Source organism: Oncorhynchus keta, chromosome 24 (assembly GCF_023373465.1).
Source record: "Oncorhynchus keta strain PuntledgeMale-10-30-2019 chromosome 24, Oket_V2, whole genome shotgun sequence".
Taxonomy (NCBI): domain Eukaryota; kingdom Metazoa; phylum Chordata; class Actinopteri; order Salmoniformes; family Salmonidae; genus Oncorhynchus; species Oncorhynchus keta.
The window spans coordinates 47,840,600-48,096,147 of NC_068444.1; the positions used below are offsets into that span (position 1 = coordinate 47,840,600).

Genomic DNA, 255,548 nt, shown 5'->3' on the forward strand with positions numbered 1-255,548 from the left:
GGTATCGTGTGTAGATTGAGGATTAAAAAAGTAACGTAACAAAATGTGGAAAAAGTTGAGGGGTCTGAATACTTTCCGAATACACTGTATATACATGCAGGGTAGTAATGTTATGAGTTGGAATTATGGTTCATTGTTTAGCAAACAAAAGACACCACTGTACAAGTAAACATTTCACTGTACGGTTTACACCTTCTATATCCTGTGCATGTGACACATTTTGACTGGCTGCGTCACTGCTTGGTATGGCAATAGTACCGCCCTCGATCGCGTAGCGCGGACAGCCCAGTACTTCACTGCTTGGTATGGCAATAGTACCGCCCTTGATCGCTTAGCGCGGACAGCCCAGTACTTCACAGCTTGGTATCGCAATATTACCGCCCTTGAACGCGTAGCGCGGACAGCCCAGTACTTCACTGCTTGGTATGGCAATAGTACCGCCCTCGATCGCGTGGCGCTACAGAGGGTGGCGCAGACAGCCCAGTGCATCACTGCTGCTGAGCTCTATGCCATCCAGGACCTCTATATCAGGCGGTATGAAAAGAAAGTCCGGAACATCGTTAAAGACTCCAACCACCCAAGCCATATATTTTCTCTGCTGCCGCATGGCAAGTGTTACCGGTGCATCAAGTCTGGACACCAACAGGCTCTTGAAAAGCTTCTATCCCCAAGTAATACAACTGATAAATAGCTAACAAAATAGCTACACAGTCTGACTTAACCTTACGTTTTTAATTCACCTTTTATTTCAATTTTTGCTCTGTCTCTATGGACCCTCACAGGGCCCTACACACTCACACAATACTGTCACTCCAACACACACACAAACGCTCATTCCATTTTCTCACTCACACATAATATGCACATACAGTGGGGCAAAAAAGTATTTAGTCAGCCACCAATTGTGCAAGTTCTCCCACTTAAAAAGATGATAGACCTGTCACATTTTCATCATAGGTACACTTCAACTATGACAGACAAAATGAGGGGAAAAAAATCCAGAAAATCACATTGTAGGATTTTTTATGAATTTGTACATTGTAACTGACTCTACACACATACAGGCTGCTGCTACCAGGTGTATCTTATTGCCTTGTCCCCTTACCCATATACAGCTGAAGTCGGAAGTTTACAAACACCTTAGCTAAATACATTTAAACTCAGTTTTTCGCAATTCCTGACATTTAATCCAAGTGAAAATTCCCTGGCTAAGGTCAGTTAGGATCACAACTTTATTTTAAGAATGTGAAATGTCAGAATAATAGTAGAGAGAATGATTTATTTCAGCTTTTATTTCTTTCATCACATTTCCAGTGGGTCAAAAGTTTACATACACTAAAGTATTTGGTAGCATTGCCTTTAAACTGATTAACTTGGGTCAAACGTTTTAGGTAGCCTTCCATAAGCTTCCCACAATAATTTGGGTGCATTTTGGCCCATTCCTCCTGACAGAGCTGGTGTAACTGAGTCAGGTTTGTAGGCCTCCTTGCTCGCACACGCTTTTTCAGTTCTGATGCTGCCACCCCCGTGCTTCACGGTTGGGATGGTATTCTTCAGCTTGCAAGCATCCCCCTTTTCCTCCAAACACAACAATGGTCAATATGGCCAAACAGTTCAATTTTTGTTTCATCAGACCGGAGGACATTTCTACAAAAAGTACGATCATTGTCCTCATGTGCAGCTAAAAAAACGTAGTCTGGCTTTTTTTTATGGCGGTTTTGGAGCAGTGACTTCTTCTTTGCTGAGCGGCCTTTCAGGTTATGTCGATATAGGACTCATTTTACTGTGGATATAGATGCTTATGCACCTGTTTCCTCCAGCATCTTCACAATGTCCTTTGCTGTTGTTCTAGGATTGATTTGCACTTTTCGCACCAAAGTACGTTCATCTCTAGGAGACAGAACGCGTTTCCTTCCTTAACGGTATGACAGCTGCGTGGTCCCATGATGGTTATACTTGCGTACTATTGTTTGTACAGATGAACGTGGTACCTTCAGGCGTTTGGAAATTCCAGACTGGACCAAATCTGAACCAATCATAGACATCTATGTTTCCCAAGTTTAGACAGTACAGTATAGTGAAATAGTGAAGTTCTCAAATCTCTCCAAGGGGATACTAGGCCGTTCAATGTAATTGATCTATTCCAGAGCTAGCACACCGGATTCTTTCAGAACCAAAAATTAACCTGATTTCAACATCCGGAAAAGATGCATTTTCAAATTCTAGTAGTTTGCCTAATTTCAGTTTATGTGGCAAAACAAGAAAGTACAGTGTAGAGGATGGGGTCGGCATACTTTTTGGGGTGGTGTGTCAATTTACAATTTACCGTACCATTTCTAAAGATCTGCGTGCCAGTAATGATTTCCATATGTGCATTACAACTAATTGCCCACAAACGGATGAATTCCATAGCTCGCTAAACAGAGGCACTGTCCCTTACCATCACAGGCTTGATCTTGGAACACAGATTAACTTGGTGAATGGTAGTGACATTTAACCACGGGGTGGCCAATCTTATCTTCAGTCAGCTTTGTGAATCCTTTCGGTTTCCCCACCATAGCGGGGCCACGGTCAGTTGTATGAGCGAAAATGTTTTTAATAAATCGACACCTCTTCTCAAAATGATCTGTGAAGGCTTTTGCTACATCTTCCCCTTTAGTAGTACCGTGAATGGGTTTGAGACACAGCTCCTCACGTACCTGCTGTGAGTCACAGTATCTTGCGACAACTGCCAGACGTGGAATCTCATTCACATCCACACTCATCAAGAGCCACACTAAACACCGGTGCATCTTTTAACTCTTTACAGTGTGCCGCTCCATTACATGCAGACACAGGCATGCCTTCTTTCTTTGAGATGATTGTGTCTTTGTGAGGCAATCCATCAAATAAAACCTGCAAACTTCCGAGGAAAGCCTCCTTGATATATTCCCCATTTAGAAAATGGTTTTCCATGTTTAGGAATGCACTGTGCAACTTTATAGCTCCCCTCTGTAGCTTGATTTTTGATGTAGGTTTGATGTAAATCATGTAGATTTGTAAACCCACCGATTTGCTTTTCATACCTGGACACGGCCCTCTTGATTCCTTCAGGCTTGTCCGCCTCATCCTTGGAGTTATTCCTCATGTCTCGGTTTCAAAATGACGCCAGGCACTTGATGTCCGACAAACAACAGTTTTACAACAGGGAGCGTAAAAGACCAGTACTTCAGTAAGACACATCCACATTCCCTTGTCCAAGACGCAATAAACAAGCATACAATTGCCTTATTTTTCTTAGCTGATGACATTTTTGCACCCTTTTAAATAACAAAAGAAGGCTTGCTAGCCGCTAGCCACGTGAAAACAAATCTCTCACCTTCAGCACTGCCGTGGTTTTCAATTTGGCAGGAGAGGCGAGGCGGGTAGTCTTGCGCTGAATTAATAATATGAAACTCCTGCAAAATCATGAAAGCCTATTGGCTAATCAGAATTGACACACCTTGGGAACTACAACATTGCAGTGAATACCAATGCAACTTCAAAACCCATTTCAATTATTTTCAGACCTACCGCTTCTCAGACTTGCTTTCAATGAGAATGACAGATCTATAAACACATTTGAGACCTGTTTCAAGAAGCTAGGTGTACGTCACACGTCACTACTTCACAGGAGATGAATTTGAACGTAAAAACATGTGAACTTTCATGTGCCTTAATAACAAACTTGTATGCCATCTGTAACTACCATTTTCATTTTTTTATTATGAGCCTATTTGGTTTAGCCACGGAAAAAGCTGGAACCTTCCCGCTAGCCATGATTGGCGGAGATAATGGATGGGCGATAGTAGCTACTAAAACAATTGGATACCACGAAATTGAGGAGAAAAAGGGGTAAAATAAAAAAATTATAATAATAATACAATTTAAAAAAAGATAATGGAAGGTCTGGACATGCTGAGAGATGAGTTCGGATTGGTCTGCCATGTAGCATGCTTCTGTTTATAACATGAGCTGCTAAGTGTGTGGATAATCCTTGCTGTCATCAAGGCAAAGGGTGGCTTTTTGAAGAACCTCAAATATATTTCGATTTGTTTAACACTTTTTTGGTGATTACACGATTCCATGTGTTATTTCATAGTTTTGATGTCTTCACTATTATTCTACAATGTAGAAAAACCCTTGAATGAGTCGGTGTTCTAAAACGTTTGACCGGTAGTGTAGTTGGTTAGCTTTAACTACCTGCAGATTCATGCATGGTGGCTAGCTATGACAATCAGTTTGTATTGCTTGTAGTATGCGTTAGGATTATGGTTACGCGTTTAGCTCCCTCTGTTTAGCACATGGCCTCACATGTGAACCCTTAAAGAGATGGGTGGGGCTAAGGCTTAAGAGGGTGTGAATGACGCTGAATGGGTGTAGACAAAGATGAGCTCTCCAGTTGGTGCACCGAAACAGTGAAGGGCCATTTTCTCAAAAGTGGGATTACAAGTTTAGCATCCAAAACATAATTCCATTTCCATTATTCCTCAGCTACAGTGTATGATATATCATCGCTCTACTTTTATCCAATGTAAAAAAACACCATTTCAAATTTTGATACATAAGACTGAATTGAGGTGGTGGGTCACATTCCTACGTGAATTTGGTCAGGTCACCCAAAAAAATTATATAATGCAGATTTTAAAAAAGGGACATTGTGAGAAGGTTAAAATGGAAACTTAATGGCAATACATTTCTCACCTTTCGACCTCAGCTCTTTGGCCGGGGTTTGTTATAGCAGCGATGTATTGCATGATGTATTTGCTGGCTTCCGTCTTTCCGGCTCCACTCTCCCCTGCATTGGAAAAACAACTGTTTTTGTTATAAAGCGCCATCATTTGCAATAGCTTTGTACTGCAATGTATGTGACATTTCAGATTTGAATTCAATTGGAACCTCTAAAATGTGATCTCCATTATCATGGGCTTTTTTGAGGTAAGTTTAGGGTTTTGAGCCATTCGAGACAGAATATTCCTCTCTTCACCACTAAGTGGCGCTCTATCAACCAAATACTTTCACCATGCTGTCACAGCTTGTGGTTACTTAGCTTGTTTTCTTAGAAAGAAGGCAGTGTTGACCCTGCTATTTTCAACTAAATAGGGTCATATCGATTTCCCCCAAAATACTCTCCACCTAAATGACAATCTCACATTACTCCAGCCAGAAAACATTAGAGCAAAAAAGTCAGACATTACAAAAATATTTTGAGAGAACATTAAATTTGAACTTTAAAAGCTACATTTTCAAACCAAATCTAAGTTGGCATCCAGGAAGACGTGACTAGACCTGAACCAGTGTTATATGTACATGTATTACTTCTTATAAGCATGTATGAGCCCTTATGAATGCCCTATTATAAAGCTTAGAATATGTTAGCTATGTATTTATATGCTGGAATTAGTTCACTAGACAGATAACTTTGTGATTTGGTTGGCCGTTTAGAGGGCTCCCCCCCCCCCGTTACCTGAGATGACAATACAGGTGTCCTTGTTCCTCCTTTTCATGGCTTTGTAGGCTGCGTCTGCGATGGCGAAGAGATGTGGTGGTCGCTCGTACAACTCCCGGCCCTTGTACTGCTCGATGGTGTCTCGACCGTAGATGTTCATGGCGCGGTAAGGGTTAACCGACACCACCACCTCGCCGATGTAGGTGTAGATACGGCCCTTCTCAAACCTGCAGTACATGAGAGAAAGAGCACAGGGAACTCACCATCACCTAACAACATGATGCCATACCGCTGAGTCATTTCAGCTGTTACAGGACAGGTATACTTTTTAGAAAAAGGCACTTATTTAAAAACATACCGTAATAAACCGCACCACAAATGCAGTTCAGTAGCACAGTCCAAAGTAACATTTTAGCACCAAAAAGCAGCAGAGACTCAGGCTAACACCAGGTCATGTTTACATCCCTCTCTCTATATGTCAATCCCCCCACCTTTAACACTACAACGCTTTACGTCAGACGATGATAGCTTTTCTATAGTGGTCTGCAGCCTAGAGGGATGAGTGTGTGTGTGCGCATACTTGGGGTTAACATACTTGTGCCCGCGTGGGGTTAACATACTTGTGCCCGCGTGGGGTTAACATACTTCTGCCCGCGTGGGGTTAACATACTTGTACCCGCGTGGGGTTAACATATCGCCAAGAAGTTATGACAATCCACTTTTTTCACCATGTACATTTACACACAACCAGAATTTGCTTTAGAGTGAAGGTGCTGCCAGCAATAGACAATACAGAAACAGAATACATAGACACACGTCTGTATTCCACATAGACATCATACAGAATATGCAATATCGGTACAGTAAAAACACAAAACTCTGGCATTTAGACTGATTGCAGTGGGAATATACCATTTAGAGAGGGGGATATACTGTATCTAAGCAGAGAGAGGGATGCTGCCACGGTGACTGTATCTAGTGCATATAGTGTTGTGCAGAGGTGCACATTGTGCAAATGCAGTATAGTGCAGTTATTTGAATTAGCGGCCATTGATGGCAAGGTGCAGTGTTAGGCCCAACGCAAAGTCACTTCATCCCTATGAGCCCGTTGGTCGGTTGATGAGGGCCACTGTTCAGGTGGAGGGAAGCTTTGATCATGATTGACCTAAACAGTCTGCCAGAGTGGAGTCTCTGAAAGACGGGGTGTCCGGGGGTCAGCGGTGATCTGACCTGCACGCTTCCTTGTCCTGGATGCTGCGGTGCCCCCGTGCTGAAATATGCGAAGGCCCAAGAGGTCGTCCACAGACCTCTTGGCAAGGAGGGCTTCAGTGGTGGTTTTGAGATGGGACAGGATAGGGTGCTCAAAATGGTATGACAGGGCCCCAACTCTAAAACCTACACCCAACGAGCCACACTGATCCTCGAGCAGTGAGCTATGCAGACTCCAGGGAGAGAGAGAGTCTTGACTGGGACTGATCTGGGCCTTCTCTCTCTATGCCCCCAGGCAGCCTGCCTCACTTTCTTCCTTCTCTGAGTGGACCAGGGTTTCTCCCCCCGCCTACACTGAAGAATAGGGCCCTTCTTTTCAGCTATACCCCAGTCAGGCCTACCTCTGCTTTGGTCCCAGGGTTCCACCTGGCGGCCCTGGGTTCCAGAGGCCTACACTAACAATATAATACAGCATATCTACTATACACCTTCAGAATCACTGCTTGTCCTAAGAGTGACGCTCTGGATTGATGCACTTATTTGATTGAACCCATTTTAGCCCAGGTCAGCCACTGAGGGCCGATCCTATTTTACAGTGCTATAACGACCCGGTTAGTGGTTACAACGATCTTACAACAATAAAAACTAACTTTACTACAGCCCTGGTTATCCATGTCCTTGAGTCCCTGGAAACCTTGGCATTCAATGAACGTGGAATTGTTTTGGCTTGCTAATCTCTGTCCACAATCTTTAACGTCAGCGAAGGGATCACATAGTGTTTCAGCCTGCATACATGTTCTCGGATTCCGTTTTGATTCGGACTCCGATAAAGCAGCTGCATTGGTGATGTTAGATACTGCCCATATCTAAAAGATTTGACAGAGCAGCTGAGGAATAGCCACAACACATAAACACGGGTTGTTTTAGAACGAGAAGGATGGCTTTAGATATTAAAATGGAGAACAAATGAAGAGCTTCATTAAAACTACACAAGAGTACACACAGAAACTACAATTAGCCACTTCCACAAACAAGCACGCCACCGCTAACTCGCTGACAGGTCAACAGGCGGCGATTAGCTCATTCTTCTGCACCCAGCCATGTTTGAGCCCTCATGTCATCAATCCCACGCACCACTGGGCACGGGTGACACCAAGACACTGTGCTCGTGTGCCCAGGGTGGCATTGTGTCCCCAGGCAGGGCCTGTTGAAGTGGTGGGCAGGCTGGCATGCTGGCTGGTGGCACGTCAGCCCTATGACGTGATGTGCCAGCACATTGTAACTGTATGTGTCATTGTGATCCATGTGGATTGTATATGTTCGATGTCGTTTCTTTACACTCCTTTGCTGCAAAACCAATTTGCCCTGGCTTTGAACTGGCACTGGAGAAAGAGCTATTGTGCCATCCTCCAGGATGTGTGCACTGCCTGCTCCATTGTTCAGACGTCAATTGGGTGTCTTTGTCTAAGAAGCACAGATAGGCCGCCTTCTCCCTACATACCCTGTGCCAACAAAGAGAGCTGCCCACTTAAAGTGCACGTGTCCAATGGCTTCTGGGGGAATGTATACAATAAACTACCAGTTGGGAGTGATCTATCTGTGATCTCAGTTGGAGGGAAATCAACTAAATTGACAGCATAATAATTGAAGGTGAATCTACGTAATAGGTTACTGTAGGCCCAGCTTTCAGATGGGACGTGGGGAAAATACTTTAGTCCGAATTTCAGTGTTATCGAGAACATCACAAGGGAGTGTAATTTTGTCATTGTGGTTTGGTTTCCATCCACACCCAATATGGAAGAGAAAAAGAAAAAAATGATAGGCAAGGAAATATCCTCATCTGTGTGCGGTACGACTAAACTAAATTGTTATTCATGGGAATACAATGTCCCACCCAGTTTCAACAATACAGACAGTGTCTGGTAAAATCCCAGCAGTGACCTAGTGTTTTCCCAATATCTGGCTTTTATAAATGGACATTATGATTAACATCCTATTCCATCATAATCTATAGTTGGTATCAGAGGGCATCAGTTGAAAAACAGAATCAATTGTGTGTGTATTATGATGAGACATCTGTGGGAGTGTGTGTTCTCATTCTGGGGAATTTCAGTAACAGAGAGATAACTAAAAAGATAAAACAGACTGGAGTTGGAGTGAAGGCTAAACATTGTGTGGATGTTTCTGGGAGGTTGGGAAACGTTGTGGGCCTTTGGGTCCCGGGCTATGGTCTTTAGAATAATTTGAGGTGGGTGGGAGGTTTCTATGGTAATCCCTCCTTCTCCTCCCTTTCCTTCCGTTTCCCGGCAGCACTAAGGAGGGGTCCTGCTGGAGAGAGATCAAGGCTGTGGGCCGTGCCAGTCAGATACACTTCCCCTCACAACTGGGCCCGGAGCAGAAAGAGAGAGGGGGGGGGTGAGTGGGGCCGAGACCAGAGAGAGAGAGCAGAGAGAGAGAGAGAGAGAGAGAGAGAGAGAGAGAGAGAGAGAGAGAGAGAGAGAGGGAGCAGAGGGCGAGAGAGACACACTGTATATATACACACATGATATGACATTTGAAATGTCTTCATTATTTTGGAACTTCTGTGAGTTGAATGTTTACTGTACATTTGTACGGTTTATTATCTACTTCACTACATATGTTTCCCGTGCCAATAAAGCTCTTGAATTGAGAATGTGAGGTCGGAAAGGGAGAGAAAGAGAATTCAGGACTCGAGAGTAAGGTGTGGCCAAAACTTTGGGACTGTCACTTTCACTTGACCTCTACTGCTCTCTTCTTTTTACACTGGCTGTCTCTATTTCAAGTGACTGCCTACGTGTCAGAGAGATGATAGAGACTGGGCCTCCTTATACAGTACAAACAGAGAAGGGCTACACCACAAGCTAGACCACAAACAATCAATCTCAAGACCTGCCCTGGTTTCTGAACTAGTTAGTTAATGTCTACTACACTGTGACTGTCAGTTCATCCTGTCCGTATAACCATCCCAATGCCACACACACACACACTGACGGGGGTGGGGTCCAAAAAATAAATAATAATATAGATATATATTTTTTAAATTACATTCGGAACTCATGAGTGGCCCCAGTGGCTCACGGTTTTGCATAGCCACAGTCATACCCACATCCATTCCCACAGTCAGTCGGCCCTAAGCAAAATTTTGTTGTGCTAATTCCCTGCAATTCTAGGGCGGAGAGAAATGTTAGAGTTTTTATGATATCGGAGTGAGAGTGACTAACAAAATCAATGGGGGACAGTCAGTAATTCGACCATGATTACTATACGTTTAGATAGCTTGTCGCTAGACTAACTTACCAATGGGGTGTAACAGTTCAACAAACCTACGGTCCAGTACGTATTGGGCTTTTGGGTTCACGGTTCGGCTAAGGTACAGCGGGAAAATGAAATGCCAACAGTTACTCTAGATCACTTTTGTTTATTTGTCTAAATAGACGTTTTTTAAAAAGTGTCCCCGTTCCAAAATGGAACCGGGGCTTTCCCAGCTGGACAAATATGCATAAATACATTTTTCAATATAGGAGGCCTGTTCCGAATGGACCCGAGGACGACCAGTTCCGTATTAGACATGATCGGATCTGAGCGAGGGAAGCAGCAGAAAAGTACTTTTATAAGCTACTTTATTAACCAGAGCTGATACAGCACGAGGGGGAGGGGGAGGCGGAGGAGGAGCCTTGAGGTGTGTGTACCGTGAGTGAGTGACACGGGAGCAAGGGGGGAGAGACAGCAACCAAACATAAGCCGTCTCGCGTTAGAATACTAACTTCTAGCTTGTCATAGCTATGATTTTACTGAGTTACAGTTCATATAAGGAAATCAGTCAATTGAAATACATTCCATTAGGTGCAGCCATGGGTGTGCCTTGGAGGGCAAAGGCCCACCCACTTGGCAGCCAATCAGAATGAGTTTTTCCACCACAAAAAGGGCTTTAGTACAAACAGAAATACTCCTCAGGGAAAGATGAACTGAGCAAAGTACAGAGAGATCCTTGATGAAAATCTGCTCCAGAGTGCTCAGGACCTCAGACTGGGGGCGAAGGTTCACCTTCCAACAGGACAACGACCCTAAGCACACAACCAAGACAACGCAGGAGTGGCTTCGGTACAAGTCTCTGAATGCCCTTGGTGGACAATTTCAGTTTGTCCGTGATGTATATGCTGACTAACTTACTTTCTCCACTACTGTCCCATCGATGTGGATGGGGGGGATGCTCCCTCTGTTTCCTGAAGTCCACGATCATCTCCTTTGTTTTGTTGATGTTGAGTGTGGGATTATTTTCCTGACACCACACTCCGAGGGCCCTCACCTCCTCCCTGTAGGCAGTCTCGTCGTTGTTGGTAATCAAGCCTACCACTGTAGTGTCGTCTGCAAACTTGATGACTGAGTTGGAGGCGTGCATGGCCACGCAGTTATGGGTGAGCAGGGAGTACAGGAGAGGGCTGAGAATGCACCCTTGTGGGGCCCCAGTGTTGAGGATCAGCAGGGTGGAGATGTTGTTTCCGACCCTTACCACCAGTGGGCGGCCCGTCAGAAAGTCCAGAATCCAGTTGCACAGGGCAGGGTCGAGACCCAGGGTCTCGAGCTTAGTGACAAGTTTGGCGGGTACTATGGTGTTAAATGATGAGCTGTAGTCAATGAACAGCCTTCTTACATAGGTATCCCTCTTGTCCAGATGGGATAGATCAGTGTGCAGTGCGATTGTGTCGTCTGTGGACCTATTTGGGTGGTATGTAATCCATGATTGACTGTTAGACCCTGCCACATCAGTCTCATGTTCGAGCTGTTGAATTGTGACTCTATAAAGCGTCTCTATACTGACGCTTTGCTTGTTTGATTGCCTTGTGGAGGGAATAGCTACACGGTCTGTATTTGGTTATGTTGCCAGTCGCCTTGCCATGATTAAAAGCAGTGGTTTGCGCTTTCAGTTTTGCGCGAATGCTGCCATCAATCCACGGTTTCTGGTTAGGGAAGGTTTTAATAGCCACTGTGGGTAATACATCACCGATGCACTTGCTAATAAACTCGCTCACAGAGTCAGCGTATTGTTGTCTGAGGCTACCCGGAACATATCCCAGTCCACGTGATCGAAGCAATCTTGAAGCGTGGAATCCAAATTGGTCAGACCAGCATTGGATAGACCTGATCATGGGCTTTTCCTGTTTTAGTTTCTGTCTATAGGCTGGGAGCAACAAAATGGTGTCTTGGTCAGATTTGCTGAAGGGAGGGAGGGCTTTGTTTGCATCACGGAAGTTAGAGTAGCAATGGTCCAGAATGCTACTGGCACGTGTCACGCATTCAATATGCTGATAGAATTTAGAAAGCCTTGTCCTCAGATGAGTTTTGTTAAAATCCCCAGCTACAATAAATGCATCCTCAGGATATATGGTTTCCAGTTTACATAAGAGTCCAGTGAAGTTCTTTCAGGGCCGTCGAGGTATCTGCTTGTGGGGGGGGTTGTTTCAACGGAATAGCCTAGAATGTTGTTTTTTTTCAGCTCAGATTTACTCATGAGGAAATGGCATACAATTGCAGCGTAGGCTAATAGGGCTAGTGTTTTTTTATTATTGTTTTATTTCTTTGAATATTCATTCGGGTTCACAGTGCAGACTGCACCGATTTCCACGTACTGAACGGTTCAGTAGGAATAAGTCTACCGCTACAGCCATACTTACCAATCTAAAATGTTGTAGCTGACATGGAGCTAAATTTAGTGACTGACATAACAAGAGAAAAACTTCTGATGCACAACCCCCCTCCCAAAGAAAACAAGTGGGGGGGAGGGAATTGATGCACAGGCCTACAAAAGGGGGGCTTGCCAGTTGGCCATCCCTGATCTATTCAATAACTTGTTTATCTACAGACGATGCCTAGGGGTAAAAGGGCTAGGGGTTGTTTCTGGACACAGCCAGACACTGTGTTCGTCAAAAACTGTGTCTAGAGATCCAACAACACGTGGTGGCTGGCTGTTATCAGTGCTTCAAATGGTTGGGGACTTCCAGTAATTAAGACTTGGATAATATCCGGCTGTTTCACTTTTCTCTCTCTCTGTGACTATACCATCAAGCAGCATTCTGTTGTCTCTGTTTAGACTGATTTACAGCTTATCTGGCCCAGTGCATGCTGGTTATGACCTTTCATGGATTATGGTTCTCTCACACTTTTATGGGGCAGTTCATGAGAGAAATGGAAACGGGTGATTCAGGGATAAGTAAAGTTTTTCTACTGGTAGTTTAAGGGTTATTTGAGGCCATTTTGGGTGATTTCAGCCAATGCAATTGTATAAGAAGTCATAGTTCTGGAAGTGTTTGATTAAATTGAAGAGATATTCACTTCAAAACACCCATTACTGGTCAAGTCATAAATATAAAACAAATATTTAGTCACAGGCATCAATTGACAAATCCAAGACTTTGATAATCTGAATGACAATTTCAAGTCAAAGTACATACTACTGTATATCTGATACAAAATGTTATTCATATATATATATATATATATATATATATATATATATATATATATATGCCATTATTCGATGGCCTACTGGCCATTACACCTGAATGAAGCAATCCTAGCATCAATCCCCCCCACTCTTTCTACATGCATCTACGGGCCTCCTTCTCCCTCAGCTCGTCAAACATCTGGGGACTGCATTAGGAGATTTTCCACTGCTTTGTAAACCCTGCTTAGTGCTAAACAGCAGCTCCTTGCTCCCACTCCAGCCTGTCTCCCTGGCTGTGGAAGAACAGGGGCCTTCAACACTTAACACTCCCAGCCCTTGGCCCAAAGACAAATCAATCTTTATAAGCATATACTGTAGGAGTGGACCTGGATTCCTCCTCTGTACTGTAGCGTAGCTACTGGAGCACAGCTGGAGCAGGGCTGACTGGGTGAGCTCTACCTCCCCTCTGCTCTAATGACAGCACATCTGCAGATTTATGTTTCATATTAGTGCATAAGTTTTAGCCTAGCATGACTAGCATGTGTTCCCATGCACTCCACTTTCATTGGCCCGCCTCTGAATACTTAGGCAATGGGAGCCAGGTGTAAACAGCTTGGCTGGAGATCGGGTGGCTGACAGTAGTGTTTCTTTGTGCCTCGGACCTTTATTGTCTATACCCTGACAGAGAAGATCACAGCTACTTCCTAGGCCAATCCTGAGCTAGGGGAGCTCAGCGAGAGAAGAAAATATTCATTTTAGTCAGATTAAGTTTCAAGAATTCAATAAAGAGACTTCAGAGAGGGGAGTCTGGCTGGCTGTTGGGCCTGTCTGCCGGCCCAATGCGGAACCCGTTTGCACTTTAACACGTTGGCCTGGCCAGTCACTAATGTAAAGGCACAGCAACTAGCACATAGGAGGATGACGATAGGCCGCTGGAGAGAGAGAGAAAGACAAGGCCACCCAAAATAGACTCAGACGTTACTCAGCAGGATATTTCAGGAAAGCACTCGGATTTCTGTCACGGGTAAAAAGAGGGCAGGGAAAAGCACAAAAACAGACAGAAAAGGAGCGAGGGAGACAAAGAGAAAAGGGAGAAGTTACAGATGCAGAATCTTAATTTGACCAGTTTCTCACAACAAGAAAATAATCCTGCAGCAACAGTAAATGGAAATTATTGTGTGGATTATAATTAGTGGACATTTTCTGGGGGGTTGAAAGAGAGAGGGGGGGAGCGAGAGAGATGATGATAAAGAGTGGCTAGATGGCCAGTCAGAGGTGTGTGAAGTGAGTCATGCTAGTGCTGTGAACTGATCTCAGACCTGGCTATGAAAGCCAGATCCCTCACAGTGCCTCAGGGAACAAAGCCAAAAGGTGAACAAGAAGAACTGGAGAATGACATGACCTCTGTCCGCCCCAGCCGCTACAAACACACAGCAGAATTAGAATGACTCACACTTAAAGCATTCCTGCATGACATGACACACAGGATTCCTACCAACCACCTTAATTAAATCATTAATTCAAAGGTGTCATTCTGATCACTATCCACATGTATGCAACATGTGTCATCGTGTCTAAATTAGTTTCCGGGGTCTTTCAGCAGAAAGTTGATGTAACAGAGGATGTGGTTCACCTTGTTATAGCATGAGCCAAACAACCTTAGTTGGAAGCCTAATCTGATTGAATCTATCAAGATTTAATCAAGGTCCTCCCAGAGCTTGGACACGTTGCCCTGGGCAGTATGCATATGCCAGACAGACTGATCTACTGAATGACTAGTACAGACTCTCTACATAAAATGGGTTACATTATGATCCTACTGTACTATAGACATATCAAGAAGGGGACAACATAATGGGGGGCGGCCCGGGAGGAATTGCAAGGGAAAAAGGGAGAAAGATGGAGAGAGAAAAAAAATCAATAAACTGTATGAGGGATATGACGAGAGAAAAAATTTAACGAAAGAGTGGGGAAGAGAGAGGAGGCATTAGAAGGACCACAAACATGGCGCTGGACGGCCAGCGTCCGCCTGCCAACGCACACAGTCCACAAATGAGACGTCTGTGACTCTGAAGCCTGGCGGGACTTATTTTAGGAGGGGAAAGGCTCCAAAAGCACAGCCCTGTTTATGTAAGGGCGGTAATGTGTTTCAGATTACAGGGGGTTGTATGGAAATTATTGTGGCAAGACTGGCCTTTTCAATGCTGTAGAGCGAGAGAGAAAAGAAGGAGATATTTTTGAGGAAAGGCTATCCCTGTGCTGGTCCTACCTTTTTCAGCTTTAGAAAATAATGTTTTATTTATTTAACTAGGCAAGTCAGTTAAGAACAAATTCTTATTTTCAATGACGGCCTAGGAACAGTGGGTTAATTGCCTGTTCAGGGGCAGAACGAGAGATTTGTACCTTGTCAGCTCGGGGATTTGAACTTGCAACCTTTCGGTTATTAGTCCAACACTCTGTTGGGAATACTGAGGTACTGAGGAAGCAAAAGTCAAGGAAATAGGGAGGGGGAGTACTGTATGCTAGGCTAGGGAGGAGTCTAAAATACTACCAAATTGTGCTGAAAAAGGAATGGAGTAGAGTCTGGCAGTAGTCTAGTTCAAAAACAGATGAATACAGTTTGCTGCTAAAATGTTGAGGATTGCGTCAGACTCAGTGTAAGAGTATACAGCTACCATCCTATAGTAATCGAAACACTAGGTAAATGAGGGATACAAAGTATATTGAAAGCAGGTGCTTCTACACAGGTGTCGATCCTGAGTTAATTAAGCAATTAACATCCCATCATGCTTAGGGTCATGTATAAAAATGCTGAGCAGGACATTATTTTGGCTCCCAATGGATATGCCCCCATAGAATGACATTGCCCCCATCCAAAGGGCACAAGCGGTCACTGAATGGTTTGATGAGCATGACAACTGTGTAAACCATATGCCATAGCCATCTCAAATCACCAGATCTTAACCCAATTGAAAACTTAAGGAAGATTCTGAAGCATTGCCTGAGACTGTTTGTCACCACCATCAACAAAATGATGGAATTTCTCATGGAAGAATGGTGTCACATCCCTCCAAGAGTTCCAGACACTTGTAGAATCTATGCCAAGGCGCATTGAAGCTGTTCTGGCTCATGGTGGCCCAACACCCTATTAAAAACACTTTATGTTGGTGTTTCCTTTATTTTGGTAGTTGCCTGTACATTTGAAATGATCTTGTGGGGTGACATTGTCGAAGTCTCCTTCTAGTCATCTGCTTTCATCAACATCCATCCACCTTCTTTGCTGTTCTTGGCAAGAGGAACTTTCAGCCGGGCAAAGGGAAGCGAGAAGCAGAGAAACGGGACGAGTTCTGTGTCTTTAAATAGTGACTACCACTAAGGGGAGAAGAAAAACTTTAATATGAGGGTTTAGGATCTAACATTCCTGGAGGCTATGTGGCGTGTTATCGGCAATTATTATTTTTTTTTAGCTCCAGGGTTCAGCAATGTCTGTCAGGACAACGTGTTCTCCTAGAGTTTGTTTTTATCAGGGGAAGAACAACGGGGGAAGAACAAAGAAAAATGAAATATGCAAGATCTGGCACAAGAAAGACCCTTGGCCAAGTGCGACCATACTGCATTAACTCCAATGGAGCATGGTCTACCCCCAAGCCAAAAGACTCCTGAACATCTAATCAAAAACACCTAATCTAATTAAATATTGTTATTTTACTGCTGCTCTTTAATTACTTGTTACTTGTATTTCTTATTTGTATTTTTTTTTACTGCATTGTTGGTTACGGGCTCGTAAGTAAGCGTTTCACTGTAAGGTCTACTACACCTGTTGTAAAATTTGGTTGATTTGGTCGAAGGCAATGTATTCCACAATAGATTTGCTTTTCGGACTCCTATAAACTCTCCTCTATGCTAGAAGAGATAGTGTGGTGTTGTATATTAGGCCGATCCTGTATCATGGAAAGGGGAAGTAGAACCTTTCACCTATCCCGTCTGCTTCTGCTCACTGCACCCAAACCGTGGAGACTTTGATCCCAGTGATTGCTCTGCAGGGAAGGAGTCACATGGAGGGAGTCGGGTTGCTATGTTTGGTGTCTCATCTCGTTGACGATTCAATCTGCTGTTACGGCAACAAATGAGTGTTTATACGCCTGAAACTGGAGAAGTTGCCAGGTCCTTTTCAGATATATACACACACGCCTCTTCCTCCCGTGAACCGAACATGATACAAACAGATCTTGGTGTCATTATAACAAAATCCCTGCAACATACTCTACAAGTACCTAACATTTGGGCTCTATAGGCCAGACACAGTCTTACACACACACAATTTCACAGAGAAAGCCTTCCCTAGCCAGGGATGCCTAACAACTCTCCCTGAGGAATTGGGAGGTGCTTTCATGCAGATGCAGTCCAACTCTGAGCAGGAAGCGGAGCACCAGTTGTGTGTCTATCCTAGATGAAAATCATATGAGCCTATTCCTCATCGTATTATTTGTCATCTGAGTATTATTCTTATTTTTATCTTGTCATCATAACTTCCGTATGACTTTAAATCTCAAGACATTGTGCCCTGTCAGCTGATATTCAGACTTAGAGAGGAGATGCAGGAAGCATTTAAATGTGAAGCCAGTTAAAGAGAAATGCCAATGCGAAGAGGCAGCATTCATGCTTCCTTTGCCCTCCTCCAGGCTCCATATTCTTGGCTCCTTCCTGTTCCAATCCCCTCTTAGAGGAGTTCAAAGGTCAAACCAATTGGAACAAAGATAGAATAAGAGTAGCTTTGAATACTACACGATAAATACTGCAGTCACTAAGTCATGATGTCCCCAACAAGGGTCACCACCATCTTCATGTTTTGATTAGGTGGAAACCATCAGATAAGGCTGGCAAAATAAACATTCTAGTCTAACCGACCCAACAGGGTTGATGGGCAGGGTCACCATTACACTAGTTCTAAGTGTTTTTCACGCAAAAAAAAGTACACTTTCCAAGGAATGTCTCTAGATCGAGGATGTAAGTTTGGGAGTCAGTGAGAGAAGAGAACAGTCTTAACTGCTGACATGGTGGAGTGGTTATCAGCTATTTAATCTGCAGTATCAGGGACTCTTGTTAGGAAGGAGAAAAAAGGAAAAAAAATACCTCTAGTTGTTTTGGAAAACAATTATATTTAATGGCAGCGGTTTGCCAAAACCTTTTCCTGCAGACCCAGCGACAGACAAAACAACACTGCCAAAGTTCCATATAGCGTGGTAGTGGGTGTGGCCAATGGCGCCATTTCCGACCAAATGTTTTAGAGGACCTCCGCTTAGCCTCAGAAACAAAATGTTGCAGTTTTAAAGCTAATTTCCTCAAACATTATAACAAAATCAACACAGTTTTTAAATGGTCTAGTTATTATTTTGGTTATTGTTAGTTCTTATTTAAAAATATATAGTTCCATTATTTTCCCTACATACTTTATCTGTTTTAGGTCATTTGAGGTTACACTGAAAACGTTTTATGTTCTGTTAAATGATGTTTTGGGCGGCAACAATTTAGTGCTAAATGAATATGGGGAAACACTGAGTGGGCTACACCACCAGAGATGTGTAGATAAGGATGTTCCAGAATCTGCCATGGTTCGCTTACATTCGGCCTCTTATCTGTTGACTGGTCCGTTGAAGCAGAATTCCCAGGACCTTTACTGGAATTTCAGTTTCCATACAAAACATTTCCACAAAGAGCTTGGGCATCTGCTGGGGATATATTTAGGAAGTTCCTTGGCACTGTGCTCTCAGAGGCCAGACTGCTCGACTTCAAGTCAAACAAAGTCAATGTCAACTGGACAAGCAGTCTGCGCCCAGGTTTCATCATTAGAACCTTCGTAAGGGGCATAATTAAATATCCTGGCTGTTTCCCCACAACCATCATTACTTAAGTTGCACCACTCATAGAACATTGCCTCCAGTGTTAGACATGTTTTTTTTTAACCTACATAAAGAAGATCTCCGATAAACATTGAATCAAATAAACATCCGTCTCACTGCCGATAACTTCACAACGAAGTTGACTACAGATACTGTGCACTCGGAAAGTATTCAGACCTTTTTCAACATTGTTATTTTACAGCCTTATTCTAAAATGGATAACATTAGTTTTCCCATCATCAAAATCGAAACACAATACCCCATTTATGACAAAGCAAAAAAAGGATTAGAAATGTTTGCAAATGTATTATAAAAAAATATAAAAAAACAGAAATATCACATTTACATAAGTATTCAGACTCTTTACTAGGTACTTTGTTGAAGCACCATTGGCAAGTCTTCTTGGGTATGAAGCTACAAGCGTGGCACACCTGCATTTGGAGAGTTTCTCCCATTATTCTCTGCAGATCCTCTCAAGCTCTGTCAGGTTGGATGGGGAGCGTCGCTGCACAGCTATTTTCAGATCTCTCCAGAGATGGTCAAGCGGGTTCAAGTCCAGGCTCCAGCTGGGCCACTCAAGGAAATTCAGAGACTTGTCCGAAACCACTCCTGCGTTGTCTTGGTTGTGTGCTTAGGGTCGTTGTCCTGTTGGAAGGTGAACCTTCTCCCCATTCTGAGGTCCTGAGCGCTCTGGAGCAGGTTTTCATCAAGGATATCTCTGTACTTTGCTCTGTTCATCTTTCCCTCGATCTGGACTAGTCTCCCAGTCCCTGCCACTGAAAAACATCCCCAAACCTACGACCACCATAGGGATGGTATTGGCCAGGATTCCTCCAGACATGACGCTTGGCATTCGGGCCAAAGAGTCCAATCTTGGTTTCATCAGACCAAATAATCTCATTTTTCCATGGTCTGAGAATCCTTTAGGTGCCTTTTGGCAAACTCCAAGTGGGCTGTCATGTGCCTTTTACTGATTAGTGTCTTCCATCTGGCCACTCTACCATAAAGGCCTGATTGGTGGAGTGCTGCAGAGATGTTTGTCCTCCTCGAAGGTTCTCCCATCCACAGTGGAACTCTGCAGCTCTTTCAGACTGACCATCGGGTTCCTGGTCACCTCCCTGAAAAAGGCCTTTCTCCCCTGATTGCTCAGTTTGGCCAGCTCTGTCTTGGTGGTTCCAAACCTCTTCCATTTAAGAATGATCGAGGCCACTATGTTCTTGGGGACCTTAAAAGCTGCATAAATGTTCTGGTACCTGTTGAATTTATTATGGATTTATTATGGATAAATGAATAAACAATATCCCCATTTTAAATAGAATTGTATCTAGGTAAACTTATACTCTGTATGTATAATAGACAATATGAGTTCATAAGAAGAAATTGTGTGACAGGACAAAGAGTAATACAATGTTAATGAACACCATTCCAACTGGGCAGAAACAAATGAGTTGTGGACTGTGTAAACACATAAGGTCATTAGCCTACGGTTGACCCAACCTGAAACTTAGCTCTAGGGTTTTTAGATAAGGCAGTGCATTCCTAGGGTTTCTGTTAATTAAAACTGTCAGTTCAGTGGTGATCGATAATGTTGAGGGGTCAAAAGTTATCTGGGAGTGTGTAAGTAAGTTAGAATGAACTTTTCACCTTACTTTGTCCTGTCGAGAGGAGGGGGTTCGGTTAAGGCAGTGAAATGACGTCATGATCTGTATTTAAACTGATGCATGTGCTTGAGTGGTAGCGCGCTTCGAGAATAAATTCTATTACCTATTATTTAAAGACTGGTCTGCGTCTATTTTATGCAAACAAGAAATCTTACAAATTCTCATAAAATAGATTAAAGGCTTTCAATTGATGAAAGCACATTGTCATAATTAAATTATATTAACAGTACCCTTCCCCAGATCTGTGTCTCAACACAATCCTGTCTCTGAGCTCTACAGACAATTGGGCCAATTCCCAATTCCTGTTTTTTTTGCTCTGACATGCACTGTTGATTGGGGGACCTTATATATACACACAGGTGTGCGTCTTTCCAAATTATGTCCAGTCAATTGAATTTACCACAGGTGGACTCCAATCAGGTTATAGAAACATCTCAAGGATGATCAATGGAAACAGGAGGCACCGGAGCTCAATTTCGAGTCTCACAGCAAAGGGTCTGAATATATTTTTTTTATATACACTGCTCCAAAAAAAATAAAGGGAACACTTAAACAACACAATGTAACTCCAAGTCAATCACACTTCTGTGAAATCAAACTGTCCACTTAGGAAGCAACACTGATTGACAATAAATTTCACATGCTGTTGTGCAAATGGAATAGACAACAGGTGGAAATTATAGGTAATTAGCAAGACACCCCCCAATAAAGGAGTGGTTCTGCAGGTGGTGACCAAAGACCACTTCTCAGTTCCTTTGCTTCCTGGCTGATGTTTTGGTCACTTTTGAATGCTTGCGGTGCTTTCACTCTAGTGGTAGCATGAGACGGAGTCTACAACCCACACAAGTGGCTCAGGTAGTGCAGCTCATCCAGAATGGCACATCAATGAGAGCTGTGGAAAGAAGGTTTGCTGTGTCTGTCAGCGTAGTGTCCAGAGCATGGAGGCGCTACCAGGAGACAGGCCAGTACATCAGGAGACGTGGAGGAGGCCGTAGGAAGGCAACAACCCAGCAGCAGGACCGCTACCTCCGCCTTTGTGCAAGGAGGAGCACTGCCAGAGCCCTCCAGCAGGCCCTCCACCAGTGTCTGCTCAAACGGTCAGAAACAGACTCCATGAGGGTGGTATGAGGGCCTGACGTCCACAGGTGGGGTTTGTGCTTACAGCCCAACACTGTGTAGGACGTTTGGCATTTGCCCGAGAACACCAAGATTGGCAAATTCGCTACTGGCGCCCTGTGCTCTTCACAGATGAAAGCAGGTTCACACTGAGCACGTGACTGACGTGACAGTCTGGAGTCTGGAGACGCCGTGGAGAACATTATGCTGCCTGCAACATCCTCCAGCATGACCGGTTTGGCGGTGGGTCAGTCATGGTGTGGGTGGCATTTCTTTGGGGGGCCGCACAGCCCTCCATTTGCTCGCCAGAGGTAGCCTGCCATTAGGTACTGAGATGAGATCCTCAGACCCCTTGTGAGACCATATGCTGGTGCGTTTGGCCCAGGGTTCCTCCTAATGCAAGACAATGCTCGACCTCATGTAGCTGGAGTGTGTCAGCAGTTCCTGCAAGAGGAAGGCATTGATGCTATGGACTGGCCCGCCCGTTCCCCAGACCTGAATCCAATTGAGCACATCTGGGACATCATGTCTCGCTCCATCCACCAACGCCACGTTGCACCACAGACTGTCCAGGAGTTGGCGGATGCTTTAGTCCAGGTCTGGGAGGAGATCCCTCAGGAGACCATCCGCCACCTCATCAGGTGCATGCCCAGGCGTTGTAGGGAGGTCATACAGGCACGTGGAGGCCACACACTACTGAGCCTCATTTTGACTTGTTTTATGTTGGATCAGCCTGTAGTATGGTTTTACATTTACATTTACATTTAAGTCATTTAGCAGACGCTCTTATCCAGAGCGACTTACAAGTTTTCCACTTTAATTTTGAGTGTGACTCCAAATCCAGACCTCCATGGGTTGATAAATTTGATTTCCATTGATAATTTGTGTGATTTTGTTGTCAGCACATTCAACTATGTAAAGAAAAAAGTATTTAATAATAATATTTCATTCATTCAGATCTAGGATGTGTTATTTTAGTGTTCCCTTTATTTTTTTGAGCAGTGTACATTTGCAGAGATTTCAACAAAAATATGTCTTTGCTTTGTCATTATGGACTATTGTGTGTAGACTGATAAGGACAATAATTAATTCAATTTAGAATGAGGCTGTAACGTAAAAAAATGTGGAAAAGTGAAGGGGTCTGAATACCATTCAAATGCAATATACATAGTTGCCAATGTATTTGCAATTGTTACAAACAAGCGAAGGATAAAAGATGCTTCAAATGAAAACAGAGATGACTGCATTAAAATATAAATAGCCTATAGTATAGGCTGAGCCTATATTTAAAAGAATATTGAAATCAATTCTGTGTTCATTCGTTAGAAAGCAAATTACAGACTCCTCTTTGAATCTGCGCATTTCTCCAAAGTTCAGTTGTCCGGAGTCTGTCAGGACCTAGGATCAATGGAGACACTCAAGTTTTTTAAACCTGTATCTCTTGACACAATCATGAAAACAGTAGTGGCCTCTAAACCGTCAAGCTGCATACTGGACCCTATTCCAATTAAACTACTGAAAGAGCTCCTTCCTGTGCTTGGCCCTCATATGATGAACATAATAAATGTCTCCCTATCCACCGGATGTGTACCAAACTCACTAAAAGTGGCAGAAATAAAGACACTTGAAAATGCCAAACCTTGACCAGGAAAATATTTTTTTAAACTTATCGGCCTATATAGATTCTCCCATTCATCAAAAAAAAAATATGTAAAAGCGGTTGCGAAGCAACTCACTGCCTTCCTGAAGACAACTAACGTATACTAAACGCTTCAGTCTGGTTTTAGACCTTAGTGTCAAAAGCAGCACTAAGGTCAAGGAGCACTATCGATCACCACATTCTTTTGGAGAGATTGGAAACCCTTACTGGTCTACACGGACAAGTTCTTGCCTGGTTTAGATCTTATCTGTCTGAAAGATATCTGTTTGTCTCCGTGGATGGTTTGTCCTCTGACAAATCAGGATTCCATTTTAGGACCCATATTGTTTTCACTATATATTCTACCTCAGTGATGTCATTCGGAAAACATCAACTTTCACTGCTATGCGGACGACACACAGCTGTACATTTCGATGAAAGATGTTGAAGCCCTAAAATTGTTTACCCTGGAAGCCTCTGTTTCAGACATACGGAAGTGGACGGCGGCAAATCATTTACTTTTAAACTCCGACGGCGGCAAATCATTTACTTTTAAACTCCGACAAAACAGAGATGCTAGTTCTAGGTCCCAAGAAACAAAGAGATCTGCTGTTGGATCTGACAATTAATCTTGATGGATGTACAGTCGTCTAAAATAAAACAGAAGGACTTCGGCGTTACTCTTGACAATGATCTCTTTTGACGAACATATGAAGAATATTTCAAAGACAGCTTTCCCCCCCCCATCTTTGTAAAAGTTTTGTCCAAAAATTATGCAGAAATCCCTGTTTTTGTCACTTCTAGATTAGTGCAATGCTCTATTCTCCGGCTACCCAGATAAAGCACTAAATAAACTTAGAGCTAAACAAGGCTGCTAGAATCTTGACTAGAACCAAACAATTTGATCATATTACTCCAGTGCTTGCCTTTCTACACTGGCTTCTTGTTAAGGCTAGGTATTACTTCGAACTTACAAAGCATTACATGGGCTTGCTCCTACCTATCACTTCGATTTGGTCCTGCCGTACATATCTATAAATACGCTATGGTCACAAGACTCAGGCCTCCTTATTGTGCCTAGAATTTCTGAGAAAACAGCTGGAGGCAGGGCTTTCTCCTATAGAACTCAATTGTCATGGAATGGTCTGCCTATCCACGTGAAAGAAGCAGACTCGGTCGACCTTTAAGTCTTTACTGAAGACTCATCTCTTCAGTAGATCCTATGATTGAGTGTAGTCTGGCCCAGGGGTGCAAAGGTGAATGGCAAGGCACTGGAGCAAAGAACTGCCCTTGCGGTCTCTGCCTGGCCGGCTCCACTGGGATTCTCTGCCTCTGACCCGATTACAGGGGCTTACTAGTGCTCTTCCATGTCGTACCTAGGAGGGGTGCGTCACTTGAGTCAGACGTGATCTTCCTGTCTGGTTTGGCACCCCCTAGGGCTTCTGCGGTGGGGGAGATCTTCGTGGGCTATACTCAGCCTGGTCTCAGGGTTTCAAGACTAGTCATTCAACTGAGACTGCTCTTCTCTGTATCACGGAGGCGCTCCGCACTGCTAAAGCTAACTCTCTCTCCTCTGCTCTCATCCTTCTAGACCTATCGGCTGCCTTCGATACTGTGAACCATCAGATCCTCCTCTCCACCCTCTCCGAGTTGGGCATCTCCGGCGCGGCCCACGCTTGGATTGCGTCCTACCTGACAGGTCGCTCCTACCAGGTGGCGTGGCGAGAATCTGTCTCCTCTCCACGCGCTCTCACCACTGGTGTCCCCCAGGGCTCTGTTCTAGGCCCTCTCCTATTCTCGCTATACACCAAGTCACTTGGCTCTGTCATAACCTCACATGGTCTCTCCTATCATTGCTATGCAGACGACACACAATTAATCTTCTCCTTTCCTCCTTCTGATGACCAGGTGGTGAATCGCATCTCTGGCAGACATATCAGTGTGGATGACGGATCACCACCTCAAGCTGAACCTCGGCAAGACGGAGCTGCTCTTCCTCCCGGGGAAGGACTGCCCGTTCCATGATCTCGCCATCACGGTTGACAACTCCATTGTGTCCTCCTCCCAGAGCGCTAAGAACCTTGGCGTGATCCTGGACAACACCCTGTCGTTCTCAACTAACATCAAGGCGGTGGCCCGTTCCTGTAGGTTCATGCTCTACAACATCCGCAGAGTACGACCCTGCCTCACACAGGAAGCGGCGCAGGTCCTAATCCAGGCACTTGTCATCTCCCGTCTGGATTACTGCAACTCGCTGTTGGCTGGGCTCCCTGCCTGTGCCATTAAACCCCTACAACTCATCCAGAACGCCGCAGCCCGTCTGGTGTTCAACCTTCCCAAGTTCTCTCACGTCACCCCGCTCCTCCGCTCTCTCCACTGGCTTCCAGTTGAAGCTCGCATCCGCTACAAGACCATGGTGCTTGCTTACGGAGCTGTGAGGGGAACGGCACCTCAGTACCTCCAGGCTCTGATCAGGCCCTACACCCAAACAAGGGCACTGCGTTCATCCACCTCTGGCCTGCTCGCCTCCCTACCACTGAGGAAGTACAGTTCCCGCTCAGCCCAGTCAAAACTGTTCGCTGCTCTGGCTCCCCAATGGTGGGACACACTCCCTCACGACGCCAGGACAGCGGAGTCAATCACCACCTTCCGGAGACACCTGAAACCCCACCTCTTCAAGGACTACCTAGGATAGGATAAAGTAATCCTTCTCACCCCCCTTAAAAGATTTAGATGCACTATTGTAAAGTGGCTGTTCCACTGGATGTCATAAGGTGAATGCACCAATTTGTAAGTCGCTCTGGATAAGAGCGTCTGCTAAATGACTTAAAAGTAATGTAATGTAATGTAATAACTTGGTGGTCTGAAGATATCCCTCTAGGGGCGTGGTGGCTGTACTTTGGCAGAGTGGGTGGGGTTATACCCTGCCTGGTTGACCCTGTACAAGGGATGGGGCCACAGTGTCCCCTGACCCACCCCTGTCTCAGCCTCTAGTATCTATGCTGCAATAGTGCCCCTGTGCCGGTGGGCTAGGGTCAGTCTGTTATATTCTCCTGTCTTATCTGTTGTCCTGTCTGAATTGAAGTATGCTCCCTCTAATTCTCTCTCCCTCCCCTACCTGGAGGATCTGAGCCCTAAGACCATGCCTCAGGACGACCTGGCCTGATGACTCCTCGCTGTCGCCAGTCCACCTGGGTGTGCTGCTGCTCCAGTTTAAACTGTTCTGCCTGCGGCTATTGAACCCTGACCTGTTCACCAGAAGTGCTACATTATACCGGACCTGCTGTTTCCACACTCTCTCTACAGCATCTGCACTCTCAAAAAGCAAATAGTCATTTACTCCTAGGACCATCTACAACACGCTGGTCACCTATGAACATCTTGAAAAACAATCTGGCCTTAATGGCCATGTACTCCTATAATCTCAACCTGGCACAGCCAGAAGAGGATCGGCCACCCCTCGAGCCTGGTTCCATTCTAGGTTTCTTCCTAGGGAGTTTTTCCTAGCCACTGTGCTTATACATCTGCAATGCTTGCTGTTTGGGGTTTTAGGCTGGGTTTCTGTATAACACTTTGTCACATCTACTGATGTAAAAGGGGCTTTATAAATACATTTGATTGATTCAATTGAGTTATATGTTCCAAGTTGTAGGCTAGTCTGTATTTTTCCCTCAATGTATTTAATGATGTGTAATAACATGGGAGCAATGATGTACCACATCTGCGATTTAGTGCATTATTAAGATATTTGCAGCCATACAGTATATACTGAACAAAAATATTAATGCAACATTTAAAGAGTTGGTCTTATGTTTCATGAAATTAAATAAAAGATCCCAGATATTTTCCAAATGCAGAAAAAGCTTATTTCACTCAAATTTTGTGTACAAATGTGTTTACATCCAGGTTAGTGAGCATTTCTCATTTGCCAATATAGTCCAGCCACCTGAAAGGTGTGGCATATCAAGAAGCTGATTAAACAGCATGATAATTACACAGGTGCACCTTGTGCTGGGGACAATAAAAGGCCACTCTGAAATGTTTAGTTGTGTCACAAACCAAAATGTCACAGATGTCTCAAGTTGAGGGAGCATGCAATTGGTATGCTAGCTACAGGAATGTCTACCAGTGATGTCGCCAAATAATTTAATGTTAATTTCTATACCATAAACCGCCTCCAACGTCATTTGAGAGAATTTGGCAGTACTTTCAACTGGCCTCACAACTGCAGACCCTATGTAACCAGCCCAGGACCTCCACATCTGGCTTCTTCACCTGCAGGATCCTCTGCGATCAGCCATCCGGACAGCTAATGAAAAGGAGGAGTATTTCTGTCTGCAATACAGCCCATTTGAGGAGAAAAACTCATTATGATTGGCTAGGCCTGGTTGCTAGCTAGCATTAAACTTATCTTATGAAAAAAACAATCAATCATAATCACTAGTTCACTACACATGGTTGATGATATTACTAGATATTATCTAGCGTGTCATGCGTTGCATATAATCTGACTGAGCATACAAGTATCGAAGTATGACTGAGTGGTGGTAGGCCTCACAAGGCAGAAGCAGGCGTGTAAACATTAATTCAAACAGCACTTTCATGCGTTTTGCCAGCAGCTCTTCGTTGTGCGTGCATTGCGCTGTTTATGACTTCAAGCCTATCAACTCCCGAGATGAGGCTGGTGTAACCGAAGTGAAATGGCTAGCTAGTTAGCGCGCGCTAATAGTGTTTCAAACGTCACTCACTTTGAGTCTTCTAGTAGTTGTCCCCCTTGCTCTGCATGAGTAACGCTGCTTCGGTGGTGGCTGTTGTCGTTGTGTTGCTGGTTCGAGACCAGGGAGGAGCGAGGAGAGGGACGGAAGCTATACTGTTACACTGGCAATACTAAAATGCCTATAAGAACATCCACTAGTCAAAGGTTAATGAAATACAAATGGTATAGAGGGAAATAGTCCTATAATAACTACAACCTAAAACTTCTTACCTGGGAATATTGAAGACTCATGTTAAAAGGAACCACCAGCTTTCATATGTTCTCATGTTCTGAGCAAGGAACTGAAACGTTAGCTTTCTTACATAGCACATATTGCACTTTTACTTTCTTCTCCAACACTTTGTTTTTGCATTATTTAAACCAAATTGAACATGTTTCTAAATTGATTTATGATGTATTATATTAAGTTAAAATAAGTGTTCATTCAGTATTTTTGTAATTGTCATCGGTATCGGCTTTTTTGGTCCTCCAATAAATCGGTATCGGCGTTGAAAAATCATAATCGGTCGACCTCTAGCACAAACCCACCGTTGCTGGACCAGACAGGACTGGCAAAAAGTGCTCTTCACTGCTAAGTCACAGTTTTGTCTCACCAGGGGTGATGGTCTGATTCGCATTTATCGTCGAAAGAATGAGCGTTACACCGAGCCCTGTACTCTGGAGCGGGATCGATTTGGAGGTGGGGGGTTCGTCATGGTCTGGGGCAGTGTGTCACAGCATCACCGGATTGAGCTTGTTGTCATTGCAGGCAATCTCAATACATCCTCCTTCCTCATGTGGTACCCTTCCTGCAGGCTCATCCTGACATGACCCTCCAGCATGGCAATGTCAACAGTCATACTGCTCGTTCTGTGCGTGATTTCCTGCAACGTCAGTGTTCTGCCACGGCCAGCGAAGAGCCCGGATCTCAATCCCATTGAGCACGTCTGGGACCTGTTGGATCAGCGGGTGAGGGCAAGGACGATTCCCCCCCCAAAATTTCCGGGAACTTGCAGGTATCTTGGTTGAAGAGTGGGGCAACATCTCACAACAAGAACTGTCAAATCTGGTGCAGTCCATGAGGAGGAGATGCACTGCAGTACTTAATGCAGCTGGTGGCCACACCAGATACTGACTGTTACTTTTTGACCCCACCTTTGTTCAGAGACACATTATTACATTTCTGTTAGTCACATGTCTGCGGAACTTGTTCAGTTTGTCTCAGTAGTTGAATCTTATGTTCATACAAATATTTACACATGTATAAACGCAGTTGACAGTGAGGACGTTTCTTTTTTTGCTGAGTTTACAAGGGGTACCGGTACCGAGTCAATGTGAGGGGGTACAGGTGAGTCGAGGAAATCCATAGATTAGGGCCTACAGCATTTATTTCATTTGACTGATTTCCTTATATGAACAGTAAAATCGTTGAAATTGTTGCATGTTGCATTTATATTTTTGTTCAGTATATACAGTACCAGTAAAAAGTTTAGACACCCCTACTCATTTAATGTTTTTTCTTTATTTGTTACATTGTAGAATAATAGTGAAGACATCAAAACTATAAATAACACATATGGAACTATGTAGTAACCAAAAAAAAGTGTTAAATCAAAATATATTTTATATTTGAGATTCTTCAAAGCAGCCAACCTTTGCCTTGATAACAGCTTGGCACACTTTGCATTCTCTCAACTAGCTTCATGGTGTAGGTCACCTGGAATGCATTTCAATTAACAGGTGTGCCTTGTTAAAAGTTCATTTGTGAAATGTCCTTCCTTCCTAATGCATTTGAGCCAATCAGTTGTGTTGTGACAAGGTAGGGGTGGTATACAGAAGATAGCCCTATTTTGTAAAAAAGCCAAGTCCATATTATGGCAAGAAAAGCTCAAATAAGCTAAGAGAAATGACAGCCCATCATTACTTAAAAGACATGAAGGTCAGTCAATGTGGAACCAAAAAGCGTTGATGAAACTGGCTCTCATGAGGACCGCCACAGGAAAAGAAGACCCAGAGTTACCATTGCTGCAGAGGTTAAGTTCATTAGAGCTACCAGCCTCAGAAATTGCAGAACAAAAATGCATCACAGTGTCCAAGTAACAGACATCTCAACATCAATTGTTCAGAGGAGACTGTGTGAATCAGGCCTTCATGGTTGAATTGCTGCAAAGAAACCACTACTAAAAAGGACACCAATAATAAGAGACTTGCGTGGACCAAGAAAAACACGGGCAATGGACATTAGACCAGTTTAAATCTGTCCTTTGGTTTGATGAGTCCAAATTTAAGATTTTTGGTTCCAATCACCGTGTCTTTGTGAGAGTAGGTGAACGGATGATCTCTGTATGTGTAGTTCCCACCATGAAGCATGGAGGATCAGGTGTGATGGGTGGCAGGGTAGCCTAGTGGTTAGAGCGTTGGACTAGTAACCGAAAGGTTGCAAGTTCGAATCCCCAAGCTGACAAGGTACAAATCTGTCGTTCTGCCCCTGAACAGGCAGTTAACCCACTGTTCCTAGGCTGTCATTGAAAATAAGAATTTGTTCTTAACTGCCTGCAAGTCAGTTAAGAACAAATTCTTATTTTCAATGACAGCCTAGGAACAGTGGGTTAACTGCCTGTTCAGGGGCAGAACGACAGATTTGTACCTTGTCAGCTATAAAGGTCAAATAAAATTTAAAAAAATTGTGTTTTGCTGGTGACACTGATTTGTCTGTGATTTATTTAGAATTCATGGCACACTTAACCAGCATGGCTACCACAGCATTCTGCAGCGATACACCATCCCATCTGGTTTGCGCTTTGTGGGACTATCATTTGTTTTTCAACAGGACAATAACCCAGCACACGTCCAGGCTGTGTAAGGGCTATTTGACCAAGAAGGATGATGGAGTGCTGCAACAGATGACCTTGCCTCCACAATCACCCGACTTCAACCCAATTGAGATGGTTTGGGATGAGTTGGACCGCAGAGTGAAGGAAAAGTGTGGGAAATCCATCAAGATTGTTGGAAAAGCATTCCAGGTGAAGCTGGTTGAGAGAATGCCAAGAGTGTGCAAAGCTGTCAAGGCAAAGGGTGGCTACTTGGAAGAATATAAAATATATTTTGATTTGTTTAACACTTTCTTGGTTATTACATGAGACCCATTGCAGGATGTCAAGTTATTTATTTATTTGTGCAGATACAAATATTGGAGAGGCCACCTAGAAAATAAGATCTGTTGGTAAGCTATATTCCTAATATTCAGGAAACTATAGATCCTGAAGTCTGGTTCTCTGCCATTACCATAACATTAGAAATACTTTCCATAAGCCTAAAAGTCTAAAACATGGCCCTGTAAGCTAAAATTCAGCCCAATGCTATTACTCCTATATATCAAACAGCTCAACGTTGTCAGCAATAAGTGTGAGTTGCACTTTTATGTAGTCAAAGTTTTTCTATTATATTAACAAGATATTCGAGTGACCGCTCGAACAATTTCCTCAAAGATGGAAGGCAGGCGGAAGGAGGCGAGATCAGGTGGGATCACTCTAGCCAATGAGAGGGCAGATGTGTAAAGAACAGGCCATAGAGATAGATACAGGACTCATCTTTGTATCTGTGCTATTATAGTGTCTGTGACAGCATGGGCAGCACCATTGAGGATTATAAAGCAGTACATGTTCATATTCATTGGCTGACTGCTCCCAAATCATAGGAATCCTCACCCAGTTGACTACTTAAAAAAAATGGTGGAGGCCCTCAATGGCAATGGGTTATATCCATGAGTCCTCTATCTACCTCTATGACAAAAGGCAAAACTCTGATATAAAGTCTGGGTTTTTTCAGTTGACAAAATGGCACGTGTCCACTTATATCAGAGCATTCGTAACAACCTGACCACTATGAAACTTATTTTTTATCAAATAAGCCTCACGTAGAAAATGAGTTGACCAAATTCAACACGCTCTCATTGACCTACATACAAAAATATAAACCTCTCGCTTCACCTCTTTCTCTCAGATGTAGTAGGCAAGAGGTGCTCAGGAACACCGACTACAGGGTCACTTCAGCAAGCCATGTCACCCACCATCTCAGATTTTTTTAAATAGTTTTTTTGTTGTTGTTAGAAACAGATAAGCACTACGGCAACATTTTTTTGCTGAATTATAATTTGACCTCTGAGAAATGAAGCTAACTGATTGCACCCAAATTGGCCATTTTAATTTGTAGGATTCATACATATAATAATCTAACAATCGATTTACCCCAAACTGTTTTTGAACAATGAGTAAGATATGAGGAATTGAAAGAAATGGTAAAAAGCTGCACATGGATATAGCATCAGGTCTGTGTCTGACGAGAACTCCCCCAAAAAAAAAAATATAATAATCTATAAGTAACATCATTGAGTTGTCCATAGACTGTTTATTCCTTTACATTGAGGGAGGGGGGACAAAAAAAAAAATGGCAATATCTGGATGTTGGATGGGACATTAACCTAAAAACTTCAATGACTAATTTCTCTGAACAGGAGAAAAATAAATCAAAAAATAAATTACACTGGATGAAGAAACAATACTCCGACCCTCAGCTCCATACTACTTGTCAGACACAGACAAACTGACACTATATACTTTTTGTTGGGGTGGGATTGGTGTTGGATTTTGTCCATTTCTTTGGATTCTAAGTCATAGTTAGAAAAAAAGTGTAGTCCAAATCAAATGTTAGTTACTATATTTATTGAATATTATATGAATCTCATAAATTGAAATGAGCCAATTTGGGTGCAATTAGTTTCTTAGAGATCAAATGACATTTCAACAAAATAATGTTGAAGTAGTGCTAATCGTATCTGTTTCTAACAACAACAAAAAAACGATTTCAGAACGATCTGAGATGGTGGGTGTCAAAATCCTCTTTCTTGTATTTTTGGAGGTGGAACGAACCTACAACTGTTCAGAATCATTTCACTGTATTGTCAGAAAAGCATTTGGGAGAATTCTACTAGAATCAAATCTGTCCATATTCAAGTCAAACAGGAATAGGCCTACTATTACATTTAAAAAATGCCTCCCATCCACACGTCCCCACCCTGACATTAGATGGGGGTGTCAGAAACCACATGCAAAGTTGCATGCAGCTGCAGCAGAGGACAAGCACAGAGGGCCAGAGAAGTGAGTGACTTCAAATCTCTACCACATTCACCTTCCCAAACGACATACCATACTTGGCATCAACCCACTAAAACCACTCAGGATGCAAAATAGCCTAGGGCGATCTGTTTGTTCAGATGATGCTTTTCACTGTGATTCTCTGGGTGGAGCCCCATTCACACACAGCATGGCTCATAGAATTACCAGTCTGACAAAGACAACATCTCAGAGGAATGACCCTCAGTGTCCTGTCAGAACAGGTTCCAATAGGAAACAATGCCCATTGTTCTGTCTGACCTGCAGTGGATGAATGGTCAAAATAATAAAATGTACGCAAACAAAACATGAGGAATAGTTCTCACATGATACTACATTCTTGTAGTAAAGGCCAAGAAATAAAACGGCTGTTCCTTGTTCCCACAGTGAAATGACAATGAATAACTGGGACATCTATGACAAAACAAAGTTGCTCTGTTCGATGTACACGCCATAATGGAACGTTGATTCGATTCCAATTACACACTCATTCAATAGTAGCTTAAGGGCTGTGGTACTGGCGGTCTGACAAAACAAGCTCAACAACTCATACCATACCATTTTCTCGTAAGGTGTGGTGTAAGAATGTAGCACTGCAAGTGCAACAGTTCATTGCAACAACGAACCTCTAAATAACATTGTAACTCTGACCTGTCAAAATGAGCAGCAAGCACTCAAGCACCTCCGGTGCTTGGAAACCACTCATACATTAGTCAGTCTCAGTCCTAAACACACGGGTCCAATCTAATGAAAATAAAACAAGTATCATTATGTAGGCTTAATGCTAACAAAAGCATACAAGGTAACATGATTTTTATGAACCACGCTGGTCCTTACAGTAGACTGCAGCAGGCAAAGCTGCGCCTAATATATATATATATAGTCTCACTGACACTGCAAAGGTGAACGACCGTGGACGCCACTGCCTACCTGAGCTTTAGGTTAGCCATGAATTCCTCCAAAGAAACGCTGTCCAGAAGAACAAAGTCAGCCTTTCCAAACTCCAGACTCTCGTGTTCTGCCATGTTGTATTTTGGTCCCCCCCCAAAAAAGAATATCGGGTCAGGGGAAAATATCTCTATATTTTTTGATAAAAGAAAACTTGACTGTTTTGAAGCGAAGTGCTCCTCCGCCACACCAGGTAAACGATGGTGAGCTCGTCAGTCCACCGATTCAAGCGCTAAATGATCGACGAGCATGGTCTTCGTTCTTCTAATCAGCAGTATGCGTCATACATTGTTATTTATTTTTCTTTCATTTTGAGTAAGCTGAACAAATAAGCACGCGAGGAAACGACACAGAACAGCCAAACTAAACCAATAGCAAAACGTATATCAATTTTTTCGTCTTCTCATTACTCTACCCGGTTTGAAAAAGTAATGGTTATTCCAGAATATGTATTCACATCCAGACAGACGTGTTGCTTTCGGCGAGAAGATATGGTTACACTAACGCCTATCCATAGAGCCCTTTCCTTGAATTTCTCGTCTCGACTTTATACATACGAATAGAATCCCACCCGCCTCCGGACGCTCCTCCTTCTGAACGTGTCGGGTGTGTAAGTTTGAAAATATTACACAAATCCCCCAAGACCAATACTGAACAGTTTAGTACATTTCTCGGGGATGGCGAGTCATTTTGACGAGTTCTCCAAAGAAAATTCAGGTACGGTCATGGCCTCAAATGATGCCCTATAATGATACCATATAAGGAAACATTCATTGCCTACAATTTATCTTACATGCAGGCCTACCATTTGTGACATTGGGTACTTTGTGTGTGTCAAAAAAATAATAAGATTTAAAAAGACATAGCCTAATAAAGATATAACAAATTGTTAAACTAACTCAACTCCCTGTCACAGAATTTGGACCACTATCTGACCATGTATATGATGAGGATGAACATATGACAAAAACACTTCTAGTTTCTTGGAAGTAGGCCTACTGAACACTGCCAAACTCAAACTCAATACATAGGTTTACGAGAGACAGCTGATGCTGCGGTACAATCTGGTTTATCACTTCACTGATGCTGCTGCAATCTGCCTACTAATGGCAATTGTACACGCTGGTCTGCCATCTTGTGTTTCAGAGAGGTATTAATTTATAATATCTTACTACTGTACTGTAATCGTATTGAAAGGCAGAAGGCCTGTCTTAGGGATATACAATATCAACTAACACGTCATTTTACTCTGAACGTCACAGTCGGGAAGTATTTTTACTGGTGCCTTTTGCCTCTTGACAGTTCCACTGTAAAGGAATCCGATTGTTCACTTTAAAATGTTTGCCAAACAAAAACCACTAATTTAAAAGCTTAACAAACCAACTCTATGCACAAGAACTACTTTGAACAATTGAACACAAAAATCTTCACAAAAACACATTTACTGGAATAACTGTGCAAATGCTAAGTTTGGTAACAGAATTTGGGTAAAATCTCCCTTTGTTTTTTTATGCACTCACAGCTTTGATGAAAAGATGTCTGCAGAAAGAATGGGATGTCAGCTTTGACATGACACCTAGAGTTTGAAAAAAACACATGGTTTGGATATTGTACTAGAGTAGTCAAAGTGGATTTTACATCGGGTAACAGAATTACATCATGGGTCCCTGATCTGTACTATACAGAAATGCATAATTATGGATATTAATATTATTCTCTTTATGGTGATGGATCCTGAATAAGTACACAAAGGTAGAAATATGCAATATCCTTATTTTGCATATTTGGTTATTCCACACACTGGCTATTATTGTATTGATCTCTGCTCCCAAACAAGACCACATTTGGTTGTTCCGGACCAGACCAAATCTGAAATAATCATAGACGTCTATGTTTCACAAGTTTGGACATCACAGTACAGTACAGCACAGCACAACACAGCACAGAGTAGAGTTCCTTACAGTACAGTAGATATGTTCAGTACAGTACATTATACTCTACTGTACTTTACTGTACTGTACTGTTGTACTATACTTTTCTGTCCAAACTTATGAAACATAGACGTCTATAAATGGTTCTGCCAGGGAGGACTGGCCAAATTTCAAGTACTTTGTAGCATCCATGGATGTCCGGTGTCGGTCGGTGCTCAGTGGGTGAGGATTCTTGTTACAGTAAATGAAAGAGGGTAGGTATCATGGTGGTTGGTGTCAGTAATAGCCAGGAGAGGTGACATGAGTGGAGAGAGCGAGCGAGCGAGAGAGAGCGAGCGAGCGAGAGAGAGCAAGAGAGAGCGAGAGCAGGAAAGAGAGAGAGAGAGAGAGGGACTGAGAGGGAGGGGTTGTCCAAACTGTTTTCACAGTCTCACTGTGACCACCACATGTAAAAAAAAAAGCAAATAAAAAAAGTTATTAGCGGAACATAACAGTATGCCAGTTGGAGGACAGTAGCAGGTGACCTAACTGTGGTTTATGACTACTACGATTTCCCATTGTAGCTAATTAAATTACAGTAATTCCTTTACCGATTTGGTTACAGAATTAAGAGTTTTAATCACATAGTAATTTATAAACAAACTTGATATCAGTAAAAATACTTTAACGAATTGGTAGGTCTACCTCTATTTGTTACTACAGTCAACTTTCATTATCCTCCTTCCTCATGAGGGAGAGAAATGAGAAAATATCTTAAAGATGTGGGGTTTTGTAATGGAATTACAAGGCACAAGGCAATGTTTCTTACACTTTCAGAGGACAAATCATTTCTTCAAAACTAATTATGTCTTGATATTATACTGGACAAAAATATAAACACAACATGCAACAATTCAACGATTTTACTGAGTTACAATTTATAGGAGGAAATCATTGAATTGAAATAAATTCATTAGGCCCTATGGATTTCACTTGGCCCAAATTTGAGCAAATTTATTTTGAGAAATAAGCTTTTTATGCGACTGGAACATTTCTGGGATCTTTTATTTCAGCTCATGAAACATGGGATCAACACTTTACATGTTGCATTTATATTTTTGTTCAGTGTAGTTTGCAGGGGACTTTACTTCAACATTATTGTGTTTTGATGTATTTCTAATACCTTTTAAGACTGTTTCTGGTAGATGTTTAAGACCCCTTCTCCACTTGTTTGGCCAGAAAACAAATCCTTTAAAGTGTCATCGTCTAATATTCCAGGAATTCCTTAAATAATGTGTCTTTAACATTATAGTTTCGTTTTCTAATTTCGTATTTTTGAAGTAAAAATAGTTTTTGCATCACCTATGACCCGTATGTATTTCCTATGGAATTCATTGCATTGCTCTCATCAAACTGACCTTTCTTTTTGCTACAACAATACAATACATGTAATTAATGAAGTATTTATTAAACATCTTGTTTTTAATGTTTATTAATCACTGTTTTCATTTCTCCTTTTTACATTTTTTTAGGGGTAGATCAGCTTTAATATTGCAGATAGGTTGTAGCTTCCATCAATGTAATTGTCTGCATCACTTCCAATCATCACTTCCAATCCCCCATATATTCTTTGGCAAATATAAATTGGAAACACACACACACACACACGTATGTATATATATATACACATACAGTTGAAGTCAGAAGTTTACATACACTTAGGTTGGAGTCATTAAAACTCGTTTTTCAACCACTCCACAAATTTCTTGTTAACAAACTATAGTTTTGCCAAGTCAGTTAGGACATCTACTTTGTGCATGACAAGTAATTTCTCCAACAATTGTTTATTACAGACAGATTATTTCACTTATAACTCACTGTATAACAATTCCAGTGGGTCAGAAGTTTACATACACTAAGTTGACCGTGCCTTTAAACAGGTTGGAAAATTCCAGAAAATGACGTCATGGCTTTAGAAGCTTCTGATAGGCTAATTGACATAATTTGAGTCAATTGGAGGTGTACCTATGGATGTACTTCAAGACCTACCTTCAAACTCAGTGCCTCTTTGCTTGACATCATGGGAAAATCAAAATAAATCAGCCAAGACCCCAGAAAAAAATTGTAGAGCTCCACAAGTCTGGTTCAGCAATTTCCAAATGCCTGAAGGTACCACGTTCATCTGTACAAACAATAGTACGCAAGTATAAACACCATGGGACCATGCAGCCATCATACCGCTCAGGAAGGAGACGCGTTCTGTCTCCTAGAGATGAACGTACTTTGGTGCGAAAAGTTCAAATCAATCCAAGAACAACAGCAAAGGACCTTGTGAAGATGCTGTAGGAAACAGGTACAAAGTATCTATATCCACAGTAAAACGAGTCCTATATCAACATAACCTGAAAGGCCGCTCGGCAAGGAGGAAGCCACTGCTCCAAAACCACCATAAAAAAGCCAGACCGTACTTTTTGGAGAAATGTCCTCTGGTCTGATGAAACAAAAATAGAATTGTTTGGCCATAATGACCATCATTATGCTTGGAGTTAAAAGGGAGAGGCTTCACTATTATTCTGACATTTCACATTCTTAAAATAAAGTGGTGATCCTAACTGACCTAAGACAGGGAGTCTTTACTTGGATTAAATGTCCGGAATTGTGAAAAACTGAGTTTAAATGTATTTGGCAAAGGTATGTGTAACCTTCCGACTTCAACTGTTTATACATATAAATACATATCTTTTTTAAATATATATTTTTAAATATATATTTTCCTTGATTAGACTACAACCCTACCAATTGGAGCAAACTAGTGAACAACTACGCTTACGCCTGTATTTCCATCTTATACATACTATATGCCTTTTATGGACACAGTCTATTTTACAATAGTTCTATTTTGTTTGTTTTTACTGTCCTTCTTCTACCCTCAACCTCTCATCTATTTCTGATGTCCATCCCGGTTTGACTTCCATTTGCCATATCTTTCAAACTGTGCTCTTTCATAACGCTCTTAATTAACCTATATAGGTTTTCTGGGCACAGTATGTTTTACATGACTTATCTTGTTGTTATTAGTTGTTAGTTCTCATTTTTAAATAATTGAGTAAAAGGAGTTTTTGCATTACTACCCCAAGTTTGCATTATGCCGGGTAAAAAATGACCCATATACATTTCTCATGGAATTTGATAGGAACCTTTCATCCTCATACATTTTTCCTGTCAGGAATATATTTACAGTGGACAACACATCTACAGTCAACAATTTCACAATATTGGAAGACAATTTTGTTCATCTTGATACATGTAAGTATTGTACAAAAAGATCCTCACAAAACATTTGATGTCTTCAGATAAAAAATATTCCATGACTTTTGCATGTCAAAAGTTAGAGAAATGTGTACTATATAATAATAATCATCTATCTAGCCTGATCTTGATCTTAGCCAGCTAGCCATGCAGCTAGTATAAGTATAAGCTAGTATAAATTAGTCTGTTTGTCTGATATAATTTTGTCCACAAAAATGTTTAATCAGCCAGCTAATCAAAAGAGAGGGGGGTGGGGATAGGGGAGTAGTTGGGAGATGACTAAGAGTATCCGTGTGGCTAAATTTAAGCTTTGTCCTATCTTTATATTGTTTTTTTTATTTTTTATTTTTTATCCCAGGCCCCCGTCCCAGCAGGAGGCCTTTTGGTAGGTCTTCATTGTAAATAAGAATTTGTTCTTAACTGACTTGACTAGTTAAATAAAGGTTAAATAAATCAATACAAATAAAATGCCCCCCAAAAGGTCTGTGCACAGCCCTGATTCTTTTCATCAAGCTTCTAAACAGAAAAATCTGGAACAATTGTGCATTTTGTGATAAATTCGCACAATTTGGCACGGCGATAGATTCATGTAAAATGTTTACATTTGAGTATATTTAGCAGACACTAGAGTAACTTACAAGAGCAATTAGGGTTAAGGTCCCTAATACATTTGGAACAGAGGTATGTCTATGGACCCTGAGAAGATGTAGATATGGCACCACCCCAGATTTGTGTGGCTCAGTTGGTAGAGCATGGCACTTGCAATGCCAGGGTTGTGGGTTTGATTCCCACAGAGGACCAGTACAAAAACAAATATGAAGATTTATACGCTCACTACTGTAAATTGCTCTGGATTGCCTGAGAGACCGGCCCATTCAACATCACCAGCTGTCATCATCGGTAGCTCTATGGTGAGAAACATCTCGGTTCCCAATGCAAAAACCCTGTGCCTCCCAGGAGCACAAGGCTGCTTTCGACTGTTCTACGGCAGATGCTGGGAGCTGACACCGTCATAGTCCATGTGGGGTCATGACATCAGGAGGGCTAGCTCGGAACATCTGAAAATGTATTTTAAAGAACTGATTTTAGTATTTAAAGACTCAAAAAATGGCCAATGTACCATCGTTGGGTCGCCGCGGGCGTGACAGATTAAGCAGGCTACTGGCATTACACATCTGGCTAAAAGATTACCGTAGCTCTGCTGGAATCACTTTTATAGATAACTTTGACTCCTTCTGGAAACAGAAGATGCTCTACAGGAATGACGGAGTCCATCCAAATCATCTTGGCTCCTCGACTCTGTCCACGCATTTAAAGGCTGCTTTGAAACAATGACATCAATGACCCAAGACCAGCTCAGTTAATCGCTACCATTGTTATGAGTCATCACAATGCTGCATCAAATGTACATTATACATTTACATTTACATTACATTTAAGTCATTTAGCAGACGCTCTTATCCAGAGCGACTTACAAATTGGTGCATTCACCTTATGACATCCAGTGGAACAGCCACTTTACAATAGTGCATCTAAATCTTTTAAGGGGGGGGGGGTGAGAAGGATTACTTTATCCTATCCTAGGTATTCCTTAAAGAGGTGGGGTTTCAGGTGTCTCCGGAAGGTGGTGATTGACTCCGCTGTCCTGGCGTCGTGAGGGAGTGTGTTCCACCATTGGGGAGCCAGAGCAGCGAACAGTTTTGACTGGGCTGAGCGGGAACTGTACTTCCTCAGTGGTAGGGAGGCGAGCAGGCCAGAGGTGGATGAACGCAGTGCCCTTGTTTGGGTGTAGGGACTGATCAGAGCCTGGATTATCCTAGGGGTGTTGGCTGACAATGTGAGTAACTTAAATTATGTCTCCCTAATTGCCCTGAATACCTCTGTTGATCCTATAGCAATTGTATGCAGTAATCATGAGCCTTTGAACTAGAGTTATACTGTTAGCACTGCGGCAGTGTGCCCTAGTAGGAACACCACTTTGTGCAGCTCACCCTGCACTACAATATAAATAACATGAGCAAGTCTACTTCTGATATGCATTAAAAACAATCAGGCAACCCAGAAAAGTGCATAATAATTGTCCATATTAACATATGCAGCCTGGGAAACAAGGTTCATGAAGTCAATAACTTGCTTGTAACAGATGATATTCATATTCTGACTATCTTTGAAACTCACTTTGATGATACAGTGGAGGCAATAGATGGTTATATCATCTACCGAAAAGACAGAAATGCCAACGGAGGCGGTGTTGCGGCCAGAACCACATTCCTGTAAAGCTTAGAGACGATCTCATGTTAAATACTGTAGAAGTAATATGGCTACAGGTTAATCTGCCTCACTTTAAGGACATTCTTGTGGGTAGCTGCTCTAGACCACCAAGTGCTAACAGTCAGTTTCTGGATGACGTGTGAAATGCTTGATAATGTATGTGATATCAACAGAGAAGTATATTTTCTGGGTGATTTAAATATTGACTGGCTCTCATCAAGCTGCCCAATCAAGAAAAAAAACGTCAAACTGTAACCAGTGTCTGCAACTTGGTTCAGGTTGTCAGGCAACCTACCAGGGTATTTCCAAACAGCGCAGGAATGAAATCACCAACATGTATTGATCACATCTTTACTAATGCTGCAAACATGTAACGCAGTATCCAAATCCATAGGATGTAGTGATCACAATATAGTAGCCATATCTAGGAAAACCAAAGTTCCAACGGCTGGGCCTAATATAGTGTCTAAGAGGTCATACAATAAGTTTTGTAGTCATTCATATGTTGATGATGTTAAGAATATTTGCTGGTCTGTGGTGTGTAATGAGGAGCAACCAGACTCTGCACTTGACGCATTTATGAAATTGCTTTCTCCAGTTACTAATAAAAATGCACCCATTAAGAAAATGACTGTAAAATCCCCTTGGATTGATGAGGAATTGAAAAATGGTATGCTTGAGAGGTATGAGGCAAAAGATATGGCAAATAAATCTGGCAGCCCAACTGATTGGCAAACGTACTCACAATTGGATTGTGATATTGTTGTATCAAACATTTTTTATTGTAGATATGTAGGGGTATAATAATGTTATATGATGTACTATTTTATATTTTGTTTTATATGTAATGTAAGTGCTTTAATATGTTTGGACCCCAGGAAGAGTAGCTGCTGCCTTGCCTGCAACTTGGAACCACCGTTGGCCAAAGACGGAATATCTTTTTGGTCTAATGGTCAAGACGTTTGCTTCCGGGAGTGGGAGACTAGTGTTCAAATCCTACCAATAACATGAGTATGTACACAAATGTCTACTAAAGCTACTTTGCAATGCCCATATCAGGAGCAAAAGCAGACTAAATACAGCCGGAACTGGGAAAATATCGAAGCCATTAGGTTGGAATAGTTCACAATTGCTGTGGACAATCGTTTACTTTCAAATAGTTTCATGAACAAAGGTATTTAACACTAGTTTTTCCAATTCCAGCTAATTTACTAGTGACTTGGACCTGACACCCTGTATTCAATTGTATGGTGTAGATCAGATGTTAGGAGATGTACACATGGGTCTCAAAACTATAACATACAATATAACATCTAGCCTAATTTGGGTTAAAGGCATTTTGTCTAATCTAAATATTTTCGGTGTACATGAATCTACCTCTGACACATTTGATGCTGGTCTACTCATTCTCTCTCCTCTCTGTCTCTCGCTGTGTGTGTGACTGCTTTCCAAAACCACTCCTCTTCCCTTCCTCTGTTTAGTGGCCATCTGCTTGCAGGCCCAGGCCCACTGGCAGAAAAGACAGATCACTTCCAGGATGTGATCTGTGTCTGGATGTGTGTTTGTGAGAGATATGGGAGCAAAAATTAGCCTATGCATTCTCCAGTAGCAAAGATAAAGGAAACGAATCATAGTGTGTGTGAAAAAGAAAGTAATCAGTTGGTGACAATATTAATCTTGTTCATTTTCAATCTTCTTTTTCTCATTAGAGATTCACAGGCAGCTTTGTGAAGGAAAAGCTTTTAAGAGTAGAATCTGGAGACTATTCCAAAAGTTTGAAGATAAGTTTAACATTGTGATTAAAATTAGGCCTTTATCAGTGTGTGGATTTATCATTGTGAGGAGGATCCGCTCTCCCACAATAGGCATAACTAACATGTTTCCACCACACTCCCTCTTTTCAGTTTTTCAGATGAGGAGATACTGTACATGAGGAAGCTTTCATTATACTAGATGGCTCCACTCATGCCATGCTGTTAAAAAAAATATGCCTCAGTGGAGCTCACAGCGTTTCCCATGTATAATTCCCAAATAATACATATTTAAAAATCTTTACATACACACAAAAAGCTTATTTGTCTCATATTTTGTGCACAAATTTGTTCACATCCCGTTTGTGATAATTTCTCTTTTGCCAAGATAATCCATCCACCTGACATCTGTGGCATATAAAGAAGCTGATTAAACAGCATGATCATTACACAGATGCACTTTGTGCTGCGGACAATAAAAGGCCACTCTAAAATGTGCAGTTTTGTCACACAACACAATGCCACAGATGTCTCAAGTTTTGCAGACTGCAGGAATTTCCACCAAAGCGGTTACCAGAGAATTGAATTATCATTTCTCTACCACGTCGTTTTAGATAATTTGGCACTACTTCCAACCGGCCTCTCAACCGCAGACCACGTGTAACCACTTCAGCCCAGGACCTCCACATCCGGCTTCTTCACCTGCGGGATCATCAGAGACCAGCCACCCGGACAGCTTATGAAACTGAGGAATATTTCTGTCTGTAATAAAGCCCTTTTGTGGGGAAAAACAAATTCTTATTGGTTGGGCCTGTCTCCACAGTGTGCCACTCAAGGACATTGAGACAAAAACAGACAAATGTAACTAAGGCTGGGAATGTCTTGTCAATACAATCAAACTAGCACAAGTCAGTCATAATGTGGCAAATAGGCTAGCGTATCTATTTATGTAGCAAGCTAAAAACACAGAGCCTAACATTAGATAGATAGTAGCTAGCTAGTTAGCTAGCTAGCTAGGAGGATGTCATGTCATTGGAGAAGTGGGTGAGTGACTGACTTTTTTTTCGCTCATATCGTTTTTCGGTGGCTACATAGCTAGAGATGCAGGTGTCATTACTAGCTTGCTATGCTGAACTTGAACGACTGTTATTCAGTTAGAATATCTCTTGGGTTCACAAATTCACTCTGACTATCTACTCCGATTTCAGAGCACTCTCATCCGAGTGTGCCAGAGCTCTGAATTACTGATGAATTTAGGAACGCACAACATCCGCTGAATATGACCGGTGTCAGTAAACGTAGGCAAAAAAAAGTCATAGTTAGTCACGAACACTCTAGATAACATGTAAACATCATAACCAGCTCTGCTAGGGTGAGTAAAATGGTCAGAGTTAGGTGTTCTCTCATTTGTGTCTGGAAGTAGCTAACTAGCAAGCTTGCCAACTTGAGTGTTTGGTTGGGACAAGCATGCATTGGCAGGCAAGCTGCAGTGCAGAAGGATGAGTAGGTCACTATTCCTCATCGTCTATCAGTACAATGTTGACCAACAACTAGCTGAAAAAGTTTGAGAGGGTTTATTTAATGTTCCCCCTTTAGATTTGAGCTCATCTTACTCTGGCTAACATTTGTTGTTGATGTGCATAACAGAGAGAGCCTACCTTTTAATGGTTGTTTGCTCAATAGGACTATAAAGTTCCCAAATGTAAGAGGACTCTCGTGGTTTTTACATATTTTCAGAAATCTATTCAGGTGTATTTTGTGGCTTTTGGTGAATGCGTTCTAATGATCTAAAGGGGCTCTCTCATGCCGTCCCTGCAGGGGGTGCGTCACCTGAGTGGGTTGATTCACTGTTGTGGTCATCCTGTCTGGGTTGGCGCCACCCCCCCCCCCCACTTGGGCTGTGCCGTGGCGGAGATCTTTGTGGGCTATACTCAGCCTTGTCTCAGGATGGTAAGTTGGTGGTTGAAGATATCCCTCTAGTGGTGTGGGGGCTGTGCTTTGGCAAAGTGGGTGGGGTTATATCCTTCCTGTTTGGCCCTGTCCGGGGGTGTCCTCGGATGGGGCCACAGTGTCTCCTGTTCCCTCCTGTCTCAGCCTCCAGTATTTATGCTGCAGTAGTTTGTGTCGGGGGGCTAGGGTCAGTTTGTTATATTTGGAGTACTTCTCCTGTCCTATTCGGTGTCCTGTGTGAATCTAAGTGTGCGTTCTCTAATTCTCTCCTTTCTTTCTCTCTCTCGGAGGACCTGGGCCCTGGGACCATGCCCCAGGACTACCTGACATGACGACTCCTTGCTGTCCCCAGTCCACCTGGCCATGCTGCTGCTCCAGTTTCAACTGTTCTGCCTTGTTATTATTCAACCATGCTGGTCATTTATGAACATTTGAACATCTTGGCCATGTTATGTTATAATCTCCACCCGGCACAGCCAGAAGAGGACGGGCCACCCCACATATGCTCTCTCTAATTCTCTCTTTCTTTCTCTCTCTCGGAGGACCTGAGCCCTAGGACCGTGCCCCAGGACTACCTGACATGATGACTCCTTGCTGTCCCCGGTCCACCTGACTGTGCTGCTGCTCCAGTTTCAACTGTTCTGCCATGCTGGTCATTTATGAACATTTGAACATCTTGGCCATGTTCTGTTATCTCCACCCGGCACAGCAAGAAGAGGACTGGCCACCCCACATAGCCTGGTTCCTCTCTAGGTTTCTTCCTAGGTTTTGGCCTTTCTAGGGAGTTTTTCCTAGCCACCGTGCTTCTACACCTGCATTGCTTGCTGTTTGGGGTTTTAGGCTGGGTTTCTGTACAGCACTTTGAGATATCAGCTGATGTACGAAGGGCTATATAAATAAATTTGATTTGATTTGATTTAAAGTTGTGCTGTTACTCCTGCCTGTATATACACAGCCCAGTTCAAAGTGAATGATGGAAGGCTGTGTGGCAAATGAGCAATTTGCATAAAGCGCTACAGAAGCTACTGAAGCTCCTGGACGAGACAGATGTTTTTTTGGGGTTTTATTTACTGAAATGTCAATTAATTGTATAAACGCACGCCCACTTTGCCACTCTATATTGCGATAGAATTTTCACAAACGCCTTAGAATATGTCCTTCACCAACACTAAGAATTGAAAATGTGAAAATGACCATATCTAAGCGCTCCCTTAGAAAATGTTTTTAAATAGTGTCATATTGTGGTATGAACAGATTTGGATAAGATTTCGTGTTGCTAAAATGCTGTCAGTTCCACTTTAAATTTGAAAAGCATCACAGGACTCTACGCTGATATTTTTTTACAAGAAGCACATGTGCTCCTAAGTTGATTTTTTTTGGCACACAAATACATTTAGGAACAAACTATAAGCTGTTGTGGGAAAAGTACACAATTGTCATACTTGAGTAAAAGTAAAGATAACTTAATAGAAAATGACTCAAGTAAAAGTTAATCACCCAGTTAAATCCTACTTGGGTAAAAGTCTAAAAGTATTTGGTTTCAAATATCAAGTCAAATTGTATTTGTCACATACACATGGTTAGCAGATGTTAATGCGAGTGTAGCAAAATGCTTGTGATTCTAATTCCCACAATGCAGTAATAACCGACGAGTAATCTAACCTCACAATTCCACAACTACTACCTTATACACACAAGTGTAAAGGGGTAAATAATATGTACATAAAGATATATGAATGAGTGATGGTACAGAACGGCATAGGTAAGATGCAGTAGATGGTATCGAGTACAGTATACACATCTAAGATGAGTAATGTAGGGTATGTAAACATAAAGTGGCATAGTTTAAAGTGCCTAGTGATACATGTATTACATAAAGATGGCAAGATGCAGTAGATAATATAGAGTACAGTATATCCATATGAGACATGACTGAATACAAACAGTGTAGCTATTCCCTCCGCAAGGCAATCAAACTAGCTAAGTGTCAGTATAGAGACAAAGTAAAGTTGCAATTCAACGGCTCAGACACAAGAGGTATGTGGCAGGGTCTACAGTCAATCACGGATTACAAAAAGAAAACCAGCCCCGTCACGAACCAGGATGTCTTGCTCCCAGACAGACTAAATAACTTTTTTGCTCGCTTTGAGGACAATACAGTGCCACTGACAAGGCCCGCTACCAAAACCTGCGGGCTCTCCTTCACTGCAGCCGTCGTGAGTAAAACATTTAAACGTGTTAACCCTCGCAAGGCTGCAGGCCCAGACGGAATCCCCAGCCGCGTCCTCAGAGCATGCGCAGACCAGCTGGCTGGTGTGTTTACGGACATATTCAATCTCTCCCTATCCCAGTCCGCTGTTACCACATGCATTTGATAACCTGCAAAATCGGCAGTGTTTCCTACTTACAAAGCATGTAGAGGTCTGTAATATTTATCATGGGTACACTTCAACTGTGAGAGACGGAATCGAAAACAAAAATCCAGAAAACCATATTGTATGACTTTTAACTTAATTAATTTGCATTTTATTAAATGACATGGAAACATTCAGGGGCAGTTCCCTGGAAACATCCAGACCCTGGGTCTCGACCCCGCCCTGTGCAACTGGGTCCTGGACTTCCTGACGGGCCGCCCCCATGTGGTGAGAGTAGGTAACAACATCTCCACCCCGCTGATCCTCAACACTGGGACCCCACAAGGGTGCGTTCTGAGCCCTCTCCTGTACTCCCTGTTCACCCACGACTACGTGGACACGCACGCCTCCAACTCAATCATCAAGTTTGCCGACGACACTACAGTGGTAGGCTTGATTACCAACAACGACGAGACGGCCTACAGGGAGGAGTTGAGAGCCCTCGGAGTGTGGTGTCAGGAAAATAACCTCACACTCAACGTCAACAAAACGAAGGAGATGATCGTGGACTTCAGGAAACAGCAGAGGGAGCACCCCCCTATCCACATCGACGGGACAGTAGTGGAGAGGGTAGTAAGTTTTAAGTTCCTCGGCATACACATCACGGACAAACTGAATTGGTCCGCTCACACAGACAGCGTTGTGAAGAAGGCGTAGCAGCGCCTCTTCAACCTCAGGAGGCTGAAGAAATGTGGCTTGTCACCAAAAGCACTCACAAACTTCTACAGATGCACAATCGAGAGCATCCTGTCAGGCTGTATCACCGCCTGGTACGGCAACTGCTCCGCCCACAACCGTAAGGCTCTCCAGAGGGTAGTGAGGTCTGCTTAACGCATCACCGGGGGCAAACTACCTGCCCTCCAGGACACCTACACCACCCGATGTCAGAGGAAGGCCATAAAGATCAAGGGCAACAACCACCCGAGCCACTGCCTGTTCACCCCGCTATCATCCAGAAGGCGAGGTCAGTACAGGTGCATCAAAGCAGGGACCGAGAGACTGAAAAACAGCTTCTAACAGCCACCACTAACATTGAGTGGCTGCTGCCAACACACTGACTCAACTCCAGCCACTTTAATAATGGAAATTGATGGAAAAATGTATCACTAGCCACTTTAAACAATGCCGCTTAATATAATGTTTACATACCCTGCATTACTCATCTCAAATATACTTAAGTATCAAAATGAAACGTAATTGCTGAAATATACACTATCAAAATTAAAAGTATAAATCATTTCAAATTCCTTATTAAGCAAACCAGACCGCATCATTTTCCAGATTTGTTAATTTACGGATAGCCAGGGGCACATTCTAACACTCAGACATAATTTACAAACGAAGTATGTATTTAGTGAGTCCGCCAGATCAGATGCAGTAGGGATGACCAGGGATTTCTTTTATACAATAAGTGTGTGAATTTGACCATTTTCCTGTCCTGATAAGCATTCGAAATGTAACGAGTACCTTTGGGTTTCAGTGAAAATGTATGGAGTAGAAAGTACATAATTTTCTTTAGGATTGTAGCGAAGTAAAAGTTGTCAAAAATATAAATAGTAAAGTAAAGTACAGATACCCCAAAAAGTAGTACTTTCAAGTATTTTTTCTTCAGTACTTTACACCACTGAATATAAGTATTTGAGGAAGGGGGTATTTAGGATAAGAAATTAACCGTGGATGAATAAAACAAATTATTCATCCACTGTTAGTAATTTGTTATCATTTAAACACTTTCTCAAATACTTGTGGGACTTGCACTCACATGTCTGTCTGTGAGAGATGAGGTTCTCCGATGTGTCTCTTCGCGAGCAGTTGAGCAAGCTCAAACTAACATCAGATATCTATGGTATTCATAGATATGTGTGATTAGCTACCTCTATGAAACAAAATGGCAGAAAATAAAATACTAAAGGCTCTACGTTAGATAATTAAAGCTATCATGCATGAGCTCTGCTATTTCCACCGAAACGGAGCCCTTGAAAGTGAAACACTGTTTGATTGGTTTTACCAAATCCTAGCCATATTAATCACAAAAGGTCTTAGAAAAATAACAATTTTATCGTCAAGGATGCATGGTACACCCAAGGATGATGCCAATCCTTCTACTGGTTTCCTTGAGGAACGCCTCAGGAAGCAGGACGGCTCAACTATACAGCCGCCGAAAATGACAGACCAAGCAGGAGTCCTGTCTTGCCAGGTAAATGTTTGAGTATATGGAGTGTATACACACACAACCTCAGAGAGGAAGATATTAATAGACACCAGATTGTCTGTATTCATTATGTTGTTATTTGTTGTTACCGAGAGCTTTAATTGATTCAAAAAGACATACAGCGCATTCGTCAGGATCGAGGAAAAGATGAACGGAAAACCTGCTCCAGAGCGCTCAGAACCTCAGACTGGGGTGAAGGTTCAACTTCCAACAGGACAACGACCCTAAGCACACAGACAAGACAATGCAGGAGTGGCTTCGGAACAAGTCTCTGAATGAACCCAATCTGAACCCAATTGAACATCTTTGGAGATACCTGAAAATAGCTGTGCAGCGACACTCCCCATCCAACCTGACAGAGCTTGAGAGGATCTGCAGAGAAGAAAGGGAGAAACTCCACAAATACAGGTGTGCCAAGCTTGTAGCGTCATACTCAAGAAGTCTCAAGGCTGTAATTGCGGCCAAAGGTGTTTCAACACAATAAAGTAAACGGTCTGAATTCTTATGTAAACATGCACATATACTGTTGTGGGAATTCTTACACAGGGACATTGTAAGTCAATCTCAAATGAAATAATCCTTTATTATCAGCGCGCTGGAGAGGTTCCATCCAACTCAATGCATCATAGTACACATGTTAATCAGGAGCTCAAACGGGGCAGTCTCGTTAGTTCCTTTGTATACTGGCAAGTCATTTGCTTCATTCATGTGACCGACCAATACGGGGTAATGCACAGACCAATACAGTTGAAGTTGGAAGTTTACATACACCTTAGCCAAATACATTTAAACACTGTTTTTCACAATTCCTGACATTAAATCCAAGTAAAAAATAAAATGTCTTAGGTCAGTTAGGATCACCACTTTATTTTAAGAATGTGAAATGTCAGAATAATAGTAGAGAATGATTTATTTCAGCTTTTATTTCTTTCATCACATTCCCAGTGGGTCAGAAGTTACAATACACTCAATTAGTATTTGGTAAAATTTTCTTTAAATTGTTTAACTTGGGTCAAATGTTTTGGGTAGCCTTCCACAAGCTTCCCACAATAAGTTGGGTGAATTTTGTCCCATTCCTCCTGCCAGAGCTGGTGTAACTGAGTTAGGTTTGTAGGCCTCCTTGCTCGCACATGCTTTTTCAGTTCTGCCCACACATTTTCTATAGGATTGAGGTCAGGACTTTGTGATGGCCACTCTAATACCTTGACTTTGTTGTCATTAAGCCATTTTGCCACAACTTTGGAAGTATGCTTGGGGTCATTGTCCATTTGGAAGACACATTTGCGACCAAGCTTTAACTGATGTCTTGAGATGTTGCTTCAATATATCCACATAACGTTCCTCCCTCATGATGCCATCTATTTTTTGAAGTGCACCAGTCCCTCCTGCAGCGAAGCTTCCCCACAACATGATGCTGCCACCCCTGTGTTTCACGGTTGGGATGGTGTTTTTTGGCTTGCAAGCCTCCCCTTTTTGCTCCAAACATAACGATGGTCATTATACCCAAACAGTTATATTTTTGTTTCATCAGACCAGAGGATATTTCTCCAAAAAGTACAATCTTTGTCCCAATGTGCAGTTGCAAACCGTAGTCTGGCTTTTTTATGATGGTTTTGGAGCAGTGGCTTCTTCCTTGCCGAGCGGCCTTTCAGGTTATGTCGATATAGGACTCATTTTACTGTGGATATAGATACTTCTATACCCGTTTCCTCCAGCATCTTCACAAGGTCCTTTGCTGTTGTTCTTGGATTGATTTGCACTTTTCGCACCAAAGTATGTTCATCTCTAGGAGTCAGAACGCGTCTCCTTCCTGAGCGGTATGATGGCTGTGTGGTCCCATGGTGTTTATACTTGTATACTATTGTTTGTACAGATAAACATGGTACCTTCAGGCATTTGGCTGATTTCTTCAGATTTTCCCATGATGTCAAGCAAAGAGGCACTGAGTTTGAAGGTAGGCCTTGAAATACATCAAGGTACATCTCCAATTGACTCAAATGATGTCAATCAGAAGCTACTAAAGCCATGACATAATTCTCTGGAATTTTCCAAGCTGTTTAAAGGCACAGTCAACTTAGTGTATGTTAACTTTTGACCCACTGGAATTGTGATAGTGAATTATAAGTGAAATAATCTGTCTATAAACAATTGTTGGAAAAATTACTTGTGTCAAGCACAAAGTAGAGGTCCTAACCGACTTGCCAAAACTATAGTTTGTTAACAAGAAATGTGTGGAGTGGTTGAAAAACAAGTTAAAGTGTCCAACCTAAGTGTATGTAAACTTCAACTGCACCTCACGAGGCTTCGCAAGTGAAGTGTTACATGCCATTAAATACTATTTTTGGCAATAACAGAGTCAGATGTTTTCCCTAAAGGAGACAGCCACCCAGAAGGCAAATAGGCACGCCAGCAACAGGGTTAAATCAAAACAATGTACATACATTATCTAAAGTATACTTGTCAGGGTTAGAGTCTATTCCATTTACATTCCAGTCAATTCATAAAGTAAACGCAATTCCAAATTGTCCTCATTGAAAGCATTGACGAGATTTGGAATTGGAATTTACCCCAACCCTGATACTCATACCTGTCAGTCAGTAGGCAGAATTGAATGTCAAATGTAATTATAACTTCTATTATTGTGGCAGTTTCATTGATGAACAAAATTATATGCATTACAGCTTAGATTTAGCCATTAAAAGTGCTACCTTTAAATCTAGCCTTCTAATCCAACTGATAAACATATTCATAGATTTGTTTGCATTTACCTGTTGTCCAGATTGCACTAGATTTTCATTCACTCAACTTTGGATGTTCAACAAAGCTGACTGAAAACTGGGTGACATTTTTCACCGAGAAGATACTGCATCTGGACCACTAGGATATTCATGCCGAGAACCTTCGGTCAGAACTGCAAGCAGACGTGATTACGGCAGGTACATATTGAAATGAAAGTAGTCTCAAATGTTGATACACTTTTATCCATTTTGACACTTTAGTAAACCCTATGACTTATACAAAACAAAAGGTGGTGGTCCGATGCTGCTCCCACCACCAATGTACCGAGTTGGGAGACAAAAGGCCTGCACAACCATCCTATATGCATAATCTGTAATAGACAGGTCCGAACCAACATGGCTGAATACCTTCACCGGGCGGCAACCAGACCCGACTCCTCTGGAGGTGCAGGTGTAGAAGGACCTCGGACTGGTTGCTAAAAGTGTGCACCGGTTAGACGTGGGAGTTTGAGGACGGCCACGAAAATTATTTCTTGTTTGGTTGTGTTCATTTTGTAATTATCAGGTATGAGCCAGATGCACACAGTGTCAAAGAAACAACAGTTTCTAGTACAGGGTCAAAGGCAGGTCAAAGGCAGGCAGAGGTCAGTAATCCAGAGAGGGTGCAAAAAGGTCCAGAACGGCAGGCATTCTTAGTGTCAGGGCAGACATGGGTCAATAATCCAGTGAGTTGGGGCAAGGTTTAGAATGGCAGGCACACTCCCCTGAGCCTTCAGGGCAGGCAGAACGGTCAAAACCTGGAAGGACTAGAAAACAAGAGCAAGAACAGACAGGAGCAGGGGAACAAACGCTGATAGGTTTAACGAAACAAAACGAACTGGCAACAGACAAACAGAGAACATGGGTATACATGGGTAAGATGGGCGACACCTGGAGGGGGGTGGAGACAAGCACAAAGACAGGTGAAACAGATCAGGGTGTGACAGTAATTATATAATCTTGGAAAAATTCAGAAAATAATGTAATGGCTTTAGAAGCTTCTGATAGGCTAATTGACATAATTTGAGTCAATTTGAGGTGTACCTGTGGATGTATTTCAAGGCCTACCTTCAAACTCAGTGCCTCTTTGCTTGACATCATGGGAAAATCTAAAGAAATCAGCCAAGACCTCAGAAAACAATTGTAGAGCTCCACAAGTCTGGTTCATCCTTGGGAGGACTTTCCAAATGCCTGAAGGTACCACAGTCATCTGTACAAACAAAACAATATGGAACCATGCTGCCATCATACCGCTCAGGAAGGAGACACGTTCTGTCTCCTAGAGATTAATTTACTTCGGAGCGAAAAGTGCAAATCAATCCAAGAGCAACAGCAAAGGACCTTGTGAAGATGCTGGAGGAAACAGGTACAAAATTATCTATATCCACAGTCATATATTGACATAACCTGAAAGGCCGCTCATCAAGGAAGAAGCCACTGAGCACAAAACCACCATAAAAAAGCCAGAATACAGTTTGCAACTGCACATGGGGACAAAGATTGTACTTTTCGGAGAAATGTCCTTTGGACTGATGAAACAAAAATAGAACTGTTTGGCCATAATGACCGTCATTATGTTTGGAGGAAAAGGGGGGATGCTTGCAAGCTGAAGAACACCATCCCAACTGTGAAGCACGGGGGTGGCAGAATCATGTTATGGGGGTGCTTTGCTGCAGGAGGGACTGGTGCACTTCACAAAATAGATGGCATCATGAGGCGTGAAAATGATGTGGATATATTGAAGCAACATCTCAAGACTTCAGTCAGGAAGTTAAAGCTTGGTCGCAAATGGGTCTTCCAAATGGACAATGACCCCAAGCACACTTCCAAAGTTGTGGCAAAATGGCTTCAGGACAGCAAAGTCAAGGTATTGGAGTGACCATCACAAATCCCTGACCTCAATCCTATAGAAAATGTGTAGGCAGAACTGAAAAGGCGTGTGCGAGCAAGGAGGCCTACAAACCTGACTCAGTTACACCAGCTCTGTCAGGATTAATGGGACAAAATTCACCCAACTTATTGTGGGAAACTTGTGGAAGGCTACCCAAAATGTTTGACCCAAGTTAAACAATTTAAATACATTTTTACCAAATACTAATTGAGTGTATTGTAACTTCTGACCCAGTGGGAATGTGATGAACGAAATAAAAGCTGAAATAAATCATTCTCTCTACTATTATTCTGACATTTCACATTCTTAAAATAAAGTGGTGATCCTAACTGACCGAAGACATTTTATTTTTTACTTGGATTTAATGTCAGGAATTGTGAAAAACGGAGTTTAAATGTATTTGGCTAAGGTGTATGTAAACTTCCAACTTCAACTGTATTGGTCTGTGCATTACCCCGTATTGGTCGGTCACATGAATGAAGCAAATGACTTGCCAGTATACAAAGGAACTAACGAGACTGCCCCGTTTGAGCTCCTGATTAACATGTGTACTATGATGCATTGAGTTGGATGGAACCTCTCCAGCGCGCTGATAATAAAGGATTATTTCATTTGAGATTGACTTACAATGTCCCTGTGTAAGAATTCCCACAACAGTATATGTACATGTTTACATAAGAATTCAGACCGTTTACTTTATTGTGTTGAAACACCTTTGGCCGCAATTACAGCCTTGAGACTTCTTGAGTATGACGCTACAAGCTTGGCACACCTGTATTTGTGGAGTTTCTCCCTTTCTTCTCTGCAGATCCTCTCAAGCTCTGTCAGGTTGGATGGGGAGTGAAGTTTCCCAATGGGGAGGCAAGTTTCCCAATTCTAATTGAGTGTATGTAAACTGATTTCAACTGTATATACCAATGCTCAATTTGAAATCCTTTTGAACATCACTTGAAGTAAATGATACTCACAGAAATGGCATTCTTTATCGAGCCCACTGCTCAGGATGATAACATAGCGAACACAGCCACAGCTAAGGCAACCATCTGGTGAAAACAGACAAACAATCAACGAGGACAGTTTAAACTTCTTCTAATGGGGATACATTTAAATGGAATCAGAACAAAACAGATACATAGATCAATAAAATAGATCAACATATAGCCACAAATTTGATGCTGTTCATTAAATAAAATAAACCTAATACACCGATCTGAAAAGTAAAATGGGCAATGGGTATTCAAAGGAAAAGGTTCACCGTTCTGGGTTAGGTTTGAGACGTGTTCCTTGTGTAAGCAGCTAATGGGGTAGGCAGCGCATGTGTAAACCACATGCAAGATATGATTGGCTGAAGCTGTGGGGTGGGCACAATGTTTGGCCAGCATCAGCACAATTAAGAGTGGCAACATAGGCCGCAGTATGAATTTAAAAACACTACCAGCATTTTCCATTCAATCATATTGTGTGCAAAACATGTGTTAAACACATCGATACTTCAAACATAGATCGTGTTAATGTGTGAAAGTGTTGCACGTAGTACTATTTCATATTTCCTCTTCTCTATATTGAAAATGTCCCCTTTTTACATGTTGAAATGTTAGCAATTCAATCAGCACTGTAAAACCTGAGAAAAAAAGGCTCTTCCTATGCTTTGCATATGATGTTTGAGGGCATAGTAGCAATACAACTTTACCTATCAAATATGCATCCCCATTTGGTAGCTTACTTGTTTCATGATGCCACTGATAAGATGAATCGACTGGCATAGCTAAAAAACATACTAAAGAAATTTATGGAAATAACACACATGGAGAATCTACGGTTGAACAACAATGTTTGGACTTAATCCTATTAAAGAGTTGGTCCTCTGTAGCTCAGTTGGTAGAGTATGCCGCTTTGGTGCTTGCAATGTCAGGATAGTGGGTTTGATTCCTGGGACTACCCATTCATAAAATGTACGCACGCATGACTGTAAGTCACTTTAGATAAAAGTGTCTGCTAAATGCCCCACCCCCCACCCCCCACTCAGAAATGTCACACATACATGCAAGCTGTATCTGAAATTGCAGAGGGGCCATTAGTTTGGAATGCTGTACGTAAACAGAGGTTTGCTGGCCTTATATGGACAGGCTGGCTGAGGGAACAAGCAATATGAGAGCGAGACTAACTATAAAACAAGCCTCACTTGACTATGCCACCCTTGATTCCATTCAGTCGAGACAGACAACGGGCTTCCTCAATGAGAAATCCCTATGACGTCGAGGCTAGCTGTTGTCAGGTAAATTCGTCTGTTATGTCAAATGAGCATCACTTTGAGGATAATGTCTATGGTAATGCAGTGGTAATGCTAAACATACAGTATATAGCAGATGGCAACAATGCAGGTTGGCACATGCTACACATAAGGACACAGCATTATAAAAGTTAACAGAGGGAATATATTAATAGTCCTGTGTAGGGACTCTAAAAGTAGCCATGGCTGTGCCAGAGAGAGACAGTCATTGAACCCTATGATTTTTCCCAGACACTTGTTTATTCTGGGCCCACTGTAGCCGCCACCTCTCCCATACTTGGCATTGGACCAACTCAGGGCAACCACAACCTGGCTGGCTGCCAATCACTTTTATTTCACCTCAATAATGCTACATATTGAAATGATGATATCAATATAGGCATCAGGACCAATAGTCATGCAGCCATCAAGAAACATTGTCGAACAGTACTTAACCATATTCTTTTAGAATCAATGAAATAGACTGCATTCAATGGCACTAGTTAGTAAATAGCACCCTTCTCATAGATTGTTAATAATTAACATGTTTTCAGTAAATAAACTTATCACGACTGATGATTGTGGACATTTTTTCTTTGAGCACCGAAGGCTGAGGTGACATTTTCTGGCAGTCGGTGATTCAGAGAGGAGATCTAATGCCCACCAGGACATTCAATTATTGGTTCGTTCATCTGACTTCTAACACAGCTCAACATCTACACCTCACCTCCATTAACAGTACATAAAGAGCCTCGCAGAGAGGTCAACCAAAACATTGCCTTGTCCTTTCGACCTGGGTCACTTTCAGAAGGACGCAACGTTCTGACTGTTGCAGATAGTAATGTAATATATAGAGATGCCATGATTCTCTAGTCGACATAATAGAAAGAGCATGGCTGTTCTACACAAACTAAACGTTCTATAACGTTGTGCCGTACTGAACACTACCCTGGTGTTACTCATTCCCCCTCTCCCACTGTCACACGACACCGACTCAGTAATGTACTGGGCACAATGTCTGGGTCTTCAGACCCACTCTGCCACATCTCTCCTCCCAAAATGAAGCATGATTTTGAGGCCTCCCCACCCAACACCCTCCCATGTGAGCCTTGGGTGTATTTCATCAACATCTGACACAAAGGCCCTCATGAGGTGGACAAAGGTGATACATTTTTTCTTTTTTTTTAAGTGACATTATGCGTTTTTACTCTTCATACTCCCATATGTCCCCAATCTACACTCTAAAAGCAAACCATGAAGAGCAGGCATCATTGTGAGGACAGCAGAATACGTGCTAATGGCAAAACCTGTATGGAATACACATTATCATCATCCAGCTGTCTGCCTTTGCTGCTGGGGGAAAAGGGGTTAGCATAAAGATTGACAGGCCTCATAGTCAAAAGCAGGGTGGCATCGCCATCATCCTCATTTGGCTACCCTGGAATTGGTCAGGTCCAGGGGTTCTCTACTGGGCGTGTATTCATGGATGTCAAGAAAAATTGACAAAGAAAAAAAAGAAGAAAATAATTTATCTTTTGTTTCTCTGTGTTTCATAATTTTCCTTCAATTGGCTAAAGGCTGAATGTATCTCACCAGAGAAGGGATCCAAGTGAGCGAAACAGCACCCCCCTGTCTCTGTATGTGTAGGCCATCTATCTGATGCTGTCTGGTCCAAAAGAATATGACATTGTTGCTGGCCGTAGCATTGAATGCAAGGGAACCCAGCGAGCATTTGTCCTCCCTTGATAAACATTTTTTTAAATAGCCAATCAGCGTTGAGCTAAACTGAGTGAGCTCAATTATGAATGGTCCTGGCGTATAAAAAAAAGTGTCAAGGGAAGCCAGTTTGGATTTGGCTTCACTCCAATCACATCGCATTGAGAGCAGACCTCACCGACAGAAACTCGTTGTGCATCTCGTTGTGCTGCTGTACTCCGGTGGTTAGCTAGCTAGCTAAAATCGTCCCTTTCCTAAATTAACCATGGATGGAGATAGGGATTTGGACTTGTGGTTTTACTTAAATCTCCGTATTGGCCAATGATTTCAATGGCGATTCTGATCTAACCATGAATTCATGCATTGTGCCCCTGGCCTGAGAGGATGGAAGCTCAATATGCAGCTAGATGTAGAATGCTAATGTTAACTAGCTAACGTTGCCCACAAAAGGAAATTATGCTAGCGTGCAAGCTTTTTAGTCAGGTAGCCTAGGAAAACCAAAAAATGTAAGCGTGTACTGTATGACAGAGGGATTTTGATGATGTTGAAGTTGAAATGGTGCTGGAATAGCTGGTATTCAACCTTCCCAAGTTCTCTCACGTCACCCCGCTCCTCCGCTCTCTCCACTGGCTTCCAGTTGAAGCTCGCATCCGCTACAAGACCATGGTGCTTGCCTACGGAGCTGTGAGGGGAACGGCACCTCAGTACCTCCAGGCTCTGATCAGGCCCTACACCCAAACAAGGGCACTGCGTTCATCCACCTCTGGCCTGCTCGCCTCCCTACCACTGAGGAAGTACAGTTCCCGCTCAGCCCAGTCAAAACTGTTCGCTGCTCTGGCTCCCCAATGGTGGAACAAACTCCCTCACGACGCCAGGACAGCGGAGTCAATCACCACCTTCCGGAGACACCTGAAACCCCACCTCTTTAAGGAATACCTAGGATAGGATAAAGTAATCCTTCTCACCCCCCTTAAAAGATTTAGATGCACTATTGTAAAGTGGCTGTTCCACTGGATGTCATAAGGTGAATGCACCAATTTGTAAGTCGCTCTGGATAAGAGCGTCTGCTAAATGACTTATATAATAATAATAAATGTAATGTCCAAAAATGTAATGTAATAGCGGAGGCAGCTCCTGATTTCTTTGTGACTTGCGGTAACTCTCTGTGGTTCTAAATCAAAAATAGTTTAGTGGTCCAAATATGTCGCAAACATTAACTAGCTTGACCATGCTGTAGGTTATGTAATTGTTTGTTACATGCACTATGCTTTGTGGACTTCACCGGACAGAGGTTACTCTCCATTTTTGTGATGAAACAAAGGTGTGGTTGAATTTATTCTGCCACTGTCTTGTTATTATCACAGTCGCAAAGCATATGAACTAAGAGGTTATAGAGAAAATAACACAATTATCACAACACAAAGGCTGTAATATGGCTTTTTTCTGGCTTCCCCAGTGATTTTACCCACGCACCGCTACTGCACGCCAGTTGTCTGCCTCCTGGATCACCTCGTAGTGCCCCAGAGCCGTCTTGTTGTTTACCGGGAGTCTCTCCACAGAGTCTGTGGACAAGGCCTGTGGAGGGAAGGAGATGGGGTTGTATTGCATTGTGTTCTAATCATCAGTTGTGAAATGACAATTTCAGTGTTTGGTATTAGAGAGTTTCGAGGAATGAATCCATAGCAAGACGACTTATATGAGAATTACGTAAGTCCCATTGTCTTAGTATGCTCCTGTAAATTGCTCTGGATGAGAGCGTCTGTTAAATGACAAAAAATGTCAAATGTAAATAATGTACAGTAGCTGACCTTCATGTGGATGACAGCGTCAGTGCTGTATCCCTCCATAGAGTAGAGCTGCAGGTCTTCCTGGAAGTATTGAGCGTAGAGGCAGGAGATGGGCAGGCAGTAACCAAAGCCAGCCTGGAGATGTGATACACAATAGGGTTAAACCATGGCTGCTTCAATACACTGATAAACATGGGGGTGAGTGAAAACACTTGTAAGACTGAGCTGGGCTCAATGTTTTGGATAGAAATACATTGTGCAGAACTGAGACAGACATGCCTCTCTGACATGTAGAGTAAGGAATCATGTCAGCTCTATTTCTATTTCTATCTGAGATGTTCAGTCCGTTGCACCCTTCTGAATACGACTCTGGTCTATGAAATAGACTTGGCAAAGAATGTAGACACTCACTAATGGTGTCTGCGAGTGCTTGCCCATCTCTGGCTCTGGCGTGGAGGAAATGTCCGTCATAAAATTATGGAGATGCTGCCAGGAAGACATGTGGGTGCCCTTTGTGCCATTGGCTCAAATTCAACAGCCTGCCTGATGATAGGCCAAGCCAAGTAATTTATTCTGCATAGTGTAAAGGTAATTGGACAACAGGCCCCTCAGTTTCCCCTGTATTGTATTATGTCACTGCCAGGTGCACCGTCAGATCTCCAAAAGAACAAGCAGTACTGAGATCAAGTTACTGCAACACTAGGTTATGGGCTCTTAGTATGGAATTCAAAGCAGGCCCAATCGTGTTAATCTTATCAGGAATTAGCGGCTTGGTTTAACATTAAACAGAATGAGTAAGGGTCAAATCTTACACAACAGGTTTAAATAAGGATGTACTATACCTTAATTGACAGGTCCTCTCTTCCAATGGCCACCATGACTTGAATGGGTGGTAGACTGTTGCTGACTTCATGGTTCTCAATTGTGGCCCTTATAGCGTTCTGGAAGATGGACCAATAGACATGGCCAGATTAAAAATATGTTGAAAAGCTCAAACATGTGGTCAAGATAAGAGGGCACATAGACAAGGCTTATGGGTTGTTGTTAAGGGAATTTTCATCTATAATGATTAATTATGTATACATTTCAATCAGGATGAATTAAAGGACTATTATGTTACTGTACATGTATGAATTTTCTCTCTTGCCTCCATTATTGAATATAATGTAGTGAATGTAGTCGGGAGTTTAGTACAATGACGGTCTGTTCCTTTGTACAAATGAATGAACTATCTCCAGACTGTCTAGAATGCTGATATACACTGACTGACCTTGGCTCTAGGCGAGGAGGGAAGGCTTGAGAACTATAGGGCCTTTCTACCAGTGTCAAGAAGAGACGGAACATTTAGAAAATGCTGACGTCATTTTCAGTTTATAACCTGTGGTAAAATGTGTATGAAGTAAGTACTCTCTTGAATTAAAGGCTGTTACTTGACTTTTGAGACCGGGGCTCTGTCCATTCTTATAAAATAAGGGTCATACAAATCCTTATGAATTGACAGAGTGTTTCATTTTGATTGGGAATTAAAACAATTGGTCCTTCGAAGCCGGGATCTAAAAATCCGTCCCTGCCATCTGGAGGTCGTACGCCGGAAAAAAACGTGCACATTAATAAAAAAAAAGACCTGGATTCTGGATTGAGGTTAAAAACAGGCCGGTGTGTTAACCCAGATGACAAGGAGGTGACAGATCCAAACGAACAGTGCTTTTCCCAGTCGGCAGCAGGTCAGTAGCCTTTATTCTCAATTCTGGGGGGATTTGAGTTCTTTGATAGATGTTCTAAAATTTTCAGAATTCATCAATAATGGGAGCTTTGCTATTCCCACAGGGTTTTGTATGACCAACATACACTGGGTTTTGTATAACCGATATACACTGAGCAGGTTCGAAAATAACCTGTGGTAATGTGCACTACCGTAAATAAACTAAACTTAATCATGAGAGGCACATCCGCCTGAGATTAAGACGGGATATTAAATAGGTGCTGGGGGATAGGACGGTGATCTTGTACAAATACTGGGCGTGGGGAGACAGGAAGGAATGCGCAAGATAACTGGAATGCTCATTTGAATTGTGGCCGTATTGATCATCGTTCCGATTCAACTAATACTACTGAAATATCCAAATAAGGACGAGAGGGAACCAAAATCTAAAGGAATGGGATAAAAGACAAATCTATAGACAGGAAAGTTCCATGCGAGAGGGAAGCCTAAAAATTAGTGGTGTGCGATAACGATTATTTGCTTTCTTTAAAAGCCCTCTGACACAACTGGAAAATAAGATATTAACTAGGGATTTACAAACCCTAGGATTATAGTTGTAAGGTAAAACCTAATATCTGATTCAACAGTCAAAGCCATTGATAAGATTTCCATACAAGAAGACACACACATAGTCAGACAGAAAAGTAACTAAGTAACGGTAAATTGCAAATTTAAGGAAGTACACGCACATATAACGTAAAATTAAATAAAGAAAGGCATAGATAAGTGATTAAATAAGGATGTTTAGAAATTCCTCAAAAGAAGTGTCGGAAACTAGCGGGACATTACCGTTATAGGAGCATAAAGAGAATGGAAAGGAGGCGTCCAAAATCTGACTCAGACAAAGAACCTGAATGGAAGCTGATATTACTAATATAGCCAGGAAAGGTTGTAAATTAGGACGATTTTCTGGGAATTCCCGGTGTCGATGTTTTGCGACTACGGATAATTATAATAATATAATTATTGGCGGGGAAACACAATCATCTTAATAGCGGGACACCAAAGCTTCAGCTTTGAAACAGATAGACTAAAATTGATTTTAGATTGTAATTCACCTATTTGCATGTTTTGCCTGAAAAATACGGTCGCCAGTGTTTGGATAAAATATGAATTGAAAAAAGGCATTAAAAATAATGGCGAGACAATTCCGATGTAATACACTATTTTGCCCAAAATGATCTGGTGGAATAATGTATTGAGATGGGAGTCGTATTTAAATAAATGTATCATAGAAGAGAAAGTCACCTAAAGTTAAATGTAGGTGTTACGTTAAATGAGTGAAGTGTGGAGTCAGGCGTAGAGTGCAAAAGATGTGGGAAAAAACACGCTTTAATGTCCAGGAAAAATAACATGAACAAAAGTAGGAAAACAAATGATCAGAAATAATAACGGACAGCGCGAACCCAAAATACAAAACAAAATACACTCAAACACAGAACAGACGAACAAGCCCGCACGAAACAGAAGCGGGCTGAACAAACTTATATAACCCCACCCTAACAACCAAACAAGAAACAGGTGATACCAATCAGACAAAACCAAAGGAACACAGAACAACGGATCGGTGATAGCTAGTAGACCGGCGACGACGACCGCCGAGCGCCACCCGAACAAGAAGGGGAGTCACCTTCGGTAATATTCGTGACAGTACCCCCCCTGACGCGCAGCTCCCGCAGCACGCCGACGCCGGCCTCTGGGACGACCCGGGGGCCGAGGTGCCGGGCGATCCGGACGGAGACGATGGAACTCTCTCAACATAGATGGATCTAGAATATCCCCCACCGGAACCCAGCACCTCTCTTCCGGACCGTACCCCTCCCGGTCAACGAGGTACTGCAAGCCCCTCACCCGGCGTCTTGAGTCCAGAATAGCTCGTATCGTGTACGCCGGGGACCCCCGATGTCCAGAGGGGCGGAGGAACTTCCGGAACCTCACCTTCCTGCATGGGGCCAGCTACCACCGGCCTGAGAAGAGACACATAAAGAGAGGGGTTAATACGATAATACGAAGGAAGTAATAATCGATATGTCACGAACCGGCTCAAAGCCCGTAACAAAGGGAGACAACGTGGAGATAAGGAGTAACAAAATATATATTTATTAACTAAAGCAACTAAGGAAAATATACAATGGTGTGTGTAATCAGTAATCAGTAGTGTAAGTGAGTGTTTTGCATGCATGAATGTGAGAATGCAGGGTGTTGAAAGGTGCCAACGCAAACAAACAAAAAGGCCACCAAGAACCACAACACAATCTACAAAGGTGTCTGCATGGAGAGAGTCTCCTCCATGAATGTGGAAGAGGTCTATTTATCCTGGGAGACACCTGGCCCAGGTGTTTCCCATGTAGCTGACGACCCTCCCAACTCCGCCCACCGGCATCCTAATAAGGAAACAAGAACAAAGAGAGAATACGGCAGACAGAGTGGGAGGGTCGTCACAGATAACAAACCTCATTTATTCTCCTCAGGACTTTAAATGGCCCTATACACTGCGGACCCAGCTTCCAGCAGGGCAAGCAGGTTTCGGGTTGAGAGCCAGACCCTGTCCCCAGGTGCAAACACGGGGGCCTCACTGCGGTGACGGTCAGCGCTCTTCTTCTGCCTTACACTAGCTTGGCGTAATTACACTTGGACAGCCCTCCAGGTCTCCTTAGAGCGCTGCACCCACTCCTCCACCGCAGGAGCCTCAGTCTGGCTCTGATGCCACGGTGCCAGGACTGGCTGGTACCCCAACACGCACTCAAATGGTGACATGTTGGTAGAGGAGTGGCTTAGTGAGTTCTGGGTCATTTCTGCCCAGGGAATATATCTCGCCCACTCCCCTGGCCGGTCCTGGCAATACGACCGCAGAAACCTACCCACCTCCTGGTTCACTCTCTCCACCTGCCCATTACTCTCCGGGTGATACCCTGAGGTCAGGCTGACCGAGACCCCCAGACGTTCCATAAATGCCCTCCATACACAGGAGATAAACTGGGGGCCCCGATCAGAAACTATATCCTCGGGCACCCCATAGTGCCGGAAGACATGGGTGAAAAGAGCTTCCGCAGTCTGTCGGGCCGTAGGGAGACCGGGCAATGGGATAAGACGGCAGGACTTAGAGAACCGATCCACAACGACCAGGATCGTTGTGTTACCCTGAGAGGGGGGAAGGTCAGTAAGAAAATCCACCGATAGATTGGTCCACGGCCGTTGTGGAACGGGAAGAGGTTGTAATTTACCTTGTGGCAGGTGTCTAGGAGCCTTACTCTGGGCGCACACCGAACAGGAGGAGATATAGAATCGCACATCCCTCACCAAAGTGGGCCACCAGCACTTCCTCTGAAGACCTCGCACTGTCCTAAAAATACCTGGGTGACCCGACGAGGGTAGACAATGAGCCTATCGAATCAATTGATCACGAACAGCGAGCCTACGACCCTCCGGACACTGTGGAGGCGCAGGTTCCTCCCTTAGCGCCCGCTCGATGTCAGCGTCCACATCCCATACTGGTGCCACCAGCTTAGCTGCCGGAATGATGGGAGTAGGATCGATGGACCTGTCCTCAGTGTCATAGAGTCTTGACAGCGCGTCGGCCTTTTTGTTGAGGGAACCTGGTCTATACGAGATCGTAAAACGAAATCTGGTGAAATACATGGCCCACCTTGCCTGACGAGGATTCAGTCTCCTCGCTGATCGGATATACTCCAGGTTATGATGGTCAGTCCAGATAAGGAAAGGGTGCTTAGCCCCCTCAAGCCAGAGTCTCCACACCTTCAGGGCCTTAACCATAGCCAACAACTCCCTATCCCCCACATCATAATTCCGCTCCGCTGGCCCGAGTTTCTTCGAAAAAAAGGCACAGGGGCGGAGCTTCGGTGGCGCACCCGAATGCTGTGAGAGCACCGCTCCAACCCCAGCCTCGGATGCGCCATCTCTACTATAAACGCCAAAGAAGGGTCCGGATGCGCCAACACCGGCGCCTCAGTGAACATCGCCTTTAACCTACGTAAAGCTCCGTCCGCCTCTGCTGACCACTGCAAACGCACCGGCCCCCCCTTCAGCAGTGAGGTAATAGGGGCAGCTACCTGTCCAAAACCCAGGATAAACCTCCGGTAGTAATTGGCAAACCCCAAGAACCGCTGCACCTCCTTTACCGTGGTCGGAGTCGGCCAATTACGCACGGCCTTTACGCGGTCACCTTCCATTACCAACCCAGAGCTGGAAATGCGATAACCCAGGAAGGAAACTGATCGTTTGGAAAACTCACATTTCTCCGCCTTCACATACAGGTCATGCTCCAGCAGTCGTCTAAGAACCTTGCGCACCAGAGACACATGCGCAGTGCGTGTAGCGGAGTAGATCAAAATATCGTCAATATACACCACTACACCCTGTCCGTGCAGGTCTCTGAGAATCTCATCCACGAAGGATTGAAATATAGCTGGAGCATTCTTTAAACCGTATGGCATGACGAGGTACTCATAATGGCCAGAAGTAGTGCTAAATGCAGTTTTCCACTCATCTCCCTCCCGAATACGCACCAGATTATAAGCACTCCTGAGATCCAGTTTAGTGAAGAACTGCGCTCCGTGAAATGATTCCACTGCAGTAGCAATGAGAGGTAGTGGGTAACTAAAACCCACCGTGATGGAATTTAGACCTCTATAATCAATACACGGACGCAAACCACCATCCTTTTTCTTCACAAAAAAGAAACTTGAAGAGACAGGTGACATGGAGGGCCGAATGTACACCTGTCCCAGAGCCTCGGTGATATATGTTTCCATAGCCACCGTCTCCTCCTGGGACAAAGGATACACATGACTCCTGGGGAGTGCAGCGCTACCCTGGAGGTTTATCACGCAATCCCCCTGCCTATGGGGTGGTAATTGGGTCGCCTTCTTTTTACTGAAAGCGATAGCCAAATCGTCATACTCAGCTGGAATGCGCACGGTGGAAACCTGGTCTGGACTCTCCACCATTGTCGCACTGATGGAAACCCCTACACACCTGCCTGAACACTCATCAGACCACCCCTGGAGAGTTCCCTGTTTCCACGAAATCGTAGGATTATGAATAGCTAGCCAGGGAATCCACAGCACCACTGGAAACGCAGGTGAATCGATAAGGAACAAACTCATTCGCTCCTTGTGATTCCCCTGCTTAATCATCTCCAACGAAATTGTGGCTTTCCTCACCAGCCCTGACCCTAATGGTCGACTATCTAAAGAGTGCACGGGAAAAGGGGGGTCCGCGATCTATAAAGTTTCCAGCTGCGCCTGAATCTACCAGTGCCTTATGCTGGAGAGAAGGAGAATAATTAAGGAAACAAATTAATAAGAACACGTGACCAACAGGAAACTCTGGGAGAGTGTGGTGCTTACTCACCTGGGGTGACCGAGGAGTGTTCTGCCTGCCTTCTCGATTCCCAGATGAATTCCTCCAGCACCGACCAGACGTGTGCCCTCTCCGGCCACAACTGGTACAGGAGGAGCTTCCTCCTCCGATCTCCCTAGACGCGGTCCCTCCTAGCTCCATCGGGATGGGAGCAGGAGGGTCAGGAGGTAGAACTGACAGGACCCTTTCAGAACGTCCGCGAGCAGCTAGCAGATGGTCCAACCGGATCGACAGGTCTATCAGTCCATCCAGGCTAAGTGTAGTGTCCCGACAGGCCAGCTCCCTGCGGACGTCCTCTCTCAGGCTACACCTGTAATGGTCTATCAGGGCCCTGTAGCGGCCAAGGTCCGGAACTCCAGCGCGAAGTCCTGCGCGCTCCTCGTCCCCTGTCTGAGATGGAACAATCTCTCACCCGCCGCTCGACCCTCTGGAGGGTGATTGAACACGGCCCTGAAACGGCGGGTGAACTCCGGGTAATTGCCCTTCGCTGAGTCGGCCCGTTCCAGACCGCATTAGCCCACTCCAGGGCTCTACCCGTAAGGCAGGTGATGAGGACACACACGCTCTCCTCGTCCGAGGGAGCCGGCCGACCGGTAGCCAGGTAGAGGTCTAGTTAAAGCAGGAATCCCTGGCACCCCGTCCTGCTCCATCGTACTCCCTCGGAGGTGTAATGCGCAGAGCACTGGGACCGGATCCAGATGGGGGAGATGGTAGAGTTGCTGGTGGGAGGGTCGGTGGGGTAGTAGGGAGACCATTCCTCTCCCAACGATCCATCCTCTCCATCATTTGATCCATCGCTGATCCTAGGCGATGGAGGATGGACGTGTGATGAAGGACTCTCTCCTCCATCGTGGGAAGAGGAGTGGTCGCTGCTCCTGCTGACTCCATATCGTGGTGCGGGCTTCTGTTACGTTAAATGAGTGAAGAGGTGTGGAGTCAGGCGCAGAGAGCAAAAGATGTGGGAAAAAACACGCTTTAATGTCCAGGAAAAATAACATGAACAAAAGTAGAAAAACAAATGATCAGAAATATAAACGGACAGCGTGAACCCAAAATGCAAAACAAAATGCACTCAAACATAGAACAGACGAACAATCCCGCACGAAACAGAAGCGGGCTGAACAAACTTATATAACCCCACCCTAACAACCAAACAAGAAACAGGTGATACCAATCAGACAAAACCAAAGGAACACAGAACAACGGATCGGTGATAGCTAGTAGACCGGCGACGACGACCACCGAGCGCCACCCGAACAAGAAGGGGAGTCACCTTCGGTAATATTCGTGACAATAGGGAATAACGGAGAGATACGATACAATTTTGTGCTGTCCGGATGTCATAGCGCTTTATGTATCGACTGACATACGATAAATTTAGCACAAAACATGGTACGTTTAAATGTTACGGTATAGTAATTTGAATAGTTGGGTTTGTTTTACTTTGATGATTAGAATTTAAAACTGAACTCAATCTGAATAGGGAATATATATTTTACAGAGGCAGGCAGATTTGTGGCGTCGTTTTACGTTGAACAACATCGTTCCTCAAATTTAAACAGAGAAAATGGGTTGTGGCATTTAGAGGGAAAATGCATGCATTATAGGTCAGAGTTACTTTTCAAAAGTGGCTAAAAGTTCAAAATACAATTTTTTTTTAAAGGAGAAATATCGTAAAGATAGTCTGAAAAGATGCTACAGCCAGCAACGGAATTGCTAGGCACTCAATGGGGCTATATAGTGCAACGCTTTGGACTATAAAATAGGTAAGAATAGTTTAATCATAAAAAAGTTGTGATTGTTTTTCCGAGTATTGATTTTTGGTTAGGTAACGCCAGGGAATTCGAATTAGAAGTTAACGTATTCTAAAAAATACTATTTGTTTTTCTTTACGGGGAACAAGTATATGTCTTATCTTAAATGGACAGTGCATGTTTATCACAGTGGTTTGAGGGCATGGCAGTGTATAAAATATTTTGGGACGACAATTTGAAGACTGAATGAGTTACATGAAACATCGAGAGATTTAAAACAAACGATGTGAAGGGATTATCAGAATTATTGGGTTTCGTTGTTGTAGTAAAAGTTTGGGTTAAGGGGATTACCCTGTTCTCAGTGACAAGGTATTTTAAAGGGGTACACTCACATATGGATTATTATGAGTTTTAATTAGACAAGTGAATAACGTATTGGGAATAGAGTCGTAATTAAAATACTAAGTCAAAGACGAGACAGTTACTAGATCAAAATGAATTCTAAATAATAACGAAGAGACAATTACGATTTATACCCAGCGAAATGTTAGCGAATTTAGAGATATTGGTTGGTGTGATAAATTATAATTAAAGATTTGAACAGATGTGATGAATTAGGTTTGGTTTATCGAACAACAATTATTTACAATTCATTGAAAGTTGTTACGGATTGAGCCGAGGTTGAGCGCTTGTTGATGAAGTCACTTGCAAAGCACTTTTGGTCGCCACGGAAATTATGTTGTGACTGGGGGGTAACGGAGAAATTTGTCTTTTAGAAGGAAAATGTGTGCATTATTGGTTCGAGTCACTTTTCAGAAGTTGATAAAAATGACAAAATACATTTTTTAAAGTAATTAGAGAGTCGCCAGGATAGTCAGGAAAGACGCTAAAAACTAGCAGCTGATACGCTAGGTGGGCATCATAAGATTTGTGGCGTTTATTTGGATTGGATTAGGCTATGGGAGAGGGAGACTGGATGTCTGAATCGTAAAACATTGTGATAATGGATTCCGAATGGTTGTCGATTCCAGGTTTGATTGTTTATGTAACACCAGTGAATTTGAGCACTGTTTCCATTGTGTGGAACCATGTTAGGGTATTTAAAGTTGAAAAGCAACCTCTATAGAAAAACATAACGGCATTTGTTTCGGGAAATTAGCTAGGTTGAATTTGGTTATTCGAGCATTTCCTCTGATACGTCGACATCCGTAACAGGGGCTAGTGTTTTGTTTTCTTGAGGAACTAACAGATGTAAACGTGAGTCTCTGAGTAAGTTTGCCATCTGAAAAGCATTATAGTAGTGAGTTTTCGTATAGTTTGTTTTTTGCTGGTAAAAGTGTTTTGTTTATTTGTTTACTGGTTACGGTCAATTTTAGGGTTTGATTTAACTTAGTTAAAAATTGTGTTCTGGCGTGTTTAAGTAGGATTCTTTACTCCGGGACGGATGGAAGTTATCTAAAATAAGTAAATTAAAGGAGGCATGGGAGAATGCGAATGCATTTTTATTAAATATCTGGGATTAAATTACGGATTTCTTACACTGAGAAATGTACGACATTTGCGTCAGAGGGAAAAAGTACATTTTCCTCCTCTGTCTCTGCTGCTAAAGCCACTTTCTACCACTCTAAATTCCAAGCATCTGCCTCTAATCCTAGGAAGCTCTTTGCCACCTTCTCCTCCCTCCTGAATCCCCCCCCCTCTCTGCAGATGACTTCGTCAACCATTTTGAAAAGAAGGTCGACGACATCCGATCCTCGTTTGCTAAGTCAAACGACACCGCTGGTTCTGCTCACACTGCCCTACCCTGTGCTCTGACCTCTTTCTCCCCTCTCTCTCCAGATGATATCTCGCGTCTTGTGACGGCCGGCCGCCCAACAACCTGCCCGCTTGACCCTATCCCCTCCTCTCTTCTCCAGACCATTTCCGGAGATCTTCTCCCTTACCTCACCTCGCTCATCAACTCATCCCTGACCGCTGGCGTACCCTTCCGTCTTCAAGAGAGCGAGAGTTGCACCCCTTCTGAAAAAACCTACACTCGATCCCTCCGATGTCAACAACTACAGACCAGTATCCTTTCTTTCTTTTCTCTCCAAAACTCTTGAACGTGCCGTCCTTGGCCAGCTCTCCCGCTATCTCTCTCAGAATGACCTTCTTGATCCAAATCAGTCAGGTTTCAAGACTAGTCATTCAACTGAGACTGCTCTTCTCTGTATCACGGAGGCGCTCCGCACTGCTAAAGCTAACTCTCTCTCCTCTGCTCTCATCCTTCTAGACCTATCGGCTGCCTTCGATACTGTGAACCATCAGATCCTCCTCTCCACCCTCTCTGAGTTGGGCATCTCCGGCGCGGCCCACGCTTGGATTGCGTCCTACCTGACAGGTCGCTCCTACCAGGTGGCGTGGCGAGAATCTGTCTCCTCACCACGCGCTCTCACCACTGGTGTCCCCCAGGGCTCTGTTCTAGGCCCTCTCCTATTCTCGCTATACACCAAGTCACTTGGCTCTGTCATAACCTCACATGGTCTCTCCTATCATTGCTATGCAGACGACACACAATTAATCTTCTCCTTTCCCCCTTCTGATGACCAGGTGGCAAATCGCATCTCTGCATGTCTGGCAGACATATCAGTGTGGATGACGGATCACCACCTCAAGCTGAACCTCGGCAAGACGGAGCTGCTCTTCCTCCCGGGGAAGGACTGCCCGTTCCATGATCTCGCCATCACGGTTGACAACTCCATTGTGTCCTCCTCCCAGAGCGCTAAGAACCTTGGCGTGATCCTGGACAACACCCTGTCGTTCTCAACTAACATCAAGGCGGTGGCCCGTTCCTGTAGGTTCATGCTCTACAACATCCGCAGAGTACGACCCTGCCTCACACAGGAAGCGGCGCAGGTCCTAATCCAGGCACTTGTCATCTCCCGTCTGGATTACTGCAACTCGCTGTTGGCTGGGCTCCCTGCCTGTGCCATTAAACCCCTACAACTCATCCAGAACGCCGCAGCCCGTCTGGTGTTCAACCTTCCCAAGTTCTCTCACGTCACCCCGCTCCTCCGCTCTCTCCACTGGCTTCCAGTTGAAGCTCGCATCCGCTACAAGACCATGGTGCTTGCCTACGGAGCTGTGAGGGGAACGGCACCTCAGTACCTCCAGGCTCTGATCAGGCCCTACACCCAAACAAGGGCACTGCGTTCATCCACCTCTGGCCTGCTCGCCTCCCTACCACTGAGGAAGTACAGTTCCCGCTCAGCCCAGTCAAAACTGTTCGCTGCTCTGGCCCCCAATGGTGGAACAAACTCCCTCACGACGCCAGGACAGCGGAGTCAATCACCACCTTCCGGAGACACCTGAAACCCCACCTCTTTAAGGAATACCTAGGATAGGATAAGTAATCCTTCTCACCCCCCTAAAAGATTTAGATGCACTATTGTAAAGTGGCTGTTCCACTGGATGTCATAAGGTGAATGCACCAATTTGTAAGTCGCTCTGGATAAGAGCGTCTGCTAAATGACTTAAATGTAATACATTGGATAATAATGTTATCAGGTTTAATTGTATCTAAGGGTAGCATGTTCATTTAAGTAAACATATATGTAGACGATGTTTAAAACTTATGATTAATGATTTGAGTCAAAGGGGAATTATCTTTAGGTTTAGTTATAGTTCACTTATTGAGTTTCTGAATCGAAGTAGCATAGTGAATGCTAGTTGGGCGTGTTGTGTCTCACTTTTAGAAGCCTCCTGGGATTATAATCTTGGGGAGAGTGGGGGAGAGAGCGGCCATAAACGACCAAATTGAAAAAGGTCTGGAAGTGTTGATTATCCATTAAGGTTTGCAAATATATACACATAAAACAATTGTTAGAACTATTTCTTTTAGTGCAAAGGTATTTTAAAGAGGCACGCTCACATATGGAACCTTATGGGTTTTAATTACACAGGTGATTATTTTTAAGGATAAAGGGTTCTTTAATATGTCTAATATGGTATGGAACATGACAAAAAAAAGGTGGTATGACCTTTTGACCTTATCGTGGCTATCTTTTGGGGTCTGATCAGCCCTGATTGATTACTCTTGGCTTGGTTCTAACCATTCATTTCTTGTAGCATCAGGTCTGGCGAGCTCAGATAGTACTGATCATACACCATATTGGCACTCTGTAAGCATCTGGAAACATACTGTCACGTTGTATAATGTTAGGATACAGGCGCAGGAATACGAAAATAGTTTTGTTTACTTCCCTAACCAAAATAGAGATACGTCATGAAAATGACGGGGACGAAGCTCAAAACAAACACGTGTGTGTGTGTGTGTGTGTGTGTGTGTGTGTGTGTGTGTATATATATATATATACAGTGGGAAGAACAAGTATTTGATACACTGCCTATTTTGCAGGTTTTTCTACTTACAAAGCATGTAGAGGTCTGTAATTTTTATCATAGGTACACTTCAACTGTGAGAGACGGGATCTAAAACAAAAATCCAGAAAATCACATTGTATCATTTTTAAGTAATTCATTTGCATTTTATTGCAGCTCGTGGCCACACCAGATACTGACTGTTACTTTTGATTTTGACCACCCCCTTTGTTCAGAGACACATTATTCCATTTCTGTTAGTCACGTCTGTGGAACTTGTTCAGTTTATGTCTCAGTTGTTGACTCTTGTTATGTTCATACAAATATTTACACATGTTAAGTTTGCTGAAAATAAACGCAGTTGACAGTGAGAGGACGTTTCTTTTTTTGCTGAGTTTATATACCAATACTAGTCAGGGGGAATGGGAACCCGTTGTGATGAATGAGACAAGACAGTCCGGGATGGGGGTAATGAATCCAATTCAATGACACGTAGAAGGCCAGTGACGTAGACCTCCGCAGCTGGTGGACAGAATGAGCAGCAGCACCGGGCGGATCCGTAACACATACAGCGATACTCGTGTGTGGGATATCAAAGGTGCATGTAAACAGCTTATTCCAAATAAGACTTTAAGGCAGGATATTAAATCAAATCAAATTGTAATTGTCACATGTGCTGAATACAACAGATGTAGACCTTACAGTGAAAATGCTTACTCGGACCGCTTGAGGATTGTGTACATCATAACGCTGTTGTCCAGGAGGGCACTCAACTGGGCCACGGTGGTGTGGGAGCAACAATCCGCCATCTGCCTCTGTCTGGAGGAGTTCGTGGAGGAGGTTCGGAAGATGTTTGATTCTCCGTGGTTCGGGAGAGAGGCTGTTCGCAAGCTGCTCCAGCTACGTTAAGATTCCCGTAGTGGATTTCCGCACGATAGCAGAGTGTTTGGAACCCGGAAGTGCTGTTCGGCATGTTCCTTCACAGATTATCGGAGGAAGTAAAGGACAAGCTGAACTACCAACGGATCTCGACTCGCTCATCACCTTGGCCATTTGGATCGATGGGTGATTACGGAAACTAAGAAAGGAGAGGAGATTCAATTTCACTCGTCCGTCCAAAAATTCCACTTCGCCTCCGAGGTATCCCAGAAGTCCCCAATGGCTCGAGAGACCCGAGGCTACCGGAGTTCCCCCGAGAGCCTCCGAAGACTGCAGATTCACCACTTCCTGAGCCCATGCAACTAGGCAGAGCTAGACTGTCTCCAGCTGAATGGCTATGCAGGCTTCACAATAAGAGCTGCCTGTATTGCGGGACTACTGGTCATTTCGTCTCCCCTTACTCGCATCCCTTTTCATGCCATGTTGCTATGGGGTAACCAGTCGAAATCACTCCGGGTACTCATCGACTCTGGGACCAATGACAGCTTGATGTATCCTACCCTCTGAGCTTGATATCCCCACTCAGCCCCTCTCCATTCCCATGGACGTTAGAGCCCAGAGTCTAAGGCTATGGAGACCTACATTGAGGACTCCCTAGCTGCAGGGTTCATCTGTCCTTCTGCCTCCTCCACCGGTGCAGGGTACTTCTTTGTGTAGAAGAAGGACAAAACCCTGTGCCCGTGCATCGACTTCATCACGGTGATGAACCGCCTCCTGCTACCTCTCATCTCCTCAACCTTCAAGACACTCCAGGGGGCCACTGTGTTCTCCAAGCTGGACCTATGGAATGACTACCACCTGATACGGGAAGTGGATGAGTGGAAGACTGCCTTCATCACGGCCAGCGGTCACTACTAGTATCTGGTCATGCCATTTGGCCTCACCAATGTCCCTGATGTGTTCCAGGCTCTGATTAATGATGTTCTCCGTGACATGTTGAACTGGTTCGTCTTCATCTACCTCAATGACATCCTCATCTTCTCCCGCTTCACCCAAGAACACGTGCTCCACGTCCGACAGGTTCTCCAATGCCTCCTGGAAAACCAGCTTTTTGTAAAAGCGGGTTACATCATCGCTGCAAGGAGTGTACAGATGGATCCCGGGAAGGTGAGAGCGGTGGTGGATTGGCCCCAGCCTACATCCAGAGTGCAGCTGCAACGTTTCCTGGGATTCGCCAACTTTTATAGCCGATTTATCCGAGGCTACAGCACACTGGCTTCCCCCCTGTCTTCACTCACCTCTCCCAAGGTTCCGTTCACGTGGTCCCCAGCTGCTGACCGAGCGTTCCGAGATCTCAAACACAGCTTCAGCACGGCTCCCATCTTGGTTCATCTTGACCCGTCCCGCCAGTTTGTGGTGGATGCCGATGCTTCGGAGAGGAACTACAATGTGGGGAATCGTGAGCTTCTCACAGTGAAGATGGCGTTGGAGGAGTGGAGGCACTGACTGGAAGGGGAGGAACATCCTTTCATTGTTTGGACTGACCACAAGAACCTGGAATACCTCCGCACCGCCAAGAGCCTCAATTCCAGGCAAGCTAGGTGGGCCCTACTGTTCACCGAGGTTCAACTTCTCCCTCTCATACCGGACGGGATCCAAGAATGTCAAGCCGGACGCACTGTCATGCCACATCTCCTACCCCGGAACCTGACACAATCCTTCCCACCTCATGCCTGGCGATGGCACTCAGCTGGGGAATAGGAAAGCAGGTTCGTGAGGCCCAGCATACCCAGCAAAACCCTAACCGGATGTTCATTCCTGACGCAGCCCGCTCCTCGGTTCTGGAATGGGCCCACTCCTCCAGGCTGGCTCCAGTCGGACCCTGGCTTTTGTGTGACAACACTTTTTGTGGCCTACCATGGTTCCTAACGTCTCCGCATTCATCGCCGCTTGCATGTGCTGTGCACAGAACAAGACTCCTCAGTTCTCGTCCCGGTTCTTGAAGGCTTTCTGCACCCTCATTGGGCCAGCTTGTTTTCCGGGTTCCGGGTTCCACCCCCAGTCCAGCAGCCAGTCAGAGCGAACCAACCAGGACCTAGAAACTACTCTGCGCTGCCTAGTCTCCACCAATCCCACCATCTGGAGCCAGCAGCTTGTGGCCAGTTCCCTGCTCTTGAAATTAAAAGTGAGCCGCACACTCTAGGAGATCAGATGCAAAAATGTAATTACCAACGTTTCGACAGCCAAGCTGTCTTCATCAGGGTATAATCACAAACACTGCGGGATGACTCGTTTATATAGTGTCAAAAGACACAGGTGTCAGTAATCATGGCCAAGTGTGGCCTAATATCATTGGTTAATAATCAAATATTAAAATGTCATACAAAGAACAGCATACAAACAACAAATGGATAGCATACGATCATAGATTAATTTGACTACACAAGCTTACAAACAATTACAATGGCAAAGTCACAATAATCACAATAATGGCTTCAGATCAAAGTCTACATTGAGACCAAAGGGCGCAAGGGCCTTTAAATTAAAGATCCAGGCAGCAATAAATTATCACAATAAATTCACAATAAATTATCAAGGTCACCCCCTCTCCTAGGGAGGGTGACATGTTCGATGCCAATATAACGCAGACGGAATCGAGTGGCCTGCCTCCAAGAAGTGGGCCGCAACTGGATAAGTAAAGTTTTTACACCTAATGGTGCTACGATGCTCTGAGATACGTACTTTTAATTCGCGCTTTGTTTTACCTACATAACTTTTACCACAAGGACAAGTTAGAAGATAAATAACTGCCTTAGTGGAGCACGTAATAACACCTTTGATTGGGATCGATTTCCCTGTTTGTGGGTGTTTGAAGGATCTACATTTATAAGTGCCATTGCATTGAGCACAGCGATTACATTTGTAATTTCCATCCAGTAGGGGCGCAAATAGACGTTGTTCAGGAATATCTTGGGGTGGTAAATCAGAGTTTACCAATTGGTCAGATTTCTGCCCCGCGAGAATATGACCAAGGGAAGGTCCGAAAACACATTACCGAGACTATCATCGGATTTTAGGATATGCCAATGTTTGTGAACAATTCCCTTAATTTGTTCAGAGCACTTTGAATAGCGGGTAGTTAGAACGCAAGAATGCGTCTTTTTGCGAGACTGACCTTCAAAAAGGTCATGTCTCGTTTTGTTTTCAATTTTCTCAATGGCAATATTAATCTGATCATTCTTGTAGCCCCTCTCCTTGAACTTTCTTTGCGTCTCAGCCATATTTCTGTCGAAATCTGATTTGCAAATTCTTTTGATTCGACAGAATTGGCTGTAGGGCAAACTATTTTTCAAGGGAAGTGGGTGACAACTATCAGCCCTCAACAAACTGTTACGATCAGTAGGCTTCCTGTAAAGATCAGTGTATAGAACATTATCTTCTCAGAAGATCAAGAAAACTGATTTGACGTGTGTCAGATTGCATAGTAAATCTCAGATGCTCAGTTCCCTGCTCTGCCACGGGCCTATCACCCTTTGAGTGTTCCCTAGGTTATCAGCCCCCGCTCTTCCCTGAGCAAGAAGAAGAGGTCGGCATACCTTCGGCCCAGATGTTTGTCCGCTGCTGTTATCGCACCTGGAGGAGAGCCCGGTCGGCCCTCCTCAAGATCTCCTCCAGGTATCGACGACAAGTGGATTGCCACCAGACCCCGGCTCCCCGGTATCGTCTCGGGCAGAAAGTATGGCTGTCCACCTGGAACCTGCCCCTCCGGGTGGAAACCCACAAACTCTCCCCATCTGCTCTTTTCCTATCTCCAAGGTCATTAGCCCCTCTACTGTTCGTCTTCTGTTGCACCGTACCCTCTGTATACACCCCATTTTTCATGTGTCCAGAGTTAAACCCATGTCTCACAGCCCTTTGTCTCCTGTTTCCACCACGGATTTCCAACGCAGGCACCACGTTCAACCAAGAATGCGTCCAGGAAGGCGCCTCTAGAGGGGGGATTACGGTCACACCCTGATCTGTTTCACCTGTCTTTTTGCTTGTCTCCACCCCCCTCCAGGTGTCGCCTTTCTTCCCCATTACCTCCTGTGTATTTATACCCGTGTTCCCTGTTTGTCTGTTACCAGTTTGTTTTGTTTCGTGAAACCTATCAGCATTTGTTAACCTGCTCCTGTCTGTTTCTTGCTCCATTTTTCTAGTCCTTCCCGGTTTTGACCATTCTGCCTGCCCTGACCCCGAGCCTGCCGTTTTATACCTTGCCCACCTCACTGGATTATCATCCCCTGCCTATCTGACCTTTTATCTGGACCTTTTGCAACCTCTCTGGATTATTGACCTCTGCCCGCCTTTGACCTGTTGTTGATCTGCCTCTGCCACTAGAAATAAACTTTTGTTTCTTCAACACTGTCTGCATCTGGGTCATACCTGAAACCTGACAGATGGGGTTGAACCATTCAACTGTAGCCTTTGCAGTTCTAGAAAAATCAGCTGTTGTGGTTGCGTCTTCTGATGTTAAAATCTCAAAGAATTTTGGGCAAAAAAAATACAAAACAAAACACAAAGAACATACATTTTAAACAAAACCCATTAAATTGTTGGGAGCATATTTTGAGTGTGCAACTTTATTATTATTTTTTTTTATCCCCCACATGTAACACTTACTATCACACATTGACTGCTGCGGCAAAGGCTGCTGTTGAATGCTCTAGCTATCTAGTGGCTCAACCCTCACTGGTGTCTTTCTGCTACACTGGGGAGGTCTAATGACTGATGCAGGAGGTAAACTCTGTCCCGTTGTGGTCTTTTACTGGGCCTTCCTTGGTGGTTTGTCCATTGACTCACTTTAATCCTCACGTTCAGTCTCACTGGTTATCTATTAGAGCTCCTGATGTTGAAAATACATAAGGCTTATTTCACTCATAAGAAATGTTATTGTAGTCAGGCAGTTGGCAAACATATCAAGCAACTAATGCAGAGAGATATTTAGGCTATCATGCGGTTTTAAGAACATGAAGGATGTCAAAATTATAGTTGACAACTCACAGTTATACCTTTATTTTCTCTTTGTGTATGCTGGGTGGTCATCCTCCTCCTCTGTCTGAAGATCGGAATGAACTACAGCCATAGGCAGCTTAATTTTGCACTATTTTTTTAACCTTCATTTAACTAGGCAAGTCAATTAAGAACAAATTATTATTTATAATGCCGGCCTACCAAGAGGCGAAAGGCCTCCTGCGGGGATGGGAGCTGGGATTAAAAATAAAACTGTAGGACAGAACACACATCACGACAAGAGAGACACCACAATACTACATAAAGCGAGATCTAAGACAACAACACAGCATGGCAGCAACACATGACAACACAGCATGGAAGCAGCTCAGCATGAAAACAACACTGTAGCAATACAACATGGCAGCAGCACAAACATGGTACAAACATTGTTAGGTTCAGACATTTGCACAAAGGGCAAAAAGATAGAGACAACAATGCATCACGTGAAGCAGCCAAGTGTCAGTAAGAGTGTCCATGATTGAGTCTTTGAATGTAGAGATGGAGATAAAACTGTCAAATTTGAATGTTTTCTGCAGCTCGTTCGAGTTGCTAGCTGCAGCGAATTGAATAGAGGAGCAACCAAGGTATGTGTGTGCTTTGGGGACCTTTAACAGAATGGGTATTGTATGTGGAGGATGAGGGTTGCAGTAGGTATCTCAGATAGGGGAGAGTGAGGCCTAAGAGGGTTTTATTAAAAAGCATTAACCAGTGGGTCTTGCGTTGGGTAAACAGAGATGGCTAGTTTACAGATTATAGAGTGCAGTGATATGTCCTATAAGGAGCATTGGTGGTAAATCTGATTGCCGAATGGTAAAGAACATCTAGCCGCTCGAAAGGTAAAGAACATCCAGAGCAAATCTAATCAAATTGTATTAGTCACATACTCCGAATACAACAGGTGACCTTACAGTGAAATGCTGGAAATGCTAAACAATAGAGTTTTAAAAAATACGTATAAGAATAAGAAATAAAAGTAACAAGTAATTAAAGAGCAGCAGTGAAATAACAATAGCGAGACTATATACAGGGGGTACCGGTACAGAGTCAATGTGCGGGGGCAGCGGTTTAGTTGAGGTAATATGTGCATGTAGGTAAAGTTATTAAAGTGACTATGCTTAGATGATAACAACAGAGAGTAGCAGCGGTGTAAAGGGGGGGGTGGACAATGCAAATAGTCTGGGTAGCCATTTGATTAGATGTTCAGGAGTCATATGGCTTGGGAGTAGAAGCATCTTGGACCTAGACTTGGCGATTTCTAACTTGTTGTGTAATGTGGCCGATGAACACTGGTACGTTTTATCTATAATTTCTCTTCAATATTTCTCTTCATATGACAAGGATTAAAAAGGATTTGCCAGTAGATTGTCAACTTGATTCATGATGATGGCTGCTAGCTAAGATTTTGAAAGTATGATGTTGACATGATCAGACCAATCAAAGCTACTGTATCAAGGCGCAATGCTTCATATTTTCTACTGGCTTGCCCCAAAACCACAGAAAGCATTGAGCTGGGCTGAAGCACTTGCATTTTGGAGTTGCCTTACTCAAGAAAACAAAAAAAGAGACCATGTTTGTATGCGGCTTTATTAACTCAATAATATATATATATATATTTACATTGTTTGTAAAGTGATATGTGACACATATAAAAATGTGAGGCTCAAAACCCTGAATGACGGGTCGCCACTGATAAAAACAATAAACTGCCTAACTAGCTATATGCACGTGTTGAAATACTGATGGTTGTAACATTGTTATAACTGTTTTGTAAAGAGAATCAACTGCCTAACTATACACACTTGCTGAAATAGTCATAGAGTAACTCACTCGGAGGATAGAAGACATGGGTCTAGGCACAATAAAAGACTAATAGAGATGAATCGACAACTTTTGAAGGACTGCGCAGCTTTAACTTTGAGACAAATCAAATGACTAGCTAGCTAGCTACTGTACCTACATAACATTAGCTAGGCTAGTGTCTGTTCTACACACAAGACTGAGAAAGAGACAGCATGTGCATGACTGACTAAGTAGTAGAAAGCTAACTAAGTTAAGTTACATGGTGGTTTAAGAAACTAGCTAGCCACTTACCATTGTCTATAGCTAGCTAACGTTATGTTATTTACACTTTCAGGTCAGATGGCGTACGGTAAGCTGTCCAATGTTAGCCTAACTAGCTTGGCTAACTTAATGTTCTGGTCGCTAGCTAACTTGCACTCACTCACGGCTGCTAGCACCATCATGAATACTATGTCTTTCTAAGTAGTGAGTATGCTCGGGAGCGGACAATGTTGAAAAGTCAACTTTAGACATGCTGTACTTTTCTTATATGTAGTTTTGTAATTGACTAAAACAAAGAAAATTGCATTTGAAAAAGGTGAAGTTTTTGCTGTGAGCCAATGGTGTAGCCAAAGGTTGTTTTCCCCACACGCGGGCTGGGCCGAGATGCTCTAACTAATACAGACTAGGAGTATCAGTCTAATTTGCATAAACATTGTGATTGGATGATAGCTGTGAGGGTTATCAAATCAGGATCAAATCCTCTGGTCTCCTCATTAACGATAGAATGTTCATATTTGAAGATTGACAAAAGGCCAGTCTCTTTGGCAATGAAAAGAAATGGCAAGGAGTGGAATATTAGCTAAAAAGACTGCCACCCAGGCTAGGGTCATGCTGTTCCACCATCAAATCCATCATGACATAAGCAACAGAAATGCCAACAAGGTGCACATTCACATGTAGTATTTTCTCCCTCAATCACCTCATCAACTGTGCTTTTAGATAAACTGGGCTATTTAAAACACCTCTCCAAAGACTGCACTGAGCTGTAAGATTAAAAGGTTGGAAAACATACATGCTTGAATGTGATTCAATTACGATGAATGGTGCACGAGTTTCAGCCAAGTCACAGCTGGTGAAAGTATTCTGCTACACCTATGCCTGTATAACTTTTCTGTATTCATTTTGGCAGCAGTTTGCATTTAGGTCAATGCCTAAATACAGTTTAATCTGTTGTGTTGTCAAAAATGTAATATTAGTCACTCGTGAAAATGCCACGTAAAGCACTTCCCCTTATGATTATACACCCCCATGTGGTGATCATAAGAACATCATCCAGTTTTATGTTCTAATCTCCAACCCTTGCTCTTATGAGTAACGATGTAATTACCAGTACCTAACGGCTAATATATTCTTGCATAGTAATTCAGGGTTTGGCCGGGGTAGGCCGTCATTGTGAAATAAGAATTTGTTCTTAACTGACTTGCCTAATTAAATAAAGGTACAATTAAAATAGTCCTGGCTGCATTCCAGGCTGCAGTCCCCCTTGTAAATAACAGGCCGCAATGTGACCCCTGATTGTGGAGCTGATGGCCTACTTAGCACAACTTGAACAACCACTCCTCCAAATGGACCAAAGCACCACTTAGCCACTTAATGAGATCAATCAGTTCCTGTTTCATTGTGGATGGATGAGGCTGTTTGGGGGACCACTCCAACATTCACCTTTAGAGGGTATTTCATTTCATTACTGACATGCCAACATCATGTTTTGCTACGCCCTAAACAGTGTGTATCGTTGAAGTGCTACTTGTGAACAATTCATAAGTGTAATTAGGAAGGTGAACAACAGTACAGAATCTGCTGCCGGTCAGTGGTCATTGTCATATACATTGTTTTGCTTGTTGTTTTGGGGGGATGGGGATGCAAAGGATGGGGGAGAGAGAGAGAGAGAGAGAGAGAGAGAGAGAGAGAGAGAGAGAGAGAGAGAGAGAGAGAGGAGAGAGAGAGAGAGAGAGAGAGAGAGAGAGAGAGAGAGAGAGAGAGAGAGAGAGAGAGAGAGACTACTGTTGATGAGGATACACACGAGCACACCTGAGACAACAACCAAAACATTATCAATTTACAAAAGCCTGACCAGATCGTTTATTTTTTATGCATCTGTTATTTTGCTCATTGCATTACTAAGCTACGGCCCAGACAGCACTGGTCTCTTGTTAGTCAGATGACTAACGGCTGTTGGTTTTCATGATCAATTTATCCAAATAAACTTCTGCAGATGACAACAGCAATGAGCTACTAAAATAATGGTCTTTGGAAATTTGTGAATAGCAAGCTATTGGATTATTGGAATAGACCAAGGAGTATAAATAATACTGTATATAATGACTGATGTTATTTTATTTTGACAGATTAAGGGGGTGCAATTTCATATTAGGAAGGTGTTCCTATTGTTTGGTATACTCAGTGTAGTTTTCTTATAATAGATTATGCAAATGACTTAAAGTGTTGAGAGCTCAGTGATTGAGAGACAGTGAAGTCCAGCAGATAGGTGAAATAATTGTTCCATTTTATGATACAAGTACCAAACTTGGTACACTAATACTAGACACCTTAAGGAACATTTTAAAGATTAGAGACAGTCTGAGAAGCCTGTCAGTCAACCCGAGCAGCCATTTTAATAAAATATTTGCCATCTGGATTTCCAGTTTGAAGAAAATCTGGTAAAATCATTCAAAAAATATATAACAATGACTTTATAATGTTATCTACCCAATAAATTATCCCCATAGATAATATAAACAATAATTATCTTCATGAAAAACCCCTTCATGGGGTTCACATTGAGGTCATTTTGACCATAGTCCAGCAGCTGCGTGAAACCTTTTTGGACTTTGTGATAGAGACACCAAATTTCACACACAGCTAGGGCTAAAGGAGTATTTTTGGCAATTTCCCGCCTGGCAGTCGTTTCCAATAAGCAGATGACAGAGACAGTGCCAACGTTCACATACTTTTGGTCATGTAGTGTATCTGGACACTTACTTGTCAAACATCTCATTCCAAAACCCACCACAAGGAGTAGCTAGAGTGTGATTTGCTAACTAAAGACCCCAGGCCAAACCCTCCCCAAACCCAGACGACGCTGGGCCAATTGTGCGCCGTCCTGTGGGACTCCCGGTCACGGCCAATTGTGACACAGCCTGGGATCGAACCCCAGCTGTAGTGATGCCGGAATACTGTGATGCAGTGCTTTAGACCGCTGTGCCAGTTGGGAGGCCTGACAAACCATTTCTCTATGCACCTTGCTTTGTGCACAGTTGCATTGTCATGCTGAAACAGGAAAGGGCCTTTGTCAGTTGTCACAAAGTTGGATGCACATAATTGTCTAGAATGTCATTGTATGCTGTAGCGTTAAGATTTCCCTTCACTGTAACTAAGCTGCCTAGCCCGAACCATGAAAGAAAGGCCCACACAATTGTTCCTCCTCCAAACTTTACAGTTGGCACTATGCATTCGGGCAGGTAGCATTCTCTTGGCATCCGCCAAACTGAGATTCATCAGTCAGACTGCCAGATGGTGAAGCGTGAGTCATCACTCCAGAGAACGGGTTTCCACTGCTCTAAAGTCCAATGGCAGCGAGCTTTACACCACTCCAGCTGACACTTGGCATTGCACATTGTGATCTTAAGCTTATGCGCAGCTTCTCGGTCATGGAAACCCATTCCATGAAGCTCCTGACGCACAGTTCTTGTGCTGACGTTGCTTCCTGAGGCAGTGTGGAACTCAGTAGTGAGTGTTGCAACCGAGGACAGACGATTTTTACGTGCTTCGGCAATCGGCGGTCCTGTTGTTGCTCCTAGACGTTTCCACTTCACAATTACAGCACTTACAGTTGACCGGGGCAGCTCTAGCAGATCAGACATGATACGAACTAACTTGTTGGAAAGGTGGCATCCTATGACGGTGGCACTTTGAAAGTCACTGAGCTCTACAGTAAGGCCATTCTACTGCCAATGTCTGTCTATGGAGATTGCATGGCTGTGTGCTCGATTTTATACACCCGTCAGCAACAGCTGTGGATGAAATAGCCAAGTCCACTAATTTGAAAGGGGGTCCATATACTTTTGTATATATAGTGTATGTATTAAGGACTTGTGGTTGGATTTGTGTGGTTCTGCAAAAAACCAGAGACACTAGCAGGTTGCATAACATAAACGGTGATAAGGATGGGTCTATTAAACCAATATACTGCATCTCAAATAAGGAAAATATTCAACTTCATATTCATCATCTCTAGCACCACCCCAACATCATTCGGAAAGTTTTCAGACCCCTTCACTTTTTCCACATCTTGTTACATTACAGCCTTATTCTAAAATGTATTAAATTGTTCCCCCCCCCCCCCAATCTACACACAATACCCCATAATGACAAAGCAAAAACAGGTAAAAAAAATAAACAACTTTGTCAGCGATTACAGCCTCAAAGTCTTCTTGGGTATGACGCTACAAGGTTGGCTAACACCTGTATTTGGGGAGTTTCTCCCATTCTTATCTGCAGAACTTATCAAGCTCTGTCAGCTTGGATGGGGAGCGTTGCTGCACAGCGATTTTCATGTCTCTCCAGAACTGTTCGATAGGGTTCAAGTCCGGGCTCTGGCCGGGCCACTCAAGGACATTCAGTGACATGTCCCAAAGCCACTCCTGCGTTGACTTGGCTGTGTGCTTAGAGTCGTTGTCTGGTTGGAAGGTGAACCATCACCCCAGTCTGAAGACCTGAGAGCTCCGGAGCTCTCTGTACTTTGCTCCGTTCATCTTACCCTTGATCCTGACTAGTCTTCCCGTCTCTGCCGCTGAAAAACAGCCCCACAGCATGCTCTGACATGCACTGTCAACTGTGGGACCTTATACAGGCAGGTGTGTGCCTTTCCAAATCATGTCCAATCAATTGAACTTACCACAGGTGGACTCCAATCAAGTTGTAGAAACATCTCAAGGACGATCAATGGAAACAGGATGCACCTGAGCTCAATTTCGATTCTCATAGGAAGGGGTCTTAATACTTATGTAAATAAGGTATTTCAGATACTTCAGTTATTCAGTTATACAAAAATGTCTATACACTGTTTTTCACTTTATCATTATGGGGTATGTGTGAGGGGGTTAAAAATGAATTCAATTTTAGAATAAGGCTGTAACGTATCAAGATGTGAAAAAAGGGAACGGGTCTGAATACTTTCCAAATGCACTGTATGTGAAAATAGCACGGTTTTATGTTTTGCAGTCAAAGATAGAGGGGCATAAGTGTTTCCAGTTACACCGTCAACCAATTAGCAGGCAGTTCTGATAATTAGTGACAAGCGTGTTGTAATGAGAGAGAGTCAATGGGTAAAATCAACTTGGTTGATCAAGTTCATCTTAGTAGTATGCTGCTCCACTCTGAGGGCTTTTGTACATATCTCCATAAATAATTAAATGGCCCAAAGATGCCATATATACTTATCCTTTAACATTTTAGTAGAAAAGTGGTGAAAACGTGTGCAAACTTACTGTTTATTTATTTGGTAGATATCATTTTGATATGGTTTGAAATTATTTGACCTTATTTTCTTCTAACAGGAAATCCGAGACTGCCTCCAATCCCGAGTTGCGCAGCGGTCTAAGGCACTGCATCTCAGTGCAAGAAGCGTCCCTGTCCCTGGTTCGATTCCAGGCTGTATCACATCCTGCCATGATTGGGAGTCCCATAGGGCGGCACACAATTGGCCCAGCGTTGCCCGGATTTGGCCGGAGTAGGCCGTCATTGTAAATAAGATATTGGTCTTAACTGACTTGCCTAGCTAAATAAAGGTTACAATCTGTAGAATGTTCCTTAAGGTATCTAGTGTTAGTGTACCAAGTTTGATACTTGTATCATAAAGTCGAACGATCTCAGCATATGTGGTTCTTATGCGCTGGACTACATGTGCTGCTGCTGCGTGTTGGAGCCATATGAAGCTCCTATTGCCGCGACAAGAATCCACCCCCATCGAGAACAAAGTGTTTGATTTCCAGATAGAGCAGCAGTTACCGAACTGCGGAAGGAGAGAACAGAAGAACACTGGCTACTATCAACGGACATTGGGACTCGCCGCAACCTTGCGCTTTTTTTGGGTGTACTGCCCCTCTTGAGCAATGGCATCTCCAGATCGATCAAAGGGAGCGTGTGAGGATGGGGTCGCCTTTTTTATTACCATGTATTATCAGTAGATTAGATGTATCATACAGTGATACTAGAGTATTCCATAGCTTCAGATGTGAGTGCATGGAGACACATAGGCAGACAAGGTTGGGAATGTGAAAGAAGCAGCGCTCTCCGTGTATACGCGTGATACTACAGATTGCACAGAAAAAAAAGCACAATATTTCCCATGCATGTTTTTTGTTAGTAGACTTCGTAACACATGGATCAAATATTGATTAATCATCAGCTGCTAATGAACACACCATAAATTAGCAGTGTTCTTGAACAAAGCTGATGCATCTTAAAGGAGACGCGCGTGCTTTGACAACATCACCACCTCAAATGGATGGAGTTATCGTCTGATCCTGGCCACAGAAATCGCCCAACTTCAAGCGCCACGTAGGTGAGGGATGCTCATACAATATTTTGAATAGATTATCAAATCATTTGCTCTAAACAAATTTAGATTACATAAACTAAAAGGTATAGCTTTGCAATTCAATTGTCAAAACCGTGCAGGTTTATTTAACCGTAGACCACTCATTTAGGTGGCTGGACTAATTACAATTCAATACCAATAAATACATGAAGATATTGTTTTATTGATCATTTGTACACTGTTGAAAGGAAGGCACCTTTATGTTATGTGAACAGCAGTATAGGCATGGGGCGTCTGTTTGTTGGATCTTGTTGAAGATCGACTTTCGTTCTCCAGTTATGTCAGAAGTGTTTGGTAGGATGTAGAACAACCATAGTATAATGACGTGCAACTAACAACAGACCGTGTGATCTTGGAATGAAATCAGTCGAATGGAAACCACGGTAGCAAAATCTGGAACGTAAAGAGGAATGTGACATCATGACCCAAGGTGTAATTGGATAGAGAAGGACGTTCATTCTGAGGTGAGCTAAAGGCATTTTTAATCGTGGATAGGCCTTAAGTCCTAATAGTGCATGTAATACCGGCATATACTGTACACTTTATCTAAAGACGAAATACAATTGCAGTCTCTTACAGGGATGATGCATGATGTTCTGTTATTTCTGGTGTCAGTCATTGAGGAAGCCTGTATGAAGTGCCTAGCTTGATAACAAATTCAATTAAAGTACTGCAGGCACTAGATATTTAGGGAATCAGAGGTTGCCTTGAGAGGATAAAGGACTTATTGTCCAGTGGACTGTTGTGGAGTGGACTGGAGAGTGGGCTGCAGTGTCTCTACAGTTGCAATTGGTGCTGAAATACTTACATTATCGTATGAATTGACGAGTTTAAATAGGACTTTTGGTTTCAGAAGAGAGAGAAAAGGTTTGTGGAGTTTATCTCAACTGTAGATTGATCGTGTTTTAGGTTGTGGTTTGGGGTTCTCTGACAGCCAGGGTCCTTGTGAATTAGTAGTCATGTATAGCACATGGGAATGACAGACTTCGTGCCAGACTTACAGAACATGTGCTTTCAACGCAGAATTTAAGTAGGCAAAAAATACAGTGCTGTGATGGAAACATTTGCCTAATTCCCACTTTTCAGAAATATCAAAAATAGCTCTGTCAAAGCCAAAGGCATTTTACTTAAATTATGTCTCTATCTAACTGATCTTCTACCCTGGTGGAGAGTTGTGTAAGATCTCCCCCAGATCTCCATCAGAGAGATGGAAAAATACATCTTGGATCCACGCTTACTAGCTGAAGGGCATGCATCTCATCTCATGCTTTTAAACTGGCCTCGGAATTCACTATGTCAATAATACTTAGTCCATGCAGTCAGTGGCTCAACAGTGAACAACTAAAAGCTCATTCAATTAGCCTGTTAATAAGAATCTGATAACCCATGGCACTGAGAGGAGGGAGTTGGTACTGTAGAATGACCCCCCACCACTCCAACCCCCACCACCTAGCCTGTTTCCCTGCAGGCCCTTGTGTTATCAATGGTGTTCTGGGCCAGAGGCTGACTTGATTACTGTGCACTTCATTTGCAGCGCGGCTCTCCGCTGGTCCTGCCAGGGCCTGTCTGTCTTTGTGCAGGGGCTCATTTAAGTGACTGAATCACTGTGTGTGTTAGCCTACCTGCTAATCGCCAATCACATACAGTGGCAAGAAAAAGTATCTGAAACCTTTGCAAATACCTGGATTTCTGCATAAATTGGTCATAACATTTGATCTGATCTTCATCTAGGTCACGACAATAGACAAACAGTCTGCATAAACTGATAACATGTCTTTATTGAACACACCGTGTAAACATTCACAGTGCAGGGTGGAAAAAGTATGTTAATCCTTGGATTTAATAACTGGTTGACCCTCTTTTGGCAGCAATAACCTCAACCAAACATTTTCTGTATTTGCGGATCAGACTTGCACAACGGTCAGGAATTTTGGACCATTCCTCTTTGCAAAACGGTTGCAGTTCAGCAATATTCTTGGGATGTCTGGTGTGAACTGCTCTCTTGAGGTCATGCCACAGCATCTCAATCGGGTTGAGGTCAGGACTCTTACTCGGCCACTCCAGAAGGCGTATTTTCTTCTGATGAAGCCATTCTGTTGTTGATTTACTTCTGTGTACACATAGTGTTTCCAACCTACACCTTAAATGTTTAAATGATTTATTCAATATAGACAAGAAAAATACAATCATTTGTGTGTTATTAGTTTAAGCACGCTATGTTTGTCTATTGTTGGGACTTAGATGAAGATCAGATCAAATTTGATGACATATTTATGCAGAAATCCTGGTAATTCCAGAGGGTTCACATACTTTTTCATGCCACTGTAACTACTGCAGACTCTCACGGGGCTGTTGTGTTTCACTTTGTTTTCTCAGTTAACCATGTTTTGCTTTTCTCACCCTTAAATTGGCTTGTGGGAGCATCTCGGCATGTTTCTGATGTCTTATGTAAAGTGTTGTGTTTGAGCTGTAATTATGAGTGCAGAACTGTATTATCGTTGTTATTATTGGTGTATCATGTTACGACGCATACCGTGGAGATGATGTACCTGTGAGTATGTCTATTTTGAGGCTTAATTGCTTCCTTTTAAGGGAAACAAAGCACAATCGTACTCTAAAGCAGGAGACCAACAAGGAATCCATAGGGAGCCTTGGTGAGAAGGATACACCTCCAAACCACTGACAACCACTGGGACATGTATTTACCAGTTACCTCATCATGTGTGAAAGTGATATGGCCATTTGCTGGTCCAGACCCAATGTTGCCCAACAGAGGTCCCATAGTACACAAATCTCTCCAGTTTCTGGCCAAAGTAGCAGTCTGTCCTGACTGGCTTTTAATGGGTCCCCCATAATCAGAGGCCTTACCAATCAAGCAGCTGATTGCTTCAGTCGATTAATTAAGACAGTTTGCGCTACATTGTGCAGTGTGCCCTTCACCAAGTGTCCTTGCTCTCCAGCGGTAACAAAGGCCTGATGCGCATGGATTAAAGAGAGTGAGCAATTTGGCACCACACAGCAAGGAGTGCTGAATAGAAAGTGTGTTTTACTCCGAAAGGTAGCCCGCTGAGGGTGAGTAACACATTGAATTAGCCGGTTTAAGCATGACTCGTCGTTAAACTTCGCATTTCTTGCTCCATTGGAATCGAATTGGTCTGGAAATTGCAGCTTCTCTTCCCTGTCACCTGAGTCAACTCTTTCCCTTCGATTGCCTATAAGGTTTGAATTCTATGAGGGCCGGTGTGGGTGCAGACGTTTGTACCAGTCAATCAGTAACGCACCTGATTCTAACAATCTAGCAACTAATTTTCAATCAATACTTTAGAATTGGAACACCCAATACCAGGAGGATGCAGTCTCACCCGAAATATGCTTGGTGCAAAGTCGCTGCAGGCTTTTATTTAATCTTTTCAATCAAAACTTTGATTACTAGAGGTCTCACCTCTTGGCTGCCCAACACTGCCCTAAACCCATATTGCAGTGAGATGAGATCAACCGCTGCAAAGCCTACCACCATAGAGTAGATCTGAGTGATGTGCCTTTAATACACCCAATACATGCAAGACTGCCTAGCACGCGAGCATATTGAGGCCATTCATCTCACTCCATGGCCTCATCACCATAGACCTGAATTTGCTCTACCTCTGGGCTCTCTGCTTAACTGTACATGTGTAATGCCTTCATAAGCACGGCTGACTACCAACCAAGAAACGGCACTAATGTGACTCACAGCATAGCCTACCCATGTATATAAAACAAATTACATGTCTCTCCAACATATGTCTTACTCATTTCTGCCTCGCCCATTCAACAGTGATGCTGCTATACATGTATGTAAGCCACTCACACTCTTTCAAATTTAGCTGATGATGAGGGTGAGCAGGAATCCTGCTACATGATATAATATTAAGGGGCTGCTTTTAAGGGTCGCAAGGGGTGATTGAGAGAGAGAGAGAGAGAGAGAGCACGTGCAGTTGTGGCACTGATCTATTCCTTCAAAAGTAGTGCATAACAACACACCTAGCAAATCTGTGAAGGTGCTTGGACACTTTCTACAGGCCTTTTCCTCTCCGTGTTTCCAACTTCAACCTGAGGTGACCCAGTATCAATGGTTTATAACTTCTGTGGAGTTGTGTGGGAAGGAGGAACATTCTCTCTCATTCAGTTGCTGTCCGAACAATATTGGGTTAACGAGGGTCATTGTCGTTGCTAGCTCCTCCACAGAGCTTTACCAACTACCAGAGACAGTGGATGCACTGTTTCTCTTACTAACTGTTAGTAATTAACCATTAAGACAAACACCAGAATCCAGTTGACCATAAGAGATCCTCAGGCATAGCCACTGGGGGGAATTGAAACGCAATGACGCCTTTTGAAGTGTGACCGATAATAGTGTTTGTTGGATGATTACACAACAGTGTTGCTGGGTGCTTGACTTAATATGAGCACAATAAAATACCAGTCGGTGTCCAGCCCGAATGTTGTTTCCCAAGAGCACAACAATTTCAAACCAACTAGCACACTTCATGCCATGGGTGTTTGTGCTACTGTGCTTTTCACTGCAACACATAGACGTTAGCTCGAGGTATCCTGTTTCTATTGCAAAGCTTTCACAATGCTTTGCTTGATATGAGCGTAACAAATATCGGTCAATGTCTAGCCAATTTGTTTCCCCAAGAGCATGCTGTCAATTTAGAATCACCCCGTGCTGGAAAAAACCGCATAGACCAGCATAGACTGTGTTTTCACTAACGACCAGCCATCATTGTGTTTTCACTAATGACCAGTCATCATTGTGTTTTCACTAACGACCAGTCATCATTGTGTTTTCACTAACGACCAGTCATCATTGTGTTTTCACTAATGACCAGTCATCATTGTGTTTTCACTAACGACCAGCCATCATTGTGTTTTCACTAACGACCAGCCATCATTGTGTTTTTAACGACCAGCCATCATTGTGTTTTCACTAACGACCAGCCATCATTGTGTTTTCACTAATGACCAGCCATCATTGTGTTTTCACTAACGACCAGCCATCATTGTGTTTTCACTAATGACCAGTCATCATTGTGTTTTCACTAACGACCAGCCATCATTGTGTTTTCACTAACGACCAGCCATCATTGTGTTTTCACTAATGACCAGTCATCATTGTGTTTTCACTAACGACCAGTCATCATTGTGTTTTCACTAACGACCAGTCATCATTGTGTTTTCACTAATGACCAGTCATCATTGTGTTTTTGCTGGTGACCAGCCTACGCTGTGTTTTGGAGATTGGTCACAGGCATACCAGAATTGTTGGTCACCCGCAAAACCAGCATCAAGTGATTTGATTTGAAATAACATTATGCTGGCTTGCAAAGTGATGTCTAATTACTATTGGAATCCAGCCTGAGTGGGGATATCCAACAAGTGGACATTTTATTCACCCACAATCTGCATTCAGAATGATTGCCAGGGTTAGAAAGATGAATAAATAGCTACCTAAACCATCTAAACTGGAACAACCATTTCAGTAACGAGTGCAATAAGTTCAACTAACAGATTGGATTACTTTAGAAACATTTACGTTATTTATTTTTGTGTAACATAAAATAAATTAATTGAGTGCCTTCAGAAAGTATTCACACCCCTTGACTTTTTCCAAAATGTTTTGTGTTACATGGATTCAATTGAGATTTATTTTGTTACTGGCCTACACACAATACTCCATAATGTAAAAGTGGAGTTATTCTATGTTTTTTTTTTAAATTGTATTTTATTTTTTACAAATGAATTAAAAATGATAAGTTGAAATGTCTTCAGTCAATAAGTATTCAACCCCTTTGTAATTGCAAGCCTTTATGTTCAGGAGTAAACATTTGCTTAACAAGTCACATAATACGTTTCATGGACTCACTGTGTGCAATAATAGAGTTTAACATTATTTTTAAATTACTACCTCATTTCTGTAACCCAGACACTGTACGGTGACTCAGTCGAGCAGTGAATTTCAAATACAGATTCAACCATAAAGACCAGGGAGGTTTTCCAATGCCTCGCAAAGAAAAAGGCACCTGTTGTTAGATAGTTAAAATAAAAAAGCAGACATTGAATATCCCTTTGAGCATTGTGAAGTTATAAATTACACTTTGGATGGTGTATCAAAGCACCCAGTCACTACAAAGATGCAGGTGTCCTTCCTAGTTGCAAGGTAGAAGGAAACCAGTCAGGGATTTTCACCATAAGGCCAATGGGAACTTTAAAACAGATACAGAGTTGAATGGCTGTGATAGGAGAACACTGAGGATGGATCAACAACATTGTAGTTACTCCACAACAGTGTTGGGGGTAACACATTACAAAGTAATGTTGAGGGAGTGTGCAATTGGCATGCTGACTGCAGGAATGTCCACCAGAGCTGTTGCCAGAGAATTGATTGTTTATTTCTCTACCGTAAGCCGCCTCGTTTTAGAGAGTTTGGCAGTATGTCCAAACGGCCTCACAACCGCAGACCACATGTAACCTCGCCAGCCCAGGATCTCCATATGCGGTTTCTTCACGTGCGGGAACGTCTGAGACCAGTCACCTGGACAGCTGTTGAAACTGTGTGTTTGTACACAGTCTTTGTAGTTCTGCTGAACCAGTCAGGGATTTTCACCATGAGTACTAAGTACGCAAGCCATTCTAAGGTAGTGTGCGCCCTCTATAGGACATAACAATGTCCAACACACGCAAGCCATTTCCAGAGGGTTTTCTGTTTTTGGTAACGCAAAAGTAATGTAACGAACAAAATAGTTATTTTCTTACAGTAATGTTTCGATTTACTTTTAATTGTAATAACGTTGTAACCTAAGGAGTTACTTCCCAACACAGCTCCACAATACTAACCTAATTGACAGAATGAAAAGAAGCTGTACAGAATAAAAAATATTCAAAAACATGCATCCTGTTTGCAACAAGGCACTAAACTAATACTTTCAAAAAATATGGCAAAGCAATTAACTTTTTGTCCTGAATACAAAGTGTTTTGTTTGGGGCAAATCCAATACAACACATTACTAAGTACCCCACTCCATATTTTCAAGAATAGCAGTGATTGCATCATGCTGTGGGTATGCTTGTAATTGTTAAGGTTTTTCAGGATAAAAAAATAAACAGAATGGAGCTAAGCACAAGCTAAGTCCTAGATTCAGTCTGCCTTCCACCAGACACTGGGAGTTGAATTCACCTTTCAGCAGGACAATAACCTAAAACACAAGGCCAAATCTGCACTGGAGTTATTTACCAAGAAGACAGTGAATGATCCTGAGTGGCCGAGTTACAGTTTTTACATAAATCGACTTGAAGACCTGAAAATGGTTGTCTAGCAATGTATTGACTCAGTGGTGTGAATACTTATGTGAATTAGATATTTCTGTATTTCACTTTTGACAAATTTTCACTTTGCCATTATGGGGTATTGTGTGTAGACGGGAGAAGGAAAAACTTTTAAGAATTTGGAATGTTGTAACACAACAATGTGGAATAAGGTATGAATACCTTCAAGGCACTGTTACATGTACTGTATGTACATGTACATATGCATGCAAATCACAGATATTGAAACAAATAATTATACAAAATCAAACTGCAGGCCAGCTTGACCAGAGCTAGACCAGGGATTCTCAAAGTAGGGGTCCGCGGATGTACTGCTGGGGTCCATGGCCAGATCAACAAAAAGCGTTTTATTTAAAAAATATATATTTTTAATCAATATTACTAACAACAGATTAAACACATTTTGGCCAAGAGTTTATACTTTTATATGGTGTAATACAGTACAATACAATGTAATAATATTAAAGGTTATATGTAATATTTTTGCATTGTAATTTCAGAAAATGTTATTAATATATCTACAGAATCAGATCACGCCTCCATTCTGTGCCTCCCTTCCTATAGGCAGAAACTCAAACAGTAAGAACCCATAGTAAGGACTGTGCAACGTTGGTCTGACCAGTTGTAATCTATGCTTCCAAGATTTTTTTGATCACGTGGACTTGGATATGTTCCGGGTTGCGTCTGAGAATAACATTGACGGATATACTGACACGATGACTGAGTTCATCATGAAGTTCATTGGGGATATTGTTCCCACTGTTACGATTAAAACCTATCCAAACCAAAAATCGTGAATAGGTGGCAGTGCCTCCAACGAGGGCCACCACTGCTCACGAGGATGGTGAGCTCTCATTATCCGTGGCTGACGTGAGTAAGACATTTAAGCTTGATAACCCTCGCAAGGCTGCCGACTCAATGACATCCCCAGCTGTGTCCTCAGAGAATGTGCAGATCAACTGGCGGGAGCATTTATGGACAAATTAAATCTTTCCCTATCCCAGTCTGTTGTCCCCGCTTGCTTCAAGATGTCCACCATTGTTCCTGTACCCCAGCAAGCGAAGCTACTGTAACTGAACTGAATGACTATCCCCATATGGCACTCACTTCTGTCATCATGAAGTGCTTTGAGAGGCTAAGGATCATATCCCCTCCACCTTACACAACACCTTAAACCCACTGCAATTTGCATACCGCCCCAATAGATCCACGGATGATGCAATCGCCATCACACTGCACACTTAACCTATCCCATCTGGACAAGAGGAATACCTATGTAAGAATGATGTTCATTGACTACAGCTCAGCCTTCAACACTATTGTACCCTCCAAGCTTATCATTAAGCTCGGGACCCTGGGTCTGAAACTCGCTCTGTGCAACTGGGTCCTGGACCTCCTGACGGTCCGCCCCCCAGGTGGTGAAGGTTGGCCAGAACACCTCCGCTACGCTGATCCTCAACACAGGGGCCCCACAAGGGTGTGTGCTCAGCCCCCTCATGTACTCCCTGTTCACCTATGACTGCATGGCCACGCATGTCTCCGACTCAATCATCAAGTTTGCAGACGACACAACAGTGGTGGGCCTGATTAACAACGATAACAAAATAGCCAACAGGGAGGAGATGAGGGCCCTGGCGGAGTGGTGCCAAGAAAATAACCTCTCCCTCAATGCCCCCATCCACATCAACGGGGCCGCAGTGGAGAAGGTGAAAAGCTTCAAGTTCTTCAGCATATACATCACTGACAATCTGAAATGCTCCATCCACACAGACAGTGTGGTGAAGAAAGCGCAACAGTGCCTCTTCAACCTCAGGAGTCTGAAGAAATTGGACTTGGCCCCTGTTCACCCCTCTCAAGGACATTCAGAGACTTATCCCAAAGCCACTCCTGCGTTGTCTTGGCTGTGTGCTTAACATTGTCCTGTTGGAAGGTGAACCTTCGCCCCAGTCTGAGAACCTGCTCCAGAGTGCTCAGGACTTCATTCATCTGTGCTTTTATCCGTTCATCTATGCCTCGATTCTGACTAGTCTCCCAGTCCCTGCCGCTGAAAAACATCCCCACAGCATGATGCTGCCACCACTATCCTTCACCGTAGGGATGGTGCCAGGTTTTCTCCAGACGTGACGCTTGGCATTCAGGCCAAAGAGTTCATTCTTAATTTCAGTTAACCTTTGTTGCATCATACCAGAGAATCTTGTTTCTCATGGTCTGAGAGTCTTTGCCTTTTGGCAAACTCCAAGCAGTCTGTCATGTGCCTTTTTCTGAGGAGTGGCTTCCGTCTGGCCACTCTACTATAAAGGCCTGATTGGTGGAGTGCCTCAGAGATCGTTGTCCTTCTGGAAGGTTCTCCCATCTCCACAAAAGAACTCTAGAGCTCTGAGTAATCATCGAGTTCATGGTCATGGTCGCCTCCCTGACCAAGGCTCTTCTCTCCTGATTTCTCAGTTTGGCTGGGCGGCCAGCTCTAGCAAGAGTTTTGGTGGTTTCAAACTTCTTCCGTTTAATGATGGATGGCCACTGTGTTATTGGTGATCTACAATGCTGCAGAAATTGTTTGGTACCATTCCCCAGATCTGTGCTTCGACACAATCCTGTCTCAGAGCTCTACGGACAATTCCTTCGACCTCGTGGCTTGGTTTTTCCTCTGACAGGTTTGTGCCTTTCCAAAGAGCCACCCTTTGCCTTGATGACAGCTTTGCACACTCTTGTCATTCTCTCAACCAGCTTCACCTGGAATGCTTTTCCAATACTCTTGAAGGAGTTCCCACATGTGCTGAGCACTTGTTGGCTGCTTTTCCTTCACTCTGCAATCCGACTCATCTCAAACCATCTCAATTGGGTTGAGGTCGGGGAATTGTGGAGGTCAGGTCATCTGATGCAGCACTTCATTACTCTCCTTCGTGGTAAAATAGCCCTTACACAACCTGGAGGTGTGTTGGGTCATTGTTCTGTTGAAAAACAAGTCCAAACCAGATGGGATGGCGAATCGCTGCAGAATGTTGTGGTAGCCATGCTGTTTAAGTGTGCCATGAATTCTAAATAAGTCACAGACAGTGTCACCAGCAAAGCACCCCCACACCATCACACCTCCTCCTTCATGCTTTACGGTGGGAAACCACACATGCGGAGATCATCCGTTCATCCACACCACATCTCACAAAGACGTGGCGGTTGATACCAAAAATCTCAGATTTGCACTCCAGACCAAAGCACAAATTTCCACCGGTCTAATGTCCATTGCTCATGTTTCTTGGCCCAAGCAAGTCTCTTCTTTTTATTGGTGTCCTTTTAGTAGTGGTTTCTTTGCCTCAATTCGACCATTAAGGTCTGATTCACACAGTCTCCTCTGAACAGTTGATGTTGAGCTGTGTCTGTTACGTAAACTCTGAGAAGCATTTATTTGGGCTGCAATTTCTGAGGCTGATTCATCTCTAATGAACTTATCCTCTGCAGCAGAGTTAACTCTGGGTCTTCCATTCCTGTGGCGGTCCTCATGAGAGCCAGTTTCATCATGACGCTTGATGTTTTTTGCGACTGCAATTGAATAAACTTACAACGTTCTTGAAATGTTCTGTATTCACTGACCTTCTTCGCTAAAAGTAACGATGGACTGTTGTTTCTCTTCGCTTCTGTTCTTGCCATAATATGGACTTGGTCTTTTACCAAATATCTTCTGTATACCACCCCTACCTTTTCACAACACAACTGATTGGCTCAAATGCATTAAGAAGGAAAGATATTACACAAATTCACTTTTAAGAAGGCACACCTGTTAATGAAATGCATTCCAGGTAACTACCTCATGAAGCTGGTTGATAAAAGGCAAAGAGCGTGCAAAGCTGTCATCAAGGCAAAGGGTGGCTATTTGAAGAATTTGTTTAACACTTTTTTGATTACTACATGATTCCATATGGGTTAGTTAATAGTTTGTGTCTTCCAAATGATTCTACAATGTAGAAAATAGTACTTTTGATCGGTAGTGTATTTATACTATGAACTCCAACATTGTTCGTCCTAATACTTCTATATTTTTAATTCCATTCTTTAACTTTTTAGATTTGTATTTGTTGTTGGCGTTCTAATTCATCCCAAAGGTGTTCGATGGGGTTGAGGTCAGGGCTCTGTGCAAGCCACTCAAGTTCTTCCACACCGATCTCGAAAAACCATTTCTGTATGAACTTTGCCTTGTGAACAGGGGCACTATCAGGCTGAGACAGGAAAGGGCCCCCCAGACTGTTTCCACAAAGTTGGCAGCACAGAATCGTCTAGAATATAATTGTATGCTATAGCGTTAAGATTTTCCTTCACTGGAACTAAGGAGCCTATCCCGCACCGCTCCGGCGCTCCATGTCCATTCCAACCACTCTGCTAAAATCAGCTCCGCGCTCACAGGGAAAAAAACTGCCGCTCCAAGTTCGCTCCATTCATTAAAATCACAACCAACACCCATCTATTTTTGTGACGACCTGGACCTACCGTTTTGGTTTTGAAGCATTGAAACCAAACCATTTGGATTAGAATGTAAAACATTTGAATAAATATGAGATGAACGTAAGAAGCACACATTTCAAATAGGCTACTTGTAATTATAAACAGCATTATAGACACTCTAAATAGGTCTGGAGCCAGACAGGGAAGCTAAAAAAAACTAAAATGAATTATTTTGGCTATATTATTTTAATTATTTCAAGGTTATAGCCTACAAAGAAATACATTGTGAAGCATTTGCGAGTGCGACACAATAGGCAGGTAGGGACATAAAGCGCTCAACATTTAAACAACACTTTATTATATGCAAATTCTAGACTATAATGGTTTAATATATTGGCTTTGACTTACTTAGAATTAAATATTAATTAAACTAAAAATTACTTAGTGCCTTTGAATAAATTTTTTAAATACATTTTTAGAAACATGAGTTTGGCCAGTTTGTGGTTTCAGGCTCATGCGATGGTGCCTGGAGAGCAGGCCAGCAGCTGAGAATATTCTCTACACACTTTCAGAGCCACTAAGGATGCTATAGACCCCTTTGGCCACTCTTGCCAGGCTGGGCAGAGATGCAGAGTTGTTTGTAAAAAGACATTTATAGATAAGCGTAAATGTTTATAGGCAAAATAACCCAATCAAAATGGAAAGCTCATTGAACATGGAAATATGCCAGGCCTATTGGGCCAAAATCAATGATGCCCTATTGTAGTGTTTGTTTATTTGTGACAACCGTCAGTGGAAGTGTTTTAACACTGTGACATGAAAGAACTGCACTGTTAAGAAGTTACTGTGCATTTCCCAGTGGAAGTTGGAAGTTATTTGCCTGGAACTTGCTGTGAATTTTGTGTTACTTGTCAACCAGCTGTCAATAAGTTATTGTACAAGTCACAGTCTCTTAATAGCTAGTAACTCACTGGCAACTAACTGCCAGTAACATACTGGCAACTTAAGTGTCAGAAAGTTATTGTAAAATGCACAGTAACATACATGCAACTAGCTGCAGTAGCTCACTGTACCTTCAAATACCTTTTCTGATTACAAGAAAGCTTATGACATTAGGTGGCAACTGTTAAGCTTTATTTGTGGTGAGCACACTTGGGACCCAGCCTCACCTGGCCTCAACCTCTATATTGGCAGAAAAATGACCTTCCTGCCACACCATCAGGTCAGTGAGTGTGACAGAGATCAGCCACAGTAAGATGTGGTGAAGTTTACAATAACTACTTGCAGCAAGTTGACAGTAAGTTTTCTGGACCTCACTAGTGTTACTTCCATTTACTAACTGCTATTACGTTACTGGATAATGCACAGTCACCTCTTAACAGTGCAGCGCTTGGTCATTCCAAGCACTTACAAAGAGTATAAAAAAGGCATTGGACAAATGAGGTGTTTAACCTTCATCAAGATAAGGATAAAACCACTTAAACTGGTACATCACTTGCACAAATGCAACATATTGTTGTCCATGCCCCCAAATATGCTAATGAGCCCCTGCCAGCACATTGCCCCCACCTACATTTCATAGTGTAGTGAAAGTAAGGTAAACAACAACAAGTCATTTTACAACAATAACAATTCAATTGTAAAAAAAAAAACTGAATTTTTACTGCAACAGTAACCAGTAATTTACTGTCAAATGATGGTGTGTTCCATAAGCACATCTGAAGTATCCTATAAGTATAACTGTAGAAGCTGTCATTTGTTCGACCTGGAACCAGAGGGTTCTTCATAAGAAGGCTCTAAATGGAGATCAAAAGGGTTCTATGTGGCACCTAAAAGGGTTCCTCCACAGGGACAAACGAGCAAATGTCTATTGGTTCTAATCTTTTAACAATCTTTATCACACCCACAAATCAAGGGGTGTAGTGTGGGAAATTCAGGTTGTTGGCAACCAAGAAGTTGTGTGTACAAATCCCACATGAGGTTGACTCCAGCATGCTCAATTGCAGTTAATTAAAAAAAATTGATTCAATGTCTGTATTTTGCAATTCCATTGATTGATTGATTAATACATAATTTTTCTCATGCTTCACAAAGATAAATAACATAAATGTTTCTAAACGCACCCATTACTGAAATGGTTATTCCCATTTACATTGATTAGGTACTCTCATTTATTCATAATTCTAACCCTGACAGTCATTCTGAAAGCAGATTATGGGAAACCACTCTGGCTGGATTCCAATAGGAATTAAACATCACTTTGCAAGCTAGCATAATGTGAATTGATGCGAGTATTGCTTTAGTTTATGCTGGTCACCAGTGTCTAAAACAAAAGGAAGGCTGGTCACCAGTGAAATCACAGTGAAAGCCGATCACCGGTGAAAACTCAATGAAGGCTTGTCACCAGCGAAAACGCAACAAATGCTGGTTTATTAGCAGCAAGACCATGCTGTTCAGACCAGCTTGGCCAGCGAGACCAGGGTTTTCCCAAACTCCATCCTGGCCCAACCCCAACATTTTGACCAGGATCCGACTAGCAATGATCAGCATTTTAGCCCACCGCTCTCTATATATCCCTACTTATGTTTTTCTCCTTCTACTCTATTCCCTCCCTAGTACCCAGCTAGCAATCAGGAATCAGCTCAGAAGCGGCCCTCTTCCTGGGGGCTGGAACTGATTGAATCGGCCCGGAATCAAGTGAATGACTGCCCAGAATCGGCCAAAGTACATAGGGCCGTTTCCGTCTACCGGAATTCAGCCGACTTTGCCGGCATCTTCCCAGAATCACCCCAGAAGCGGCCAGATGCAAATTTTAAATACATTTTATACAAACAAATTATACCCATCCACAAAAAAAACAACATTTTGTGTCGGTGGAAACACCTGGTGATCGTGTCAGCGTGCATGGGCCTTGCCCGCCACGGGAGTCAATACAGCACAATGGGACAAGGACATCCCTGCTGGCCAAACCCTCCCCTAACTCGGACGATGCTGGGCCAATTGTGCGTCGCCTCATGCATGTCCCGAACCAACATTTGTAACAACGCAGTTTGCACAATAATGCAGGCTCCATCCACAAAGTTTTTAATGCTTATCAATTGCCTTACAGAAAGTATCAAAACAGTCAAATACTACACAGGACTCGTAAAGAATTTAATTTAAATGTTTGTTAATTGTCTTTTTTGGTCACAGAAACAATGAGAAAAATAAATAATGAAATGTAGTAGCCTCAATCAAGCCCGAGCCCTAAGTAATACATTTCACACCGAAGTCTGCCCGTGCTCAATCCCCGCATTGTAGCCATAAGTAATACTGCCAAAGGCGGCCACATGGCGGACCACATGACATCGGCCGAGTCTGACTCTCAGCCGAGTGCCCCGACTCTCAGAATGAATCGGCCCCAGATCCACTGTGCTAGCTGGGTAGGGCTTGCCACGGGCAGCCGCCCTGACACAGTGCTCCTCCATCAGAGCGCTTGCTTCAGATGAGTCTCTGTTATGACTTATTCATTCTGAAAGGGAGTGGCCTCACCTTTCCTTCATTCTCTGTTTGGCTACTCTTAATAAGAACCAACTCTACTGCTTGTCCAAGCAACTGCATACAGGCTACTTCCCTAATAGCTTCTATTTTGTGGATATCTTTCTGGAAACCTACTTTCATACAGGGGACAAGGGCTTGTCTTGGAAGCACGCTTTCCACTGTGCTAAATATGAATAAAATTAGTTGAAAGTTAGAGCAAGGTGTTGGAATAATTAAAAAAATAGTATTTCCACATAGTATAACCACTACAGAGATGATGCTAGCTAGCATTAAAACTGGCTAGCATGTATCTAGAGGTTCTTTGTTGTGTAACAGAGCAATAGGTCTACTGCTATATAGGAACTTGTCATTTGGTCGAAACTAACATTAGTTTACAAACGTATTGTTTGCTCTGTGTATTTGGTGTGTTAGTTGGCTTGCTAGCAATGTTTTGAGGTAAACGGTCTAGGTCCCTGTGCAATCAAGAGGGGATGGGGGAGAAAATTAGATGTGCAGTTGCTTCAATCAGGGTGTTGCAGTACCCAGAAGAGATGACATCAAACTGCTGCAGTGATAAAAAGGTGAGATCGCTCAGATTCTCTCTTAAATAGATAGTTAGATGTCAATGTCAAACCAATGCAATGATAGACATTTAATGGCTTGGTCTGAGCTGCTTTTCCTGACAATGTCCATCTGATATAGCTAGCTAGTTGTTGTTCTAGTGCAATGTCTATTAAATGTTTAAGCCACGACATCATGATCATGTAGTCATGCATCTGCAGACCAGCAAGGAGGAGAAAAGCCTGCTTTGGGTGAGCTAGCTAGAACAACATCAACTAGCTAGCTATAATATCGGAAAAACATGGACAGAGCTAGCTATCTGTAGTAAAACAAATTGAAACCACCACATACACATCTGTATCTGCGTTGCATTCCATATTATGTTTTAGTCTATTTGTACTGTATTGCTATCTGTCTCTAGTTGTACAAATCATCGGCATGAAGAATACTGAATTCTGTTGAATTGTCAAGTGGACTGAATTCTCATTCAAATAATGTTGTGGCTCTCTTTTAGATCTGCCAAGCACAACTCTGCCTCTGCCTCTGCTAGCCACACAACCACTGCCTCAGAGTAGTTGGGTAAGCTCTTTCCGAGATGTCATTGAACGGGGCCACAGTGTCTCGCAACCCTCAGTCCCCAGTAATTATTCTGTGTCGGGGGGCTAGGATCAGCTTGTCTTATCTGGACCCGATGAAGATTTAGGATCAGTTTGGCCTTTTAGATCATAATAAATTAAATTATATTGACGGGAGGGACCTGACCCTAGATCAGCAAAATCTGTAAACATGTCTAGACTTTGAGGGTGCAGTGGTTGCCAATTTTTCCTTTGAGATATTCGCTGTCCCACCCCCAACCCCTTTTCTCTCCCTCCTTCTCAGGATCTTGTTTGCAGACCTCTTCCTGGTTAACCTGATCCTGTGGGTGGAGGGCTTCTTGGCAGCCATCCCCTTCGGCATGCTGGTGGCCATCTTGGATTTGTAGTATGGCATCTCCGTGCCCCTTGCCTACTTCAGCTTCAAGAAGCCTGTGAGCGTCACATATCAATCATACTGTTTGTATGGAATAACTCGTTCAGGTCATCTTACATCCTGTGAATTTTCCCCAGTGTTTGCAACCTCTTTCACACTGACATAACAATCAAAGAAAACATGGCACGCTAACAAGGGTCTAACAATGCCTTGACGAGTTTCTATGCTACTATCTATGCTCCAGGTGATTGAGCAGCCAGTGCGAACTAAGAAGATCATTCGATAGATCCATGAACATTCCTTCTTCACCAAGCCCATGCCTGGAATCGTCATGGGGGGCATCCACCCCTTCGGCTGCATCTTCATCCAGCTCTTCTGGGTTCCTGTTCCTGGTGTTCATCATTTTCCTCATCACCTGGTCCAGGGCCACCATCCTGCTACTTCCACTTGTGTGAAGAGGTGGGTGGAGCCATGGATCTGGTTATCACAATAATGGCATACTGTGCTCTCTCTCTCTTTGCATGTAAATGCATTGTGTAATATTTGTAAAAATGAATTTCCAACATTTCCAGTTGACCAGATTACGTGTGCCATTATGTTAAGATACCAAGTGTGAAGTCTTCGTGTCAACAGTAAATCTATTTCAGTTTAGATAACATTCTTTATCGTGCAAATGTTTCTTTCTCATATCACTCAATTTATCTCTGCTCATCGATCCACGCACTTAGACCTCACCAGTGTCAAAAATGAGTATTGAGCCTAACCTAAAGAGTGTGTTGTGTTTTGTATAGAACTCCCTGGTGGTTGCATTCTTTCCTGACCAGTCTCTTCATGGCAGTCTACCTGTTTGTCTACGACGTGCACTACTTCTTCACCAAGCTGCAGATCATTAGTGTGGCCATTACCATCCTCTACTTCACCATGATCATGGTGCTCAAATGATTCCTCTTCACAAGGGAGTCGACGACAGAGCCACACTATGGAAGGATAGACTCTGTAAAAAGGTTTTTGTAGAGGAGCTCAAACAAATGGGGTATCTCCTGATTTTCACTTTAACAAACACGGTGCTGGAGCTTCCGACAGGATTTGGCCGATGAATCGGCTGTTTCCCGCCACCTTTCGCAATAGGAATTCTATCCGCCCTTTAATAAATGGAAATTGGTGGTGCTGTGATAGCAAGCCGAGCCAGTTGAAAATATTGATGCCAGGGATATTTTTGATGTCTGTGTGCTCCTGAAGTACCTTGGCCCTGTGTTCTTTTTCATTAGTTTTGTGTTTTTTTTTCATTTATTTCTGCTACCCTCCTACCTGAGCGGCATGAGGCCTGTGTGGCATCTCATTGTTAACATTATCCCAGTGTTGAGATGAAACACCTGTGTGTTGCAAAGCCACATGCTCTCTAAGTCCTCTCTGCTCTACCATGATGTTTTAATAGGCTGATGTGGCTAAAACTAACCATTGTACATGTATTTCCTCAACTTTTATGACATTATGTTTACCACTTCAATGCCCTTACATCTGTAGTTTGAAGCATACTTGTTTCACTTTATTACATATTCAACAAGAAACATATGACACCACACTTTAGGATGTCTGTGATGATTCTTGCCATCCAGTTATGTTTGTCAGCTTTCTCTCCTGGTCAATTGAGTTGTATACGTTTTGGTTTTCAGCACTCAAGTCCACTTTACATCCTTACGTAATACAAAATCCGTGATTGACGAGTGCTAATTTCACTCGACTTTTAAAAAAGAGGAGACATTTACAGATGTGTCTATTCTCAAAACTAATGAGACTGTTTCAGCATGTACAAAGTAACAATACATACATCATCTTAGCAACATTTTAAATTGGCAACATAAAATAATCCAAAGTGTCTCGTGACTGAATATATATTTAAGAAACATTTACAAACAATACTTTATACTATAGACCTGCTAAATTACAATAAAAGAACGAAGAAAAATTACAAGACGCAACAATTGTTCATGAAGCAAATATTGGATGACTTGGTGAAGGGCTGGTGAAGAAGATGTCAGTTCCCCCCCTCATCCGTGGTGCTCGTTCAACATAGCATTAGGAGAGGCCTGTGAACATCAACAGTCATGAACATGTCATTCTGAAAAGCACTTTGCAACTTTGGAAAAGCAACTTTGACAGATTGTTATAATGTGAAATCTGATGGGCGACAGCATCAACCCATGTTTAAAGATTTTTTTCAGTCAAGCATGTTGCCATGATGTGTAGAAGATGTTATTGACAAAGGGGAATATTAATCATTAATCAAGGGAATATTAATCACGTGTCAGGTCCCATTAGGCAATATAATTAGATGAATCCATGATCTAAAAGTACAAATTGATCCTAGATCGGCACTCCTACCCTAAGACGCTTAGTGAATATGGGTCCAGATAAGACAAGTTGACCCTAGCCCTCAGCACATAGAGCTATTGCAAAAATAATTACTGCGGACTGAGACAGGGGGGGTTGGGAGACACTGTGGCCCTGTCCAATGTCACCCCGGGACAGGGCGAGCCAGGAAGAAGCTTACCCAACTACTCTGAGACAGTGGTTGTGTGGCTGGCAGAGGCAGAGTTGTGCTTAGCAGATCTAAAAGAGAGCCACAACATTATTTGAATGATAATTCAAAACAGAATTCAGTATTCTTCATGCTGATGATTTGTACAACTTGAGACAAGTGGCAATAAAGTACAAATAGATTAAAACATAATACGGAATGAAACACAAATACAGATGATGTGTATGTGGTGGTTTCAAATAGTACAATTACTACAGATAGCAAGCTCTAGCCATGCTTTTCCTGAACATGTTAATCTGATATTATAGCTAGCTAGTTGATGTTGTTCTAGCTAGCTCACCCAAAGGAGGCTTTTCTCCTCCTCGCTGGTCTGCAAACTACATGATCATGATGTTGTGGCTGTTACATTTAACGGACACTAGAACAACAACAACAACTAGCCAGCTATATGAGAGACATTTTCAGGAAAATCAGATCCTACAGCAAGCCAATAAAATGTATATAATTGCATTGGTTTGACATTGGCATCTAGCTAGCTCATCTCGCCTGGGCACTGCAGCAGCCAGATGATGCAACTGCATCTAATCTTCTTCCTCATCCCTCGTCTTGATTCTAGAGCTAACTAACATTAGCCAACTTGAGCAGAGCTCTCAGCTTGCTAACTAGCAAAGCCAACCAACTTCATGACTTTCCTGTGAGTATACAAAGATCAGGTTTACAATGGATCAATTTCTACCAGACCCCTCACACGCAGATGGGAGGAGGGATTGATGAGGGGGTTTTGTGACACCTCACGCTCAGCCGTAAATTGTATGTAGCAGAGGCCTTTACCTTTTAGTGTTGGTGATTGGAATTCTCTTTGTTACAGAGACTTTTTGCCACCCAAAAACTCTAACGTCCAAAAGTGAAAAATGGAACAATATTCCTTACATCCGAATGTGGGGAATTATGAGAGATGGTCTATGAAAAACAAATTTCTATTTTCTGATGTCATTAAAAATGGTATTTAATGTTATAACGAAAATATTGTAACTTGATCAGTATTCATACTGTATGTCAGGTTTTCATCCTTTACGTTGTGAGGAAATACCAATGATGATAGTATTTTTGTTAAGATATGAATGTGATTTTAGTTTTCTATGGTGATACTTTTGATGATATGATGATAGTTTTGATGATACTTTGCCCCAGTAAGTAACCACGCCCGAGGGAGTTCAGAGAGCATGTCAGCATGATGGAAACTCCCCCTTTTTTACTAGAGTGTATCAAGGATGAATTGAAAATTAACATATCAGACCAGAAGGACTCAAGAGGCAGCTTAGATCTACATTGGTTACAACCCTGAAAATCAACACGAGGTGAAGATGACAAAGTAGCCTCTCTAACAATTGATGTTATGGCTGAGTAGCTAGTCTGTTAAGGACCTGTTTCCAACCTATTATGTTTATAATCAATAACCTATACTGTGTGTATCCTGTGTTATCATTTAGTTAGTTAGTAAATAAATAATTAAATACATTTGTGTGGTACGGAATGATAAGTAAAGTTGGGGTTTGTGCAGATGCAAGGAGTTTATTTATTTATTTATTTATCCGTTATTTCCGTTATTTATTTTACCAGGTAAGTTGACTGAGAACACGTTCTCATTTGCAACAACGACCTGGGGAATAGTTACAGGGGAGAGGAGGGGGATGAATGAGCCAATTGTAAACTGTGCGACGTATGTGACGTTCAGAATTATTACACTGATATGAGGTAATGATTAATAAATTACTGTTACCGAGAGTTTCATTTGGGAGATGGTAAATCGTTCTGTAGCTCAGTTGGTAGAGCATGGCGCTTGTAACGCCAGGGTAGTGGGTTCGATTCCCGGGACCACCCATACGTAGAATGTATGCACACATGACTGTAAGTCGCTTTGGATAAAAGCGTCTGCTAAATGGCATATATTATTTTTTTTTTTTATTAAACAACTTCTTCCATGGTGCCCCAAATCCTAATGAGTTTCATTTGGGAGATGGTAAATCGTTAAACAACTTCTTCCATGGTGCCCCAAATCCTAATGAGTTAATTGTTACATGATTCATTTAATTGAGTAACAATTAAACCTAGTTAGTTGATTCGATACATAATAGTCATCAGAATAATGTTTAGTCACGTCACGACACCAAACCTATGTGGACACCTACTCGTCCAAAGTCTCATTCCAAAATCATGGGCATTAATATGGAGTTGCTTCCTCTTTTGATTCAATAACAGCCTCCACTCTTCTGGGAAGGCTTTCCACTACATGTTGAAACATTGCTGCGGGGACTTGCTTCCATTCAGCGACGAGAGCATTAGTGAGGTTGGGCGATTAGGCCTGGCTTGCAATCGGTCTTCCAATTCATCCCAAAGGTGTTTGATACGGAAACCCATTTCACAAAGCTCCGCGAACTGTTCTTGCACTGACGTTGCTTCCAGAGGCAGTTTGGAACTTGGTAGTGATTGTTACAACCGAGGACAGACTATTTTTACGCGTTAAGCGCTTTAGCACCCGGCGGTCCCATTCTGTGAGCTTGTGTTGCCTACCACGTCGCGGCTGAGCCGTTGTTGTTCCTAGATATTTCCACTTCACAATAACTTACAGTTAAATGCGGCAGCTTTAACAGGGCAGACATTTGATGAACTGACTTGTTGGAAAGGTGGCATCCTATGACGGTGCCACGTTGAAAGTCACTGAGCTCTTCAGTAAGACCATTTTACTGACAATGTTTGTCTATGGGCTGTGTGCTCGATTTCATACACCTGTAAGCAGCCAAATCCCCTAATTTGAAGGTGTCCACATACTTTTGTATATTAATTTGAACAAATTTGATCCATATTAAGCACAGTAGAAAGCGTGCTTCCAGACTGAACCCTATAAAACATATAAGCATGTTAAAGTTTGACAACACCTAATCCGATTGGTCAGAAGATAAAGCCCTGTTCACGAGAGCTCGTGTTTTTATGTGCTGCCTGCTTACTGAATTTGTTTTACAACTGCAAAACGTTTGACACAGGTTCGTCGCCAAATTAGTGCCAAAACTCTTAGTGCACACATTTGACATCTGCAAGTTGTAACGATGTTCGTCAGTTGAAGGAGATGCGGACCAAAATGCAACGTGGTGGTTACTCATGTTCTTTAATAAAGAATAGACGATACATGAAATAACAACAAACGAAACGCGAAACCTATTACAGCCTATCTGGTGAACACTACACAGAGACAGGAACAATCACGATCACAAGATTCACCAGTCACAAGTTTAGTAAATGAGTTGCATCCATTGCCAAAGGTAGTTGCATGCTTGTAAATCTTATTGAATTTATTCACATATCAACTTACCTGTTTGCAAGTGTTTTTGTATTTATTTAAGTACAAAACTCAGTATACTGGTGCAACTCATATTTTACATGAGCAAATCATACTTGACATGCTTGTATAATTAAGTCATGAATCTGCCTCCATATAGAGAACACCTGGTTCAATCTGTGATGGACTGGGAGAGAGTGATGCAAATGAACCTTGGGACGGACCTCTCTCTTTGCCCAGTCAAGGCACTGAGCCCGTCCATGGAGGCGTAATGTAATATAATCGAGATAGAGAGCAGAGGAGTGTGTGTAATAGAGGTAGGGGGAAATTGATAGAGAGCAGTTGTGGGTGTGTATTGTATGAGAGAGAGAGAGAGAGAGAGAGAGAGAGAGAGAAACAGAGAAACATAGTGTGGGAGATAGAGAGTGTGAGGGAGTATGTGTTGTGAGAGAGAGTTTGCTATAGGCCCTTATTCACGTTGGGGATTCACAGTGTTCTTTTTGTATCTCTGGAAAACCAGGTTACCCACTTGCCTGTCACTTGGTGCTGTGCTGGACTGCCTAAATTCCCCCAGGTGGCCCTAAAAATAGCCACTAATGCTGTCAGAATGCCCCTCCAGCTGCGTTCAGCTGGAAAACCTCTTTCCTTCTATGGATGGATTCAACGGAGCAATTTAGCCTTCAACTTAGCCTCCAGTGGACTCTTCAACGTTAGCAGTGCTGTGACAGCTATTGTGAACAGTCCTAATACTAATGCCACCAAAGCATCAGAGCACTGCATATGGAATAATCCATGAGGAAGGGGAAAATAGTCCGACAGTTTAACAACACAGCGATAAATTTCGAAGAACAAGAAACGGTCTCTCTCTAAATGAGGCTCAACTAATACTCCGGGCATTGAATCAACTCAGAGAAGCCGAACAGTATTTAAATCTGTGAGGAAATCATTTGTGGTTGTAACAGGGCCCATACATTTCTTATAAATATCTTCCAAAAAAGGCTTGCTGAGGAGACAGTTGTGTGATAGCTGCTAAGATGTTCTGCTGGTGTCTGGAGAGAAAACAGAGATAAGATGAACCTAGTGGTTAGAGCGTTTGGCCAGCAACCGAAAGGTTGCTAGAACGAATCCCCGAGCTGACAGGGTAAAAATCTGTCATTCTGCCCCTGAACACAGCAGTTAACCCACTGTTCCCCAGTAGGCTGTCATTGTAAGTAAGAATTTGATTTGCCTAGTTAAATAAAAAGTAGAAGCTGTGGCTTGTCTTAAAATTTAATTTGTTGTAGTGTTTTGTCAAACGGAGAAGAGTCGAAACTGGGCCTCTCTCTCTTTGTGCCTCCTAGCTGTGTTAGTGTTTGTTCTTCTTAACAAAAGACCCAGGGGCAGTTTTGATCACATTGGTTGAGATTAAGTGGAGTAAAAATATCTGATTCTGGATACATTTAACGGTTCTTTCCTGCAGTGAAGTATGACCACTGTCCATGGACCTGAATCTATGTGATTGTGCTTACGTGAAAGAAACAAATGACTAAGACTGTATATATTTATGTGATTATGCTGTTTCCCTAAATACTCGTCCAGAGGGTTATACAACAAAGCAAGTAAGATCTACTCAGTTTTCTAAAGCTAGCTAGCTTCAGTTAGCTTCCCAATTCTAGCTCAGGCTTCATCCGTATTACGACGGTGGATATTGCTTGCCTGCTTGCTGCTAACTCTAGCAGGTTTGTGACTGCGCATGCATGTCTCACATAGCTAGTCGAACGCCCAACTCTTCATTGAGACAACCCTGAAACAGAGAAAAGTTATCTTGGTAATTCATCCGGCTATCGTGTGAAGTGCCGTCTTTATTGTATAACTTTGGTTCGCTTTGGTTTGGTCATCAATGCACAAGCATCTTTTTCCCACTCCTATCAATAAAATTATTTAATTAACTCATAAAAAAGTTTTACTGTGGGTGAAGTTTCAAATGCATTTGTCACGACTAAATTTTTGAACATAAAAAAATGTAACGCACAAAAACACTTTTGATTTATAAAATGTTTATTCAGTTGTCTTCCCCAAATGAAGTAGATGATTTGCGAGTGGGAGTGAATTTGATTTCATTGGTCGCCGACTCAGACACTCAGATCTTGAGTTTAGCTCAGAGTTAACCAGAGTTACCTTGCTAACTCCTCAAACTACATTCGTAGTATCGGGCTCAGGATCTGCTTTGTGATTTTACTCTTAAATTAAAGGGACAATTTGTGACTGAGCTCCTCAAATCGGTCTTACGTGGCAAAATTAGAAATGGTGTTTTTTACATTGGATAAAAGTAGAGACTCAGAGATAAATAAAAAAAAATTGTATTATCATACACTGCAATTGAGGAACAATGGGAAAGTAATTCTGCTTTGAAAGTTGATCAACTTGTAAACTCACTTTTGAGAAAAGGGCCTTTGGAAGTTTTGGTACCCACTGGAGTGCTCTCCTTTGTCAACACCCATTCAGCATTGTTCATACTCTCTTAAGCCAGCTCCATCTATCTCTTAAAGGATTCCCATGTGAGGTCATGTGCTAAACAGTGAGTAGCGTAGTAAAGATTAAGACAAAAAGTGGTAGTAGCCTACAATAAGGAAACATTCCAGGTAAACAGTGTCCAGATATTTTTTTAAATAAATATCAGACACGTACCCAGACAAACTTGTCTAAATTGATGGGTCAGGTGAAATAAATGTAATATCCCCCAGCCACATCCAGTGGTGGAAAAAGTACTAAATTGTCATAGAGTAAAAGTATAAATCGTTTCAAATTCCTTATATTAAACCAGACTAACCCTAACCTAAACCAGACACTCTAATACTAAGACACCATTTACAAACTAAGCATTTGTGTTTAGTGAGTCGGCCAGATCAGAGGCAGTAGGGAAGACCAGGAATGTTCTCTTGAAGTGTGTGAATTGGACAATTTTCCTGCCAAAATGTAACAAGTACTTGTTGGTGTCAAGGAAAATGTATTGAGTTAGAAGTACATTATTTTCTTTACAAATGTAGTGAAGTAAAAGTAGCCAAAAATATAAAATAGTAAAGTAATGTACAGATACCACAAAAAACTACCTGTTGTACAGTACTATTTTTACTTAAGTGCTTTACGCCACTGCCCAAATGCCTTCACACCAGTAAAGTAGCATACTTTATATACTGTTACACATACATCACAGTATTCCATACATAGGTTAAGTCCATGCAACCTGAGTTGAAACCTGAGTGAGGTGTAGAGTACATAAACAGATGCATGCGCCATATATTTTTGTGGTGGGCACTTGATACGGTCACATGATATTGTTGTGGTAAGTCACAGAAACATGTTACGACCGACCACACGTATCAATACTCATTATACAGTTGAAGTCGGAAATTTACGTACACGTAGGTTGGAGTCATTAAAACTCGCTTTTCAACCACTCCACAAATTTCTTGTTAACAAACTATAGTTTTGGCAAGTCGATTAGGACATCTACTTTGTGCATGTCATTTATCCAACAATTGTTTACAGATTATTTCACTTATAATTCATTGTATCACAATTCCAGTGGGTCAGAAGTTTACATACACTAAGTTGACTGTGCCTTTAAACAGCTTGGAAAATTCCTGAAAATGCCATGGCTTTAGAAGCTTCTGATAGGCTAATTGACATAATTTGAGTCAATTGGAGGTATGTATACCTGTGGATGTATTTCAAGGCCTACCTTCAAACTCAGTGCCTCTTTGCTTGACATCATGGGGAAATCAAAAGACATTAGCCAAGACATCAGAAAGAAATTGTAGACCTCCACAAGTCTGGTTTGTCTTGGGTACAATTTCCAAATGCCTGAAGGTACCACTTTCTTCTGTACAAGCAATAGTACGCAAGTATAAACACTTTCGGGAAGGAGACGCATTCTGTCTCCTAGACTTGTGTGAAAAGTGCAAATCAATCCCAGAACAATAGCAAAGGACCTTGTAAAGATGCTGGGGGAAACAGGTACAAAAGTATATATATCCACAGTAAAACGATTCCTGTATCGACATAACCTGAAAGGCCACTCGGCAAGGAAGAAGCCACTGCTCCAAAACCGCTATAAAAAATCCAGACTACGGTTCTGGTCTGATAAAACAAAAATATAACTGTTTGGCCATAATCGTTATGTTTGGAGGAAAAAGGGGGAAGCTTGCAAGCCGAAGAACACCATCCCAACCGTGAAGCATGGGGGTGGCAGCATCATGTTGTGGGGGTGCTTTGCTGCAGGAGGGACTGGTGCACTTCACAAAATAGATGGCAACATGAGGAGCGAAATTATGTGTATATATTAAAGCAATATCTCAAGACATCAGTCATGAAGTTAAAACTTGGTCGCAAATGGGTCTTCCAAATGGACAATGACCCCAAGCATACATCCAACGTTGTGGCAAAATGGCTCAAGGCCAACAAGGTATTGGAGTGGCCATCACAAAGCCCTGACCTCAATCCCATAGAAAATTTGTAGGCAGAACTGAAAAAGCATGTGCGAGCAAGGAGGCCTACAAACCTGACTCAGTCACACCAGCTCTGTCAGGAGGAATGGGCCAAAATTCACCCAACTTATTTTGGAAATCCGAAACGTTTGACCCAAGTTAAACAATTTAAAAACAAATACTAATTGAGTGTATGTAAACCTCTGACCCACTGGGAATGTGATGAAAGAAAAAAGCATTAAATAAATAAATAATATAAATAATAAATAAATAATTTTCTCTACTATTATTCTGATATTTCACATTCTTAAAATAAAGTGGTGATCCTAACTGACCCAAGACATTTAATTTTTACTATGATTAAATGTCAGGAATTGTGAAAAACTGAGTTTAAATGTATTTGGCTAAGGTGTATGTAAACTTCCGACTTCAACTGTATATCAATATTTTGCTAAGTGGATGGTCTCTACAGAAGAAGGTGTAAACGGTACAGCCAAACGGTCACTTGCATAGTAGCAATATCAGAAATAGATAGTTTCAATATAAAACATACAGTGTGTACAAGAACAATATCAATAACGATATCAGTGATAGACAAGGTTATATGCATACAATCAGGGGTAAACTGAAACTGATTACTGTTACAGACCTATATCCATCCTGCCCTGCCTATCTAAGGTCTTCGAAAGCCAAGTCAACAAACAGGTCACTGACCATCTCGAATCCCACCGTACCTTCTCCGCTGTGCAATCTGGTTTCCGAGCCGGTCACGGGTGCACCTCAGCCACGCTCAAGGTACTAAACGATATCATAACCGCCATCGATAAAAGACAGTACTGTGCAGCCGCCTTCATCGACCTTGCCAAGGCTTTCGACTCTGTCAATCACCATATTCTTATCGGCAGACTCAGTAGCCTCGGTTTTTCGGATGACTGCCTTGCCTGGTTCACCAATTACTTTGCAGACAGAGTTCAGTGTGTCAAATCGGAGGGCATGCCGTCCGGTCCTCTGGCAGTCTCTATGGGGGTGCCACAGGGTTCAATTCTCGGGCTGACTCTTTTCTCTGTATATATCAATGATGTTGCTCTTGCTGCGGGCGATTCCCTGATCCACCTCTATGCAGATGACACCATTCTTTATACTTCCGGCCCGTCCTTGGACACTGTGCTATCTAACCTCCAAACGAGCTTCAATGCCATACAACACTCCTTCCGTGGCCTCCAACTGCTCTTAAACGCTAGTAAAACCAAATGCATGCTTTTCAACCGTTCGCTGCCTGCACCCGCACGCCTGACCAGCATCACCACCCTGGATGGTTCCGACCTTGAATATGTGGACATCTATAAGTACCTAGGTGTCTGGCTAGACTGTAAACTCTCCTTCCAGACTCATATCAAACATCTCCAATCAAAAATCAAATCAAGAGTCGGCTTTCTATTTCGCAACAAAGCCTCCTTCACTCACACCGCCAAACTTACCCTACCGATCCTCGACTTTGGCGATGTCATCTACAAAATTGCTTCCAACACTCTACTCAGCAAACTGGATGCAGTTTATCACAGTGCCATCCGTTTTGTCACTAAAGCACCTTATACCACCCACCACTGCGACTTGTATGCTCTAGTCGGCTGGCCCTCGCTACATATTCGTCGCCAGACCCACTGGCTCCAGGTCATCTACAAGTCCATGCTAGGTAAAGCTCCGCCTTATCTCAGTTCACTGGTCACGATGGCAACACCCATCCGTAGCACGCGCTCCAGCAGGTGTATCTCACTGATCATCCCTAAAGCCAACACCTCATTTGCCGCCATAGCAATTCGTTCCAGTACTCTGCTGCCTGTGACTGGAACGAATTGCAAAATCGCTGAAGTTGGAGACTTTTATCTCCCTCACCAACTTCAAACATCTGCTATCTGAGCAGCTAACCGATCGCTGCAGCTGTACATAGTCTATTGGTAAATAGCCCACCCATTTTCACCTACCTCATCCCCATACTGTTTTTATTTATTTACTTTTCTGCTCTTTTGCACACCAATATCTCTACCTGTACATGACCATCTGATCATTTATCACTCCAGTGTTAATCTGCAAAATTGTAATTATTCACCTACCACCTCATGCCTTTTGCACACAATGTAGGGGCAGTGTGGGAAGTGTTGGATGAGAGCGAGAGGGAAAAGGATACAAGGTAGTGGATATAGACTCACCTTTTTATAATTTTTTTATTTTTATTTTTTCTACTGTGTTATTGACTTGTTAATTGTTTACTCCATGTGTAACTCTGTGTTGTCTGTTCACACTACTACGCTTTATCTTGGCCAGGTCGCAGTTGTAAATGAGAACTTGTTCTCAACTAGCCTACCTGGTTAAATAAAGGTGTCTAACCCCATCAGAAACCAAAATATAATCTTGTTCTACTCTGTTTGTAAACAATATGGGGCGGCAGCGTAGCCTAGTGGTTAGAGCGTTGGACTAGTAACCGGAAGGTTGCGAGTTCAAACCCCCGAGCTGTCGTTCTGTCCCTGAACAGGCAGTTAACCCACTGTTCCCAGGCCATCATTGAAAATAAGAATGTGTTCTTAACTGACTTGCCTGGTTAAATAAAGGTAAAATATATATATATATATATATATATAATTGTAAACAAACAATGTATAGCTTAAAAACATGGTCAAAACTATCACTTTGATCATAGCCCCGTCTATGAATATTTGAGAGTGATTACATTTCTCTAGGCCCATCCCTAAGCGGTTTACCCAAAAACTGCAGATTGATGCTTTAAGGATATAACGTAAGACTATAAACGATGTAGAGAACTGATCCTAGACCATCCCTTTATGGCATCCTCTCCCTAGAGTCTGGTGACTAAATGAACTTCAATTAACAACAACAATTTTGAGTGAGGGGTATTTAGGCCAGTTGAATGTGTGTGGAGACTGGACAGGAACATGTGCATTCAGTGGTCCTTAACGAGCCTGTGTTTGTTTCTGTGTCTGTGGGTAATAATTGTCTATCATGCACATCTCGTCGTGCTGTCGCTCAAAATAGAAGGCACATCCCGTTTGTTTAGCCTGCATCCATTAATCTCTCCTATCTCTTACTCTCCATATTTCGCACTCTCTCTGTCTGTCTTAATCCCTCTCTTTCTCCTTCTTCTCTCGGTTTCTCTCTTTCTCTCTCCATAACTATCTCTTTCTTTCCTCTACCTTTTCCTGGTTTGTGTTTTTCTATCCCTGCAGCAGTGGTTCCTCTGTGTTCTGTGCTCCCTTGGGTCCTTCCATCACAGACTCTCTCCCTCTCTCTCCCTCCCACCCTCTCTCCTCCCCCAGTGTAAGGAGATGAGCAGAGCATTACAGGGATGGTGGTGGGGGGAGAGGAGGCAGAGCAATGTGTCCTTGACAAGGACACTCCAGGCCTTTCACCACAGTAATGGACTAACGCCTTGGCAGAGAGAACACGTGTGCACACACACTCCGAGACACACACACTGAGACACACACACACACTCCGAGACACACACACACACTTGGATACATTGTGTTTCACTAACAAACCTACATAGACGTCGACATGTAAAGTCAGAAACACTGCACTGCACGCAAACACACATACTCTGCTTTCCCACTCATCATCTTCTCTCCTGCTGCTCCAGCCAGAGAGGAGCGTAGTAAGACACGTGCTTTTTTAATGAATCTGCAGGCAGAATGTCAATTAAATCACACATATTGTTATAGATGCACTAAATCTCATTTATCATTGCTTACCAGCAATATCGAACTTTAGGAGTTTGCAATATTGGACTGCAATATCTTCTATATTTGGTGCTGGGGACCCACCGGGAGTTCAAGCTTTGTTCCAACACTGTTTTAAAAAAACATTAGTTAACTAATCTCCAAGCGTTTTTTAGGAAAGATTCTCCCATTTTTTAATGTTATATCGTTTTTTGCATCTCTGAGCGATGTTTGTTTCCCAGGGTCATTTCATGTTTTTATGTGTATCTGAATTAATGCTGTTCAAGCAGGCAGTAATACAGCCAATATGACAAGTTGTGCATCATGATATATTGTTCAAAATGGGTGAGTCTTTCCTTTAATAGTTGACTCTAGGGTGATTGTACTGACTAGAGCAAACGCCTGCACACCTCTGAGTCCCCAGGACCAGAATTTTACAACACTGTTTTAGTGTGTGTTTTTTCTCATCTCATTTGAGTGCACACTGAGCTAGAACCTGACATCAGAGAAGACCAAGTGGAGTTAATGTCTTTAGATGTGGTCTGGCGGAAGACAAAGTGAGAGCACAGCGAAGTGTCAGGAACATTGGCAGGGAATTTTTGCGTATAAATCTTGGTGGGGCAAACTACAAATTTGTTTTTTTTTACATACATGTCAGCAAACCCACTACGCAACACAACTCTAAACAATACATGTAATTGCACTATAACGGTGACAAACGGTGCCCACACACTGTTAGGGCCTTCATGAAGCTGTCCCAACAGCAGAGTCTCAACAGCAGTCCCAACACCGTACTACTGCTACAGCCTTGTTTGGCAGCGAAACATTCAGCCTCATTTACTGCCTTTTATTTTATTTTTTTACATTGCTGATTTGCTTAAACAAATGTGGTTTCTACTGACAATTGAGATGTACAACCTATGGCATAAGGGGATGATGAGCGGATAAGAGGAAATCTGTCATTTCAATTAAGACATTAATGAGCGAGCTAGGCTGGACGAAGTCAATATAACTATTTGTTCAGCACTTTTGAAATGTACAGCGACAGAATTCAGAACATGGGCCGTTCTTACAGTATTCTCCCTGTACACCAAGTCAGAACCGTAAGATAAATAAAGGGGGAACATAAGCAGACAATGAAAGCTCTTACAATATTCATTGATTACATTTTTCTAAAACAGGCTATAGGCTACATGTGCACCACCAAGTCAGAACAGTGGGAGAAATTAGGTGGGGAAATGGGACCAAATTATTAGGGTGTGGCACATGGGCTACTTGTAAGAACAGCCGCTGGAGACGAGAAGCAAGTACAGGCAGTGAACATTTAATGAAACACAGACAGGAACAGAATACAAACAGCGTCTGGACAGGGGAAAACAAAACGGCAATAATGCTGACATTGGGATAAAACAGAGGAAACAGACATATAGGGAAGGCAATCTAAAACGTCAAGGAGTCCAGGTGAGTCCAATGAGTTGTACGTAATGAAGGGCAGCCTGGTGCCCTCGAGTGCCTGAGAGGGGAAGCGGGAGTAGGCATTACAAGTCCCCCCCCCCCTCTAGCGGCGCCATCCGGCCAAGGCATGGGTGCTGGACTAGGCGGCTGAGGCGTAGAAGCCCGACGAGCCGGCTGAGGCGTGGGAGCCCGAGGAGCTGGCTGAGGCATGACGTGGGATAGGCGCCTGCTGAGCCAACCGAGGCAAGGAAACCTCTCGAGCCAGTTCCTTTGGCAGCGGCACCCGGACCCGACATCACCAACAAAACAAAAAAACTCCCTGAGGCTTCAAATATTGGTGTCAGCATTCTGTAAGGACAGACGCTGGAGACTAGAATCAAGTATAGGGAGTGAACATTTAATGAAACACTGACAAGAACAGAATATAGTCAGCATCTGGACAGAGGAAAACAACAATAATGCTGACGGGGTAGAAACCGAGGAGACAGACAGATATAGAGGAAGGCAATCAAAACGTGAAAGAGTCCAGGTGAGTCCAATGAGCGCAGATGCGCATAATGAGGGTGACAGGTGTGAGTAATGAAGGGCAGCCTGGTGCACCAGAAAGGGGAAGTGGGAGCAGGCGTGACACTACTAACATCTTACTACACAACATACACTTAGTATTACTTTCTTAACTACAGTATACTTATCTCCCTGGCATATTACATAATTTATGCAGCAACATGCAAGACATTTTTAGACCTTGTGGTGCTCTGCTCACTTGAACAGGAAGGTGGAGCGGCTGTCCTTTGTGGCCAAATTTAGTCATCAAACTATGGTTCTGTCAAGACAACTGGGAACTCTGAAAAAAACAAGATAGAATCATGATGACGTCAGTGATCTTCAGGTCGGAGCTCTAGAAAGAGGCCTCAGTTCCCAACTTGCTACTCCGAGTTGGATGACCGTTCAAAACATATTTTCCCAGTTGGAGCTTGTTTTTTTCCCGAGTTTCCAGTTGTCTTGAATTCACTGAAATCAGATTTCCCAGTTCTGTGTCTCCAGTTGTTTTCAGTGTGGCAGAAATCATGCTGGATTGACACCATGGCCAATGTTGAATGTTTATCCGTTTAAGCTTGGAAAAGAGACCCTTAACCTCTAGCGCCCCACCTGGCCAAAAGCCAGGGAAAATGCAGAGCGCCAAATTCAAATAAATTACTATAAAAATCTAACTTTCATTAAATCACACATGCAAGATAGCAAATTAAAGCTACACTTGTTGTGAATCCAGCCAACATGTCAGATTTCAAAAAGGCTTTTCGGCGAAAGCAATCGATTCTATTATCTGAGGATAGCACCTCCGTGAAACAAAGAGAGAAAAGCATATTTCAACCCTGCAGGCGCGACACGAAAGGCAGGAATAAAAATATAATTCATGCCTTACCTTTGACGAGCTTCTTTTGTTGGCACTCCAATCTGTCCCTTAAATATCACAAATGGTTCTTTTGTTCGATTAATTCTGTCTATATATATCCAAAATGTCCATTTATTTGGCGCGTTTGATCCAGAAAAACACTGGTTCCAACTTGCGTAACGTGACTACAAAATATCTCAGAAGTTACCTGTAAACTTTGCCAAAACATTTCAAACTACTTTTGTAATACAACTAGGTATTTTTTTACGTAAATAATCGATAAAATTGAAGACAGGATGATCTGTGTTCAATACAGGAGGAAAACAAACTGTAGCTAGCATTCTGGTCGCGCCTCTATCTAACAGGACACTTCAAGTGACCCTCGTTCAAGATGGCCGTACTTCTTCATTACACAAAGGAAAAACCTCAACCAATTTCTAAAGACTGTTAACATCCAGTGGAAGCTATAGGAACTGCAAGAAGGTCCTTTAGAAATCTGGATTCCCAATGAAACCCATTGAAATGAGAGTGACCTAAAAAGAAATCTGAATGGTTTGTCCTTGGGGTTCAGGTCGCGCCGAACATCAGACGAAAAGTTCAAAAAGTTCCGTTAAAGCCCGTAGAAACATGTCAAACTAAGTATGGAATCAATCTTTAGGATGTTTTTAACAGAAAACTTCATTAATGTTCCAACTGGACAATTCCTTTGTCTGTACAAATGAAGTGAAACGTAGCTACCTTTCACGTGAGCGTGCCAGACCACTCACTCAAAGCTCTTATGAGCACCTCCTTTAGAGTAGAATCCTCAAAACAGGTTATAAATACTGTTGACATCTAGTGGAAGCCTTGAAGTGAAACATACTGTATCTAATATCACCCTGTATCTTCAAATGGGGGCTGAGTTGAAAAACTACAAACCTCAGATTTCCCACTTCCTGTTTGGATTTCTTCTCAGGTTTTTGCCTGCCATATGAGTTATGTTATACTCACAGATATCATGCAAACAGTTTTAGAAACTTCAGAGTGTTTTCTATCCAATACTAATAATAATATGCATATATTAGCATCTGGGACAGAGTAGGAGGCAGTTCACTCTGGGCACGCTATTCATCCAAAAGTGAAAATTGTTATCGATCAACAATGACAAAGCTCCTGGTATTGACAACAGATGGAAAGCTTCTGAGGATGGTAGCTGAATCTATAGTCACTCCTATCTGTCAAATGTTTTATTTTGTCCTCAGGCCTGATGGGAAGCAAAAGTAATTCCGTTACCAAAAAGTGGTAAAAGCTGCCTTTACTGATTCTAACAGCAGACCTATAAGCTTGCTGCCAGCTCTTAGCAAACTGTTGGAAAAATTGGTGTTTGACCAAATTCAATGCTTTTTCTCTAAACAAATTAACAACAGACTTTCAGCATGCTTATAGAGAAGGGCACTCAACCTGTACTGCACTGACACAAATGACTGATGATTGGTTGAAAGAAATTGATAATAATAATATTAATAATATTGTGGGAACTGTACTATTAGATTTCAGTGCAGCCTTTGATATTATTGACCATAAACTGTTGTTGAAAAAAACATATGTGTTATGGCTTTTCAACCTCTGCCATATCGTGGATTCAGAGCTATCTATATAATAGAACTCAAAGGGTTTTCTTTAATGGAAGCTTCTCTAATGTCAAACATGTAAAGTATGGTGTACCACATGGCAGCTCTCTAGGCCCTCTACTCTTTTTTTGCCAATAACCTGCCACTGGCATTAAACTAAGCATGTGTGTCCATGTATGCTGAGGATTCAACCATATACGAATCAGCAACATGAAGTCACTGAAACCCTTAAAGAGTTTCTGTCTGTTTTGGAATGGGTGGCCAGTAATAAACTGGTCCTGAACATCTCTAAAACTAAGAGCATTGTACAAATCATTCCTTAAGTTCTAGACCTCAGCTGAATCTGGTAATGAATGGTGTGGCTGTTGAACAAGTTGGGGAGACTAAATTACGTGGCGTTACCATAGATTGTAAACAGTCATGGTCAAAACATATAGATTCAATGGTTGTACAGGTGGGGAGAGGTCTGTATGTAATAAAGAGATGCTCTGATTTGACATGACACTCCAAAAAGCAAGTTCTGCAGGCTCTAATTTTGTCTAATCTTGATTATTGTCCAGTCGTGTGGTCCAGTGTTGCAAGGAAGGACATAGTTAAGCTGCAGCTGGCCCAGAACAGAGCAGAACGTTTTAGTCTTAATTGTAATCAGAGGGCTGATATAAATATGATTCATGCCAGTCTCTATTGGTTAAGAGTTGAGGAGAGACTGACTGCATGACTTCTTCTTTTTATAAGAAACATCAATGTGTTGAAAATCCCAAATTGTTTGCATAGTCAACTTACACACAGCTCTGACACACACTTATCCCATCAGACATGCCATCAGGGGTGTTTTCACAGTCCCCAAATTCAGAAAGCGAACAGTAAGCGTACAGAAGAAAGCGTACAGTATTATATAGAGTCCTAATTGCATGGAACTTCTTTCCGTCTCATATTGCTCAAATAAACAGCAAACCTGGTTCCAAAAAACTGATAAAGCAACACCTCGTGGCACAACGCCTCTCCAATATTTGACCTAGATAGTTTGTGTGTATGCATTGATATGTAGACTACATGCACCTTTTACATTTTTTCTTGTCTATTGATGTTCTGTATTATGTTTCATGTTTTGTGTGGACCCCAGTAAGAGTAGCTGCTGCTTTTGCAACAGCTAATGGGGATCCTAATGAAATACCAAAAAAATAACACTCTTTTCTGTGTGATTCAGCTCCTCTCTATCTCATCCTTCCATTTTATCGCTTCCATGTAGTAATCGTTCACTCCAGTTTTTATGCCTACTGTGCATGTGGCTGTGCTCGGTGGCCTTAATGTTGCTTCGTAACAGCTGAGCAGTAGAAATGATGGGGAAGGAATGTTTCCTGGTTAGAGCCTCATGACTCAATACTGTGTGTGGGTGTGTTTTGGTGGGTGTGTACACATGCACACGTGTGTGTATGCGTCTGCATGTTTGTATGTGTGTGCTTCTGTGTGAGTGTGTGCCCAAGTTTGATGGAGAGCTTATAGGTGGCAGGTGTAGGAGAGGGGCGGGTTGTGATTGGATGAAAAAATTACACAAAAAAAAAAAAATCTCATTGTTTTCTCTTTGCACTTGGAGACTGCTGCAGACTTTGAGCTAGCCTTGAGAAGAAGGGACTGCAATGCTAATAATGAGGAGATGAATGTATGTTGTGGGAAAGTTCTCATTGAAACTTTGGTGCTGAGCGTAATTCCTCCACCTTGGGGGGTGGTGATGAGCTGCGGGTTCCCTCCAGTATGACAGGGGGGATGAATGAGAGAGAGAGAGAGAGAGAGACAAACAGCACATTGTCTACCCCCTGCTCCATCCATCAATTTCTTTGGTGACGCCCGCCTCTACATTTTCACACAAACCCCCTACACATACACACGCACTAAGGATGGAGCCTGCCGCTGCATTTTGCCAGGACTGCCTACGCTGATAGAGAGGGATGAATCATGGCATGGAATGGCTCAGCACAGCATTACATGCAGTGCCGTGAAAAAGTATTTTCCCCCTTTCTGATTATCTCTATTTTTGATATTGCATGTTATCAGATGTTCAACCAAAACCGAATATTAGATAAAGGGAACCTGAGTTTACAAATAACCCCCAAAATACTTATTTATTTAATTAAAGCAGTTCTTCCTGCAAGAGTGGGCCAGAATTCCTCCACAGCGATGTGAGAGACTGATCAACAACTACAGGAAGCATTTGGTTGCAGTCAATGCAGCTAAAGACGGCACAACCAGTTATTGAGTGTAAGGGGGCAATTACTCTTTCACAAAGGGGAAGTGGGTGTTGCATAACTTTTGTTAAATCAGCAGCATTTGCGGGTTTTCAAGCATGAACTGCACATTTCAAGTCCTGCCACGACATCTTAATTGGGATTAGGTCTGAACTAAGACTAGGCCATTCCAAACGTTTGAAAAATAATTTATGTCCCAGCTGAGCTTTAGCTTCAGCTCACAGATGAATGGACTGACATTCTCCTGTAGAATTCTCTGATACAGAGGATAATTCATGGTTCCTTCTATTAAGGAAGGTCGTCCAGGTCCTGAGGCAGCAAAACATCCCCAAACCATTACACTACCACCATCATGCTTGACCGTTGAGGTTCTTACTGTGGAATACAGTGATCGGTTTTCGTCAGACATAATGGGACCCATCTCGTCCAAAAAGTTGACTCAAGTTTGCCAAAAAGCACCTGGAAACACCTGGATGATCATCAAGACTATTGAAAGAATGTTCTATGGACAGATTAGTCAAAAGTATAAATTTTTGGACGACATGGGTCCCATTACATACCCTCTACACCATACTTTTTTGAAGCACCTTTTGCAGTGATTGACAGTATGACTCTACAAGCTTGGCACACCTGTATTTGGGGAGTTTCTCCCATTCTTCTCTTTAAATCCAATCACGCTCTGTCAGGATGGATGGGGAGCGTCACTGAATAGCTATTTTCAGGTCTCTCCAGAGATGTTAGATCGGGTTCAAGTGGGCTCTGACTGGGCCACTCAAATACATTCAGAGACTTGTCCCAAAGCCACTCCTGCTTTGTCTTGACTGTGTGCTTAGGGTCGTTGTCCGGTTGGAAGGTGAACATTCGCCTCCGAGGTTCTGAGCATCTGGAGCAGGTTTTCATCAAATATCTCTCTGTCCTTTGCTCTGTTCATCTTTCCTTTGATCCTGACTAGTCTCCCAGTCCTTGCCGCTGAAAAACATCCTCACAGCAGGATGCTGCCTCCACCATGCTTCACCGTATGGATGGTACTGGCTAGGTGATGAGCGGTGTCTGGTTTCCTCCAGACGTGCCGCTTGGCATTCAGGCCAAAGATTTTAATCTTAGTTTCATCAGACCAGAGAATATTTTTTCTCATGGTCTGAGAGTCCTTTAGGTGCCTTTTGGCAAACTCTAAGCAGGCTGTCATGTGTCTTTTTCTGAGGACAGGCCACTCCACCATAAAGGCCTGGTTGGTGGAGTGCTGCAGAGATGGTTGTCCTTCTGGAAGGTTCTCCCATCTCCACAGAAGATCTCTGGAGCTCAGTCAGTGTGACCATCGTGTTCTTTGTCACCTCCCTGACCAAGGCCCTTCTTTCCCAATTGCTCAGTTTGGCCGGGTGGCCATCTCTAGGAAGAGTCTTGGTGGTTCCAAACTTCTTCCATTTGAGAATAGAGCCCACTGTGTTCTTGGGGACCTTCAATGCTGCAGAAATATTTTGGTACCCTTCCCCAGAACAGTACCTCAACACAATCTTGTCTCTGAGCTCTACGCACAATTCCTTCGACCTCATGGCTTGGTGTTTGCTCTGACATGTCACAGTGATGTACTTGGCCATACTCACCACCCTCTGTAGTGCCTTGCGGTCGGGTGCCTTGCAGTTGCAGTACCAAGTGGGGATGCAGCCAGTGAAAATGCTCTCAATGGTGCAGCTCTAGAACCTGTTGAGGATTTGAGGGCCCATGCTAAATCTGTTCAGCCTCCTGTGGGGGAGGAGGAGCTGTAGTGCTATCTTCAGAACTGTATGGGTGTGTGTGGACCATGTTAATTCCTTAGTGATTTGGACACAGAGGAACTTCAAGCTCTCGATTCGCTCCACTATAGACACTTCGATGTGGATGGGAGCATGATCTCCCCTTAATTTCCTGTAGTCCATTATCAGTTATATTGTGTTGCTGACATTGAGGGAGAGTTTGTTTTCCTGGCACCACACTGCCAGGTCTCTGACCTCCTTGCTATAGGCGTGTCATCAGCAAACTTGATGATGGTGTTTGAGTTGTGCATGGTCATTCAGTCGTGGATGAACAGGTTTGTAACAGGAGGGGACAACACACACCCCTAAGGGGCCCCTGTGTTGATGGTCAGCGTGGTGGATGTGTTGTTGCCAGCCCTCACCACCTGGGATGGTTTAGCTCGTCTTTAGCTCGTCTGGTAGGCTCGTATCTCCGGGCAGCTCACGGCTGGGTTTCCCTTTGTAATCCTTGATATTTTGCAAGCCATGCCACATCTGTTGAGCATCAGAGCCGGCGTAGTATAATTCGATCTTAGTCCTGTATTAACACTTTGCCTGTTCGATGACCCTTTATTCAGTACTTTGTTGAAGCACCTTCGGCAGCGATTACAGCCTCGAGTCTTTCTGGCTATGACCCTACAAGCTTGGCATACCTGTATTTGGGGAGTTTCTCCCATTCTTCTATGAATATCCTCTCAAGCTCTGTCAGGTTGGATGGAGCGTTGCTGCACAGCTATTTTCAGGTCAGCGTAGGGATGGTGCCCGGTTTCCTCCAGATGTGACGCTTGGCATTCAGCCCAAAAAGTTCCATCTTGGTTTCATCAGACCAGAGAACTCTAGAGCTCTGTCAGAGTGACCTCCTTGATCAAGGCCATTCTCCCTGATTGCTCAGTTTGGCTGTGAGGCCAGCTCTAAGAAGAGTCTTGGTGGTTGCAAACATCTTCCATTTAAGAATGATGGAGGCAACTGTGTTCTTGGGGACCTTCAATGCTGCGTACATTTTTGGTACCCTTCCCCAGATCTGTGCCTCAACACAATCCTGTCTCTGAGCTCGACGGACAATTCCTTCGATCTCATGGCTTTATTTTTGGTCTGACATGCACTGTCAACTGTGGTACCTTATAATAATAATAATAATATATGCCATTTAGCAGACGCTTTTATCCAAAGCGACTTACAGTCATGTGTGCATACATTCTACATAGACAGGTGTGTGCCTTTCCAAATCATGTCCAATCAATGAAATGTATGACAGGTGGACTCCAATCAAGCTATAGAAACAACTCAAGGATGATCAATGGAAACAGGATGCACCTGAGCTCAATTTATTTTCTCATAGCAAAGGGCCTGAATACATATTTAAATAAGATCTGTTTTTATTTTTAATAAATTTGAAAAAAATTATAAAATACATTTTTTGCTTCATCATTATGGGGTATTGTGTGTAGATTTGAGTATTTTTTACAAAATGTATCCATTTTAGAATAAGGCTGTAATGTAACAACATTTTGAAAAAGTCAAGGGTTCTGAATACCTTCCGAAGGCACTGTAGCCGTATCTTGCCATTGGACTTTCGAGCACTTAAATCATCTGACAAACATTAATATATATATATAATAATAATAATAATAATAATATCTGACAAACATTGATTGTGAAGTGAACTATCTTTAACAAGGGGTATTGGGTATTTGGAGGATCTATCCTGAAGTATGTGGTAGTATTTAGGCTTTGCTTAAATCCATAACATGTGTGAAATGCTTGATAATATATATGATATCAACAGAGAGGTACACTGACGCTCCAGATACTCAGCTAGTCTAAAGAAGGACAGTTTTATTGCTTCTTTAATCAGAACAACTGTTTTCAGCTGCCCTAACATAATTGCAAAAGGGTTTTCTAATGCTCAATTAGCCTTTTAAAATGATCAACTTGGATTAGCTAACACAACGTGCCATTGGAACACAGGAGTGATGATTGCTGATAATGGGTCTCTGTACACCTATGTAGATATTCCATTAAAAATCTGCCGTTTCCAGCTACAATAGTCATTTACAACGTCTACACTGTATTTCGGATCAATTTGATGTTATTTTAATCAATTTTTTTTTTTCAAAAACAAGGACATTTCTAAGTGACCCCAAAATTGAAAGTTTTTTCTGGCTAATTTAAATATTGACTGGCTTTCATCAAGCTGCCCACTCAAGAAAAAGCTTCAAACTGTAACCAGTGCCTGCAACCCGGTTCAGATTATCAATAAACCTAGTAGTTACAAACAGCACAGGGATGAAAACATCAACACGTATTGATCTCATCTTTACTAATGCTGCAGAAATGTGCTTGAAAGCAGTATCCAGATCCACCGGATGTAGTAATCACAATATAGTAGCCATATCTAGGAAAACCAATGTTCCAAAGGGCGGCGCCTAATGTAGTGTATTTCAATGTAGTGTCATTCAAAGAGTTTTGTAGTGATTCTATGTTGTTCATGTAAATAATATTTGTTGGCCTGTGTGGTGTAATGAGGAGCAAACTGACGTTGCACTTGACACATTATTGACATGGCTTATTCCAGTTAATATTAAGCACGCACCCATTAAGAAAGTGACTGTAAAAAAATAAATCCCTGTTGAAAAAAATGTATGGTTGAGTAGGATGAGGCAAAAGAAATGGCAAATAAGTCTGGCTGCACAACTGATTGGCAAACATACAGCAAATTGAGAAATCATGTGATGAAACTACACTATGAAACAAAGAGAGTAAAATGCTTTGGAGTACCTTCAATTACATTTTGGGAAAAAGGCAAACTCAGCTTGTTCCTTCATTGGATCAGATGGCTCATTCATTACAAAACCAACTGATATTGCCAACTACTTTAATTATCTTTTCATTGGCAAGATTAGTACATTTAGGCATGACATGCCAGCAACAAACACTGACACTACACATCCAAGTAAACTCAGCAAAAAAAAGAAACATCCTCTCACTGTCAACTGCATTTATTTTCAGCAAATTTAACATGTGTAAATATATATTGTATGAACATAACAAGAACATAACAAGATTCAACAACTGAGACATAAACTGACAGAAATTGAATAATGTGTCCCTGAACACAAGGGGGATCAAAATCAAAAGTAACCGTCAGTATCTGGTGTGGCTACCAGCTGCATCAGATTTGCCAGTTCTTGCTGTGAGATGTTATCCCACTCTTCCACCAAGGCGCCAGCAAGTTCCCGAACATTTCTCGGGGGAATGGCCCTAGCCCTCACCCTCCAATCCAACAGGTCCCAGATCCAGGCTCTTCGCTGGCCATGGCAGAACACTGACATTCCTGTCTTGCAGGAAATCTTGCACAGAACGAGCAGTATTGCTGGTGGCATTGTCATGCTGGAGGGTCAAGTCAGGATGAGCCTGTATGAAGGGTACCACATGAGGGAGGAGGATGTCTTCCCTGTTAACGCACAGCGTTGAGATTGTCTGCAATGACAACAAGCTCAGTCCGATAATGCTGTGACACATGGCCCCAGACTATGATGGACCCTCCAACTCCAAATCGATCCCGCTCCAGGTTACAGGCCTCTGTGTAACGCTCATTCCTTCGGCGATAAACGTGAATCCGACCATCACCCCCGAGACTCGTCAGTGAAGAGCACTTTTTGCCAGTTCTGTCTGGTCCAGCGACGGTGGGTTTGTGCCCATAGGAGACGTTGTTGCCGGTGATATCTGGTGAGGACCTGCCTTACAACAGGCCTACAAGCCTGCAGTCCAGTCTCTCTCATTGAGGACAGTCTGAGCACTGATGGAGGGATTGTGCGTTCCTGGTGTAACTCGGGCAGTTGTTGATGCCATCCTGTACCTGTCCCACAGGTTTGATGTACCGATCTTGTGCAGGTATTGTTACACGTGGTCTTCCACTGCGAGGACAATTAGCTGTCTGTCCTGTCTCCCTGTAGCCCTATCTTAGGTGTCTCACAGTACAGACATTGCAATTTATTGCCCTGGCCACATCTGCAGTCCTCATGCCTCCTTGCAGCATGCATAAGGCACGTTCACTGAGATGAGCAGTGACCCTGGACATCTTTCTTTTGTGAAGTTATTTGGATTTTTACTAATTATCTTTTAAAGACAGGGTCCTGAAAAAGGGATGTTACTTTTTTATATCTGACCAAATGATGAAAGACAATAATTGTAATTTTGAATTTGGATGGAAAATTACTGAGAATAATAGGGAACGACATTGCCAACCATATTTGCCATATTTTCAATATAAGCATACTAGAAAGTGTGTGCCTTCATGCCTGCAGGGAAGCAAAAGTAATTCCACTCCTAAGGACAGTAAAGCCCCCTTTAGTGGCTCAAATAGCTGACCAATCAGCCTGTGCTGCTATGTCTCTGTGCAGGTGCAATGTGTGCCATCTCAGCCCAATGTAATGTATGATTTCCTGTAGTAATCGCTCTAATGAAGCAGGCATTGAGGGGAGGCGGACAGTTTCATAACACTGGGTCCACCAGGGCTCCAACCAGAGTACAGAGAGGTCACACACAGACAGACAGACAGACAGACAGAGAGAGAGACAGAGACAGACAGACAGAGAGAGAGACAGACAGAGGACACTATGGAACAAAAAGCCTTCACTATATTATCCTGGAATATCCAAGGCCTGAGGTCATCTGCCTTTGGCCTAAAGAGCAGAAACCCGGACTTCACCAAAGAAATCGGTAATACAGACATTGTCATCCTGCAAGAAACCTGGTATAGAGGAGACGGACTGGTTGCCCTCTAGGTTACAGAGAGCTGGTAGTTCCATCCACCAAACTACCAGGTGTGAAACAGGGAAGGGACTCAGGGGGTATGCTAATTTGGTATAGAGCAGACCTAACTCACTCCATTAAATTAATCAAAACAGGAACATTCTACATTTGGCTAGAAATTCAAAAGGAAATTATCCTAACAGAGAAAAATGTCCTCCTGTGTGCAAACTATATCCCCCCACTAGAATCCCCATATTTTACTGAAGACAGCTTCTCCATCCTGGAGGGCGAAATCAATCATTTCCAGGCCCAGGGACATGTACTAGTCTGTGGCGACCTAAATGCCAGAACCGGACAAGAACCTGACACCCTCAGCACACAGGGGGACAAACATCTGCCTGGAGGTGACAGCATCCCCTCCCACATATGCCCCCCTAGGCACAACTATGACAACATAACCAACAAAAACGGGTCACAACTCCTGCAGCTCTGTCGCACGCTGGGTATGTACATAGTCAACGGTAGGCTTTGAGGGTGACTCCTATGGTAGGTACACCTATAGCTCATCTCTTGGCAGTAGTACTGTAGACTACTTTATCACTGACCTCAACCCAGAATCTCTCAGAGCGTTCACAGTCAGTCCACTAACACCCCTATCAGACCACAGCAAAATCACAGTCTACTTAAACAGAGCAATACTCAATCATGAGGCATCAAAGCCAAAGGAACTGAGTAACATTAAGAAATGCTATAGATGGAAGGAATGCAGTTTGGAAACCTACCAAAAAACAATTAGGCAACAACAAATTCAATCCCTTTTAGACAATTTCCTGGGTAAAACGTTCCACTGTAATAGTGAAGGTGTAAACTTGGCAGTAGAAAATCTTAACAGTATATTTGACCTCTCAGCTTCCCTATCAAATCTAAAAATCTCAAATAGAAAACCGAAGAAAATTAACAATAATGACAAATGGTTTGATGAAGAATGCAAAAATCTAAGAAAGAAATTGAGAAACCTGTCCAACCAAAAACATAGAGACCCGGAAAACCTGAGTCTACGCCTTCACTATGGTGAATCATTATAATAATACAGAAATACACTACGGAAAAAGAAGGAACAGCATGTCAGAAATCAGCTCAATGCAATTGAAGAATCCATAGACTCTAACCACTTCTGGGAAAATTGGAAAACACTAAACAAACAACAACACGAAGAATTATCTATCCAAAATGGAGATGTATGGGTAAACCACTTCTCCAATCTTTTGGTTCTATAACAAATAATAAAGAGCAAAAACAATACATGATCAAATACAGATCTTAGAATCAACTATTAAAGACTACCAGAACCCACTGGATTCTCCAATTACATTGAACGAGTTACAGGACAAAATAAAAACCCTCCAACCCAAAAAGGCCTGTGGTGTCGATGGTATCCTCAATGAAATGATCAAATATACAGACAACAAATTCCAACTGGCTATACTAAAACTCTTTAACATCATACTTAGCTCTGGCATCTTCCCCAATATTTGGAACCAAGGACTGATCACCCCAATCCACAAAAGTGGAGACAAATTTGACCCCAATAACTACCGTGGAATGTGTCAACAGTAACCTTGGGAAAATCCTCTGCATTATTATTAACAGCAGACTCGTACATTTCCTCAATGAAAACAATGTACTGAGCAAATGTCAAATTGGCTTTTTACCAAATTACCGTACAACAGACCATGTATTCACCCTGCACACCCTAATTGACAACCAAACAAACCAAAACAAAGGCAAAGTCTTCTCATGCTTTGTTGATTTCAAAAAAGCCTTCGACTCAATCTGGCATGAGGGTCTGCTATACAAACTGATGGAAAGTGGTGTTGGGGGTAAAACATATGACATTATAAAATCCATGTACACAAACAACAAGTGTGCGGTTAAAATTGGCAAAAAACACACACATTTCTTCACACAGGGTCGTGGGGTTAGACAGGGATGCAGCTTAAGCCCCACCCTCTTCAACATATATATCAACGAATTGGCGCGGGCACTAGAAAAGTCTGCAGCACCCGGCCTCCCCTGCTAGAATCCGAAGTCAAATGTCTGCTGTTTGCTGATGATCTGGTGCTTCTGTCACCAACCAAGGAGGGCCCACAGCAGCACCTAGATCTTATGCACAGATTCTGCCAGACCTGGGCCCTGACAGTAAATCTCAGTAAGACCAAAATAATGGTGTTCTAAAAAAAGGTCCAGTCACCAGGACCACAAATACAAATTCCATCTAGACACTGTTGCCCTAGAGCACACAAAAAACTATACATACCTTGGCCTAAACATCAGCGCCACAGGTAACTTCCACAAAGCTGTGAACGATCTGAGAGACATGGCAAGAAGGGCATTCTATGCCATCAAAAGAAAAATAAATTTCAACATACCAATTAGGATTTGGCTAAAAATACTTGAATCAGTCATAGAGCCCATTGCCCTTTATGGTTGTGAGGTCTGGGGTCCGCTCATCAACCAAGACTTCACAAAATGGGACAAACACCAAGTTGAGACTCTGCACGCAGAATTCTGCAAAAATATCCTCAGTGTACAACGTAAAACACCAAATAATGCATGCAGAGCAGAATTAGGCCGATACCCACTAATGATCAAAATCCAGAAAAGAGCCATTAAATTCTACAACCACCTAAAAGGAAGCGATTCACAAACCTTCCATAACAAAGCCATCATCTACAGAGAGATGAACCTGGAGAAGAGTCCCCTAAGCAAGCTGGTCCTGGGGCTCTGTTCACAAACACAAACACACCCTACAGAGCCCCAGAACAACAGCACAATTAGACCCAACCAAATCATGAGAAAACAAAAATATAATTACTTAACACATTGGAAAGAATTAACAAAAAAACAGAGCAAACTAGAATGCTATTTGGCCCTACACAGAGAGTACACAGTGGCAGAATACCTGACCACTGTGACTGACCCAAAATTAAGGAAAGCTTTGACTATGTACAGACTCAATGAGCATAGCCTTGCTATTGAGAAAGGCCGCCGTAGGCAGACATGGCTCTCAAGAGAAGACAGGCTATGTGCTCACTGCCCACAAAATGAGGTGGAAACTGAGCTGCACTTCCTAACCTCCTGCCCAATGTATGACCATATTAGAGATACATATTTCCCCCAGATCACACAGATCCACAAAGAATTCGAAAACAAATCCAATTTTGAAAAACTCCCATATCTACTGGGTGAAATTCCACAGTGTGCCATCACAGCAGCAAGATTTGTGACCCGTTGCCACGAGAAAAGGGCAACCATTGAAGAACAAACACCATTGTAAATACAACCCATATTTATGCTTATTTATTTTATCTTGTGTCCTTTAACTATTTGTACATTGTATATATATGACATTTGTAATGTCTTTACTGTTTTGAAACTTCTGTATGTGTAATGTTTACTGTTCATTTTTGTTGTTTTTTACTTTATATATTCACTTTGTATGTTGACTACCTCACTTGCTTTGGCAATGTTAACACATGTTTCCCATGCCAATAAAGCCCTTGAATTGAATTGAATTGAGAGAAGGGTAGCTATCTTACTGTGGAGGCAGCAGCCAGAAAATGGCCAGTCTGGTAAATTCTCAGTCTCTCCACTGCCAGAAATTCAGAACGGACAAGATGGATGCTCTGTCTCCGTGTGCTTTGTTTTATTCCGGAGGGAGTCTGTGGTCATGGCTTTGGCTATTGATCAGCCAAGGTCTTTGTGCAAGGAGGAGCAGGAGGAGCACTGCCAGAGCCCTGCAAAATGACCTCCAGCAGGCCACACATGTGCATGTTTCTGCTCAAACGGTCAGAAACAGACTACATGAGGGTGGTATGAGGGCCCTACGTCCACAGGTGGGGGTTGTCCTTACAGCCCAACACCGTGCAGTCCGTTTGGCATTTGCCAGAGAACACCAAGATTGGCAAATTTGCCACTCGCGCCCTGTGCTCTTCACAGATGAAAGCAGGTTCACACTGAGCACGTAACAGTCTGGAGATGCCGTGGAGAACGTTCTGCTGCCTGCAACATCCTCATTTGATTTCCATTGATAATTTGTGTGATTTTGTTGTCAGCACATTCAACTATGTCAAGAAAAAGTATTTAATAAGAATATTTAATTCATTCAGATCTAGGATGTGTTATGTTAGTGTTCCATACATTTTTGGAGCAGTGTATAACAGCCAGGTTTGAAGACACCAGCTGTGTTTATATTGAAAGTGTGTAGAGAGTTTGAAATCGCTCAAACACACACACACACACACATCAATGTCGATATCCATGTCCAAGCAGTAGCAAGTAGACTAGGATGCTGCTGTGCAAATGTTCTGTTTGCTCTCCAAGGTCTGTGTGCATGTGTGCGTCTGTGTGTTTGCCGTGAGTCTGTGTTTGGGAACCTGTCTGTCAGTATGTGTGTCTGTGTGGGTGTGCTTCTGCATTACTCCGAAGGCCAGATAGATAAATAACTTGGCTTAGGCTATTTAATGGAAACACAAGAGATACAGCAGTAAAGCAGATTGACTGATCAAACTAGCTCAATGGGCAATGCCTGAGTCAGGAAGCAAGCAGCACTTTTTGCGCACCTCTATCACAAGCCAAATGGACGACAGTATCCACTGCCAGTTATACTATTTTTGTTAAGTAGTAGATATACAGTACAACCAAAGACTTGATTTCTGAAAACTTCAATGGACATTTCTATTTGATTTCACATTGGTTATGCCCACACTCTCTTGCCTACTTAAAATGATTGGATTACACATCCTTCTCTGTAAGCCTATGTAGCAATGTGATGCCTGTGCAGAGAAAAAAATAGAAGGTATTGATATCGTCATTGGTGCAATTCATCTTCCATGAAAACTAACTGCCCACAGTCATGGTGGAATGTGAGGGGACTGAGGGCTGGTCACTGTGAATTAGCATGTGGACAGTTAGCTTGGCTAGCTCGCACAGAGCATGAGGCTAACCTAGAGTGTTCGCATAGGATGTCTAGGGCAAATGTTACAATATCATTACATACTGTGGTGAGGCGGCTTGTCTTCTATGCCTCTCACTTCCCTTTCCCTCACTGAATATTTTACAGTGTCTGTGCCAGAAAAATCTGGATGTTCCCATTACATGCTGACCAGACCGCTCGCGCGCAGGTTGAAATATCTAAATTAACTCTGAATCAACTATATTAATTTGGGGACAGGTCGAAAAGCATTAAACATGTATGGCAATTTAACTAGCTAGCTTGCTGTTGCTAGCTAATGTGTGTTGGGGATATAAACATTGGGTTGTTATTTTACCTGAAATGCACAAGATCCTCTACTCTGACAATAAATCCACAAATAAAAGGGGTAAAAGTTTGTTTCTCGTAATCTCTGCTTCTTCTCCTTCTTTGGACTTTATATGGTGGTTGGCAACCAACTTTAAGGTGCATTACCACCAACAACTGGACTGGAGTGTGGACCCCAGTTCATCTTTCAATCCTCCACATGGGTATATGCTCTATTGTGGAAATAATTCTAACCAAAGGAGAGAGACTTTTAGATTTCTTCACAACAACATTACTGCAGTAATTGAGCCGTCAACAACCACCCCGGGAGGTGATTGTTGAGAACACAAAGAGCAGAGTTGGGTTGCGACCTTTATAGACTAAGGACACCCTTCTGAGTATGTGACAAAGAACAGATGTGTGGAATGGGTCAAAGGTGAGGTTTAGTATGTGAGAAAGAAGTAACCCCCAGCCAGATAACATTTGCTGTGAAGACTGTTCTAATTGTATAGAAATCAGGGGGTTGGCCCCAAAGACAAGGTTCCTCCCATCAGCCATCCACACCAGAGACATCTCCTCCCTTGTACCCCATAGTACACAAACACCAACTCATTCTATGGAATGCGGGCTGTTTTATCACTAAGCCATCATAAATCAATTTCCAGCTCCAAAGCCCCAGAGGCCCAACTCAGACACAGATAAGAAAGTACTCAAAGCTGTTTGATGCAAAAACAGTATTATAAGTTGATCTTGTCATTTTCTACCATAGCTCCTAAAAACCAATGAGGAGATGGGAGAGGCAAGACTTGCAGCGAGTCAAGCAGCACAAATAGAACCAAGTTCTATTTTTTTATCACCTGGCTATGCGGACGCTCGTTGACCCTTCGCGAGCAGTGATTTAATAACACGTATGTGTAAATTCATTTTGCAACCCTCGCGCACGCGACGCAGGCGGTGTGGCCAGCATGTTCGAGATAGTTTATAGACATGCAAGGAGTTGCATTAGCCTTAATGACATTTTAGCAATGTCTTCGACAGGATGCTGAATGCATGGAGCGATGATTTGAGAGCAGCCAAATGCTCCAGTTATGAATGTTACTGTAACATGAGTATTCTTTGTATAATTAGTGGATACTAGACCAGGTGTTACACAGACATTCTGCATGAAGTTCTCTATTTATGTCAATTCAGCTTCTGCCAGTTTGTGTTGCAGGTTGGCATTTATTGGGATGACTCATGTCCTGGAGGCAGCTTTGCAGAGTGGTCACTAGCTGGCACAGCCAAGTCATAAAATCGGATTTTAAACCGAACCTTAACCACACTGTTAACTCTAATGCCTAACCATAACCTTAAATTAAGACCAAAAGCAAAATGTCCGTTTTCAGGAATTTTTACAATATAGCCAATTTTGACTTTGCAGCTGGCATATAGAGCTCAGTTCTACCTCCAGGACAAGATGCATGACAATAAACATCAACATTTGTCAACATTTGTTTCTTCCATTATTTCATGTTGTTCATCTGCTGTTTTATCATCTGAGTGGAAGCATTGTGTATGAGCTAGCGGAACCCCCCCGCAACAGCCAGTGAGAGTGCAGGGTGCCAAATTCAAAACAACAAAAAAATGTCATCATTAAAATTCCTCAAGCATACAAGTATTTTACACCTGTTACGGTTTTCTCCCGTCGAAGGAGAGTCGGACCAAAATGCAGCGTGGTAATTTTCATACATGTTTAATGATGAAGAAAAACAAACAATACAAAAACAACAAACGGAACGTGAAAACCTATACAGCCTATCTGGTGACAACTAACACAGAGACAGGAACATTCACCCACGAAACACTCAGAGAATATTGCTGCCAAAATATGGTTCCCAATCAGAGACAACGAAAATCACCTGCCTCTGATTAAGAACCGCCTCAGGCAACCATAGACTTTCCTAGACAACCCTACTCAGCCACAATCCCAATACCTACTAAAACCCCAATACAAAAACACACCACAAAATAAACCCATGTCACACCCTGGCCTGACCAAATAAAGAAAACACAAAATACTAAGACCAAGGTGTGACAACACAATTTTAATGATAAAATTCTCGTTAATACAGCCACAGTGTCTGATTTCAAAAAGGATTTACAGCGAAAGCACCACAAACGATTGTTAGGTCACCACCAAGCCACAGAAAAACACAGCCATTTTTTCCAGCCAAAGAGAAGAGTCACATAAAGCAGAAATAGAGATAAAATGAATCACTAACTGATAGGAGAATTATCTTCTCCAGGTACATAACCCAATTTAATTATATTACTCTCAGCCTGAAACCCAGGAAACTGGTTGAAATGAATCAGGCGGAGGCCCAGCTAAAATAGTCAGAAAGGTTTATTCACGGGAAAGTTTTAAAAGTCAAGAATACAAAACAATTCATTTTATACTGACTTCTCATGCCCACACATTCACACAACCATACGCACACACACACAAACAGACGCACATACACCCATACCCACACACACGTGCACACAAACATGTCCTGCTACCCAGCCGACTGAGATTAGTGACCTTTTTCTTGACACGTACTCCCTGTTCTCTCCCAATCTCTAGTCAGGTCGGCACCAAGCTCAGACAGTCTGTGTTTATAATACCATAAAGACATATTGTCTTTACCCTAATTCTGACGAGGACTACACATTTATTGATTATGATTTTATACATTCTAATCACTTCCATACAATTATATGTTTCAGGGCGGAATAGTCTAATCATTCAATTAACAGATGATTCTCACCTAACACTAACCTTTGACGATCTTCATCAGATGACACTCATAGGACTTCATGTTACACAATACATGTATGTTTTGTTTGATAAAGTTCATATTTATATTTAAAAAATCAGACTTTACATTGGCGCGTTACGTTCAGTAGTTCTAAAACATGCAGTGATATTGCAGAGAGCCACATCAATTTACAGAAATACTCATAATAAACATTGATAAAGATACTATTATACAAGATGACTATTATACATGGAACTTTAGATAAACTTCTCCTTAATGCAACCGCTGTGTCAGATAAAAAAAACAAAACATGCAATAATCTGAGTACAGCCTTTAGACAACAAAGCAGCCAAATAGATACCCGCCATATTGGGTAGTCAACATTACTCAGAAATAGCATTTTAAATATTCACTTACCTTTGATGATCTTCATCAGAATGCACTCCCAGGAATCCCAGTTCCACCATAAATGTTTGATTTGTTCGAAAATGTCCATCAGTTATGTCCAAATATCTTCTTTTGTGAGGGCGTTTGGTAAACAATTCCAAAAGCGCGTTCAGGTTGAGCCGAACGTCAGATGAAAAGTTAAAAAAGTTCTGTTACAGCCCGTAGAAACATGCCAAACTAAGTATGGAATCAATCTTTAGGATGTTTTTAACATAAAACTTCATTAATGTTCCAACCGGACAATTCCTTTGTCTATACAAACGAAGTGGAACGTAGCTACCTTTCACGTGAGCGCGCCAGACCGAGGCTGTGGCACTCTGCCAGACCACTCACTCAAAGAGCTCTTATCCCAAAGAGCTCATCCTTTAGAGTAGAATCCTCAAAACAGGTTCTAAATACTGTTGATATCTAGTGGAAGCCTTGGGAAGTGAAACATAACTAATATCACCCTGTATCTTCAATGGGAGCTGAGTTGAAAAACTACAAACCTCAGATTTCCCACTTCCTGGTTGGATTTTTCTCAGGTTTTTGCCTGCCATATGGGTTCTGTTATACTCACAGACATCATTCAAACAGTTTTAGAAACTGTATGTTTTCTATCCAAATGTACTAATTATATGCATATTCTAGCTTTTACGGCTGTTTTTCATCCAAGCTACCCAATACTGCCCCCTACCCCAAAGAAGTTAAATTCTCATGGTGTGATTGTGATAACGTACATGAACTCAAGTCTTTTTGTTCACCCGACCTAGAATACCTCACAATCAAATGCCGACAATATTACCTCCTAAGAGAATTCTCTTCAGTTATAGACACAGCCGTGTATATTCCCCCTCAAGCCGATACCACAACAGCCCTCCAGGAACTACACTGGACTTTGTGCAAACTGGAAAACACATATTCGGAGGCTGCATTTATTGTAGCAGGGGATTTTAACAAAGTTTAACAAATTTGAGGAAAACGGTACCAAAGTTCTTCCAACACATTGATTGTAGTACTTGTGCTGGTAAAACACTCGACCACTGCTACTCCAACTTCCGGGATGCCTACAATGCCCTCCCCTGCCCTCCCTTCTGCAAATCAGATTGTGACTCCATTTTGCTCATCCCTTCCTATAGGCAGAAACTCAAACAGGAAGTACCTGTGCTAAGGTCTATTCAACGCTGGTCTGACCGATCGGTATCCATGCTCCAAGCTTGTTTTGATGACGCGGACTGGGATATGTTCCGGGTAGCCTCTGAGAATAACATCAACATATACACTGACACGGTGACTGAATTTATCAGGAAGTAGATAATGGATGTTATTCCCACTGTGACTATTAAAACCTACCCAAATCAGAAACTGTGGATAGATAGATGGCAGTATTCGCGCAAAATTCGCGCAAAACTGAAAGCGCAAACAACCGCATTTAACAAACAGTGCAGTTATTCCCTCCGTAAGACAATCAAACAGTCACAATTGAACGGCTCAGACATGAGATGTATGTGGCAGGTACTACAGACAATCATGGATTACAAAGGGAAAACCAGCCATGTTACGAACTTCGACGCCTTGCTCCCGGATAAGCTAAACACCTCCTTCGCCCGCTTTGGGGATAACACACCGGCGCGGCCCGCTCCCACGGACTGCGGGCTCTCGTTTACCGTGACCGACGTGAGTAAGACATTTAATGCTAACACTCCAGACGGCATCCCTAGATGCCTCAGAGAATGCACAGACCAGCTGGCTGGAGTGTTTACGGACATATTCAATCTCTCCCTATCCCAGTCTGCTGTCCACACTTGCTTCAAGATCTCCACTCCCTCTTGTTCCTGTACCCAAGAAAGCAAAGGTAACTGAACTAAATGACTATCGCCCCACAGCACTAACTTCTGTCACCATAAAGTTCTTTGAAAGGCTAGTTAAGGATCTTATTACCTCTACCTTACCTGACACCCCCCATTTAATTTGCATACCACCTCAATAGATCCACAGACGATGCAATCGCCATTGCTCTGCACACTGCCCTATCCCATCTGGACAAGAGGAATACCTATGGAAGAATACTGTTCATTGCCTATAGCTTAGTCTTCAACACCATATAGTATCCTCCATGCTCATCATTAAGCTCGGGGCCCTGGGTCTGAACCCTGCCCTGTATAACTGGGTCCTGGACTTCCTGACGCCTACCCTCAGGTGGTGAAGGTAGGAAACAACACCTCCACTACGCTGATCTTCAACACAGGGGCCCCACAAGTGTGCTTGCTCAGCCCCCTCCTGTACTCCCTGTTCACCAATGACTGCTTGACCATGCATGAATCCAACACAATCATCAAGTTTGCAGACTACACAACAGCTTTAGGCCTCATTACCAACAATCACGAGACAGCCTACAGGGAGGAGGTAAGGGCCCTGGCGGAGTGGTGCCAGGAATTCCGGTGTGCTGGCCTTCTAGGCAGAGTTGCAAAGAAAAAGCCATATCTAAGACTCGCCAATAAAAATGAAAGATTAAGATCGGCAAAAGAACACAGACACTGGACAGAGGAACTCTGCCGAGGCCAGCATCCCAGATTCGCCTCTTCACTGTTGACGCTGAGACTGGTATTTTGCGGGACTATTTAAAGGTCTTGAGGACTTGTGAGGCTTCTGTTCCTCAAACTAGACACTCCAATGTACTTGTCCTCTTGCTCAATTGTGCACAGGGGCGTCCCACTCCTCTTTCTATTCTGGGTAGAGCCAGTTTAGACTACTCTGTGAAGGTAGTAGTACACAGCGTTGTACGAGATCTTCAGTTTGTTGGCAATTTGCTTTTATTTCAAAAACAAGGACATTTTTAAGTGATATTATTATTATTATTATTATATTATTATTATTATTATATTATTATATTATTATTATTATCTCAAACTTTTGAACGGTAGGGAATGTTTAGGTGAAGTTTGCAGTTTTTGCTAGTGTTAGCATTGCTCATGGGGAGGGTGCTCAGATCCTGGTAGACCCACCTGTGTTAAGTGAGTTGTACAGGCAGAAATGCCTGCTTAGGGCTAGTCCTTTATGGACCCTTTCAGTGTTTTCTTCTTTTGTTGTTGTGTTTTTGTACTTTTCTGAGGGTTCTGTATATATTTTGCCCACCTTAATTTTGTAGCACCTTTTATTTAATAAACCTACACCAGATTTTGCACCTTGAACTTTAAATGTTTTTATTCATTTAACCTTTATATAACCAGGTAGGACCCACTGAGGTTAAAAAGCTATTTTGCGAGGGCGACCTGGCAAGAAGGCAAAACAGGGAAATACAAATACAAATACAAAAAAATACAAAATACACACAAAATACAAAGTGTCACAAGTTACGGATACAAATGAATATTAGAAACAACTGCAGCTTTCACAAACAGTGTTGTCGATCAGAATCTTAAAAACAGACAAGGACACTAACTCCCCTAACTTGAATATCTTTTGAAGCATATGCCAGAAAAATATTGCTTTGCCTCCTGCTGCACAATTGCCCTTAAGACTGAGACACGTACCCCTTTAACAGACTATATCTAGGGCCCAGAGTAGTTCCTTTCCAGGAAATATGGTCAGGAAAAAAAACTCTTGGCCCCACACCACACAGTGTTTCTACATACTGTATCTTCATACTAATCATCGCTCTCTCTGTCTCGTTCTATCCTGACAGGTTGAGGCTCTGAGCAATGGAATCTCTATTCGGTGGTGAGCTGAGGCTACTGGGAGGTGGCGAGGGCTTGAAGGAGGACAGCTGTGGTGACGTGGGCTGGTCCTCCTCAACCGTCCCTGATGATATGTACTCCGTCTCCCACTTCGCCCTCATCACCGCCTACCAGGACATCAAGACACGGCTCGCGGGCCTGGAGAGAGAGAACAGTGGCATCAAGAGGAAGCTCAAGATCTACGAGATCAAGGTAGGGCTAAGAGCCGATTGGCATATAAGCTTTTCCTGATCCTGACCATGTGACTTGACCAGGAAATAATCTAAACTCTAGTTAGAGAGAGGTCTGAGATTTTTCTGGGAAGGAAAAACTCATGTAATAGGAGTTAGAGGAGTGGAATAAGTCTCACTTACTGGCTAATCTAGCTTCCATATTCCCTATATTGATGACTAACACTGTTGCATGTTGTGTGTGAGGGACGAGCGTCTCTGTATCTCAGCAGTGGTTGTATTGTGCTGAGTCAGTGATGTGCCACCCATGCTCTCTACGTGCATGGAGTAGCAGAGTAGTGGTGTAGAGGGACACAGCTGGTGCAGCAGATGAACTCTGAGCTGTCCCACCTGGCAGGGTGACTGTAATGCGGCAAGAACGCTACAGATGAGATGAAAGAGAGGAGAGAGAACAGTTGAGGGAGAGAGAGAGGGATGGAGGGAGAAGGGCATGAGAGAGAAAGGGAAGAAGAGAGAGGGAGGGTGATGAAGAGCGTGCCCTCGGGCCTCCAGATTGCTTGTTTTGTCTGTACTGCCTCCCCAGATGTGTGTACTCTCAGTCACTCACTAACACACCTGTCCATAACAGAGCAGCTGGCACTCAAAGCTTTGCCACTAGGTTGCATTTCAGTGGAATGGTTATAAATTATTTATTAAAGTAACAGTATGTTCAGTTTGAATCACGCAAAAAAACAAATGTATTGATTTTGTTAGTACTGAATTAGTCTCTTGTGACAGACAAAGAGACTAAATTTAATAGCTGACCAGTTCGCATGCAAGATAATGCGATTGGTCTTTCCAAAATTGAATACATGTTCTGAATCTGAGTAATGTTGGAAAATGTTCTCCAACTTTAAGACTGGCTAAGAGTAAGGTGGTTGACAAGTAGAGAGTTTAGAGTGGCTGGTGCCTCACAGTGTGAGGACTGTGTGGCCCTGAAGAGTTCCTTCCAGAGCTACAACACACTGCTAATTCAGTCTAAGTAGAAAGAGGTGTTTCTCTAAATGGAAAATGTTTGTTTGGTCCTCACATCCATATCATTGGATGATTTAAGTCAGTCAAATTTAGGCACTTTAAGATGGAAACGATCATGTGATTTCTGGTTATATTGTATAACGTGTGTTGTTCCGTCTTTGTGTGAAGTCAAATCTGAATCTGAATACTGAAAAATATGGGTTGTTTATGAATTCAAAAGGACCAATAATGTAACGGCTCTCGTTGGGAGAAGGAGACCAAGGCGCAGCGTGGATAGGCGTACATCGTGATTTTATTGATGACTGTCATGACTTCTGCCGAAGTCGTTGCCTCTCCTTGTTCGGGCGGTGCTCGGCGTTCGACGTCACCGGTCTTCTAGCCATCATGGATCATTTTTTCATTTTCCATTGGTTTTGTCTTGTCTTCCCACACACCTGTTTTCAATCCCATTCATTACCTGTTGTGTATTTAACCCCCTGTTTCCCCTCATGTCTTTGTCAGAGATTGATTTGTTGTCAGTGTAGTGTTATTGTTTGTATAGGTGCGCGTCGGGTCTTCGTACCCATGTTTTGTTTGTTTGTACATTTATTGTTATGGAGCATACTTGTGGAACTTTATTAAAAGACTCCATATTTACACTCCATTTGACTCTCCTGCGCCTGACTTCCCTGCCACCTATTACACCTATGCTTGACAGAATCTCTGACCCTTATATATGAAGTCAGCAGGAGAAGACACTATACCCATGGACCTGGAGGAACGCGTTCAGGAACAAGCGAGGGAGCTTGAGTGTATCAGCTCCGTCATGGAGCACATTGTCCAGAAAATGGATCGCTGGGAGAGACTGGGAGTTTCTCCAGCGCCACCACCACCACAACCGGAATCTCCCGTGAACGTTTTTTCCTCTCCGGAATCGAGGATCCATTTATCCCTACCCACGGGATACAACGGAGATACTGCCGGCTGCCAGGGTTTCCTCCTCAAGCTAAACTTATATCTAGCCACGGCCTCCCCAGTACCATCTGACCGTGAGAAGAGTTACGCCCTTGTCTCATGCCTCACCGGGAAAGCCCTGGAATGGGCCAGTGCTGTGTGTAGAAGGGAGGATGCGGCGTTGGACCATTTTGAGGAGTTCACCCGCCAGTTCCGGATACTATTCGATCACCCACCTGAAGGCAAAGCAGCGGGTGAGCTCCTCTATCATCTGAGGCAGGAGACGAGGAGTGCACAGGATTTTGCTTTGGAATTTAGGACCTTGGCTGCCGGCGCTGGATGGAGCGACAGTGCCTTGATCGACCATTACCGTTGTAGTCTACGCGAGGACGTCCGTCAGGAGCTGGCCTGTAGTGACACCACCCTCACCTTCGAACAGCTGGTGGACATGTCCATCAAGCTGGACAACATGCTGGCTACTCGTGAACGTCTAGATCGGGGTCTGGTTGTTCCATCCTCCCGCACCCTCTCTCCCGAACCTATGGAATTGGGAGGGATGGTGCGCAGGGATACCGGAGGGGGTTCCCGCTCGAGCACCATTCATGGTTGCAGAGGGCACACTGCTGGTCGGTGCCGGGTTGGTTCCTCTGGGAATAGAGAGGGCAGGCAGGGCATTCTGGTGTCACCCCAGGTGAGTAGGCACCATTCTCATCCAGAGCCCTCTGCTGCACTAATGTTTGTCTCTGTCTCTTTTCCTGATTTTTCACTGCATTCCCAGTATAAGGCACTAGTTGATTCAGGTGCGGCTGGGAATTTCATTAATAAAAGTCTAGCTCATAGTTTAGGGATCCCTATTGTTCCTGTGGATATGCCTATCCCTATTCATGCCTTAGATAGTCGACCATTAGGGTCAGGGTTTATCAGGGAGGTTACCGCACCTTTGTGTATGATAGCGCAGGTGGGTCACAAGGAGAAGATTAGTCTTTTCCTTATTGATTCTCCTGCGTATTCTGTGGTGCTAGGCCTACCCTGGTTAGTTTGTCATAACCCCACTGTTTCTTGGCCACAGAGGGCTCTCACGGGGTGGTCGCGAGAATGCTCAGGTAGGTGTTTAGGGGTTTCCGTTGGTGCTACTACGGTGGAAAGTCCAGACCAGGTCTCCACCGTGCGCATTCCCCCCGAATATGCCGATTTGGCTCTCGCCTTCTGTAAAAAGAAGGCGACTCAATTACCACCCCATCGACGGGGGGATTGTCCGATAGATCTCCTGGTAGACGGTGCATATCCCAAGAGTCACGTGTATCCCCTGTCGCAAGCGGAGACGGAGGCTATGGAGACATATGTCTCTGAATCCCTGCATCAGGGGTTCATTCAGCCATCCATTTCACCCGTCTCCTCGAGTTTCTATTTTGTGAAGAAAAAGGATGGCGGTTTACGCCCGTGCATTGATTATCGAGGTCTTAATAAAATCACAGTGAAATATAGCTACCCGCTACCTCTGATCAATACGGTTATTGAGTTAATGCACGGGGCACGTTTTTTCACAAAATTGGATCTCAGGAGTGCGTACAATCAAGTGCGTATTAAGAAGGGTGATGAGTGGAAGACGGCATTTAGCACTACCTCAGGTCATTATGAGTACCTGGTCATGCCATATGGGTTGATGAATGCTCCATCAGTTTTCCAATCATTTGTAGATGAGATCTTCAGGGACCTGCACGGGCAGGGTGTAGTGGTGTATATCGATGATATTCTGATATACTCTGCTACACGCGCCGAGCATGTGTCCCTGGTGCGCAGGGTGCTTGGTCGCCTGTTGGAGCATGATCTATATGTCAAGGCTGAGAAATGCTTGTTTTTCCAACAATCCATCTCCTTCCTAGGGCATCGGATTTCCACTTCAGGAGTCGAGATGGAGAGCGACCGCATTACAGCCGTGCGTAATTGGCCGACTCCAACCATGGTGAAGGAGATGCAGCGTTTTTTGGGGTTTTCCAATTACTACCGGAGGTTTATCCGGGGTTTTGGTCAGGTGGCAGCTCCCATTACCTCACTGCTAAAGGGGGGCACGGTGCGCTTGCAGTGGTCGGCTGAGGCGAACAGGGCTTTTGAGCACCTGAAGACTCTGTTTACCTCGGTGCCTGTGCTGGCTCATCCGGATCCCTCTTTGCCATTCATAGTGGAGGTGGACGCATCCGAAGCTGGGATAGGAGCAGTGCTCTCTCAGCGTTCGGGTACGCCACTGAAGCTTCGCCCCTGTGCTTTCTTTTCGAAGAAGCTCAGCCCAGCGGAGCGAAACTATGATGTGGGGAACCAAGAGCTGTTAGCTGTCGTAGAAGCCTTGAAGGTGTGGAGGCATTGGCTTGAGGGGGCTAAACACCCTTTTCTCATCTGGACTGACCACCGCAATCTGGAGTACATCCGGCAGGCGAAGAGATTGAATCCTCGCCAGGCAAGGTGGGCCATGTTTTTCACTCGTTTTGTGTTTACTCTTTCTTACAGACCAGGCTCCCAGAACATTAAGGCATTAAGACGCATTGTCTCGGCTGTATGACACAGAGGAGCGGTCCATGGATCCCACTCCCATACTCCCAGCTTCGTGTCTGGTGGCGCCGGTAGTGTGGGAGCGGACCTTGAACATTGAGCGGGCGTCACGTGCAGAGCCTTCTCCCCCTGAGTGTCCAGCTGGCCGTCTGTACGTTCCGTCTGCTGTCCGCGACCGATTGATATATTGGGCTCACACGTCACCCTCCTCTGGTCATCCTGGGATAGGTCGGACGATGTGCTGTCTTGAAGGAAGGTACTGGTGGCCCACTTTAGCTAAGGATGTGAGGATTTATGTTTCTTCCTGTTCGGTGTGCGCCCAGTGCAAGGCTCCTAGACACCTGCCCAGAGGTGTCTTGAAGGAAGCTACAACCTCTACCCGTTCCACAACGGCCATGGTCGCACCTGTCGGTGGATTTTTTGACTGATCTTCCACCTTCACAGGGTTACACCACGATCCTGGTCGTTGTGGATCGGTTTTCTAAGTCCTGTCGTCTCCTCCCTTTGCCCGGTCTCCCTACGGCCTTACAAACTGCAGAGGCCCTGTTTACACACGTTTTCCGGCACTATGGGGTGCCTGAAGATATAGTGTCTGATCGGGGTCCCCAGTTCACATCAAGGGTCTGGAAGGCGTTCATGGAGCGTCTGGGGATCTCGGTTAGTCTTACCTCAGGTTTTCACCCCGAGAGTAATGGGCAGGTGGAGAGAGTTAACCAGGATGTGGGTAGGTTTCTGCGGTCTTATTGCCAGGATCGGCCGGGGGAGTGGGCGAAGTTCGTGCCCTGGGCAGAGATGGCTCAGAACTCGCTACGTCACTCCTCCACTAACCTTACTCCCTTTCAATGTGTATTAGGGTATCAGCCGGTTCTGGCTCCTTGGCATCAGAGCCAGGCCGAGGCCCCTGCGGTGGACAATTGGTTTTATCATGCTGAGGAAAACTGGGAGGCAGCCCACGTCCACCTTCAGCGTGCCATAAGGCGCCAGAAAATTGGCACAGACCGTCGCCGCAGTGAGGCCCCAGTGTTCGCACCAGGGGACAGGGTTTGGCTCTCGACCCGAAACCTTCCCCTTCGCCTGCTCTGCCGGAAGCTGGGTCCGCGGTTTTTGGGGTCGTTTAAAGTCCTGAGGAGAGTGAACGAGGTATGTTATAGGTTACAACTACCCACTCATTACCGTATGAATCCCTCGTTCCATGTGTCTCTCCTCAGGCCGATGGTGGCTGGCCCGCTCCAGGAGGCTGAAGTGCGTGATGTTCCTCCGCCTCCTCTAGACATCGAGGGGGTTCCGGCGTACTCTGTTCGATCCATTTTGGATTCGAGACGTCGGGCGAGGGCCTTCAGTACCTCGTGGACTGGGAGGGGTACGGGCCGGAGGAGAGATGCTGGGTTCCGGTGGAGGACGTGTTAGATCCTTCCATGTTATCAGAATTCCACCGTCTCCATCCGGATCGCCCTGCACCTCGCCCTCCGGGTCGTCCCCGAGGCCGGTGTCGACGCGCAGCTGGAGCCGCGCATCAGGGGGGGGGTACTGTCACGACTTCTGCCGAAGTCGTTGCCTCTCCTTGTTCGGGCGGTGCTCGGCGTTCGACATCACCGGTCTTCTAGCCATCATTGATCCTTTTTTCATTTTCCATTGGTTTTGTCTTGTCTTCCCACACACCTGTTTTCAATCCCATTCATTCATTACCTGTTGTGTATTTAACCCTCTGTTTCCCCTCATGTCATTGTCAGAGATTGATTTGTTGTCAGTGTAGTGTTATTGTTTGTATAGGTGCGCGTCGGGTCTTCGTACCCATGTTTTGTTTGTTTGTACATTTATTGTTATGGAGCATACTTGTGGAACTTTATTAAAAGACTCCATATTTACACTCCATTTGACTCTCCTGAGCCTGACTTCCCTGCCACCTATTACACCTATGCTTGACAATGACACCAAAAAAATTACAAAGACAAAAAACCAAAGCGCACAGTTCTGTCAGGCAGAAACACTAAACAGAAAACAAGGGAAATGACAACTTATCTGTGATCTCCAATCAGAGACAACGATAGACAGCTGCCTCTGATTGGGAACCACACACACGGCCAAAAACAAAGAAATAGAAAACAGACTTTCCCACCCGAGTCACACCCTGACCTAACCAAACATAGATAATAAAAATGATCTCTAAGGTCAGGGCATGACATATAAAAAGAAATAAAAAATCTAGGTCATGGATTTTTGGCCGGTAGCAACCACCACATTGTGTTCTGTTCAGAAGATCCACACACACATATACAACACCACTCTCTCTGATACTAATTGTGGTTCTGTAAAGAAAAGAGGAGAACTTAGGCTATAGCATAGTATGGGAAAATTTGCCTATTTGCATGTCAACATTTAAACAGACTATGTGGACTCAAACACATGCTCGATGCACAAAGAACAATAGAGCAATGTAGAAATATCTACACATTATGAAACATAACAAGCATGAGCGATCTACAACCAAACCGCTAATCGCTAATAAGCATGCTAAATAGTCATGCATTCCAGATGACAATGCTAATGCTAGCGGGAGTATACAAGCTAGCTAGCTAGCTAGCAAGTTTACACAAATAGTACAAATTTAACAACAGACACTATTTAGCTCCAAACAACAAGACATGGCACTTACATTGAGATGCACGCACAATAAACATCAAAAAGAAAAGCAATTTCTTCTAAGGCAGTAGAATAAGCAGGAGAGAAACACCAGTTGGTCATCAGAATGGAAACTACAGACTGCCTGAGGCCCTGCCTGGTCGGGTATTATGCTAAGTCCCGGGGAAAAAAGGATGCTGATAGGCTAATAAAATTATAATGATTGGCGTGACCTTATTTCAATAGGAAAACCAAAAGAAAGTTGGGGTCTTGGAAAAGAGATGAGCTGGCCGTTTTTACAGCCACACGCAAATGTGTTATACATATTTGCTTCAACTGACAAGCCAGCTAAGGGTCAGTAGCTTCTTGAGGAAGGGTGGGCAACACCTTGCTGCTGCCGGAAGGTCGATCAACGTAGAGAGCCTGCAGTGGAGCTCACCAGGCAACTGCTCTCTGTTGGCGCCTTTGTGCTGGCGGTCTTCATAGCATTCGTGCTAGCGTTCTTTGTAGCAGTCGGGCATGTGTTGACATCATGGATAATCTCAAGACGCTTCTTCTCGCACTTCTTGCACAGCCTTGAGAGTACACTGAGCTGCTTGGTGTCCGCGTCCACACTTCCAACATCTTTAATTTGTCTTGATCCAGGATTCTTTCTGTTCTTTGGAAAGGAGCTGGAAATTGGTGCATTGATTCATGTAATCTTCAGGTAAGTCTGGGTCATCCTACACTCTTTTCTTGGTCCAGAGCCTCTGGACCACAACCTTGGCCTGTGTGGTGTATGGGGCAATGAGGCCAAGTGGATGGTACTGGCTGGCAAGGATCTGATAAATGTTGCGCATGGTGGGTTCAACTTTCTCCATGTGACCTTGCTTGTAGCCAAGAGTGTCAGACAGACATTACCATCATAATCCAAAGGTGTGCTCTTGGGGTTCCACGCTATCCTGGGTGAACCACAGTTCACTGCTCTCCGACCTGTACCCTTGACATTTTCAAACTCTCCCTGGCGGAGTCTGTAAAGCCTGCATGTTTCAAGTAGACCACCATGGCCCAAGAAAGCCAAGGTAACCTGCCTAAATGATTACCGCCCCGCTCACGTCAGTCTGGTCATGGCTCACGGAGGCCCTGAACCACCTCCGGTTCGATTGCTGCCTTGGCGGATCCACAGACAACGCCATCTCAATCGCACTCCAGTGGTGTAAAGTACTACGTAAGTCGTTTTGGGAGGGATCTGTGCTTTATATTTTTGGACAATTTTAACTTTTACTCCATTACATTCTAAAGAACATAATGTAAGTTCTACTCCATACATTTTACCTGACACCCGAAAGTACTTTTTACATTTTGAATGTTTAGTAGGACAGGAAAATTGTCTAATTCGCGCACATAATTCAGTAGGTCATCCCTACTGCATCTGATCTGGCAGACTCAGTAAACACAAATGCTTTGACTGTAAATTATGTCTGAGTGTTGCAGTGTGCCCCTGGCTATCCGTAAATTTAAAAAACAAGAAAATCGTGCCGTCTGGCTTGCTTAACATAAGGAATTTGAAATGATTTATACATTTACTTTTACTTATGATACTTAAGTATATTTTTGCTATTACATTTACTTTTTATACTTAAGTATATTTAAAACAAATTACTTTTGGACTCTTACTCAGGTAGGATTTTACTGTGTACTTTTTAAAATCACTGCTCCACACTGCCCTTTCCCACCGGGACAAAAGGAACACCTATGTGGGAGTGCTGTTCATTGGCTGCAGCTCGGCATTCAACACCTCAATATCCACAGAGCTCATCACTAAGCTAAAGACCCTGGGACTAAACACCTCCCTCTGCAACTGGATCCTGGACTTCCTGAAGAGCCGCCCCCAGGTAGTAAGGGTAGGCAGCAACACATCTTCCACACTGATCCTCAGCACTGGGGCCTCTCAGGGGTACGTGCTTAGTCCCCTCCTGTACTCCCTGTTCACCCACGACTGCATGGCCAAGCACGACTCCAACACCATCATTAAGTTTGCTGACGACACAAGTGGTAGGCCTGATCACCGACAATGATGAGACAGTCTATAGGTAGGAGATCAGTGTCCTGGCAGTGTGGTGCCAGGACAACAACCTCTGTTGGGGAATAATCAGAATTGGTTGGTAACATAGGTAAGATGTGTTATATTCATCATATGTTTGTAAGTTACTTCTCATCAGAATGTTATTTTTGTATAATACTGTGGCGAGGTTGCAGTTATCTGTTCTATGTCAAGACTAAGTTGCATGGTCCGCAGAGAGGGGAGAGGTCAAAGTGTCATCATGTGTAAACATATCTTTTGCTCCACTGTGTCTGTGTGCCAGTGACTCCCTACTTTTCCCATCGGGGAGAGGAGATGGCAGTGTCTGGAATCATTCTATGCTCTCCGTGAGTTTGTCCAGGATTGGTTGTATTTAGAATTGGTTGTATCTAAATGACAATTTGATATATGCCTGTTGATATGGAGGATTGGTTTATGGTTCTGGGGTTTGAGTAAGGAGACAAAGCTGAACGATTTATTATGTCTATGCTGTCTGACTATGTGTGTTCTTTGCTATTAAAGGAACTCAACTGCAATGTGTAAGGGGCTCTCAGAGAATTCATTGATAGACACTGAACTGATCTGAGAGTCACAGGGTTGTGATAAAGCTCATATAATTAAAGATGGACTTTGATAACTAACTCTGACTTGTGTTGTGGTTTGCGCTCATGATTTGGTAAATAGAGGAAATTTCCACGACACCTCTCACTCAAAATGTGAGCAAGACAAATTGAGCTGATCGTGGACTGTAGGAAAAGGAGGGCAGAACAGGCATCTATTAACATCGACAGGACTGAAGTGGAGTGGGTCGAGAGTTTTAAGTTCCTTGGTGTCCACATCACCAACAAACTCTCATGGTCCAAAGTAGAGGTCGACCGATTATGCTTTTTCAATGCCGATACCGAAACCGATTATTGGATGACCAAAAACAGCTGATACCGATTAATCGTTTGATTTTTATATACATATATATATTTGAAATAATGACAATTACAACAATGAACACTTATTTTAACTTAAAAGCGAGGTGTCCCTCTCAGAGTCCGCCACCCCCCCCGTTCAGCTGAAACCGTGGCGCAGGCAATGCAAAAATATTCTTAGAAATATTTAACCTCCACACATTAACAAGTCCAATACCTCAAATGAAAGATAAACACCTTGTTCATCTACCCAGCGTGTCCGATTTTTTAAAATGTTTTACGGCGAAAACACAGCACATATTTATATTAGACCACCACCGAAACAAAGACAAGAGGCAGCCATTTTGTCCCAGAAAATATAGTAGCAGTAGCAGTAGTAGCAGTCTAAAAACAAAGGAGGGGGGGGGACGGGTTCAACGTAAATAGTCCGGGTGGCCATTTGATTCGTTTAGTTGTTCATCAGTCTTATGGCTTGGGGGTAGAAGCTGTTAACTAGCCTTTTGTTCCTAGACTTGGCGCTCCTGTACCGCTAGCCGCACGGTAGCAGAGAGAACAGTCTATGACTAGGATGGCTGAAGTCTTTGACAATTTTTGGGACTTTCCTCTGACACCGCCTAACGTACGCTAACCCCATTCTGTACTTGTGCGCAACGGCGACATTCAAACGAGTCTGCAAAGAAAACTAATGGGACTGTAGCGTCTTACAGCCTCTCTCCACTAGGTGTAGCACTTCTCTCACCGTTCAAAAACAAGAAAGGGACAGGGTAAGGGGGAATACCTAGTCCTTTTTTGCATCATCACTGCAAGCTATCATGACTCTCAAAAGCCTCTGTTTACTTCTGAAGATCACTTTAGCACCGCCCTAAAAATCTGACACAAATTCGACACAAACCTTCAAATAGGTATGTAATGACACATTATATAAACTCTTTATAGTGTTTCATTTGCATTTTAGAGACGATAAGGTGAGTTGGACAGTGAAAACAAACGTTCCCCCACACGACATCTCTCCTTCTCACTATCACGCAATAGGTTATGCTTCCCCATCCGCCATTTTAAAAAAGACCCGGAGCTCATTGCCTTCTTTAATCATGCAGAGTTGGGCATCATGAAGGACTCGTCATTGATTTTGTTGGAAAGGAGAGAAATTGTGTTTTACAATGGTATTGATATTACGGTTGATCTGGAAGTGTTACGTTTTTTGGGCGCTAAAATAAGGTCAATTGTACGGACCAGCACGATGTACAAAAGTGACTTAGTTTACGTTAGTATATAGGTCCTGAATGTCAGGAAGCTTGGATCCAATGATGTACTGGGACGTATGCACTACCCTCTGCCGCGCCTTACAGTCAGATGCCAAGCAGTTGCCATACCAGGCGGTGATGCAACCGGTCAGGATGCTCTCGATGGTGCTGCTATAGAAACTTTTGAGGATCTGGGGACCCATATTTTCAGTCTTCTGAGGGGGGGAAAGGTGTTGTCGTGCCCTCTTCACAACTGTCTTGGTGTGTTTGGACTAGAGGCCGACCGGCATGTGTTTGGACTAGAGGCCGACCGGCATGGCATATTAATTAGGGCTGATTTCAAGTTTTCATAACAATTGGTAATCTGCATTTTTGGATGCCGATTATGGCCGATTACATTGCATTCCATGAGGAAACTGCGTGGCAGGCTGACTACCTGTTACGCGAATGCAGCAAGCAGCCAAGGCAAGTTGCTAGCTAGCATTAAACTTATCTTATAAAAACAATCAATCTTCACATAATCACTAATTAACTACATATAGTTGATGATATTACTAGGTTAACTAGCTTGTCCTGCATTGCATATAATCAATGCGGTGCCTGTTAATTTATCATCGAATCACAGCCTACTTCACCAATCGGGTGATGATTTAACAAAGGCACATTCACAAAAAAAAGCACAATCGCTGCACGAATGTACCTAACCATAAACAACTTTTGCTTTTCTTGAAATCAATACACAGAAGTATATATATTTTTAAACCTGCATATTTAGTTCAAATAAATTCAGGGTCAGGGTATATGCAACATTTTCGGCCGCCCGGCTCGTTGCAAACTAATTTGACAGAATGTTCCATAATTATGACATAACATTGAAGGTTGTGCAATGTAACAGATATATTTAGACTTAGGATTGCCAACCGTTTGATAAAATACATAACTGTTCCATATTTCACTGAAAGAATAAATGTTTTGTTTTCTAAATGATAGTTTCTGGATTTGACCATATTAATGACCAAAGGCTCGTATTTCTGTGTTTGTTGTATTATAATTAAGTCTATGATTTGATATTTGATAGAGCAGTCTGACTGAGCGGTGGTAGGCAGCAGCAGGTTTGTAAGCATTCATTCAAACTTTACTGCGTTTCCCAGAAGCTCTTAGCAATGCTTGATCACAGCGCTGTTTATGAATTCAAACCAATCTACTCCTGAGTTTAGGCTGGCAATACTAAAGTGCCTATTAAAACATCCAATAGTCAAAGGTATTTGAAATACAAAATGGTACAGAGAGAAATTGTCGACGAGTCATAATTCCTATAATAACTGCAACCTAATATTTCTTTACTGGGAATGATGGTGCAGCTGTATACCTTTTTGAGGATCTGAGGATCCATGCCACCTCTTTTCAGTCTCTTGAGGGGGAATAGGCATTGTCGTGCCCTCTTCACGACTGTCTTGGTGTGTTTGGACCAGGAGTTTCCCCAAGTAAACAGATGCTCAACTCACTCTATGCTGTTGCTCGGTGCGCTGTTTTTCTCTGTATTTCTCAAACAGTATAGGAGTTATAAGAGTAATGTCTAACAAGATTGAAAGAGTATTGTATACTGTTATGTATGGAGAATGTGTGGGGAAAAAAGTTACATGACAAGACCTGTATCTTACGAATTATAAATAATGTTATGCTCCTCTCTCCCTCTCCAGTTCCCTATGATCAGTGAGTTTGGGGAGGACAGGAACTCCTACTGCAGCTTTGAGTCCAAGGAGACAACTCTACTGCAGTCAGAGAACGGCAACCTGCAGCAGAAAGTCAGCACCCTCACCCACGAGGTGAGAGTGAGAAAACACCTGGGGCTTCATTTAATCCCACCCACAATGCGCAGTATCTATCATTTTCTTCCCGTGGCAAGTAAAATCATAGGATGATGAGTACTGTGAAAAACGTACCTCTGTTAGCAAGTACACAGTGTAAACATTGCTAAACATTATACTTCCGGCGCCGACAGAGATGGCCGCCTCGCTTCGCGTTCCTAGGAAACTATGCAGTTTTTTGTTTTTTTACATGTTATTTCTTACATTAGTACCCCAGGTCATCTTAGGTTTCATTACATACAGTCGAGAAGAACTATTGAATATAAGACCAGCGCCAACTCACCATCAGTACGACCAAGAATATGATTTTCGCGACGGGGATCCTGTGTTCTGCCTTTCAACCAGGACAACGGAATGGATCCCATGCGGCGACCCAAAAAAACGTCTCCGTAAAAGGAGGGAAACGAGGCGGTCTTCTGGTCAGACTCCGGAGACGGGCACATCGTGCACCACTCCCTGGCATTCTTCTCGCCAATGTCCAGTCTCTTGACAACAAAGTTGATGAAATCCGAGCAAGGGTAGCATTCCAGAGGGACATCAGAGACTGTAACGTTCTTTGCTTTACGGAAACATGGCTCACTGGAGAGACGCTATCGGAGGCGGTGAAGCCAGCGGGTTTCTCCACGCATCGCGCCGACAGAAACAAACATCTTTCTGGTAAGAAGAGGGGCGGGGGCGTGTGCCTTATGGCTAACGAGACATGGTGTGATGAAAGGAACATACAGGAACTCAAATCCTTCTGTTCACCTGATTTAGAATTCCTCACAATCAAATATCGACCGCATTATCTACCAAGAGAATTCTCTTCGATTATAATCACAGCCATATATATTCCCCCCCAAACAGACACATCGATGGCTCTGAACTAACTTTATTTGACTCTTTGCAAACTGGAATCCATACATCCTGAGACTGCATTCATTGTAGCTGGGGATTTTAACAAGGCTAATCTGAAAACAAGACTCCCTAAATTGTATCAGCATATCGATTGCGCAACCAGGGCCGGAAAAACCTTAGATCATTGTTACTCTAACTTCCGCAACGCATATAAGGCCCTGCCCCGCCCTCCTTTCGGAAAAGCTGACCACGACTCCATTTTGTTGATCCCTGCCTACAGACAGAAACTAAAACGGGAGGCTCCCACGCTGAGGTCTGTCCAACGCTGGTCCGACCAAGCTGATTCCACACTCCAAGACTGCTTCCATCACGTGGACTGGGATATGTTTCGTATTGCGTCAGATAACAACATTGACGAATACGCTGATTCGGTGTGCGAGTTCATTAGAACGTGCGTTGAAGATGTCGTTCCCATAGCAACGATTAAAACATTCCCTAACCAGAAACCGTGGATTGATGGCAGCATCCGCGTGAAACTGAAAGCGCGAACCAATGCTTTTAATCAGGGCAAGGTGACTGGTAACATGACCGAATACAAACAGTGCAGCTATTCCTCCGCAAGGCTATCAAACAAGCTAAGCGTCAGTATAGAGACAAAGTAGAATCTAAATTAAACGGCTCAGACACAAGAGGTATGTGGCAGGGTCTACAGTCAATCACGGACTACAAGAAGAAAACCAGCCCAGTCACGGACCAGGATGTCTTGCTCCCAGGCAGACCAAATAACTTTTTGCCCGCTTTGAGGGCAATACAGTGCCACTGACACGGCCTGCAACGAAAACATGCGGACTCTCCTTCACTGCAGCCGAGGTGAGTAAAACATTTAAATGTGTTAACCCTCGCAGGGCTGCAGGCCCAGACGGCATCCCCAGCCGCGCCCTCAGAGCAAGCGCAGACCAGCTGGCCGGTGTGTTTACGGACATATTCAATCAATCCCTATACCAGTCTGCTGTTCCCACATGCTTCAAGAGGGCCACCATTGTTCCTGTTCCCAAGAAAGCTAAGGTAACTGAGCTAAAAGACTACCGCCCCGTAGCACTCACTTCCGTCATCATGAAGTGCTTTGAGAGACTAGTCAAGGACCATATCACCTCCACCCTACCTGACACCCTAGACCCACTCCAATTTGCTTACTGCCCAAATAGGTCCACAGAAGATGCAATCTCAACCACACTGCACACTGCCCTAACCCATCTGGACAAGAAGAATACCTATGTGAGAATGCGGTTCATCGACTACAGCTCGGCATTCAACACCATAGTACCCTCCAAGCTCGTCATCAAGCTCGAGACCCTGGGTCTCGACCCCGCCCTGTGCAACTGGGTACTGGACTTCCTGACGGGCCGCTCCCAGGTGGTGAGGGTAGGCAACAACATCTCCACCCAGCTGATCCTCAACACTGGGGCCCCACAAGGGTGCGTTCTGAGCCCTCTCCTGTACTCCCTGTTCACTCACGACTGCGTGGCCACGCACGCCTCCAACTCAATCATCAAGTTTGCCGACGACACAACAGTGGTAGGCTTGATTACCAACAATGACGAGACGGCCTACAGGGAGGAGGTGAGGGCCCTCGGAGTGTGGTGTCAGGAAAATAACCTCACACTCAACGTCAACAAAACTAAGGAGATGATTGTGGACTTCAGGAAACAGCAGAGGGAACACCCCCCTATCCACATCGATGGAACAGTAGTGGAGAGGGTAGTAAGTTTTAAGTTCCTCGGCATACACATCACAGACAACATCATCATCAGACAGCATCGTGAAGAAGGCGCAGCAGCGCCTCTTCAACCTCAGGAGGCTGAAGAAATTTGGCTTGTCACCAAAAGCACTCACAAACTTCTACAGAGGCACAATCGAGAGCATCCTGGCGGGCTGTAACCGTAAGGCTCTCCAGAGGGTAGTGAGGTCTGCACAACGCATCACCGGGGGCAAACTACCTGCCCTCCAGGACACCTACACCACCCGATGTTACAGGAAGGCCATAAAGATCATCAAGGACAACAACCACCCGAGCCACTGCCTGTTCACCCCGCTATCATCCAGAAGGCGAGGTCAGTACAGGTGCATCAAACCTGGGACCGAGAGACTGAAAAACAGCTTCTATCTCAAGGCCATCAGACTGTTAAACAGCCAACACTAACATTGAGTGGCTGCTGCCAACACACTGACACTGACTCAACTCCAGCCACTTTAATAATGGGAATCGATAGGAAATTATGTAAAATATATCACTAGCCACTTTAAACAATGCTACCTAATATAATGTTTACATACCCTACATTATTCATCTCATATGCATATGTATATACTGTACTCTATATCATCTACTGCATCCTTATGTAATACATGTATCACTAGCCACTTTAAACTATGCCACTTTGTTTACATACTCATCTCATATGTATATACTGTACTCTATATCATCTACTGCATCCTTATGTAATACATGTATCACTAGCCACTTTAACTGTGCCACTTTGTTTACATACTCATCTCATATGTATATAATGTACCCGATACCATCTACTGTAGAGCCTATGCTGCTCTGTACCATCACTCATTCATATATCTTTATGTACATATTCTTTATCCCCTTACACTGTGTATAAGACAGTAGTTTTGGAAATGTTAGTTAGATTACTTGTTGGTTATTACTGCATTGTCGGAACTAGAAGCACAAGCATTTCGCTACACTCACATTAACATCCGCTAACCATGTGTATGTGACAAATAACAATTTGATTTGATTTGATTTATAGCTAGCTATAAAATGAAAGAACTACTCTATTCTTCCCTGAACAATTTATATATCACTTTGTGTATTGTTGAGAGGGAGGAAGGAGAGGCAGGAGAGGAGAGGTGAGGAGAGGGGGAGTGGTGTGAAAGAGGAATACAAAGCCGTGATTAAAAAAAGAGCGAGGGGGAGGAAGAGGTTTATGGGAACATGTTCAAGGGATGCGCTTTGTCCCTTGAACACACAAGGTCAGAGCGCTTCGACAAAGACCTTTATAAAGATTGTTCGTGTCACGCCTCAATGAGCAAGCCCCGTACACAGTCAAGGCAATATTTGCTTCCCCTGACAACCTGAAACAGTGACTTCCACCTAGCAAGCCACGTTTTCTATCCACACAGCCAGGAGGGTAGCGAGCGAGTCTGCTTCACGTGTAATCTGTCTCCACTCCTCTTTGTCACGATGTTGACTGCCTGGCTCTTAGTTACGATGTTGACTGCCTGGCTCTTAGTTACGATGTTGACTGCCTGGCTCTTAGTTACGATGTTGACTGCCTGGCTCTTAGTTACGATGTTGACTGCCTGGCTCTTAGTTACGATGTTGACTGCCTGGCTCTTAGTTACGATGTTGACTGCCTGGCTCTTAGTTACGATGTTGACTGCCTGGCTCTTAGTTACGATGTTGACTGCCTGGCTCTTTGTCACGATGTTGACTGCCTGGCTCTTAGTTACGATGTTGACTGCCTGGCTCACCTTGGCCGTGATTTCAATGTGTTACCATAGATACGCTTCTGCTGAATTCTGCACTGCTCAAGCATCTTGCACTGTCATATCTCTCAGTTACTTAAGTTGCTTTCTCCCTCGTTCCCTCTTCTTTTGTGACTTTGTCTCTCTCTCTCTCATACTCCCTTGTTCTCTCTGGTCCTCTACTCATCCCCTCTCATTCTCTCTCCCTCTTTCTCTCTGATTTTCTTTCTCATCAGATCCTTTCAGTTCCCCTCTCTTTGTTAGCGTTTCCCCCGGTGACCCCCAAACCCTCATTCATTTCCATCTTGGTCATTTGTTTTCTTCCTCAGTCATATCTATCCATTCGTCCACCATGTCTCCCACTTAAATTACTGGATAGAATTTACAGTGTTGAGTGTCCATGACTTTGATATCAGACAGGGCCCATGTTCATAAAGAGTGTCAGAGTAGGGCTGCTGATATGGGGGTCAGGTTGGCCTTTTAGATAATAATAATAAATGATTATATGGACAGCGGGGCCTGATTCTACTCTGAGATGCTTTATAAATACGAGCCTTGATCTGTGGGTGTGAAAGTCATCAAGATACTATTGTTGCAAATTTTCTTGTCTCAATATTGCAAGTAATTGCTGGAATGGAAATACATGTAATGGCTGTCGAGACTGTCTGGGAGACACAGGCACTGTCTGAAGTTATTTGTGTCCTGCATGAGAATCACTATGGAGTATTTCTTCAGGCTTTAGACTGAGAGAAGCATTAGATGTAAAAAAAATTTAAAAAAAAAAACTATAATAGAACAAGTTTATTTATTTTGCTTCTAAAAAGATGTTCCAGCAGTGAAATTAATGAAAACAGGAAATTGGGACTGGCTCTTCGTTCATTTAATTCCTCGTCTTACTTTCTTTCTCTGTCAATTCAATTCAAGGGCTTTATTGGCATGGGAAACATATGTTAACATTGCCAAAGCAAGTGAAATAGATGACAAACAAAAGTGAAATAAACAATAAAAATGAACAGTAAGCGTTACACAAAATAATAAAGACATTTCAAATGTCATATACAGTGTTGTGACTATGTGCAAATAGTTAAAGTACAAAAGGAAAATAAATCAACTTTGGTTGTATTTACAATGGTGTTTGTTCTTCCCTGGTCGCCCTTTTCTTGTGGCAACAGGTCACAAATCTTACTGTTGTGATGGCACACTGTGGTATTTCACACAGTAAATATGGGAGTTCATCAAAGTTGGGTTTGTTTTCAAATACATTGTGGATCTGTGTAATCTGAGGGAAATTTGTGTCTCTAAGATGGTCATACATTTGGCAGGTTAGGAAGTGCAGCTCAGTTTCCACCTCATTTTGTGGGTAGTGTGCACATAGCCTGTGTCACGGTTGTTGAAGGAAGTGGACCAAGGTGCAGCGTGGTGAGCGTACATTTTTATTTTATTTTAAAAAATGACGCCAACAAAACAACAAAAACAATTGTGAAGCTACAGGCTATGTACCATAAACAAAAGTCCACTTCCCACAAAGACAGGTGGGAAAAAGGGCTACCTAAGTATGGATCTCAATCAGAGACAACGATAGACAGCTGTCCCTGATTGAGAACCAGACCCGGCAAAAACATAGAAATACAAATAATAGAACATAGAATACCCACCCCAAATCACACCCTGACCAAACCAAATAGAGACATAAAAAGGATCTCTAAGGTCAGGGCATGACAGCCTGTCTTGTCTTGAGAGCCAAGTCTGTACATAATCAAAGCTGTCCTTAAGTTTGTGTCAGTCACAGTGGGTCAGTCACAGTGGTCAGGTATTCTGCCACTGTGTACTCTCTGTTTAGGGCCAAATAGCATTCTAGTTTGCTCTGTTTTTAATTCTTAATTATTTCCTTCATTCTTTGTTAATTCTTTCCAATGTGTCAAGTAATTATCTTTTGTTTTCTCATTATTTGGTTGTGTCTAATTGTGTTGCTGTCCTTGGGCTCTGTGGGGTATGTTTGTGTTTGTGAACAGTGCCCCAGGACCAGATTACTTTGGGGACTCTTCTCCAGGTTCATCTCTCTGTAGGTGATGGCTTTGTTATGGAAGGTTTGGGAATCGTTTCCTTTTAGGTGGTTGTAGAATTTAATGGCTCTTTTCTGGATTTTGATAATTAGCGGGTATCGGCTCTGCATGCATTATTTGGTGTTTTACGTTGTACACAGATGATTTTTTTGCCGAATTCTGCATGCAGAGTCTCTGTTTGTCCCATTCTGTGAGTTCTTAGTTGGTGAGCGGACCCCACACCGTAAAGGGCAATGGGTTCTAGAATTGATTAAAGTATTTTTAGCCAGATCGTAATTGGTATTTCCAATGTTATGTTCCTTTTGATGGCATAGAAGTCCCTTCTTGCCTTGTCTCTCAGCTCGTTCACAGCTTTGTGGAAGTTACCTGTGGCGCTGATGTTTAGTCCAAGGTATGTATCGTTTTTAGTGTGCTCTAGGGCATCAGCATCTAGATGGAATTTGTATTTATGGTCCTGGTGACTGGACCTTTTTTTTCTGTCTCTCCCTTTCCCTCTCTATCTTTCTCTCCATCTCTTTCCGTCTCTCTTGTTCTCTCCCTCTCTTTCCCTCTCTCCTTCTCTCAGCTCCAGAAGAGGAAAGAGCTCCAGGAGCAGCTGGAGGATGTGATCCAGGCCTATGAGAAGATCCACATGGAGAAGAACAACCTCCAGAGAGACCTGGACAAAATGGTCCGACATCCCATAACTCCATGCCTGCGTCCCTCCACCCTCCCATCCATCCAATATTCCATCTGTGATCTTCCTCCCTCCATCCCCCCCTCCATCCATTCAATCTAAAACATGTTCCCAAAATGATTTTTTAAACATCCATATAATGATCTTAAATATTCACCTTAAAACTTTCTATGAACATTTATAATTTATTGAGCTCTTAGCTACAATGGCGACAGGGTGGCTAAAGCTTTACTTAAGCTTAAGTAGCTGTTCAGAAACCCCTACAGTATATCAGTAGGGCGTCTCTTATGATTGAGGCCATGGTTCTACCCCCAACCTGTGTTCTACCTGGTTATAAGCCAACTATAAGCCCAATGAAGCAGAGATGCTCAAGATTACTTTTAAAAAAATCTAATAAAATCTTATCTGAAATTGAAAAGCAACACTGCAGTCTCAGCATTTTTCATGTGTTCCAAATGATTTTAGATCAAGTGCCCGAAAGAGGTTGGTTGTAGAGATCGCCTGCCAAGCCCTGAACAATTTACAGTAAATGTGAAATCCTATAAAATTACTTTACATTGTCTAAGATTTCAACTATGTTAGACCTGCCATTATGTATGCTATATATCAAACACTAACCAGGACACTAATAAGCCTTTGGTCTTATACCCACCTTTCCACTAGTCTGATTCCAGATCTGTATTTGCTTCACCCAAATTCTCAGAATATTGTTGTCAATGACATCTGTTTGTGTTTCTGTATCTGAACCTAGACCAGTCTAGTGGAGAAGCACGCGGAGCATATCGTGGATCTGGAGTCTGCTCTGAGACAGAGAGACAACTCTCTACAGAAGCTCAACACCCAGCTACACAGCAAGGACATCCAATACCTGCAGCTACATAGCCCAGACAATCACAGTGAGTCCCTATTGGTGTGACATAAGGCTTGAAACCCTTCTCACACACTCTATGTTGGCGCTTGCAGGATAGATACCCTTCTCACTCTCTCTTTACTACTGGCACTTGTAGGATAGATGATACTGTTCTCAGACTCTATATTGTCAGCCGGCACTTGCAGGATCGAATTAGATTGTTAATTTCAATACACTTTAGTTCAGGAGCTGAATTAAAAAAGCTATATTACAACCTATGTTGTGATAATTGCGTTGTTTGCTCTATAACACATCCGTCCATACCCCCCGTGATATACAATAAGGCCGTGACGACAAAAAGACAACAGTCACACAGTGGAGGAGTAAATTCAACTACACCTATGTTTGTTTCATCACAAAACCGGAGAGTAGCATCTGTCCGGTGAAGTCCGCGGAGCAAATAATGCATGTAACAAACAGTTATATCCCCTGCAGCATGGTCAAGCAAGTTCATGTTTTCGAACAATTTACTAAACAGTTATTGATTTAGAACCAAGGAGTTACTGCAAATCAGCACAAAGACAACAGGAGCCTTTGCCTCCGTTAATTCCAGCACCATTTCAACTTGAACATTTAAACAAATCAACAAGGTTATACATGCTTAGTTTAATGTCCATGGTACTGATTTGTGTGTCTGTCTGTCTGTCTGTCTGTCTGTCTGTCTGTCTGTCTGTCTGTCTGTCTGCCTGCCTGTCTGCCTGCCTGCCTGCCTGCCTGCCTGCCTGTCTGTCTGTCTGTCTGTCTGTCTGTCTGTCTGTCTGTCTGTCTGTCTGTCTGTCTGTCTGTCTGTCTGTCTGTCTGTCTGCCTGCCTGCCTGTCTGTCTGTCTGTCTGTCTGTCTGCCTGCCTGCCTGCCTGCCTGCCTGCCTGTCTGTCTGTCTGTCTGTCTGTCTGTCTGTCTGTCTGCCTGCCTGCCTGCCTGCCTGCCTGTCTGTCTGTCTGTCTGTCTGTCTGTCTGTCTGTCTGTCTGTGTGTGCCTGCGTGCGCAAGTAAAACAACTAGTTGAACACCAATGCCATCCTCCTCTCTTTCATGTTGGCTAAACGGCCTATGGCTCTGTCATACAGTAGACTTTGTAGTTTTTGTTGTCAGAAGCTAACGAGCTAAAATGGTTGCTACTAGCCGAAGTTCCTCACATTGTCACGTCTAATCAAGGTGACAATGCTTGGCACACCTGTAGCTATTTTCAGGTCTCTCCAGAGATGTTCGATCGGGTTCATGTACGGGCTCTAGCTGGGCCACTCAAGAACATTCAGACTTGTCCCAAAGCCACTCCCGCGTCTTGGCTGTCTGCTTAGGGTCGTTGTCCTGTTGGAAGGTGAAGCTTTGCCCCTAGTCTGAGGTCCTGAGCACTCTGGAGCAGGTTTTCTACAAGGATCTTTGCTCCCTTCATCTTTGCCTCAATCCTGACTAGTCTCCCAGCTCATGCTGCTGAAAAACATCCCCACAGCATGATCCTGCCACCACCATGCTTCACCTTAGGGATGGTGCCAGGTTTCCTCCAGGCGTGACACTTGGCATTCAGGCCAAAGAGTTCAGTCTTGGTTTCATCAGACCAGAGAATCTTGTTTCTCATGGTCTGAGAGTCTTTAGGTAGCTTTTGAACTCCAAGCAGGCTGTCATGTGCCTTTTACTGAGGAGTTGCTTCTGTCTGGTCACTCTACCATAAAGGCCTGATTGCTGGAGTGCTGCAGAGATGGTTGTCCTGGAAGGTTCTCCTATCTCGACAGAGGAACTCTAGAGCTCTGTCAGTGACCATCATGTTCTTGGTCACCTCCCTAACCAAGACCCTTCTCCCCAGATTGCTCAGTTTGGCCAGGCTGTCAGCTCTAGAAAGAGTATTCTTCCATTTATGAATGATGGAGGCCACTATGTTCTTGGGGATCTTCAATGCTGCAGACATTTTTTGGTAACCTTCTCTGCCTCACATAGACAATTGTGTGCATTTTTAAATCACGTCTAATCAATTGAATTTACCACAGGTGGACTCCAATCAAGTTGTAGAAACATCTCAAGGATGATCAGTGGAAACAGGATGCACCTGAGCTCACTTTGAGTCTCATAGCAAAGGGTCTGAATACTTATATATACACTCCTCAAAAAAATAAAGGGAACACTAAAACAACACAATGTAAGTCCAAGTCAATCACACTTCTGTGAAATCAAACTGTCCACTTAAGAAGCAACACTGATTGACAATAAATTTCACATGCTGTTGTGCAAATGGAATAGACAACAGGTGGAAATTATAGGCAATTAGCAAGACACCCCCAATAAAGGAGTGGTTCTGCAGGTGGTGACCACAGACCACTTCTCAGTTCCTATGCTTCCTGGCTGATGTTTTGGTCACTTTTGAATGCTGGCAGTGCTTTCACTCTAGTGGTAGCATGAGACGGAGTCTACAACCCACACAAGTGGCTCAGGTAGTGCAGCTCGTCCAGAATGGCACATCAATGCGAGCTGTGGCAAGAAGGTTTGCTGTGTCTGTTAGCATAGTGTCCAGAGCATGGAGGCGCTACCAGGAGACAGGCCAGTACATCAGGAGATGTGGAGGAGGCCGTAGGAGGGTAACAACCCAGCAGCAGGACCGCTACCTCCGCCTTTGTGCAAGGAGGAGCAGGAGGAGCACTGCCAGAGCCCTGCAAAATGACCTCCAGCAGGCCACAAATGTGCATGTGTCTGCTCAAACGGTCAGACTCCATGAGGGTGGTATGAGGGCCCGACGTCCACAGGTGGGGGTTGTGCTTACAGCCCAACACCGTGCAGGACGTTTGGCATTTGCCAGAGAACACCAAGATTGGGAAATTCACCACTGGCGCCCTGTGCTCTTCACAGATGAAAGCAGATGAAAACATCCCCCAGCATGACCGGTTTGGCGGTGGGTCAGTCATGGTGTGGGGTGGCATTTCTTTGGGGGGCCGCACAGCCCTCCCTGTGCTCGCCAGAGGTAGCTTGACTGCCATTAGGTACCGAGATGAGATCCTCAGACCCCTTGTGAGACCATATGCTGATGCGGTTGGCCCTGGGTTCCTCCTAATGCAAGACAATGCTAGACCTCATGTGGCTGGAGTGTGTCAGCAGTTCCTGCAAGAGGAAGGCATTGATGCTATGGACTGGCCCGCCCGTTCCCCAGACCTGAATCCAATTGAGCACATCTGAGACATCATGTCTCGCTCCATCCACCAACATTTGACTGGCACCTTACAAATCAAATCAAATTGTATTAGTCACATGCGCTGAATACAGTGAAACGCTTACTTACGAATCCCTGAACAACAATGCAGTTGAAAGGAAAAATGGATAAGAAAAATAAATAAAAGTCACAATTCATTCAAGAGCAGCAGTATATATACAAATAAAAATCTTTAACCAGTTCCATTAAGGACCCCCAAAAATTACAGCTGCGCAATAAAGCTTGCAAAATAGTGAGATTTTCAATGTGCCAATTCCATGGCTTATTGTTTATAGACTGATATACAAAACAACACTGGATTCAAAACTTTGTGTTTTTCTATTTAAATGATTATACACTACTGTTCAAAAGTTTGGGGTCACTTAGAAATGTCCTTCTTTTTGAAGGAAAATAACATTTTTTGTCCATTAATATAACATCAAATTGATCAGAAATACAGTGTAGACATTGTTAATGTTGTAAATGACTATTGTAGCTGGAAACGGCTGATTTTTAATGGAATATCTACAGAGGCTCATTATCAGCAACCATCACTCCTCTGTTCCAATGGCACTTTGTGTGAGCTAATCCAAGTTAATAATTTTACAAGGCTAATTGATCATTAGAAAAACATTTTGCAATTATGTTAGCACAGCTGAAAACGGTTGTTCTGATTAAAGAAGCAAGAAAACTGGCCTTCTTTAGACTAGTTGAGTATCTGGAGCGTCAGCATTTGTGGGTTTGATTACAGGCTCAAAATGGCCAGCAACAAGTAAAATTTTTCTGAAACTAGTCGGTCTATTCTTGTTCTGTGAAATAAAGGTACAACACTGTGTGATACTCCCTTCACAGAACAGCACACACTGGCTCTAACAAGGAATAGAAAGAGGAGTGGGAGGCCCCGGTGCACAACTGAGCAAGAGGACAGGTACATTAGCGTGTCGAGCCAAGTTGTCAACTGGCAGCTTCATTAAATAGTATCCGCAAAACACCAGTCCAGGATTCTGGCCTTCTATGCAGAGTTGCAAAGAAAAAGCCATGTCTCAGACTGGCCAATAAAAAGAAACGATTAAGATGGGCAAAAGAACACAGACACTGGCCAGCGGAAGATTGGGAAAAAGTGTTATGGACCTTGTTTTTGGTCGCAGGTTCAGGAATGAACAATTACCCAAAGCTAATTCTGCATATAACACTACTGGGTGACTTGAAAAGCCATAGTCATTTGATCAATGATATAATAATACTCTTAGTAAGAATGTTTATATTTAATTTACAATCTGTAGAAACTATGAGAATAGAAAGCTTTTTTGTGAAACATCACAGCACAGTTGAAAAGTAGAATGGCAAGTAGAAGATAGATGGGATGGGTTGAGGGTAGCAAGAAAAACAAGATGGTGTAAAATGTATCGTGTTCGTAAAATGTATATAGTATGTTCACAAACTAGTTCCCAAACGTTTTCACTCAGGCCCCTTTCTAGCATTGGGGAACATTTGTGACCCACCACCTGGATTCGGTCCTATGTAGCTAAATTTGAAGTGGTGTTTTTTTTACATTGGATAAAAGTAGAAACTCAGAGCTAGAAAATTGTATATCATACACTGCAGTTGAGGAACAATGAGAAAGTCATTCTGCTTTGAAAGTTGATAAACTTGTAACACCACTTTTGAGAAAATGGCCCTTGAATGTTTTGGTACAGCTACTGGAGAGCTCTTCTTTGTCTACACCCATGCAGCATCGTCCACACTCTCTTAAGCCTTAGCCCCACCCATATCTTTAAGGATTCACGGTGTAGTAAACAAACAAAGATTTCAAGTCTAAACGTGGTGAAAGTAAGTAGCAATATCTAGTCCTTGGCCTATATCATCATCTGATTTTGGTGCAGGTCATGTTGTTCTTCACTTTACTGTCTCTGGTAAACACACACTATATCAAATATAATCTAAGTTTATTTGTCACATGCACAGGATACAGAAGGTGTAAACGGGACAGTTAAAAGGTTACTTGCATAGTTGGATTATCCACACATACTTTGCATCTTATGTTATAGACAGAAGCATGCTACATGGCAGACCAATCCAAACTCATCTCTGCATTTCCAGACCATCCATTATCACACAATCATGGCGAGCAGGAAGGTTCCTGTATTTCTTCCGTGGCTTTTAAACCAACCAGTTTGTTATTAAAGCACATGAAGGTTCACATGTTCCAAAAAAACATGTTTTTATAAAAATAAAACATTAAAATGCCTCACCTGTGAAATAGTGACGTGCAACAGGTCACATTTGATCCACCAAAGCTTCAGAGCAAAAATTTAATGGTTCTGTTTTTTGAAAAGAAGAAAAAAAAATAGATGGGGATTGAAAATGATGCAGACAATTACGTTGTTAGAACCCAGTATCTGCAATATTAAAGCTGATCTACCCCTAAAAAAAAAAAAAAACAGAAAAACAAAAACAAATGTGTGTATTGTATCGGTGTGCGTTGTATGTGTTTTATTCCAGTGTCAACGTGTTTGCCTATGTGTTGTGTGAGGAGGCTGGCTGGCTGGGTGAGATGAAATAAATACGTCTCCTGCTGAACAATCCATACTGGTTTAAGAACGGAGTCGGTATGAGCTTGGCTCCATGGCTGTGCCCACACACGCTCAACCGCCAAAGTGTAAAATTAAGAAACGTGGAGTTCTTATCTGGCCTTAACCTCTTAGGTCGACCCGACACGCAGGCGGCCCATCTAGACATCTGGAAATGCAAATGCGCTACGCTAAATGCTAATAGCACTCGTTAAAACTCAAACGTTCATTAAAACACACATGCAGGGTACTGAATTAAAGCTACACTCGTTGTGAATCCAGCCAACAAGTCAGATTTTTAAAATGCTTTTCGGTGAAAGCATGAGAAGTTATTATCTGATAGCATGCAACACCTCTAAAGACCCGCAGGGGACGTAAACAAAATAATTAGCATAGTCGGCGCTACACAAAATGCAGAAATAAAATATAAAACATTCATTACCTTTGACAATCTTCTTTGATGGCACTCCTAGATGTCCCATAAACATCACTATTGGGTCTTTTTTCGATGAAATCGGTCCATATATAGCCTAAATATCGATCTATGAAGACTGTGTGATCAAGGAAAAAAACTGTGTTTTATAGCAACGTCATTATTTAAAATTAAAAAGTTGACGATAAACTTTCACAAAACACTTCGAAGTACTTTTGTAATGCAACTTTAGGTATTAGTAAACGTTAATAATCGATCAAATTGATCACGAGGCGATGTATATTCTATAGCTCTCCGTCTTGAAATAATGTCCGGATAAATCTCAACCAAAATATCCGGTCGGAGACCGGAAAAAATGGGCTGTCTCTTCTTCGTTTGACCAAGAAACAAAGCCTAGGCAATTGACAAGACTGGTGACATCGTGTGGAAGCTGTAGGAATTGCAATCTCGGCTCCAGGTAATGTGGTTCCCGTTCAACAATACATTGAAGTGGCGCATTTATACATTTTCCAATTTTCAGTGATCAGATTTTCCTGCGCTTTTTGATGAAACGCACGTTCTGTTATAGTCACAGCCGTGATTTAACCAGTTTTAGAAACGTCTGAGTGTTTTCTATCCACACATACTAATCATATGCATATACTATATTCCTGGCATGGCTAGCAGGGCGCTGAAATGTTGCACGATTTTTAACAGAATGTTTGAAAAAGTAGGGGGTAGGATCAACAGGTTAAGTTCACCTGTCCCTTATTATCCCTTCACATCAAAGTACAATGATGGATGTTATAAACACTGGGATAATTAAGTCCCTCTAGATTGATGCTGTGAGTGTGTGTGTTTGCGCTTGTGCGTGTGTGTTTCCCCCTCCCCAGTGCTGGACTGTCCTGCGCTGACCCTGCAGAGCTCTCGTAGTCTAGACACTTTGTCAGACCTGAAGCTGCAGCGTCTGGAGGTGGAGCTAGAGAGGGCGCGGCATGAGGCTGAGCGGGCGTGTCAGAGGGAAGAGGAAGTGAAGGCCGAGTGTGAGAGACTGCAGGAGGAGCTGAGACAGATCCAGAACAACCACATAGGGAGGGTCAGTGAACAACACACACACACACACACATATCTAACACACTGGTATGTATAACAAACATAGTCACTCCTTCTAACTCTTGTTCTCGTCTGGCTCTCTGGCTCTCTCGTCTGGCTCTCTGGCTCTCTCGTCTGGCTCTTGCTGTCACATTTTGTCCAATCTACTTCGAGCACCTGCATGCTAATGTAATTTCATGCTCTACTTCGGCAGGAAATGACTTCGCCGTGTGAGCAGTGTGATGTGGAGTGGATAAAGAAGGTGGGAGATGAGCAGTAAGTGACGACAACAACCATTTACTATGTGACACCATAAGACCTGTAACTTTTTAGCTGTCGGATAGAGAGAGGGAGAGGTTGGGAGGGACAGAAGGAGAGAAAGAGGTATGAGATAAATAGTTTGAGAGAGAGAGAGGCAGAGAGAGAGACATACAGAGGGTGAGAGAGAGGAGAAGAGAGACAGAGAGAGAGAATAGTAGCAGACAGTAATGTTTCACTAGGATCTGTACCTGACTCATATCTGAAGGTCTAGACCAGGGATGGGCAACTTTGATGGGGACGGGGGCCACAGTGGCTCGTGGGTCTGCCTACAACACCAGTGGAGGTCAGTGCTTTTTAATGAGCAAGGCCTTATTTCTATTACAGCATATTGGATGACTGTCATTCATATTCCATTCACCCAGTTCAACGTAACATCGATAGGTTGAGGCTGCTACATCATGAGATTGCTGCAACCTAGCCAATGAATGGAAGTTTACAACGTAGGTGCGCACAGGTCAAGAGAACAGTCATGCCTTGCACACTCTTGCCTGCATCTAGCTGATCTAGGCTGTAATCAGTAGTCCAACGGTTGCAAAGGAGAGTATCTATTGGACAAATTCAGGTATGTTTTTCCCCGTTTGCTTCCATTTAAGAAAGGTTTTTCAACAGAATCAGAATTGAATTACACCCCTGAACACACACAAACAGTTCACTTACATAGCCACATTACAAACAGCTCGTCGTATTCCTCCTCACATCTACAGGCTCTCCTCCTCTCACCTTTTCCCTTTGCTTGTGGATTTTAATGCACAACACATCAGCTGTCTGTGACCAGGCGAAAAAAAAACATTTCCAAGCCAAACCTTCATATCATAACCGCTACACAAGGCCTACATCGTTGTCACCATATTAGCTAAAGTAATGTCATAGTCAACATAGTCTAATAGAAATAACGTGTTAGTAAACTTGCTACAATCATGCAGTACAGTGTACAGTCAGTAAGAAGTTTAGCAGTTACACTGGCGGGCCACGGTGGCAATAATTTACACTGAACAAAAATATAAACGCAACAGTTTTTTACGGAGTTGCAGTTCATATAAGGAAATCAGTTCATTTAAATTAATTCATTATACCTTAATGTATGGATTTCACATGACTGGGAATACAGATGTGCATCTGTTCGTCACAGATACCTTTACAAAAAAGGGAGGGGCATTGATCAGGAATCCAGTCAGTATCTGAAGTGACCACATTTGCCTCATGCAGCGCGACACATCTCCTTCGCATAGAGTTGATCAGGCTGTTGATTGTGGCCTGTGGAATGTTGTCCCTCCTCTTCCATGGCAGTGCGAAGTTGCTGGATATTGTCGGGAACTGGAACACACTGTCGTACACGTAAATCAAGACCATCCCAAACAGGCTCAATGGGTGACATGTCTAGTGAGTATGCAGGCCATGGAAGAAGACATTTTCAGCTTTCAGGAATTGTGTTCAGATCCTTGTGACATGGGCCTGTGCATTATCATGCTGAAACATGAAGTGATGGGGGCGGATGAATGGCACAACAACGGGTCTCAGGATCTCGTCACGGTATCTCTGTGCATTCAAATTGCCATCGATAAAAGGCAATTGTGTTCATTGTCCGTTTTACAGCTAATTTCCTGCATTTCTACACATTTTCCCATAGGGTAGAGGCAAATATTTGCCGTTTTTAATATGATAACTGATGAACAATGGGCCTGAGGTGGTACGTAGCCTAGTGGCTAGATCATTGAGCCAGTAACTAAAAGGTTGCTGGATCAAATACCAGAGCTGACAAGGTCAAAATCTGTCATTCTGCCATTGAGCTAGGCCGATAACCCACTGCTGTTCCCCGGGCGCCGAAGACGTGCATGTCGATTAGGGCAGCCCCCCGCACCTCTCGGATTCAGAGTGTAGCTTTGCAGCTGACAGCTAGACTCATTTACCAAAATCTAAAATAAAATGCTCCTTATTAAGTGACTGCTGATGCACAACCAAATTTCGAAAATTGCACCTTGTGTATTCTCGTATTCTAACTTTCAACAGTAAGTTGGGGCCATGACTGACTTCCCCTCCCGCCCAACATTTTTATTTTATTGATTTATTACTATGCTTTAAATTAGTCCCATCGCTGGTCTAGACATTCGAGGGTCTAAAGGGTCATCTCTAGGGAACTCATTAGAATCTAAATGAGCTTTTTTTCCAGTCCCATCTTAAAGTAGAACTCTGCCTAGAATAATGGCCTTTCCATTGCATTTGCATGCATTGATATTACTAGTACATTAGTGCCCATACACCTTGCACTGGGTCATTCTGTGGACCTCAGTGTCTTTCAATGTGGGGAACAGTTTTGTCTTGTGTGGTAATATATAAGACAACAGTAGAGGGCAGTGTGAGCACAACATTTCCTGACAGCAGTTCTTCATGTTGTTTCTCAGGGGAACCTACACTGACACCTCTGTGGGGACTATGCGCCCCTCTACCCCATTCAGTCTCCCCATCCTCCCCACACACATCAGTCACACCACATACAGCTCGCCCACTAGCTGTATGAAAAACCAACATGTGAAACGTGAATACTGTTTCGGTAAGAAAGTGGATGTAAATTGCACTGTAGAGGGGTTGAGATTGAGTGGGGCAGAGGCCAGGGAGGGGAAGCCTACTACTTTTCCAGACCTCAGTCACATCTTGGTTTCACTGCCTTACTCACCCTATTTTCTTTCTGAATGAGAGCTGACTTCTTGTAAGAGCTCTTGTTTAATGTAAATGGCTCTTAGATTCTTGTGAAACTGGTCGCGTGTTGCATGTTCTGGAGACACGGACAATTATAATGTTTGGCTTCAAATTGTGTCATTCCCCTGCAGAAAAATGCAGAGATGATTAAATGTGATAATTGAATTGTGTAGACCATTATGGAATGAACTTGACATGGTTGACATACTTGTTTACAATTGTAATTGCTTTGTTCAGTTCCACAGTATGGAGATCACATTTTCAATCTCAAACAAATTCAGAAAGTAAAAGGGGAGACAGTAAGGAACAGCAGAGAATAGACCTCCTGTGTTATAAATGTGTTATTACTGTACAGTGGCTTCTGACGGTGTGTAGGCTGTGGACATGAGAGTCGAAAGCCCGCACATATTTAGTGCTTGTTTCATCAGAGGCCTAAAGGGGCTATGGGGCCTCATTACTACTGCCTCTGTGACACAGGAGGTTGGTGGCACCTCTCATCTTGGAGGACGGGCTCGTGGTAATGGCTGGAGTGGAATCACTGGAAATTGTATCAAATACATCAAACACATGAAAACTATTCCAGCCATTATTATGAGCCGTTCTCCCCTCAGCAGCCTCCACTGCTCTGTGACTTTAGATACCGGTATCTGTAATCATCCATCACCTTTTATTAAATATCACTAACCAATGGAACTTTTATTGAGAAATTGTACGGTGTATGTACACTACCATTCAAAAGTTTGGGGTCACTTAGAAATATCCTTGTTTTTGAAGGAAAATAACACTTTTTGTCCATTAAAATAACCTCAAATTGATCAGAAATACAGTGTAGACATTGTTAACTTCTTGGCGCACCCATCCCTTTAGCGGAATATTTTCATCAACATCCGTTGGATTGCAAGCGCACCAAATTCAAATAAAATTACTAAAAATATTTAATTTTCATGAAATCACAAGTGCAATTTAGCAAAACACAGCTTAGCTTGTTGTTAATCCACCTGGCGTGTCAGATTTCAAAAAAGCTTTTCTACGAAAGCAAACCAAGCGTTTATGTAAGGGCTTCTCTCTCAGCAGACAAAACATTACAAACAGCTAGCAGCAAAGTAGATTGGTCACGAAAGTCAGAAAAGCAATAAAATGAATTGCTTACCTTTGATGATCTTCAGATGTTTGCACTCACGAGAGTCCCAGTTACACAATAAATGTTCCTTTTGTTTCACAAAGATTATTTTATATTCAAAATACCTCCATTTTGTTGGCGCGTTTTGTTCAGAAATCCATAGGCTTCGAGCGGTCAGAGCAGGGCAGATAAAAATTCCAAATAGTATCCTTAAAGTTCATAGAAACATGTCAAACGTTTTTTATAATCAATCCTCAAGTTGTTTTTACAATAAATAATCGATCATATTTCAACCGGACCGTAGCTTTTTCAATAGGAGAGAGAGAGAAAATGTCTGCAGCCATCCACTGACGAAATGTGATCGTTCTCGCTCTTCTTTCAGAATAAAAGCCTGAAACTATGTCTAAAGACTGTTCACACCATGTGGAAGCCATAGGGAAAGGAATCTGGTTGATATCCCTTTAAATGGAGAGAAGGCAGGCAATGGAACAGAGAGGTTTCAGGAAAAACAGCACTTCCGGGTTGGATTTTCCTCAGGTTTTCACCTGCAATATCAGTTCTGTTATACTCACAGACAATATTTTGACAGTTTTGGAAACTTTAGATTTTTTTCTATCCTAATCTGACAATGATATGCATATTCTAGATTCTGGGCCTGAGAAATAGGCAGTTTCATTTGCGTACATTTTTCATCCAAACATCAAAATACTGCCCTCTTACACTATACAGGTTAATGTTGTAAATTTTTTATTTTTTTATTTTTTATTTCACCTTTATTTAACCAGGTAGGCAAGTTGAGAACAAGTTCTCATTTACAATTGCGACCTGGCCAAGATAAAGCAAAGCAGTTCGACTGATACAACGACACAGAGTTACACATGGAGTAAAACAAACATACAGTCAATAATACAGTATAAACAAGTCTATATACAATGTGAGCAAATGAGGTGAGAAGGGAGGTAAAGGCAAAAAAGGCAATGGTGGCAAAGCAAATACAATATAGCAAGTAAAACACTGGAATGGTAGTTTTAAATGACTATTGTAGCTGGAAACGGCTGATTTTTAATGGAATATTTACATAGACATACAGAGGCCTCTTATCAGCAACCATCACTCCTGTGTTCCAATGGCACGTTATGTTAGCTAATCCAAGTTTATCATTTTAAAACGCTAATTGATCATTAGAAAACCCTTTTGCAATTATATTAGCACAGCGGAAAACTGTTGTTCTGTTTATAAAATCAATAAACCTGGCCTTTAGACGAATTGAGTATCTGGAGCATCAGAATTTGTGGGTTCAATTACAGGCTCAAAATGGCCAGAAACAAAGACCTTTCTTCTAAAACTCATTAGTCTATTCTTGTTCTGAGAAATGAAGGCTATTCCATGCGAGAAATTGACAAGAAAGTGAAGATCTGGTACAACGCTGTGTACTACTCCCTTCACAGAACAGAGCAAACTGGCTCTAGCCAGAATAGAAAGAGGAGTGGGAGGCCCCGGTGCACAACTGAGCAAGGGGACAAGTACATGTAAAACACCAGTCTCAACATCAACAGGCGACTCTGGGATGCTGGCCTTCTAGGCAGAGTTGCAAAGAAAAAGCCATATCTCAGACTGCCAATAAAAAGAAAAGATTAGGATGGGCAAAAGAAGACAGACACTGGACAGAGTAAGATTGGGGGGAAAAAGTGTTATGGACAGACAAATCTAAGTTTGAGGTGTTCGGATCACAAAGAAGAACATTCATGAGATGCAGATGACACCATCTGTCAAGCATGGTGGAGGCAATGTGATGGTCTGGGGGTGCTTTGGTGGTGGTAAAAGTGCGATATTTGTACAGGGTAAAATGGATCTTGAAGAAGGAAGGCTATCACTCTATTTTGCACTGCCATGCCATACCCTGTGGACAGCGTTAAATTGGGGCCAAATTCCAGGACAATGACCCAAAGCACAGCTCCAAACTATGCAAGAACTATTTAGGGAAGAAGCTCTCTATAGGCCAGCACAGCCACCGGATCTCAACTCTATTGAGCTGTTGTGGGAGCAGATTGACCATATGGTATGTAAATTGTGCACATCAAGCCAATACAAAATTGTAGGAGGTGCTTCAGTAAGTATTAGGGTGAAATCTCTTCAGATTACCTCAAGAAATTGACAACTAGAATGCCAAAGGTCTGTGTAACCGGTTCTGCACCGGTACCTTTCTGTGTTGTGTTCTGGTAAGGTAGGTGGAACATAAGGCTCTGGACACAATTCAGCCGGTTGTCTCTCTTTTAATGACTGCATGGAATGGATACAGATACAAGGCATGTAAACTTCTGACCCACTGGAATTGTGATACAGTGAATTATAAGTGAAATAATCGGTCTGTAAGCAATTGTTGGAAAGATTCTTGTGTCATGCACAAAGTAGATGTCCTAACCGACTTAGCAAAGCTATAGTTTGTTAACAAGAGTGGTTGAAAAACGAGTTTGAATGACTCCAGCCTAAGTGTATGTAAACTTCCGACTTCAACTGTAGGTATGTTGTAAAAGCTTGACGTCAAGTCCATGGTACTGAAGTAGGTGTTTCTCCCTAGGGCTGCATGACAGTCAGATTGGTGTGGAAGTGAAGTGCATCTTTGAGTGTCCTTGCATTTAGCCATCTGAAATCTGTACATATACGAAGACCACCATCTTTCTTCCACACCATTACGAGAGGGGTAGCATATTCGCTTACGAATTTCCTGATTACTTCCTGTTCCTCCATTTCCGTCAACACTTGTCGTAGTTTCTGGTAATGAGCAGGCGGAACCCTCAGATATGGTAGGTGAAATGGTATGTCATCTGTGAGTCAAATGCGATGCTCAAAGCCCTTGGCATCGCCACAATCCAGAGCGCTCTTGGAGAACACACCGTTGTAGTTAATAAGTAACTGAACTAATTTCTCTCTTGATGCTTGACTGATTGTTCGATGTCAATCTCTCCCAACCCTACATCTAGCAGTCTCTGCTTCAAATCCACGGAGTCGGTTGTAATGGGCTGCTTTCCTAGAGTTCCCCCTTCCATCTTGCAGGAGCCTTGGAAAACGGTGAAGTCCTCCACAGCCAGACAGGGAGACACATCAGCCAGCTTGCAGTTTCTCTTTAGAGTGAAAGGTTTGTCCGATAGGTTGGTGACTTTCATGGGCACCCACCTGTCGCCCCACATGGGTGTGATGACTCGACCCACCATGGTATTTTGTGGAATGGTCTTGGATGAAGTGGGTTCGACCACAATAGTGCTCCCTGGAGACATTGGCACTCTGTTGGGAAGCCTCCCCCATACTACATGCTCTTGTTTAGCGAGAAATGTGACAGCCTGGTTGAGTTTGACTGTCCCTATTTTTCTGGGCATTTCCTCACTCTGCCAACATGTCAGGTTAGTCATTATGTTCAAGAAGTATTCACCTGCAGGTGATGGCTGCGAAGTGCATTCTGATATGAGTCTCCAGTACTCGTCAGTACCCTTCATTTGATGCATAAGGTGTTTTATCAAGTTTGTACCGAGAATGAGATCATCGTGCTGACCTGGGACTATGAGCACAGGGACTAAACAACTAATCCCGTACACGTTAAGGTCAATTTCATACATGCATTTTGGTTGTGCCGTTTCCCCCCCGACACCAACGAGAATGACTGGCTCTGATAGTGGCTTCTTCTCTAGACTAATACTTTCCGCAAGCATTCTTCGTTCTGCTGCTTCACTTAAAGTACAAGCCATAGAGTCGGTGTCAAGCATGCTTTTCAATTGGAACTGGTTATTTACAGTGACTGGGGCATAAAATAGTTCATCAAATGGCGTTACTCTTTGTTTATTCTGCACTATGACCCGAACCCCTTCTGGTGCTGTACTACATGCGCTCACATATCGTCGTTCTAAATCTTCATCACACTCAAGGGTTTGTTTCTCTTCACCCGCATATCCCCCCTCCAAATGTGGGCCCGCTAGTTTAACGTCTCTGCTCCATTGGTTGCTCGTGTGTGCTCCTCACTGTATCTAGGCCCAGACTTCGGACAGTTTTTCTTCCAGTGAACTGACTCAAAGCATGACAAACACAGACCCTCCCTTCTACAGTGTGCAAGTGTAGAGTGGTTTGAACCGTTACACACCTTGCAATATTTCCTGTAAGAGAACCCTTGTTTAGGTGGGTGTTGCGGTCTTACTGTTGTCTGAGTGTTCTGCGTTAGCACACGATCAAGTAAGCTTATCATGGTTGCATGCAGTTTCCTTCAGTTTGATTAGAGGGTGTGACAATTACCTCACTCTGGTTAGGAGACACTGGACAAGATGTCACTTCATCTTCAAGTATAGGCGTCTGGACATGTGTGACCACCTGTCTCACAGCAGCAGGGCGCTTTGACTTGGTCAACATTTGGGCTTTCATTTCAGACTGAATTCTCGTCTAGACGTTCTTGTATCTCAGTTGCTGTCCACCTATCAGCTGCTTTGAACTTTAAACCGCATGACCAACTTCATACCAGATAAATTAAGGGAGGGTGTGTCAGTGAATGTCTTGCCTGCACTGGAGCTCTGAGCATGTGCACCACTATCCTCCTTCCCCTCACCTTTCTTCCTAATTTGAGCTGATATAGACTGTCCTATCTGATGGGCGAGTTGTGTGATAAGATTTCCCAAGTTAGGACCGGCCACCTCTGAACTATCTGAGTGAGTGTCACTTGGCATAATTACAGGAGCCGAGGGTGTGTCGTTGGTGAATCTACAACACCTATAGTTCTATCTGGGGTCTGAGGCAACTCCCTGAAAAACCTCCCTCTCCCAAGACCCAGTTCAAGCTCATCACTGAAAACAACAATATAAACAACAATATAAGTCATATTCACTATCAATATACACAACTAAAATGAAATATATGTATCAACAATTTCAAATGAATCAGTTAATCTAAGAGATATACCTAACAAAACATTTGTTTTTTCCCCTTGCGTGTGTAAGAGATTTCACTTCCAACCTGTTTATAGCATAGAAACTCCCAGCGACCAAGTTGGTGTTGATAAACGGCGATTCACAATGACCCACGTTGATCCGGGTCACGGCACCAATGTAACCTTTTCTGCACCGGTACCTTTCTGCGTTGTGTTCTGGTAAGTTGTAGGTGGAAGATAAGTCTCTGGACACAATTCAGCCGGTTGTCTCTCTTTTAATGACTGCATGGAATGGAAACAAATACAAGGCAAAAATTACTGCTGTAGTCTGGACTCCATACAAGTATATGAGCCTCTCCTCATCACGTTCTGAGCTAACTGAGAAGTAAGAGTATGGCTCCCATTGATGACATCACAGCATTAACACAATTTAAAAAAGAAATACAATAAAATAATCCACTCTTGGAAGTAATGAAATACATCTAAAAATAACCTTAAAATAATACAAAAAAATATATATATTTTTTTTAAATACAATTTTCGGTGAAAATACTTCAAGTATATTTTACACCTGTTACATCCGCAAGGCTGTAATTGCTGCAAATGGAGGACTCTTTGACGAAAGCAAAGCTTGAATGACACAATTATTATTTCAATTGAAAATCATTATTTAGAACCTTGTCAACGTCTTGAATATATTTCCTATTCATTTTGCAACTCATTTCATGTAGGTTTTCATGGAAAACAATGATGATTTCTAGGTGACCCCAAACTTTTGAACGGTAGTGGATATGTTGAGTTATGTTTAGGATATGCATTTCTTACAGTTGAGTGACAGCAGACAGGCTGTACTCAATAGTAGTATGGCAAAATAAATGTTAGAGCACACAAACAAAAAGCTGTGTAGCAGTTACAGAAACAGCAAGCCTACAGTCCGTACTCTCTAATGTGTATTCAGAGGTCAGCTCCAGATCATATGGCCCACACACAATTCCTTTCCCACACATACCAGCATATAGATTGGCTGTCATGAATCTCCTCTCGCTAGATACACACTCATCATCTCTCCTCCCTCACACACACACACACACACACACACACACACACACACACACACACACACACACACACACACACACACCTCCTTCCAAAGCAAAGGGGGCTGCAGTGCAATTGAAGTCTTGGTAGCTTTGATAACAAACATAAGAGATCACACGCGCGTGAGTGAAATGTGTTGCATTCCAAGCCGTGCTTTTCAAAGATTGTCGAGAGGCGCAGGCGAAGTTGAGAATTGTGTGAGCAGAAGTGTGAAAAGGAAGTCGCGGATGTCAAGATAGTCAATAAATACAGTTTGATGCATAGAAAATCCAAGAGACTTGAGACTGTAACCGAGGTGTAGATAGTCACTCAGACATCCCACTTGGACTGTAGAAGAAGGATAGGAGATTTCAGCTCTCAAATAGAATACCGGTACTTCCATATTCATGAAAGCTTTCGATAGAGGCAGTTAGGAAGGAGGGAATAAGGGCTTTCACTGTCATCAATGGCTTCCACGGTTCCTGTAAGTTATGTATGGTCTCTTCTATTTTCAGGTTGTTGGGAAGGTGTTGAAGGGGCTTCAATAGCCCACTCAATAGCCCTGTCTGAGTCATACAGAAACGTAGTGGGAGGACTTGGTAGGCCTGTCTGAAGGAGTCACTAGGTGATGGAATGTATGAATGCGTTCGTCTTTGGTCGAAATTATTTTGTTGAATTCTCAATTTTCCTAAAATAGAGGTTCTATCGACACCCTAAAATGGAAATGTGATGACATGTTTCTTAGATAAACAGATCTAGCTGTAATTCATTTCTGGTGTCAACGCCATTCTCCTGGCTGAAATATATTGTGATGACAGTTATGTGTTCATGGAAAAGATTCAACAATAATGACTCACGATGACTGCCATTTCCTTTATCTAATTGTTCAGTGTTTACTGGTCAAAAACCTCCAGGCAAAATGCGGTATGTTTTCTACTGCCTCCCTCTCCCTCCTACACACAAAAAAACCTAACACATTAAGACTCAATGAAGTTATTCAGTGGGTTGTGGAGAGTACTCATCATTTTCCTATGACAATGTGAGACTTCTCGTGTTGGCTCTCTAATTGGCATGACCATATAAATTCATTGAGATGCTTCCAGATTCGCCGTTGTAACAGTTGAAGTATGAAGAGGAAGTTGTTGTTTTGTCCGTTGAAAATCTTTCTCTTGATCTGTCGCTATCACTATGTAGAGTTAGCTGAGATTTTTATGGATATTGGTTTGAGAGCTCAGATAAGCTCTGTCTGGATACAGACTGGCACCTATCTACCACAGCATATCTACAGTACACACAGAAGGTATCATACTTATTCACCCCTTATGGATTTACAAAGTGGGCTTGAAATAGATTTTAAAATGTATAATTTGTTCATTGATCTACCCAAAATACTCCATAATGTCAAAGTGAAAATATATATTTTTTTAACAAATTATATAACTAAAATATAGTTGTTGCATAAGTATTGATCACCTCTGTTTAAGCAAGCCTAAATTAGTTCAGAAGTCCCTCAGTCATATATTGAATTTTAAGCATAGAGTCAACTATCAAGACCAGGGAGCTTTTAAAAATGCCTCATAAAGAAGGGCAGTGATTTGTAGATGGGTAACAATAACAAATCAGACCTTGAATATCTCTTTTTTTTTTATTAATTTTTTTATAATTCTGCTGTGGATGATGTATTAAACCACCCAGACACATCAGAAGATACAGTGGTCCTTCTGAACTGAGCTGCAGGACAGGAAATAAACTGCTCAGGGATGTTACCATGAGGCCATTGGTGATTTTAAAACAGCTACCGAGTTCAATGGCTTTGATTGGAGAAAACTAAGGATGGCTCAACAAGATTGTAGTTGTAATTACGTAAATGACTGAGTGAAAATATTCCCGAAACATGCATCCTGTATGCAACAGGCACTAAAGTAATACTGCAACAACAAAAAACAAGGCATAGGAATACATGTTTTGGCTTTAATGTAAAGCCTTAAGTTTGGGGCAAATCCAACAACACATCACCGAGTAACTGCCTCCATATGTTCAAGCATGGTTGTGGCTGCATCATGGTATGGGTATGCTTGACATCGGCAAAGACTGGGGAGTTTTTCAGGATAAAAAGAAACTGGGTGGCACTAAGCACAGGCAAAATCCTAGAGAAAAATCTGCTTGTCTGCTTTATACCAGACACTAGGAGAGGAATTCACCTTTCAGCAGAACAATAACCTACCACATAAGGCCAAGTCTATAATGGAGTTGCTTACTAAGAAGACTGTTTCTGAATGTTCCTGAGTGGCAAAGTTCTGACCTAAATCTGCTTGAAAAGCTATGGAAAGACTTGCTGTCTTCTTACCCAATAAGGTGTACTAATATGTTTTGACTTAGCAGGGTGAATGAATACTTATCTAATCAAAGTATATTAGTGTTTTATTTATCATTAATCCCCCCGCCCCAGAATTAAACAAATCTTCCACTTTGACATTAGAGTATTTTGTGCAGATTGTTTACAAAAATGACAATTTAATCCCACTTTGTAACATACTAAAAGGTGAAGAAATCAAAGGGGGTGAATACGTATGATAGGCACTGAATCTATTCTAGTTCCTCCCTAGTTCCCTCTTTTCATCCCCAAATGGGGTTGTGCTTTCACAAATGTCAGAAGTCAACCAATTTTATAATATTACATAAGGTTTGGGGCAATATTTCTACCAGAAATTATGATACAGTACATGGTTCGTACAGTATAGGTCATGACCTTTGTCATTTGTCTAAATCATTGCTTCTCTTCTGGATAAAGAGCAAAGAAATATGTTCTATAGGTCCAGTCCAAACAAACTATTCTTTGCCATCTTGTATTTCTGAAAAGGAGAGGAACATTTTCACTGCAGTCACATTTATCACACCGCTTTATTTAACTATTGTCTGTGAAAAATATGACTAAAACGCTGCTAAAGTTAAACAATCAAATAAATCACACAGCAAAAAACAATAGGCTACATTTACACAGGCAACCCAATTCTGAACTTTTTGCCACTTATTGGTATTTTGACCAATCACATCGGATCTTTTCACATCAGCTCTTTTTCAGAGAGGATCTGATTGGTCAGAAGACCAATTAATGAGGAAAAAAAACATACAGAATTGGGCTGCCCATGTAAACACAGACATAGAATGTGAGACTTTCATTTCTTTCTCCAAGCATCACATTTTCCATTACTACTGTAAGCACCTTATTCAATAAGGTGTCCGTTCTTTACCAGTCATTTTACCATCTTTATCTACCACCATCATCAATGTGTGAAATGATAGTTTTCAAGTCCAAATAAATAACAAAACGCTTTGGGAAGTTGGTTTATAAGTTCAGATAGGCTATGTTTTTGTCAGATCTTAGTCTGGATAGCAGATACACACTGCTGGCATTTATCTGACACAACCACCTCCCTTTCTCTCTATGTTTTCATTTACCACTGGTGTTGCATTGTAACAGAGCTGTTTGAAATAGCTGCCTCGTTGCCATGGTGAAGCAAATTCCTGCGTGTAATATTTAGGCAGCTGGAAATAGAGTTGCTCTGTCAATATATACGCTCACTGCTACAGAATAGTGTGATTCATGTGTGATTTGTATGATTGGTATTCTAAAAATACTCTTTATATTACGTAATGATATTCAGTCAACCTGGAGATGAGGAAGAGATGCATCTAGGAACTGCTTGGATAGACGTCAAGTGTGAATAACTGTAGACATTTGAAAACTGGAATGCATTAAGTCAGGTAACCTCACGCATTAGTGTGTACACATTTGAAGCAATGTAGTAGCATGATTTCAAAGCAGCAGCTCCTCTTCCTGGGGCCCACACAAAACATAATACAGAACATTAATAGACCAGAACAGCTCAAGGACCGAACTACATGGATGTAAAATAAGAATACACGCGTAAATACAGTATGTACATATCAGTACATATACTGTACAGTACACTGCATATACCAAACATTAGGAACACCTTTTAAATATTGAGTTGCATTCCCCCCTTTTGCCCTCAGAACAGCCTCAATTTGTCGGGGCATGGACTCTACAAGGTGTCAAACGCGTTCCACCGGGATGCTGGCCCATGTTGACTCCAACGCTTCCCACGGTTGTGTCAAGTTGGCTAGATGTCCTTTGGGTGGTGAACCATTGTTGATATACAGGCATATACAGGCACTTAAATCCATGTCTCAATTGTCTCAAGACTTAAACATTAGTCTTTAACCTGTCTCTTCCCCTTCATCTACACTGATTGAAGTGGATTTAACAAGTGACTTCAGTAAGGGATCAAATCTTTCACCTGGATTCACCTGGTCAGTCAGTAATGGAAAGAGCAGGTGTTCTTAAACTTCTGTATACTCAGTATACAAAACAAGTTATTTAGGTCAGAAACAGGAGAGGCGTTGCGATGTGAGGTGCTATTTATTAATGTGTTTTTAATTCACATTCTGCTGTTTGCTTGAGTGATTTGAGATGGCAGGGAGTTCCATGCAATCATGGCTCTATATAATACTGTGCGTTGCCTTGAATTTGTTTTGGACTTGGGGTCTATGAAGAGACCCCTGGGAGAATATAGAAAATGTATCAGTGACGTGGTCCCCACGGTGAGGGTTCGCTGCTTCCCTCATCAAAAGCCCTGGATTAACACTGAGGTTGTAGCTGAACTAATGGACATGGTTACCACCCACAGAGCTATCGTAGACAACTCTGAGGCTACGGCCGAGGACAGGAATAAGTACAAGATGTCCCACTATGACCTCCGCAGAGTCATCAAACGAGCAGAAGGACAATATGGGAATTAGGTGGAATGATAATACACAGGCTCCGACGCCTGCTGCATGTGGCAGGGGCTACAGTCCAATACGGATTACAAAGAAAGGCCCAGCAGTGATCTGCCCAAAGATGCCTGTCTTCCAGACGAACTCAATGCATTTTATGCACCCTTCGACAATAACAACACCGTACCGTGTGTGAGGGCCCCGCACCGACCCAGAGAACTGGGTGATCTCCCTCTCCGAGGCCGACGTGAGAAAGGTCTGTCATCAGGTCAACACCCGCAAAGCCACTGGGCCCAACGTTATTCCAAGGCGTGTTCTCACAGTGCAGAGCAGTTGGCAGCCATATTCACTGTAATTGTCAATCTCTCCTTGTCCCAGTCTGTAATCCTCCCATGTTTTAAGATGACCACCATCATTCCTGTCCCCAATAACTCTTAGGCTTCATGCCACAATGACTATCGCCCTGTAGCACTCACTTCTGTAATCATGAAGTGCTTTGAGAGGCTGGTTATGGCACACATTAACTCCACCATCCCAGACACCCTAGACCCACTCCAATTTGCATACCGGCACAACAGATGACGCAATCTCAATTGCTTTCCACACTGCCCTCACCCACCTAGATAAGAGGAATACCTATGTGAGAATGCTGTTCATTGACTACAGCTCAGCTTTCAACAACACTGTCCCCTCTAAATCCGTTACTAAGCTTAGGAATCTGGGTCTGAATACCTCCCTCTGCAACTGGAGGCTGGACTTCCTGACGGGCCGACCCCATGTGGTGAGGGTAGGCAACATCCCCTCTGCCACGCCGACCCTCAACAGGCGGGCCCCACAGGGGTGTGTGCGTAGTCCCTTCCTGTACTCCCTGTTCACCCACGACTGCGTGGCCACGCACAACTCCAACATCATCATCAAGTTTGCTGATGACACAATGGTGGTAGGCCTGATCACCGGCAACAATGAGTCAGCCTACAGGGAGGAGGTCATTGACCTGGCAGTGTGGTGCCAGAACAACAACCTCTCCCTCAACGTCAGTAAGACAAAGGAGCTGATCGTGGACTACTGGAAATGGGGAGGGGGGGAGAGTGAGCATGCCCTCATCCACATCGACGGAGCTGCTGTGGAGCAGGTCGAGAGCTTCAAGTTCCTCGGTGGCCAAATCACTAAAGACTTAAAATGGTCCAAACACACGCGCACAGTCGTGAAGAGGGCGTAGCAGTGCCGCCTCCCCCTCAAGAGGTTGAAAAAGTTTTGCATGGGCCCTCAAATCCTCTAAACATTCTACAGCTGTATCAAATCAAATCAAATCAAATTTATTTGATCAGCTGATATCTCAAAGTGCTGTACAGAAACCCAGCCTAAAACCCCAAACAGCAAGCAATGCAGGTGTAGAAGCACGGTGGCTAGGAAAAACTCCCTAGAAAGGCCAAAACCTAGGAAGAAACCTAGAGAGGAACCAGGCTATGTGGGGTGGCCAGTCCTCTTCTGGCTGTGCCGTGTGGAGATAACAGAACATGGCCAAGATGTTCAAATGTTCATAAATGACCAGCATGGTCAAATAATAGTAAGGCAGAACAGTTGAAACTGGAGTAGCAGCATGGCCAGGTGGACTGGGGACAGCAAGGAGTCATCATGTCAGGTAGTCCTGGGGCATGGTCCTAGGGCTCAGGTCAGATGAAACTGGAGCAGCAGCATGGCCAGGTGGACTGGGGACAGCAAGGAGTCATCATGTCAGGTAGTCCTGGGGCATGGTCCTAGGGCTCAGGTCCTCCGAGAGAGAGAAAGTAAGAAGGAGAGAATTAGAGAATGCACACTTAGATTCACACAGGACACCGAATAGGACAGGAGAAGTACTCCAGATATAACAAACTGACCCTAGCCCCCCGACACAAACTACTGCAGCATAAATACTGGAGGCTGAGACAGGAGGGGTCAGGAGACACTGTGGCCCCATCCGAGGACACCCCCGGACAGGGCCAAACAGGAAGGATATAACCCCACCCACTTTGCCAAAGCACAGCCCCCACACCACTAGAGGGATATCTTCAACCACCAACTTACCATCCTGAGACAAGGCTGAGTATAGCCCACAAAGATCTCCGCCACGGCACAACCCAAGGGGGGGGCGCCAACCCAGACAGGATGACTACAACAGTGAATCAACCCACTCAGGTGACGCACCCCCTGCAGGTGCAGCTGTACAACTGAGATTATCTTGACTCGCTGCATCACTGCCTGGTATGCTATCAATTGCATGGCGCTACAGAGGGTGATGCGGACAGCCCAGTACATCACTGGGGCCGAGCTCCCTGCCATCCACGACCTCTATATCAGGCAGTGTTGAAGGAAGGACCGGAAAATCGTTAAAGACTCCATAGACCATTCTCTCTGCTTCCGTACGGCAAGCGGTACCAGTGCATCAAGTCTGGCCCCAACAGGCTCTTGAACAACTTCTATCCCCAAGCAATAAGACTGATGAATACTGTAGCTGACAAAATAGCTACACAGACTGAGTTAACCTTATATCTTTATTGATCTTTTATTTTTGCACACTCACAGGGCCCTACACACACACACACACTGACTCCATCATCTACTCATTCGGAAAGTATTCAGACATTTAGTTACGTTACAGTCTTATTCTAACATTTATTAAATTGTTTGTTTTTCACATCAATCTACCTACACACAATACCCCATATTGGCAAAGCAAAAACAGGTTTTTAGACATTTCCAGACCCTTTACTCGGTACTTTCTTTAAGCACCTTTGGCAGCGATTACAGCCTTGAGTCTTCTTGGGTATGACACCTGTATTTGGGGAGTTCTTCTCTGCAGATCCTCTCAAGGTCTGTCAGGTTGGATGGGGAGCGTCGCTTCACGGCTGCTTTCAGAGCTCTCCAGAGATGTTTGATCGGGTTCAAGTCCGGGCTCTGGTTGGGCCACTCAAGGACATTCAGAGACTTGTCCCGAAGCCACTCCTACATTTTCTTGGCTGTGTGCTTAGGGTCGCTGTCCTGTTGGAAGGTGAACCTTTGCCCCAGTCTGAGGTCCTGAGTGCTTTGGAGCAGGTTTTCATCAAGGATATCTCTGTACTTTGCCTCAATCCTGTCTCCCGCTGAAAAACATCCCCACAGCTGCCACCATCATGCTTCACCTTAGAGATGGTGCCAGGTTTCCTCCAGACATGACGCTTGGCATTCAGGCCAAAGAGTTCAATCTTGGTTTCATCTGAACAGAAGATATTTGTGTTTAGATGCCTTTTTGAAAACTCCAACCAGGCTGCCATGTGTCTTTTACTAAAGAGTGGTTTCCGTCTGGCCACTCTACCATAAAGGCCTGGTTGGTGAAGTGCTGCAGAGATGGTAGTGCCTCTGGAAGGTTCTCCCATCTCCACAGAGGAACTCTGGAGCTCTGTCAGAGTGACCATCAGGTTCTTTGTCACCTCCTTGACCAAGGGCCTTTTCACCTGATTGCTCAGTTTGGCCGGGCGGCCAGCTCAAGCAAGAGACTTGGTGGCTCCAAACTTCTTCCATTTAAGATTGATGGAAGCCACTGTGTTCTTGGGGACCTTAAATGATGCAGAAATGTTTTGGTACCTTTCCCCAGATCTGTGCCCTGACACAGTCCTGTCTCAGAGCTCTACGGACAATCCCTTCGACCTCATGGCTTGGTTTTTGCTGTGACATTCACTGTCAACTGTGGGACCTTATATAGACAGCTTTCCAAATCATGACAAATCTGAAATAACCACAGGTGGACTCCAATCCAGTTGTAAAAACATCTCAAGGATGATCAATGGAAGCAGGATGCACCTGAGCTCAATTTCCAGTCTCATAACAAAGGGTCTGAATACTTATGTGAATGTTTTTTTTAACCTTTATTTAACTAGACAATTCAGTTAAGAACAAATTCTTATTTACAATGACGGCCTAGGAACAGTGGGTTAACTGCCTTGTCAGCTCAGGGATTCGATCTAGCATCCTTTCGGTTACTGGCCCAATGCTCTAACCACCCGTTGCCCCTGTAAATCATTTGTTTCTCATTTTTTTAAATGATACATTTTCAAAAAATTCTCAAAACCTATTTTCGCTTTGTCCTCGTGGGGTGTTGTGTTTAGACTGATAAGGAAAACCATGTATTTAATCAATTTTTGAATAAGGCTGTAACGTAACAAAATGTGGAAAAGTGACGTGGTCTGAATACTTTCCGAATGCACTGTAATATCCGCAAACATTTATACTGACACACGCTCACCTACTTACATACAAGCTGCTGCTACTCTGGTTATCTTATATCCTGTTGGCTAGTCACCTTACCCCTATACATACAGTATCTACCTACATCACGCCAGTATCCCTGCACATTGTAAATGTGGAATTGGAACAGACCCTGTATATAGTATGCTTATTTACTTACTTATTGTGTTCGTCATATTTCTTCTTATTTCTTGTGTGTTTTTTTCTAGTACTACATTGTTATTGATTATTGCATTGTTGGGTTTTGAGTTTGCAAGAAAGGCATTTCACTGTACTTGTGCATGTGGCATTAAAACTTGAAACTTTAATGTCTTGTGGGTTATTAATCAATCAATCACATTTATGTATACAGCCCTTTTTATATCAGCAGATGTCACAAAGTGATACAGAAACCCAGCCTAAAACTCTAAAGAAAAGAAAATGCAGATGTACTGTAGAAGCACAGTGGCTATGTAAAACTTTCTAGAAAGGCTGGAACCTATGAAGAAACCTAGAGAGGACCAGGCTCTCTGAGGGTGGCCAGTCCTCTTCTGGCTGTGCCCGGTAAAAATTACAATGGCCATTAAGGCCATGGCCATTAAGGCCAGCTCATTCTTCAAGATGTTCAAACGTTCAAAGATGACCTGCAGGGTCAAATAATATTCAGGGTGGTTATAGAGGGTCGAAACAGCAGGTCCGGGACAAGGTAGCACTTCCGGTGAGCAGGTCAGGGTTCTATAGCCCAGACTAGAAAAGCTGAAACTGGAACAGCAGCACGACAAGGTGGACTGGGGATGGGGACAGCCAGGAGTCGTCAGGCCAGGTAGTCCTGAGGCATGGTCGTAGGGCTCAGGTCCTCCTGAAGGGGAGAGAGAGATGGGAAATTAGAGGGAGCATACTTAAGATCAGATTACACCAGGACAGACTGACCCTAGCCCCCCAGCACATAGACTATTGAAGCATAGATACTGGAGACTAAGACAGGGGTCTGTCAGAGCTGTATGTTAGTTGATTAAATAGACCATTTTTAATTGAACACATTCATATTTCTAATGAAATCTAGAAGTGATGCAGTCAATCTCTCCAATTGATTGATTGACTCTGTTCTTTCCCCCTGCAGGGTGAATTTGGCGTTAGCCTACACAGAGCTAACTGAGGAGTTGGGACGTCTCCAAGCACTGAGCTCCAAACAAAAAGAGATCTTGAGGATGGTCTCTCAGGAGCAGCATAGCCCGGGTTAGTAACGTCCCTGGAAAATGATATATAGCCCACATTTAACAGGCTAGCCCAGGTTAGCAGCATCCTTATAGAAGTTTACATCTTAATAACATCTAAAAAATATTTAAAACATCAACAATCACTATACAACCTTGTCATGACATCACAAAAGGCGCTAAAATAACATTGTTGCAACCAGTTTTGTCCACTGGAAACATTCAAGCAACACCTTTCTCTTCCTGTGTCATATCAACATACGTTTCTCTCAGCTATCTCTTTACCGCAAACCCCAATCCAATAAGGTGTTGTTCCCTATCCCTAATGCATGTTCTAATGCATGAGTGTACAAAACAATAAGAACACTTTCCTAATATTGAGTTACACAGCCCCCCCGCCCCCCTTGTTGCCTCAGAACAGCCTGAATTCGTCGGGGCATGGACTCGAAAGCATTCCACAGGGATGCTGGCCCATGTTGACCACAAAAAACCATTTGCATTTATTTTAGCACAGCTGAAAACTGCTGTTCTGATTAAAGAAGCAATTTACACTGTATTTCTGATCAATTTGATGTTATTTTAATGGACAAAAAAAATGTGCTTTTCTTTCAAAAAGTTACCCCAAAGTACAGTATACTATGGCTTTCAGCTCACTCCCTGCAGTTTTCCCCCCAGTCAGCTCAGGGATTTGAACCAGCAACCCTCCGATTACTGGCCTGCCTCTCTAACTACATACTCAGCTCATACTCAGCCCTGTTTCAAGATAATACAAACATAGAAGAATGAACTAGACTATATTGGGGTATAAAGTAGGCCTGCAGCTATTTTTCTTTTACTCTCCAGGGGTTGCAGAGTTACAAATACAGTAACTCTGCAAAACAGAGAAATCCTCTCCCTTAAGTCTGTTTTCTCTGTATTTCAAGTCTCTGTGGATAGTTTGAGAGCACAGAAACCCCCCTCCTTTTTTAAATACTTTTTTTCACTCAACCACAGAACCATACGTTTCACCTTTGAGATGCTTCTGATTCACCACTGCAAGTCTTGTTTTTAGCTAGATGGCTGATAGTTATCTTATGATTACAGGAAGCACAACATAATGTACTGTAAAAATTGTCTACGTCATCTTAGATCTGTGTCTTAGGTAAGCGGAAAATAAATCTATTCAAGGGTGTTTCTTTTTTGCATATATTGTCAAGTGTGTTTGCGAATTGAGTTATGTCTTTTGATCAGACAAACATTTGTACTGCAAATCCAGAGCATCACAGCATGTCTGACACGCAGTAGAGACAAGTACAGGAATGTTATTCAAGAAAATAGATATGACAGATTAGACACTTTTTCTTCATCATTATCAAAAATACATTACACTATCTGATATTGCTAGAGATTTTACCAGACCAAAACTCCTCCTGACCCTAGTTACTTCTCATATGTAATTATGAATAACAACAGGCTCTAGTCCTATTTTGGTGAGAATCTATCATTTTGATCTTCCAGGGACAGCCACAGGCAGTCTTGTCTCGTGTGCTGCTCTCTGACTCCTCGTGTCTCTCCTGTCTCCTCAGTCCAACGCCACTCCCACCCCCCTTCTCCCATCCCTCACCAACGCCACTCCCCCGTGCCCCAGCGACACTCCCCCATCCCCCAACGCCACTCCCCCATCCCTCCTCAGCACCACTCCCCCATTGCCCAGTGCCGCTCCCCGGTGCTCCAGCCGCAGCATCTCTCCCCGGACATGCACCGCCGCTCTCCCCTGCTGGACGTCACCGATGGGCCTGCCTCCTACTCCTGCCGGCCAGCCAGCCACCACCTGAGGGCCAGCTTCCAGGGCCGACGGAGCTACTCCGAGGTGGCCGACCCCTCGGCCTACCAGCGGACACCGCGCTTCAGCCTGGACCCCGTGTCCACACTGCCCAAGCCCCGGCCCTACAGGGACTCCGGCTACTCAAAGCAGCATCAGCAGCATGAGCATGGAGGCTCCCAGCATGGAGGGTCACCCCACAGAGGAGGCCAGCTCCGAGCTTCCCAGTCTGGGCTAGAGAGGGCAGGGAGTGAGGTGGGCCTCCACGAAAGTTCCTGCCACTCTCGAGAGCTGCCCTTCCCCCTGTCCGAGGTCTCTCCCAGGTCTCACCTGCACTTTGAGCCCCTGCCACCCCCCACGCCCGCCCCCCAGCTTCCGCAGTCCTCTGAAGACGAGGAAGAGTGGATCTGTCCGCACCCCATCAGCCCCCCACGGACGCTGGGCGTGCCCAACAATGTGTCAGCTCATGGGGTCATGAAGGGGCCAGCGTCCTGCTCGGCTTTCCCCATCCCATCCAGACCCAACACTCTGACCTGCCACCCACCAGGCTACCTGCACACAGAGCACGCCCAGTCCTGGCCCTCCATCAATGTGAGTCACACGCACACTCTATCCCAAATATACTGTATAATAATATCTTTATTATATCAAAACATTCTCTAAAATTGTAAAATGGGTCAGTTAGCTTGCTATTCCGATCAGTCAAAATCTCTCTTTGAAAATAAACTGCCCTTGACTTGCCAATGTCTTCCTGCACTGTGTGCTATTTCATGGGAAATGCTCTGTGTAACATGACATATGTTCTGATGCACCTCTACATATAAGCTTATGTTCTTCATGACCTAAATGGTCAAACTATTATCATTGATTGTTGCAATTGACCCACACTGCTTGTTGACCTGAATGTTTGTGTGTGTGTGTGTGTGTGTGTGTGTGTGTGTGTGTGTGTGTGTGTGTGTGTGTGTGTGTGTGTGTGTGTGTGTGTGTGTGTGTGTGTGTGTGTGTGTGTGTGTGTGTGTGTGTGTGTGTGTGTGTGTGTGTGTGTGCGCGTGTTTTCGTTGCAGCTGTGGATGGAGACAGAAGAGAGTGACATGAGAAGCTGCCCTCTGTGCCAGCTGATCTTTCCCATGGGTTACCCTGACGACGCCCTCATCAAGCACATCGACTCGCACCTGGAGAACAGCAAGATCTGATCGCCACGGCAACACTGCACCCTCTTTTTAGTTGCAACAATTCTTGACTTACATTGTGGAGTATTTTAGGTTTGGTTTTGTTTTATAGCTGGGTGCCTTTTGTTTGACAAGCCAAGAGGGCTTATTGTGTGTTTAGTAGTCCATGTATGGGAAAAGGTTTAGGGAATGACAAGGATGGTTACGAGGTTCATGACAGACAATGTCCTGAGGGTTCCAGGCCACTTGCAGTCCATTTGTTTTTATATCTTACACCTTACCACTACTACTTTCTGTAAAGTGGCCTGCTTTAGTTTGACTCTCTACCCATGTACAGTATAAGGCTTGTGAAATACAGACCAACTACAATTCATTCCTGGAATTATCTGGGGGGCCAGATGGATAAATCCAGTTTGTTTGTTCTTCAGGGCTTGACAATGTGCGGTCAGAGTTATGAAGAGAGGATGGCAGTGTTGTGACTGTGACTGATTGTATGTAGGGAAGAATTTGTCCTGCAGGGTGGGGCATGTAGTTGCTATGACAACCTTGCTGTGGTGAAACGCATAGGCAGATTATCTGTATTATCTTGCGGCCTGATCAGAAATCCATATAAATCTGAGCACATTAAGTTAACCTACACTATATAAGCCTATAATCCCCCCTATATTATTTATTTAACCCCCTAGAGTTGATGTCTGCGCCCCACGGACATTTAATTGGCATAATACAAAAATCCCCATGTAATAATCTATCAATTTTAGCTAGAGATCTGTTTTTGCATAGGATGTGTCTCAACGGCATCAGCCAATGCCACACGTTTGCATCTGAGGTGAAAGGTGACAGAGCTCGAGCACTGGTCTTCTCACAAAATTGTCTGTAGCATCTGAACTATTTTGCTCTACGACCCCCACAAGCGTCTTGGGCCTCGTCTGAAGTCGGTACAGCCGATCTGCCGACTTCTGTCTGTAGCGTCCGAACAGTTTGGGATACACGCTAATATGACCCCTCTGTGGAAAGGTGAGACTCTCACGAACATGTCGGTTGAAGTTCTCCCTGTACCAGTTGAAAAAAAATAAAGGGTTAAATACATGGTTAAAAAAATAAAAATAAATGTTTCCTGATCTTTCTTATATCTTTCAGATATAGGACAGACACTTTAGAACAAACTTCCTTTATCTGTTGTTCCATGTAGTGAATATGTTATTCAATGCTTTTGGTATGGGCGAATAGCAGTTAGGCCAAACATTTTTTAGCACAAAATTATTTTGTAATATTTTTGGGGATACATCAAGGGGTTTGAAAGTTCAAAATCAAATAGCAAAAAAATATCCTTGGTATGACCTTCTTAAAACAATTACATATAGCTTAGTAGAACCCCACCCCGCCCCACCGGCTTAGACAGGGCTTAGACTGTAATGGGTTAAAGGGCAATTTCCACCACTTTTTAACCTAATTGTCATTATCTCCAGCACAATACCAGTGTCGACATATGTGAAAATGGTGCATTTCTATGCCTTGTAGAAATAAATATAAACGTTTAAAAGTTCTCCCAGATGACATCATCAAAAGTTCCAACTATGAGATACACAGTGAAATGAGGAGCAAGAAAATGCCCTCTGGCTAATCAATGTTTTTTGTTTTTTTATGCTACCCTGTGATGTCACAGAGAAGCATTTTTTGGACCTTTGCTCTTGTCTTCTTAACCACATTTCATAGAAACGCGCTGTTTTCACATATGCAGACACTGGTTTGGTGCTGGAGATAATGAATATGTATCATTTGATATATAATGTATCATTTGATATATCTGTAAGTAATGAGGCAAAAAAAATCTGTAAAAAAAATCTTTGTGCTGAACATGTCTTATGTTGGTGAAATTTCCCCCTCCTAAGCTTGCACAATACTGTATATAGCTAGTGGGACAGGAGTTTGTATATGGAAGAGGGAATGGAATATATTTGTATATGATAACAATGATTCAACTGGGAGTCTCTTTAGTCTTCCTGAAGATCCGACCTGCAAACACATCGGATAAAGTAGTTATAAGATTTCTCAATCTTACAGTCTGAAGCTGGCACACTTTGCATTTTATATCTAATATATATATACATGTCAAATATATCCCCCAAAAATCAGAGTGAGTGTTGTATGGAATAACACACATGGAATCATGTAGTATCCAAAAAAAAAAAGTGTTAAACAAATCAAAATATATTTTAGATTTTAGATTCTTCAAAGTAGCCACCCTTTGACTAGATGACAGCTTTGCACAGTCTTGGCATGGCTACTTTGAAGAATCTCAAATATAAAATATATTTTGATTGGTATAACACTTTTTTGGTTACAACATGATTCCATATGTGTTATTTCATAGTTGTGATGTCTTCACTATTATTCTACAATGTAGAAAATAGTAAAAATAAAGAAAAACTCTTGAATGAGTAGGTGTGTCCAAACATTTGACTGGTTCTGTATGTATGTGTATGGCTCTGGTTACTATATGTCCTAAAACCTAGTATAAAGGGGTGGGAAAATTAAATTCCAATCAAATCAGCTCTGAAAAAGATCTGATGTTAAAAGATCTGATGTTATTGGTCAAAAGACCAATTAGTGGACAAAATATCAGAATTGGGCTGCCTGTGTAAACTCAGCCTTTGAGAATTTACTGATGTATATTCCTATGATTCTATGTAAAAACAAAATAACGACGCATTTTTAAATCTCAAAATTATTTCACTTTGGGAACTCCGTTCCCACACATTCCCGCCCACTTCCACACCTGGTAATACAGTACATCTATATTCTAATTTGTAACTAACAACGATATCACAATATGTGATTGGGCAGTTAGATTAATAGTATTAATTACTTCCATGCCCACACAGACAACATTGGCTATCATTGACTGTGTACAGAATTCCGTGTTAGATTGTATACCTTTTGATTACTTTGACTGAAGAAACAGTCACTACTCTTTTATAACCGATACAGTGCCTTCAGAACCCTGATTTATTCCACATTTTGATGTGCTACAGCCTGAATTCAAAATGTATTTTGAAAATATATGACGAAGTGAAAACATGTTTTTAGAAATGTTTACAATTGTATTTATTTATTTTTTACCTTTATTTAACCAGGCAAGTCAGTTAAGAACATATTCTTATTTTCAATGACGGCCTGGGAACAGTGGATTAACTGCCTGTTCAGGGGCAGAACGACAGATTGTGTACCTTGTCAGCTCGGGGGGTTTGAACTCGCAACCTTCCGGTTACTAGTCCAACGCTCTAACCACTAGACTACGCTGCCGCCCCAAAAATGAAAATGAAGAACAGAAATATCTCATTTACAAGTATTCACACCCTTTTGTTAAGACACTCCAAATTGAGCTCAGCTGCATCCAATTTCCAATCGTCGCTACAACTTGATTGGAGTCCACCTGTGGCCAATTCATTGTTTTGGACATGATTTAGAATGAAACACAACTATGTATATAAGGTCCGACAGTTGACAGTGCAGGTCCATTTTTTTGTTGCTAGGGATGGCTCGAGTTTGAAGTGGAGCGAGTACAGGGCTTAGCATGACTGAAGGCTAAAAATAGATTTTGGCTTGGAAAAGTTGAATATTTTCACAAGGAGTCAGGTAATTAGTTAAGGGAGGAAGATTGCAGGGAAAGAGAGAGGAGGTTGAAAGACTGAGGGAGGCAGAGGATAGGTTTGAATCTGTTGAAGCTAGCAATAACAAGGGAGAGGGTATGTCGAGAAAGATTGGTGTCAAGATCAAATGGAGTGAGCCGGACGTCAGTTCGAGTTCTGGAGGTGTAATGGACGGGGTAGACGGTGTTGTGTGGAGCTCGGAGCCTGAGCTTTGCATTGATGGACATGGTTATGGCAAAGATACGTTTGGTCCAGTGCGAGTGAGATTTTTGAAGAGGGTGGAACCAGGGCTTTTTTGTTGATCAACTTGAGGAAAGACCTGTATCTTACTTTGCGCTTAGGTAGTGTTGGGCAGTGTTGAAGGGAGTGATTCCTGGGGTAGCGTTAAGTATGGAGCTGGAGCAATTTATGTCGAAGATTCCTGGTGTTTGTGACGCTCGCCGTTTTGTGTGACGCAGATCAGGAAGGACCTTGGGAGTTGACATGGGATGGCAGGTGACCAATAACCAAATGACCTCTGACAGAACTACAGAGTTACTTGGCTGAGATGGGAGAACCTGCCAGAAGGAACAGTCTCTACAGCACTTTACCAATCTGGGCTATATGGGAGAGTGGACAGACTGAAGCCACTCCTGAGAAAAAGGCACATGACCGCACGCTTGGAGTTTGCAAAAAAAGGCACATGAAAGACTCCGAGAGCATAAGGCAAAAGATTCTGTGGTCTGGTGAGACAGAAATGTAACTATTTGGCGTGAATGCATGAAGCTCATCACCCGTCTAACACCATCCCTACCATGAAGCATGGTGGTGGCAGCATCATGCCATTGAGATACTTTTCAGTGACAGAGACTGGTAAGGATAGAGGAGAATACAGGCAAATCCCTGATGAGCATCTGCTTCAGAGTTCTAACAACCTTAGACTTGGGGCGAAGATTTATGTTCCAATAGGACAATGACCCCAAGCATAATACAGCCAAAGCAACGCTGTAATGGCTTCAGGACAAGAATGTTCGTCCTTCAGTGGCCCCAGCCAAAGCCCAGTCTTGAATTCCATTGAACATCTGTGGAAAGACTTCGCCACCGCTCCCCATCTAACTTAACAGAACTTGAGAAAATCTGCAAGGAAGAATGGGAGAAAATCCCCAAATCCAGATGTGTAAAGCTGACACAGACACACCCAAGAAGACTCAAAGCTGTAATCACCGCCAAAGGTGTTTCTACAAAGTATTGACTCAGGGGTGTGAATACTTGTGTAAATTAGATTTCTGTATTTCATTCTTAATACATTTGAGAGAAGAAATTGTGTACATGTTTTCACTTTGTCATTGCGGGGTATTGTGTGTAGATGGGTGAGAGAGAGAAAATATTGAATCCGTTTTGAATTCAGGCTGCAACACAACAAAATGAGTGAATACTTTCTGAAGGCTCTGTACAGTATGTCTACAGCATACACATGCTTATCTCTCTTGATGATGACTTAAGTACCAACTAATCATGTCAAGCTCACAGATATGAATAGAGAGATGACACATACAGTAGACATGAATAGACAGATTATACTGTTCTAACGAACACATTCATGACCAAAATATGTTGACCAGCAGCTGTAGTACATAGCAAACATGCCTATCAGCTCACAATGTTAAGCAGTGAAAAGTATATACAGTATGTTGTCATCTCAATGGCCACATATACACAGACACTTCGTTGGAATAGGAGTCCGACACTCAAGCCACTATTCACAAAGAGTTAACTCGGGAGATACAGTATGTAAAGATTTCCTCTTTCGCTTTTCTTTTTCCTCAAATCCTCCATCAAGAATCAAATCAGATCGAGCACTGGCGTTGACAGTCTAAAAACACTCTTCAAACCCTCAGCCTGTGATTTCTAGCTTTGAGACTGATCTGATGATAACAGAAAACCCTCGTCTGGAAAGACTCCGGGGACAAAGCTTTGTGAATATGGCTCCCCTTTGGGGCCTCTCTGTGGCTCTGGGGACCACATGACGACTGACTGATAAGAACTCATCAGATCTGTCTAACAAGCTAAAGGGCCGCCAACGAGGAAGAATAATCATTATTTTGTGAGTACAACTGCTGTCTTTCAACAACTTTCAACAATGTGTGAAAAAGTATAAGAACAAAAGATGCATAAGTATGTAAATATTCTGATAAATAAACTGTAACTTGCACTGAAATTACTCTTGGAATTGGTTGGTTTCACAGCAGCCTGGTAAAGCTTAGCAATGACTGGCCTGGATAACTGTTTATCTCTGAATATTCACCACAGTGGAGATAAAATATTAGAGATACAGAATAAATATGTAGAGATACACAGTGAATGCTATTTAGTAGTCAAGATAGCATTTATTGTGCATTCAAAAAATTAGATCTCCACTGTGATGAATATTCAGAGATTAACAGTTACAGGCCAGTCAGTGCTAAGCTTTACCAGGCTGCTGTAGTGTCTATTTCCCATATTTCTATCTATCCCTCCCAGAGCCACTCCAAACTGCAGAGCGGAATCTGAGCACAAGAGGGAAGCAGACAGTCGGAATCACATTGGGAATTACAATCCACTCTCTTTACTGTCTATTTCGTAAGCTACAGATAGGCATGAACCCAATTGCGCTCTCTCTCTCGCATGCACACACTTGTTTTTCTATCCTCCCTAAACCCTAACCCCTTAACCTAATTATAACCCTAATTGGACCCTAAACCTAACCCCTAAGCTTAAAATAGCCTTTGTCCTCGTGGCGATGTGGGAAATGTCCCCACTAGGGAGAATTTTCCTTGTTTTACTATCCTTGTGGAGATTTTGGTGGGATTTTAGATCCCCAACGAGGATAGAAGAACAAGATCACATGCACACACACAAGGTGTGGTGAATTGTGTGGGCTGTATTGCACTGTGCATGCAGCTGTCACGAGCAGTGGGTCATCAGCAGCTGTAATCAGACACATTAATTCGAGCCCAGTGCTGACTACATACTGTGAGAGAGAGAGCTGAGCTGACTGTGAAGACATGTTATTCACCCCACCCAAAACATACTGTTCGAGGAGAGCTCTGCTGTTGTATCCCACTAAACAATTCAGATGATTCCTCTATGGTTATAGTAAGGTTGTGTGATAACTAGTATGCATTGATAGTGCAATGCATTTATAGTGGGTTTAGGGACCAGTGTCTTTTTCTATGCTAATTTGCCTGCCAATTTACAACTCTTAATCTGATGTGATTGTTTGTTCTTGGTGAATCTACGCAAAAAGCTTTGCTGGACCACATAGGCCTACACTCCACCACAGCATATACCACTTTATATACAGACACCAAAAATATCTCAGCTCTTTTTTTATGACTACCCAACATCTGTAGAGCAGCTCTCAAATGATCTCGACTAACCTGCACCCACGCACATTGACTCGGTACCAGTACCCCCTGTGTATAACCGTTATTGTTATGTACATTCCTTGTGTTACTTTTTGATTGATTTTCTTTACTTTAGTTTATTTAGTCAATATTTTATCAACGGTATTTCTTGAACTGCGTTGTTGGTTAAGGGCTTGTAAAGTAAGCATTTCCCGGTAAGGTCAACAACTGTTGTATTCGGCACATGTGATCAATAACATTTATTTGTATTTTATTTTGATTTGAATTGACTACCTAACCTTTCGAGCAGTGAATTTCAAGTACAGATTCAACCACAAAGACCAGGGAGGTTTTCTAATGCCTCGCAAAGACGGGCACCTATTGGTAGATGGTATAGAAATATAGAAAAAAGCAGACAGTGAATATCCCTTTGAGCATTAATTACACTTTGGATGGTGTATCAATATACCCAGTCAATACAAAGATACAGGCGTCCTTCCTAACTCAGTTACCGAAGAGGAAGGAAACCACTCAGGGATTTCAACATGAGGTCAATGGTGACTTTAAAACAGTTACAGAGTTGAATGGCAGTGATAGGAGAACCTGAGGATGGAACAACATTATAGTTTCTCCGCAATACTATCCTAAATGACAGAGTGAAAAGAAGGAAGCCTGTACAGAATAAAAATGTTCCAAAACATGCATCCTGTTTACAACAAGGCACTAAAATAAAAATGTAAAAAATGTGGCAAAGAAATAAAGTTTATGTCCTGAATACAAAGTGTTATGTTTGGGGCAAATCCAACTGAACACATCACTGAGTACCACTCTTTAATATTTGAAAGTTTGATAGTGGCTGCATAATGTTATATGTATGCTTGTCATTGGCAAGGACAAGGGAGTTTTTTAGGGTAAAAAGAAACTAGAACTAAGCACAGGCAAAATCTGGTTCAGTCTGCTATCCAACAGACACTGGGAGACAAATTCACCTTTCAGCAGGACGACAACCTAAAACACAAGGTCAATTATATACTGGAGTTGCTCACCAAGATGACATTGAATGTTCCTGAGTGGCCTAGTTACAGTTTTGACTTAAATCGGCTTGAAAATCTATGGCAAGACTTGAAAATGGCTGTCTAGCAATAATCAACAACCAACTTGTCAGAGCTTGAAGAATAATGCGCAATAATGTACAATCCAAGTGTGCAAAGCTCTTAGAGACTTACACAGAAAGACGCACAGCTGTACTGCCAACAGTGAATCTAACATGCATTGACTCATGTGTATACTTGTAAATGAGATATTTCTGTATTTTATTTTAAATACATTTGCAAAATAATGTACATGTTTTTACTTTGTCATTATGGGGTGCTGTGTGTAGATGGGTGAGAGAGGAAAACATCTATTTAACCCATTTTGAATTCAGGCTGTAACACAACACAATGTGGAATAAGTCAAAGGCTGTGAATACTTCTGAAGGCACTGTATGTTTATCCTCTGCTGCAGTAAGTATTTCTGCCAAGCTCCCCCTCTCTACCCCTGCACCATAGCCCTGTTTCCTAGCTTCAGCTCTCTGTCGCTAACCTCGAGCTATACCTCAGGAACTCACATGCTCAAAGCATCCACCCATCCGGTCCTTACTAACCACAAACCCCTAGCAGAGCTGAGCACAGGATGTGCGCACATACCCATGTATAGTCTGGACTGAAGAGCTCCAGTACCAAAAAAATCCCACACGTATTGACCTATTCAAATAGTGATACAGGCCATACCTTCCTCTCTCATGAAAGAAAAACTCCTACACTCCGCACACGCACACACGCATACAGTACCAGTCAAAAGTTTGGACACACCGACTCATTCAAGGGATTTTCTTTATTTTTACTATTTTCTACATTGTAGAATAATAGTGAATAAATCAAAAATGATGAAATAACACATGGAATCATGTGGTAACCAAGAAAGTGTTAAACGAATCTAAATTGTTACGACAAATGAGTGAAGAGGTGTGGAGTCAGGCGCAGAGAGCAAAAGATGTGGGAAAAAACACGCTTTAATGTCCCGGAAACATAACATGAACAAAAGTAGGAAAACAAATGATCAGAAATATAAACGGACAGCGTGAAACCCAAAATACAAACAAAATACACTCAAACAAAGAATAGAACAGAAGCAGGCTGAACAAACTATATATAACCCTACCCTAACAATCAAACAAGAAACAGGTGATACCAATCAGACAAAACCAAAGGAACACAGAGCAACGGATCGGTGATAGCAAGTAGACCGGCGACGACGCTGGCCTCGGGGACGACCCGGGGGCCGAGGCGCTGGGCGATCCGGACGGAGGCGATGGAACTCTCTCAACATAGATGGATCTAGAATATCCCTCACCGGAACCCAGCACCTCTCCCCCGGACCGTACCCCTCCCAGTCAACGCGGTACTGCAAGCCCCTCACCCGGCGTCTCGAGTCCAGAATAGCTCGTATCTTGTACGCCGGGGACCCCTCGATGTCCAGAGGGGGCGGAGGAACCTCCGGAACCTCACCTTCCTGCATGGGACCAGCTACCACCGGCCTGAGAAGAGACACATGAAACGAGGGGTTAATACGATAATACGAAGGAAGTAATAATCGATAACAAACCTCGTTTATTCTCCTCAGGACTTTAAATCATTTACATTACATTTAAGTCATTTAGCAGACGCTCTTATCCAGAGCGACTTACAAATTGGTGCATTCACCTTATGACATCCAGTGGAACAGCCACTTTACAATAGTGCATCTAAATCTTTTAAGGGGGGGGGGGTGAGAAGGATTACTTTATCCTATCCTAGGTATTCCTTAAAGAGGTGGGGTTTCAGGTGTCTCCGGAAGGTGGTGATTGACTCCGCTGTCCTGGCGTCGTGAGGGAGTTTGTTCCACCATTGGGGGGCCAGAGCAGCGAACAGTTCTGACTGGGCTGAGCGGGAACTGTACTTCCTCAGTGGTAGGGAGGCGAGCAGGCCAGAAAATGGCCCTATACACTGCAGACCCAGCTTCCGGCAGGGCAAGCGGAGGGGCAGGTTTCGGGTCGAGAGCCAGACCCTGTCCCCAGGTGCAAACACGGGGGCCTCACTGCGGTGACGGTCCGCGCTCTTCTTCTGCCTTATACTCGCTTGGCGTAATGACTCTTGGACAGCCCTCCAGGTCTCCTTAGAGCGCTGCACCCACTCCTCCACCACAGGAGCCTCAGTCTGGCTCTGATGCCACGGTGCCAGGACTGGCTGGTACCCCAACACGCACTCAAATGGTGACATGTTGGTAGAGGAGTGGCTTAGTGAGTTCTGGGCTATTTCTGCCCAGGGAATATATCTCGCCCACTCCCCTGGCCGGTCCTGGCAATACGACCGCAGAAACCTACCCACCTCCTGGTTCACTCTCTCCACCTGCCCATTACTCTCCGGGTGATACCCTGAGGTCAGGCTGACCGAGACCCCCAGACGTTCCATAAATGCCCTCCAAACACGGGAGATAAACTGGGGGCCCCGATCAGAAACTATATCCTCGGGCACCCCGTAGTGCCGGAAGACATGGGTGAAAAGAGCTTCCGCAGTCTGTAGGGCCGTAGGGAGACCGGGCAATGGGATAAGACGGTAGGACTTAGAGAACCGATCCACAACGACCAGGATCGTTGTGTTACCCTGAGAGGGGGGAAGGTCAGTAAGAAAATCCACCGATAGATTGGTCCACGGCCGTTGTGGAACGGGAAGAGGTTGTAATTTACCTCGTGGCAGGTGTCTAGGAGCCTTACTCTGGGCGCACACTGAACAGGAGGAAACATAGAATCGCACATCCCTCCTCAAAGTGGGCCACCAGTACTTCCTCTCAAGACCTCGCACTGTCCTAAAAATACCTGGGTGACCCGACGAGGGTAGACAATGAGCGCATCGAATCAATTGATCACGAACAGCCAGCAGCACGTACCTACGACCCTCCGGACACTGTGGAGGCGCAGGTTCCTCCCTTAGCGCCCGCTCGATGTCCGCGTCTACATCCCATACTACTGGTGCCACCAGCTTAGCTGCCGGAATGATGGGAGTAGGATCGATGGACCTGTCCTCAGTGTCATAGAGTCTTGACAGCGCGTCGGCCTTAGTGTTGAGGGAACCTGGTCTATACGAGATAGTGAAACGAAATCTGGTGAAAAACATGGCCCACCTTGCCTGACGAGGAGGATTCAGTCTCCTAGCTGATCGGATATACTCCAGGTTACGGTGGTCAGTCCAGATAAGGAAAGGGTGCTTAGCCCCCTCAAGCCAGTGTCTCCACACCTTCAGGGCCTTAACCATAGCCAACAACTCCCTATCCCCCACATCATAATTCCGCTCCGCTGGCCCGCGTTTCTTCAAAAAAAAGGCACAGGGGCGGAGCTTCGGTGGCGCACCCGAACGCTGTGAGAGCACCGCTCCAACCCCAGCCTCGGATGCGTCCACCTCTACTATAAACGCCAAAGAAGGGTCCGGATGCGCCAACACCGGCGCCTCAGTAAACATCGCCTTCAACTTATGAAAAGCTCCGTCCGCCTCTGCTGACCACTGTAAACGCACCGGCCCCCCCTTCAGCAGTGAGGTAATAGGGGCAGCTACCTGACCAAAACCCCGGATAAACCTCCAGTAGTAATTGGCAAACCCCAAGAACCGCTGCACCTCCTTTACCGTGGTCGGAGTCGGCCAATTACGCACGGCCTTTACGCGGTCACCCTCCATTACCAACCCAGAGCTGGAAATGCGATAACCCAGGAAGGAAACTGATTGTTTGGAAAACTCACATTTCTCCGCCTTCACATACAGGTCATGCTCCAGCAGTCGTCTAAGAACCTTGCGCACCAGAGATACATGCGCAGTGCGTGTAGCGGAGTATATCAAAATATCGTCAATATACATCACTACACCCTGTCCGTGCAGGTCTCTGAGAATCTCATCCACGAAGGATTGAAATATAGCTGGAGCATTCTTTAAACCGTATGGCATGACGAGGTACTCATAATGGCCAGAAGTAGTGCTAAATGCAGTTTTCCACTCATCTCCATCCCGAATACGCACCAGATTATAAGCACTCCTGAGATCCAGTTTAGTGAAGAACTGCGCTCCATGAAATGATTCCACTGCCGTAGCAATGAGAGGTAGTGGGTAACTAAAACCCATCGTGATGGAATTTAGATTTCTATAATCAATACACGGACGCAAACCACCATCTTTTTTCTTCACAAAAAAGAAACTCGAAGAGACAGGTGACATGGAGGGCCGAATGTACCCCTGTCCCAGAGCCTCGGTGATATAAGTTTCCATAGCCACCGTCTCCTCCTGGGACAAAGGATACACATGACTCCTGGGGAGTGCAGCGTTACCTTGGAGGTTTATCACGCAATCCCCCTGCCTATGGGGTGGTAATTGGTTCGCTTTCTTTTTACTGAAAACGATAGCCAAATCGTCATACTCAGCTGGAATGCGCATGGTGGAAACCTGGTCTGGACTCTCCACCGTTGTCGCACCGATGGAAACCCCTACACACCTGCCTGAACACTCATCAGACCACCCCTGTAGAGTTCCCTGTTTCCACGAAAACGTAGGATTATGAATAGCTAGCCAGGGAATCCCCAGTACCACTGGAAACGCAGGTGAATCGATAAGGAACAAACGAATTCGCTCCTTGTGATTCCCCTGCGTAATCATCCCCAATGAAATTGTGGCTTTCCTCACCAGCCCTGACCCTAATGGTCGACTATCTAAAGAGTGCACGGGAAAAGGGGGGTCCGCGATCTATAAAGTTTCCAGCTGCGCCTGAATCTACCAGTGCCTTATGCTGGAGAGAAGGAGAATAATTAAGGAAACAAATTAATAGGAACATGTGACCAACAGGAAACTCTGGGAGAGTGTGGTGCTTACTCACCTGGGGTGACCGAGGAGTGTTCTGCCTGCCTTCTCGATTCCCAGATGAATTCCTCCAGCACCGACCAGACGTGTGCCCTCTCCGGCCACAACTGGTACAGGAGGAGCTTCCTCCTCCGATCTCCCTAGACGCGGTCCCTCCTAGCTCCATCGGGATAGGAGCAGGAGGGTCAGGAGGTAGAACTGACAGGACCCTTTCAGAACGTCCGAGAGCAGCTAGCAGATGGTCCAACCGGATCGACAGGTCTATCAGTCCATCCGGGCTAAGTGTAGTATCCCGACAGGCCAGCTCCCTGCGGACGTCCTCTCTCAGGCTACATCTGTAATGGTCTATCAGGGCCCTGTCGTTCCACCCTGCTCCAGCGGCCAAGGTCCGGAACTCCAGCGCGAAGTCCTGCGCGCTCCTCGTCCTCTGTCTGAGATGGAACAATCTCTCACCCGCCGCTCGACCTTCTGGAGGGTGATCGAACACGGCCCTGAAACGGCGGGTGAACTCCGGGTAATTGTCCTTCGCTGAGTCGGGCCCATTCCAGACCGCATTAGCCCACTCCAGGGCTCTACCGGTAAGGCATGTGATGAGGACCCACACTCTCTCCTCTTCCGAGGGAGCCGGCCGAACGGTGGCCAGGTAGAGGTCTAGTTGAAGCAGGAATCCCTGGCACCCCGTCGCTGCTCCATCGTACTCCCTCGGAGGCGTAATCCGCAGAGCGCTGGAACCGGATCCAGATGGGGGAGATGGTAGAGTTGCTGGTGGGAGGGTCGGTGGGGTAGTAGGGAGACCATTCCTCTCCCAACGATCCATCCTCTCCATCATCTGATCCATCGCTGATCCTAGGCGATGGAGGATGGACGTGTGATGAAGGACTCTCTCCTCCATAGTGGGAAGAGGAGTGGTCGCTGCTCCTGCTGACTCCATATCGTGGTGCGGGCTTCTGTTACGACAAATGAGTGAAGAGGTGTGGAGTCAGGCGCAAAGAGCAAAAGATGTGGGAAAAAACACGCTTTAATGTCTCGGAAACATAACATGAACAAAAGTAGGAAAACAAATGATCAGAAATATAAATGGACAGCGTGAAACCCAAAATACAAACAAAATACACTCAAACAAAGAACAGAACAACAAGCCCGCACGAAACAGAAGCGGGTTGAACAAACTATATATAACCCTACCCTAACAACCAAACAAGAAACAGGTGATACCAATCAGACGAAACCAAAGGAACACAGAACAATAGCTAGTAGACCGGCGACAACGACCGTCGAGCGCCACCCGAACAATAAGGGGAGTCACCTTCGGTGATATTCGTGACATAAATATATTTGAGATTTGAGATTCTTCAAAGTAGCCACTCTTTGCCTTGATGACAGCTTTGCACACTCTTGGCATTCTCTTAACTAGCTTCATGAGTAATGCTTTTCCAACAGTCTCGAAGGAGTTCCCACATATGCTGAGCACTTGTTGGCTGCTTTTCCTTCACTTTGCGATCCAACTCATCCCAAATCATCTCAATTGGGTTGAGGTCGGGTGATTGTGGAGGCCAGGTCATCTGATGCAGCACTCCATCACTCTCCTTGGTCAAATAGCCCTTACACAGCCTGAAGGTGTATTTTGGGTCATTGTCCTGTTGAAAAACAAATGATAGTCCCACTAAGCACAAACCAGATGGGATGACGTATCGCTGCAGAATGCTGTGGTAGCCATGCTGGTTAATTGTGCCATGAATTCTAAATAAATCACAGAAAGTGTCACCAGCAAAGCACTCTCACACCATCACACATCCTCCTCAATGCTTCACGGTGGGAACCATACATGCGGAGATCACCTTGCGTCTCACAAAGACACGGCGGTTGGAATCTCAAATTTGGACTGAACAGACCAAAGGACAGATTTCCACCGGTCCAATGTCCATTGCTCGTGTTTCTTGGCCCAATCAAGTCTCTTCTTCTTATTGGTGTCCTTTAGTAGTGGTTTCTTTGCAGCAATTTGAGGCCTGATTCAAGGCCTGATTCACACAGTCTCCCCTGAACAGTTGATGTTGAGATGTGTCTTACTTTTGTTTGGGCTGCAATTTCTGAGAATGGTAACTCTAATTAACTTATCCTCTGCAGCAGAGGTAACTCTGCGTCTTCCTTTCCTGTAGTGGAGAGCCAGTTTCATCATAGCGCTTGATGGTTTTTGCGACTGCACTTGAAGAAACTTTCCAGGTTCTTGAAATGTTCCGTATTGACTGACCTTCATGTCTTAAAGGAATGATGGACTGTCGTTTCTCTTTGCTTATTTGAGCTGTTCTTGCCATAATATATTTGACCAAATAGCCCTATCTTCTGTATACCACCCCTAGCTTGTAACAACACAACTGATTGGCTCAAACGCATAAAGAAGGAAAGAATTTCCACAAATAAAATTTTAATAAGGCACACCTGTTAATTGAAATGCATTGCAGGTGACTATCTCATTAAGCTGGTTGAGATTAAGCTGGTTTATTGAGATGGTTTATTTTTATTTGTTTTACACTTTTTTACTACATGATTCCATATGTGTTATTTCATAGTTTGATGTCTTCACTATTATTCTACAATGTAGAAAATAGTAAAAATAAAGAACATCCCTTGAATGAGTGGGTGTGTCTAAACCTTTTACTGGTACTAATATATATATATATATTATATATATATATAATATATATATATATATTAGTACCAGTGAAAAATATACAGTGCTGTGAAAAAGTATTTGTCCCCTTCCTTATTTCTTTGCATATTTGTCACACTTAAATGTTTCAGATCATCAAACAAATTTTAATATTACACAAAGATAACCCAAGTAAACACAAAATGCCGTTTTTAAGTGATCATTTGATTTATTAAGGGAAAAAAGCATGGCCCTATGGTGACAAAGTAATTGCCCCCCTTGTTAAATCATGAATTTACTGTGGTTAATCACATTTTTTGGAAAGCTGAGTTCAATTTCACTAGCCACACCCAGGCCTGATTACTGCCAGACCTGTTGAATCAAGAAATCACTTAAATAGAACCTGTCTGACAAAGTGAAGCAGGCCAACAGATTTCAAAAAGCAAGACATCATGCCGCGATCCAAAGAAATTCAGGAACAGATGAGAAACAAAGTAATTGACATTTATCTGTCTGGAAAGGGTTACAAAGCCATTTCTAAAGCGTCGGGACTCCAGCGATCCACAGTGAGAGCCATTATCCACAAATGGAGAACAGTGGTGAACCTTCCCAGCCTACCAGAATTACCCCAAGAGCACAGTAACGACTCATTCAAAAGGTCACAAAAAAACCAACAACATCTAAAGAACTGCAGGCCTCACTTGCCTCAGTTAAGGTCAGTGTTCATGACTCAACCATAAGAAAGAGACTGGGCAAAAAATGGCATCCAAGGCAGAGTTCCAAGGCGAAAACCACTGCTAACCAAAAAGAACATAAAGTCTCTTCTCACTTTTGAGAAAATATTCTGGCAAAATATTCTGTGGACTGACGAGACAAAAGTTGAACTTTTTGGAAGGTGTGCGTTCCGTTACATCTGGCGTAAAAGTAACACAGCATTTCAGAAAAAAAACATCATACCAACAGTCAAATATGGTGGTGGTAGTGTGATGGTCTGGGGCTGCTTTGCTGCTTCAGGACCTGGACGACTTGCTGTGATTGATGGAACCATGAATTCTGCTCTCTACCAAATAATCCTGAAGGAGAATGTCTGGCCATCAGTTCGTGACCTCAAGCTGATGGGAACTTGGGTTCTGCAGCAGGACAATGATCCAAAACACACCAGCAAGTCCACCTCTGAATGGCTTTAAAAACAACAAAATGAGTCTCGTAAAAGTCCGGACTTGAATCCGATTGAGATGCTGTGGGTGGCGTGACCTTAAAAAGGCGGTTGATTATCAAACCCTCCAATGTGGCTGAATTAAAACAATTCTGCAAAGAAGAGTGGGCCAAAATTCCTCCACAGCGATGTGAAAGACTCATTGCCGGTTATCACACACGCTCGATTGCAGTTGTTGCTGCTGAGGGTGGCACAACCAGTTATTAGGTTTGGGGGGCAATTACTTTTTCACATAGGGCCATGAAGGTTCAGATAGCTTTTTTTTCCCCCTTAATAAATAAAATCATCACTTAAACTGCATGTTGTGTTTACTTGGGTGATCTTTGTGTAATGTTTCAATTTGTTTGATCTGAAACATTTAAGTGTGACAAATGTGCAAAAAAATAAGAAATCAGGATACACGTGTGTGTGTGTGTGTGTGTGTGTGTGTGTGTGTGTGTGTGTGTGTGTACATACACACATGTTATCTACTTGTACACCTTCATAATAGTCTGTATGACAAGTACATCAATGAATCTGTAAAACATTTTTTAAATGCTGTATTTGAAGTGTGCTGTGGTTAGGTGCTTTAAAACTACACAATTTCCTTTCAAAAACAACTAAAGAAGACCTCGTAGTGAGGTTAACACTGGTAAAAGTATTTTACTGTGTTGTGGTGTGTCAGCTTTGCACCCTAAAGTGTGAAGAATATCTAAAAGTGTGATCCTTCACATTTTTTAAGAATACAGAGTGTTCGACTCTCAAGTGTTCGACTTTTATGTGCGCCCAAATTGATCACGGCTCCAAAATATACATTTGGTCGAAAAACACAAGTATTACAAATATATTCAATCAAATGTGTTGTGTAAATTTGTTGTTTTTAAATAAATGAATATTGTAGCACGAATTACAAATTTTAACATTTTGAAATGGCAAAGAAAGAAGAGGAGGACAACATGTGTTTATGTCTCTTGAAAAGGAAACAGGAACTGAGCTGTGCTGTTCGACACATTTTTTACAACATTTCACCTTAGCCAATAACATTAATTTTATTCAGCCACTGTTTTAATTTAGAGCTATGCAGCCTAACAAAAAAATGAGTAATCATCTCTTCTCTGTTGGGCCCTAGATTTTGTTTTATTTTACATTCCTTAATTTTACACTCATTTGGTATTAACAATTACTTGAAATTATTCAACAAAAAGTCCCCATGTACCCGAGAAGTAATTGTTAGGGAATAACTATTAATTATTGACAAATCAATGTCGCACTCTGACCATTATTTGCGTTGTTTGTTTCTGTTTTGTTTGGTCAGGTTGTGATATGAGTGGGCATTCTATGTTGCATGTCTAGTTAGTCTGTTTCTATGTGTTTTGGCCTGATATGGTTCTCAATCAGTGGCAGGTGTTTGTCGTTGTCTCTGATTGGGAACCATATTTAGGTAGCCTGTTTTGTATTGTGCTTCGTGGGTTATTGTCTATGTGTAGTTGCCTGTGGTTGCGCTCGGTGTCATAGTGTCACTTTGTTTAAGTGTTCTTCATGTTTTATCGTCATTCAATAAAATAATGGATTCGCGCTGCGTTTTGGTTTACTCCATACGACGATTGTGACAATCATAATGTATACTGTTGGTGTCATGTTTTCATGAGCTGAAATGAAAGATCCCAGAAATGTTCTATAAGGACAAAAAGCTTATTTCTCAAAAATGTTGTGCACAAATGTGTTTACATCCCTGTTAGTGAGCATTTCTCCTTTGCCAAGATAATCCATCCACCTGAGAGGTGTGGCATATCAAAAAGCTGATTAAACTGCATGATCATTATACAGGTGCACCTTGTGCTGGGAACAATAAAAGGCCACTCTAAAATGTGCAGTTTTGTCACACAACACAATGCCACAGAGGGAGCATGCAATTGGCATGCTGACTGCAGGAATATCCACCAGAGCTGTTGCCAGAGAATTGGATGTTCATTTTTCTACTAAAGCCCCCTCCAATGTCATTTTAGAGAATTTGGCAGTACGTCCAACCGGCACACGACATCTAACCACGCCAGCCCAGGACCGCCGCATGCGTTTTTTTCACCTGCAGGATCGTCTGACACCAGCCACCCAGACAGCTGATGAAACTGAGCATTTCTGTCGGTAAAAAAGCCCTTTGTGGGGGAAAACCAATTTTGATTGGCTGGGCCTGGCTCCCCAGTGGGTGGATCTGGCTCGCAAGTGGGTTGACCTTTCCCCTTCCAAGCCCCCCCATGCTCAGTCATGTGAAATCCATAAATTAAGGCACAATTAATTTATTTCAATTGATTTCCTTAAATGAACTGTAACTCAGTAAAATTGTAGAATTTTTTGCATGTTGCGTTTATATTTTTGTTCAGTATACCATGCATTCAGAAAGTATTCAGACACCATGACTTTTTCCACATTTCGTTACGTTACATCAATATTCTCTATGTATTCTAATAGACTGAGCAATCGGGGGAGAAGGGCCTTGGTCAGAGGGGTGACCAAGAACCCAATGGTCACTCTGACAGAGCTCCAGAGGTTGGGAGAACCTTCCAGAACCATCTCTGTAGCACTTCAACAATCAGGCCTTTATGGTAGAGTGGCCAGACGGAAGCTACTCCTCAGTAAAAAGCAGATGAAAGCCCACTTGGAGTTTTCCAAAAGGCACCTAAAGACTCTCAGACCATGAGAAAGAGATTCTATGGTGTGATGAAACCAAGATTGAACTCTTTGGCCTGAATGCCAAGCGTCACGTCTGGAGGAAACATGGCACCATCCCTAAGGTGAAGCATGGTGGTGGCAGCATCATGCTGTGTGGATGTTTTTCAGTGGCAGGGACTGGGAGACTAGTCAGGATCGATGGAAAGATTAATGGAGTAAAGTACAGAGAGATCCTTGATGAAAACCTGCTCCAGAGCGCTCAGGACCTCAGAATGGGGTGAAGGTTCACCTTCAAACACGACAATGACCCTAAGCACACAGCCAAGACAATGCAGGAGTGGCTGCGAGACAAGTCTCAGAGTGTCCTTGAGTGGCCCAGCCAGAGCCCGGACATCTCTGGAGAGACCTGAAAATAGCAGTGCAGTGACGCTCCCCATCCAACCTGACAGAGCTTGAAAAGATCTGCAGAGAAGAATAGGATAAATCCCCAAATGCAGGTGTACCAACTTGTACCATCATACCCAAGAAGACTCGAGGCTGTAATCGCTGCCAAAGGTGCTTTAACAAAGTACTGAGTAAAGGGTCTGAATACTTTGTAAATGTGATATTTCCGTATTTTATTTATAAGAATTTTGCAAACATTTCTAAAAACCTGTTTTTGCTCTATCATTATGAGGCATGGTGTGTATATTAATTAGGGGGGGGGGAAAAAATTGAATAAGCCTGTAATGTTACAAAATGTGGCAAAAGTCAAGGCATCTGAGTACTTTCCGAATGCACTGATTTGTAAGTAATTTCCAGATAATTAAGGGACTGTAAAGTGTTACTTTCTGTCACTGCAGAATGTGAGCGGTTTCTGCCCTGTCTCTGCTCTCTAATGCTCCTTCTTTCACTTCTGACATGACTGTTCTGCCACAATGGGCTCTACCTTTAAACAGAAACCACTGCCGGATCAACACTGGGTGAAATGTTTTGTAAGATGAGTAGTTAGTTGCAAAATGATTGCTGTACACTACACTCCTGGAAAAACACTCTATGCTAAGCTATATTCAGCATTATGGATTCCAAAGGGCTTCTTTGCCTGGTCCCATAGGAGAAACCTTTTTGTTTCCAGAGTGAACCCTTTTTGGTTGCAGGTATAACCCTTTTGGGCTCTATGTAGAACCCTCTGTGGAAAGGGTTTTTACATGGAACCAGAAGGGGTTTTTCAAAGGCTTCTCCTATGCGGACAACTGAAGAACCCTTTTAGGTTCTATATAGCACCTTTTTTTTTTCTAAGAGTGTGATGTTGTTCCAATGCATCCCTGTCTTGTCCTGTATCCATGGCCAGAACATTCCACACAGCCCACTAGGTGGCCATCCAGACCACAACAACCACCTTACACAGGACAACCTCCAACTCCACTGTCATCATAACCTATTGAATGTCAAACATAATCCGTGCAACATGTACATCGTGGAGCATTTGCACGTTCAAATAGCATTTGATTTCAAGCAGGATATAAAACAGTATTATTTCAATGATAATGAGAAAGTAATGATAGAAATCAGAGAATAGGGTTTCCCAAAAGTGTTCCAGTTATATTTGCAAAAGGACACAAATATATTGATCATGGTAATAAGGATGAGAAAGATGTGATTATGGTTATTCTGTCCATCATCATTCACATTATGACCGTTGCTCTTTTATCAGTCAGTATTTTTTTTTTTTTTTTTTTTTTTTTTAACTAGGCGAGTCAGTTAAGAACACATTTGTATTTACAATGAGGGCTTAGGAACAGTGGGTTAACTGCCATGTTCAGAGGCAGAATGACAGATTTTTACCCTGTCAGCTCAGGGATTTGATCTAGCAATCTTTCGTTTGCTGGCCCAACACTCTAACCACTAGTCTACCTACCGCCCCCCAGTATGTTCTTATAAAAGTTAGCCTACTATTTATTTTAAAGTCTAAGATCTCTAATGAACAGCAAATATACAACACAGCATCTGAGAATCACTGCCTCTGATGTGCCCCTGTCACATGTTCATGGCATGTTAATTGGAAACTAGCCCAGTGAAGGGATCGAACCCTGGATGCTGAGACTCAGTCAGTTAACACACGTTGGCATAAATTATGAGCTGCACACACACACACACACACACAGAAGCTCTTGGGTAGAGATGTCGAGCGTCGCCGTGACGCTGTGACCTGCGTTTGAACCGCCGACCTGTGTAACCCACCCCTATTGATGGCGGGCCACGCTCTCGCTCACTCACAGCATAGCGCTTCAGCAGGCACAGCATGGCCCAAGGGGCAATGGGTGTCAGAGTGGAGGGGGAGTGAGACGTGTGGGGAAGGGATGGAGAGAGAGAGAAAGAGAGCGAGAGAAAGAGAGAGAGAGAGAGAGAGATGAGCCCGAGTCAAAAACAAACAGAGGCAGGAGTGCCAGTCTGCCAGCGGAGGAGAGTTGGGTTGATATGTTGAGTTTTTACACTGCAATAATTACTGAGGCAAAGAGAAAAGATGCAGAGAGAGAGAGAGAGAGAGAGAGAGAGAGAACAATGAGCACACAATGTGCCCCCCAGGCAGGGTTAGTGAAAGTTAACTGGATAATGCTACAGTTTAAACTCATGCCCTGCCTTTCTGTCCCCAGTTCAAAATGCAAAATGAAAGCTAGGAAACAGGGCTATGGTGCAGGGGTAGAGAGGGGGAGCTTGGCAGAAATACATACTGCAGCAGAGGATGAACATACAGTGTCTTCAGAAAGTATTCACACCCCTTGATTTATTCCACATTCTGTTATGTTACTGAATTCTGAATGTGTTACTGAATTCAACATTTATTAAATAGATTTTTGCCTCATCCATCAACACACAATACCCCACCCCATGAAAACCAAATGAAAACATGTTTTTAGAATTTTTTGCAAATTGAAAATGAAATATGAACTATGAATTTCTGGGTAAGTGTTACGGCTTTCTTGTGGACAAGGAGAGTCGGACCAAACGGCAGCGTGGTTAGTTCGATACATCTTTAATAGACAAAAAAAACACGAACAAATACAAAAAACAACAAACAGAATGTGAAAACCTATACAGCCTATATGGTGACTACAAACACAGAGACAGGAACAATCACCCACGACATACTCAAAGAATATGGCTGCCTAAATATGGTTCCCAATCAGAGACAACGATAAAATCACCTGACTCTGATTGAGAACCGCCTCAGGCAGCCATAGACTATGCTAGACACCCCACAAAAAACCCATGACAAAAACGCACCACAATAACCCATGTCACACCCTGGCCTGACCAAATAAATGAAGACAAACATACATTACTTCGACCAGGGCGTGACAGTAAGTCTCTTTCCAGGTAAGTCTCAAAGAGCTTTCCACACCTGGATTTTGCAACATTTGCTCATTATTCTTTTCAAAATTATTCAAGCTCTGTCAAATTGGTTCTTGATCATTGATAGACAACCATTTTCAGGTATTGTCATAGATTTTCAAGTAGATTTAAGTCAAAACTGTAACTCGGCCATTCAGTAACATTCAATGTACTGTAACGGTCTTCTTAGTAAGCAGGATTTGGCTTTGGAAAGCAGACTGAAAAGCAGACTGAACCAGATTTTCGTCTAGGATTTTGCCTGAGCTTAGCTCCCTTCCTTGTATTTTTTTTATCCTGAAAAACTCCCGTCGATTACAAGCATTCCCATAACATGCTGCAGGATGCATGTTTTGGAATATTTTTATTATGTACAGGCTTCCTTCTTTTCACTCTGTCAATTAGGTTAGTATTTGGGAGTATCTACAATGTAGTTGATCCATCCTCAGGTTTCTCCTATCACAGCCATTCAACTATGTAACTGTTTTAAAGTTACCATTGGCCTCATGGTGAAGTCCCTGAGCGGTTTCCTTCCTCTTTGGCAACTGAGTTAGGAAGGACGCCTGTATCTTTGTAGTGACTGGGTGTATTGATGCACCATCCAAAGTGTAATTAAGAACTTCACCATGATCAAAGGGATATTCAATATCTGCTTATTTTCTGTTTACATTACCCATCTACCAATAGGTGCCCTTCTTTGTGAGACTTTGGAAAACCTCCCTGGTCTTTGTGGTTGAATCTGTGTGAAATTCACTTCTCGACGGAGGAACCTTACAGATAAGTGATGTGTGGGGTATAGAGATGAGGTAGTCATTCAAAAATATTAAACACTATTATCGCACACAGAGTGAGTCCATGCAACTTATTATGTGACTTATATCTGGCTTCCCATAACAAAGGGGTTGAACACTTATTGACTGAAGACATTTCAGCTTTTAATTTTTAATTCATTTGTAAACATTTTGAAAAACATAATTCCACTTTGGCACTGTGGGGTATTGTGTGTAGTTCACTGGCAAAAAAATCTAAATGTAATTATTTATAATTCAGGCTGTAACTCAACAAAAGGTGGAAAAAGTCAATGGGTATGAATACTTCTGAAGGCACTGTAGGACGTTTGAAAGGCATAGCAAGCACAAAGATAACAAATATAGCCTTAGGATGATCAGACAAAAGTGTGGTTGATCACAAGTTGTGTGTGTGTGTGTGTGTGTGTGTGTGTGTGTGTGTGTGTGTGTGCCTGTTGCAGTCGGTTCTGCTGCTAGCCTGTCTGAACCACTCAGAGCCATAGACTCGCAGGGATTCTTCTCTACACAAGCACAGTTGACAGAGAGGTGAGCTCCTCTCTCTCTCTCTATGAATCATTAATTTCATTTCCATGTACATTTTCAAATTTTGCATTAGGCGCTGGCTGCAATGTTTGTCAATCTCGAGAGTTCTATCTGAAATATTAAACAGACAGAGAGTCCGGGAAACGCTGTATCCTCAATGACACAATATCCATGACACATTTACACACCAGCAACCCTATATGTACAGCACACTGCCGGCCAATAGTAATTATGAGGAAGGTTGGTATTGGCCCTGATCTTTTTTGTGTCAGGAACATTCAGGTATGGTACTGTAGCTACCTAATGATCTTAGCCCCAGTTCTCTATGAGATTCCTAATATCAAAAACAATTGCCAAATAAGTGGAGGGAGTGAAAATGCTAAACACAATTGGTGTAAGAAGTGGGGTCTACCAAAACGAACAACTAGCTCCATACTGTATCCAGGATTGCCATTCTTTCTCTATTGTGAAAAACACGGTTTAGCGGTTTAAAGACACGTTAACAATCCTGTTATTTGGGTATCAAATAAGATATATCATAATCGTGTTGTACCCTCATGCCTGGCACTTGAAGTCAAACAGCTTGTTTTCAGGAGTGTAGGCCTATCCTCACCTTATTCTCAGATACAGTATATACAGTCAGTGACTGTCACTTGAGGAAAAGTAGGGTCATGTCCGCTGACGTTTGATGACAACAGAGAGATGGGGAAATGTCCATCTGAGAACACATCAGCCCAGTGATTGCCGGGTGGGCATGTTGATCGACTAGGGCCGTTCCTTTTCATCATTAGGCGGCGCCGCATGGCAAACGGGTGGTGTAGGCCCTTTTTTTCCCACACGGCAGTATCACAGCTCCGATCTGTCACCCTTCGCTCGCCCTAATGTGCGAAAGCAAGACGTGTTGTGCCTATTAGCACTTCCTGGTAAGGCTGGCACGCTGATCCCCCGTCCCCAGGGAGCCTTGCAATATGGTGCCGCACGGTCACCGCCCGCCAGCTCTGGCTCCCGCTGTCACAATATATCACACATCCCCCACCAACACTGTCACTGCTACCACAGCTCAGACAGTGTACTGTAGCACTATGGCAGGGGCCCCACTGCATACATACGGACACCAGCATCAGGGGACACTGGGTAGAGCAGAGCAGACTGTCAAGGTGGGCTGAAGTTCACATCTTGGATGAACAACTGCTATGAACATGAACAGCCTCAACAGGAGGATAGCGTAGATGATATGGACGAACAAATCAATTCTACAGCATAGAATGCACACAGACAGGTTCGTCCGAACAAAACCTAAAAATGGAAGGCCGAGAGTGTCTCTGAAAGTCCATAGTGTGTTGAGAGAGATGCAATGGATGTCGGTGAGGTCTCTACTCATGCAGGAAAGACAGCATAATACCTCGACTTCCACTGACTCAGTCATCTTTGTGGGTCATTTATTTTTTACAAACAACAAATGTACGTGTGAAAAGAACCACAGCGTTTCAATCTTGTAGGAGACTAAAATGGCGTCACTTTAATACTTTCCATGACAAGGATTTCCCTTCTAACAGCAAGCTGGTGTTACACTTTCGTATGAGCTCATGCTTACCATCAGCATTTAGGAACGAGTTGTATGTGAAAAGGGTAATATTTCTGCCTGGATTGCACTGTTCACACTTGACCTCAATTATATCTAAGTGGTGTTTTGTGTGAAATACTGCATCTGAATATGATTATACTCACACTTGGCTTGCATGGACAACTTAACATGCACAACAAGAATTATACAGTTTTGAATCCAATTGCTGCAAAATAACACTCTTGACTGTGGGCATTGTGCAGAGAAGCATTGGAAAAGTTGAGCTAGAGGAATGTTACTTAAACATTCTGACAACGTCTGTTGAGGCTGCCTTACCTGCTCGTTAAAGGCCGAAAAGTACACATAAACTCAGCAAAAAAAGAAATGTCTCTTTTTCAGGACCCTGTCTTTCAAAGATAATTCGTAAAAATCCAAATAACTTCCAAGATTTCATTGTAAAGGGTTTAAACACTGTTTCCCATGCTTGTTCAATGAACCATAAACAATTAATGAACATGCACCAGTGGAACGGTCGTTAAGACACTAAGCTTACAGACGGTAGGCAATTAAGGTCATAGTTATGAAAACTTAGGACACTAAAGAGGCCTTTCTACTGACTCTGAAAAACACCAAAATAAAGATGCCCAGGGTCCCTGCTCATCTGCGTGAAAATGCCGTATGCATGCTGCAAGGAGGCATGAGGACTGCAGATGTGGCCAGGGCAATAAATTGCAATGTCTGTACTGTGAGACACCTAAGACAGTGCTACAGGGAGACAGAACAGACAGTTGATCGTCCACTCAGTGGCAGACCACGTGTAACAACACCTGCACAGGATCGGTACATCCCAACATCAAACCTGCGGGACAGGTACAGGATGGCAACAACAACTGTCCATGTTACACCAGGAACACACAATTCTTCCATCAGTGCTCAGACTGTCTGCAATAGGCTCAGAGAGGCTGGACTGTGTGTCACAGCATCATCGGACTGAGCTTGTTGTCATTGCAGGCAATCTCAACGCTGTGCGTTACAAGGAAGACATCCTCCTCCCTCATGTGGTACCCTTCCTGCAGGCTCATCCTGACATGACCCTCCAGCATGACAATGCCACCAGCCATACTGCTCATTCTGTGAGTGATTTCCAGCAAGACAGGAATGTCAGTGTTCTGCCATGGCCATCGAAGAGCCCGGATCTCAATACCATTGACTATGTCTGGGACCTGTTGGATCGGAGGGTGAGGGCTAGGGCCATTCTCCCCAGAAATGTCCGGGAACTTGCAGGTGCCTTGGTGGAAAAGTGTGGTAACATCTCACAGCAAGAACTGGCAAATCTGGTGCAGTCCATGAGGAGGAGATGCACTGTAGTACTTAATGCAGCTGGTGGCCACACCAGATACTGACTGTTACTTTTGATTTTGACCCCCCTTTGTTCAGGGACACATTATTCAATTTCTGTTAGTCACATGTCTGTGGAATTTGTTCAGTTAATATCTCAGTTGTTGAATCTTGTTATGTTTATACAAATATTTACACATGTTAAGTTTGCAGTTGACAGTGAGAGGACGTTTCTTTTTTTGCTGAGTTTATATCTATTAAAGCATTGTTTAACAAGCTCACTCTCAACCACATAGATTTGCACGCTACTGTATGAGAGTTTATCCCCCTAAAAATCTGAAGCGGCTCGTTGTGACACTATGGCTCCTAGCGGTGAGTAATACTGCCGAAAGGTGCCTCGTTATCCCAGACATCATCGCTGCTCCTACCTGCCACCCTGGCAGTACCCGCCGGGCACCGCGTTACATGGTGCTGCATCCTAGCCCAGTGCCAGAGACACAGCCCGGCAGGTTCTGACCTGAAATTAAATTAAGATTTACGTGTGCCAGAGGTGATGCCCGGGCAGGCAGGGATATTAGAGCTGTATGCTGGGAGCAGGGGGAGGGGGGGTGGGGAGGTGGCAGGGGTTGTCTGCTGATCTGTCACAGCTCCACGCCTGGCTGGCCACGCTCCTATTAACATTGACGAGACAAAGGGGTGACACATCCCAGCCCGCAGCGGCAAATACACCCACACATGCATACACACACATGCACCGCATACAAACACCCATACAGGCATCTATACACTCATACACAAAACACACTCAAGACAGTATACACACAAAATGATATAAAATATACACACACACACACACACACACACACACACACACACACACACATAAAAAGCTATAAAAAAAATACCAATGCGTACGCAACCCAAAATCTATTGCTCGACTCACAGCTGGGGAAAGAGCACAGTGGAGGGCAGGGGGGCCGGCACACACACGGTTCGAAAACAGCTTGGCTGATGGATGGGGGGTGGCAGGAAGCAATGCCAGAGCATGACAAGATTGAACTTTGGGACATCTCTGGTCTCGACAGCTTCAACAAGCAGAGGGCACCCGGCGGTCACGAGGGGCATGGCTTCGGTCAACGGGGGATGGCACAACACAGGAACGGGGGGGGGAAGGGGAGGGGATGGATTTGGGGGAAGAGGAGGATGGGAGGGGACACATGAGGCGTCACAGTGTCACCGTAATGTCAGCCGATGTCATGTGTAATCATTGTTAGCTGTCATTTTCTGAGCAATTAGAGCACTTTATATTGAGAACACTGGCTGGCAAACAGAGAGGGGCTGTTGGAGCTGTCCTTGTAGACATGTAGAGACACACGCGCCATCCTCACAAGCACTGCCAGCTAGAGTATCACTTGCTTTGGCTGATTTCTCATTTTTCTCACTTTCGTTCAACGTTTCCGCTCTCTTTTTATCACGCCAGTCATTTTACAGTTGTTTCTTTCTTTCGGTCACTCCGTCTCTCTTCAAAACAATGCAAAACATTTCAAAATGTTCCTGTGTGTAGTTGTTTTACATTTTATATTCATTTTCTCGGCATTGCTCAAATCCTGCTGCATGTAGCGACTTCTGTGTGACCGAAGGATCTGATTTGGGGAGTGCATGTCGTTTTGACACAGCTAATATCAGCCATGTGGTCCCAGTCCTGTTTCTCACACCCTGGGTGATGCCTGCCCCCCTTTTTGACATGACTCTGGCTCCCTGCACAGCACCCTCTCACCCCTCACCCCGCATGTACACACTCTATCCTCACTACACTGCACCATGCACACCACTATGCCAGCTTCTGTCAACAGCATCCATGGTGCCTAAGTAGACATAGTGGATCGTGTGACATGAGTCAAATGAAACAATAAAATATAGTGATTTGTGTATTACTCTGTACTAAGGCATTCATGTTATTTTGTTATTGATGGCTTGGTTGTGTAAGAAAAGACTGGGAGAGAGGAAGGTTAAATAGTGATAGTGAGTGAGACAGAGAGAGAAACAGAGAGACAGACAGACAGAGAGAGAGAGAGCGAGAGAGCAAGAGAGAGAGAAGTGGATTGCTGAGAAGGTCAGGCGCCAGTGCGGTGTGCTGGTGGCTGGTTGCTCTGGGTACCTGCATGTGGACGTCTGGCTGAGCAGGGTTATATATCCGGTACAGCTTCACAGTTCTGCTGCTATCATGGACTGCCTGACTCATGCCTGGCTGACTGATTCAGCAGGCCACCAGTAGGAGAGAGAAGCCGGGCATGTCTACAGGTATCAGACTGAAACCCCTCTCTATCCCTCCGTCCTTCTATCCCTTCGCCTCCTCCTCCTCCACCTTCACAAAGCCTTAGCGTCTCCCTCCACTTGGGTGTCCTCATGCGTCACCCAGCGAGTTAGTGACACGCGTCTATCCTGGGCGCTGCTGCCATCCCATTGCCCCCTGTGCCCATGTCCTGTCTGCTAACATTGGCACCACCCGTGTCACCACCAGCCACCCGCCTCCTCAGCGCCTGTGCCCAGACTGTCTCTGTCTCTCTGTGCCTGCCCCGGCAAAGGAGAATTATTGTCGCTGGAAGATTTCCAGTCCCCTCGCCATAGTAAGCCAAAGATGATATGACACCAACACATTAAAGTCTTCAGTGGTTGTCACAGGGCCTCTTAGAGGGGACAAACAGCTCTGGTTATGAAACTGGCATGGTTGTGTGAGCCATGGTGGTGCAGAGTTGTTGGAAGAGAGCAGTGACAAATGCCTGCAAGACTAAAATCGGAAGCAGTTTACGAAATGAATGGAGAAGGGGTGAGGAAACTCAAGGTTACTTTCGTAACCCTGGTTGTCACATGCGCCGAATACAAAAAGTGTAGACTTACGAGCTCTTTCCCAACAATGCAGTTAAAAAGTATGGAAATTAACAAACAGATACAAATAAAATAGTAACACAATAAAATAACAATAACGAGGTTATATACAGGCTATATACAAGGAGAACCGAAACCGAGTCAGTGGGGTACATGGTACTGTAGTTGGGGTGATTGATTGAGGTAATATGTACATGTAGGTTTGGTTAGGTGATTGATTGAAGTACTATGTACATGTAGGTAGAGGGTGAAAAGCAGTCTTATGGCTTTGGGGTAGAAGCTGTTCAGGAGCCTTTTGGTCCCAGACTTGGCGCTCCGGTACCGCTTGCCGTACCGTAGCAGAGAAAACAGACTGACTTTGACAATTTTTAGGGCCTTCCTCTGACACCGCCTAGTATATAGGATCTGGAAGGCAGGAAGCTTGGCCCCAGTGATGAACTGGGCCGTAAGCACTACCCTCTGTAGCATCTTGCGATCAGCTGCCAAGTAGTTGCCATACCAAGCGGTGAGACAGCTAGTCAAGATGCGCTTAATGGTGCAGCTGTAGAACCTTTTGAGGATCTGAGGTCCCATGAAGACCTGAGGGCTCTGATAATATGAGTGAGATGTATCACATATGGGAAGTCTCCTTGCGGATTCACTACAGGAAGTAACCAATCACACAGCGTCTATTGGAGACACTGGTCATTCTCAAGCATGTCTCTCTTCCTTGCGCTCTGCGAGGAGGAACAAGCTGTGATATATCTCACTCATATTATCAGAGAACCTGGGTTACGAAAGTAACCTTGAGTTATCTTTAAAATACTTGTTTCGATGTACTGTATCACATATGGGATATGACCAACTCCCGTATCGCAGATATGCTCTCCAAAGCCAGGGTAGTCTTCCAACAGTACCATGAAAGTGCAATGACATTCAGTTGGTAAAAACATCATAGTATGAGGGGTAGCCCAACATGTAGCATCACAAATCTCTTTGTAAGGAGATGTCTTTGAACTGCGCCCAAGCGGGAGCCAAATCTCTGGTGGAATGAGCCCTCGGGCCCTCCTTTGACTTCAATCCTTGCTATTTTAAGCCAATATAGTAGCCTCTACTATCCTATGGAATAGACATTGATGAGAGAGGGGCCCTCCCTTCCATGAAACTCTTGGACTATCCAAGTAAATGCACAACCAGTGTATTGGACACAAATGGAGGAGAACATCTATTACCATAAGAAGTGAAGGGCAGCAGGTGGAAAACCAAAAGCTCTGAGGCAAGACAATTACATTTATCGCTGACCTTAGGCATAATTTAAAATATATATATATATTTCACCTTTATTTAACCAGGTAGGCCAGTTGAGAACAAGTTCTCATTTACAACTTCGACCTGACCAAGATAAAAAGCAAAGCAGTGCGACAAAAACAACAACACAAAGTTACACATACACAAACATACAGTCAATAACACAATAGAAGAATCTATGTACAGTGTGTGCAAATGTAGAAGAGTAGAGAGGTAAGGCAATAAATAGGCCAAGGAGGCGTAATGATTACAATTTAGCATTAACACTGGAGTGATAGATGTGCAGATGATGATGTGCAAGTAGAGATACTGGGGTGCAAAATAGCAAGAGGACAAGTAACAATATGGAGACGAGTTAGTCAAGTGTGCTATTTACAGATTGGCTGTGTACAGGTACATTGATCAGTAAGCTACTTTGACAGCTGATGCTTAAAGTTAGAGAGGGAGATATAAGACTCCAGCTTCAGTGATTTTTGCAATTCGTTGGCAGCAGAGAACTGGAAGGAAAGGTGGCCAAACGTGGTGTTGGCTTTGGGGGTGACCTGTGAAATATACCTGCTGGAGCGTGTGCTACAGGTGGGTATTGCTATGGTGACTAGTGAGCTGAGATAAGGTGGTGCTTTACCTAGCATAGACTTATAGATGACCTGGAGCTAGTGGGTTTGGCGAAGAATATGTAGTGAGGGCCAGCTAATGAGAGCATACAGGTCGCAGTGGTGGGTAGTAATATGGGGCTTTGGTGACAAAACGGATGGCACTGGGATAGACTACATTCAATTTGCTGAGTAGAGTGTTGGAGGCTATTTTGTAAATGACATCGCCGAAGTCAAGGATCGGTAGGATAGTCAGTTTTACGAGGATATGTTCGGCAGCATGAGTGAAGGAGGCTTTGTTGAGAAATAGGAAGCCGATTCTAGATTTAATTTTGGATTGGATATGCTTAATGTGAGTCGGGAAGGAGAGTTCATAGTCTAACCAGACACTTAGGTAGTTGTGCACATATTCTAAGTCAGAACCGTCCAGAGTAGGGATGCTAGTCGAGTGGGTAGGTGCGGGCAGCAATCGGTTGAAGAGCATGCACTTAGTTTTACTTGCATTTAAAAGCAATTGGAGGCCTCGGACGGAGTGTTGTATGGCATTGAAGCTCATTTGGAGGTTTGTTAGCACACTGTCCAAATAAAGGCCATATGTATACAGAATGGTGTCATCTGCATAGAGGTGGATCAGAGAATCACCAGCAGCAAGTATCATTGATATATACAGAGAAAAGAGTCGGCCCGAGAATTTAACCTTGTGGCACCCCCATAGAGAATGCCAGAGGTCCTGACAACAGGCTTTACGATTTGACATATTTAGACATACTAAACTCTATCTGAGAAGTAATTGGTGAACCAAGCCAAGGCTATTGAGTCTGCCGATAAGAATGCAGTGATTGACAGAGTCGAAAGCCTTGGCCAGGTCGATGAAGACGGCTGCACAGTAGTCTTTTATCGATGGCGGTTATGATATTGTTTAGGACCTTGAGCGCGGCTGAGGTGCACCCATGACCAGCTTGGAAACCAGATTGCATATTCAGATTGGGTCAAGATTGTCTAGCCCAGCTAATTTGTAGGGATCCAGATTTTGCAGCTCTTTCAGAACATCAGCTGACTGGATTTGGGTGAAAGAGAAGCGGATGCAAATTTCTGTTTGAAAAAGCTAGCCTTAGGAAAGCTAACTGACTGAGTGTATTGGTTCCTGACTTTATTATATATTATTCCCTGAAACATTGCATATCGTGGTGGCTATTCGATGCTAATGCAGAACACCACAGGACGTTTTTGTGCTGGTCAAGGGCAGTCAAGTCTGGGGTGAACCAAGGGCTATATCTGTTCTAAGTTCTACATTTTTTGAATGGGGAATGCTTATTTAAGATGGAGAGGAATGCACTTTTAAAGAGCAACCAGGTATCCTCTACTGACGGATTGAGATCAATATCATTCCAGGATACCCGGGCCAGGTCGATTAGAAGTGTTTTAGGGAGAGTTTGACAGTGATGAGTGGTGATCGTTTGACCGTGGACCCATTACGCACGCAGGCAATGAGGCAATGGTCGGTGAGATCATGGTTGAAGACAGCAGAGGTGTATTTATAGGGCAAGTTGGTCAGGATGATATCTATGGATTTAGGGTTGTACCTGGTGGATTCCTTGATAATTTGTGTGAGATTGAGGGCATCTAGTTTAGATTGTAGGACGGCCGGGGTGTTAAGCATGTCCCAGTTTAGGTCACCTAACATTACAAACTCTGAAGATAGATGGGAGGCAATCAATTCACATATGGTGTCCAGGGCACAACTGGGGGCCGAGGCGGGTCTATAACAAGCGGCAACGGAGAGACTTGTTTATGGAAAGGTGGATTTTTAAAAGTAGAAGCTTGAATTGTTTGGGCACAGACCTGGATAGTATGACAGAACTCTGCGGGCTATCTCTGCAGCAGATTGCAACTCCACCCCCTTTGCCAGTTCTACCTTGTCGGAAAATGTTATAGTTAGGGATGGAAATTTCAGGATTTTTGGTGGCCTTCCTGAGCCAGGATTCAGACACGGCTCGGACATCCGGGTTGGCAGAGTGTGCTAAAGCAGTGAATAAAACAAACTTAGGGAGGATGCTTTTAATGTTAACATGCATGAAACCAAGGCCTTTAGGGTTACAGAAGTCAACAAAGGAGAGCGCCTGGGGAATGTGAGTGGAGCTAGGCGCTGCAGGGCCTGGGTTAACCACTACACCACCAGAGGAACAGAGGAGGAGTAGGATAAGGGTACGGCTAAAGGCTATAAGAACTGGTTGTCTAGTGCGTTTGGAACAAAGCGTAAAAGGAGCAGATTTCTGGGTGTTGTCACGAATCCCGCTTCCTGAGTCTGTGTTTCTGTCCTGGAGTGTGTTTCCGGTGTCCTGGAACGCACCCTGTCTGGTTGCCGGGGCGAATTAGCTTGTTGGGAGATCGATGTTCACCCGCACCTGTATCCCATCAGTAATCTGCACACCTGTCCTGATCATCACCTCTCCCCTTCAAAAGCTCTGACCTGACATCCATTCCCTGCCGGATCGTTAGCCATGAACAGTATGTTGTGCCCACGAACCAGCCTCCAGTTTAGAGTTTGTTTTGTTTTATTGTTTTGTACGTCTCGCTTGCCTTTAACTTACCGCCGTTTGTTTTGTCTACAGCCATTCACCCGGAACCCATACCCCATCCCTGTCATACCCCATCCCTGACATACCCCATCCCTGTCATACCCCATCCCTGTCTGCTCGTCGCCAGTGTGGTGTTATCCATTGGATCAGCCTATCCACTCCCATCAACCCACCTCCGCTGCCCGCTCCTCCACCCGGAACTATCTACCTCCACGTTCTCATTGATTAATAAATACTCACCATCTTTATACTCACCTTGTCCTGGTCTGCTTCTGGGTCCAATTCTGGTAAACCCTGACAGGTGTGGAAGAATAGATCCAAGGCATGTATACAGACAAGGGTATGGTAGGATGTGAATACAGTGGAGGTCAACCTAGGCATTGAGTGATGATGAGAGAGGTTTCATCTCTAGAGGCACCATTTAAGCCAGGTGAGGTCACCGCATGTGTGGTGGGTGGAACAAAATTGGCTCGCTAAGGCATATTGAGCAGGGCTGGAGGCTTACAGTGACATAAGACAATAATCACCAACCAGAACAGCATTGGACAAGGCATATTGACATTAGGGAGAGGCATGCGTTGCCGAGTCATCATAGGGTCCAGTGAGTAGCTAGGCGAGCTGGAGACACGGCGATTCAGACAGCTAGCTGGCCTTCAGGGGACGTCGCGACGGAAGAGCCTGTTGAAACCCCCTAGGACGGTTACGTCAGCAGACCAGTGCCTTGGATCGGCGAGGCTGTAGGATACCACCCCTAGGGGAATACCAGAATGAAGATTGTGGGGCTCTGCCAATGACAGAGAGCCGAGAGACATTCCGAGGTTGCTGTTATGCTTAAATAGAGGTGACGTCCTGTACACAGACGTTGGGCAGATACCCAACGCTGGAGATCTCTCATTCTCAGTAGAACCAGTGGTACTACTGAGCTGGTGGATGTCATTAACCTAAGGACTCAGAGACACATATTGAGCATGACCGAGCACCCCCTGTGGAACAGGGAGAGGCACTGTCGGAACGACATGATGTGGTCGTACGATAGTGTAGCTCAATAAGAGAGAGAATCCAGCTTGACTCCTAGGTATTCTATTCTCTGTGTCGGCATCAAACAGATCTTTTTCTGGTTGATCTGGAAGCCTAACTTGTTGAGGTGGGATACAAGGAAAGCCGTGTCTCGTGCCAATTGCTCCTGTGTCAGGGAGCAAACTAGGTAATCGTTTATGTAGGTGGAGACTCCTAGCCCCCTGATTGCACTAGAACCGCCTCCACACACTTGCTGAACGTCTGGTGAGCTAATGCTAGTCCGAAAGGGGACAGCGAGGTATTTGCAGGCTGTGCCTTGATAGGCAAACCTGAAAAACCTCCTGTTTGTTGGCAAAATACTTACGTGAAAATAAAAGTCCTGCAGGTCGACTGAAGTGAACCAGTTGCCTGGACGAATAGAGCGAGACAGCACTTTGAGCATAAGCATATGAGCTTTCTCAGATGGCTGTGGAGGACCCATAGGTCCAGAATGGGTGCAACCATAGGACCAGAATGTCTTGAGATGTTGCTTCAATATATCCACATCATTTTCCTACCTCATGAGGCCATCTATTTTGAAGTGCACCAGTCCCTCCTGCAGCAAAGCATCCCCACAACATGATGCTGCCACCCCCGTGCTTCACAGTTTGGATAGTGTTCTTTGGCTTGCAAGCATCCCCCTTTTTCCTCCCTTTTGGAGAAAAAATGGGGATTATGGGGAGAAAGGGGGAGGTCATTATGGCCAAACATTTCGATTTTTGTTTAATTAGGCCATAGGACATTTCTCCAAAAAGTACAATCTTTGTCCCCATGTGCAGTTGCAAACCGTAGTCTGGCTTTTTTATGGCGATTTGGAGCAGTGGCTTCTTCCTTGCTGAGCGGCCTTTTAGGTTACATCGATATAGGAATCGTTTTACTGTGGATATAGATACTTTTGTACCTGTTTCCTCCAGCATCTTCACAAGGTACTTTGCTGTTGTTCTGGGATTGATTTGCACTTTTCGCACCAAAGTACGTTCATCACTAGGAGACAGAACCCGTCTACTTCGTCAGCGGAATGACGGCTGCGTGGTCCCATGGTGTTTATTCTTGTGTACTATTGTTTGAATAGATGAACGTGGTACCTTCAGGCGTTTTGAAATTGCTACCAAGTATGAACCAAACTTGTGGAGGGCTACAATTATTTTTTCTGCGGTCTTGGCTGATTTCATTTGATTTTACCATGATGTCAAGCAAAGAGACACTGAGTTTGATGGTAGGCCTTGAAATACATCCACAGGTACACCTCCAATTGACTCAAATTATGTAATTTAGCCTACCAGAAGCTTCTAAAGCCATGACATACATTTCTGGAATTTTCCAAGCTGTTTAAAGGGACAGTCAACTTAGTGTATGTAAATGTCTGATCCAATGGAATTGTGATACAGTGAATTATAAGTTAAATAATCTGTCTGTAAACAATTGTTGGAAAAATGACTTGTGTTATGCAGAAAGTAGATGTCCTAACCGACTTGCCAAAACTATAGTTTGTTAACAAGACATTTGTGGAGTGATTGAAAAAGAGTTTTAATGACTCCAACCTAAGTGTATGTAAACTTACGACTTCAACTGTATAAATTGTTTTCTAAACCATCTACTGCATCTTGCCAATGCCGCACAGCCATCGCTCATCCATATTTTTACATGTACTTATTCTTTTTCATCCCTTTACATTTGTGTGTATAAGGTAGATGTTGTGAATTTGTTAGATTACTTGTTAGATATTACTGCATTGTCGGAACTAGAAGCACAAGCATTTCGCTGCACTCGCATTAATTAACATCTGCTAACCATGTGTACGTGACCAATATTATTTGGTTTGATTTGATGCTAGCGGCACAGATAGAACAACGAGAAAGATATTTCACTGGATATATGCATGTGAAGCATCCAGTTGCCATTTTTACTCGACCAGTGGCTGGCATTGCGAAAAGATGGAGCGAGATGGATTTTGCCCGACATTCTGCTAAGTTTGTCATCAATGAAACGTTTGATCTCAATACAGTTTTCTGTTTCCAAAACTGACATTTATTGTGAACAGAGTAGTCTAAGTTTTGTAGACTTTACCCTCTGACAAAGTTTTTTTAAATGATGTTGTTTAGAAGGAACGCAGGGGCGAATTGAGTTATTGCACACTCGCACTTCCCAGAGTAGGTATTCCCTAACGGAACTATGCAAATACATGCTCGAACACGCCAATAGGCTCTCGCTAGCTCATGCTTGGCCCTGCCCACCTCCTTGCTTGTTCTGCCCACTATTTAATATTTTGCTCCCATTGGAAACGACAGGCTTGGGTTAGTTAGAAAACTCTTTGCTAGTGGTGAGCTAACTAAGGTATTTTAGTTTATTTGATCATTGAGACAGTAGAGTATGATTTTCTGAACCCTGACTGGAATTCAAACATGAGATTATGTTTGTTTACATATTCATAGAGCTGCTCATGAATCATATTCCCTCCAAGATCTTGGACGTGACACTGAGAATAGAGACTGGCCTGTAGTTCCCAGGGTTGGTCTTACTCCCCTTCTTGTGCAAAGGAATTACTTAGGCTACTTTCATATCCTTTGGAAATGTAAATTGATCAAGAGAGAGGTTAGTGACATAAGTAATGTATGGGGCAATTCGAACATCTAGATATCTTAACAACTTTGCTGGTAAGCTAGTGGTTTTGAAGCAGCTATCATTTTAGCAACCTTGGATACTGAAATACTTTCAAATCAGAAAGAGATTGGTTGGACCCCTAACTTGGCGTAGTAGCTCTTGACTTGGTGATTCCCAAACAAACTAGTGGTGGTGGGTAAGTTGCTAACCAACTTACTGGCAACTAAAATATGAGTTGAATTAGTTATCCACCATTGTTTTGTTGGAAGCCACCTCGCCCATCTTGTCTAGGCCAGGTATTCACAAACTGGGTGTCACGCCCTGACTGTAGACAGCCTTTTAATGTCTCAATTTGGTTTGGTCAGGGTGTGATTTGGGGTGGGCATTATATGTTTTGTTATCTATGATTTTGTATTTCTATGTTTTGGCCGGGTATGGTTCTCAATCAGAGACAGCTGTCTATCGTTGTCTCTAATTGAGAACCATACTTAGGTAGCCCTTTTCCCATCTGTCTTTGTGGGAAGTTGACTTTGTTTAGGGCACATAGCCTTTAGCTTCACGGTTGGTTTGTAGTGTTTATTGTTGGCGGCATCTTAAGTAAAGAATATGTACGCTCACCACGCTGCACCTTGGTCCTCCTCCTTCAACAACTGTGACAGAACTTCCCACCACCAAAGGACCAAGCAGTGTGGTAAGAAGGAGGACTGGACATGGGAGGACATTTTAAATGGCAAGGGATCCTGGACGTGGGAGGAGATCCTGGCCGGGAAGGATCGCCTGCCCTGGGAGCAGGTAGAAGCAGAGAGGAAGGCGAAATCCTCCATAGGTGGAAGAGCCAGTAGCGGCTGGCTTCCAAGCATCATCGAGCCGCCGGCGCAAGAGGGTTTGAGTGCCTGCCTCAGACGGGGTAGCAGTGACCATAATTTGTTGAACCGAGGGGTCAGTTTGGGTCACGTTCAAGCCTCTGTTACCCCTTCTACATCCCTAATCATGGAAACCGGCCTGCTAACCCAATAGTGCCTGCTGCGATTTAGCCTTGACAGATGTGAGATAGCTTATTAGAGGCCTTGCGGCTAATTGCTAGCTGAAGTCAGCACTGTGTATTAACGCTATTGCTGTGGGGCTAGTGTAGGCATTAGCAAGCTAGCAACCAGCTCGTGGGCTAAAGGTATGCTATAGCTAGCACGGGGATAGCCAAAGGGAACTGTGTGCTTGGTGGTTACTGGTATATGTTTTTTGGTATAAAATCTCTCACAATCATAATGCAGAGAGGCTAAACTGTTCAGTCTAGTCAACGCAAACGAGTGAACGTAGATTGTACGAAACAAGAGCTATCGTTCGCCTCGTGGGCTATTACAGGGGCTGAGTCACTGGCTTACTGGGGCTCTCTCATACCGTCCCTGGGAGGGGTGCGTCACCTGAGTGGGTTGAGTCACTGATGTGATCATCCTGTCTGGGTTGGGTTGGTGCAGGACTACCTGACATGATGACTCCTTGCTGTCCCCAGTCACACCTGGCCGTGCTGCTGCTCCAGTTTCAACTGTTCTGCCTCATTATTATTGGACCATGCTGGTCATTTATGAACATTTGAACATCTTGGCCATGTTCTGTTATAATCTCCACCCGGCACAGCCCGAAGAGGACTGGCCACCCCACATAGCCTGGTTCCTCTCTAGGTTTCTTCCTAGGATTTGGCCTTTCTAAGGAGTTTTTCCTAGCCTCTGTGCTTCTACACCTGCATTGCTTGCTGTTTGGGGTTTTAGGCTGGGTTTCTGTACAGCACTTTGAGATATCAGCTGATGTACGAAGGGTTATATAAATAAATTTGAATTGATATAGCCTAACTAGTTAGCACAATGTTAGCCGTAGAAGCATGTGCTTTCTTTGTCAAAGCGTTTCTCTTTGACGTCGATGTCACGCCCTGGTCGAAGTATTTTGTGTTTATCTTTATGTATTGGGTCAGGCCAGGGTGTGGCATGGGTTTTTTGTATTGTGGTGTGTTTTGTCTTGGGGTTTTGGTATGTATATATTGGGAATTGTAGCTAGTGGGGTGATCTAGCAAGGTCTATGGCTGTCTGGAGTGGTTCTCAATCAGAGGCAGGTGTTTATCGTTGTCTCTGATTGGGAACCATATTTAGGCAGCCATATTCTTTGAGTTTGTCGTGGGTGATTGTCCTTAGTGTCTTTGTTCCTGTCGCTGTGTTAGTTGACAAGTATAGGCTGTTTCGGTTTTCGTTACGTTTATTGTTTTGTAGTGTTTGTGTTAATTCGTGTTTACGTTTGTTGATTAAACATGGATCGTAAATCTACACGCTGCGTTTTGGTCCAACTCTCCTTCACCACACCTAGAAATCCGTTACAGAATCACCCACCCTAAACGGATCAAGCAGCGTGTCAACAGGCAGGAGCAGCCCAAAGAGGAGATGCGCAATAAGGATTTCTGGACATGGGAGGAAATCCTCGACGGGAGAGGACCCTGGGCTAAACCAGGGGAGTGTAGCCGCCCAAAGGTGCAGCAGGAGAAGAGGCAACAGGAGCAGCCCAAAGAGGAGGACGAACTGGATGGTAAAGGACCCTGGGCTCAGCCTGGAGAATATCGCCGCCCCAAGGAAGAACTGGAGGTGGCGAGATCGGAGAGTCGCCGGTATGAGGAGGCAGCACGGCGACTCAGAAGGAAGCCTGAGAGTCAGCCCCAAAAATTTCTTGGGGGGGGGGGGCTCAGGGAGAGTGTGGCAGAGTCAGGAGTCAGACCTGAGCCAACTCTCCCTGTTTATCGTGAGGAGCCAAGGAGGAGACCAGAACCAGAGCCGGTGTTGGAGGTGAGCGAAGCAGAGACTGAAGGAGTTAATGGGGAAATTGGAGGAGAGAGAAATGAGGGAGTTGCTGTGTTGGTGCTTTTTGCATGGAATTCGCCCGACGGAACATTTCGGGGATTTGATGGCACCTGGGTCAGCGCTCCATACTCTTCCTGAGGTGCGTGTTAGTCGGCTGGTGAAGTTGGTGCCAGCCTCACGCATCAGGCCTCCTGTGCACATCCCTAGCATTGCACGTCCTGTGCCAGCACTGCTCTCAAGATCTCCAGTACGCCTTCACGGTCTAGCCCATCCTGTGCCACCTCCACACACCAGCCCTCCGGTAGCAGCTCCCCGCATCAGGCTTCCTGTGCGTGTCCTCGGTTCAGTACCACCAGTACCAGCACTGGGGTATTGGTGTGTATATATTGGGATTGTAGCTAGTGGGGTGATCTAGCAAGGTCTATGGCTGTCTGGAGTGGTTCTCAATCAGAGGCAGGTGTTTATCGTTGTCTCTGATTGGGAACCATATTTAGGCAGCCATATTCTTTGAGTTTGTCGTGGGTGATTGTCCTTAGCGTCTTTGTTCCTGTCGCTGTGTTAGTTGACAAGTATAGGCTGTTTCGGTTTTCGTTACGTTTATTTTTTTGTAGTGTTTTTGTTAATTCGTGATTACGTTTGTTGATTAAACATGGATCGCAATCTACACGCTGCGTTTTAGTCCGACTCTTCTTCACCACACCTAGAAAACCGTTACAGTCAAGCTGTGAAGCAAGGACGGTCAGTCTAGTCAATACGACACAACGAACTAAACTAGAGAGGAGAGCTAGCAATTCTACCGTCTGGACAGTTAGAAAAGCTAGTTTGGTGGTATATAGCAAGCCTTGCAGCGAGTTAGCTGGGTTAGCTAAGCCTTCTAGTGAGAGCTAGCCAAGTCTCAGTACCTAGCCATGGAGACGTAGTGACTAGAAAAAGCATAAGAGGTAAATCTACACGAAGGAAAAAACGTTCCTTTCAGTCAGTTGTTCAACACAAAGAGATGAGAGACGAGATCGTATGTTCGGCAGCGTTAACCTGTCGGAAGTGACTCTGCCTGTAGTGACTCTTCGCAAGGAAGAGAGTGTGAAATTACCAGTGGGTGAGTGGTGCATTGTCTGTCTAGATGCTGTGCGATTGGTTACTTCCTGTAGTGAATCTGCTTGGCAACTTCCCATGTTTGATACATCAAAATTAGTATTTGTAAGAGAACTGGAAACCCATGTATGTATAAAACACATTCACATATGTATAAAATAACCACATTTAATGAAATACACTTTTTCATTCATTTGTAATGTCCCAATTGTCATAAGACCACCTTTTGTATTTGTAAATTATTTTTGTTTATTTTTGTTTTTTTGCGTATTGAGTTTACTGGCGGTAAATGCCACGCTGTGTCCTTTGCAGTGTAGGCTTGTCTGACCCTTGACCAGATGGAGGATCACCCAGCTCCCTGGCCTGTGAGTGGTTGTGATGGGAGAAAGAGCGAGAGAGGAGGAGCAGGCACTGTCTGAGACCAGGGGCCGCTCTCTTCTCGTTTCCCTCTATGTGTAGGTGCAGGATGGATGTATAAACATAAATATCCCCAGTCCCCTCAGGGGCCCGCTCGGTACAGCAGGGCCCTCTCTGCCCCCCCAGACCCCCACCCCTCCCTTATCCCCCCACACCGTCTAATTAGGATCTTGGGCCTCATTAGGGCCGGCAACCCCAGGGCCCACTGATACAAAAGTTGATTCTATCAGACGTAATAAGTCAATGCTACGGGGACGGATGCTAATTTTAATTAATGAAATGGAAGGGAAGGGTCAGCTACAGCGACAAACAAAGGGACGTGGTGGAAGGTGGTGGAGGTTGATGGTGGTCAAAGCTGCCCCTGATCGAAGCTAGCGGCGGGAGCAGACTGGTGCTGGAGACCTTACATCCCCTCGTCCCTTCTGAAAGTTCACCAAAGCTTTGGATCCGCTGGCATGTGCACAGTGGATCTGTGAAGTACTATGAGAGCATTGAGAATCGCAACTACCAGAACCCTTTTTGTGTAGTTGTCAGGCCCAGTTGCCCTTTGTTACATGCGTGGGGGATACCGGCAGTGGCGACCTGGCTAGGCACAACGGAACCAGACAGGACATGGGGCGTCCATGTAAGGGCAACAGCATGGTTCCATGGTTGTCTACTACTTCCTATTAATTTAGGATGAGGATCTGGGTGCAAATGCAAGAGGTCATGAGAAGAGGCATAAAGCGTTTCTGGTTCGGTCCATCTGCCAGTCTGTATCACCCATGTCTTCTCTCAAGCTACTTTCCTCTACCTGTCCCTCCCTCTCCTTCTTTCTCTTCTTCCATCTCACTCTCTGCATGGGATGCTGTTGGTTTGTCACAGCTCCACATCCCTGTCCCCCCAACCTTCACGAGTCCCCTCTCGTTGTTCACCATGTTCCTTCTCTTCATCCCTCCCTTTCTCCCCTCTTCCCCCTGACCTAGTTTTAGCATTTGATCCTGACTGGAAGGTTAACCCCTAGAGGGTGCACGGAGTCAGCCTCGTGCCACGTCAATTCCCACACAAAGGGCTGCCTTTGTCACTTCATATTTTCAAGGCTCCAAATGCAATGGCTCTTCATTGTCATTTTTATATACAGGGGACATTCTCCTATTGGAAGTCCCTTCGTCCCCTGCTTTTGGGGCTGAAAGGCACAACTACACTCAGTGGGGATCCATACTCTATACACAAACAATAAATCAAATAGATTTGTGTTTGTATATGAGTATTCAGAGTATTCAACAAAGCAGAAAAAGTTTTGCTTCCTTCTCAGATCCCTCAGTAAACCATCTCCTCTATGGCCTGTGACTCTGAGAGACAGGGTGGTTTAATAATGGGAGTGCCCTTTGTCTGAGGCCAGGCACAAATTAGTCGCCGTGTTGTCTTTCCCCTGGCCCGCGTGGCTCGACAGCAGAGTGACTGGTACCAGGGCATTCCAGGGTGTTTCTGCTCCTGGTAGGAAGTGAGCCTGGGCCCTGTTGTACGTTGTCACCCACACCGGCCGCCACCGCCACCGCCAAGCTCGGCCAGGGGTCAGCACCCATCATACACTGGGGCCTAATGCTGCTGATGAGAGGGAGCCTATCCCGGAGGTCTGTGCAGCCGCAAGGTGTGGCTACTCAGCGTCAGGATAACCTTAGCCGACAGACAGGCACAGCCACACGAGCATTAACACACAGAGTGCAAACACACACACACACTCACACACACAGAATCGTGAAAATACACACATTCATACGCATACAAAGCCTCATAAACACACATAATGTACACATACACAAACATACAATCATACCACCCAGACGGGGACTCGAATGCACACTCATACAAAACTCACACACATACTGTACATATACTGTACATGCACATCAGAACTTCTACTGACCATAAATTAGTTGCTCCATCTGTTTTCTGTCAATCAAGAACGGCAGAAGTTTTTGGAATGCCCTGAAATAGCAGGAACAACGAGAATAAAGGTCTATACAGTCAGTGTACTGTAAATGTGATACTTTCTGTTCACGTTCTGAAAGGAACTCAAATTGTTAAAAAAAAAACTGGATAATCTGTTATATATGAAACTATCCAATGCTTTTTTGTCAGCTACTTGATGCATGTTTGCATCAAACGAAGAAAAACTTACACAGATTCTAAAAGCTGGATTCTTTAAAGTCAATAACTTGCCCATTCTGCACGAGAGGCATAAAGATTGCATGTCAATGAATGACTTGCCAATGGCGATGAATTGTAAACTCCTTATTATGACCAAGGCTTTTCGGCAAACTCTATTTGATAGATTGAGTCCAGCATTCCCCTTGATTATAGCATTCCCCTTGATTTTAGCATTCCCCTGATTATAGCATTCCCCTTGATTACAGCATTCCCCTTGATTACAGCATTCCCTTGATTATAGCATTCCCCTTGATTACAGCATTCCCCTTGATTATAGCATTCCCCTTGATTACAGCATTCCCCTTGATTATAGCATTCCCCTTGATTACAGCATTCCCCTTGATTACAGCATTCCCCTTGATTATAGCATTCCCCTTGATTCTATTCTCTTTTTTTCTGAGGACAGTGACTGCTCCCTGAAGTTGAAAATGTCAAGGCAAATGTCACAGGATATCAATGGTCGTCCATGATTCATAATGTGTAAATCCAATCCTCAATATATTTGCTGTAAGACAGAGTCTGGTATATCCGGTGGTATCTAGGAGTCAGTGCCCCTCGGTCCTTAGATGCCCATCATGGTAGCAGGGGTGTGCGTGTGTGGAGAGGGGGGGTTGTATGAGTATATGCCTATTCTTATCCTATGTTTTAATATACCTTTGATATCACCATACCAAAACCTAAGTGCTCTGAGATGCCTTTATCCTGGTAAAGAGTCTCCGCTTACACTCACATCAACAAGGTGATGGATTTTCATCCTGTAAAAAACAGCTGTATTACTATAAACGTAATAAAAGTCCAAATAAGCCTGATTGTAAGAATGTCTTACATATTGGGCGGGGGGGGGGTGTTGATCTCTGGGAATGCGGCATGCCAGAGACCTGGCTCGACTGGCACCGAACCCAAATACCTTTGCCCGCCCCTCATCCTGTCTCTCTCTCTGCCTCATCTATCCTGGGGGATATGGAGTCGGCCCAATTCCCCCCACTGCCCCTCCTCCCTTTCCATAGCCCATGAAATGGGAGAGCACCACTCTCCACTTCCTCTGACAGGATCAGCGCTCGGCTCGGCCTCCGGACGAGACTACATTCCTGCCCTCAGCATACTGTTGCTGTCCGGCTGTCACACCGGGCGGCCAGAATAGCCCTGTGACGTCCGCCCTGGTTACTAGAAAACTACCCTGTCCCGGGAACCGCGGGAGCAAGGATACACAAGACAACATCCCTGGCTCAAATGTATCCCTATCTAACGCTGAGGGGGTACGGTGGCACTCACAGACACAGATACATGACATACCCACGTAGACAGTAGACAGAAGTGTGCACACACTCTCTTTCTCTCTCCAGAGTTGTTATTGTGACTTGATGAACATAAACAGTTGGCAAAGTTCATGCATTGCCAATTAAACAATGTGCAGCCATCAGTTCATAGAGGTGTTGAGTTGTATTTAAACAGAGTAATATGATTGGGGGGGGTGACCTGGTGATCTCCAACTCCATTGAGTGGATCAGTACAGTACGTAATGTACAATAGTGTCCCGTCCTGACCATAGAGAGTCCTTATTTTCTATGGTGGAGTAGGTCAGGGCGTGACTGGGGGTTTAGTCTAGTTTATTATTTCTATGTGGGTGTTCTAGTTTTCATGTTTCTATGTTGGTGATTTGTATGATTCCCAATTAGAGGCAGCTGGTAATCGTTGTCTCTAATTGGGGATCATATTTAAGTAGTGTTTGTTCCCACCTGTGTTTGTGGGATATTGTGTTTTGAGTTAGTGCACATAGCACCTCTGTAGTCAAGGTTTGTTGTTAGTTTATTGTTTATTTGTTTTTGTCTTTGTTAAGTTTCACTTTATCATTAAATTATGTGCAACTCAACATCCGCTGCGCCTTGGTCTGATATTTATTCCGACGACCATGACAAATAGCAGCAGCACCGTGCTCCTAAAGACACTATGGCACGAGAGATACTGTCCAAGATGGATCTGTTGTTAATTGTTTTTCCCCAGATGGCATCTACAGGAAGATTCGCTTAACACAGATTCTCAACTCTTCGTTCATATTGGACAAATGAACAAGGGTTTTCCACCAGCAAACTGAGGCCTCTTGGGACTGGAAGGGAAGTGTCCGAGGCAGCGTGATGTCAGTTTGTTCTTGTTGCACATGATGCGTGTTGACTGCAGCCCTGCATTTGTCAGAGAAGGTGTCTACTCTGCAGTCAAATTGCCACAGCTCAGACTGACACTCATTAATGAGGGCCTCTAAGCAAGGGGCCAGTGGGGGGCATGAGGAGGGCAGCGGGGTGGGCAGGTGGCGAGGGGGGGGTGACAAGGGCGAGGGGCCACATCCCTCTAAAAATAAATGATGCAAATGATTGATACAGAAAGCGGCAGACTGATAAAGACAGATGGATTGGGAGGTGGGCTGGGCAAGACCTCTAGATGGCAAGCTGTTGTCAGTTGGAACGCCGCTTAAAGCCACCACCACATCCAGATCATCGTCCCAACATCCCCTCCTTCACCCTATGCGCTGGTTGTGTTAGACCACTCCCAAACACAGCCCCCCTCTGTCTCCTGCCACTCACATACCACACACACACACCCCAACGCCTGCCCCAGCCGCAACCCAGGAGCAAGTGGAATGAGCAGGGCCAGCCAGACCTGAGGCAGACACACACGCACATACTGTACACACACACACAGCACTGTGTCCTGGGCCCTTGTGCCCTAACCCTGCTGCACTTTCCATGGCTTCACAGCCAGAGCCACATGTCCATCATTGTATTTGTGCACCAGCTCAAGTCATTCATTACGCCTGTCTGCAACTGTCAATCATTCAATCAATCATAACATTATTTCAGTGATTGTAAAATCATGCCCCCCAGCACAGGCTAATAGCAGGTTATGGAGAAGTGGGAAGCTTATTTTTACAGTATGTTCAGAACTAATTTCCTTCAAAAGTAGCTAATTGTACAATGTATGGGATTGTTTTCAATGAGCCAAATATGACAGTTAGAACAAACACCTGGAATAACTGCATTGGGCAATTTTCAGAGAACAATGTCTTTATTTTATTTGTATTTTTTTACCCCTTTTTCTCCCATGGTATCCAATTGGTAGTTACAGTCTTGTCTCATCACTGCAACTCCCATACAGACCCGGGAGAGGTAAAGGTCGAGAGCCATGCATCCTCTGAAACACAACCAAACCAAGCCGCACTGCTTCTTGACACAGTGCCCACTTAACCCGGAAGCCAGCCGTACCAAGGTGTCAGAGGAAACACCGTACACCTGCCGACCGTGTCAGCATGCACTGTGCGCGACGGGACAAGGGCATCCCTGCCGGCCAAACCCTCCCCTAACCCGGATGACAGAGGGCCAATTGTTGCGGCCGGCTGCGACAGAGCCTGGACTCGAACCCAGAATCTCTAGTGGCACACATTAGACCACAGAGAACGATGGTTTAACCATTATTGGACACCAAAAAGCTTTTTGATAAATAAATCTAATGTATAACATTAAAGAAAATGTTGACATTTTTTGTTAGGGTTTGTTTCGTTGTTTTTGTTTTAGAGAATGGATACACAATCCAAACCCTTTATGGAAATGACACTGCACACCCTCATTTCCTATAGGGCTTTTAAGAACATCTTGAGATCCTCTCCTCTCGTGCCCTCAGTCCCCCATGACTCCCAAGTCTGCCAGCCAGGGACACTGGGTCTGCTGCCAGCAGGGTCAGCCCTGTGTGACCCACCCAGGACTCTCACCCTCTCTACCCACAAGCACCACAAGAGGAGAGAAAAATAGCAAAGCACAAGCGTATCATTACAGGATCTAGTCTCTGGTCCCTCTTCCGGGGCCCCTCAGGGCATGGCTCTCCAAGGCTGTTTTCCCAAAGTGATCCTCCCTGCCCCTCAGAGCATAGCTCTCCCAGGCTGTTTTCCCACAATGATCCTTCCTGTCCCTCAGAGCATGGCTCTCCCAGGCTGTTTTCCCACAATGATCCTTCCTGCCCCTCAGAGCATAGCTCTCCCAGGCTGTTTTCCCACAATGATCCTTCCTGCCCCTCAGAGCATAGCTCTCCCAGGCTGTTTTCCCACAATGATCCTTCCTGCCACTCAGAGCATAGCTCTCCCAGGCTGTTTTCCCACAATGATCCTTCCTGCCCCTCAGAGCATAGCTCTCCCAGGCTGTTTTCCCACAATGATCCTTCCTGTCCCTCAGAGCATGGCTCGCCAAGGCTGTTTTCCCAAAGTGATCCTCCCTGCCCCTCAGAGCATAGCTCTCCCAGGCTGTTTTCCCACAATGATCCTTCCTGCCCCTCAGAGCATAGCTCTCCCAGGCTGTTTTCCCACAATGATCCTTCCTGCCCCTCAGAGCATAGCTCTCCCAGGCTGTTTTCCCACAATGATCCTTCCTGCCACTCAGAGCATAGCTCTCCCAGGCTGTTTTCCCACAATGATCCTTCCTGGGTCCCTGAGAGCATGGCTCGCCAAGGCTGTTTTCCCACAATGATCCTTCCTGCCCCTCAGAGCATGGCTCTCCCAGGCTGTTTTCCCACAATGATCCTTCCAGCCCCTCAGAGCATGGCTCGCCAAGGCTGTTTTCCCACAATGATCCTTCCTGCCCCTCAGAGCATGGCTCTCCCAGGCTGTTTTCCCACAATGATCCTTCCTGCCCCTCAGAGCATGGCTCTCCCAGGCTGTTTTCTCACAATTATCCTTCCTGCCCCTCAGAGCATGGCTCGCCAAGGCTGTTTTCCTACAATGATCCTTCCTGTCCCTCAGAGCATGGCTCTCCCAGGCTGTTTTCTCACAATGATCCATCCTGCCCCTCAGAGCATGGCTCGCCAAGGCTGTTTTCCTACAATGATCCTTCCTGTCCCTCAGAGCATGGCTCTCCCAGGCTGTTTTCCCACAATGATCCTTCCTGCCCCTCAGAGCATGGCTCGCCAAGGCTGTTTTCCTACAATGATCCTTCCTGTCCCTCAGAGCATGGCTCTCCCAGGCTGTTTTCCCACAGTGATCTTTCCTGGGTCCCTGAGAGCATGGCTCGCCAAGGCTGTTTTCCTACAATGATCCTTCCTGCAGAGCAAGGCTGTTTTCTCACAATGATCCATCCTGCCCCTCAGAGCATGGCTCGCCAAGGCTGTTTTCCTACAATGATCCTTCCTGTCCCTCAGAGCATGATCCTTCCTGTCCCTCAGAGCATGGCTCTCCCAGGCTGTTTTCCCACAATGATCCTTCCTGCCCCTCAGAGCATGGCTCGCCAAGGCTGTTTTCCTACAATGATCCTTCCTGTCCCTCAGAGCATGGCTCTCCCAGGCTGTTTTCCCACAGTGATCTTTCCTGGGTCCCTGAGAGCATGGCTCGCCAAGGCTGTTTTCCTACAGTGATCCTTCGTGGCCTGGGACTAAATATACCAGGCACTGGCAGGTTCGTGGCAGGGTCGTCTGAACTGGATCGAAGGGGAGAGTGAGTGTGGCAGGGTCAAGACCCTGTGCCATGTCTGTCACCGCGAATGGATGGGTAAAAAGAGGGGGAGAAAAGGGAGACGGGGAGGTTATACAGGTTGAAATGGCTGATGTTGATGTTGGTTATCGTGTTTGATCCAAGTTTTGCTAGCTAACTGAGATCTGCACTGAGATGAGAAGAAAAAAAATATTTTGAAACATTTGAACCATTTAAGACTCAGATTAGTATTTTATGCCAAATCATGTCACATGTTATGCTCTGAGATTTCATTAAAATTACTTTGGTAGACTGCATGCATTTCCTTGTTCCCTTAGGCTCAACGACAGTTGAAGTCGGAATTTTACATACACTTAGGTTGGAGTCATTAAAACTCGTTTTTCAACCACTCCACAAATTTCTTGTTAACAAACTATAGTTTTGGCAAGTCGGTTAGGACATCTACTTTGTGCATGACACAAGTCATTTTTGCAACAATTGTTTACAGACAGATTATTTCACTTGTAATTCACTGTATCACAATTCCAGTGGATCAGAAGTTTACATACACTAAGTTGACTGCGCCTTTAACAGCTTGGAAAATTCCAGAAAATGATGTCATGGCTTTATAAGCTTCTGATAGGCTAATTGACATCATTTGAGTCAATTGGAGGTTTACCTGTGGATGTATTTCAATGCCTACCTTCAAACTCAATGCATCTTTCCTTGACCTCATTGGAAAATCAAAAGAAATCAGCCAAGACCTCAGAAAAAGAATTGTAGACCTCCACAAGTCTGGTTCATCCTTGGGAGCAATTTCCAAACGCCAGAAGGTACCATGTTCATCTGTACAAACAATAAGTATAAGTATAAGTAAGTATAAACACCATGGAACCACACAGCCGTCATACCGCTCAGGAAGGAGACGTGTTCTGTCTCCTAGAAATGAACGTACATTGGTGCGAAAAGTGCAAATCAATCCAAGAACAAAAGCAAAGTACCTTGTGAAGATGCTGGGAGAAACAGGTATAAGTATCTATGTCCACAGTAAAACAAGTCCGGTATCGACATAACCTAACAGGCCGCTCAGCAAGGAAGAAGCCACTGCTTCAAAACCGCCATAAAAAAGCCAGACTACGGTTTGCAACTGCACATGGGGACAAAGATCATACTTTTTGGAGAAATGTCCTCTGGTCTGATGAAACAAAAATAGAACTGTTTGTTTAATCTAGTTTATATTTTCTATGTGGGGTTCTAGTTTGATTTCTCTATGTTGGTGTTTTGGTGTGATTCCCAATGACCATCGTTATGTTTGGAGGAAAAGGGGGGATGCTTGCAAGCCGAAGAACACCATTCCAACTGTGAAGCACGGGGGTGGCAGCATCAGTCAGGAAGTTAAAGCTTGCTCGCAAATGGGTCTTCCAAATGGACAATGACCCCAAGCATACTTCCAAAGTTGTGGCAAAATGGCTTAAGGACAACAAAGTCAATGTATTGGAGTGGCCATCACAAAGCCCTGACCTCAACCCTATAGAACATTTGTGGGCAGAACTGAAAAGGCGTGTGCTAGCAAGGAGGCCTACAAACCTGACTCAGTTACACCAGCTCCAAAATTCACCCAACTTATTGTGGGAAACTTGTGGAAGGCTACCCAAAACATTTGACCCAAGTTAAACAATTTAAAGGCAATGCTACCAAATACTAATTGAGTGTATGTAAACTTCTGACCCACTGGGAATGTGATGAAATAAATAAAAGCTGAAATAAATCATTCTCTCTACTATTATTCTGACATTTCACATTCTTAAAATAAATTGGTGATCCTAACTGACCAAAGACAGGGAATTTTTACTATGATTAAATGTCAGGAATTGTGAAACACTGAGTTTAAATGTATTTTTGTCACGTCCTGACCATAGAAAGCCTTTATTTTCTATGGTAGAGTAGGTCAGGGCGTGACTAGGGGTTTAATCTAGTTTATATTTTCTATGTGGGGTTCTAGTTTGATTTCTCTATGTTGGTGTTTTGGTGTGATTCCCAATTAGAGGCAGCTGGCTATTGTTGTCTCTAATTGGGGATCATACTTAAGTAGCATTTTTTCCACCTGTGTGTTATGGGATATTGTTTTGAGTTAGTGCACGTAGCATTCTCTGTAGTCACTGTTCGTTATTAGTTTATTGTTTATTTGTTTTTGTCTTTGCTAAATTTCACTTTCTTTAATAAATTATGTGGAACTCAACAGACGCTGCACCTTGGTCAGATATTCATTATAACGATCGTGACAATTTGACTAAGGTTTATGTAAACTTCCGACTTCAACAGTATGTTCTTTGCGCAAATGAGCCCCTCATGCGAAATATGTCTCCTGCCTTATTTCCGTTACATCCACTGAGTCAAGCATTGACCATCATGGCATTATGCTATGCATCAAAATCTACATCAATCCACAATAAATGTATCATCAATCAGTTTGTGAGTGTCAATATGGGGAAATATGAGGAAACAAATCAAATGTTGAGACTGGAAGGAAATAAGCATGTGGAGTGTCTGAAAGTGTTGAACATGGGGGCTGGAGGAGAAAGGATGAATTATTGAGTGAACAGACAGACAGCGCCTTTGTCTGGAAGGGGAGGGGGGAAATGGAACCCTCCACAGTTTTCATCTGAACTGACAGCATCTAACACCTTGTCCACTGGGATTTATGACATGATAATTAGGCATTAGATCTATTCAAAATGGCAGCTAAAGTGTACATCGCACAGCAGTGAAAATAAAGTCAGATGTTCAGCTTGGCACTAGACTCTGCCTGCCTCATGTAAACTCACTGTATTACTCTGTTTGTATGAATGTCATTTCATTAAGTCAGCTTCGTCCGCACCACTATGAAAGTGACTCCAGTGATGAGGATGCTATGAATTAGTGGCTCATCTCGTTGACTCTGCTTGTTCCGGGGCTTCAAAAGCTGTTAACCTTGTTGTTTACTCTTTCATTAAAGATGTCTTGAACTCGCTGTGAACTTACTGAAATATGCCGAATCAAGCTAAGTGACTAATGTGCCCTGCTTTTCTTTGCAGACTCTTGTTGCCCTGGGTGAATGGAAGGGAGCGGAGAGTGCAGAGCCAACCCAACACTGGAGGCTGCTGGAGAACTCTGGGAGAGATACACTGCCTGGACTTGTGTAAGGGGGCACAGGAGTTGTGTGGTTCATTCAGCTCTTCCTCCTCCAGATACAGTGGATGTGCTAAAAGCCATTGTGCAGGTAATAGGGTAGGGGCCAGTACTGTGTTCTGGATACATATCAGACACATTTAAACCTCTACCAGTGAATGACTCAATGAACAACATGAAATCAATAAACTCTCAGGATCCCAGCATTTGACATACGATTATCCTCTTTTCAGTCTGTCTCCTCCATCAATGATAGTACGCCCCTTCTTCTTCTACATCACCCCTTTCGACACTCTCATGTCTTCATTTAACAATGCGTCTGTCACGCCCTGACCGTAGAGATCCTTTTATTCTCTATATTTGTTTGGTCAAGGTGTGACTCAGGTGGCAAAGTCTATGCTTTCTGGTTCTTTGTTTTTGGCCGGGTATGATTCTCAATCAGGGACAGCTGTCTATCATTGTCTCTAATTGGGAATCATACTTGGGCAGCTTTTTTTCATTTGTGGGTTGTTGTCTACGTTTAATGCATGTATAGCCTTACGGAGCTTCACGTTCCTTTTTGATGTTTATTGTTTTGTTGGCGACATTAAAAAAAGAAAGAAAAATTTACCCTCACCACGCTGCACCTTGGTCCGGTCCTTTTCAAGACGATGTTCGTGACAGCGTCTCTTTTCTACCATCTCTCTGCTTCTTGCCCTGTCAGATTTAGACCAACCAGATCTTCATCTCGCTTTGTTTTGACTTCTGCACAAAAGTGTATATAAACTTGGTCTCAGCACATTAACAAAGCTGTGGCTTGACATGACAAGAGAACATTTTCCAGAGCTAGCGGCCAACCGCTACGCTTCCACAGCTACACTTCATTCTGTCACGCCTGCTCCCGCTCCCCCTTCCTGGCGCTCGAAGGCGCCAGGCTGCCCAGCACTACCCACTCCTGCCACCATCATTACGCACTCCTGCTCCCCTCGTCACACGCATCAGCGATTCATTGCACTCACCTGGACTCAATCACCTGTGTCATTACCTCCCCTATATCTGTCTGTTCCCCAGCTCTGTTCCCCATTCCAGCGTTAATTGTCATATGTCTTTGTATTACCCGGTTCTGAAGCTGTTCCTGTCCTTTTCCATGTCTGTGTAAATTAAATGTTCACTCTCTGTGCCTGCTTCTCATCTCCAGCGTCGGTTCTTACACATTCATGATTTTGATCGTATATTATGTATTTTGGGGGCAACCTAATTCGTATCCCTACTTGGTTTGCTATCATTCCAGATTCAGTGTTCTCTGGTTTACCTTAGATCGGCTGACCCCAGGCCTGTACTTAGGGGTCAGCGTGGACGACAGGGGCGATGATTTCTTAATGCAGTCAGTGGGTGAACTGTGGATGTACTGGGGGCGGAGCATCCTTCTGTGCATTTGGGGGGGGGTGCATGGGAAGTAAGACGCATGGTCCCTGTAAGGGAAGACTGAGACTTACTGGCAGTGTTTTGGAATGGGGGTCGCTCTGTGCCCCCGGAGCAAGCCAGAGGAATGCGATGGAGTGCACAGCTGCCCCGTCCCATCAAACCACAGGCACTGTGCTGTCTGAGGAGCAGGACCTTTCATGGATGGAGTTTAGGGCCTGGGATGCATAATGCACCGTTCTGTATAAAAGCACTTCCCAGTGATAAACACTCAAGCCCCTCAAGGTGGGATACAATTCCTTGGCATTTGGAAACTAGGCTTGCTCATTTTACAGCGTAAAGTTTCTGATCCTGCAGGTGTATGGCATTTTTAGGGGGTAAAGAGGCTTTTTTATATATATGAGAGAGAGAGAGAGAGAGAGAGAGAGAGAGAGAGAGAGAGAGAGAGAGAGAGAGAGAGAGAGAGAGAGAGAGAGAGAGAGAGAGAGAGAGAGAGAGAGAGAGAGAGAGAGAGAGAGAGAGAGAGAGAGAGAGAGAGAGAGAGAGAGAGAGAGAGAGAGAGAGAGAGAGAGAGAGAGAGAGAGAGAGAGAGAGAGAGAGAGAGAGAGAGAGATTGAGAAACCTAATTTTATTTTAAATGGTGAGGTGCTAATATTGCCTTGATGCTTTAGCACCTATAAATGGGATTAAACCATCCAATCACAGACTGTGTGTTTAATCTTAGGTCAACTGATTTGGGTTGACTGGTCCTACAGCTGGGTCTGCTGAGTGTCCACGGCGAGCACAAAGGTCTTTGTGACTGATCTCTGAACAGTTTGCTCCAATGTTAGCATTTCCAGGCTGAAAGGTCACGTCTGGAGTCTGGGTGTGTGAGGGCAACTCTGTGTGCTTGAGAAGGTGCAGGCAGATGTCTGTGGCTTAAAAACACTCTGGGTGTTTATGGAGGTGAGTCAGGGTTCACGGGCTGACCAGAGAATGAGCACTCTCCCACTAGCCATCACAACACTGCCCTCATCTTACGCAAGCTCTCTCTGATGGCAAATGTCAAAGGGATGCTCCATAACAATGCTTTTAGAGGCCATGTCATTGGCCACTTTTCTCTGTGAAATCACTGGTGAAGCAAACATGGCCTCCAGCTTTCTTTAATTTAAGTTATTTTCTAGGCTAGCCATGTGTGAATTCTTGAATCAGGACTTTCCAAAAATGATTTTTTTCAAGGCCAATCCATAAAGTATGCTTGTAAATACTTGTTAAGTCATGCCATAAAGACAACCTTTATTTCAAATACTGTGCCAAGAATGCATGGAAAGTGTCTCTTATTTAATGTCAAAGAATTATATGGATCTTCTGTCCTATCTTCAGTTGTCTGTTTGCAACTACAGGGCCGGCATTGCCCGGCCATGGCTGGAGCTCTATTACTGAGGGAGAAACCAACCCAGCATTGATTACCATCTAATTATAAACTAAGGAAGTGGCAACTTGTTTGTTTATAGGGTTGCAGTGGAATACATTTTCACTTCTCCAAGAGTTCATGTGATATCGGGTGCGAATGCCGCCGAGTACTAAGTGCTATCTTCTCCTCTCTCACTTCTTCTCGCAGTCTCTCGCTCTTTCTCCCTATCCTTCTACTCCCTTCACCACTTAATTTGCCCTCCCTCTGTTTTCACAGCCTCGGTAGGTGGTGCCTCCTGAAGCCTCCTTTCACACTCCGCATGGAGATTTAAATAAACATATGTTGCTTTAATTAGGGCCCAGTTGCCACGGCGCACCCAGAATGGAAGGTGGTTCTCCAGGAGCCGGTTGAGAAGCATGTGTGGCCGCTAAGTCCTTCTAATCAGAACCATTTGCAGTGCGATTACGAGGAGCTTCCCGCTTCGGCTTTCACACCTGCACCGCACTGCCTCAGCAGAATCAACACACCCAAACACAAACCGAGACTTCATCACATTCTCACAGCTGCCATGAAACACGCACCAATGTATCGGTTATAACACAGTCATACGAAGATGCGACACCTGTCGTAACGTAACAACAGATTATAACATTCGTAAGACTTATGTCAATTGACATAACCCTGGGATTATTATCCATTTAATGTTGAACAAAGATTCTAATTTGTCATGCTTCGTAGTGATAGTGCCAGGTGTAATGACTGCAGAGTTTTTATTTGCTCCATTCAAGAGTTTTGCAGGAGCTTCGAAACCAACTTCAAGTGTGGTGCACCACAAGTCAACATTATGATTCATACAGGCTACAACTGATTCATTGATTTGAGATCCATGTGGGTCACACTTGGGAGGCCCACCCACATTGGTGAAATGTCAAGGCACTGGTATTTATGACTAGAGGTTATGCTCTCAGTGGGAAAAGTTGACACCGAACACATGGATAACAATTATAATATAGAGTTTGACAGAATTCTGGAAAGCAGCGGTCTAAGCATGTTTCTGTTTAATGAACATAAACTAGATTGTAAACAAGTGTTGTCAACTGAGAAGCATGAATTATGCAGTTCAGTTTGACATAGTGTCCCGTGTTGTAGCCCTCCGTCTAGGCACCATACTGCCCAATCAGGTTCAGTGGGGGGTTGGGGGCACTTGTTCCCTTCCTCTCCGCACTGAGCCAATGGGGGCATGATATAGACAGAATCAATGTATCCGCCTGAAGGCATAAGGACCGTACTATTGTCAACAGTTTGTAAATGTAATTGTAAATGTTATGGGTAACAACCAAGCATAGTGTTCATTGATCATTTGAGGTGTCGACTAATCTATCAGTAACTTTTACGATCATGTAACCCTTTGGGTAGATATCTTCAGAGGCCACTCGCTAATGTCCGATGTGAGATATGTAATACTTTTCACAAAAATGTGTCACTGTTAAGTCAAGGCGCTAGATGACAATCATGATAAAGATCTGGATTAACCAACTGACTCCACACCGGAGCGTAAATCATTCAGAGGTCTAGCACTTCTAATGTTAAATCTGTCAGCCCATGGAAGTCTTTAAAAAGCTAATGATCCATTCTAGCTTCTTCGATTGGCAGGTCAAAGAAAATATTTTTACTGAATTTTGACCAATATATAGTGGCACGTGGCCTGTTTGTAATTGTTAGAGGATCAAATGAAAGCTGATTGTGCACACCGAGGTAATGTCCTGGGGAAACCTGCAGTAGGATGACATGAGAGCAATGCGGGAGAAATGGTGGCTCTGCCCCGGAGGCTCGTGGGTACGCCTGGCTGGCCTGGCCGCTGTGTTGCTCAGACTGTGGCCCTCTCGCCATTCGTGTCAACAACGATGACTTCAGCGGCGTGCCCTTGTGAGCTCACCTTGCTAGGAGATACACAGGAAGTTAAGATTAGAGCAATGACAGTGTGGAGTGGGAGGACTGTGTCATACCTGCACTTGGGGGATTTCTGTGTATTAATGTGTGTGTGTGTGTGGGGGGGGTCAATACCCCTGGAGTTATCTGTTTTATCTGTGTTTAACATAAAGATCTTCTCTTTGAGCAGATTTAACAGTTGTGTCTGTGTTCTTGGAACACACAAGGACAGTTGCTGGAGTCAGTCATAGACAATATTTCAGTCACCTCAGTCTCTATTTCATCTTGTACACTATTCTATAGTATTCTTCACTCTGCTACTGAGCAAATACATTTATTGTAGCGGTCACATCCCATTATTTTCACTGAATTATTAGAAATAATTCCATGTCACAGATTTGACCAATTTAAGTTCAAAAACAAAACTGTTAAACATTTTAAAAGTCACGGTTAGAAGAACCTCTGGACTATTAAGTATTCACATTTTATACATCCCTTTTCAACCAATCAATAACTGATCATAATCAGGCTCATTTAAATGCATCACGGTGACAATTACTGGTATTTGTTTGTTTTTTTGTTACATTTTCTAAAACATGATTGAGTCAATATATGAAATACATGTGATATGCATTAATTACAAAACAAAAACATTTTAGAAATGGCATTTTATTAAACATGACAAAACTCTGAAACTTTTGTTAAATTGACTCGTTCACACTCGTTCTGTTACCCGATTAGACACTTTTTCTAAATGAAAAATCCAAACCTTGTGGGTGTGCGGATACTTTTATCAACCCTCCCTCTGATGATGACTAAAACATTGAAAAAAAATAGCGTTTAATTAAAATGTTGCATGTAGGCTGAGGTAAGAAAGTTGGTTTAAAGTCAGAGACGGGTTGAGAGTATATTAATCACAGTCTGGTGTCAGTGTGGTACAGAACGTGTTGCGCACATCAGTGCACGCTGTCTCAGTTAACCAATGCGTTGTAAATGGTTGATATTACAACATTTGAATTATGACAACATGAAGCCCAGAAATGTGCATGAGTTTA

General features: G+C 43.5%; 2 protein-coding genes and 1 non-coding gene across 4 annotated transcripts in view; 2 read left to right on the top strand and 1 right to left on the bottom strand.

The window, feature by feature from the left end:
• Window positions 1-34,919, bottom strand: part of LOC118357647 (unconventional myosin-Id) — a 115,016-nt gene extending 80,097 nt beyond the window's left edge. Inside the window, exons 1-3 of one of the 2 annotated variants that reach the window (XM_052478407.1) lie at window positions 34,313-34,919; window positions 5,486-5,694; window positions 4,723-4,816 (exon numbers count right to left, since the gene is read on the bottom strand). In XM_052478407.1, coding sequence (XP_052334367.1) covers window positions 4,723-4,816; window positions 5,486-5,694; window positions 34,313-34,407 — 398 coding nt within the window. In that variant the 5' untranslated portion in view covers window positions 34,408-34,919. Of the gene's footprint in view, window positions 1-4,722; window positions 4,817-5,485; window positions 5,695-34,033; window positions 34,056-34,312 lie in introns of those variants that run through there. The other variant, XM_052478408.1, reaches the window with a different exon arrangement.
• A 5,361-nt stretch (window positions 34,920-40,280) lies between these two features.
• trnaa-ugc (transfer RNA alanine (anticodon UGC)) lies at window positions 40,281-40,350 on the top strand. The gene has a single exon. It is a non-coding gene; the product is annotated as a tRNA-Ala (tRNA).
• A 47,173-nt stretch (window positions 40,351-87,523) lies between these two features.
• On the top strand, window positions 87,524-204,638 carry LOC118357648 (TANK-binding kinase 1-binding protein 1-like). The gene is made up of 10 exons (XM_035734971.2): window positions 87,524-88,185; window positions 144,552-144,795; window positions 157,810-157,935; window positions 164,980-165,084; window positions 165,842-165,986; window positions 173,047-173,249; window positions 173,460-173,521; window positions 193,520-193,635; window positions 195,179-196,005; window positions 196,479-204,638. The coding sequence occupies exons 2-10, from the start codon at window positions 144,568-144,570 to the stop codon at window positions 196,605-196,607; spliced, it is 1,941 nt and encodes a 646-aa protein (XP_035590864.1). The 5' UTR covers window positions 87,524-88,185; window positions 144,552-144,567; the 3' UTR covers window positions 196,608-204,638.
• Window positions 204,639-255,548: the final 50,910 nt, after the last annotated feature.

Coding starts and splice junctions, on each gene's coding strand:
- LOC118357648 (XM_035734971.2), top strand. CDS start 144,568: ATGGAATCTCTATTCGGTGGTGAGCTGAGGCTACTGGGAGGTGGCGAG. Junction 165,987..173,046: donor ACATAGCCCAGACAATCACA/GTGAGTCCCTAT, acceptor CCCCCTCCCCAG/TGCTGGACTGTCCTGCGCTG. Junction 173,250..173,459: donor AGAACAACCACATAGGGAGG/GTCAGTGAACAA, acceptor CTACTTCGGCAG/GAAATGACTTCGCCGTGTGA.